The 261,669-nt window shown below is 38.1% G+C and overlaps 3 protein-coding genes across 6 annotated transcripts; 1 reads left to right on the top strand and 2 right to left on the bottom strand.

Moving 5' to 3' along the window:
• Nucleotides 1–3,727: 3,727 nt before the first annotated feature.
• Nucleotides 3,728–193,284, bottom strand: p120ctn (adherens junction protein p120). Of its 3 annotated transcripts, XM_089250131.1 has the most exons (22): nucleotides 192,893–193,249; nucleotides 113,387–113,615; nucleotides 40,954–41,025; nucleotides 34,856–34,986; nucleotides 29,693–29,728; nucleotides 29,424–29,598; nucleotides 25,232–25,409; nucleotides 24,766–25,143; nucleotides 23,868–24,155; nucleotides 22,830–22,965; nucleotides 22,583–22,703; nucleotides 21,657–21,773; nucleotides 20,093–20,253; nucleotides 19,720–19,964; nucleotides 19,209–19,468; nucleotides 17,508–17,658; nucleotides 17,155–17,387; nucleotides 15,831–16,050; nucleotides 15,651–15,673; nucleotides 14,030–14,128; nucleotides 12,148–12,212; nucleotides 5,898–5,985 (listed from the first exon to the last, which is right to left on the bottom strand). In XM_089250131.1, exons 2-21 carry the CDS (start codon nucleotides 113,501–113,503, stop codon nucleotides 12,195–12,197), a joined length of 3,159 nt encoding a protein of 1,052 aa, XP_089106257.1. In that variant the 5' UTR covers nucleotides 113,504–113,615; nucleotides 192,893–193,249; the 3' UTR covers nucleotides 5,898–5,985; nucleotides 12,148–12,194. The 3 variants fall into 3 exon arrangements, with proteins under 3 accessions (XP_089106256.1, XP_089106255.1, XP_089106257.1); XM_089250130.1 differs by lacking the exon at nucleotides 12,148–12,212 and having other exon boundaries at nucleotides 3,728–5,946; nucleotides 192,893–193,284; XM_089250129.1 differs by lacking the exon at nucleotides 12,148–12,212 and having other exon boundaries at nucleotides 3,728–5,985.
• Nucleotides 193,285–216,704: 23,420 nt separating this feature from the next.
• On the bottom strand, nucleotides 216,705–234,612 carry Vps26 (vacuolar protein sorting 26). Of its 2 annotated transcripts, none has more exons than XM_089249332.1 (10): nucleotides 234,544–234,612; nucleotides 234,331–234,440; nucleotides 229,851–229,994; nucleotides 224,540–224,615; nucleotides 224,121–224,277; nucleotides 222,698–222,862; nucleotides 220,866–221,041; nucleotides 220,616–220,758; nucleotides 217,863–217,948; nucleotides 216,705–217,661 (listed from the first exon to the last, which is right to left on the bottom strand). In XM_089249332.1, the coding sequence occupies exons 2-10, from the start codon at nucleotides 234,331–234,333 to the stop codon at nucleotides 217,658–217,660; spliced, it is 954 nt and encodes a 317-aa protein (XP_089105458.1). In that variant the 5' UTR covers nucleotides 234,334–234,440; nucleotides 234,544–234,612; the 3' UTR covers nucleotides 216,705–217,657. The 2 variants fall into 2 exon arrangements, with proteins under 2 accessions (XP_089105458.1, XP_089105457.1); XM_089249331.1 differs by having other exon boundaries at nucleotides 234,331–234,463; nucleotides 234,544–234,610.
• A 32-nt stretch (nucleotides 234,613–234,644) lies between these two features.
• snf (U1 small nuclear ribonucleoprotein A snf) lies at nucleotides 234,645–249,836 on the top strand. Its single transcript, XM_089249333.1, has 6 exons — nucleotides 234,645–234,970; nucleotides 237,404–237,474; nucleotides 241,894–242,066; nucleotides 244,122–244,380; nucleotides 247,531–247,654; nucleotides 249,515–249,836. The coding sequence occupies exons 2-6, from the start codon at nucleotides 237,408–237,410 to the stop codon at nucleotides 249,672–249,674; spliced, it is 783 nt and encodes a 260-aa protein (XP_089105459.1). The 5' UTR covers nucleotides 234,645–234,970; nucleotides 237,404–237,407; the 3' UTR covers nucleotides 249,675–249,836.
• Nucleotides 249,837–261,669: the final 11,833 nt, after the last annotated feature.

The raw sequence follows: 261,669 nt of genomic DNA on the forward strand, positions 1-261,669 counted from the left end.
TGAGGGGCCGGCCAGCAAAATATCCCAACCTAGGAGCCCAGGATGTGCGGGGGGCATTGCGCCACCTGGAAACCATTGGCTGAAGTTATAAAGAGGCTGCAGTCTCTACTCAGCAAAAATCACGCTAATGTGCATGTTTTAAGGAAAACATGATTCTCTCTCTATGGTATAATGATAAGTGCGTTTGCCCGGTATATAAGAGGACCCAGGCTCGGTGGAGAGAGACAACACTTTTTTTCCTGTTCACCTCGGCATAACATCCACGATGCCTATTGATTTCATGATTTTAATAGTTGGTTTGAAGAATAAAATGTAGGAAAAACGTCAAGTTGGCTTCGGTGAACAACCGGGACATTTTTGAAAACAAGTCGGGACAGCCAGAAAAACAGAAAAATCGGAACTGTCCCGGGAAATAGGGACGTATGGTCACCTTACGGATCAGAAATGTGTGTTTGTGTGTACGGTGTACCATTAACAGCCATTTCTGAATTTTCCTGTCACTGTCGATTTCATAAGCTTTTCGTTGTGGTGCTGACATTGGTGAAGTTGTTTTACCTCGGCCCCGTTATCGCCGGCTGAAGCTTTACGAACGTTTCGGACACGCAAGAAAGCGCAGAAAGATCCAGGTCTACTCGCCCCTGCCCAAAGCTGCATTAAGAGTGCGGCTTTGCTCCTCCCTGAATGTCTTGCAGCGCCCACTATCAACAAAATTTGAACTAGTTTTTTTTTTTTTCTGTACAATAGGAAAAAATCCCCCTCCGAGAATAATTTCTTCGCACACCGCGTTCACATTTTTATTGAATTTCTAATATTCTTGAATTTTCCTACGTAAGGGTTCGATCACACATGGTGCACGATGATTTCCGATTCTATGAATCGGCTAAAAAACTTGAAATTATGATTTTTAACCAATCCTTAGCGGCACCGACTCGAAGAATTGGAAATCGGCGTGTATTACGTTCGTACCCTAAGGTTTTCATTGTGCTTAGATTAAATTTTGGTTTTATTGGCACAAAGACCAATTAGGTCAAACTGCGCTTTACGAACGTTTTGGATACTGAAAATTCAAGAAACGTTCACGTCCAATCGCTCTTGATCTGCTTTTGTACAGCGAATTCTACCGACAAAAGTATGAACTAAAATTTCCTGTACCAAAAAGTCCCCTTCTTGTGAGAGTAACTTTTTCGAAAACCAAATTTATCCTCCATTCAAACTTTCCAATTCCCTTAATTTTTTTATGAATTTTTGTAACTACTTACAAATTTATAGGGCAACCTGTATTATAGTCCTCAGATCACGAGAAGAGTTACTAGGGTCCATTTCGGAAAGGATGAAAATTATCCCGGGTTGCCAGTAAAGGCGCAAATCCGTTTTCTTTGTATGCGGGTATTCTTGTGTTGGCGTTTGTCAAAAGATGTACTCGAAAATTGTTGTTATAAATTTTGGAAGTAAATTAAATTTTTTAATTTAAAAATTTTTCAATTTTTATTAAATTTAATATTTTGAACTAAAATATCTGATACAGAAAAAAATTCGAAGAGAGTAGCGATCATTTAGTAATAAAGGGCGTAAAATTACTTTAATAATTAAATTCCAAAAATAAAATAAATTGTTAAATTACTTTCAATTAATAATACGAAAGGAGTGTTATTAATATAATTTTTTATTACTACTGTAAATTATATGGCATCTTCTATACCGCAGCAAGAGAATGCCACCTGCTCGCAATTAGCCATTCTTCTGTTTACCTTCTCTTATAGCCATATCATCCGTTTTTTTTCCTTTCTCGACAGAAGCTACTCATATGGGCTTTTTAAATACACTGGTGTAAGAAATTAAGAGAATTTGCAGACTTGGTCGATTATCTCTAGAACTACTGTACCGATTTGAATGAAATTTGATATGTACATACACTGACACAATACAAAACAAATAACCATTCAATAATTGTAATATACACGCATGATCGTGCGTAACACTCGTTGGAGTCGGAAGGTATGAAACAACGGTTGCAGAATAAACAAAAAAAAAATGGGTTGATAGGGGGTATGGTCCCCCTCTCAGATATACAGGTCTCGCAGCGTGATTTCATACTTGAAATAAGGCAGTTTATCATTTCCTGTGGCAGTTGGTCCCACTCGTTCAGCAACGCTGTTTTCATTCCCTGGATGGTTCCCGGAGGGGGGTTGCGAGATGCAATTGCCCTCCCCAGAGCGTCCCAGACATGCTCTATAGGGTTAAGGTCTAAAGATCTGGCTGAATGAATGAACGCCAGGGTCTCTGCCACCGGACTTATCCCGTTGCCGAGATCTCATCCAGCCCAGCTTCGTGGCAGAGTCTGGAACAAAGTGAGTGTGTAGCTAGTGTTGTGTATGATATTTCAGTGCTGCCATCTATACTTCAAATTGTGAGTGAAGTGTAATGATTGAATATTTGTAACGTTGTAGGCCTGTTGCTCTCTGTGGCGAGACTTTTTAACGGGAAGATCGGCTCGCATTCGCGCCTTGAAGTTGGGAACCACAGAAAACCAACTTCAGCCGACCACAACTGTGGGGTTCGAACCCGGATCCTCGCATCGCGAGTCCGTCACTATAACTACTCGACCACCACAGCGACTCAAATTCTGTACTGGAAAAATCTGTAAACCCAGTGGAAAGAGTAATTTTGAAGTTTACAATATATTTATGCAAAGAAGTACATTACTGATAAAGATCTGGCTGTAATTTCGTTTTAAAGTATCGCGAGCGGGGCACTGAGATGTCAGTCCAACTTAGTCTTTTGAATGGAACATAAAACTCATTCCTCAGATGCAAACAGGGCCGGATTAAGACTGTTGAAGGCCTTAAGCACTTGAATGATTTTGGGGGGTGCACCCAGTCCCTAAAAGTTTATTTTACTTGATATCGAATCTATAAATGAAAAAAAAAAAACACTCTTTAAATAAAATTGTATATTTCAGAAGTAACTCATCTAAAGCAGAATTATGATTTGAATATTTTTAAAGCACGGACGTTGAGTCTTTCCTCCCTTTTTTTGGCTACTTGCAAATCATTGATATCTCTTGGCTCATTTTTGTTTATTTTTGGGTCACCTAGTGTGCAAACTGGTACGCAGGAATTTTTAGCTGGTAAAGAAGGCCCCCTCAGAAAAATCAATTTGTCAAAGGGCTCCCATGATGCTGTTAAAAGGGCTTAAGAACGGCTCATTATAGAAATTGCACGAAATCTCATTTTGAAAACTCTGCATTAACAGGATTTCTAGTTTTCAATATCAGTTTTTTGCATTTGTGAAATCCTTTTGATGAAGATCAACTATATAATCAATCGAAAATTTTAGGATTTTCTGGCGCATACTTGATGCTGGAAAAAAAAAAAATTGTACATATAGGGGTCCAATTAAAAAAAAAAAAAAGAATTATACTCTCTCTACAAGATTTGTATGTTTACAAATGCTTTATGAAAGAATTGGCCATCTCAATCTGTAGTTGCATAAATCTGGAGGTACAATGTAGATGTCATACGATATAGGTAACCAAACTCATTTCCAAAATTTCTTCTTTTATTTAGCTTCTGAAATATATATTTAAGTTACTTATAACAATCTTCTCATGTAAATCATTTTTGATTATAGATTTAAAATCATGGCCCTAAAGCGTTTTGTGTCTTGTTTTAACTGAATAAATAAAATTATCTTAAAAAATAATGAGCCAACAAGTGGTTTTTGTTTTCATAATTTTAATAAGCAAAATTTTCAACTAAATACACATTTTCATTTTCTTCACAATTTACAAGTAAAATAACTAAAATTAAAATACAAAAAAAAGAAGAAAAAATTGCAATGTAAAAAAATGAATTATTACATGAGACACAAATAAATGGAAATGCATTACATCCTATACAAACATAAGCATTTAAAAAATTCTCAAGTGACAAATAACTCGCACAAATATGTTCTAATACACAAAGTGAAAGTTTTTCCGAAAAACAATGAAGTCTCAACACATCTTTTTATTTTGCCTTTTTTGTTTTAAATTTTTAAAATTCTAAAATTGCTCATCATTTATAACGTTCATCTCCTAAACAAAGTTTTCCACGATGTGAATGATGACCACAACTTTCATTAGATGCAAAAAAAAAAAAAAAAAATTGTTCCTAATTTATATATATACAAAAGAATCAACGTGCTTTATTTACTATGCCAGAAATTCTTAGAAAGTCAACCATAGCTTCGTTCATATAGTTTAAAAAACCTGAAACAAAATTCAAGCAAACTCGCATTTGAGATAACAGGACCTCGTTTAGAAACTGCTGCAATGAAGAAGCATTCCCCACACATTTGGTAATTATTTCGCCAAGAAGAGGACAACCACCAAAATTAAAGCAAAAAACCTTTCTTTCATCTCATTCTGCAAATAAGTTACCTCGACTTAATCTAAACAAAGATTTTCATGTTTCCAGATAAGCTTGTGATTAGTTTCACATCAGATCCAACAGTATGATTGAGTCGAAATACATACTTATGTACAACTTCACTAAGATACAAAATCACAGTGACATGCAATAAAAGTAACGGAATAAGTTTCCACTCAAAAAAAACTGGTGAGTATAAGCGAGACTCATACCAGTTTTCATATTTCCCCCATTTGATTATTGTCTATAAGAAGCTGAAAATTCGAATTTCCCTCCCACGTACAAAATACAAAGTCAGTACACATTCGGCCGATCATAATTAGAGATTGTTTGAAAAAAATTCTCGTTACTTAATTGGCACAAACTGGAATACTGCAAAAAAATATATGAATAGCACAATACCTCGTAATATATTAGAAAAAAAAAGTCAACACATTTTTAAAAACTCATTGTCAATGATAAAACGTTGGTGAATACATCTTCGCCACTAATGCAGTATCTCTGTACATACATTTCATAACAATTTTCATATATATAATATACTATATCCATAGAATTTTTTTTTTTGTATTTGGTAAATTTGATTCGATTGGATGGCTACAAGAGAGATTCACATTCAAAATATACATACACACACAAAAAAGAAAAAAAAATTTCAAAAAATCAGAGAGTCGTTTCAACCCAAAATGTACAAGAACTTGAATTTTGACAATTTAAAGTGGTTCTCATTGTCTTTTTCTTCTCCTAAACAAAAACGCTTGGATCTTCTGCTTTTTATAGTCCATACAAAAAAGCCATTCTTTTATTCAAGGAAATATGCTAAATGTGATGTCCTGTTTTTTTTTTTTAAAAAAAAGCTGATTCAAAACCACGCCCCCCCTGATTGGCACAGTGAACTTGATTGATTGATTCATTGGGGGGAGAGGGAAAAAGGTAAGATCGGGAGGAAAGGGGAGAGGATATCCACCCAAGTTCTTTTGTCCATCTGTAAATGTTAGTATTTAATGACGAGGCACATCACTAAATGACACATTTTCCCCCACCTTCAAACATGTCCTTTTGATGAAAAAATGTAAGTGAACAAACAAAAACTGAGCTGCACACTTCATATATCCCAGATAAACACTACAGCTTAGATTTCCCCCCATCACTATATTCTGCAACATGAGCATATTGAACACCAAGAGACAGACCAGCTGCGAGACGAAAACAGCATGAAATCCCTGCTTGACTTGCTGATTATTGAAGAAATTAAAACGCTGGGAACCAAAGTTTTGAGATATGCCTTTTTCATTTTTTTCCTCTTTGACATTGGATAATTAAGGCAGGAAGTTGTCAAAAGTAGGGAGGGGGAGAAAATGAATAAAATGACGCCGTGTTGTTTCTAAGAAGTCTTCGTGTTGTATCATCAACTTATGAGTAAAATCTGTCTTCATCATACCCACGAATCTCCAGCAGGTACACCTCCAGGTTGTTCATTTTGTAGAAGCTGCAGCTGTGCTTCGGACTGCCCTCTCTTCTTCTTCTCACGGTTAACCTGTGCATAAACAGGTTCTGTAGGGGAATGCGCTTGTTGCTATATATACAGGTGTTAAAAAAGCTAATTAAAGAAAAGCCTTGAGGGACACCTTCTAAAGAAATGAAAAAAAAAGTTTTTCGAGAAGTTATCTTATTGCATCTGGGAGAAAAAATTCCTTCTTCAAAATGCTTCACAAGCCATATCAATGTCCAATAAAATTCTTAAAAAGTCGGGAACATTTTGATACAAAATTTCAAATATCTAATTACTCCCAAATGGTGCACGGTAGCATCATGATGGTAAAACAACACTATCATACGATTGAGTCAAGCTCAAGTACAGACAGCCTTAAATTGTTTCTATGGTGATAAAACATGCAAAAAAAAAAGAAAAAAAAAAAGATAATTTACTTGCGTCAAGTTCATTCCATTATCAGCAATATCATTGTTTATCTCCCCATTTTGCTAACATTTTCAGATTAACCATGTATGATTTGTTTGATACCACATATTTTTAAAGAAGGAATTTTTTTCTTCAAAAAAGAAAGAAATGTCAAAAGATGATGACAGAGAAAAGGAAACACTACAGGAAAATGCAGCAGAGAAACCCAGAAGATTAGTTTGGGTTAGGCGTTAACAGAAAGCAACAACAACAAAAGCAAATACTGGCATACCAGGAGCTGAAGGCATGCATTGCACAATATATACACACATCAACATACTATATATACTTGTGTATAAGCAGAATTTTTCATTCAAACATTTGTTCTTGTATTGGGGGGAAGGGAAATCTGCTTATACACGAGTACATGTATTATACATATTTTTAACCCTTCAACTGAGCAAAAAATTCCATTTTTGTTTTTCAATTCTCATATTTTTAGTTATGGAAAAATTAGTTTAAAACATATTCATTGATGGGCCACTACATCTCTACAAATCAAAGCATAATTTTTTTAAGAAGTCAACGCCATTTAAAAAAATTTTTCTGGATTTTTATGCCGAGATGAACTCTGAAAGATAGTCACCTGGTCTCAGCCAAAACTTTTAATGATGGATTTTCTTTTCGAGATCACCACAGTATAAAAATCCAGAAAATATGTTTGTCTTATATATTTGACTAAGAAAAAGCTGTCTATCTCAACATCATTTGTTTCATTGAAAATCTAATTATTACAATATCACGCAGAGCACTCACAGATGATTGAGCAGTTAAAGGGTTAAGACAAATAACATACAGTAAACATCATGTAATCATTTTCCAATAAATTTCCATTAAAATCATTGTTTGCTTTATATTTTGCGAACTTTAAATTTACCGATAAAACATATTTCAGTAATAATACCCACTATTGTTGATATTTCATGTCCTAATAACGTTTGGCCTATGCACTTACTGTCTATATCCCACCTACTTTATAAAACTTTATTAGCAGGTATTGCTGCTAAATTAGGTATATGCAGGGTGCATAGATAACAGGAGGCGTATGGTATTTCATTGGCAAACCGTTGATCCAAGAGGAATACATTCAATAAAAAAAAGTATCTAAATCTGTAGTACTTAGATATGCCATTCATTTGCAAGGAATTGTATAGTTATTGAAATTAAAAAATAACTTTTTGCATGGACACCCTGTGCTGAAGAACCCAATTAGAAAGTGTTGTTGCCCTGTTTCCACAACTTTAAGTGCAATATTCACCAAGATATTTAAGTTCAACCAATGGGGAGGAAAGTTGGTCATTCAAAAACATTGAATGCTGGTAAAGCGGTTCATCTGTATTAGGATATTTTAACATCCAATGCATTTAGCTGAAACAAAGTTTGCTTCTCCTTGATCATTATGTTCCTTTCCCAGAAAGAGTTTAGAAACCTGAAACAGTTCAGGTTATCCCCCTACGTATGTTTCCTCTATAATCAATATTTGGTAACAGATACCTTGTGAACATTCATTTCATGAACATTTTAAAAAGGTATGTTAAAAAGTGTGGTGGTCTGCTCAAAAAGTTTGAAGACTGATTTGTTTCTTTGAACATGCTATGACAGATGAACGGTCTAAAGACAGTCACAACAGGTTCTGTGGAGGGAAACAGAACAGACTATCCCTAGCAACACGATGACACAGAAATACATTACACAGATACAATTTGTGTTGGAAGTGAAATGAAGTGAAATATAATAATCAGATAGGGTGAAAAGGCCATGGAGCCGAAGGGGATAGGTTGTTGACTGTTGGACAAGAGAGAATGTCGAACGCTCTGGTTTAGGCATCTATATAAACAAATGTAAATATGAATTATTCTTGTTGGTTCTAGTATATACTTAAATCGTAATATGTCTAGGGGACAAGCGAAGCATGGTGGCAGCTGCGGAATCCAGAATGATCCACTTTTCGAACGTTGTTGAGTAAGTCTTAGCTTGATTACTTACGTTCGAATAACTAAGCCTAAATCGCCGCTTTACATAAGTCTATAGTTAGGGATAGGAACATGCCGTTGACATTTCAGGTGCAGTGTCCTGAACCGTTTTCATTTGCAATGCCATCCGAGTGGCCAAAATGGAAGAAACACTTCAAAAGATTTTGTGACGCGCCAGGGCTAGCGAAGAAGGGCAAGAAAGACCAGGTCAACATGCTCTCTACCTGTTGGGTGATCAAGCGGAGGACATTTTCACCTCGTTTCACCTGCCAACAGCAGACCAGGTGAAGTACGATTTAGTTATAGTGGCATTCGACAGACATTTCTTGCCCAAGAAAAATGTCATAGTCATATACGAGTGGGCCAAGTTCAACAACAGTATTCAACACTCCAGAGAACCAGAGAGCAGAGTTCATCTCTTCTCTCTGTGTGCTAGCGGAGTCATGTAAGTATCAAGCTCTCCGAGAAGAGATGATCCGCGATCGCATCGTTGTGGGTGTGAATTTAAACAAATTTTCAATGGGCTTGGAGAACTGAAGGGAGAATATGAAATCAAGCTGAAGCACGGTGCCGTGCCTTTTGCAGTTCACGTTTCAAGGAGAGTTCATCTCCCATTAATGGATAAAATAAAACAGCAACTGGATGTGATGTTGAAGGATGGAATAATCGAATCAGTGACAGAACCGAATGAATTGAATGGTGTGCTCTGCTGGTGTTAGCAGCAAAACCAAATGGAGGTATCAGACTCTGCGTCGATCTGACCAAGTTGAACAGCAGCGTTCAACATGAAAATTTTCCGTTACCTTCAGTTGATCATCTGTTGGGCCAGATACCCCCAGAAGCCAGGATATTTTCCAAGCTAGATGCCAAAACAGGGTTTCGGCAGAAGAAATTGGCACAGGAGTCTCGAAGGTGGACGACTTTCATCACGCCTTTTGGAAGGTTCCGTTTCTTGAGACTTCCTTTTGGAATTTCTTCAGCTCCAAAAGTTTTTTGACGAGACATTGCAGAACTTCTACAGGGTATCCCAGCCGTGATGAACCTGACAGACGACACTTTAGTGTGGGGGAGTTATTCAAGAACATGACAAACGTCTCAGAGAAGTTCTTTGATGGTTCCATGATGCAAACGTCACCCTCAACAAGGACAAGTGTGTCTTCTGTGTTACTGAAGTGAGGTTCTTAGGTCATCTCATAGACCACAAAGGAATCCAACCTGACCCGATGAAAGTAGAAGCCATAGAAAATCTTCAACTACCAAAGATCTACGTGAAGCACAACATTTCATTGCAATGGTGAAATATTTGGCCAAGTTCATACCGAATTTGAGTGAAATTTTGGCTCCAATTCAAGTGCTACTGAAAACAGCGAATGACTTTGTGTGAAACTCAGAGCAAGCTCGATGCTTCCAGGAAATCAAACGCTTGCTTACGTCATCACCAGTCCTAGCACGGTTTGATCCTAAGCTATCAGTCATCGTTTCTGCGGATGCATTGTCTTACGGCTTGGGAAGTGTGTTGCTTCAGGAACACAAGGACAGTATGGTACACCCTGTGGCCTACGCGTCAAGAACTATGTCCATTGCAGAAAGAAGATACACTCAGATCGAAAAAGAAGCGTTAGCACTCACTTGGGCTTGTGAGAAATTTGAAGACTTCATTATGGGGCTCGAAGTGTGTCTTGAGACCGATCACAAACCCCTCGTGCCCATATTTTCAACGAAACAACTGGATGAATTAACATCACCTTTACAACACTTCAGGCTGCGGATGATGAGATATTCATTCACAATCTCATAAACTCCAGGTAAACAGCTCATAGCAGCAGAAGCCCCCTCAAGAGCCCCTCTTGAAAGTGACAACCCCAGCGAATTGGAGGAAGAGAATAAGGCCTACATGAGATTTGTCATCTCTACACTTCCTGCTTCGGAGGCTAGGTTATTAGAGATCAAAGATGCACAGAAAAAGATGTCATGATCTCGAGGATAATTTCTTTCATTGTTGGCACCTGGCCAGATAAGAAGACATCGAGCCAAGCAGAATTACCATACTTCTACGTCAAGGACAAGCTATTCATCGAGGATGACTTACTGTTACAAAACAGTCGCCTTTTGATCCCACCAGTCTTACAGAGAAAGACATTCTAAAATGACTTCATTGTGGTCACTTGAGAGTGAACAAGTGTCGTGCCCTTGCAAAAGAGTGTTTGGTGGCCCGGTCTGTCAATGCAAATTGAAGACAGGATCAAAAAATGTGCTGTGTGTTGTCAGAATAGGAGCAACAGGCATGATCCACTAATTTCAACAGACTTCCCTTACACCATGGGAAATGGTGGCCATTGATTTGTTCAAGTTAAACGAAAAATGGTATTTGCTTCTGGCTGATTACTACTCTTGATACCCAGAAGTATGCGTTGCTAAACTTGCTCACTTCAGCAAATGTTATTGAGCACTGCATATCTATCTTTGCCCGCCATGGCATTCTGAAGGAGGTACGTAGTGACAATGGGGGTCAATTTGAAAAAGTGAGAAACTCCAAATTCCAAGAATTTGCACGGACGTATGGATTTGAGCACATAACGTCAAGTCCAAGATTTCCTCAAGCAAACGGATTCACCGAATCCATTGTCAAGGTGGCCAAAGGACTGAAGAAAAATTTGGATCCATACCTAGCACTGCTGCAGTACAGGAACACGCCATTGGAGAATGGCTATAGTCCAGGTCAACTACTGATAAGGTGTCACCTTAGAACAACGGTTCCGATTTACCCTCATCCGCTAAAGCCTTGCCAACCCGACGGAGATCGCTCAAGGGGAAAGGAGCAGGCAAGGATAGAGAAGTAGAGGAAAAATTATGATAATCGACAGCACTCGAGAGCAGCTGAATGTAGGAGACACAGCATGGGTGGCGGACATGAAGATGTGGGGCAAAATTGAGCGCAGGTCAGATACCCCACGATCTTTCATCATCAACACGCCAAGGGGATCTGTGAGAAGAAATCAGTTCCACCTGAATAAGACTGAACGCCCTGAGCCTGGTTCAGAATTGAATCCAAGAATTGTAGAGCCACCACCCACTGGTCCGACAGTCCGGGATGATACCATGCCGAGAAGGCCAACTGGACAGTTGTTAAGAGGACAAACATCCGTCCGCGTCGGAGCAACACGATACGGTCATGTGGTGCAGCACTATCCGCTGACTGACACTATAAACTAGTCATTTTTATGAAAAAAATAAACATAAAAGGGGGATATGCCGGAAGTGAAGTATCAGATAGGGTGAAAAGGCCATGGAGCCAAAGGGGGATAGGTTGTTGACTGTTGGACAAAAGAGTATGCCGAACGCTCTGGTTTAGACGTCTATGTAAATAAATGTAAATATGAATTATTTTCGTAGGCTCTAGTGTATACTTAAATCGTAATATGTCTAGGGGCCAAGCGAAGCACAATTAACATTACACAAGTGTAATTACTCAGAGCATTGATCCAAAATTCACAATGTACGGGAAAAACAATTTAATATAAGGAATTTAAAGTTTACCATGTTATGCATAGGCCAAGAAATGAAATATTATGAAGACAGCATGCATGCACATACAAGAAAAGAAATTCCACATTATTAAGCAATGATAAAAGCAAATTAACATACGAAGAGATAACATGCAACGTGCTTTCATTAAATTTATTTTTATTGGAAAAATGTGGAAAAGAAATTGATGTTCTGGCAGAATTTTTTATATTTTCCCATGCAATGCGAAAAATCAACCACAGAAATAGCAAGCAGAATATTATTCAAGTAGTACCATTACCATTTACATCTGTTTTTTATTTAAGCTCCAGAAAAAAAAGAAGGGGCTTAATAACCATGTGGAGGCTAGAAGCACAGAAGACACAAAAGATTAAAACACAGCAATGACAATATTAATCATGTGTAAAAGCTTATTAAAAGTCAGTATATGAATAGTCAGTATATGAAGAGTGTTAGCATACAGAATATGAGAAAAAATGCAAAAGACAGAAAGCAAAGTTTGTTATGTTGCACCAGCATTGGTACATCTGAAAAGCCTGAGAATTTATACATTTCTAATGAGTGTTTAGATTGACCTTGTTCTGGTTACATTTTCCCCCTCAACTAAACAGTTTTAATCAAAAATAAGAGATGAAATGAATTTTCTCTTAAATCGAAAGACAGTGAAAAGATCTATGATTGGACTGACCCTGCATTAGACGTAAATCAGAATTTTCTGTGTCGCTTAAAGTGACCAATAGTTTTGAATGAGCAATGGAAAACACATTGTATGAAATTGACTCATTTTAACAAAATTACGATAACAATTATAGCATTACGCTGAAATATATTTCCAGTCATGGGTAATACTTCAAGTACAGAGGAACCTTGCTGATCCAAACTAGTTGGGACAATTATAAACAGTCAATAGAAATCCAGTGCCTATCTTATCTTCCTCTGAAATATATGAACTTACTTTCTATCACTCCCCAACTCTGGTCATATCATTATATGGTAATTTACTACCAATCTAATTGGGCCAGTAATCTTTCTTTCTAGAGAAGTTTGGAAAAAAAATTCAATCGTTGTCTTGGACAGAGGGGAGTTCCAGTAAGAGTATACTGAAGCGTCATCTATTGGTGTTTGCCCCAGGTTCAAAAGGGAAAGAAGTTATTATTGCAATACACATGAACAAATAATTTTTGGAATTAACCCCTTTACGATCATAGACATAATATTGCTTCCAAACAACCCTATCAACTGAAATTGATTTTTCTTTCCCTCCTTTCTATGTTCCTGTTAATGATTTTTAATGTATTTTTCTACTATATGGATGCAAGAGCACAAGTGAACACATAGTCTGAGGGTGAAAAGAGACAAAATCTTTTATCTACCTTATCTATTTTACTTTTTTCCTCCCCCCTCTCCTTTTTCTATCATGGGGGTTAAATTAGAATGAGGTTACCAGATTTATCGCTGATTTGTCAAATAGAGATAATCCAAATTTGTTGTCAAAAGTTTGTACATGAAATGGTTAATGAACTGGATAGGTCAGCATAAAAAAAAAAAAGTCATGTTAATGAAAGGGCAGTCTCAGAGCCATCCACTCACGAAAAATCCCAGAATAACCCTTTATTGTAATTAAAAGCAATTGAAGCAAGTTCGTAGGGATTTATAATGATCATGGTTCCATAATGTCCATACATATTGGAAAGTCTTTTTCTCCTCTCCTTTTTAGCTGTTTGGATTGAGGGCGTTTTCTGATCAACACTAATTGGAAAAGCAGGGTTCTCTAGGGATTCTTGAACCATCTATTTAATCAGGCCACATTGATTTAGTTTTGAAGACTAATTATCACTTGATATTTTAACTGAAGTGGAATAATTTAGTACAATTAACTATTTTATACTCTCTCTTAGTCTTTTCAAGCTCTGTCACAAAGCTTGGCTGGAAGAAATCTTGGCAACGAGAGAAGTCTAGTAACAGAGTTCCCACCACACTTTCTCCCAGCTCAGTATTTTGATTGTAATTAACTATTATACGTGAACATTTTATCATCACAATTTATTTAACTCTGTTTATATTTGATTTGAGTTTGTTAAATGTATTTCAAAACATTGATCCTGTAATTCCAGCTTGACTATTACACTTTAAATATAAAAATAACTGATATGATTGCTTACCATTCCGGGTGGAAACACACCCATGTGTGGTCTGTGAACTTGGGATGGAGGAGGGGCTTCTGTGCTGAGGCTGAGGTCACTCAGTGGCAGCTCCTCAGACTAACAAACCAGAGAAATTTATATTAATACATGTAGGGTATCAAATTAAGCTATCATGTTCTTAAGTAAGGTTATTTCTTAAACCAGGGGCCAAATTCAGATGAATGAATGATAGGCTTTACTAAATATCACCAAACTAGCTTTATCACCAATGATTAAATTACAGTGATTTGCCTCGGCTAACAAACTCCTCTGCTTTGAATTTTTCAGCAAACAAAGATTTTTTTTTTTCGTGATTTTTCTGTCCTGGCTAACGAATATGGGTTCACATAACAAACATTTTTGTTTATACAGATGTGCACTAACATAAAATTACCACCTGGTGAACTGAATTTTAGCGTCAATCAGCATCAGAATAATTACTGTCCCTTGAGTCTGATTAACTTGTATACCCCTTGCAATCTTTTCCAGATATACTTCCACTTTTTTTTCTGAAAGTTTTTTTAACTATTTCATGTAAAATGAAACATTCAGCTAATAGAAAATGCATTGAAAAAATAGAGCCTACACTTTCAGAGCATGTGTTCTTTCTTAGCATCAAATTAAATGGCCTAGACATTATAGAAGTTTAAATTTTTCATTTGCATGTGTCAGAGAGAGAGAGAGAAATGAGCCAAATAAAAAATGACTGGGGACACCTACAAACTTGTCTGGGTTGTGGCAACACATGCTTTCCTCAAGTGAACATGGCATTGCTAATGTATGAGCATAAGTGTAAAATAAAAAGATCTCCAGTATCTTATCTGCCCACAAATTCTCATTTATCCAATTTTGAGGTTCTCATTTCAGCCTTCAGTCAGTTTTTTCCTTTTTATACCACACTTTGCACTCCTCGGTGTTATAAAAAACTTATTTTTCAATTTTGGGCAATACCTGGAATGAATTGAATAATTTTACACAGAAACCATTCAACAGAACATGATTTTCCCTAGAAGATTTCAGCTATAACGAATGTGATTCCAGAATGAGTCATCTTCGTTAGCTGAGGATCACTGTACATGGAAACACAATAAGTGCAGATTATTCTTCACTAGCATATTTCAGAAAAATGCATCAAAAACAGAAATATATTTTTTCTGTGTTTATATATATAATTTGGTGCATTATTTAAAAAAAATAATAATAACCCATTTTGGCCTTCACAGAAAATAAACACTAACTTTTCACATAAATAATCACTTAATCATAAATATTTCATTTTTTAAGTTGCTAGAACTGTGTTTGAGGGAACAATTACTATTTAAACATGATTGAATATCTATAGCCTAATTATTAATCAAACCATGTATCTGCCGTATTTTTTTTTTGTGTTCAAACAGTTTACAGGATTTTTTATTGATATACATTATTTATGAATGAAAGCTTTCCACACATGTGGGTTATGCAACCTGGCAGACATAATATTTTCTCTTAAGGAAGTGAAATTTGCATGTAAAGGATTATATGTCACCGCAGATTATACGCAGGAAATTATGGTTCATATAATACATTTTTTAATTACAAAACTGAAATCAAAACTTACCCTACTGTACGGTATTGTGGCAGCTATAAAAATTCAAAAAAAAAAATTAGTTCATGGCTAAAAACAACACGATTTACTAAAATTCATTTATCCACTTTGCAATCAATTATTGGGTTTTTTCTTCAAAAAGAACTTCGAAAAATATAATTTATTTTATAAACAAATTTTAATAGATTTTACCTGCAGTAGAATTGAGCTCAGTTCCATGAGGAAGTGTTCTATCTTCGTATTTCGTTCCACCTTGTGTACTAACCGGCCTAGTGAGGGTGCTGTTGGCTCCAGTCGGTGAAGATAAAGAGTTGCGCACCGCCATGGATTTAGGGATAAAATGAGATTCTTTCCAACCAGCTTTCTTATAAGCCTCTCTCAATTCCTGATGTTGCCACATATTGAAGAGCAGCTGATAAAAAAAAAATGACAGCTTCAACATTTCATAAAAATTCCATAAAAAGTGGAGAGAGACATATCTCTCACATTTTCCACACAAAGTTTTCCAGCCACCTCTATTATGATGGTACAATTGCATCCACTTGAGTGGGTTTTTTAAAACTCCACTATAATCACTGAAATGCTTTGAGTTAACTACACCAAAAAAAAAAGAAGGTTCAACCCCCCCCCCCCCCACCCCATTGCTGGGTGTTATTTGACTCTACAATAAGCTCAGACATGCCACTCTTTGAAAAATAAAAATCACATAATTTTTCTTATGAAAATCCAGCAATTTACTTAAAAATCAAACATACCTTTGAACATTAAAAATTTTTCATAGGCATAACAAGAACCAAAATAAGCAGTAAGGAATATGCTCAACCTACAACCTATAGGTCAAATGTGACCATAGCAGCCATTTGATGTGGCCAGCAACCTCAAACCTGATTTTCTAAAAACTATCTAAACAACACATTCACAGACAACTAAAGGGACCCATGACACAGTTCCAGGTCGTTTAAGTGACCTGCTGTACAGTTGCACATCACTTAAGTGGTCTGCAGCACATTTACGGATCACTGAAGTAGTTCGCAGTGCAGGTCCCCATCACTTAAGTTACCTGTGGCACAGTTCCTGATCACTCAAGCAGCCCACGACACACCAACCTAAACAAAATGTCTAGCCCGGGTAAGAAAGAAGGCCTGTCACACATGAAACAGTCAGACAATGATTACTACCACAATCAAATACTCAAAGCAAACAAAAGCTTGCACTATTGAATTCAAGAGAAATCTGTGTTGTTTCATTACAGAGATATTTAGTAAACTCTTAGAAATCGTAAATGTCACTATATATTAAAACTGTAAGACCAGTCGTGGCCCAGGCTCAGTCCCAAGAGGGATATAAGCCTTTTACCCCGGGGGGTTTATATATTATAACAGGTCAGTTCTAGATTCTGAGACATATTAATATAATTTTTCGAATTATTCATGCAAGTCAACCATGTGTTAGTGGTAAACACATATAAACCTATCTTTTTTGAATTTAATGTTGAGATGAAATGGCTTCTAAATACCTGTGATGCAAATTTCACGACCTTTGGCGAGTAAGTTCCTTTTTGCTGAGTGATCTGATTAAGACGTTCGACACCCCCAAGTTCCAATAGAGATCTAGCAAAATCTCCATTCTTTGCTATAACTTCATTCAGAGTGGCGAGGACCGCTGCGATCGTATCATCCGAAGTACCAGCATCATGTTGTGGACTTCCATTCGGAAGTTTCAGAACCAAATCTTTCATTGCATACTTACCTAGAGATTTGATTGAGAAAATATTGTGGAATTAGATTACATAATTTGTCAGCACATCATACAATAATAATGTTATTGATGGAAATAGAACAATGCTTTTGGTTATTTAAATATACATACCTATCAACTCTTTATTTCTTTGGTCCATTGCTAAATTACGGAGGGCTGTGGCAACAGCACAAACCACCCTGTCTACCTCCATCCTCAGGAGTTCGACCAAGATGGGCAGACCTTTCTCTTTCCGAACTGAAGCTCTGATATCTATGCTCGGCTGAATGGGAGAGAATGACAAACATTATCAATATAAATCATAACATACATGTAAAAAATTTAATTCAAGTAAATTACACAAAACTGTCAATGTCTGCAACATAAATGAATTTCATAAATGGAAAAAAAAAAAAAAACTGAAAACAGGCAGACACACATATTAATATACATATCACTCCAGTTGGAAATCTGGCCACTCCGCAAAATGACCATCCATAATGCAGACTCTAATTTGGCCACATGCTGGTACAGCCATCCAGTAATTCTATGCAGCTCCGGTGATGTGTGTAAAACCCCCTAAACTTAAGTGGACTGTCCGGTTAGGTGCAAACGAAACATTTGCTGGTTGAATCACCTGCTACCATAAAAGTATGTCCTCCTACCACGAGATGAGATTTGGCTACGGCACGTCATGTCACGTCAAACGATTCTATTTTATCCCAGAAGGACATGCCAATCGTGAAAGCTCAGTCACTGATGAACTTCTCGATGTGCAATCGTTTTACCAAAAAAAAATTGAATAAAATCATCTGACATGACGTGACATGACGCAGCGAAAATTCATCTCGTGGTCGGAAGACTATATCATGTTGGGGCTTCAGCAGAGAAAGAGAAACCAAGATAGAGCATAGTTTCACAACCTTTTTTGTCCCATCGCCCCCTAACGCAATCTAACCCATAGCATCCTATGTTATACCCGTAGCTTCTACCGCCCCCTGGAACATTGCATTCCCCACCCGCGTTGGGAATAGATAGAGTGTCGTAGTGAGGTCGACATAACTTTTGAATAGTATGTTATGTTAAGTGTATATATATATATTTTGGAAATTAAAAATAATTAGTCAAGACAAGAATCATGTTCTTTACTGATGACAACTTCTTCACTACCAGCTACACTCCTTTCCACCGTGAAAGGAGGAAAACATATCACTACATATCTGAGTGCAGAAGTTTATATTATTTAACCCTCAAAATGCTACCATCATCCGTAGATGATGAGCATAGTAATCTGCTCAATTCATCCTGAGATGATTTGAAATTTTAAGATGAAATTCTTATTTATATATATATATATTCTAGTTTTCTTAAATTATTTTCTCTATTTTCTGATAGGTTTGCTTGCAGAGTGTGGGCTCGGTGTAGATAACAGTGCAGTGGTAGTGTCTATGTTTGTATCACCCCCTTTTTTGGTTGTATTGAATTTGCAACATCTGAGTTGGAGTGCCATCTATCTTTCACAAATAAAAACTAAAAGCATAATTTTTAATTTTTTTTTGCTTGGCAATGAGCAAAGCATTTCTCAGACTATTCCTGCAGCCAAAAGGTTAAACAAGACATGTACTAATAATCCAGCACAACCCATTCTGATATGTGCAATATAAGTATGATGGTAATGGTACTGTATATTATTTTTCACCATTAGATTATTGAAAATTGAAGAAAATGCAGAGATAAACTCAAACAAATTAAAATATGATTTTATGATTTTCATCTCTGCACAATTTACACTAATTTTTTCAGAAAGAAATAAGTCTAATTGTTCCAAATTACCTGCCAATAGCAAGCAGCCAAATTCTGTATGGCTCCTGCTGCCGCTTCTAGGGTTTCGGGATTTGAGCACTCTGACAATAAAGACAAATAACACTGAGCAACTTCTGGCTGCCATAGTAATGCCATTCCACCAACAGGATCCGACTGACTAATTGGATTTTTGGTTAGGGGGACTCCTTCACGCCGCTGCTTCTCTGCAGCATGGGCGGCTTCTTTCTTTTTCTTATTGGCTCCAAAGCATCCAAGATTTTCCCCAACCGCTGATAAAGAAAACAAATTAGCCAAATCGATATAAACAAGTAATATATAAGAACAAGTTAGCACATCAAACTCGCAATCACAATCTATTCACACAGCATAGACACGCAAAAATACAGGTTTCATTGATAATGTTTTCATCATAAGACCTTTATCAGAAAAATCAAAAATAAAGATGCAAATTTGAATGTTTATATAGGTTTTTGTAATAGATATTTTTGATAATTAAGTATTTTTGGTGCATTTTGCTTACCTTTGATAGGTGCAGCTGCTCTAGATTGTATAGTAGGTGTGAAGAGGTGTTTATCATAATCTGGATCTTCCACTTCCTGACAGCGATAAGATAGATTCCTCAGCACACATACACAGTTCTCAACACTTTTATTGTCCATATCATTCTTACCAATAGCAGCTCGTACTAAATAAACCATAGCTTCTACCAATCCTTCACAAACACGCAGCTTCTTCCTTGCAGTTTCTCCAGCTGAGCTAACATTCCTATAATAAGAAAAAATGGTTGAAAATTATAATATGTTTTGAGCAATGATGTAAAAATGGAGATAAATTCTTATGAATTCATCATAATCTATCGAACAAGCAGACAAAAATGTTAAATGAGAAGATACCTCAAGACACCACTAGCATTACGGAATACAGTAGACCAATAAATGTCATGCGGTTTGATTGAATCAAGGGGATTTCTAGATCGATCCCATCCAGAGTGGGGTATTATAACATGATTGACAAGTACAGTCAGAGCATCATCGATTATTGGCCTCTTCAAATCCTGTAAATACAAGTTTCATTAAATTATAAAATTACAAACACCCATTCAAGTAAACTTAATGTCATTTACAAATTTGGTTATCAGGCAGAAACAAAAGTTTTCATTGAAACTTCACAGTTGTTGCACATAATTGTCATTCAAGAAGTAAAAAAACAACACTAACATTGAAATAAAAAAAACATTGTGTCTAATTTACTGTCCAAGTTTACTTTCAGAATTTTATAATATTGCATGGCGCATTGGATATTATTCTTGAGTAAAAAATTATCATTTTAGTTCAAAATTGAGTTTGATGAAAGTTTTGGACGAAAAGCTGAATTTATATTGTCTATGGTGAACAGCCGTTTTGTCATTCAGGAAGCATTACCCCCCCCCCCCCCAGTACAATTTAAGAGTAAAACCACTTCTCATAGGTGTAAAATTGTATCCAGCCTTATGGGATTGAGTCCCTTCCTATACATTTGCCACCATCATCATAGCAACATATAGAAATGAGGTTTGAGAATAATTCTGAACCCTCCCAATATTTCCAATAACTTTATTCTTATGCTGCCTCTTAGATATTTTCTACTGTTTCTAAGGGAAACCAGCAATGGTATAAAGAACAAAAGTAGTTTCAAAATCAGTGACTAACCTAAAATAAGCAATTTTCTAAAAAAAAATGAGATCCCAGTTAAGGAATCCTAGAATATTACAAGTATGTTCAGCATATTCAATTGCTTCTTGCAGGTGACAAGAATTTCTAAATCTATTCCTATATTTGTTCACATTTAAGAAATTAGCATGCAAAATGAATAAAATAAATTTCTAAAGTATCACACAATTAATATTACAGTCACCAATACTACGTTTGTAAGAAGTTAATAGCATTAAAAAATTTGTTTAAAATTAGATTAATCAGTCATTTAAAAAATTTTTATTAACCAGTTAAAAATTTTAATCAGCCGCTTAGTAAAAATTTATTTTTTACACTAGATTAAAAAGAAATGCATAAAAGTTTTTTCACAACACTTGAATTGAACTCCTAGTCAGAACGTCAGCAAAAAACAGTTATTGGATAGGCTGTGGCTTTGAATTAGCTGCAAGAACTGAACTATGTCATTCATGTCATAAAAAGCTCAGTTTTGAAGCCATATAAGCCACAGCTTTATCACAAAAAATCTTTGTAATTTACTAGTTTTGTTCAAGTAAAATGCTCTTTTTTCAAAATGACAAATTTGGGTTATTCGAAAACCATCATCAATGTGGATGGGCTTTATCTACATTATCTGAGGGAGGAGTTGTAAAATTGCCAATTTAAATTTTTCAAATCAATTTTTTTACATAGTGTTACAGTTAAAACACTACCTGTGTGCGCCTATACTGATTACAGAAATATGTATGCATAATCATAGAATACTTACTTCGCAAGACGACAAATTCCATAATATTCCAGTGACTAGTTCCCTAATTTCATTATCCGGTGTCTTTCTTAATAACCTCACTAAAGCTGGAATGCCTTCTGCATTACGAATGGCACGCTGTGAAATGAATAAATGAAATTTTAATCAAAATTTAAGTTTCATTAGTAACAGCATTTTAAAAAATTACAGAATTATTTTATACATCATTACGGTAGAACCTTATTATAACAAACATTACTTATAATGGACAGTTTAAAAAGATAGCATTAATAATGAAGGGTGCTTATTTTTATCTGTCGAGTTTTACACTTCCAAGTAAGCAATTAGCATCAATGCTTGTGTCGTTTCGCACAAAGATGAATGCACTGCATGACTGATATCCCTCACCAGTCAAACCAATTAAGATTTATACAGTGTATACGTACATGCATTTTTAATTAAATCTATGTTGAGGGTTGTTTTTTATTTGATATATGATAAACAATTTTCAGACCTAACTACTGCACTTTAATTGATGTACACCTTGTTGCATTATATCCCTATAAGAATTATTTGTCATCACTGTTACTGTAATTAAAACAGGCAACCTTCACAGCCTCCTATTAGTCCGCTATAATGAGGATCTACTGAATTTTGAAATACTGATCACAAGAATAAAAATATAATACAACAGAAATTTGCTTATAATTAATACAATTCAGTTCTGCAATTAGATATCATACAACCATGAAACTTTCTGGTCTGCCTGGGGGTTTGTCTATATTTATAAAACTATCATAAATCCCATTGTTTTCATGCTCAAATTATGCTATTACATACCAAGAATCATTATCAACCCCCCCCCCCAACCCACGAGGTAATGGTAAATGCAGAGATAAGACAAATACATGAAGGAAAAATAATTTTAAACAAAGAAAGAAAATTACCTTATTTTCATCATTTTGTCTACCATACGATAAGTTTCTCAATGCACCACACGCATTACGTTGTATCTCGGGAATGTCTTGATTAAGAAGATCGATCAGAGGTGGTATACCACCCAGAGATCTGAAATAAAATTCATATTTCATAACAAAGGTTTATATTTGTGCCAGTGAGTGTCAATCAATATTTAACACCAGTTAGCAGCAATTCATATTCGAGTAAATACAGAGAAATTAAAAAAATGAATACCTTGTTTTCTGCTTCATATTGTCATCCATATAACAAAGATGCTGCAGATAAGCAGCAGCATTAGCTCTGACTATATTGTTCGGATGGCCGAGAAATTCTATTACCTCATGGAGATCTGGATCTCTCCATCGAACATCTGTAATCAAAGTTATATTCTATAAGTTAACTCATGAATGAATATACACAGGGTGTATAGCAAACAGAATGCACAGCAAATTACTAGCAAACCGTTAACTCTAGAGGCATAGCTAAACTAATTAGAAAAAGTATCAAAATAGCATGCAGACCTCAGATATATCATTCATATTGCAAAAAAAAAAAAAAAAAAAAAAAAAAAATTACATTTTGAAGGGCAATATTCACTGAAATATTTGATCAAACAACAGTGAAAAGTTGGGGGAAAAACAGCATAAGCACAAGTAAAATGTGTCACAGGAACAATTATCCTATACTTGTGAAACAGAGTCTGAACCGGATATAATGAAGTCTGATTTAACTAATTTTTTCCAAACACATCCCAAAATATCTTATGTAATTAACTCCTATTTGATGAATTCTGAAATCAGACCCTGATATAACTAACTCCTGTTTAAAAGATTTTACAATCATACCCAGATATAATGAACTCTCATTTGAAAAATTTAACAATTGCACCCTGATATAACAAACTATAATTTAAGAAATTTTGTGATCGTCCCCCGATATAATGCGATATGATTTCTCGTGTATAATCATTGCTAAAATTTATAATTGTTTTAGCATTTATCAAAATTACCAATGATGCTTGATGATAATACATAACTGCCGGTAAAAGTGATAAGTTTATCAAACTTACAGAGACAATTTGTAATTATTCATAATAACTGCTTATTTTGCATATTAACCAATTCATCATGTTTACCGTAACACATATATAATTCCACAATATATAAAGTGTATAGTATCAATTCTAGAATAACTGTCATATAAATTAAATTAACAAAAATTATGTAATAATGCAGCGTTGTTCATTTATTACAGTTTGTTTCTTTTACTCACCACCTCCTTGGCTTTCTACAGGAGCATAATCTAAATGAGGATGCCTAGGGGGAACAGGATGATGTCCTTCTGTAGCACCATGAGGCAGCACCTCATCTTCATAAGTAGGCCTTGGGAGAGTTGCATATGCAGGGTTTAGATGCTGACCCTGAGGTGTGCGAGCTTGGGGATGCTCGTCATAACTAGGTCGCCTATCTAAGTAGCCTTGTGGCAGAGCTGGGTCATAGCCAGGATGGTATCCAGGTGAAGTTGCAGGCATGGGATGAGCAGTATAACCATACGTACCACCTTCATAAATTAAAATGAAAAGTGTATTAAAATTCAAATACAATTACAATCAGAGATACACGAGATATTCAACTTCACCACAAACATAACAAAATTCACTGCCAACAATTCACTGATGAAATATATCCCTCAAAGAACAGAGTAGAGGCATCATGTTTGGTTCAGTGTGGATCGATTCATTGCTTTGATGAAATCCATGATTGAAGCCAAAAATGTTCATAGTTCAATGTATTTTTGTGATATCAGCACACGTTTCCTCATCTGTCCAAGCAAATGCATGCATTATTTTGCATTTGTAAAGATGTCTTCTTTTTGTAGTAATGTAATAACTCATTTTCATTCAAATGTTCAGAATTCTTGAAACAAAGAGGGAAAAACAATTTGGCATTTCAAATTATTCGATCGGCAAATTCGGAGAATTACTAATTTAACATTTCATGAACTGCACTCGAAATTTCTGGGATAATCTAATAAAACAAACACGTAATATTTCAGAACTATGTGAAGTTCCTTTCTCAGTAACAAAGAAAGCAAGAAAAGACAAAAATAACTTCATATAGCGGAAACTGCTTTGTCTGTAGTAAACAGACTATGTAAAAAAATTTCTTACCTGCAGGCAATGTCCCGTATCTGTCGGTGCTTTGTGTTGGGGAAGGAGTCCTATGATACTCCATTCGAGGCGACACCAAAGCAGCAGTATCAATGTCCTCATAATTTGCAGGCTGATGATTGTAATCACCTGGGACCGCATGTGGTGCTTGAGGCATAGCCCGGTGGAGGTTTGGAGAATCTGATGTGCCCGTAGGTGTGGCTACACTTTGTGGGGGATAGTCCCTGTAGCCATAATCAGAATATGGCTGAGCAGCCTGGGGGCCATATATATCGTAATTTCTCGCTGCAGTTGCTGGTGAAGCAGTTCTTCCATATGTCCCATAATCCTGAGGATATACTTGTGGTGGTGCTTGGCCAGCTGGACTTGGTGGCCGACCTAACTCAGCAAAGAGAAAAAAAAATTGAAACTAGCAGTTCAACATTGTTATACCAAAAGCAACACGAGAAATGAATGAACTCTATACCTGGATCATAAGTACCGTAATCATGAGGAACATTGCTAGGGTTTGTGTAGTTATATGGCACAAATTCACCACCTGGCGGAAGAGTAGTGCTGCCATACGGAGAATAACTTATGGGTTTACCATCTGGACCCATATGATGAATCTCTCTTGTTTTTATTACTTTTGTCACAGTTTTAACCTACAATAATGTACATACATGGGCAATGACACACAATGAAAAATTTAAATAACATTATACATGATAAATAATGCAATTATGTGTAAAAAACAATAATTGAGAAAAATTTTATTCACACGATTACAAGTAAAGTATTTCATTGTTGCAAATTAATGCAAATTCAATTAAATTTTTGATGCTAGAGACATAGAGTAGCAGCATCCATGGCAATGAAGTTGTCATTAAAACCAACTTGAATCTATGAGGCAGTATTATAATTGGACCACTTCTGATTGTTGAAGGGTTACCTTCGTATATATAAGCCACATGCTATGGTTGTTGTAGTAGCTGGAGAAAAAATCTATGGAAACAAGACTTTGTGATCAGTGCCAGATTTCCCTACAGGCTAGACTCGCTGCAGCCTAAAGTCCCAAGGTTTGCAGAGGGCTGGAGAAAACCTTAAACCAATTTTTTTAGAAGAAATTTCTCAAAGAAAAAAAAAATTCTAACAAACTGAAGAAGTTTATAAATTTTGTTACCTTCCACATTACAAATGTTTAAAATGCTTTAGATATGTATTAGGTCCATAAATTACCATATACCGTAATTACATTACATGCCCCCCCCCCCAAAGCCAATTTGTCATAGGATAGTAGGATAGCTGGAGTTGGACATATAACTGTCCCCATTACCTTCAATAGCCTAGAGATTCATCAAACCTAAATCTGGCCCTGTTTGTGACCATCGGGAAATTATAGTGGCCTTGGCCAGTATTGATATTTTTTGCAAGTTACTTTCAACCGTTATGATTGTAAATTTATACGCGTTTATCGTCTTTTCTAGGGTGAAAGAGGCCTTCAAAAATTGTTAATGCAACATGTTGTGTGACCTTGAAAATTGCAAAGCATGACCAAAGACCTTCAGATACGTCATTGGTCACCCAATTCTCCAAGCTGAAACTCAAATCCAGCACATCTTAACCAAACTCAATCATCATTGTTCTACAACGATTTCCCAAAATGCACTTTCCAGCAGCTATTGAATGGACTGCAACCTGCATGGTTATAGATCAATGCAATAAACTGCAGCACCTTATAGTGTCAGATAATTTTCATGGATTGCGCAAAATCATTTTTCTGGATATGAGCTGGTGGTTATAATAACATGACTTGACTGTATACATAGGAATGGTTCCTAGCAAAATCTTCCTGATCATTTCCAGCATCAAAATTTGAAAATTTCCTTTCCTTCAAACAAACTCAAAGAAATAAGCATAATTCAAAATCATAACCTTCAAAATGTTACAAGGGATTTAGCAACTGGGTCCACAAACATGACTTAAGGAAATAAAATTCAATGTCTTTAAAATTCAAATGGTCTTTACAATTGTCATATACCTGACGAATCGAACCATCTTCCTGCCACAAGCTGGACATGCATGCTTCCAAATGTTTTTCGAGTATGTTTTTTTCCCTTCACAGAATATATATATATATTTTAACTTTTATCAAATATTTACATATTTCCTGTACTTTGGACAAATACTTTTATACTTTCCCTCTTTACCTCACCATTTTTTATTTCCCAGACTTACCCTGATTTTTCAACTTTCCACAGGTCGCAACCTTATAAGGTTATACTGAATAATCAACTTTGTGTCACATTGTATATAACTATAGTGGGGGGGGGGGGGGCAAATCTCAATATCTGCCACTTTATTTAAAAATATGTTAGCAACAAAAAAGGTTGAGTGCAATATTTTCTTTAAGAAATACAGTTAAAAGCGGCAGATTTTGCACCTGAGATTTAACAATTGATTTGCGGTCAATTCAAGTATTACGTCAGCATCGAGGGGGTTTCGGATTGAAGACTTTTGATGACAAGGGGGGGGGTTGAAAATTGCTTACGTCATCCACCCCCTTTTGAAGACAATGAATGAATGAACGCCAGGGTCTCTGCCACCGGACTTATCCCGTTGCTGAGATCTCCTTCCAGCCCAGCTTCGTGGCAGAGTCTGGAACAAAGTGAGTGCACCTAACAGTCTGAGTGTGTAGCTAGTGTTGTGTATGATATTTCAGTGCTGCCATCTATACTTTGATTGTGAGTGAAGTGTAATGATTGAATATTTGTAACGTTGTAGGCCTGTTGCTCTCTGTGGCGAGACTTTTTAATGGGGAGATTGGCTCGCATTCGCGCCTTGAAGTTGGGAACCACAGAAAACCAACTTCAGCTGACCACCACTGTGGCGCCGGTGGGGTTCGAACCCGGATCCTCGCGATGGGAATCTGTCACTATGACCACTCGACCACCACAGCGGCCCCTTTTGAAGACAAGAAATATTCTAAGCTGCTGACGAAATTTTTCTGGGGGGAGGGGGCAGTGTTTTGCTGACTTTTGCTGACAAGGGAGGGGGGTCAGAAATGGCTGAAAACCTGCTTACGTAATACTTGAATGGCCCCTTTTAAAAAAAACTGGCACACAAATAAAGCACCCTGCTGTCAGATATGGCCCCATTGTAGCTAAAAGTTGGTATGGTTGACAACTCTCAGCTTCAGGTCAACACATTCATCAAACTATTATTTAAAAGATTAAATTTTCTTTTACCTCATAATTACAGTATTTCAATTTGGATAGCATTAGAGCTAAAAACCACCAAAACATTAGATTTCATGAGAAATATGTGCCAAAGAGCATGCGACCCAACACAACTTAGATACCCCTAACACAAAGCTACAGTAGTCTTCATTTAACAAAATTTTCAACAGATCCTTGACTTCGAATGACATTTACATGCTATTGCTATCCATATACAAAAGGTAATTTCTATATAACAAAGTTTTTCCATACACAACATTTTCCTGCAATTTTTTTTTTGCAATATTCTGCAAACTCTCATTTGTCAAAGTTCCAACAAAATCAACCAGACTGCCATAACCTCACATGTCCTTGCTCTATCACAAGGAATTCCTACAACAAAGGGAAGGGCATTGTTTCCTTCTTTATCTTTTATGACGGACCACATGTCATGGTTTGTCCAATTTTCGATCAAGCAATAGTTGTCAAAAAACTCTGTATAATTATTCAAAGGATTTAAATATCTGGCTGATGCAAAGATGAATTGAGGAAGGAAAACAACTGTCTCTGGGAAGAATCAAATCAATGTAATCTTACATGCTCGGTGAGCGTGCAAGATTCCCTGCATAGGCAGTTGAATTTTCTTCCCTTAATTCATCTTTGCACATTAGCCAGATGTTAAAACCTTCATATGCAGATAAAAAAAAGTGACATAATCTTCATATATTTTATTACTGTATTTACACGTTTAAAAAGAAATACGATGAACATGTTGGGGTAAATTGAGAAGCTATCCATTCTTAGATAAGATAACCATAAATATTTTTCATGGCCATTGTATTTATGGTATATTTTATCATGTATATAATAGACAACAAAATTAAATTAGTAATATTAAATGAAGTAAACAGTATAAATTAAATTAATATAATTTAATATCAATATATAAATTGATAAATAAAATTATATTTATCATAATCTTCAATTTTTATAATTGCATTTTAGAAATATATGACATCCTTATTTGTTACAAGTATCTTTTTCTCAGCCACCTTTGCTGGGCATTTTTGCCTGTAGTCTTGCATTTGTATATGGCACAGCAGGGAGGTGATTGAAACTGCATCACAAAAGCTAAAACTGGTTTTTGTCATAGGCCTAACTGTGTAGGACACATTTTTCAATCAGTGCATACTTCTGTGTGTTAACTCACTCAGAATGTGTAAAAAGGTTTTTTTTTCCTCGTTTTTATAACTTAATGTACAAAATTCTATTTAACAAAAAAATAAAGTTCTTTACAACAAAGTTTTTAAGTGGAAATGATGAGACTGTTATATAGAGACTCGACTGCATTATACAAACTAATCTGACAAAATAGTAACATCTTATAATATTGGTTTACTGCAAAGAAAAAATGGTTCACATAGGTGGGGGAAAAAAAAAGATTATTTAACGCTTTATTACTTGCTGGGTCTTTGTTTGAGATGTATTCCGGCTTATGAGTGAGGCATTATCAGGTGCTGCTGAAGACTGGGAGTTATTTGATGATGCATCGCCATCACCATGGTGACCATTGGTTGACGTTGAAGTTTGGTAACTCATACTGTACGATTCTTGAACTTCAGGTATGCCTTCTTGCCTATTTTAGAAATTAAAAATTAATTAGAAAATTGAAATAAAAAAGTTCATAATAAAGTGAACAATAAAAGGAGGGAAAAAACATGTGTACTTACAAGTATTCTGGTACATTCTGATCAGTATAGTAATGCCTGTAAAATAACAATTAAATTATTTTAATTAGTATTCGAGTATTTATATTGAAAACTATGTAGTACATGCTGAAAAAATATCCAGGGAGAAAAACTCAATACAAACACGAGTACCACCACACAAGATCACAAGCATGCTAGCACAAACTCCATGCTCATGCAGTAGAATTGCCACTCAGCATCAAAACATTCCACGGAACAGGTTATTTGGCCAAGAAACCAACCAACCAATTTCATCTGTATTAAAACATCTCCACTGATATGCTTTTCCCCCAACATCAAACTTATGGATTATAATTACTCCTGTTTGGAGCACTGTAGAATACCATTTCTCATCTTCGTGTTTCTTGGCCATAATAACAACTTTTTTTTTGATTGACAATAAACTACAAACCTTAGAACTGTTTCAACTTGTTCAGTACGTGTAATTTCCTGTTCCTTTACAGTATCTACAGTGCGGCTTATCAGGCTGGGAAATGTAAAAAATGGGAGGAAAAGGAAAAGCAATATGGGATCATTTTATTTGCAGGGATAGGAACAGAAAAAGCAAACACACAAAGCTAACTAAAGTGAATCTAAAATCTATAACAGCTTTTTAATCAGTCATTAGGGTATGACTTCTACACAGGGTGTAACTAAACTGATGGTCAGAACTTTAAAGGGTGATAGAATTCACCGAAATAAACAATTTTCATCATATAATGTGGGGTCGAAAAGCAAGTGACAAGCCATGGGAGGGAGGCTGCATGGTGAAAATGAAACAGTGAAGACGAATAATAAAGGACAAAGAATCATCATTATCAAAAACTTTACAATAAATTCTCAAACGAGCGACCACCAGCTGCATGTAAATGTAGCCTTGTCCATAAACAGGACAGACGCTACAAACTGTGGCTGCAATATGCCATGTTGTAGAAACCAGCATGCAAATATTACACATTTTGGAAAATGTTTCATTTCAGGCTGTTGGAGATGGTAGGGGTGTAACCTTTCTTCGCACAACACACGCCATACCATCATACCATACGGTCAACACTTTGGTCACAAGCTATTGCTCGCATGCTTCATTCACGCTGGTCATTAACTGCATCTGATTTACCATGCTCCTTGCTCGATCCGTGCCATGTTTTTAAGCGAGGAATGAGCCTGTCTCCATGAGTTGCCTGTGCAAGCATAGGAATAGTCTCCAATCGAGTACTGCCCTATTTGGAAATTGCTCCAAGTATAGTCTTACCACTTCCACAGAATTGCTGTTTGCAGGGCAGCAAATAAGTTGCATATTGGCCTTCTCCGCATTTGAATATTGCTGCATTTTTGCCAACAAATAACAGCAGAATGACAAGTTCTGCAAAAAATAATGTTTCATCTGCTCCAGAAAAAGCATCCTCTTGTGGCTCGCTGCTTGCTTTCTGACCCCCACATTATAGGGGAAAAGTTGTTTGTTTTGGTGAGCTCTATCATCCCTCATAGTTGCTTGCTGACCCCATCAGTTTAGTTACATCCTGTAAATCTAATACTACTATGCTCTGATGCTAAAAATACCCATATGGCTGATTAAAGTGAGCCTGAGTACTAATGTAACAAGGGTTACTAAAAATAAGCAATAGCCGGCTATAGTGCTTTCAGACCCGAGCATTAATTTTTTTTTTGAAATTTTGCTTTTGCATTTTTGATATTCAAAAAGTACAATAAAAACACAAAAATTTGAGTAAATTTTTATTTTTTTTCTCCAAATTCTATTGAATATATGGGTCTTGGCTTGTGAAATGTGACATGGTATGATATTGATGAAAGCAGTTTGATTCCTTGCTCAACATTTTTTGACATCATTAATGTCAAATTTTTGGTATCTCGTCCTTTTCCAGCCTATCTGTCTACAACTAGCAAATTTAATATCTAGAATAGGCCAGTGGCTGAAAAATTGATTCTTCTCTGCCAATACATTTTTATTCTGGGATATTTCATACAGCCCATCACTATGTGGATTCCAAACAGTTTTTTTTAAAATTCCATCTGTATCATATCAAGTTTTTATTGTTCAAGTATACATTTTTCTAATCAAAATGATATCTATCAGTAAACTGTGATGAATATAAACAGTTTTTAGTCCCAGGATGCAAAAGACAACTCATTAAAATAATGAGAAAGTTCAAAAATAGATCAAACACATTTTCATTAAAAAAAACAGAATTTAGTCCCGACATGCACAATTGCAAACTGCTTTTACATATTGCCATTACAAACTGCTTTCAAGCGTTTCCTTACAGATACCCTCAAAGTTCATGTTCACCATGTTTCTAACTCAAAACACCCACAATCTTCCAAGTTGGGACTTAACTCCCTGCGGTAAAAAAAATATCAAGTTTATATGCGTCGAAAGCTGGGGGATGAAATAATTAATGAACATACAATGCAATGCACCACTTCCCCCCTCCTGCATAAGGGCTTGAATCCCCACATATACAAGACAACCGATAACTTTGAGCCCCCATTCAATGTTTTCTTCATTTTCGAGAGCTTCTGTCTACAGTGAGAAAAAGTAACCCCACATTTGTGCGTACAAGGTTTGGAAGAGATAGCAAACCCAGCTTATAATGTAGGTCTGGACATGGGAAGGAACCGAAAATTCCATAGGATGCTCTGTTATAAAATTCATTCTTTTGAAGTTTGTTACTTTTGAAGGTTTGTCTGTAAATCCTGTCACATATAAATAGTGTTTGAAACCGATATATTTTTCATAAGGTCAGTACAGTCTTGTTCCAATAATCCCTAATCTTGAAGCTTGTTAATTACTTGTCTAAACTAAACAGCATTGATGAAATATTCAAAGCATCTGTTTTTGATATACAGAAAAACTTCACCACAACAGTAATTGATACAACAATTAATCTCTCTATCAAGATATTTTTCAAATCTTGTTTGGAATTACCAATACTTTAATGTTAAACTTTCCACGACACAATGATTTCATTTCTACTACAATGAATCCCTACATAACAATATTTTTTGTAGAGATTTTGAAACCACTACAATGATAATTTATTATGTCTTGCTCAACATTGCCTTCAAATCAATTTACGAATATCTCTTGCCAGCTTTTATTCTTTCCAAAGCATCTAGTAATATCAGTATTTTGTACCCCACCTTTCCCTCAAAAGTATTGACCAAGTTGCTTTTTTGTGTAGTACAAAAAAAGTGTGATGTGGTAAACTCCTTTACAAGGGGAAAATACTTAAATCAATTTTAAAAACCTAATTCAATTAGTTTTTAAAATTGATTAAATTGATTTTAATTTTGTGTGTCAAAACTTTTGAGTGCATTTTCAGGTGGCAATAAAAACGCCATGGGGCAATTCCAGAGAGTCAGTTTTTTACAGTCATAGGGCCTTTAAACTGCTGTGGATAGCCAAAATGGGAATTTCATGATTATCTATGAAATCACATATGGGTCTGTACTACTTTGACTGTCACTACGATGTCACAGTCGTCAAATCTTGATTACTTATGTGCAGCAGTCAACAATATAACTCCAAGTTATTATTAGTTCGAGCTTATCGGAAATTTCGAATTCAGGGTGTAAAAAAATGATTCATTGAAATGACAGTGACATTTACAAATATCATATTAGTAAAACATGACAAACTTTTGAAGGTAAAGAAATTTGAACAGATAAGTTACTCTAACCTAATCATACTTAATTAGTGAATGAGAATATTTAGAAATAAAAACTAGATGTACATACTGTGTTAAGGAAATGGAAGCATACACAATACTCGTATGAATGAAACAAGTTATAAATAAAGAGTACACAAAATTATCTTGTAAAAAAATGTAGCCATTTTTGACAATTTTTTGTCTTCTTTTTGTGCAATTCATTGAGCCATTTACTTTTTACAACCAGATTAATGAATCTACCAAATTCTATTATACTGAATGCTATTTTTAAAATTGCCATCATTAACCAAAACTTTGACTTAAAGGAAGAAAACTTAGAATTAGAATTTTCTCTTCACTCAAAAATACGGAAAAAAGTTTAGGGGCCGAGTGAAAACTTATATTCATTCATATCAGAGTTTGACTTATCAGGAATTGAACATATTCATATCCTATAGTTTTGTGGGAAGCGACTAAGGGGTAAGCGACTAAAAGTATGCACAACTCTGGTTTAGTTAGGTAAAACTATGAATAATCTACATTCATTTCACACATGAAAATTTTAATTAACCCAGAATATCTTCGACTTCTACAAGCTCAGGATAAATATTAGCTATAATAAAATACACCCACAATTGAAGCACTATTAGCCTGGAGAAAAATTAGGACATTTTCAATGTCTCTGAAAAAAGTGCAAATAGCCATTACATTCATAGGTGCTGATTCCCAGACTTGAAAAATCTGTGGTTTATCACATGATGAAATGTTTCCCACAGAAGTCTATGTCACAAAAGAAAACTGCCATACAAATAAAAGGGGTAATTGTTTTTCTTAGCGGCCATGCGAACTTTCTTTAACGATATTTCATTAAGGAAGCATAATTTAAGGATTTTTTCAGGGATTTTTCCAAACATATATCAAAAATCGGAAAAACCTGGTTGCCACGCGGAAGGTTTTAATAAGGCTAAAAAATCGGAAGGCTTCTGGGTAAATTGGAAGTATTGGCACCTATGGTGTGATCATTTTAACCACCCTTGAACATGACAATTTTCTCCAAACAAAAACAATCATCTGTGCATATTAGACAGAAAGTGCAAATTTAGCAAGCATTGTCACTGACTAAAAATGACAGTACGCAAAAAAAAGCCTTGCTTTCATTCACTCAAACAACAAGCATCTGTTGAAGATATGCATCAAAGCTTGATTACAGATAATAGTATTTTTCTCAGAGTTTATGTTACGTTGAAACATTTTACTAAAGATGGTATGTGCATCACTTTATCAGATTATACTTTCTGAGGTGATCAGAATCTCATAAATTAAGTGCATAGGGAAGCAGTGCCAGGAAATAAATGCATTAACAAAAAAGCGTTAAAATTTTCACAATGGAAGTTCAGCATAATAAAGTATTCCTTTGAGAATCAATTTGAAAAATTAATTTTTTAAACTGAGAAGATAAATAAACAGAACTCACAGATGTGGGTCAGTCATTTTTGAATCTAGTTCAGCGTCTTCTGGAATCACAGTATTTATTTGTGTGGGCCTCCACACATAAGGGTTTTCAGCGTAGCTGGAACTGCCGTCTTCAGGGTCCCTTATTTTATACTGGAAGAGAACAATAATGGCAAAGAAACTTTAGCACTCTGTATTTTCAAGATGATGGGATTAGACAGCTTAGTTAATCTTTAAAAAAAAAAAAAAAAGTATTAATGCTCAAAAGTATTAAGCCGCATTCACAAGATATCTCGCCTCCTTAAATTTCTCTCATTTTAACATTGACAAGCAAAGATATTTTGTAAAGTTGATTTCTCAATGGAACAAATTTTTCTGTACCACTTAGTTTGCACTTGCTGAAAATCGGAAAAAAGCAAATTCAATTAAAAAGATATGACATTTTGGAGGGGCTTTAGTGATTTCCAGTATGCCGCTAAATGGATTAATCCACATTGAATTAGTATAATCATAGCTAAAGCCCGGATTATATGCATTTGCATATTTTGGCCATTTTTAGCATTAATGCATATAAATGCATAAAATCAAAGAATTTTCAGAATAAGTGCACATTTTTGAAACTTTATTTAAGCTCAATTAATTTATTTTTGATTTTTCAAATATTGTTCATAATATTATCATATGTATATGTGAGGGGATATTTTCTTGTAAAGGAATACATATGCACTAAGATATAGAAAAGATGCAGTTTGAAAACACATCTGCTATTTTTGCATGGTGATTTTTTTAATGAATATTTTCTAATTTTTTGTATATATTTCGGACTTTGACTTTTTCAAGATTTCTAGTGCATATTCTGCGTGTTTAATGCATATTTTGGCATTTTAAGTGCATATTTTTAAATTTAAGTGCATATTTTTGAATTTTTAAGTCCATATTTTTGAATTTTTAAGTCCATATTTTTGAATTTTTAAGTCCATATTTTTGAATTTTTAAGTGCATATTTTTCCACTTTTTAGTGCATATAATCTGGGTTCTAATCAAAACGATTATCAAACCTTGATGTACAAGTTTGGTTATAACAAATACAACGCCACAACAGGCAAATTGCCCAACGAGGTGGCTGACTTAAGAACATCATGGATCCCCAAGCCATTTTTTGGAGGCCCTACCTACTACTGCTACACCACACATGCACCCCGTCCACACACCCCCCGCGGAACCCCCAACGAATCGGTACATGCGGGAAGGTGCGTGTACGTGTAGTGAAACCTGACGAAGTTTTTTTTTTGTTTCTCTGTAATGCTTGTTATGTGTAGTGCTGCCATCTGCCACCAGTTTTTCTAACTATGAGTGAAGTGTTATGATTGAATGATTTATCGTTGTAGGACTGTTGCTCTCTGTGGCGAGACTTTTTAACGGGGAGATCGGCTCGCATTTGCGCCTTGAAGTTGGGAACCACAGAAAACCAACTTCAGCCGACCACCACTGTGGGGTTCGAACCCGGATCCTCGCATCGCGAGTCCGTTACTATAACCACTCGACCACCACAGCGGTTAATTGAACAAAAAAAAATTAAGTATCAGTCAAATTCATCCCAGAATTCTATGCCAAAATGGGGGGGGGGGATGATAGTACACATTAAGACAAAACAATTGTGGCAATGGAACCTTGAGTCCGGAACCATTTTTTACTGCATGTTAGCATGCAATTTAAGCAGCTTGTCCCCAGGAAGGAAGAAAGGAAAAGTCCTTGAGTACCATGGCAGTGAAAAGGAAAAAATTTACCCCCCCCCCCCACACAGGAACATTAGAGGATAATTGCCTGGAAACTGGAAGGAAGAAAAATTTCCCCCCCCCCTCCCCTTTCACCATGTAAAAAATTAGACTGAACAAGGTTGCGATGTTGTGGAGAATTCTGAATTGGAGGTGCATGTATCTTCTGAATAAGTGGGTTGTTCACGTGGGTTCTATTGCAAAAGTTCTTTGTCTTGATTTGTACATACTATCATCCCTTTCATTTTCGATGTAGAATTTTGGGAGACCGTGTGTGCATATAGGCCTACAGAAAAACGGAAAAGCAATGAATCCCCTCCCCCCGCGCAACTCACGGTTCACTTCAAAACCATTCCTTTCACGAAAAACATTTTGCGTTTCCGATAGGCATTTCTATCGGAGCCGGTTTCTGCATTAGCGGACTGCTCAGGGGCGCCCATGCAATAAGGTCGCATAACGATCGGACGAAACTGTCATTCGTTAGATCGAACGAACTTCCATTCCCCCCGAGCCGCTATGCAACTACATGTTCATAAGGGTAGCGTGAACGTTTCTTTTCTTTGCCTAGAAGTCCAAGATACCCTTGTACCGCCCGATAGAAAAAATGTCTGAAGACACCATAATCTTGAGTGAAGTTACAGAAGAGATTAAGGTAAGTATGTCATAAGGACATGAAGCTTTGCTGCACATTCATTAAAAAAAAATTGTAAAGGGAGAATTCCTGTTAAAAAAGCAGGCACGAAGATAGGGGAAAAAACTGAAATTTATGGTGCAAGGACACTGAACAATCTATATATTCCTCCCTCTACCAACAAGAATGCTGTCAAGAAATATTAAGAGTCAGCTGGTACTACATACATCAGGGAGGGAGTGTGTGTGTGTGTGTGTGTGCGCGCTAGGTACTCCCTTAAATAAATGACAAAGATAAGGGTGCAAACCTGACTTGCACCTTGGCAAAGGTCACTAGTGCATGACATCATAAGTTTCTTTTCCCCTTATGCAATAGAGAACAGAAATAAAAAATCCTAGTTGCCCAAGTATTCAGTGCCAAAGAAAAAAAAAACGCAGGTAATATGCATTTTCAATGGCTTATCTTTTTTTTGGACGAGGTACGAAGATATTTTTTTTTTGTTAAAAATTTGGGGACTCCTCAATATACCGTGTTTTTCGGGCTATCCTCCCCACGCGACCCTCCCTTAAGTTTAAAAACAGTTCGTATAACTCATGGGTCAAGATTTGGGTCACAGGGTCTTCCAAAATGGATCGTTCCAATCCACTGGAAGCCAAGGGCTCTTGAGCTATGGTTCCGACCCAAACTTGATTCACGTGGGCTTCCGAGATAGACTGTAGGTGGATTTGTAAAACATTGTTAAAAATGCATTTATTGCATCACTGGTTTCACTCATTTCAAAGAACCAGCAGGCTCATGGGTCGCAAAGCTGAAATTGTCGTTGATTCTGGGTCGCGGCTGCAAAAGGTTAAAAACTCCCGTTTTAAAAAAATAGTTTTGAAAGTTTGTGGCACCTAAGTTAATTTTACAAACAATATAAAAGTATGAAACGTTAAAACGCTTTCAAGCTGTTACAGCGGAACCTCTCGATAATAGACACCAATGGGATGAAACATTTTGCCATCTAACGGGAGATCTTTAATAGAGGTCATTCAAGTATTACGTCAGCGTCAATGGAGGGAGGGTGTTTTAGATTGCTGAATTTTGATGACGGGGGGGGGGGTTTGAATGATTCTTACGTCATGAATCACCCTTTATAAAAACATGAAATATTCTTAATGACATATTTACTATTTACTGATTGTGCCAAACATTAGAAAAACCTTTCGCTATTTTGCGGGCACCTGAACTAACATTCTTTCTATTGATAAGTCCCCTGCAGAGTCACTTTAGTGATCTCTAAATGTTTCGCGGATCCAAGTGATATGGATATGTGTCGGGCCGCAGAAGTCCTCTGGAGAGAGAGAACTGTGCCACGCATCACTCAACTGATCCGTAATTATGCCGCGGATCACTTAAGTAATCTGAGAATGTACTGAAGGCAACTTGAGTGATGTAGAACCGCACTGGGAGCCGCTTTAGTGCTCTATGTTATGTTATTATTAACTATGCTACATGTCACTCAAAGGATCTCTAAATGAGCCACTGATCGCTCAAGTGTTCTGGAACTGTCGCGGGTCATTTGAGTGATCAGTGAATGATCCACGGGCCTACTTGAGTGATCTCAAATAGGCCACAAGCCACTTAAATGCTCTGGAATTGTGCCACGGGTCACTTACGTGATCTGTAAATGTGCCGCTCAGTTCATTTTTACAAAATTAGGTTTGAGGTTGTAGGCCACATTTGGTTCGCAGGCCAAGGGTTTACCATATATGACTTGGAGGGAGGGTCGCAATGAGTTCTTAGCCTCCAAATAGCATTGAAATTAACAGAAATCGATTATAACATTTAAAAGACAGTTTCTTTATTTTTTTTAATGCAAAAAATATTAAAATTTTGAAAGATTTGATCGTCTGGGGAGGGACATAGAACCCCCCCCCCCCACTTACGTCTCTGATCCCACCAATATGCGTTAGGAAGTAGGGGGCAGAACTGGCGAAATTTTGCTGACGGGGGTCAAAAACGGTTAAAGAATTTGCTGACGTAATACTTGAACGGCCCATAGGTAATAAATACAATCTATTTAAACCCTTTATCTAAATTATTATTAGGCAAATAAGCGTTTTACATGCCCCGGGCATGTTAGGCAATAGATTTGTCCAGCCCTGGTTCCATCCAAAATAAGTACACCATCCAAATAAGTACATAATAAATAAGCACTAGGTTACATTGCAGCAAGCATCAAGTCTTTTAACGTTATTTCAATGGTTCAGGCTCATGAAGGAGAAAGGAACATCGTATTTTAACCAACATTTCATTGCATCCGATTATTATAGAAGTGGACACTACTTATCAAAATAATCAAGTATTCTGTAAATTATTAAGAAAGTGATTTCTCGAATTTAAAACAAAAAAAGATAGAAAGAGGGGAAAAAAAAAGACCAAAATATGTGTATAATCAGAAAATATTATCCGAAGTCATAGATGACGCTAAAAAACGAAACCAATCGATCTTTACACGCGTAAATATTGAAACAGAAATTTACAAAATTTATTTGATATAACAAAATTAAAAAATTATATGAACCGACATTTGATTGTATCAAATTTCTGTATAACTGAGCCAACCTATAATAAATTTTGTTAAAATAATAAATAACAAATTTAAAAATATTATAAAACATACATCAATTCAGAAATGAGGGTTTCAAGTCAACAGCAGATGACGCTAGTAAAAACAAATGCTCATTAATGGAAACAAACTGTAGAAAATGGATTATAAAAGAAAAGAAAAGAGAGATGCCCTGCCATGAAGCTTGATACAGTTGGTTATATGTATATTCGCAAAAAAATTAGCATGTGCACCACAATTTGCAGGGAGAACACCTTATAATAGTGAATGTCGGAAACGATTGAAGATATGTGTATAAGGAGGTAAAGTCCAAAATGTAAGCTAGATGAAAGCCACACACATTTCTGAGTCATGTGGAGAAAGCCAACATGAAACATTAAAAATGAAATATGGTAATAAAAACCACTCCCATCACATAATCACTTTGGACCCGGGACACCTGCAGCATATAGTACAAGGTGTCCCATAAATTGAATAAATTTGTATACAGTTTTCTTGGGGGGGGGGATTTTTTCCTTGGTGTAGAAAAATAAATTAGTTCAAGTTTCTGTCTATAGAGAGCACTGCTCGTACGATCGGCGGAAATATGCAAATTAATCCTATAAAATGCAGGGTGTACAATCAACAACTCATTTCTGAGTTTCCCCATTACTGGTGCTCACATAAGGTTTTAATCGTGATGTTGACATTGGTAGATACAAAGCACTATTGACGAAATTTTTACCTCAGCCACGAATCACCAGCTGGAGTTTTACGAATGTTTTCGACGCAGACTAGATCTAGGAAAGGTTCAGGTCTAGAATTCTACGATTTACTTTCGTGCAGCACCCTTTATCTACAAAAATCGGAACTAATTTTTTTTCTACATTTAAAAAACTCCGTGAGAATAACTTTTTCTCGTAAAACCGCATATAAAGATACCTATTTCTTAAATTTTTATGAATTTTTAAACTATTCACGAATTTATGGGACACCCTGTACATCTCGCGGTCACTCTAACGACAGCATGCCGCGATTTACCGTTTGGGAATCTAATTTTGATAAGAAACTTCATGTGCGTTCAAACATTATTTATGAACAATATAAATACATTAGAATCTCACCCTTTCTAGCTGCGTGGTCACACTCTGTCTCTCAGCTTCCAATTCTCGACTGAGCTGCTCGAATTGAGCTTCCTGCAAAGAGAAAAACGAAATATTCATGAAATTCCACGAAAAGTCATACATAGTGAATGAGTATAACGCTAAATTTCCAACAATTATTGAGTAGCGAGTGAGGCAGGCGCACAACAAAAACGATGGCAAAATAATTAGCACAGGGGTTCTCAATCGGGGGGCCTTGAAGAGGTTGCGGGGATTCAGTGAGCTTAGATGGGGAAAAAATTAATTTGTTGAATCTACATTACATGCTGTGGTCTTCATTTTATTAGCGAGGGTGGGGGGGCCCCCGCACACACAAAAGGTCAAGAACCCCGGAACTCGGAACTAGCCAGACAGGATGGTTATCTTACCAGTACCCGCAAGAGCAAATTAATTCAATTTCTCCGGTACGCAGCGATCTTGAGCCTGCGATTTATATGGCTGAGGTAATGCGACTTCACCAATAGTGTTCCATCCACCAATGTCAATATCACAATGGAAACCTTGTGTAAGCGCCAGTAACCGGAAAATTAAGAAATGAGCTGTTACTTCTAGCTGTGAATCGTACACCCCTGCATTTTATAGGTCTGTGATTTGCATGTTTCCAGTGATTTGCTTCCAAGCTGTATCAACGAAATTTGAACTAATTTTTTTAATGTACCAAAAAATATCCCCCCTTCATAGGAAATTTTTCGCAAACAGCATTAAAATGTACAGATTCCTTCAATTTTTTTGAATTTAACAATTTGGGCGCGGTAGCCCTGGTCGATAAGATATTCGCCTGAAGTACCAAAGGATGTTCAGCGGTGTCGCGAGTTCGATACCCGGTTCGTCCTTTTATCTCCCGGTCAAATTAGCCCTCGTTTGCAGAAAATGACCGTGGTGCGACAAAAATGATGAAATGAATTTAACAATTTACGAATTTGTGGAACACCCTGTATTTCTTAACGTCCCATCTACAAGGCCGGAACATAATGAACATTCCGGAAATGTCCATACAACAGCTTCGGGCATACCTCAGTAATGATCCTCCATGTCTCAAAAATGAAGAGTTAAGAATAATTCTTCTCCCCGCCCCAAACCTCCATAAAAAAAAATACCGATCAATACACTCGATGCAATCAACATCACAATATGATCTTTTTAATGATTTTCAGCCCTACTAAAATTAGACGAATCATAACCACAAAAAATACTAAAAATTCGATCGGATATTAGAAGCACTTGAACCCCCGACATTCAAATGACAGACATTTATGCTCTTCTCTCTCACGCCCCCCCCCCCCATACTGATGTCTTTCTCCGAACTTCAATATAATGTCACTATTACATAAATTCCTTTCTCCAAAAAAAAAAAAAAAAGCCATAAGAAAAATTTCAAATCACGAAATTTCCGATGGAATAAAAAACGACAAGGATGATATGTTACACCACAAATGAAATTTTTTTTTTTTTCAATTTGGAATTTCACACTGAAAAAAAAAAACAAAAAAAAAACCACCATCAGAGTGAAGAAAAAGCAATAAAATGCCTAAACAATTTCCCAAAGAGAGAAAAACTCCAAAGAGAAAAAAACGACGACGACGACGACTCCAAAAAATCATCCGAAACAGCAATTTACAAAAATGGCTCCCAAGCGATTATAATGAATGGAATTTGAAAATTAAATAAATAAAAAATACCCAACAACAAAAAAAAATGTTTTGTACCACGTTTTATGATGGAAAAGCGTTACAACCTCCCTCCCACTCTTCTTTCTTAGTACATTTAGGAACCAAAAGGTATAGCCCTTTTCTCAGCATCTGGCAAGATGCCAGATCTCGAGAGATCTCATCAAAGTGGTCTCTCTCTCTCTACATTTCTACTTTTTTTCAGATCAGTAAAAAAAAATATTTTTACATGGTATATATATATATATTTTTTTTTTTCACTATCTTCATCTATTTATTGCGTGTTGCTCAGACACGGGTAGAGAAGAGAGGGTAGCTGAAAAAGAAAAATGAGGAGCAGCAGCTCGGGAAGAAATGAGTTATTTCCAAGACTATTCATATAGCGGAGGCCGGCTGTGGATACAAATTACATGAAGTTACGTGAAGGCACGTGGATGTATGTATGTACGGTGGTGCTTCGAGTTACGAGCGATTCGAGTTACCGCCAGAAGAATAGTACAGTCGAGTACACTTATACCCTGGATAAAATATAGGGTTTGCTATCCATAATTTCTCCGCCCATTCCTATTTTTTGCCTATGTTGATTGGCATCCTGCTCAAGGGGGTTGGTGCACGCAAATTTTCCAAAAAAAACACATTTACCAATTTTTAAATACTACGAAATTTTCTGCGTCTAACAGTGTTAAAGTTTTTGTTCTAACTGTACTAAAAATATTTTTGAAATATTTTAATATAAACTGCTGGCAGGCATTACACATGCTAATGTGTTTTTCACTAATATGCTTTTTTTCTCAAACTTAAGTTTTTTGTTTTAGATGAGGAAAGTTTTTCGAACACCATCATTCAAATGTCTTGAAACACTTTGTGTCTCTCTCAAGACTATGGTGTTACAAACATTAAACACGAGGATTTTTTATTAAAATTATTCAAAAAAATGGCACAAAATGAGTAAATTTTGGTGGTTTTTGAAAAAGTTGCATGTTGTTAAAGACCGCGAAAAAAATAACCAATACTTCAAATGTTAAAAGCTCGTGTTAAAGCATGTACCACCTTAGTGTTGAGAGAGAGACAAAGTTTCAAAACATTTGAATGAGTGGTGCTCGAAAAACATTCTCCTTATCTAACAAAAACTTAGTTTTGAGAAAAAAGCATTTTAGTGAAAAACATTAGCATGTCTAATGCCTACCACCGCAGTTTATATGAAAGTATTTTACAAATATTTTTAGTACAGGTAGAACAAAAACTTTAACACGTTTCGACGCAGAACATTTCATACTATTTAAAAACTGAAAAATTTGCGTGCACCAATTCCCTTAAAACATAAATCGTGGATATTACATACCAAAAACACTACCTTAACCCAGAAAATAATTCGCGTAAGGGCTGGATAAATCTTAAAAAATTTGCATGCCCAGTGGAGCATGTAACTTGAAATAATAGATGCCTGGATCAATATTTTACACGCCGAAAAAATATTATCACTGGATTTACTTATTTGAAAAAGGTATAAGAATAACTCGCTCGAATTTGCAAGATGCTCGTCTTCCACTATGAAGGTTTCCGTCGAGGTCCACGGGCTCGAATCCAGGCAAGAACATCAGAAACAAGTTCTTTACCTACCGAGCCTGATGCTACCACCGATAGATGGCAACTTCATTTCCCACCCAACTCCACGGGTTGGAAATTATCGTATGGCGATGTGACCGGAGTTGGTGTGCGGTAAAATAGCCCTGGTGTATAACATAGGCCTACTGCAAACAAAAACCTAGAAAAACGAAGCTCAAATCTGTCTTATTTGTGCAACATTCATTGTATTAGGGTGATGTGTGTGCGTGTGTATTTCACAAGAAAGCCGTGGGAATTTCTGTAATAAGGAAAAAAATTTGCGTCAAAATTTCCATTAAGTAGGGACACAGATAGCAGCACTGCAATGGTCTACAGGTCTTCAATGCATGGCCTCACTGAGCTATTTGATAACATGTGTATAGCATAGTAGTTTAGTGGAGAGAGCGAGCCTCACGGAAAATACCAAATGTGGCCCCACACTCTGTCAAATGGCTGAAGGCATCTGGTTTGCAGCAAAAAGCGCCACCTGTAAGCAACAATTATTTCAACAGTAAAATTCTGCTTTTTAAACAAAAGATTGTCCTTTTATTCACTTCAGTGAAAAATGCATGTGTGGCATATGCTCTTTAAATTATTGAATATTTACTTTTTCTGTTACTGCAGACTGTTTTCTTTTTAGAACGGGCTACATCGAAATGGGTGCTGATGTAGAAATGTGGTAGTTTTATGTGTAACTCAAATTGTCATAAACATTAATTATGCAGTGTTTGTGTTGCATTTAATGTGTTGTGTCGAGTTTTTCGTTTTACAACGCCAAGTGAGAGAAAAAATTGAACTCTTATCTATAAAAAAAAACTCTAGGCAACGATAAGTATGTTAGTGCAAATCGCACCTTTTCTTGTCAATTGGTTGATTTTGTTAAAAAAAATTAAAATGTGTCCAGGACTTCTCGCCCACCCTGTATTACAAGCTTTTGGTTCCTCAAATTTTGAGATGAAAGTAGTCATAGCTAACAGACCATTCACAATCACTTCCATTACACGGGAATATTCCTAAAGATGCGAGTGGAAAAAAAAGTGATTCATCACAGTGACTTATGTCCAGCAACTGGGCTTCTTTAAGTCATGTCTTTCTCGGATACAGACGGCAGCATTTGTAACTATAAAGGAGGAGGAATATTTCCGAGAAAACTCGATCACTCAGAATTATGTTCCGGAAGAAGAAAAAATACGACTTTCGCACCACAATAAGAAACTCGAGTTACTCGATTTTTCTTCATTTCCTAAGGGTTTATGAAAGTGTGCATAAAGCTTTTTTCGCTCCTCCCCCTCCTACCAACACATCTTTATACAGAGATAATGCTTTTGGTGAGTGAGCGCGTGTATGTGCTGGATTCTGGCAAGTGTGCAAGTACACCGAGAAGGTACGTGGCCGCGTGTATTGATCGATACTCGCGGCTGAGGAGTTCATTTCCTTCCTTTTCGCTCCTATGGCCACTCCTCGTTGTTTTCTGGTTTTCGTCCTTATACATATATATAGCTTAATATAAGTTTATTGACGTCGCCTTTTTTTTTTGTTTTTGTCGTTGATCCTCACAGATATATATGTGAGAGAGTTGCTCCGTCGACTAGTCTTCTCGGTTATTGCTTTGTTTTTCGCACAGCGACCGACCAAGGTAGAAGCTTCATTACCCTCGCAATCCGATACCACAGGCGACAGAAAGAGCAACTAAACGAAGCCGATAAAGAAAGTCTGTCATCATACCAACCTATATATATATACACAGTGCACACAACATAATACTGAGTCAAAATGCACATGCGTACTAGGTAATGGAAGTCTGCTCTTCCTGCCCCGTGAGATTTGTCTTCACATAAGCAAAACTGAGTAAATCCTCTTCCAGCAAAATCAACAAAGGTTTGCTTGACTCATCGCCACATGATGGTCGACTATATTCATGATTGGTGTCACAGCACGGTCAGTTTTTTTCCACAGGGTTGTAATTATCTGGGATGCGTGTAAACACAAAGATTACATTCTTAGATGTATACCAGGTATACTAGAGGTAAATGTATCTGAACTGATTGAAGAGTTAAGTTACAAGGTTACCCCAAAATGTAACGAAGGCAAGAGCCAAATGCATTTCGAAATTATGTGAGAGAAAGACAACATAAAACGTCTCCAACACTATTTCAGTTTCGATTAATGCGCATTCTAATATACTAAATATATATAAAAGCGTCATCTGCTGCTGAATTTATGCATAATTTGGCAACATGTTTTTCGGATAAATTTGTTGTTTGTTATTATTTTGATAAAATTTATTAAGTTATAGTGAAATTCTGTATAGTCAAATATCGGTTATAATTTTTTTTTTGGCTCTAGTGGAGTCCGTTTCGAGACTCAGTTTTGATAATCATACGTTCCAATGAAAATCAGTTCGGTTTCACTAAGGGCATCTATTGACAACTATAAATAGTAATTTTTGTATTTCTGTGTATTTGAACGATATTTTTTTCCTTTTTATCTTCTAATTTTTTTTAATATATATACTCTATCATTTCAACAACATTCAAGAAAGCTGAGCAACAACGACATCATCCAATTCATTGAAATATCAGCAAATGTAATTTTTTTCCTTCGATCTGAGATGGAGGTTCATAAGATGATTTTTGTGAACCGTGTGAATCTTTCAAACCATGAAACAACGTTATAAAATTTAATAAAATTTAATATAGATTTCTGTAGGAAAGGGAAAAAATTTAAATTTAGTTGTTGAAAAGGTTTTTTTTTTTTTCAAATTTTTTTTTAAATGAAACATATTGACACTAGGAAGATTATTAAACTCGAGCAAGAAACCAGTGCTAGCGCAGCAGATGCTGGTTAGCGCCACTTGTCATTAATGTAGATGAAACAGAGCGTAAGATTTTTTCCCCCAGACAATTTCAGTTGCGATAATTGCGTATGCCACTTGAATTAGTTTCGTTTTCGAGCGTCATCTGATGATAGTTTTGATTTTACACGTTTGATCATTTTGAGAATTTGGACCTTCTTATAAAATAACCGGATACGCACTGAAATGTTGGTTATATAATATGATGTTTCTTTTGCCAAGAACTTGACAAATTGTCACGGTGACTAGAAAATTGGTACTGGTTTCAAAAATTTCCTAAATGCAATCACTAAATTGAAGTTTAAGGACGAGACATTTTTTTTTTTGATTTCATGACAGCGCCTTTTCCAACATAGTGGTCAGTGCGCTGAGGTTGATGATCGAATTTTTATGGTCATTTTCACGGCAAAATGGTCGTAAAAACACGGGGACCTATCAAACTAAAAAAAAAAAATCAGTTTAGAGCAGGGCTGGGCACTCCCTTCCCCCACCAAAAAAACTTTTACCCGAAGAAAAAGGTCCAAAATAATGCTGCTTTTGTTTGACATATGTGACCCTTTCATGTTGGCAGATATGCAGCCATAAATTCCAAACATTTTGTGCTGCTTTCAGCGTGCAAATTTAGGTGTAAATACTTATTTTTTTAGTCATTTTAGTCATCATGGTGACTTGGCGCCTGAGATTTGTCCCGCCCTGGCGTAGAGCCGATTTGAGATATCCAAATGTTTCTCAGCGAAGTTAAAAAGAAAGTTCGATTTGATACTGAAGTTTTGATATTGTACATCATCCCCTTGTTCAAAATATTCACTCCCATTCGTGACAGTGATGAATGGTAACAACCTTGAATTCTGGTTCGAAGGAACTTTTTAGAATTTTCCCTCCAGATTCCTACAAAATTCATGGTAACATTCAATATACGGCGGATCAATTTTTTTTTTCCTTTCTATTCCACGTTTTCGAATAGATATCATATCTACGCTGCATATCTCTACAACAAAATAGTATACTCGAAATTTATATCCAAAAATAATAAAATAAAGTAGAATAAATGGATCTTCAATGCGTTTTCTTCAGCGAAAAATCACAAAAATCCATTCTGATCGAAAGCACTCAACAAATAATATCGAATCTAATGCTCGGAAGGGAGAAAAGGTAAAAACCTGAAAGCAAAAATATTCGGTACACACACTCCCCGAAGATTTTCCACGGACAAACAATCATCATCGCGGTCATTAAACATCATGTGCTATTTACCCAAGCGCACTCCGAAGCAAAGGACAAACAACGGCAACACGCTTTGAGGGAGAAAATACGGTTTTTACGAACGAGCCATGTACAAACACACAAAAAAAAAGTTTTCATGGCTAGGCTATAGTAGTCACATACCCGCGTCTCACATACTTCTTCCACTTTCTTTACGAAAACATACTGCGATGTCGTAAACCTGAGTCATAAGTAAATCAACTCGAGCTTATGTGCTCAACGGGGTTAGTTTGATGGAATTTTACACTCCTCCCCACTCGTTTGAAAAGTCCTACACAAAGAAGGAAATCGCACATCAACCAAAAATTATGGATTCGCACACACACAAAAACAGAAATCCTTCTACAATCTTTGTTCTCTTCGCTAAGAAAAGGTCATAACGCATTTATCCGAGCACCTGTAATGACGATATAAAAAGAAAAGCAATGCGGTGGTACCTTAGGAACATTTCCCGGAGTTCTCTCGATAACGGCGTTTAAAGCGATCTATTCATAGGATTCGGTTCTTATGCATACGTGAGAAATTTTCTATAAGTATTAATACAGCAAAATCTCGATATAACGGTATTCTACGGAGCAAGGAAAAAAAACGGTTGTAGAGGCCCAAAAGAAATAAGTGTCATCAAAGACATTGAAACAAATCGTTATTGAGAGCACTGTTGAAAAAAAAAAAAATAGTACTTCAAGAAACTGTTCAGAAAAAATTTCGGATATTTTTACGAAAGACATTGTTTAAAAAAAAAAGAATTGTTCAATATCTTCGTCAAAACAGGGCCATCTTAAGAGCATCACGGGAAAATTGGATTTTCTGATGCCCTACCTGGAAAATTCTTGAAAATTTCAATTAGTCCTCATTTTTGTGAGGCCCCCTCTTCTCTTGAGGTGCCCGGGTGGGCTCATGCGTTAAGATGGCACTGCGTCAAAAGCATTGTTATAGAAAACGTTGAGAGAAAGCATTGCTATAGAAAACGTTGTGAGAAAGCATTGTTATAGAAAACGTTGTGAGAAAGCATTGCTATAGAAAACGTTGTGAGAAAGCATTGCTATAGAAAACGTTGTGAGAAAGCATTGCTATAGAAAACGTTGTGAGAAAGCATTGTTATAGAAAACGATGTTGGAAAAACTATTATCGGAAACAACGCGAAAAGCACTGTTACTGTCGGCATGGATGAAAAAAAAAAATTATTCCCGAAAACAATGCGAAAGACAACGTTGGTGGAAAATTTCATTTTGGATAGGAATTCCATTAATTCTGAAATTATTTATCATACAAAATACGAATTTTCATAAATCCGAAAATAAAATAGCCCCCATTTTAAAAATCACATATTGCCACCCCACGTTGGGAACCACAGATAGGCGCGTACGGTGCAATATTCCACTTTTATAAGGTTAGTGGGAACTAGAACCATTTCTTATATGAAAAGAAAGACGTAGAGACCAATGACGCGTGTTAGAATTTTCAAATCACGATCTTAACAGAAAAAAAAAACAAGGGAATTTTATCAATATTCAAAATAAAAGAGAAGCTCCTCGAAACATAGAATTCAAAGCCATGAATATTCAGGCTGCTCTCCAACACGAGACTTCACTCCGAAGTACACGCACAGATAGATAGCGAACAACAGACTGCCAGATCGAAATTGACTACCGAAAAGGTGGTGGTTTCTTTGTTGCTCCAGCAGCAAAAAAAAAATCCTGATCAGAATAACAAATGAAAATGGGACGTAAAAATTCGGAGGCACGTAATAAGTATTCGTGACAGCATCACGACCCGGGAGTCATGTTTAACAAGAATGGAAGGGCGTTAGAAACGGAACTTACTCGAACGGCACAAAAACATATGAAAATACTTGCTCTTCTTTTCTCTACTATTATTATAGGAAACATGGGTGGAGGAAAGGGGGGGGGATTATGTTTTTGGTTTGGAAAACGTATGCGCGTGGACGTAGCACCGGATTTCGAATGAAAAAGGACTACGGTGATCTCCGATAAATCATGGCTTGAATACATGAGTATAATACACTTTGAGTATATCGTACATGTACATTCCAGAAGTCGCCACGAACTGCAAAAATACATTCAACAATGATTCTATCGACAATGCGTTTCAACTATGATTCTATCGACAATGCGTTTCAACTATGATTCTATCGACAATGCGTTTCAACTATGATTCTATCGACAATGCGTTTCAACTATGATTCTATCGACAATGCGTTTCAACTATGATTCCAGTGACAATGCTCTTTAACACTGATTATTGAAGGGACCAAAAAAAAAAACAAGGAGAGAGTTGTTGAAACACAACAAAGCAACGATGGTTCCAGCGACTATGCTTTTCGACGATTAAAGTGGCAATGCTTTTTTCACGATAATTAGAGCGACAATGCTTCCCAACAATAATTTCGACAACAGTGCTTTCCAACAGTGATTTCGACAACAGTGCTTTCCAACAGTGATTTCGACAACAGTGCTTTCCAACAGTGATTTCGACAACAGTGCTTTCCAACAGTGATTTCGACAAATGATTACGGTAGCAATGCTTTTCGGCCACTATTCCGACGATAATTCTTTTCAACTATGATTCCAGTGGCAATGCTTTGCCGCTGTGGTGGTCGAGTGGTCATAGTGACGGACTCGCATCGCGAGGATACGGGTTCGAACCCCACCGGCACCGCAGTGGTGGTCGGCTGAAGTTGGTTTTCTGTGGTCCTCAACTTTGAGGCACTAATGCAAGCCGATCTCCCTGTTAAAAAGTCTCGCCACAGAGAGCAACAGGCCTACAACATAGGCCTGTTCACCACTATTTGAGACTTCACTCACTATTTGAAGTATAGATGGCAGCACTGAAATATCAGACAACACTAGCTACACACTCAGACTATTAGGTACACCCACTTTGCTCCAGACTCTGCCACGAAGCTGGGCTGGAAGAGATCTCGGCAACGGGATGAGTCCGGTGGCAGAGCCCCTGGCGTTCATTCATTCATTCAGTGGCAATGTTTTTCAACTATGATTCCAACGGCAATGCTTAAACAATATTTATGGCAACAATTTACTTAAAAAAGATCATTCCATCGACAATGCTTTCTAAAAATTGATTTCATTGACAGTGCTTTTAGGCGCATACAAGAGTAACATTGGAATCCTTATAATACCCTTGATGTTTTTTGAACCCGAAATGTTTTAATTTTTCTAACTACTTCGAGTGAAATATTTATTTTTTTGTTTATTTTTAAATTCACATGTACATAATATAAGATAGATTATCGACATAAAAAAAAGTTACCAGAACTTAAAAGCAGTAGTAATATTAGGTTTGGAGAGATAGATGGCTTTCTCCGTTTCCTTAATATTAGGTTTATTAGAAAGTGAATTTGAAATTTTTGAAAGATGGGCCAAAGTAGCCCGCGTTTAAGGTATTGGTCGAATTCACCTTTGACGAGATCTGGCTGATCTGTCCGTATTATCTTCTCCCAGTCATTGAAAAAAAAACCTCTGAAACAGTATATATATCTTGTCCATCTATTATTTCTTTAAGAGCACTGGGCAGGGTGATAAAATCCCCCTCCCCCACATCCCCCGGATTAAGTTTCGGATGGTCTACTGCAGCTTCAAACGCGATTAGTGGCTGATTTGATGCCGGCGAGGTTCCGTCATAGCCCTATACATACATACAGGGGAGGCAAGGTCGAAGTCAATCGCTACTTGAACGCTAAATCGCCCGCTATCCATCAACGGATTTAGTATTAGTCATCTCTCTCTCTCTCAGAGCTATCCTCCACCAATTACGTACCACTCGACTTCAACGGCAATGACTAGAAAGCTCCAGGGGCTGCCTGCTTTGCTTGCTGCTCGATAGAGCGCAAGGGATTGCGTCGACGTCTAGCCTCCACTCCTTGTCAGGGACATGCGAAAGAGAGAGAGCGCCACATTTAATTTCATTAAGGACGTCCCTTAATCTAATTCGAAATCCTTCGACAGCAAACGATTCCCAGTTGTTTACCCGAGGGAGGGGGGAAATCTTTTCAACCTTTTTTTTGTTTTTGGTAGAAACGAGGGATTTCCAATTCTTTCCTCGTCTTATTTATTCGCATTACTCCATTTTCTCCGAAGTAAATAGGAAATTTTGTTTCCTGAAACCTCTTTCCATTTTAGAAATAACTCGATCAATACGTTGCGATCTATCCTCAATAATCGATTCTAATAAAAGTGTTGACCAAGTTGTAAAAGATTCGATAATTTATACAAGAATAATCTCACTAAAAATGCATTTACCAACAATTGTCTTTGCTTCCAAATGATTCCTCCACCAACAATCGGCTTCCAAACGATGCCTCTTCCAGCAATAGCGTTTCAAACAGTGCCGTCACCAACAATTAGATTACAAATGATGCCTTCACCAACAACAAGTTTTCAAACAATGTCTGTATGAACAACCGGCTTCGAAACGATGCCTCAACCAATAAAAAAAAATCTTCAACAATCAGGTTACAACAATTGGGTTCCAAAAATGCCTCTAACAATCAGCTTGGCTTCCAAACGATGCCAACACCAACAATCGGCTGCCTCTGCTTAGACCAGTCTCTCAAACTTAGCAAAGAACCTGTTAATCGTACGAGTATTAAAGGCCAAAACACATACTATACTGTGTTGTGTGTTTCGGCCTTTAAAAGCGCCCACTCGTTAAGTGGTTATTGCATTAGAATCTGAAGACAAAATTTTTGAAATTTATGACATTCATATAGAACAGGCGTTATTTAACAAACCCAATATTTTATTTATTCGCCAAAACGAACCGTTTCATCACGATTTAGCGCAACACCGATCAGTAGCGAGGACTTCGGTTATTTTGACGGTACTAATGATTCGTGATCACAATACGACAAATTGACGAAACAGTGATGAAATTTTGATCATTCGATCATTTTTGTCGCACCACAGTCATTTTCTGCACATGAAGGCCAATTAGACCGGGACGTACAATTTATTGCCGATTAAGAACGGCAGTTTTTTCTTTTACACTCACCGCGAGAGGTTTTCTGCGGTCATGTCGCCGTTTCTGTTGTACCCCAGTGTCAGGAAAGTTTGTCAAAGACGAACCAGGTATCGAACTCACGCCACCTCCCTATGGTATTTTAGGCGAGTATCTTGTCGACCTGGGCTACCGCGCCCACGGAATTAAGTTTAAGATGAAAAATCAAGTGACGCCCAATTAACCATGCACAATAACTAACGGAAATTGGACTCATTATCGTATTGTTTTCTGCCTCTCGTTTTTATACGTTATTCAAGACCGCTCATTACACAAAGCAAGCCCGAATAATCTAAATAATACCCTCTTCTAATAATTACCAAATAATTAGAAGGAAGATGAGAACAATTATAAACATTATCTAAGAATAATTATAAGCATCACCCTTTTCTCAACTTTACGTTGTTCGGTGCGACAATTACAAAACGTGGCTTTCCACCTTGGTGACGTTATACAGTCGAATCCCATCATAACGAACTCCAAGAGAAAGACAGGAGAAATCATTTCGTAATAATGGAATTTCGTTATAAAGGAATCCCAGAGATTTTTACATTGTTCCTATGTAAACTTACCTGGGGGATTAGAAAAGTTTTCGTTAAAACGAGATTTTCGCAAAAACGGGATTCGACTGTATCTCGATAAATCGGCTACTCGGAAAAACAAAGGTCCAATAAACACTATAACCATTTGGCCAATCCAGTCTCTTCACTTCAAAAAAAGCAGCACAAACACACACACATCAACACAAGGAACGTCCCATCTCATTCTTCAGACATCCTATTATTCGCGGAATCAACAACACGATACATCAAACGTCGAGATTCATATCTCAACTTAATCTCGTTTATTCGGCCCTCCCCCCACCCCCAACTTTTGAAATTGCGGTTTTATTTAGCGAGGATAACACGATATCCTTGCCCGGGAAAAAAAAAAAAAGCATTCCGTCGCTTTTCGTAAACGCTAAATGCCGACGACACTGCCTGAGGTTTTGCAAAAAAAGGGCAACAATAAAACGAATTGCAACGGAAGGACAATGGAGTATATGCAGCATACATGGTAGAAGGAAGGAGACATATTTTCTCACATGCACTTATCCCTCTGAATCCCCCACCCTCTCTCCGTCCATTTCTCCGGCCCTTTTTCACTCGGAAACGTTTTCTTGGCTTCAAGCCAAGGGCCCGGGCAAGGGGGAAAAAAAAGAAGGAATTTTCCCTGACAGATGACCCGAATTTCAAGGATATATTGTTTCCCTTCCATGTTCGGCATTTAAAACGGATGTCCCTCTGAATTTTAGGAAAAAGGATAGGAGGGGGGAAGATTTTGAAAAACGTCCCTTCTCTTCAGTAGCTTCTTCAGAGGCGGCCGGCGGACGTCTCTTTGGTGGCCTTATTACTGCCATTTTTTTCTCCGAGAAGTTTCGGTGACTGGTTTGGGAGTTCTTATCATGAATATAGAGTTGAGAATTTCATGGCGAGATAAATACGCGAATAATGTTTCTCAAGTTGAAATGATAAGCGCATCAATATCGACGCCACGACGTAAAGACTATGCAGCCTCATCCTTCCCGACCAGATGGCGTCAGGAAGGACGAGGATCACAGATGTATGCGTTGTGAACCTAACATGAAGTTTGGTTTCTGTGTTTGGTCTGCTTGATATAGTGTTACTAACTACCATCAGTTTTTCCAACTACGAATAAAGTGTAATGATTGAATATTTGTAACGTTGTAAGCCTGTTGCTCTCTGTGGCGAGACTTTTTAACGGGGAGATCTGCTCGCCGTTGGGAATCGCTGAAAACCAACTTCAGCCGACCACCACTATGGCGGCGAGTCTGTAACTGACTATTCGACCACCACAGTGCGGCTGGAGCATCCCGAATTCAATCACAACATTTTCGGTGTCGTTAAAAGCGGTGCTGTTCCCGTTAAGCTAACACAGTGGTTTTTAACCGGAGGGTCTTAATTAGAGGTTCCAGGAAGTCATTGCCAAATATGATTCTGTAAAGGAGTCTTTAGCCTCCATCTCATTGGCGGGGGATCCCTGGTCCCCAGCCTTATTGGCAAAAGGTTCTGCAGTCCATCTCATTGACAAAGGGGATCCCACTCAGTCTTATTGTCGATGTCGGTCGTCTGGGCATCGTGATGGCCTCTGACCGTGACGATCCAGGTTCAACCCCCTTTGACGGCACGGCACGGTGGTGGTCAGCTGAAGGTTTTTTTGCGGTTTTTCAACTTCGAGGCGCGAATGCGGACTGGTCTGTCATTTTAAAAAGTCCCTCAGCAGAGAGCAGGCAGACCTTCAACGTGATACTTACATAATATGAAAATTCAAGGATTTACCATCTTCACTTTGTCGAGTTCATAGCACTGAGCTGGGGATATGGATTAATGCGTACATAATGATTTGAAGGAAGGAATCACATATTAGCCAATTTGTGTGACTGTTTCTGCCATGAGGGCATCACAGACAAATAAATCACCTGGGCAAAGAGTACAGGAGTCCAAGTCAATCTTTGAGGGTTCGAGTCCAAAAGTAGACGCACAACATTAATTACCTCAGAAAATGCAGTTTCTCACTTCTTGCATGGGAACACAGATAGCGACACCTAAACGAAGTGATACGCATATCTATAATAGCTAAAAAAAGACTTTAAACTGTTCTCAAGTGCTTCTCTGCCAGGGCTTTTTCACCTATGGGTCGTAGGGGTATTGGGGGGGGGGGGGCCTTCCGAGATGGGTTGTTTAAATCCACACTAATAGCCAGGGGCTATTGAACTATGGGTCTCGACCCAAAAATGATTCACAAGGGTTCCTAGATGAGCCGAACAAATCCATTTGCAGCCAAAGATTCATGAGCTATGGGCCACAACCCAAATTCCCTCTCCAAACAGGGGCCATCGAGATGAGTCGGGCCAAACTTGATTCACAGAAGCTTCCTAGATGAGTCGTGCAAATCCATTTGCAGTCCTTATTTTCAATATACTTATCGCGTCCCTGACGTCACTATAATTTAAAAAAGCAAACAGTCCCATGGGTCAAGAAGCTGATCTTGTAGCTAATTTTGGGTAGCGGCTGAAAAAGGTTAAGAACCCCCCGTTATGTGAAGTTTGAATGGTTGTCAATCTTCTAACTCTTCAGAATGCTTAAAGAAAAATACACCACCAATGGAAAATATTTCGCAATCAGTCCCTAATTTAACATGACAGAGGCTGTCCTATATCATCATGATCGAAATTTCGCTTAGTTTTCTTCGTACCAAGAGGGGGGGGGGGGGGGGTTTCAAAGACCCATCTCTACAACCCCCCTCCCTCGTTCCTCCTTGGATATCGATTGAACGATTCTCTTGATATCGATTCGCTTTTGTGATGTTTTGTTGCGGTCGAAGGAGGAGACCTTACTACCCGAAAGAGATAGAATGAGGAAGATCGACCTTTGCCCTTCTCTCAATTACTTGAAATGTATGTATGTGCGTATGAATTTAGGAAAGGGGGGGGGGAGATTTCCCCCCCCCCCTGCCGTATCTCCAACCTCCATTATGTATTTCACTAAACATCTCGGTGATTATAGGTACGCTTTTAAATAATAAGCGATGTCTTGTATGTGTCGTGGACGGTTCCTGTCGATGATTGATTGAGGTGGGACTCGCGTCAGGGATTAAACTTATTTTCTTCCGGTAGATGTCGATAATTGCAACTCCTAGCTTTTCTTAATTCAAGCGCATTTTTGGAATGAAGTCTGTCGTTTCTTTCGCAGACCTTATAAAATAGGTATTGAAAAAATTAAATTTTTTTTTATTCTTCCGATTTCTTTGAAACATTGTATCCAGGAAATCATTGGGATGCCAGGGGAGCAAATTTCTTTCAATAAATCAGGTGCTCGTAACTCTTTACGTTGCACGTACCTATTTTACCAATGAAACGAATGGCAGGGAACCTTAATCTCCTACTAAAGCAGGCGGACGAAATTCATTCTAGCCATCCTGGGGTTTTCAAACCTCTTTTCTCATCATCACGAGGCTTCATTATAGTCCTATAAACTGAAGTTTTTTTTCCCCTCCCCCGTTCTTCCTATAGATCAGTGATTCCCAATGTGGGCGTTAACGCCCCCTTGGGGGCGATGGAATGTTTCGGGGGCGTTAGAAGCTACGGGTATAACATAGGATCCTATGGGTTAGATTTCGTTGGGAGACGATGGGACAAAAAAGGTTGGGGGAACCTATGCTATAGATTATACGCCCTCTCCCATTTAGTGATTTTCTCCCCCACGTATAATGTATCTTCCAATATACGCATTGCATATACAGGGTGTCCCAAAAAATTCGTAAATAGGTTGGAAATTCATAAAAATAAGAGGAATTTGTACATTCGAATGCGGTTTGGGAAAAAGTTATTCTCGTGAAGGGGGAATTTTTTTTGGCACAGCATAAAAAGTTAGAATTTTTGTCGATAAGTGGCGCTGTACGAAAGCAAATCACATAATTCCAGATCTGAACATTTCTTCAATCTCTTCTGCAAATCACTTAAAATATGAAATCAGAATCCAATAAAATGCATGGTATACGATTAATACTCTCGTGTGTTAAATTAAGAGAATTTGCACATTTTTTGGTTAAAAATTTGGTTAAGCACAAAAAAAGTCCCTTCATGAACAACTTTTTCCGCAATCCGCATCCATATGTACCAAATTCCTTCAGTTTTTATGATTTTTTATCTACAAATTTATGGGACACCTTGAACTACTTTTTTATGTGTGTCTGCTGCTTACTATGAAACCCTTTCTTCCCCTTCAAAATTTGAAGCCAGCTATGGTTGCTAAAAAGACGACTAAAAACTGAACATATCAGTGGATGTGAACGAAAGAAATCCACGGCACATGACTTCAATTAAGCTAGCCTGATACACGTTCACGAAGAAAATTGAAAAAAAAAAAATTACTAATGATGGGAAAACACAGAACATGGCAGATCATTGTGATGTCTCAATCACGTGACCCAAAGAGGTAATGATAAAAACAGAAAAGTCCCCTCGTATTTCGAGGGGAAAAAAACCAGATTATAACGTTAAAACTCTTAGCCGTACACACTGACATACACATAATAATTGTCATGCACTACACATCGCGTGCCGTTTTCCCTCGTGTGTCCCGTTTCCAAGGGTAACATATGCAGAAACACACGCGGTCACCCTGGCCTTAGTGACCACGTGGGTCACTTCCAACAGAGGAAATAATGAAAAGAGATCATGTCAAAACATGTCAGGATTGTGTTTTATGATCACACAAACAGCAGCTGCTACTAGTAGCCGCTGATTCATTCACGAATTCGACTCGTGCGCACACCACCATCATCTTATTCATATTTCGCGTTGATAATGCCTGAATCAGAGTTACATTGGGGTGGTATTGAGACATTTTTATTGAGGGGAAAAAAAATGCTGAGCGGTTAAATGACGAATGAAAATGACATGGGAGGCCAATTACAGCTGATATGCCAATTTCGAGTGCAGCTCGGAACACGATGTGTAGAAATAATTAGTCAAGGATCAAAGTTTGATCTGTACCTCATTGCAGTGATTCTCAACCCATGGGCCATATGACCCGCCTGCGAATCTAGGATATTCTAAAAGGTGGCGGAAACAAGTAAAAATCAAGTGGAAAGGAAGCCACGATAGATGCTTAAGGGGGCTACAATGAGCAATACCGTAGTGTAGATTGTATCGAAAAATATATGCTGAACATATAATAATATTGTTCGAGTGGAAATATATCTCAGCAGAATGAATTAAAAATAACAGATTGTATAAATTCAAAAAATATTCATAACATACCAATATCAGCGCCAAAGGCAGCTAGAACGTATAGTGTTATACATATAGGACGAAATTAATTCAGAAAGAAAATTAGCCCAATGCTGAGAGACAAAAAATCAAAATAGAAATGAAATTTCAAAATTTTGGAAATAATTATCATATAAGTTGTGTTTTCAAAATCCTCGGAGAGTTCCTCTGTCTTTTGCCTAATCATGGAGAGGTTCACTGATGCATTTTTGGGCTTTTTTAGCATATAAAAAAAAATCATCGCAATAGAAATTAGTCGATACCGTTGGAAAAAAGATTTTCTCTCCCGTTGCCTGTTCAGGCTTGCGTTTTTTCGCAAATCTTCATTTTTTCTAATTCACTGATACCCGAACTTGAGAGGAATATCCTGTGTTCTTTGGCAATTTCAATCTGAGGTTTTTTATTGAAACTTTCAGTCTGTTTCGCAAACATAAATTCTAATTCTTTCTTTTCCCGTATTTTTTTTTTTTTCCAATTCTAAGATATTGCATGAAGCCACGGCGTTTATGCAGATTTTTTATTTTTATTTTATTTGAAAAGTTAGCGTCCTCTATGGGCTGAATAAACACAGAATAACTAAAAATGTACTGGAGATAATTTTGAAATTACAGGGCACCAATTTTGGATTTCGCATATAAATTTTAACAGTTCACATATTTTACTTAATTTCCGTGTGTGAATGCTTCGTTCAATAATTACATGCTGGTTGATATGTATCTACACTTGTCGCGTGAATTCTGATATTCGATTAAGCGGGGGGGGGGGGGGGAAAGGTTCAGAAATTATCACACTAAGCGGGGAATTTCAACATTGTCTCTATGGAAGAAATTTCGGTTGCAGAGGACTTATCAGTATAAGCGGGGTCGACTGTAGCTAAGCTGTTACTTTCAGGAACTAAGTATGGTTATTCAGTACATCACTCTGCCCGGGGGCCCATGATGTTGGGTTCCGCCACAAAAGCTCGGGGCGATTTGTCGGGAACACGGGCAGGTACGAGGGCGGGCGAACGCCCCCGCTCCCCAAAAAATTTGTATTAGCATAGGTGAAGGCGGAAAATCCGCCCCCCCCCCCACATTCACAATTGATCCCTCCTCCCATTCGAACGCCTGTATTCGCTTATGGTCGGGAAAGGGGCGATTTATTGTGCAGATTTATTAGTTCGTCCAGCATTTTACAGGTCATACCATTCCCTCCCCCCCCCTTCCATTAGGCTCTTGGTAGTGATGACCCTCCACTCCCGTCACTCATTCGAATGTACGACTAGCCCAGCGGTTCGTTCAATAGATCAACCATAAATTTTTGGTTCATTATAAATTTAGTTTTGACTAAATCCGATTCAATAAATAGAAAGGGTCTCTCTCCTGGATGTGGGACGAGGGGTTGCTGGGTAAGACATTGGGCCACGAGAAGAAAATATGGTCCAACGTGGGGGACAAAAACTAAAAAACAAAAGTGTAGACGTGTGTTCAGTAGGTGCTGCTGCCAACCAACTTCAAAATCAAGTGATAAACTGGCAAATTAGTTATTTTTCCGAACGTAATTTATTATTTTAGGTCTTTCAGGTATTTTTATAGCCGGTCTGACGCTGTAAAGGGTCTACCAGCTAAAAAATGTCCGACGAATCTCTGTTGTGGGTACAAGACAAGCGAGAAATACTACCATTTATTCGCGGAGTAATGAAATCGGATTGTTGTCAGAGTCGGTTTAATTCATCGGATTAGACAATATCTTAATAAAATCAAATCCGCAACAACATTTATCGTCCGACTAATAATGCTAAATTATGTACACCATGACCTACTGAATATTCAGTTATGAAAATTCACCCCCATCGCTAATAACCATCATAACCAGGCATGCGCGCTAGACATCAGCACCGAATAAGATGTCAAAAGCTCTTCATTGAGCGCTTTTAACACGAAGATAAATTCATGCGATTCGAATGCGAATAGACACCAATTTGGCGACATGGCATTGATGAAGCGACACCTGTTGTTTAGCAATGAAGGCGAAAGAACAACAGTTATTTGGTTCCATGACATTGGGGAATCGACATGTCACGTACGCACGACAATGGGGGAATGGACACCCATTATTTGGTTACATTGTGAACGGACACTCGTCAGTTGTTGACATGACATTGGGGAAGTGATTCTTGTCATCTGGTGACGCTAGACAAACATTCGTTATTTGCCAACATTGATTTAATGAGTGGAAATCTTATTTTAACGATACGACATAGCATTGGGAATGGACACCCTTTATTTGGTCAAGTGACATTTGGGAATGGACACCCAGGGCTTAAATTATTTGGTAATATAGTTGACGGACATCCATTATTTGGTGACATTAACGCACACCCATTATTCGTCCACATCGGGATCGGACCTTCGTGATTTAACGACATGGGACAGTTATTTGGTGAACTAGATATTTTATTCACCAAAAAAAAAAAAAAAAAAATTAGTTATTTCGTCGCGATTTGGGGCAATACCGATCGGCAGTAGTAGCCTCGATCTCGAATCAACAAGTACTCCCAAAATTACCATGTTGCGTCAAAATAATTAGACGCCGATGGAATTCTGTGAAGCATGCATGAGAAACCACGTGATATCTAATCAACCAATCGCAACTCTCTCAATCGTGAAACAAGGTCTCTAGCCAGACCCAATGGGAGACGAAGCAATACGGTTTGTATTCCGAATGAAGCAGTAATAATAATTTAAACGTGGGGGGTAGTAAGATCAGAGAGAGTCTCATTACCTTACTCGGGCCGATTCCCAACCATGGTGCCACGGCCTATTTAGGAAACAGTTAAATTGCCCAAAGATTAGAAATGGACGCCGTGATCGTGATATATTTAAAACTCTAGCGGATGCATAGAATTTACAAAAAAAGTCCGTGAATCCCTGTTATTGAGAATTCATGCGGAGTATGAACAGCGTGAATATGATTGAGTCATTTCCGTTAGCTTCATTCACGGAAAGGCAGTTTACACGGCATGTGGCTCAATTGGGATGGAGCGGGAATTAGAAATGCAAAGCTTTGAGCTGGAAAACATACCATAAAACAAAAAAACCGGCTGGATTAATTAGCCGACGTAAAGTGGCACGACCCCTATACAAACACATTGAATAACCCCCCCCTCCCGAAAAAAAAGAAGAAAAAATGCGTGTATTAAATCTGACTATCGTTCATGCGCATAAATTTAATTACCGCGAATCCATACAAAACCGTAATTGGTACATTTAAAAAGAGTTTTGAGAGACGCCGCCATTATAAGACGATTTAGAGCAGTTCCTACCAAAATGAGCGATACATGTCGTGTAAGATTTAGGTTTTAGGGGGGGGGGAGACTTTTTTTTTTTCTCCTCCAGGGGGATGGAGGGGTCGGACAAATAATTTCTAAGATTCTGAAGTCAATAGAGCCGTGGTTGTTTCGGAACAAAGTGTAAAAAAAAACGTGAAAACATAACGAGCAGCTACAAGTGATAAGTCTATGGATGGCAATGGTGCCCAACCTTTAGGAGAGTGCAGGGCCACATCGTTGGTTTGGAAAACGAGCAGCGGACCACTTAGTGATCTGTAAATGTGCTACGGATCACTTGTGACCTAAAAATGTGCTGCTGGCTACTCAAGTGATCTAGTCATTACACCGGAACCTAATGGCTGAGGCCATTTGAGAACTTTTTTGCCACTCGCTGCTCCCTTACCATAGTCAACGTCCATTCGTGGCGCCCCAGAATATGCTAACAAAGAATGAAAACAATAGTCTTCAGAGTACCGGACCGACATATATCAATATCGACAGATCACCGCGACGCCCCTGACAATGGTTGGCGACGCCCACATTGAGAAACACTGGTCTAACGGGGAACTCAAGAACGCCGCGATCTCGGTAAGTATCGAGCATATTTTTAAACATGCTGATGGAGATGACGTCACAATCAGACACGTTTTTTCGATTTTTCTGAGAATCATGTTACATCATGTGCTTTCATTCTAGTAATGCTGGCTTTCTCACGAACTAAAGAGTAAAAAGGCACGGTACAGGTCTAACGGTTTTTCTTGCGGTTAGCGGGTGCGGTTACATAATGATCCATCTTCCTATCTTTTAGCCTTATTTAGTATCGCCTGCAAATGAAGCGATGTAGCTTTCTTCTTTTCTTGGCTTTAATAATAATAACAGTAATCGAGGGACACGAGTGAGACACGTCATCAAAAACCACTTGGAATAGAGAGGGGAAGGAATACGTCACCATGAAGAAAATTGCGGTTTTTCACTCTGCTCTCAGTTTCGACATTGTGACGCCAAAACAGTCTTGAAGATAGAGCAGCGTTCATTACCATCTAGTGAATATGAACGCACGTGATCACCAATATATAACATGGTTTACATTACCAAAATTTTTAACACACTACACTCGCACTCAAGGGCATCAGAAGTGCGTGTCCCGCGGGTGCTAGTTTTTAGTTTTATGTAGTGCGATCTGATTTAAGCTCGAGTTCCCACAGCACCCTGGGTTCGAAACCACTGCTCGTGCTCAGTACCAAATTTACACAGAAACGTACTTTTCACATGTTCATAATTACCAGATAATATACCCATGGCATAGCTCTACTTGACAAAAGGCGGTGGGGGGGGGGGAATACATGTAAAGCAAGGGGCACAACCCTTTTTAGTCTGTAGGTCAGTTAACAAGACTTTTAGACGCTGAACCACCACTACTTTTGATCCAGGCTCACGAGTATCAGCAATATAAGAGAAGGCGATTTCTTCGAGTAAAGTGCATCTCCGGCTATTACGTTATTCCCCCCCCCCGGTTTCATGAACAGCTCTGCTGGACTGTAAAAGTCACATTCCCTCCCTCCCCCCCACCACCACCACAGCGTATTTCACTTGAAATATTGATTTCTTCACAGTTCTCTGTGCCCCTTGATCTCTTGTCATCTGATTTTCACCCATGGCTTCCCATCTATAAGGCCGGGATTACACTATAAAAGTTTTATAAAATCTATTTTATAAAACTTGAAAAATCCAGCTAATGAAGCTCATAGGTTATATTCGAGCAAACCCAACCGATAATCTTACTGGTTGAATTTTTCATATTTTATAAAATAACTTTTATCAAACTTTCGTAGCGTAATCTCGGCCCGAGGCCGGAATGTTAAAATTACACTGTAAAATTTGTTAAAAATTATTTCATAAAACTTGAAAAATGCAACCAATAAGTTTATTGATTACATTTGCTCGAATGCAACCGATGCGCTCATTGGTTTTCAAGTTTTATAAAATAATTTTTACAAAAGTGATACCGGCCTAAGGCCAGGTTCATTTTTTATAAAACTCGAAAAATACAACCAATAAGACGATCCATTGCATTTGCTAGAATGTTACCGATGCTCTTATTGGTTGCATTTTCAACTTTTATAAAAGAACTTTTAACAAACTTTTATAGTGTAATACGGCCTAAGTGAAGTTTTGAACTTTTATCCGTGATATTAAATTCTTGAGGATCACATGCTGGCATGCGTTTAACAGTATGCCACTCCATCCTTCGCCAAACGGGTGAATTTCCGAGTATTATCTGGGGAACCCTGGTCGAGAAACTTTGCTCTACAGTTCCCACACAGCAAACTCAATTTTTTACGGATTCGATTCCTATATTTTTATTAACTTTAATTTTCAAGTGAAACTCTAATATGATTTAACACTTCAACGACCCCCCCCCCCAAACAAAATTATTCACGACGACAATAGGGAAGACTAAATCAACACATGCACGTATCCATTACATTGCGGGCTTCATACACAGTACATGGAAATGCTCTTAACGCCAACCTATAACAGTCATCAATTAATACCACGGACGCGCAGACGCACTCCTCCCCGACATGACAACGCACTCACCCAACACAAAAAGGGGAATATGATTCGGGGGAATACTACGGGGGGGTTATATTGTATCTACAAGAATTATTCAAAAACACAAAAATTGCCGCATCGATTATTCAAAAACCTTTTTATACGCAGGCAGGGTGGAGAGGGAAAAACAGGACGGGACATATTCCGCAGCCAAACAGCATAACCAGAAATAACTTTAATTTTTAATTTTGTAAATTTGTGCAAAAGGGCAGAACAAAAGCAATAAGTAAACATGTTGCCAAATATTGATTATAAATAACTCGGCTAAAATGTATTTCGCAGGAATAAAAATTAACATGGCAAGTATGCGAGATAAACATTATTATAGCCATATACATGAAATTACAATTTATAAATAATGCCAATTACCTTCATCCCCTCATACTATAGATTGGGAATGAAAGTGAGCTTCGTTGATAAAACAAGAAATTTTTTGAGGAAAAAAAGTCGTGAAGGGCAAAATATACGGGAATGCAAATGAATGCCAATCAGTAAAGTCGAAGCGTCAAACATGGAATATATCTCCCCATTCCCCACAATACAATCAACTCTAATCCTAGGAATATCTTAGAGAAAATGTCATAGAAACGGAAACAGAACCGATGAAAACTTTTTCGTTATATCCGAGGTGGCTACGCTTTCATTGACGTTCTTAGCAAGGTTCATTAATGTTAACATCTATGGATATCATTTTGGATCGCCAATTGTTGACGTTATATCTGAGGTGACGATACAACCAAAATTGTTATAACCGAGTATGACTGTATTTTCAAGAAAAAATATAAATATGATTGAACACTTCAACGACACCCCTCACCAACACTAATTATTCACGAGAACGGGGGAAGAGTAAATTATCCATTACATTACGGGGATTCATACATAGTACATGGAAATGCTCTTAACGCCAACCTATAACAGTCATCAATTAATATCACGAACGCGCAGACGCACTCCTCCCCGACAACGCACGCACCCAGACACAGAACGGGAATATGATTTGGGGGAATACCACAGGGGTTCTAGATTGTACCTATACAAGAATTACTATATAAAACACTAAAATTGCTGCAACAGCCTCTTCCCTCTATTACTCAAAAAACATTTTCAGGCGCTGACATTAACGGGTGGGAAAAACGGGACGGGACATATTCCGCCGCCAAACAGCATAACCGGAAATAAGTTTTGCGATAAAGGGGGGGGGGAGAGAACGAAAACATTTAGGAGGAGAGTAAAGCCGTTGTGGGGGCGGCTTCTTTAATGGACTCCCCAAATACAGTCCTCTCATTTAATCAATCATCCCATTAACTCACAAACGAACACTGATTCAGTTATTTCCTCCGAAAAAAAGACGGGATTCTACCCTTTTCCAGAATAACATCAGCGGTAAAAAATAACACCCCCCCCCAAAGCCGGTACACAGGATAGTCGATTGAAAGTTTATTATGAAAATAAAGGGGGGCGAGAGGCACTGGGGAGGGGGAGGTGGTCGGCCGAACAACATCGCTGCAAGAACGCAATTTTCGCATTAACAAAAATAAGGCGAGAACGAATAGAACGAGTCAGCGCGCCTAAAACACACAACACACGGGACAAAAGTAGGGTTAGTTGTGAATGAATGCGGCAATGTTAGAGAGTGGTGGGGGGGGGGTGGCATTTTCTCCCATCTATTAGCCAACCGAGGCGTTGCTCATTAATTTATATGAATAATTTGCGTGTTACGAAGCGAGGGGAAGCCGGGAAATGTAATGAGAAGCACCAGATATATATATACACACACACACGTGTGGGTGGGGAGAAGGCGCCGGTTACCCCTTCGCTCTCTCTTTCTATATCAGTGCAAACTCGGCAGGAATCGAGCTACCGCGATATAGCATATACGGCATTTTCGTCGTCGGTGGTGGAATGTTCGCGGGAAAACAAGTAATTTTCCCAAGCTCCGAACTTATCCTTATTTAATCTGACAAATCTGGCAGGGGGGGGGGGCGCGCTAAACTAACAATCCCATTCACCGGTCGATACGAGTTAAGCACGGTCTCAACCCCCCCCCCCCCCCCCAGCGATCATCATCCGCATGAATCCTGTGGGACCGAAAAGAGTAGTAATGAACAGGATTAAAAGTCACATTTAGGCGGATTAATAACGACTGTGGGGATACATTTTAGGGGGGGGGGGGAGTAGAGGTCCTGGAAATTGGCAAAGTAAAAGAATCAGAGATCGCTTGATTCGAAACAATTATTAATGTATACACGAGTTGTTTTCAAGCTCCAGTTTGAAGTAACTGGACTCTAATCTGGGTGCCGTAGGATCTTCGGTGATGGTGTAAATTAGGACCTGCGAAATCATAACCAAGGCCCGGATGTTTTTGACCTAAAAAATCGTGAAAAATAACCATAAAAAAGGTCCTAAAAATTCTAAAAAAATGCCTCTTAAAAACTAAGAAGAAAAAAAATTCCCCCCAAAAATCGCAAGAAATGCAATTAAAATAACAAAACTAATTTCTTCAGAAACTGAACCAGTCATTACATTCACTGGAGGTCAAAGAAAAGAAAAATTCTTATAATATCTACTGAAAATCGCATTCACATTCTCAACATGAGATATCATCAAATTTCTGAAAAAACCGGACAAACTTCTCTCAACATAAAGGATATTTGGAGGTGAGGGGGATCCGATTTATAATCAAAAATCCGATATATATAATATAATTTCTCTTCAATTTCAGACGCTCTCCTGTAAACACATCAAAAGTTTTTCTACAGGCATTTATATATAAGTTCACCTCCCCCCCCCTCCCCCGTTATGTTTTCAAATTTCATGGTAGAAAAATGGCCTATCCCACTTTCAGCATACTGACTTTAACGATAACATCCATAAAGCTTCATACATTTCTTGGACTCAAGGATGGCAACCAGAATGCTGAAGATTCGAATCAAAGCTTACGAAATTTCACTGCATGCAGCATTGTTTATGAATCAAAATCATTCAGCACGAATTTGCAGCTTTCAAAATACCCCCTGTATTACATGCAAGTACTATATGTTCCCTTTTATAAAATGAAAATTCATCTCTTTCAACCTCCCATACACAGGATCTGAATTTCTTGTGAATTCACTTTCATTTATTGTTTGGTAAAGTGTAATCAGCTCTTGGAATTTCGAATGAATAACTAAATTTACCAAGAATTGATTCTAAATAAACTGTGCTTGTCACGTATAAAGAAAGATATGTCAAGTCATTAAAGTAATGCACATTTCTTCTTTTTTGTTAAAAAAAAAAAATTTAACCTACTTTTTATTTTGAAAGAAATTTTAGAAGTGACAAATACCCTAAAAATGCTCCAAAACCTGAAAAAAATGCTTTAAAAGTGAAAAAGTATTGAAAATGAAAAAAAAAAAAATGCAAATGAAGGGCTCCCACCAAACAGAAGTTTTTAATGACTACTCTCCTCATTTATAATTTTAACCCTCCTCAATTAAAATCAATTACACAAATTTCGTTGATATGATTTGGTAATAAATGTAGGACGAGCGGGAGCTCTGAAAATGCCATCAATACCCGGGCCTTGGTCATAACGGTGCCAAGCTGGTCAGGAATATTATCGATAGATGGAGAGAGAGGAATAGTTAAGAGTGAAGTCGTGAACAAATCACCCAGATAGGAGGACACTGTGGGGGAGGGACAGAACTTGCCAGGGGCAGATCCAGAATGATATGTCTGATCAGGTGTTGATTTACTCTGCAAGTTATGGTCACTGCGTCCAGTTTTTTTAAGGGACAAGCCGATTTCTCCCATATTATCCAGCTGAGGGGAGAGAAGCGTTCACCTTGCTATGAGGCAGTGGTTCTCAAACTTTTGTCACCAGCGGCTTTTATGCCCTAGTCGAAATCTATCCGTGGCTCTAAAGAATAGTTCAACAAAGAACCGCTTCAAAGCACCAAGCAGGCAAACACATCGATTTCGGCAGCTCCCTGCAACGCACCCTTTAGCACCACCGGTGTAAGGGATAGTTATCGGCTAAAGATTGCGTTCGGCGATCTTCCAACCTCGATGCGTACATGCGCGTCTGCCCATGGTCTCCACAACCATGGAATAGCGTCACATTGCAGGACAGGACTCGCATCGCGATTACTCAGGTTTGAACCTAGCTGGAGGTACAGTGTTGGTCGGCTAAAGTTTATTTCGAGAACTCGTGTTTTTGCCTCTCACTTTCGATATGGAAGACAGATGGCGGCAGCAGTGTAACTTGAAACACACGCAACTCCGACAACGAATTTCCGTCACGGCCACGCATGGCGTGGTGGTAAGATGCTCATCTACCACCGTGAAGGTTGCCGTCGCGGTCCCAGGCAAGAACTGCATCTGGACTTGTACCGCACGTTACTCAAGTGATCTGCAAATGTACCACGAGTAACAAGAGGTCCGTACCGCCATGCCCCCCCCCCCCACACAAGGGCATGACTGACAGGGCTCTAGTCCTGAGGCTGGGACAATTCTCATAATTTTTATCCATTTTCACGCTGTAAATTAACTATAGATGGGGCCCGTGAAAATTCTTGACCAGGGCCCGCAAAAGATCCCAGCGTAGGGGCTCTGCTGCAGGATGGGGGGAGTCATGTTTCTGGCCCGCGGACTGAAAAGGGTGTGCACCCGATGTACGGTAATAGAAATTTCCCTTTATTCAATGTTCGTCCACTACAAAAACCCGCGTCAAAAGTGACCGCTTGCTCTGCCCAAGCAATACTGTCAAATAACCGCAACAACTAATATTTTCCCCACTATTTCACGTACACCCCGTCAACCCCCTTCAACCATAGAAAAGACACGTGGGACAATCTAATATCACTCAACAACGACGGTAAAAACGCCCCTTAGTCATGTGCAAAAAATATATATATATATTAGAAGGAAAAAAAATGTTTTCCGCCCCTTTTGCAAAAAAGACAAAAAACCGACAGCTTTTACGGGAGAAAAATGGCAACAGCTGCAAATAATTAATTGCTTGGATGAGCAGGTTGACTGGCGCCATCTATGAGGATGAAGCTTTCCATCCATACCCTGACTTTCTCCATGATAAATAATATAGCCTAACCTCTTACCGGCGGACGAACAAGTTTCCGTCACGATGGACAATATGTTCTCACTTGCATTGGCCCTGCCCCTCACTCTGGGGAAACAAAAAAAGGAGAGAGAGTATTTCACGGATCCACGGCGTTGTAAATGGAATTTTAATCAATCCCCCCCCCCCCCGAAGAATAATGGATCAATTATTGAAGCATCAGCTTTTCAATGAAGTAACGAAGCACATCCCAAAAATTTTCAGGGAACACGTACATTGAAATTGGAAATGTGATCATATATTTCGCACCAGTGGTTCTCAACCTGGGGTCTTATCCAGTCCTGGCATATTCCTAAGAGGCAACGGGTGAAATTAAAATGAAAGGGGGAGCCAGGGCGAGTGATGAAGTGTCATAGAGAGCTGTGAAGAGAAATGAAGTCTTCCGATGAAATATGGCGTGAAAAAATTGTGACAATTTCAGAATCCAGCAGAGCTGTCCATATAACAAGGGCATTGTAAATCAGTTGGCGGCTCCATTCGCGCATGGTTTGGGACCTCTTGACCGTACGGGGGCCCTACATGAGGAGATCTGGTGCTATGATTTTCGAGTATAGTATATAGCTGAAAAGCAACAGCTTAGATGTAGGCTAAGTATGGTGGGCGCCAGAACATCACTTGTTCGAGGACCCATGATGGTGAGACAATGCATAGAACCCTTCCCCAAGAAGAAAGCTCACAAAAATCTAGCCCAGGGTAGGCACAGGCGAAGTGCCTTCCCTTCCGGGGGGGGTTTCCGTATTTTACACAAACCTATTTTCTTCTTCCCCCCCCCCCTCCATATAATTCGGCTGGCTCTTGGGAGGGATGATCATCTCTCCCCCCTCCCCTGAATCCATGCCGGGCCCACGGTTCCATATATCAATTGTATTTATAAAAAAAAAATAAATTTAGTTACAATTAAATTTAATACAATAAGTAGAAAGGGTTTGGTTCCTAGATAAGCCAGAGGGACCCTCGGAAAGAAAATATGGTCCAAAAGGGGCCGTGGGTTAAAAAGGTTGAAAAACACTGTTTTACACAACCACTATTCGTTCTTAACCCATACATGCTCAACCTTAGTCCAAGGCATATTCCCAGATCACTTACGTGCAGTGCCGTCTTGACGCATGGGCACACTTGGGCACGGCCCGGGGACCTCAAGTGCAGAGGGGCCTCGTAAAAATGTGATCTAGTTCAAATTTTCGAGAGCAAGCATGTTAATTGGTAAGTAAATAGGCATGTCTAGCCAGGTGGAGGGGGAGAGCTTAAAAAAATCCCTTTGCTCGGGGGCCCCATGGTTTTCTTACAACGGCTCTGCTAAAGTGGCCCACGCACAGTTCCAGATCACTTAAGTGGCTCACGTCACGTATCCAAACGTAAATTGGCCCGGACTCTCCAAAAGGTTAAGAGCATCCTTCTCCTAACCGATGCTTCCCCCACCCAAACTTAATTCATAGGGGCTTCGGAGAAGGTTCACTCAAATCCACTTACGGCCAATGGTTTTTTGAAAACTATGGGTTCCAACCCGAACTTGATTAGCAGGGGCTTCTGGGACGGGTCGTACAAATCCACTTACAGCCAGGAATTCTCAAGCTATAGGCTACCCTCCAGCCTCCAACATTTGACGATCATTGCCAATGATGGAGCGGCCACACTACTTGCCCATGGAACGTATAAGGCCAGCCTTGACAATTGTTCTGCGACGTACGTCGCAGATTTTGGCACATACTGCTTTTGGGACAAGGGAGCCGTGAATGACGGAAGTTTGAGAGCCTTGGTTTATATTTGTCATCATATGGACTACGAGCTGTTACCCACGACTTCGCTCGCTTGAATTTGGTAATCCGAAAATTCTTCCTTGAGCAAGTGAATAACCCCTTCAGGAAGTGAATCTCGAGAAATCAATTCTTAGCGGGCCTGTATCATAAAATGAAGATACTGACCCAATTTCAAATTTATAGTTTCAACGGTATTCACTCAACATTATTTCTCTACATAGCATTATGACCCCCCTTAAGGGTCGAATTTTGAAAAACCTTCTTAGAGTGAGTCTGTGTCATGGAAATAAAACTACTGACCAAATTTTATAAATATAGCTTCACTAATTTCGGGGTTAGGCGCGATTTCTCTATGTAACCATAAACCCCCCCTCAGGGGTCAAATTTTGTAAAACCTCTTCTGAGTTGGTCTTTACATCATAAAATAAAACTACGGATCAAATTTCTTAAATATTGCTCCAGCGGTTTCGACTCGACATGATTTCTCTGTATAACCTTCGGACCCCCTTAGTGGTCGAATTTCGAAAAACCCTTTCTTAGTGGGTCCTCATAAAATAATACTGGCCGAATTTCATATTCGTAACTCCAGTGGTTTCGGCTTGGCGATGATGAATCAGTCAGTCAGGACATGTCATTATATACATATAGATTAAAAGCCTGGCGGTTGAGCAACACTGTCCTATACATTTTACGGCGCGCGCAAAGCATGCCTCTCAAACATACAACTGTACCTAGGAGTACTCAAGACTCATTCGATGGTGTACTTGGAAGTTCTGGAAGATTGAAACACACAGTGAGAGAGAGAGATAAACAAAACTTGTTTAAATTGTGCTCCCAGCCAGAGGCGTATTTACGGAAATCTCATTCCAATTTAATTTTCTTGCTCACTCATTTATCGAATTCGCTGCCCTGTGCTATAACCCACTCATCTCCCACACCTGTAAATATGACCATGTCTTTAAATCCATCCTTTGGTCACTCACATGATCGCACAAGCTCTAGGTCACTCTTTTGCTCACTCACATGCTTGCGCATTTTTTTTGTTTACTTACATGATTGTAAACTCTCTAGGTCACACTAGCCTCACACTCTGACAGATTCACGGTTGTAAAATTTTGCCGCCCTTTCTCCCATATTATGTACTAATTTTCTTAGCAACTTACTCCTAAAATTTGCCGCCCCTCCGAACTTGCAAACCTGGGCTATAAGCCCGCTAATCTCCCTCCCCCGTCCCCGTAAATACGCCACTGTTCCCAGCACAATGTTTTATCAGATCCCGAAAGTGCTAGAATGACCAACGCAAACAGCAATATATTCAGACTACAAATCGACCATTGCTAATTACGTCACGAATTCTCCTAGAAAGGAAAACATCCAAACTCGATTTTCACGCGCAAAGATCAGAAGCACATTCCATTCGTATAAATAAGAGGAATCGCAGCCACACCACGACGCGAGAAAACAAACTCCTCCAATAAAAGAAGCGTTACTCCTAAACAGTCAGTGCCACCACCAAGTCCTAGAAACAAAGATCCACCAATTAAGTTGTGACACCGCGTCAGAACCTCCACTCATCTGTTTTAGGGAAGGAAAAAATATCCTCATTTTTGTGTAATCGGAGCACGTAGAAAAGCCAATGTCACCGAGCTTTTCCCTTTGGACAAATGGCGCATGCGTGTGTCCTTCTCATGCCTCCCCCCCTTTTTTTTATCTGTCTCTGATGGGTCGGTGAACCTGTGCCATCCGAAAAAAAAAAGAAAAGCTTGTCTATTTTTCTTTCGACCGGACGCATCGGAATGCATATTCCCATTTTTTTATACGGTGTAGTCCTGAAACTGGTTTGTAATATAATTGCCAGTATTGTTATCTTACGAGTTGTCGTTTAAGCTTACTAATGGGACTGGGAAATAGTTTAGACTGCCGCCACTATATCGGACACGACCCTGTGCGTAATAAAGATGTACAACGGCACTGGCTTAAGCAATTTTGGGGATGGGAAATCCGAGGTTCGGACCCCCCCCCCCCCCCAAACCAAGATTATATTTTTTTTGCGATTAAAAAAAAAGACCCTAGAGAAAATCCTGCGCGTGAGCTGCCGTAGAGATTCCGAAAATTTGTAGACTACGGCGCAGAACAGAACAGACCGAGCACGACCAGGCTCTGTCGCCGACATAAGCCAACACTCCCTATGGATAATATATTTACTCCCCCTTATCTATAGGCTCGTCGAGCCAAAGAAAATTCTGAGTAACTAGGAGAAAGAAAAAAGATAATCGGGTTCCTTATTATGGGATTTAAAGGACCCCTAGTCATGTATGTGCATTTATATACAATTGCAAATAACATGTGCAAGGTCACACATATAACGAAGAGAATCAGATTATACACCGAGTTCAGCGCCCCGCCCCCCTCAACGTAGCCTACCTTGGAGGGCTCTTTGACAATATGCATTCAAATACGAGATTTAAAGAAATATGTTCTCGTCTAAAAATTCATATACAGTCGAATCCCGTTATAACGAACGCCAAGAGACCGGAGGAATCACTTCGTTATAACGAAAATTTCGTTATAAAGGAATTCCAGGTTACCTAGCATTGTTCCTATGTGAACTTATTTGGGGGATTAGAAAAGTGTTCGTCAAAACGAGATTTTCACTATAATGGTATTTGTTGAAATGGGATTCGACTGTATATACAATTCTGCGAGACTGTACAAAACAAATAAGTAAAAAAAATAATAATAAATCGTTGGCTAAATTGAACTTTCCACGAAGCCCGCTGGCCACCAAGTCATACACCGTGGTGTTCTCGGTTATTAAACAGGGATCCCCAAATTTATTGAACACTTTTATTTACTCTAAATTTTTTAAAATTAAATTTTGAATTATTATTAATTTTTAAATAGCTTCCTATCAATTAATCAATTCTTTTTTTAATCAGTGATTTCTTTTACGAAATCGGAAATTCATCCTCAATAATTCTGAAAATTTTCCATAATTTTTAAATTTTCATTAATTATGAAATAATCTTTCAAAAATTTTCAAATTGATTCACGAATTACTACTTTCAATAATTCTGAAATTATTTCACTCAGTAATTCTGTAACTATTTTTCATTAATTATAAATTTTCACCAATTTAATGAAATTACTTTTTCAACTAATCTAAAATTATTTCTTTCATTGTGGTGTCTTTTTTTTTTTTTTTATCATTTCTGTGAATTCTGTAACTATGTAGGCCTTTTGGATGCCGAATTAGACCTCTCGAGATATGCAGCCTATATGAAATCATAGTAATCAACAACTGTTATCTATCAGGGTCCCCCGACTTTCTTACGATGTCTAGGGCAGTATTCACCGACATGGTTCAAACTGTGGTCACAATTTTTTGAAAAGAAATCCACGCGGATTGGTTAAATTCAAATTTTCAACCAATCTATGTTGATCTCATCCAAAAATTGTGACTATAGTTTGAACCATGTCGTCATATACAGCAAAAAAAAGGTAAATATTTCGCATACGTCGGCCTGCTATATCCAATGGCTACAGGTGACATGGACGACTTCGGTGACGTCACAGCTTCGAGCGGAGGCTTTCTGCTACAGAATGTGTTGGATATAAGATCATTGCCGCGGAGGGAGGGTGTGGTCGTGCCGGAGGAGGGAAAAAAATAATTCGGGTCCCTATCATGGTATCTAAAGGACACCTAGTCATGTATGAACATTCATATACAATTACAGAAGGTTCAGGCCCAGACTAGAACTCCTTAATACACAGGCTGGCGCATGCGGCATTCTGGTCCTTTTTGTAGCACTGCTTACTATCATCGCATTGTAGGGTCCTTTCAACGCTCCTATATATTAGTTAAATTTATTGTGTTTTTAGTTGTTTTTATCGATTTTTTTCGTGAAATAACTTCAGATAGGCCTTGTTGTTCGGCTCCAAAGTGTTCCAATTCCGACAAAAAAGGTTTTAGAATGTTTAGATTTCCGGCGGAAAAAGAACGACGCGAGAAGTGGATCGTGAACTCCAGGAGAGACGATTTCATACCAGGAAACGGAGCTCGCCTGTGTGAAGTGAGTTAAATTTAATTATTCTGTGTGAATTTTATTTTTTGAAAATCGTATTTGTGATAATGATTTTAATTGAGAACTATATGAAAAAATAAATCGTTTGGAGGTAGCAGACGATATTTGGCGCCATTGCTCACGTGTTGTGTTTAGATATAAAAGTTATGGTGATTTTCAATCATTTTCCTGGTTTTTTGTTGCGTTTGATTTAAGAGAAAAGATGCATAGGTACATAATTTTTACCAAGAGAACTAATTTACATTCAAATTATTTATGAATTTATCGTGGAATGCTCACTTTCTCGGCTCTTAGTTTGGCGATTTATCGCTACTACGACGAATTACTGTTATAATGAATTTTAATTTATTTTGTTATGTTTTGAGGCAAAATTTCATGTGATATTTCTGTGGAATATAGAAATGTTTTAATTTTAGCATTTTAAACTAAGAGAACAAGGTGATTTCAAATCAGTTGGAAATCAGTTCTTCAATTATCCTTGCTTGCTGTAGTGAGCTCTGCTGGTTTGGCGACTTATCGCTTGCAGATTGGGAGTAATTAGCTAAAATTGTATCTTCACTGAAAATCAAATAAATAATTTAATAAACAATAAATTAATTTTAATCCCATTAAATTTGAATTTGATTCGGAATTTAAAATTTCTATTTTTTTTTTAATTTTAGACATTTTTATAATTTTTCTTAAATTTAAACATTTTTAAAATTTTCAATGAATCTCAAAAATTCTATCTATATCCCTATAATAGCTTAGTAAGTGTGAAAAATTGCATAACAATGTCAAATCATTCGCCAGTAACCAATTTGAGAAAAATGCATTTAAGTATTGTGAAGCAGAAATGCTGCCATTTTTTTCTCAGACCCAACACCATACAGACACATGAAAATAACTTCAATGTTCAATAACATATTGTTTTTTTATATTGCTATCTTACTTTTATTTATCCCTTTAATGCTTTGAAAAGCCTGCCGCTTCTAACACTGGATGCTCAGCAAATTAAAAAAAGCCATAGATTAAAAAACTGATGAGGTAAAAATTCAATTGAATTTATTTTGCAGTCTGTTATCTATTTAACATGTTCTGAGAGTAATATTTGATGCAAATTAGCAATTACTGTGAGAAAGATAAAAAAAATAGAAATTGACATTATAACCGTCAAAACGCATTATAAATGTTAATATTTTTTTACATTGACATTAGCATGAACAGATTTTCTGGTAAGTGTGATACAAAAGATGCGTAACAATTACTTTTTTAAATGAGTATTAAGCTCAACAATGTGTGCATAATTTTCCGTAGACGAAGTTTCGTCAATTGTCACCACCATATCTCATTGCATAGATATGCAATTGCGAAACACGTTATAATGATAGCAAGAAAAACCTTTTTGAAAATCAGTTTTTTTTTTTCATTCACTTATTTCTGATGTCCGTTATCAGTATTACTCGTCCTGAACTGCTCGCCCTGCACTGCTGCTCTTTAACAGTTTCCTCTAAATCCAGCATCCTGCACTGCTCTTCCAGAACCACACCCAAATTGCTTGCCTTGCACTGCTGTTCCAGAACACCTGAACTGCTTGCCTTGCACTGCTATTCTAGATGCCTCCTCAATTTGTTCAACATTCATCATATAACGCTGCCCAAGTATTACTCGTCCTGAACTGCTCGCCCTGCACTGCTGCTCTTTAACAGTTTCCTCTAAATCCAGCATCCTGCACTGCTCTTCCAGAACCACGCCCAAATTGCTTGCCTTGCACTGCTGTTCCAGAACACCTGAACTGCTTGCCTTGCACTGCTATTCTACATGCCTCCTCAATTTGTTCAACATTCATCATATAACGCTGCCCCAGTATTACTCGTCCTGAACTGCTCGCCCTGCACTGCTGCTCTTTAACAGTTTCCTCTAAATCCAGCATCCTGCACTGCTCTTCCAGAACCACACCCAAATTGCTTGCCTTGCACTGCTGTTCCAGAACACCTGAACTGCTTGCCTTGCACTGCTGTTCCAGAACACCTGAACTGCTTGCCTTGCACTGCCGTTCCAGAACACCTGAACTGCTTGCCTTGCACTGCTGTTCCAGAACACCTGAACTGCTTGCCTTGCACTGCTGTTCCAGAACACCTGAACTGCTTGCCTTGCACTGCTGTTCCAGAACACCTGAACTGCTTGCCTTGCACTACTGTTCCAGAACACCTGAACTGCTTGCCTTGCACTGCTATTCTAGATGCCTCCTCAATTTGTTCAACATTCATCATATAACGCTGCCCCAGTATTACTCGTCCTGAACTGCTCGCCCTGCACTGCTGCTCTTTAACAGTTTCCTCTAAATCCAGCATCCTGCACTGCTCTTCCAGAACCACACCCAAATTGCTTGCCTTGCACTGCTGTTCCAGAACCACACCCAAATTGCTTGCCTTGCACTGCTGTTCCAGAACACCTGAACTGCTTGCCTTGCACTGCTATTCTAGATGCCTCCTCAATTTGTTCAACATTCATCATATAACGCTGCCCAAGTATTACTCGTCCTGAACTGCTCGCCCTGCACTGCTGCTCTTTAACAGTTTCCTCTAAATCCAGCATCCTGCACTGCTCTTCCAGAACCACGCCCAAATTGCTTGCCTTGCACTGCTGTTCCAGAACACCTGAACTGCTTGCCTTGCACTGCTATTCTACATGCCTCCTCAATTTGTTCAACATTCATCATATAACGCTGCCCCAGTATTACTCGTCCTGAACTGCTCGCCCTGCACTGCTGCTCTTTAACAGTTTCCTCTAAATCCAGCATCCTGCACTGCTCTTCCAGAACCACACCCAAATTGCTTGCCTTGCACTGCTGTTCCAGAACACCTGAACTGCTTGCCTTGCACTGCTGTTCCAGAACACCTGAACTGCTTGCCTTGCACTGCCGTTCCAGAACACCTGAACTGCTTGCCTTGCACTGCTGTTCCAGAACACCTGAACTGCTTGCCTTGCACTGCTGTTCCAGAACACCTGAACTGCTTGCCTTGCACTGCTGTTCCAGAACACCTGAACTGCTTGCCTTGCACTGCTATTCTAGATGCCTCCTCAATTTGTTCAACATTCATCATATAACGCTGCCCCAGTATTACTCGTCCTGAACTGCTCGCCCTGCACTGCTGCTCTTTAACAGTTTCCTCTAAATCCAGCATCCTGCACTGCTCTTCCAGAACCACACCCAAATTGCTTGCCTTGCACTGCTGTTCCAGAACACCTGAACTGCTTGCCTTGCACTGCTGTTCCAGAACACCTGAACTGCTTGCCTTGCACTGCTGTTCCAGAACACCTGAACTGCTTGCCTTGCACTGCTGTTCCAGAACACCTGAACTGCTTGCCTTGCACTGCTATTCTAGATGCCTCCTCAATTTGTTCAACATTCATCATATAACGCTGCCCAAGTATTACTCGTCCTGAACTGCTCGCCCTGCACTGCTGCTCTTTAACAGTTTCCTCTAAATCCAGCATCCTGCACTGCTCTTCCAGAACCACGCCCAAATTGCTTGCCTTGCACTGCTGTTCCAGAACACCTGAACTGCTTGCCTTGCACTGCTATTCTAGATGCCTCCTCAATTTGTTCAACATTCATCATATAACGCTGCCCCAGTATTACTCGTCCTGAACTGCTCGCCCTGCACTGCTGCTCTTTAACAGTTTCCTCTAAATCCAGCATCCTGCACTGCTCTTCCAGAACCACACCCAAATTGCTTGCCTTGCACTGCTGTTCCAGAACACCTGAACTGCTTGCCTTGCACTGCTGTTCCAGAACACCTGAACTGCTTGCCTTGCACTGCCGTTCCAGAACACCTGAACTGCTTGCCTTGCACTGCTGTTCCAGAACACCTGAACTGCTTGCCTTGCACTGCTGTTCCAGAACACCTGAACTGCTTGCCTTGCACTGCTGTTCCAGAACACCTGAACTGCTTGCCTTGCACTGCTATTCTAGATGCCTCCTCAATTTGTTCAACATTCATCATATAACGCTGCCCCAGTATTACTCGTCCTGAACTGCTCGCCCTGCACTGCTGCTCTTTAACAGTTTCCTCTAAATCCAGCATCCTGCACTGCTCTTCCAGAACCACACCCAAATTGCTTGCCTTGCACTGCTGTTCCAGAACACCTGAACTGCTTGCCTTGCACTGCTGTTCCAGAACACCTGAACTGCTTGCCTTGCACTGCCGTTCCAGAACACCTGAACTGCTTGCCTTGCACTGCTGTTCCAGAACACCTGAACTGCTTGCCTTGCACTGCTGTTCCAGAACACCTGAACTGCTTGCCTTGCACTACTGTTCCAGAACACCTGAACTGCTTGCCTTGCACTGCTATTCTAGATGCCTCCTCAATTTGTTCAACATTCATCATATAACGCTGCCCCAGTATTACTCGTCCTGAACTGCTCGCCCTGCACTGCTGCTCTTTAACAGTTTCCTCTAAATCCAGCATCCTGCACTGCTCTTCCAGAACCACACCCAAATTGCTTGCCTTGCACTGCTGTTCCAGAACACCTGAACTGCTTGCCTTGCACTGCTGTTCCAGAACACCTGAACTGCTTGCCTTGCACTGCTGTTCCAGAACACCTGAACTGCTTGCCTTGCACTGCTGTTCCAGAACACCTGAACTGCTTGCCTTGCACTGCTGTTCCAGAACACCTGAACTGCTTGCCTTGCACTGCTGTTCCAGAACACCTGAACTGCTTGCCTTGCACTGCTATTCTAGATGCCTCCTCAATTTGTTCAACATTCATCATATAACGCTGCCCAAGTATTACTCGTCCTGAACTGCTCGCCCTGCACTGCTGCTCTTTAACAGTTTCCTCTAAATCCAGCATCCTGCACTGCTCTTCCAGAACCACGCCCAAATTGCTTGCCTTGCACTGCTGTTCCAGAACACCTGAACTGCTTGCCTTGCACTGCTATTCTAGATGCCTCCTCAATTTGTTCAACATTCATCATATAACGCTGCCCCAGTATTACTCGTCCTGAACTGCTCGCCCTGCACTGCTGCTCTTTAACAGTTTCCTCTAAATCCAGCATCCTGCACTGCTCTTCCAGAACCACACCCAAATTGCTTGCCTTGCACTGCTGTTCCAGAACACCTGAACTGCTTGCCTTGCACTGCTGTTCCAGAACACCTGAACTGCTTGCCTTGCACTGCCGTTCCAGAACACCTGAACTGCTTGCCTTGCACTGCTGTTCCAGAACACCTGAACTGCTTGCCTTGCACTGCTGTTCCAGAACACCTGAACTGCTTGCCTTGCACTGCTGTTCCAGAACACCTGAACTGCTTGCCTTGCACTGCTATTCTAGATGCCTCCTCAATTTGTTCAACATTCATCATATAACGCTGCCCCAGTATTACTCGTCCTGAACTGCTCGCCCTGCACTGCTGCTCTTTAACAGTTTCCTCTAAATCCAGCATCCTGCACTGCTCTTCCAGAACCACACCCAAATTGCTTGCCTTGCATTGCTAATCCTGAATTGCTCCTCAGTTCCTTGAACATTAATCATACAATGCTGCACCAGAATTACCCATCCTGAACAGCTCGCCCTACACTGCTGTTCTTTAACCGTTTCCTCTACATCCATTATCCTGCACTGCTGAAGCTCAATAAACATACTTTAAATTATCTTTGAGACCTGAAAGACCTCCTAAATTTAACATGTCACATGTTGTTCATCTGTTTTGATTAGTTACAATTAGTGATGATTACTAGATGTTGTGGTGTGAGTTGGACACTGTGTCATGTTTAGATTGTTGCTGATGCTCTTTTGTTTCATATGATCAAAACACCCATGAACAGCTGTGTGGATTCGTAACTGGAATCATTTTCCCCCCTTCACCAAATAATTGGTGCTTGAAAGATTCTGCAGTAACACTTATGGGGCTGCTGTGACGGACTCGTATCGTGAGGACCCGGGTTCGAACCCTACCATCGCCACAGTTGTGGTCAGCTGAAGTTTTTTTTTGTGTCTTCCAACTTTGAGGTGCGGCAGGCTCATCTTCCCCGTTAAAAAAGTCTTGCCAGAGAAAGCAACAGGCCTACAACTATTCAATCATTCAAACACTTCACTCATGGTTAGAAAAAGTGATGGCAGATTGCAGCATTACACATAACAAGTATTACACAAAAACAAACTTCACATTACATTCACTACACGGACACTCATTCCTACATGTACCAATTCGTTCGAAGTTCTGCAGAGGAATATGGACGAGGTGTATGTTTGGTTTAGCAGTACCATTTATGGAAGGAAGCTGATCAAACATGTCTAATAAATGACTTTGAGAACTGAATTTAGTGTGACTCCCCTAATCTAACCTCCGATATTTTGTCTTGAATACTTATGATTAGTGATGTTACCAGATGATTTGGTTATGAGTTGGACACTGTGTTTGACATCATGTTTAGAGGTTTTCTTGGATGCTCTTGTGTTGCATACCATCAAAATACCAATGAACAATGGATGCCTACCAGGAATCATTCTGCATTCCTTCACCAAATAATTGATGCTGAAGCGATTCCGTAGTAACACATACGGAAGCTCAACAAGCATCCCTCAGAATTAAACTGAGAGTTGAATCTAATTTGACTCCCTGATCTGATCTGTCAGGTGGTGATGTGCATCTGTTTTGAATACTTATGATTAGTGATGTCTATATAACTAGATATTGTGGTTGAGTTGGACATTGTGGCATGTTTAGAATGTTGTAGATGCTCTTCTGTTGCACATAATCCGCCCCCCCCCCCATGAACAATGTGGATTCCTCCCAGAAATAATTGCTTGATATGAATAATTTTACGGCAGTTATGAAAGAAATGGTGCACCTACATTTAAAGTGTATGGGTGCTTCTCATGAAATTGACCCGAATTGTCTTGAATACTTATGATTAGTGATGTTACCAGATGATTTGGTTATGAGTTGGACACTGTGTTTGACATCATGTTTAGAGGTTTTCTTGGATGCTCTTGTGTTGCATACCATCAAAATACCAATGAACAATGGATGCTTACCAGGAATCATTCTGCATTCCTTCACCAAATAATTGATGCTGAAGCGATTCCGTAGTAACACATACGGAAGCTCAACAAGCATCCCTCAGAATTAAACTGAGAGTTGAATCTAATTTGACTCCCTGATCTGATCTGTCAGGTGGTGATGTGCATCTGTTTTGAATACTTATGATTAGTGATGTCTATATAACTAGATATTGTGGTTGAGTTGGACATTGTGGCATGCTTCTTCACAACAGCCAGATAGAAAAGAAAAGATAAACTCGCATGGTAGCAGAGAGTGACGTCACGAATATAGCCATCACTTGAATGTCCTTTTAAATCAGTTAGAATGGTAAATTAATTCAGAAACTAACTAGGTTCATTCTCAGGAAAAAAGAGGAGTGTTTTTATCAAATGCCTGTCTCCTATATATATATGGATAACTTTCTTTTTTTTTATATTTTTGTCATATTTTGTTGATATGACCAATATATAATGAAAGACAGATTCTTAATTATTGGGTCTAGTAAGCTATCTTAAGAAATATAATACCTGCTATATGGTAACTAAGCTATATATATACTCAATCTAGGTACTGAAGTTATAAAATAGGCTCCCCCACTTTAGTGAGTGCGCAGGTGTAACTATTTATCACTCTGCCAACATCATTTCACACATTCATTCCTCTGAATACAAGAAATTTGAGATTCTAAAACTAAGTGAAATTTATCTGAATATCTTTACATAAATTTGTCTTTTTCATCTTTTAGTCACCTGCAATTTCTATATTATTCTTTTAAATTATTGGATGAGTAATGGTAAAATTCTGAAAATAGTTTGCTACACGTATCAGCATCTATCTATTGTACACAATGAATTACTGTGTGGTGTCAGAAAAAATTACATTATGCACTTACACTAATAATGTTATAGAGCCTCAGTGTCTTTATATTTTTAAGAAAAGTTTGTGTTTCATTTTTACTCGTCATTGCTTATTTGTTTACTTTTTAGATGAGGAGAGAAAGCTTGGTTCGGAGGATACTAGCTACAGACAAATGTATTTATTAAAAGGAATCAATGTGTGTATCTTATTGGTGATTATCTATCCTAATGTGATGTTTTTATACATTTATTAGGATTTTAAGATTAGCTTGTTATTGGCCCATGGCTGCAACCGGGGGGGGGGGGGGGGGGCATGTGGGTCTGGTGCCCCAGGCGCTGGACCAGAAGGGGTGCAGAATTCACCCTTTAACTGTTTCTACATGCAAGGGGGTACCAAAATTCTGGCTTGCCCGGGAGGGACAAAGTATTTTGTTGCGCCCCTGTATTGACCTATTACTAGGGTCAAAGATAACGAAATATGGGTATTTACCATGTACGCGTAGACTGTTTTTTTGCCATAATTGTAATTTTCAATTTTCAGTAGAGTTTTTATCTTGGCTCTCTTAAAGTATTGCTTTTGAATATATATATATAATTTTTAATTTTTTTTTCCAGATTTATTGCTGTTGGGTCACACAGTTTCAAGAAAAGAACTATATTTCTATTATTTAAGCATATTTTTTTGTAATTCCCAAAGTTTACTGGTACTCTAAAGCAGCGTAATAATTGATTACATGGTGTAGAAAAATATGTGAAATTGTGAATGATATTTGTAAAATCTTGCTTTCATCAGTTATGTACATTATGTTTGAATATTTTTTTAATAAATAAATTTATTCACTCATTGAGCTTGTCAATTTACATTATTGAACCTGTGTGTGCTATTCAGAATTTGTAATTTACTGAAGAAAATTCTGATAAAATAAATGCTCCTAAAATATTTAAGAATGTTTTTACTAAATTTCCAATACCTAGAGGCAGTAATTTATCAAATCCTTAACTTCACACAATCATTTAATATCCAGAAGAAATTTTCTTAATGTTATCTAAATTGACTATATATATTTTTGTATGCCACTTTTATCCGGAAATTAAGGATCGGGGTAAGGGATATATAGGAATATTTTATTTTCACCAAAAAACTGAAAAAAAGTTAAGAATTTTTTTTTTTTTTGCTATATACTTTTGTGTTTAAGATTAATTACTTGATCGTCATCACACGAACTGTTACGAATTCAACCTGTTGTTTACCAATAATTTCGTGATTAATCATAATTTCGTGAAACGCGGTTTATTTCCCATAGTAAATCCGTTCCTTGAAATTCCTCGTTTCTCCCACAAATTGAATTTTCCATACGCTTTTGCCAAGCATTTTTAGCGCGCGGGGAATTCTGTTAGGTTGCTATGCCAGATTTACCGACGCGATTTTTTTTCCCTCTGTTTGGCGGTCATTTCAGAAGCGACGATTTCGTGCAGCAACCCTTCGGCGAGGACCAGAATGCTTGATGGTTCCGCTCGTATATGAAGGCGTCTTAGCCCAGACTCATGCAATTTTTTCTCGTGCAGCGCCCTCTATCCACAAAAATTTTGAACTAATTTTTTTTCTGTACCAAACCCCGCCCCCCTCGTGAGAATAATTTATTCGCACACAGCATTCAAATATACCAATTCCTTCAATTTTTACAAAATTTTTGAACTATTTTACGAATTCAAATCACCCTGTATTCCGATATAACTTGAATGGCAAAAATTTGCAATATAAAAAAGACGAAAAAAACAAATATGCACAGTTTGATTACTACCATTATCTAAAGATTAAATGGGGAAAAAATAAGTGATGGGAAAACTAAAAATAATCGCAAATGCCGATTTCGTACAATAAAAGGGGGGAAAAAAAGCTGTCCACAAAACAAGATATCAGAGATGGCACAACATGTCGACAACACACGGCAATCGCAAATATAAAAACGGCTGAACCGAAAAAAAAATCGATCCGTCTTCCCGTTCCAGTAAATACCCCCCAGGAAAAAAAAAAAAAGGAGGGAAAACACAACCACCGGTTAATTTTCCCGAACGAATTCCAGAAAATTCGCTTCCAGGGGGTGGGGAGGTTGAGCCAAAAATAAAATTCCGTTTCTGGTACAAAAAGAAAAAACTTTCCATGTAGAGAGAGAGATGGCATCTTCGTCCTCTCCTATCTTATCGCTCTGCACTGTGTTGCATACATGGATGGTGCTTTCCCACCGATTGTTTGAACTTCAGTTCCTTTTTCCATTATCTCCCGCTCCAGGAAATAAAAGCACTCGTCTACGAACGGGAGAAGGGAATTGATGGAGTTGGTAATTTCTGTGTATGTGTAGGAGTGAGAGAGGAGAAGAGTAAAAAAAAAAGGAAAAAAGTTATTTTCTATAGGAATCGATATTTGTTTGGAAACTCGCATTATTGCATCGAGTTCATACTGTAGGAATTCTACATCCGGAGTAGTTGGAAAATGATCGAGTACTGGAAGCCGTGCTTGTGTCAGGACTATTATCATCTCGTCAAAAGGAGGATACGGACGTGTTGTTGTCGCTGCGCTGTAGTGTACAAACAGCTCAATCGGCGAGTCTGTATTTCCCGAACTAGATCTTTAGGTTCGGTGTAAACTACACTGCTTTACTTTGATTTTATGCTACCCTGAAAGCGACCGTGGAGAGGTGACTTGGTCTTTCCGTCATGCTTAATTAGCAGTTCTTTTAATGGCATGCGCTACGAAGCTGCCAACCCTGGAGAATAAAAATTAAAATGATTTTTCGAGGAAACGATTTTTACGAACTCGGTACAAAGACTTTACACGGCAGGGTTGCACAAACTTTTCAATCTGCGGGCCAGATATGGGGTATTCATACCGCTCGCGGGCCAGAAACTTGTACATATGAGGCTGACCGTATGACCCGTATTTTATGGGGCATTCTAGTAATATTGTGTGCTCTCTCTAGCTTGGCCCATCCCCTCGGGGTGAATGAAGCGCTTACTTCCGTCATAGGACAGAGCCTGGGCCATGTCTGGTCTTACAATAATATTGTGTTTGGCTGTAACAACTTTTTTTAAAAATAAAATTTCCCGTTTTTCCGTGTATTTTCAACGAGGCTTACTTGAATTTTCATTTTTTACTGATCAATTAAGATTTTCGCGATTCATAAACTATATTATAAATTGTTGGTCATAATTACAGCAAAAAAATATGCCAACATGGCGATGATCCCGAATCATAGGAATCGATACGTAGGGACCGGCGAAAGCCCGAATTTCGGACATCGGCTGGGTCAACTAGGCCGTCCAGTTCGCGAAGTGGCCAACTTCGGGTTTTGGCAGTACCATAATATGTACGGTTAAGTAGGATCATATGTATATTTAGCTGAAAGTGATTTTTTAGTAATTTTAGCGATAGTTGGCAACTTTCCTCTTTACTCGCCCCTGAAAAAGTTTTTGGCTATAATTGACAACTTTACTTATTTCTAACGATTTTTTCGGGATTCAAGGAGATAGGGTATAAATTCGAGAACCTCCAGAAAAATTTGAAAGTTGCAGCTATGCGAGATAGTACAGTATAAAATGAAACATGTGAATTAACCGAGAACGGACGAGTTACATTATTCTAGGTATGGCCCGACTTTGACTTGAAGAGGATCCGGGCAAGGCAGGAATTACGGCTTCTTGCAATTGGAAGTCAAAATATTTGGTTATACAGCAGTCGCTGGATATATATATATATATATATATATATTCAAATTTTGGGGCCCTAAAATTATTAAATGCCAAATGACATCGTCATTCTGGGACATACCATCATCTTCAGAGCATAAACGTTTCAGTAAAGGGGAAATCAGTAGGGAAAATACTCAGCAAACTTTATTTCATTGCTGTCCCCACAGCAGCAATTCCAGATCGCAACAATTGACCAGGGGTTTGCACTGTTAATAAGCCCGAGATTCTCCTGACGCTTGCATGATAAATAGATTATGACATTTTATGGACCAAAGCTGTTTGACCAGACTATCTTCTATGGCCAGTGCCATCACGTGCACTCATTTGAAAGGTCCTTATAGCAAGATGATATATGTATTTGTTTGCTTCATTGTATCTCGAGAAGCCGGATGTGACGTCAACGTAAAAAATGCAACAACACTAAGCAACGTAATACAATACCAAGAACCTATTATTCACACTGCATATTGCGTTCGATAAAGGGGGACACGTCGTCAAACTCTCGAAATCTAGAAATGCATAGAGATTACAGGCGCATAACAAATGCATACGAGGTCGAATGGCCGACTCCACTCGAGCCACGGTCTTCCCCCCCCCCTCCCCCGAAATACACAAGATTCCTTTGTTATAAAACTATTGTATACAGCAATCTGAAAAATTCCGGACTGCCTTGATATGCCACCAGATAGAACTGAGGAGAGGAGAATGAACGCCTACCCTCTTGAAGGCCGATGACAAAGGACCACTCTGTTCCTTCGTGACGTCGCGGAACAAGAGGGTCACGATAAAAAGCAGAGACGACATGTGGCACTAAAAACAATACGGGACACCAAAGGGGGAAAAAGTGTTTAAAGCCTTGTTCACGATAACTTTTCAAGTAGCAACGGTAGAAGTGAAAATGTAGTCACACTTGAGTAGTAAATATCAAAAATTGGAGCAGGTCCATCAATCGTTTTCCTTGAAAGCAGCACATCCACAATACATACTGAAATAAAATTTCCGTAACATACCTTCCAATATATACATATTTTTTTTAAATCCAACCATTCGTCCCTTCTATGTTAGAAGATAAAACGACGAATTCTTCGAGTTCATCAAATGCTTTAGAAAACATTTTCCGGGACATAGTTCAGATGTCTAATTGAAATGTTTTGCTGCTAATTTCTGGTTGCTGTGTTTTCTGTCAGGGAATTGATCCATCAGCGAGAATCGTTGAATTGACGTTGCATTGACTGGCCATACTTTACCTACAGAGAATAGTTGAAGCAAAATTCACCAGCAGCGAGAACTGGTGTCGCTGAATCATCTGTCAGTGAACTATCGTCGCTGAATTCTCTGTCAGTGAACTGCCGTTGTTAAATTCTCTGTATGTAGTCGTTTCGGTCAGCGAGAATTGTTGAGGCTAAATTTCATCATCAGCGAGAATTGTTGCCGCCAAATTCTCCGTCAGTGAATTATTGTCACTACATTTCCCGGACATGAATCTGCCACTAATTCCTTAATAGTCCAAAGTCCTCTATACCAGTGGTTCTCAACTTTTGAAAGCTCATGGCGCGGTTTATTTTTTTGTGAGGAGGAGGACCGGTCATACACAAAGAGCGAAATGAAATGAGTCACTTACGGCTCGGCCTGGCGGTTGAAAAACACTGCTCCATGCAACCCGATATAATTTTTTTTTTCCAATAGGCCCTCTTGAAGACAATGACCAAAGATTCCAATAATAACTGGAGAATTTTGCCCCCCCCCCCAACAGCACATAAATTATTTTCAGTCTCCTAGCAAAGAAAGAGACACAAGAAATCATGGAATAAGTTCGTGCCTGCGCTCTAGGAGCAAATGAGACCTGCCAATCGCCTAAAGAAGAATCCGAGCGCAAAGACATCATTGATTGCAAGAAGAATGTCCAAAAGAAAAGAAAAAATATCTGTATAACAAGACATCAGTTGGTTTCTTCTCTTCTAGTTGCCAGGCACGATCTCATTTCCGCTCGGAAGTCGGGAGGAAAATCCGATAGCTCGGATTATATCCGGAATCTGGCGAGCGGGGAACGAAAATAATAATAAAAAAAACAAAAAAACATACACATATACGTATATGAATAAAATATATGTTTTCAGCAAACCTTTAATCATGGGAAGCGAGAGGCCAACGGGATCAAATGATGTTTGTTGGAACCTGAGACACCTTACGAGTATTACCACGCATAGTTTGTGTTGTATAACTACACCAATCTATTTCTCTCTCTCTATGATGTCTAGCCTTGACGAGATGCACATGAGGTTCTCTCTTACGTTATGGCCTATTTATGCAGTATACGATCTGTTTATGCAATCACGCACCATAAAAAAATGAAAAAGAGGGAAATAAATACTGCGGGTTCAAGAACTTTCCACACAACGAAATATCTATCAAGATACCGCCATTTATTATGCAAGTATACAGTCATTTGAGACTTGATGTAAGTGATACGTGAATTCTGATATATTTCGCACGAGATAATAAGGACGATCAAATGTAACTCATTCGAATGGATTTATTAAGTGGTGTGGAGGAAACGAAACAATCCATGAGGTAGCCAGTATGCATTTGTACCACTTCAGAGAAAGTCACCGATATCATTATTCAGAGATATTCCAGTATTCTTGAGAATAGGATGCCATCCTTGAGGCTCGTCATAAACATGCTACTCACGATAGCTTCTTGCAACTTATACATTGAATGATTTTGTGACGATGATGCCGGTTGAAACGTTCAGAGCATCGTACAGGATGCTTTAGCACTGAAAGGATTGAAGGTTCTGCGCCACCCCACCCATCCCATAGCTACAATCTGTCAACATGTTACCAGGGCGGCTTAAGCGGGAGTGCAAGGGGTGCAGTTCACCGAGGCGGCAAGAGCGGCAGTGTAGACGTGAGTTAGACTTGAGTCCAAAATTTAAAAAAAATTTTCACACTAAAAATTCACTTCACACTTTTGAGCCATCCCTCAGCAACAGAGATGTTGAGAAAACTGTTGGGGGGGGGGGGGTTTGAATAGACAGAGCCTGGGACCATGGTACCAGAAACAACAAAGTAATTTACCAGGGGTGGTTGAGACAGAATCTCCATCCGTGCGGGACTTATTTTTTGCGTTTCCTGCTTATCCCCCCCCCCATGGCCCACACATCCTGCTTCAGGGCCCCTAGAGTCTTTCGCGGGCTTCCAAACCATATTTTTCATGGGGGGCCTGCTACAGTGAAGTTATAGTGCGAAAAAATGATAAGATAGTCCCAAGCAGGATCCGAGTCAGCCCACCATCACTTAACCTAAAAAAAAAAAAGTTGAAAACGTTTTTTTTTTACCTTTTATCTCGAATTTGGTGCACCTCCAGAGCGGACAGAAATAATTTTCTTGGGTTTTTTTTTCCAAATCAATGAAACTTTTTCTCCCCATCCACCTCGGATTTATCACCCCTTCTTGAGCGAAGCCGCGTACGGCCGCAATGGCTCGCACGGCCCAAGTACGTTCGCCCCTGTATCTACTCTATAGCGGGCAAGTGTGCATTTTGGTTCCCTCACGTAGTATTTTGTCCAGAACGGGCAAATGAAGGAAAAAGGTAAATTCGATAAAATAGTACTGGACCAAAAAAGAAACAATCATTTAAAAGTGGGACGTATGGGCGCGAAAATTTTGCACGCTTAATAGTTTGTTTCTTTCTTCTGGAAAAAAAAACAAACACAGATTTATCTCGCTGTTCCCCAAGATTGGAGCCCTGTCAGCCTTCCGCCAGGGCCACCTCCAGGGGCGGCACATGAGGATTCGCGCCCGGGAGGCAGGTAAGCTCGAGCTACCCCTGAATGTTACTTTCGTTTGTTCGGATCTTAGCTACAAAAACTCGAAAGCAGATTCATGTCCTTTTTGGGTTCCACGGACCCTACATATTAATAGGACGAAACGACCAGAGAGCAGCTGAGGTTCCCAAACTGTGCTCCGTCAAGGATTTCTTGGTGCTCCGCGAAGAGTTAGAAAATAAATAATTTTTCAAAGTATAAAAAATTCACACTGTACTGCTATTGGTGCATTTGAAAATGCAACCTTCACTGCTCCAGAAACTTATTGAACAGTCGGCTAGCACACTTCTCACTAACATTCTCAGATAAGAGAACTTCATCCTGGTGGGGGGGGGGGGGGGGGGAGGCGCTGCTCGAGAATTTCGAAATAAACTGACAACTATTTGCTTCAAATTTTATTTATTATTGATCATTTCTCTTTTTTTTAGATCTGGTCCGATTTTTCGAATTAGTGGATCATATGCAAGAATCAAGATTATTTCAACGTCTTTGACGGTTTACAAAAAAATATTTTGATTTCCTCTGTGGAACCTCTTTAGAATAAACTGACACTTGTAAGATTTGGGAATGTTTTCACGTAAAAAGCGGTATAAAAATGAACAGAATTAATAAACAATATCGCGATGAATTGCGTCCTTATGGAAGAAAGTTATGAAGTAAATTTCTTTCGGTAGGAAAAAAAATAGCACAAAATTTTCACGTATTGATCCAGCACCTCCTAGAGATAGAATGTCTCTGCACTGTTTGCCATAAACGTCATACAGACTACCTAGCAAGTTTGCCGCATTTTGAAACACAGCATCCTATTTCGTTTCTTCTCATTTTGGCGTAGAATCGTCTCGATTGACTCACGAATCGCACAGTGATTGGATGTGGGGCATAGAAATCGCCAATTCTGAGCCCAATAATTTCTTTTCCGCACAATGATGCAACTGGCACGAGCAGGGAATTCCCCCCCCCCCGAATATTCTAAGGGAAAATGGACTACTTATCCACGTCACAAGCCGCGTGCGAAGGCCTATCTCTAGTAGGTGCTAATTGATCACTGTTGATTGGAGAACATGAAAACTTTAACGTCTCCCCAATTTTCACTAAACGAGGGGGAAGATTATCAATACTGAATTTTATCTGATAAATGTTTATATTCACGTGCAGCTGAAATTGTACCTTAGAATTCCTATGCTTACCAGCCACCCTTCGCTGCAAACACAAAGTGAACATCGCAACCCCGTCCCTCACGTTCAGATACTCAGACATGAACGAGTAGTGTAACAACAACGTTAGGTGGACAACCGCGGCACGCCATAGTAGCACGTGACGTTTCCCTTCAAAATATTGAAGAAATTCCCTGATTTCTCTGTGTGAACAATCTTTTTCTTATCAATTACGTCACCAAACCTATATTTAGTATGGTAGGAATTTAAAAGAAAAAAAGAGAATGTGGTCAACTTTTTCATTACATTCAAACGAAAACACGTTGAAGAACCTTGAGATAAGCACAACCGTCCGAGTAGCCCGATCGATCCCCGGGCAGAGAACATAACTTCGAGCTATGTACGGGCCCGGTATCTCCTATCGACATGGTCCCAACAAGACTGGGACTGACAGGGATTCAGCCCTTGGGCCCGAGACAATTACCACCATTTTCTTGCTTTTTCAAGTTATAAATTCAATATAAAAGGGCTCGTCCGTGAGAAATTTAGTTGGGTGTCTGCCAAACATCCCGGTCTGGGGTCCCTCTTCGGGGAGGGAGGGCATACTTACCGATTACTATACTTGCTTTCGAAAATCATAGTACCAGTCGCATTATCACGAAGCCCCCTGCCGGCCCCCATGCATTGGGACAGCCTTGTAGATAACTTTTATTAAATATATTTTGGTTTCGCTATTAATTTGTGAAAACAAAAGCGTCAAGGGAGAATTAAAGATTTGGGGGGGGGGGAAAGGTTGCTAGACGTCTCGTCTCATGTGTTCAAATTCAAGGGCATCCCATGGATCGATTGTATATTCGTGAATTATAGGGGAGCTATATTCTAAGCCTCAGGATTGCGATGCTTATGCGCAACATATTGCATATAAAATGAGCTATCGATGCATCTGCACGATTTGCATTATGGGAATCGAATGTGATTGAAAAACCAAAACAATTTTGCTGGAAAAGGCGACAAAACGAACTTTTTTTATGGAAAAAGATAGCCAGCCACAAATGACCTGTTCGAAGGCACTGCATCCTGTAAAAGCAGGACGTATGGTCTGCATGAAACATTTTTTCAAGCGGGAGCGTGAATATTTTTTAAACTGCTACAGTTCAGGAAAAGGTTGGCCAACCCTGCATTAAAAGATCATTTGCACTACGTAATGCTTCAAAATTGCTTATCCTATGTGTTTAGGTCGTTGAATGCTAGGTGAACAAACACTACTGCTCCACGGTGAGCTTTTCGCCAAAAGAGTGCTCCGCGACCTGAAAAGTTTGGGAACAGTTGCATCACAGAATAATATTCAACACATAAGAGTGAAAAACATATATTATTTTCCTCTCCAAGCTCACGGATCCTTGAAACCACTCCAAGAGGTCCATTTCATTTACCCCATCATATGTAGAGTAGATCTTATGGACGCCCCCACACCCCGGCATGAATTTCACATTAATAGACAGCTGAGGCACTCATTGTTCGAAGAGCGACAGAAAATGGAATTAACAAATTTCCTGGACGAATCATATAGATCTCTCGGGAATTCGTGAGGATCACGTTATTTCAAAAATTAAAAGCACAGTTCATTCCTTGGCATCGTGAAAGTTTTACGCCACAAAAGAAAAATTTGCAGATGACAACCACCTTCAATTTCTCACAGTTAAAATGCATTCTTCATAGAAATAACCTGATGAACAACAGCTGAAGCAATTCAATAATGTAGCAAAACACTCTACATAGGAGAGAAAAACACACACACACACACACAGCCACGGCTCTGACTCCACTGGAAATTGAAGTGTTTTTCCCTCCTTTTCATCCCACCCCGGGAAAGGAAAAAAAAGGAAATAACCTGGAAAAACTGATGAGCTAACGAAGTCTGTAAAAAGAGAGAGAGAAAACCCCGCCACTGTGTGTGTGAGGAATAATTAAATATTAAAAAGCCTCCCAATGGCAAATTGCAGACATAAATGGGAGAAAGAAAAAAAAATTTTTGCGCCACCGCCATAACAAGATGGGAGTTAACACTCCTTCGTGGTGCGCGTCATTGTGATGAATATGGAGGAGACAAAAATATATGCTTTTTCACCCCCCATAAGTGAAATTAAACATTCTTCCATTCAACACGCCGCGCGTGTAATGTCTCCTCTTTAGACGTTAATAAGGGTTACCGTGTTGTGAGAGGAGTTGGCCCTCGAAATATAGGAAGGTAATGACGTTGCTGCTGAATGGCTTTTGAATTATTGGCTCTCGTGGGAAATTTTCTATTCAAGAAGAGAGAGAATTTTTTTTCCTCCTTCCCCCCTTGAAAGGAAAATCCACGAAGGTAAACGTCAATGAAAATTTTCAAAAATTGATTCGAACAGAAATATAGAAAATTAAATCTAGAATAAATGGAAATTGAAAAACGATGTGCGGTGACGCATCACCGAAGAGGCATATTCATTCCATTTCGGCGACATTTTTCAGAACATGTCATTACGCCGTCTCATATTTTTCGGTTAGGTATTGGTTCATACATACAAGATGTCCCATATATTCGTAAATAATTTAAAAGCTCATAAAATTCGAATACGGTTTACAAAAGTTATTTTCAGAAAGGATTTTTTTTCCGGCACAAAATACATTAGTTAAGACTTTTGACAGAAGAGGGAGCCTTTTGCCTTGTCTGCGGCAATTTATATAAAAGTCGAATACAGTCCACGCCGCTTAATGTGATCGCACCAGGATTCAGGGTTTCTGAGGACAATATCCAAATGAGAACTATATCCGAAAAATCCCGTTTGTAGTGTACCAATTTACGTACTCGCAGAGTTCTCAGCAAAATCTGCTTGATCATCACTTTCTCCCAGACATTCTCTGACCAAAACTCAGAAATTTCCCTCATTAACTCAGATTTTTTCCGTGACTTTTTATCAAATACATTTGCATACTTCAGTGACACTTCCCAAATAAATATTCATTCCCCTGACTTTCAAGGCCACCGTGAAACCTGTACATGTCACATTGTGTTTTGGTATTAAAAAAAAATATGACATGTATGACATGAATGTCGCTCTCCACTTGTTAATACAAGATATACAGAAGACTGGATGTTGTGAAGATATTTATTATTTGAGATGTTAATTTTTTAAGGAAGGAAAAAACTCATCTCTGCCTCTACCGGGAGTCGAACCCGGGTCCCTCGATTGCCGGACGAGTGCTCTGACCACTAAGCTACAGAGGAGATAGAGATTTTCCTTCGCTAGAGCGTATATATGCCGAACGGAACCGTGCAATGGACGGTGAAACCGATCAGCTAATAGCTCATAGGACGACGAGCCACCAGAGGGCTCGACCCGGGTTCGACTCCCGGTAGAGGCAGAGATGAGTTTTTTCCTTCCTTAAAAAATTAACATCTCAAATAATAAATATCTTCACAACATCCAGTCTTCTGCATATCTTGTATTAAAAAAAAAGAAAAAAACTCTGGTAAAAGCCAGTGGTTCTCAAAGTGTGTGCAGCGACGCTTAACCAGTATCGCCAACCTCTATCAGAGGCCGTCGCGAGCTGTATTGTGCCCGTTAAGTGCTATAAAGTTATTCTTTTCTAAACTATTCTGGGAAGTCGCGGATGGAGAAAGTTTTAGAACCCCTGGGTAAAAACAGTTGAAATAAGAATTTTGCCTCGAAATTCCATCAAATATTTCCAGGCGTAAAAATATGCACCTGGATCCACCATCTTAAGGTATCCGACTACCTTTCTTCTCACTTTTCTTCAAAATGGTTCTGGAGTGAACTTTAAATACATTTTTTGATAGAAAGTGTCTCGAAATAGTGAAAACAGTGACAAATTTTGGTCCATTATATTTTCTATGAAAAAGTCGTTTTTATGTCAAATTTTAGGCAAAATTCATGTGATATTCGAAACACGATTGCAAAAAATTTTATTGATGAAATGCTTTGTGATTTTCACAGTGCATTTAGCTAGTAATGTTGCAGGTTATGAACCAAGATTTAAAGGATTGCATGATAAGTTACATCAAAATATGTTTAAGTACGTGTGAATTTTTTGAAATTTCATCCTAAATTTTGTCTATAAAACACTGTAATTCAAAAAATATATGTGATAGACCTTAGATTTTGGTTCATAACCTCAACAATATATAGCGAAATATCACATTAAAATTTCGTAAGGATGCAATGAACCAAGTTTTACAAATCATGTCACAAAGTCAAGTAAAATGTCAAAAATAGCATTCTTCGTAAAACACGTTTAGTGTCTTTATTCGCGTATTACTTGTATGTAAAAACGCAACACTAAAGTGAATATAACTTTAATTCTAAGCGTCATATAAACAAAATAAGTCCCGTTTCGGAATCACAACAAATAGGGCTTTTATAAAAAATATTTTAAAAAAAATGAAAATCCATATTTTCTTCCAAAATGACGTTTTCAACGTAGTCGGATATTTTAAGCACCTCACGCAACACCAAATGTATATTTAAAAAAATGTGAAAATTTCCTGCATCATTAAAACATTATTCGGAATTTTGATGAAAATGACACTTTTTAAAAAACTTATTCTAATTAGAAGGAACACAATATTCAGGATGTGGAAACTCTCGTTCTTCCATCCTCTCATCACGTAGTTTTTCCTCACATATGTACGGTGAGTAAATATTATTACTCACGTATTATAAGTGAGAGAGAAGCAACAAACATTCACTCCATTTATAAAGACAGAATGGTAAACGAAAAGACGAGAAAAGAGAATAAATGGCAAGGAGCCAGGGGAATGAGGCAATTTCTCCCAAAGAGCTGCTGCTGCTCAACACTCTCCTCAGACGACGAACTTTAATTGCCTGGTGGAATTGTTGATTTCGCATTTAATTACGCTATTACAGTCTTAAATTATTGCTTTAATTATCTTCACGGAGAGGAATCATAATTACATCTTATAAACCGTATGCACAAGGGCGTAGAGTAGTGCTTCCGACTTCGATTCGGGGGGAAGAAGCATTCACGTAACCTCTGAAAGAGGCCGAACCACTGCATTACATGCTGTATTTTGATGTTCGCCAAGGCCACATGATGGTAATGGTGCATCATGTGGGCATAATTTCTATGGTATTCGTTGTTGCTAAAGTATATCAGGGGCGATTCAAAGTTGAGATTTTCAAAATTTTTACGCTCGTGACAATCAATCCCTCAAGGACGAGATATTTCGTCCGTTTTCTTTACTCTCTCCTCACCAATGCGAAGCTTCATTGCAACCCTATTAACCAAAGCCTGGTTCGTGGAGGGGGGGGGACAGTGGGACACCATTTGAAAATCACATCTATTAAGATATTCTCCGGTACGAGGGATGCCTTGTACAGACGTGCCAACTTTTGGAATCCAGAAATTCGGAGATTCTCCCGAGGGGGGGGGGGGGTACCCCCCGGACTCAGACTATCAAAAAAAAGGGGGGTTTTTGAAAAAATTAAAAAAAAATTATTAGTTGAGAAAACGTTTCATTTCTCCCCCCCCCCCCTTTCCAAAGCAGGTTCAGCATTGTCCCCGAGCCGAATATAATTTCATGTCAGTTTTTCCATGCAGAGTAGAAAATCTATATACTGTTCATAAAACATAAGTGTTTCCTTTCGTGGATGCTATCAGTGATAGATAATCTTGGGGATATGAACTCTTAAAAGCTTTATATTTAGCTTTATATAGCTTAAAACTTTTGCATTTTCTTTCTGAAGACATATAATCAGAGGGAACAATTAAAAAACTAAACCGCACGGCTGTTAATGGAATACAATAATGATTATACAGGAATTTCGGCAACCAAGGGATTACCCACTGATAAATGATTGCCCATAAATTCTACGTAAACAAAGTCACGTCTTTGCCTAGTTGCTTAAATGCGGTCACCAAGACTTTTTTTTTCCGGTTGCTCGATGGAAATGACCACGGCTGTCCTCTATGGGTGTTTTTCCAAACGACGACGGCAGTCATTGACGTCACGACAACGTGAAAGCTCGCGTAAAATTCAATTTTCTGCCAAAATCCGGAGACCAGGAGGAAGGATGAAAAATCCGGAGTCTCCCGCCTAAATCCGGAGAGTTGGCAGGTCTGCTTGTACCTACTGGGATTAATAAGTCGAAAAAAAAAAATTAGGCGCCACAAAAATTTGTTACGAACCAATAATGTTTTTGCTTCTAGAGGAAAAAAAATCCAAAACAATTTTTTTTTTTTACTTTTCCTACTGTTCTGGGACTTGGTGACACTTAACGTGGTAATAGACGAGTTGGCACGCATAATAAATACAAGCAGGTAACGAATTTGAAAAAAATATATAACAGCAGTTTTTAACTCTCACAATGCTCCTCGTCCACAGATGATCAGCGTAGTAGCCTGCTCAATCATCCTGTGATGATCCGAATTTTTTCCTTTTTTAACATGAAGTTCTTCAAATGACGTATAGATGGCGTACGCATTCTAGATTTTTCCCCTACTTTCTAATAATTTTGCTTGTACTATATAGGATGGATGTAGATTGTTGAGTAGTGGTAGAGTGCCTGCCTGCCCCACAGAGCTCTATTTCATCGTTTATTGTGGGTTCAAACACAGTTTCTCTGTATCGTACCTTTTATCGATCGTATCATACAGTGAAACCTGTACGAAACGGAACGGAGACAAACAAATATAACTCTATTACGTAGATTTCTGTTTTATAAAGGTGCACATAAGAGCATTAATCAATGCAAGGACTATTTTTTTATTCTGTCGAAGACAGGCTTCCGTCTCATACAGGGTTCGTCTTAGATAGGCTTTACTGTCTCACTGTATTTGCAAGTATGAGCGACATCTATCATTCACAAAAGACACATGAGGAAAAAAGGAAATTTTTTAAATACTTTCGTTTTGAGAGCGAAGCATTTCTACACATTATTCCTGCAACCTAGGGGATAAATACATATATATTTTAAGAGACACTACTCAGAAAAAATTCACGTTAGGGATACAGCTCATTCCTGCATGTACTATATAATTTGTTATAAGATCCTAAGAAGAATGTTTACGAAGTGCATTCTAAAAAGTTTGTTAGTCCTCAGGCTCAGTGATCTCAATCACACGTGAAATATTTTAGCCACCAATTCCAATTTTATGGTCACAATGGTGACCTAGCTCCAGGGATTTGTCAAGCCCTGGTGACATACAACCTCCGTTGACTAGCTCAGCATATGACGATATTTCCTCTACAGCGAAATGAATGCCATCGATATTATTCAGAATCCTTATAAACGACCAGAAAGCGTTATTGATTTTACAGCAGCAGTAAAATTGCAGTAGAAAAGGCAACATCTGAAAATACTTATACTTTCACCAAGCATCCAATGATACCCTATGAAGCTTCAAGAATGGGAAAAAGGCCAAACGACATACTCCTCACAAACTCTGACCCCCTTTCCCATACTAATCTCTCCACAACAACAACACAAGAAACTCCCCCCCCCCCCCTCTTTCCACAAGAGCAATCAACCAACGGACAGCCACTCATCAAAATCCCATTTGCATTATAAACTCACTGCCGCAGCCTCTGCCACCAACCAGCCAACTTCCAGCCACAAGAATATCAGCTCCTCTTTTTCCCACCCCACGCTCCTTTAACCACATGAGATAGAGCTCAGCGGCGTAGCCTGGAGCTCGATTCCAAACGATTGCGTGCCGCGGGATCACTTCTTCAGGCCCCCCCCCCCCCCCCCACATGCTTGCACTTCACTAGTCCTCACTCTAGCCACACAATCTTCATGTACAAACACATATCACTAGCTCACAACTGGAGCAAAGTAACTAACTTCCTTCCCTCCGAAGTAAATGATTCGAAAATCAACTGCTCTGAGGTTGCCTAATATTTTCTGATACGTGATTAGCCTCGTCCGAAACTACACACACACACAAGGTGCCATTAAATTTACCTCATCAGTCTGAACGCCCCGAAAATTCTATTCTTCATACAAACGGGAAGAAAAAATCTACACCTTCACACAACTTCTGATTCACCCTTACCATCCTTTTAGAAGTGTAGCACAGAGTGTTTCTGAATATTTTTCAGTCCATGGCCACCCCCTTTTGACCATATTCTCTTCTAGTCTCCGCCCTCCCGTTTTATCCAGGGCCCCCCTACCCTAATTCAAAGGAGAGACATTTTCTACTTATCGAATTGAATTTAATGAAAACTAAATTTATAATGAATAAAAATTTCATAGATAATATCAATCTAGGAGGTAGGTGATCATACTTCCCAAGAGGGAAATTATACGGAAAAAAATGTGTGTCTATAAAGTATGGGATGATCCAATGAACCTGCACAATAAATCGTTTCTCCTAACACGTCACTCTAGTTCCACGATAGACCTCAGAGATCTCAGTTCCATGGGCTATTCCTTCTTGTGGGGGGGGGGGGTGTTATGCACGGCTATATCAATATCGTGGTTTCCCCGAGCAAAAAAAATGTTCTGCCCCTCCCAGCCTCAGTTCTGAAAGTAAAAAGTTTGCATATTTGCATTGAAAATTATAGTATTAGATCTCATCGTGCAGCCCCCCACCCCCCCATAGATATGAAGCCCCGGGTTATGCCCACATAGGACCTAGAGTTGAGATGGCCATGGTATTATGGGCAGCTCTGCTGGATTGTGAAAGTGGATGCATTTTTTCCCACCGTATTTCAATTGAAAGCTTCGTTGTTTCACAGTTCTCTGTGGCTCCCCTTTCATTTGATTATCACTTGTGGGATTCCCTGAATGCCTCAGGGACCACAAGGGGCCAAGTTGAGAACCGCTGGTCTAGAGACATTCGTAAAAATTCTACGTTGCTTGAATATCCGAACTTGATACCTTATTCCAAAATCCCCCCCCCCCGCAAAGTCACGAATCAGGGTAGCGGGCCTGGTGACCGCACATTTCCAATGTGCATCGGACAATACCATTACATTTGCCTTCCGTTGCGTACTCCCAGAGATACGAGCGTTCGAATAATTTCGTAACGCAACTTTCTTGGGAATGCTTCCAGTATCGTCAGATTATTCAAAAGTAGTATTCACGTCAAAGAAAAAGAACAGCAGAAGTTAGGGTGCGAACATGTTGTAAGCTCGTTTCCGATTCTGCGAATCCCCGCCGTTACAAATTTGCAAAATCGGAAATCAGCGTACACTATGTACGTACCCTCAGGGTGGATTCACATCTACAAACACTCACCGTGTCGTGCCAGACACAGCAATCATTCTTTAACATAAAACCAATGAACGTATTCATATCAATAGTATCGTGGCTGCGCAGGCGCAGAAAAAAAGAAAAGAAAATCTAAAGTTAAGAGAATCTATTTACTACCCCCACGGTGAAAGTGAGAAAGCATGTACAGACGCACCTTTAGAGCAACTTGAGAATTGAATGGTTCCCCCGATTTATCTAATTGAATTGTAATTGCAATCCTCTAACAGTCAACAAATCACAAAATCGTTTGAATGGTCCTTCCGTGCTCATCAGAACATAGAGGTAACCCTCGTTACAGAGATTACACACAAATATTTCTTAATTATTTCGGTCCAATATATGTTCAGAATTTACGACACGCCGTTAACCAATTTCAGTGCACACGACTAACAAACGGGGGTGGAAAAAAACCCAAACCAATTCAATCATATTAGTAGAAAATCCATCCCGATAATGGACTCGGAAAGATTAACAGCCTCAGAATCTGTATTAACGAGCGGGAAATTCCGGCCTACACTCAATAATCGCGCTCGCTAATTAATATTCGACTGCACACAACCCTACCCCCCCCCCCCAAACACTATTTTTTGAACATGCTAAATAGAGGTATCAAATACACTCCGTTTAAATATTTTTACGAGCGTAATAAAAAGAACCGACTCCATTTTTTTTTCATTTTGCCTGCTCTCGTGTGCAAAAGGAAATAGCTTTACGGCCATCTCTTTATTACCATAAACTTTCTTTCCCGCTATAATTCGCATTCCACTCTCAATGCGCCGCTATACGTAGTACTACTATACGCAGCTGCTGCTCGCGTAAAACGGACACTTTACGTATATACTTATAGGGTTTTTTTTTTGTTCCTCACGAAGTCAGTCGGTTTTTGTGGAGCATATTCTGATGTTATCCTCCCCCCCCCCCCAAAGCTTTCACCCTCTTTTATGGACATATATATGCACGAACACATTATTACATGCTTGATATCAGAGTGTTAAGAAGAGTTGCCCCGTCCCCTCCTGCCATAAGTGCTCGAAGATTAAGAGGAACGTTATGGCAGCGCTTTCGTCACAAAATGCTCTTGAGGGTGGAATGGTGACGATTACAGCCATTTTCGAAAATCGTACTTCATATGCATACTGTATGTAACTACTCTTGAGCGTTTTCCTTGCCGAAATGAGGTCAAAGGTTGAGGTCATCAGTTTATCAAGACGTTTCTTGCTCTTCATTTTCTCACGTATCTACACTTGCAAGATGAAAAATTTGATTAAAGTTGGGATTACACTATAAAAGTTTGGTAAAATATCTTTTACAAAAGTTGAAAAATGCAGCCAATAAGCGCATCAGTTACATTCGCTCGGACGTAACCGATACGCTTATTGGTTGAATTTTTCATGTTTTGTAAAAAAAGGTATTTTTTATCAAATTTTTGTAGTGTAATCCCGGTCTAAGTTATACTACAGCGAAATCAGAGGTCATTCCTATTCCCTTTGAGTGAATTCTAGAAGCAACTGGAATCAGCATGGATCCCACAAGTATGTGGATTTGTGAATCTTCAAAAAATCTAGAAAAAAATGCAAAAATGTTAACTTTTCGCAATTACTCGTTATTTGCCAGTCACATAAGTTTAGCCGATTCATCCTGTACAAATAGGAGTTGCGTCAAAAAATTATCAATCCGAATGAATTAGCAGTAAGAACCGCTACATATGTCGTCACCCTTGTGGCAGAAGCATGGAACGTGAAAATTTTCACTTTTTGGGTTTATCAGATAGATAGCAAAAAAAAAAATAAGGGATCCAACCAAGTTTTGTCAGGCACACGAATGTTTAACTCCCATTGAAACGAATTTTGCAAAGCATTTTAGGGAAACGACACTCAGAGTAACATGGGTCGAGTATACATTCAAACGTCACTTCCATGTTTTAGAAATTTGTGCATTGATGCTTTTGGCACGAGGGAGGGGGGGGGGTGTGTGTGTGTGAAAGAGACGATATGAAATCAGCAACATATTCGCGGAGAATTCCAAGCTTTTTTAGCGACGTTTCTTTAAGAAATGAAGGATGAATGCTTCAGAAAATATGTCTAAAATATGTACGAGCATTTCTCATTTTTTATGCCGAGACGTATTGTAGTCGAAAGAATAACAGAAGTAGGTGGGGATTTGCTTGATCTGTTGGAAGTGATATCCTCAAATGTACAGTGTTTTTCAATAGCACTCAACAAAATTTCGGGTGTTCAAGACGTGACTCACACAAATGACTATTTCTTCGGGTTAATGTGAACATCACTGAAAATTATTCGGAAATTTTTTCTATTCACGGAACCACAACGCGGAAGATATTTCCAACGTCGTGGCAAAATGCATCAAATAATGCACAAAGAAAAAATATCAACTTACGAACAAACTCGTAGCAGTGAGAACCGAGCTGCTTCCTTTGAAACCGAGCACTCATACTGCCGAATAAATTGTCCTGGAAGTGTGCACGTGTACCTAAAAGACTAATTAAGGTGTTTATAGTTACCTGTGGGAATTTTTAGTGCTGCCACCTACTTTTCAAACTATGAGTAAAGTGTAATGATTGAAATATTTGTATCGTAGGCCTAATGCTCTCTGTGACGAGACTTTACAACGGAGAGATTGGCTAGCATTCAGATATAAAACCTGCTACTATACTGCAAAGGAAAGTCCTAACATGTACTTTAGCATTCACCCGCATGTTATTCGATTGTCCGTTTAACAGTCGCTCCGTGAATACGTAGTGTTCACTGGTGTTGAAACCATCGACATTTCAATACACAGAAAAGCACAAAAAAAAAGGAAAAAGACCTTCACGAACGCCCTTTATATAAAAGAAACGGATTAAAAGAGGTGGGGGGAAGAAAAAAAAGGAATCAGTCGTCAGCAATCTCTAAGCACACATTCAACCTGGTACAAGAATTTGCATTGCCATTTACCCACTAACCAACCTCGTCTTCCAACTCTTTTGGTTGAATAAAAAGACCAAAAGAAAACCTTAGAGCAAAAAAGATATGCTAATGGGCTTTGATATAGTAGTACTATTATAAAAAGTGCTTTCAGTCAAAGGTTAGAGTATTGAGAAAGAAGAGGACATACACGGTCATTTTAATACAACGCTAACATTTATTTGTATGTAAGTCTCTTTTCACTGAACTTGTATATAACTTCTCCTCCTCGACTGGGAACCATTAACAGGGCGTGAGCGGAATCATTAGCGTACTAGGCACACACACGAGATTAGAGAAGAGAGAGAACCTTCATTTTATTATATATTTTTCTTTTTCTTTAGAGTTATTAGCACAGCGTGTAAGTCTTTTCGTTCTCAGATTCTTTTTTGAAAAACAGATGCAAAGAGCATTTTTACACGTAATTTTTTTTTTTTTTTTGTGGATGCGAGAACAGGTTTTTTTATGCTGGCAATAACTGCTTATCATTATGAAAACTCTTCAAACGGCAATGCGATTTAAAAAAAAAAATGAAAAACCATATCTAAACGATGAATTAGCTTTTATATAAAATTGAATACTTTAAAACGTGACACGAAATTATTTTTATCCGAGCGCGGAACATTTTTAATTTGCAAAAACAAAAATTCCAGGCACTTTCATTTAAAAATGAGGAAGATTCAAAACCCGCTGTAGAGACTCTAATCACTTTTTGTCGAGAGAAATGCATTGTTCTGGAATAGTTTTTGGCAAAATGTACCCATCGGAAAACTGTCGTTTCAACCTGGAGAAGATTGTTGTCTGGATTTGTATTGCGATCGTGTATAAATGAATGCATAGATGGAGAGTAATCTTATATATACAGTTTGAAATCTTACTGTATGGAATGTGTGGGTCCGATTGCGATTTTTAATAATGTTCTACGCGACGTGTGACCCATCACATCACCAGCGTTCAACTCAACATGAAGCTCGAAAGCAATACTGAATGAGACATCCTATGCAGCAAATTCACACAACAATGCTCAACTTGACATCCCATCTAGTCGAACAATGCTCTTTTCCACATGCAGCCAAGAATGCTGAATGAGACAACCTGTCCAGCTCGCCAAGAATGGTTAATGAGCCACCCTGTCCAGCTCAACGATACTCAACGTGACATTTTATCCAGAGTTCGGAAAATTGAAGTGTCAGCCAAATTTCTTAGGAGCCGAGCATTGTTTTTGCTCAAGAAAAATGGCCCCAAGTAATATTTCTCGACTTTTCCGCAGCTTAATGCCCCGTATCCTTATTAAAAAAGACGCACTGTCATAAAATCAGAAAATTTTGTCCAATTCTTGAACTTCAATTGGATGTAAAAAAAATTTCAGGCACCAATACCGATTTTCTAGTCACTATGGCAATCTAGAACCTGGTAAAACCCTGATCTTATCTAGCCCAACAATGAACTTTCTGAGATTTCGCTATTCTAAAATGCTTTATCCAGCTATATAGCAACGCTCAATGTGACATCCTATCTGGCTCAATGTGACATCCTATCTGGCTCAATGTGACATCCTATCTGGCTCAACAATTGTCTTTCCAACACCCAGCTCTTCCACCCGACAATCCAGCTTGTCGGTTCAACAACCCAAACTTGATTCGCAAGGGCTTCCTGGATGAGTCGCACAAATCCACTCACGAGTCCTGTTCCACATGCACTTATTGCGTCACTGGTTTTACTAATTTCAAAAACAAACAGTCCCATGGGCTGCGAAGCTGATATTGTTGTTGATTTTGGGTCACAGCTGAAAAAAGGTTAAGAAACCCCTAAGAGATTTTTAAAAAAAAAACACAGCGGGACATCGACACCGAGGGGAAAAACACATTCCTTTGGATAACTCAAAACTGATTATACTGGTAAAACCAACTGAAAGCTAATGTAGGTGGCTCGCCAAAGCTAATCACGAGACAAGTAGATGACGTGATGGATATCACAAGAGGAAAAGCAATTTTCTCAAGACCATAGCTTTTACAGACGTTGGCGGAGGGGGGAAATAAAAATGAAGGGAGATCACGATGCGTCACTGACAAAATAAAAACGACTCGCACCAGACTCCGATCGATAGTTATGAGATTCGATAATAAAAAAAAAGAGACCCCAACCCCGTATCAGCAACAGAGATATGAGTCACATAGAACCAGACAAGACAAAACACGATGATACCGCTTATCATGGTAATACACAACTATTTCCCCATAAAAATAAGAGAGCAAAACAGAAGTATTCTCAAAGCCAAACTCTTCGCTTCGTTATCTCGGATTTATATATATATATCCCATTATTTCAAAAGAATCTATCACTCATGGTCAATATCCACCAAGTTGAAGCCAATGATCCAAATCGATAGGGTAAAACAAGGGGTGGTCAATCTTCACGGGACTGCAGGTAACTTCACTGGTGTGAAAACTCGTCGCGAGCCACTCGATTGAGTGATCTTAAAACCGCGCCGCTAGTTACGATCTGTCCGTGAGTGATCTGTAATTGAGCTGCAGTTCACTCAAATGATCTGCAATGTGTCGCAGTTCAAATATGTAAATGTACCACAGCTCACTCAAAAATGATCTACAAATGTGACGCAGTTCAATCAAATGATCTGTAATTGAGCCGCAGTTCACACAAATGAACTGTAAATGTACTGCAGTTCACTTAAAAATGATCTGCAAATTTGCCGCAGTTCACTCAAATAATATTCAAATGTGCCGCAGTTCACTCAAATGATCTATAATTGTGCTGCGGGACACTTGAGTGATTTGTAAATGTCCCGCTTATGTGTCATAGACCTCTATTGCCGATTACTCAAGTCATCTGTAATTGTGGTGGGCGCCTTAAATGCTTTGGAACTGTACCGCGGGCCAGTCAAGTGATCTGAAACTGTGCCGCAGGTCACTCATATGATTTATAAATATGTCAGGTATCATTCGGGTGATCTGAAAGTGTGCCTCTTAATGTATCTCATCTTCACAAAATTAGGCTTGGGGTCGCGAACTGCATCAGGACTTTAAAGGTCATATTTGGCTAGCGGGCCATAGGTTGACCATATTTGGGGTTAAATAACCTGAGAAAATATCTGCATACACATATACACTTGCCTCGCGCACTCAAAACACGAGAGAAGTGCAAAAAAAAAAAAAAATCAAGAGCTCGAAAGGTAGAAAAAACAAATTTAAATAAACATTTTCTCCATCCCCTAATGCACAACTGACTTACTATATAAAACAGTGGAGTAGCTGAGAATCTCCCCCCCCCACCCCTCTTGCAATGGAAAATTTTTTCTTTTATTATTACTACACGCACATGCAGATCTCGAATAGAACAGAACGGCTACCGGAAAGAGGAAAGGAGGAAGCTCGGGCGTGTGTGTGGTTGTATGTCAGAGCAGAGGAACTTGGCAAAGAGCCAATTCCTAGGAGTGCAGGTAATTTCTGCTGGAGCAGTGGAGTAATGCACAGGAAGTCGAGCGAGGGGACGAAGAGAATGAACGGGGCAGTGGCGGGGCGTATAGTAGTATATACGCCACTATACTACAGTGAGTGCGGGGGGGGGGCTGGGAAAGCGGCTCCTGTTGTTGGACTCCCGGACGATCGACCCCGCCATTCTCTCTATCTCTCTACCGCGCAAACTGCCGGATCGAAGGCGTGTGCTTCCGCCATTCCTCACGGAAGTCCACGTTGTTCTTCTTACTCCCACATATTCGAGAGGGGGGGGAGGAGGGAGACTACTGTATTTAAAGCTTACGGATTCAGTCTCTCCCCCAGCTTCCTCTACAGACCCATTAAAGTGGAAAAATTGTCATCGAAGTAGTTGTTTCAACTTACTCTTCATAATAATGAGCTTTTTTTCCTCCGGGAAACGAATTGAAAATAGCCTCGTGCACATTTTTGTCGAGACCTGAGAAAGCTCTGAATAGAGTATAATAAGACTATTTTAGAATCGCGCAATCGTTATTGCAATAACAATACAAAAGCGAAATGAAAATAACGCATGCATTAATTGTGTGTGTTGTTTTATTTAATCAAGATCTTAATATATAATATTGATTTTGCACCTGTGATGTTCAAGAAAGGGGGGGGGGAGGTACATGAGATTTTTCGGAACTGAGCTAAGATTTGAGTACAGTCAGAACCCCGTTATAACGAACTTCACGGGAAAGAAAATTTTGGTTTTTATCGACAATACGGGCAATTTGCTACCGTTTTAATCAAACAGAAGTAACTGAGTTGTCCCACAAGTGTGTACTTGACTCTGCATGAGCATCCAGTGTTGTGTGTGAAGTCATGGCTGCCATATACAGTCGGCTCCAATCAATCGGATAAACGGATACCCCGCCTAAACGGATAAGCTCCTTCGGCACCGAAATTTCTCCCACATAGACAATGTTGAAGTTCCCCGCTTAATATGATAATTTCAACAATTTTTCTCCGCTTAATCGAATATTACTCTTCATCTCTCACATTAACTGTTAATACACATCAACCATAATATACACATAATGTTATTGAATGAACCATTTCGAATAATGGAAAATATGTTACCAAGTTAGATAAATACATACATACAGAGTAGGTACTGGCCTCCAAGTTAAATTTAATTATTTTATTTTTGTTCTCTCTGTTGAGACAGTAGAGGGCGCTAACTTTCCGAATGAAGAGTAAAAATCTTATACATTGTGATCATTGTAACTAAATATAATTTATATTTCATTTTTGATGTCTGATTTATTCGAGAAGCTTTATTGACATCGATCCGTCCTCAGTTTTCAATATACAAACTATGCTAATGTTGTAAAACGGTAATTGAATTGTTCCCAGCATAATAGGATGTCTTGTGCTGCGATCGTTGATATCCGATTAAGCGGGGCCGACTGTATGTTTCAAAGCATGAGTGAAATGAAATGATTATTTGCACTGTTTGTCTGTGAAGATATGTATTTGGGGGGAGGGGGGGGGAATGCCTCGCAATGGAACCTCGAAATTGGAAAAATTAGAGAAAACACCAAATTTAGTCGATCACCACTATACTATCGGGGGGAGAACCTGGGTTCTCGAGATGAGAATGTGCATAATGATGTTACACAGTGGCACCCGGTATCGATTGTAATAGCGAGCGACCATGGCATAGCCCAAACAGGTCCTCGATTGTTTCGGTGTTTTACCAATAGGGGACCTCCTTTGGCGAGTGCTGATCGAAAAACAATGGCATATAGCATTTTTGGAAGAGCTATTGTTGAGTATCTGTTTGCAGGAAGAGCTCTTTATAGACCAAAACATTATCTACAGAGCAGTGGGAATGTCTTCGTTGCACAGAATTTTGTCAGAAATGTCTTTGCTACATGCTGCATCGTTGAAAAATAAATTTTTGAATCAATTTAAGAAATTTCCTAGGTGATCAAGTGTTTGAAGTGCATACTTTTATTATGCAAGGGCAATTATTATTTGGTCGTAAAAGAGGGGTGACCGTTAAGCGGGATTTCACTGGATACCAACCTAAAATCTTTGAGCAACCTTCGCCAAATTTCGCATATACACATACTCTTCGAAACTTTGTCAGGCCTCACCAATGACCAAAAAAAATCAACGCTAAAGTTTCTTGCAACAAAAGTTTTGTAATTTCAGCAATGACTTTTCACAAGGCACGAATGTGAGCCGATCTCCCATTTGAAAAAGTCTCTCCGCAGAGAGCAGGCAGGCCTACAACACGATACTCACAAAACATGAAAATTCAAGCATTTCCATCCTTACTTCAGAAAATGGAAGCCAGATGGCAGCATGAACACGAAACAAGCGCAACTCAACAACATGAATACGTTAGGGCCAAGCACACACTCAGAACACGCATTCCGGCATGTGCCGATTCGTTAGAAATTCCGAAAAGGAATGTGTACGAACTACATGTTCGGTTAAGTAGTAGTAGTAGCAGCAATGACTTTTGGTTACAATGGTTGCAAAAAGAATGAATACTATTTTCACACAATGCAGAAATTTCTATATTGGTCTGTTAGAGATCCGCAATGTTTCGAGTAAGAGGGAAAACTGTCTATAAATCTAGGGCTTCACAAAAAAAATTTGGAGGCAGAAAAATATATTTCATAAGAGTAAGAACTTTATAGGCTTCTCCGGGACTTGACCTATCAACACTATATTTCAAAAAAAAAAAGTCTGCGTCATTTTTGTAGTTTCGACATTTTCTTGAATTTCTAGAAAAAATATTGAGCAAATCGTTCTGAAATATCGATCACGAGAACCCTAAGCTTTTTTGTACTAACAATTTCAGTGAAAATTCAGAGGAATGACAAAAAAATAAAATAGGGGGTTTTGATCAACCCTGTACGGGAAAAAAAAACTGCAAATGGAATGTAACTTTCCCAAAATATTGTAATAACTTTGTGAAATTCTTGTGTACATTTTCGTGAGAATAGCACGTATATTCATGCGGAGTTTTCAACCAATTTTTATGAAATTCACAGAAAATCTGGCACTATACATGAGAAACACATAGAATGAATAGTTGAATACATATGGAAATTCCTTATTCAATGAAGTAAAATTTACTAAAAGTACTCATGTGCGCAATTAATATCTTTATAATTTGATTGCCATATAAATAATGCAAACTAATATGAAAATTCAATGAGATAATCTCATCAGGGTTGATCAAAAACCTTTTTTCTCTTATTTTTTCGTCAGTCCCTCTAAACGCACTCTTGATTAAATTTTCACTGGAAATAGAGAGTACAATCATAGGGTTCACGTGACCGAAATTTCAAAGCGATTTGTGCCCAATATTTTCCCAGAAATTCGAGAAAACGTCTAAACTCCAAAAAAGGATACAGATTTTTGCAATATAGTGTATATTTCGGTGGACATGGTTACGAAAATTCCGAAAAATTTGCGTTGGCTTTATTATTCAATTCAGCAATGGCGATAGAAACTTATAGATACCAATGCTATTATAATCATACAATTCTCTCCGCCAAAATTTATTCATGAAAGTTCGCCAGAATTGGTCTAATTAGGCTACCAGGAGAACATGAAATTTCAACGACGGGACGACGTTGCACATTTTCGAATCCTCCCATGTGGAAGCGAATACGATTATTGAAGCATTTACAATGCTCTATTTCACCTTAAAAAAAAGTTTAAACCACACAATTGAATTAGATTTTTTTTTCGCTTGGAGAAAGCCAATTTAGTATTCCTTAATCTGAATACAATTCGCACGCATCTATGCATTCGAGGATAAAGAACGTGGGGGCGGAAGAGACATGATTATACAATAAAAAAAAACGAATACACGAAATTCCAGTGACGTCATCCGACCGGAAAGGGCGTAATGACATTAAGAAAACAAAGCGGGACTGACAAAACTTCCGGTAGCGATTATTCAAAGCAGGACACGACTTCTTTTACTGCCGACCAAACAATAAAAGAGGAAGTGTCACCGCGTATTATTAGTAATTCACGGGCACTTTTTTTTTTTTTTTTTTACAAAATGCCACCATCCGTTGTCCGTAATTTGCAAATGGAGGAGTAGAAATTGCCCAATTTTTCTCCCCAACTGTTCGTGGAATAAACAACCAGTTCCGGTGTGCCATAATGGCCTAATACATTTGATGTGCAATATTTTCGCCCTACTCGTGTTTTCTATATGTTTATTAAAGGGGCCGGGGCAAAAGTCGATCAAGAAGTTTTTATAGCGGAATGTGGATGTCACGTGCACGTTACATTAGCATGAAATTACGTGTTCTGAAACAAGAGCACTGACCATACAGTATCTATACCATACATGGTCAACCCATGACCCTTGGGCGAAATATGGCCTTCGGAGTTATTTAATGTGGTCCGCGATGTGACGAACCTAATTTTGTAAAAAAATGAAATAAGTATCACATTTTCAGATCACTTAAGTGACCCACGGTGCAGGTCCACATCATTTTAGTGGGTAGCGGTGCATTCCCAGACTACTTGAGTGACTCGTACCATATTTATAGATCACTTGAGTGACCTGGGGCACACTTTGGCCCGCTACACATTCCCAGATCACTTAAGAGACCCGCGGTTGACTCGAACCTTCTACAAGACCTTGCCTCCTCCTTACTCCCACAATCCAAGAGTTTTTTTTTTTTTGACAGCGACAACTAGCAAAGCAATGACATCTTTGCCTTCAGCTTCACGGACGTTACCTCTAAGTGGTACACATACGTACTTCAGTATCAGCGTTTCCCAGCCCTGTTTCACGATCACCCCTCCTCGTAATATGCCGCTCGGAAAAAGAAATGAACACCCACGGAAATAATCCCTGACCATTACATTTTTTACCTAAGAAATGAAGAGAGATATAACGACTCACTTGTTCCTTCACCGACTGCAGGATTGTAGTTTTGTCGACGGACGTTGTGTAATTATTGTTGTTATTGTTCGGCAGCAAGGAGGCACGATCCTGATCCGCCCCTTGTCCTGATGGCATCCTTTGTCCTGGAACGAACGACGATCCCTTTTCAGATCATCGTCGCCGACGTCTCCCTACAATGCACGGGCGGATGCCGTCCTGGAATCATCTGACGGGCAATAGAAATATCCTACAGATAGAGCAAAAAAAATGAATATATAACGCAAACAAGAGCACTTGTCATTTATTATCAATAGATGACCAATAATAACGATTCTTGCTCAACATATGATAAACGTATACGTATTTTTCTATGCTTAGGCGAGCACCTCTCCCCCATGATTTCATCAATCACGGAACTGCAAAGCATTAAATTGCTTTGAATTACAAAAAGAATGAAAATTAATGACCATTTCCCCCCTAGACACTCGAATTGCTTCATTACCTATTTTCTTTTTATTATTTCAAAACTGTCGCCATGTGACCGACATGCGGACCACGTGTGCATGCGTTGACCAATTCCTGTAAAACGACGGAATTCAAACGACTCGTGACGACATCATTAAATTTCGGCTGAAAAGCTGAACGAAAACCACCGGCGTGAAACTGAATGAGTGACGACCGTAAACATCGGCTCGTGTGTGACAAACCTTAAAAATTGACTTTCTATGTATTGAAATTTCAGAAATTGGTTGATTGATATTCTGCAGAAGGTATCCCACAAATTCGTAAATAGTTTGAAAATTCATAAGAATTGAAGAAATTGGTATATTTAAATGAGGTTTGAGAGAAGTTATTTTAACGATGGGGACAATTTTTTTTTTGGAAAAAATAAGAAATTTAGTTCAAACTTTTTTCCATAGAGACCGTTGCACGAAAGCAAACCATAGAACTTTTCTTCAATCCCTTATGTGTCCGAAACTTTCGTAAAACTTCAGTCGAAAATTGGTGGCTGATGTAAAAAAAAAAAACTACCAACAGGGTTTTGAACACCAAGGAAAACCTTTTGCGAGCGCCAGCAACAGGAAAATCCGGAGATGAACTGTGAATTGTACGCTCTGCATTTTATGGGATCCTGATTTGCATATTTTTAGTGATTTGCTTTCTTGCAGCGACATCTATCGATAAAAAGTTTGAACTGATTTTTTTCGGTAAAAAAAACACCTTTGGGTCATTCAAGTATTACGTCAGCATCGAGGGGGGAGGGGGTTTCGGATTTGCTGACTTTTGATGAAAAGGGAGATTGGGGGGGGGGTGGTTTGAAGGTTGCTTACGTCACCAACACCCCTTTTTGAAGATATGAAATATTCTAAGCTGCTGACGAAATTTTGCCTACAGGGGGAGGAGGGGTCAGTGTTTTGCTGACAAGGGGGAGGAAGTACAAAATGGCTGAATCTGCTTACGTAATACTTGAATGGCCCCTTTTCGTGAGAATAACTTTATCGTAAACCGCATTCAAGCACAGTATACCAGTTTCTTCCAAAACTTTTATGAATTTTAACTATTCATCAATTTATGGGCCACCCTATACTTTAGAAGCCTTATTAGATTAAAAATAATGAAACTGTGAATAATGTGCATTCAGCACGAAATTAAAAAAAAAAAATCAAGGAGAGAAATATATTTTCTGGATATTATGCCGAGGTGAATTCGGAAAGAAAAGTCATCTTGTCTCCGCCGGGACTCGATCCTAGGGCCTCTTGCATGCCGGGCAAACATGCTACCATCTACACCACTGGAGACACGACCTTACCTTCCGTATTTCACGTACTTTGGCGTGAGGGGTTAAAGAAGAGGCATTAATAGCCTCTCTTAACTTCAGGAAATGCCCCCCCCCCAGGTGGGGACGGTTTACAAATAGACGACTTTTTCTCAGCTCAAGATATCAAGGAAACATATTTTCTGAATATTATGCTAGGGTCAGCTTGCTTACCCGGTATGAAAGAGGGCCTGGGTTCGGGTCCCGGCAGAGACAAGACAAGATGACTTTTCTTTCCGAGTTCACATTATAATATCAAGAAAATATCAGTTTCTTTAATATCTTGGGTTGAGAAAACGCCGTATCTCTCTCTAAAAAAATTTATTCGCCAGAAAAATTTCTCAGTAGCCAAGCTATTTTTCACCAGAGAAAAATTTTCATTTTCGACTTTTCCGGTACTTAGTGACCCAGTTCCAGAGTCGGTAGACGCACAGAAATAAATTTAAATTTGCCCCCCCCCCCCAAGACCGCAATTCCGTGACGACCACACACAGAAAATTTTGTTTGCCAATACCACTTCTTTAGTCAACACCATTATTCCCGTTACAATGACCCATGGCGAGAAATGCAGTGGCTTAAAATGTATTTCTCGACAAAAAAAAAAATTCAACGTGAATATTTCATAGCCATATTCATTACATACCGCAATTTGGAAGTCACGCAAATTACTTTCATCTCTGATTCTAGTAAAGATTATGAATCAAAGCAACCTTCGTTGGAAAAAAACCGGACATTTTTAACAAAAGTCGGGAAGGGGCAAAATTACGGGGCATCTCAATAATCATGTCAAAGCGTCAATCATGAAATAAATCTTTTTCCTCAGTATTGGGTTTCAATAGAACAACAAACATGGCCTTAATGTGTTGAGCTCTATATATAATGCTCTACGGATTTCTTAGGAAAACCCCATAAAAATGAAAACAAACACGGCGGAAAAATTTGATGTCATATCCGAGGTCGTAGAGTTTTCATTGACGTTGTAACCTCTTCACACCCGAGTCAAAATTGACTATTACAATAAGCACAACAAAAAATTGTCAAAAATTCCCTTTAAAAAGACGAAATTTTTTTAATTTATTAAGTAGGGTCGATATCTTTTACTAGGACCGTTTGAGTTAAGTAGCCTACAAGTGTGTACCTCGGGTCTTAACTGGAAAAAATAACCATTTAAAACCATTAAAAATGGGGCATGTGTACCTCTGGAGCGAAGAGGATATGCAAGGTTCATTAACTTTTTTTCTCTACAGGAATCAGCTCGCACCGGAAATTGACGTTATAGCCAAAGTGTCGTTACAACCGAAGTCGTCATAACAGAGTTATGTTTTTGAGGGGGGAGAAAAATCCTTCAGGTTCTGTCGCAACATGCGCAACACAAACTAAATATATTCAAAACAAAAACTAGTAAAAATTTGCAGCGGAGAAAAGAGAAAGGACAGCAAATCTCCTTCAAGACTGTTTAGCATCATTAGAAATTTTTCCCCCGAGGATCTTTTAACATATTCCAACAAGTAACGAGCCATGGATGATATAAAACTCGGGTACATAATGAGCTTAAGCCAAGACAAATCGCCAAAAACTCTTTTCTCTCCTCCCAACATAATACCTCACTCATCTTTACACTTAAGGAAGGGGAGAGAAAGGAATAAATTTCTCAGCAAAAATATTCCCGGAAGCATTGCTTACAAGAGTACGGCCCAAAAGAACGGAGAAATATTACACAACATGGGATAGAGCAACTCTCCTCTCACACACACGGTAGCGAGAGAAGAATGATACCGAGATATACCGAATTTTTGAGGTAATGGGGTTATTTTTCACGTAAGAACCCACACACACCCAGGCGATTTCAACACACCAGCGAGTTGATAAATAAAGGCCGCAGAGCCTTGTTTCCTCCTTTCCTCTCTTACGCTTTTCTCGGATACTCCGGTGGGAAATTTATTGCTGCATGGCAGGGGGATCCGAGAGAGAATTCATAGATGGCTACTCCATATGCAATACAGATCGAAAAATGAGTTCCAGGACGGCGACGACATTGGATCTACGGATTCATATCGAATCGGCAGGGAGAGCAGAAATTCGATACTATGTATAACTAATGGCCGTGAAAAATTATTAACGGAATATCATTTGGATGAAATTGGAGCTGGAAATAAAGTTGGTCCGGGGAAAAGGGGATAGTTCATTCAAGATAAATAATGTTGTACAACACGTATAATTAAGGGGTTGATCAAATGGAAAGCTCACGAGACCTTTACGCATATCGTCATCTTTTAGTTGTAGATTTTTAGATATTATTTTAGATTTCTGTTTGCCCCAGAACTCTACCGCCAAAATCTGAGAAGTGGCGTTCTGACAAAATCCCAACAACAACAACACAACGGAATCTAGAGTCGCAAAGAATTTAATTAGTGCATGCTAACATACAATTTAAACCAAGGATGCGCAACGTTTAGGAGAGTACGGACCAATTCATTGATTTGAAAATGCGTCGAGGGCCACTCGAGTGATCTATAAATGCACCTCGGGTCATTTGAGAGATGTGGAACTGCACCACAGGCCGCTTAGGTGATGTTCAACTGTGTCGTGGGTCACCAAAGTGATCCCTGAATATGCCGTGGGTGAATTGAGTGATCTTCAAATGAGCTGCGGGGTCACTTAAATCATGTTAAACTGCACCGCAGGTTACTTAAGTAATCTGTAAATGTGCTACTTGATTCATTTGTACAAAACTAAGTTTGAGGTCGGTGGCCATATAAGATGACTCCGAGGGTTACATATGATCTCCGTGGGCCATTGGTTGAGCATGTATGGTTGCAGCCAAAGGGAGGGGGCAAAAAAGGTTTTCAAAAGTAACGCTGGGAATGGAAGGGGGTAAAATATTCCCCCCCCTATACACATACTGTACCGTTAGAAAGACGGACGATTTATTTCCTCCGTAATTGTCTGACTGGAAGGAATATTTCTTTTTCCCCCCTTCACACGAAAAAATTTTTGTCTGCCTGTATCTTATATTCCTATCTTGGGACAGAGTGGAAGCCATGTTCTGGTGTGGTGGTGTCTGCCAGTATGATATGAACCAGGTTTCCATATTTTGGCGAATTATGAAGTGGGCCGTTACACGTATCCCTCGAATAAGTGGATTGGGACAGGGATATGACAAAAATTGTGTCTTGTAGTAATACTATCGCCCCTCACCCCTTCTAAGGAAAGAATTCTAGGACACCCTGTACCGCATATATCGATTTTTTTCCCGCCTTTAATTTCGACACCAGCCAAATTTAATAGACGCAAATTCAAACTAAAATAATTTTTTTCAAAATTAGCACGATGCTCATAAATTTGCACTGATATTCGTCCGAACTGGATATTCGGCAAAATGGCCAAATATTCGTCCCATCCCTAATTTACGTGAGCTGCAACTTCACTTCTAAGGCAGGATGCGAAGCGATAAAACCTCGACACCAATCCGAGTTGAGCTGCAGGTTGCCCGGCTTGTAATGTCCGTCCAGTGTTGGATGCCCCTAATATCCAAGATGGAATCACTTCTCGAACACAAAACACGTAAACACTCGACATCGTGAAAACGTTAAAGATTCGCATACAACAATTTGTGACAAACATCGGATCCGTTAAAAATTCCTCCAGATGAATGTTTAATAGTGAATGCAAAACCCAAGATTTTTGCAAAAAATATCATATCGCACCTAATATAACATTTATGAAGTGGATCCAGCACTAGATTTCAAATTAGTATGTTTTCGGCATTATTTATTGCAGATAAATTGCTTTCGGTTTTTGTCGGCCAAATTTCATTAACATGCAACGGTCTCGGGGCGATACACATTGGCCGTAGATAGCATCTACCCACCCAAGATGATTTCTATGGCGTTGGTTCTGTTCTCGCCAATCTCGGCTGATCATTCCAATTTTCATGATGCTGCCTATCTGTATCCATGTATCTTTCTTAATCGAAATCTCGCGTAATCCCTCCACCACCCGCTTATAATCACGAGTGAGTGCTGAAGCCGAGAAGAAATATCGTTCCGAAACGAACCTCTCTATCGCCGAAGTTCAAAATCCATTTAATTAGCTCCGACTCTACGGAGTATGAGCAAATAGTACGGGGGGAAAAATATATATTCATTCGTAAGCGATTACGTGTTTGCCTTGAGCTTCCCCTCAGATCATTTGTTTGGGCTTCTATCGAAATACGGTGTTCGGATGGAGGATAGAACACGTGCGTACACAGAATGGAACCCCAAGGAAAGGTAGGGAGAGAGGGGGGGGGAAGAGCTGTCTTTTTACTTAATAACAAATGCTCCTTATTAAGGAGGGATTTAAAATCAGACTTTTTAAGCGTGAACGGAAGGGTGTTTTTTTTTTTTAATATCCTGATGGGGGAGATTGGGGATCGTTTGAACACTTATTCACCCTACGAGTAACATGCACAGCAGGTTGGAATTTTAAACGGCATAGGAGAGTTTTCTTTAAATTCTATAACAATTCACTCGCAGAGTTAGGTTGCGCACATAGTGGAGCGACCAAGAGGTACGGGAACGTATAATAGAGATTAGCAACGAAAACAGTTGTGTCGTTTTGTTCTACACCGCAAATGCTTGAGCAGCGAGACAGAAGAGAGAAAGAGGCAGCTTTACGAGGTGGGCGACTTGGAACAAACAGGTTTGTTTTTGCCTCGATATGCTTATTGGCCCCCCGTTTTCTCCCTTTCCTTCTCTCTCTTTAAGTAAAGAAGAGCTTCTGTTGAAGGATCATCATCACACCAGGGTTTAAACTAGATAAAAAATTCATTTAGCGAAAATGGAGAATAAAGCTTTAGCAAAATGTTAAAATGCTAATGATTGATGGATGTATTTCAACTCGTTTCCTACCTCTTGTACGCATTTTTCCGAAAGTGTCTATTTCTTTCATATTTTAAGATTTTATTTCGCATTTTTCACAAAATGACTGACCGTAGCTTCAGTCCCGCTCCACACACTTAAATTTCAGAAAATTCCAGTCACTTCTCTATCTTTCCTCCTCCTGATTGTGCGGACACATCTCTCCTCCACCCCATGCGATTTTTTTTCCTTCCTGGTCGCAATTCTCGTACCGTAGTCCCAGTATGTGAGCTGCTTTACTTTGCACATGTGTGAGCCTCATAAACATTCTTTTGAGAATTTCTAACGAATTGGAGCATGCCGGAATTGGTTGAATGTGATTGTATTAAAGGACTTGAAAAATCAAACACATAAAACTTAGTCACCAAGCAACTCTTCTTCCTCGGAAAAAAAGCTCAGTGACTTTTTTTGTCCTTTACTGAAACTTGGTAAGCCATTTTCGTATCAGTACAGACATGTTAACAGGAATTTCGAAAATTTCGTGTTGTCCTTTGATACCAATTGAGTGATCACAAGTAGATAATTTTACGGGGGGGGGGGGGGGGAATTCTTGTTTCTTAGTCCCATGGCGAGCAGGTGCCTGAGATTGGTCAAGTCCATATGTGTCCCTAACGTATTTATGATGTTAAGAGTTGTGCACGTTCCGTGTCCGAAAAGTGTCATATCTGTCTTGCCTATTGGAAATGGTAGTAACGAATACCTGAATTTTCGTGTTGGATTTATTAAATTTTATCTATTGCAAAATTTACAAAATTACTCTTGAAAATTGCAGTATCGGATCTTATGTAGTTCCCCCTCCCTTATGGACGTAAAGCCCCAGGCCAGGCCCGGAAGGGCGTCCATACGTTAAGACTGCCCTGAATCCAGAAAAGCTTCCTGGGCCCACCCGGACAGCTCTTCTCTCTAAAATTTTTCGCCCCACCATATTTAAGTAAAGAGCTTAATTTTTACACATCAGAATTTTTTTTCACTCTGTGGCCTCCTTAAGGAATTGCTACTGCTCCCATCCCACAAGCTTTTAATCCGTGCCTCCAAAATATCCTAAGACCACGGGGGGGGGCACGACTTCCTGGTTGACAACCACTGCGATACACGACACAACGCGGGAGACAAGAGGACTTTCATGAACATTTAAATGTCAAAACAAGGGGATTTCTATAAGAAAAATGGCTTCCCACGAAGTCACGTTCACGCGGAAATTTGTGAATTTCGCATCTGCTCGGAACTAAATTATCATAAATTTCAAATTCAAACTCGACCTCTTACGCCACTGCCTTTTCTTTCATATAGAGGGAATCTGCAAGCTCCGTAAACGTTTTCCATAAACCAAAACAAATTGAAATAAATTTAAAAACTGTTTTAAAAACTAAAAAATCCATTTTCTTTCCAGGAAAAATTCACTCTCTCTCTCTCTCTCTCTCGCCCCCCCTCCTCCCAAAGCCGTTCTTTGCCACCGCCAACCCCCCCAAAAACCATCAGAGCGACTTAATCGATGGAGGAGGAAACCAACGATAACGGATAATCGATGTATCTTTTTATCGGTCCTTTCTCTCTCTTTCGAAGCAAAAGTGGATGAAAATTTTTGGGACTGGAGGGAAGATGCCGCAGCCGCCAACCCTTTCCTCTCGGAGAGGAAAACCCATTAATGAGCCGTACATTATCCTAGGACGGACATTACGGGACGAGGCCCGGAAGCCCTCTTTTCTTTACTGCCTCCAAGGAAGGCCCCGTGCCATCCGCATGAAAATGTCTTCTTCCCTATCCGAGAACGTTATAGCAACCAGGACACAATTCTGATGTCCCCGGAAGTTCCAGGAGGGACGGAATAACGTTTTGATCGATATTCTGGATCTAGAAAGGGAGATAAAAGCTTTTCGGTTCCGAAGGAAAATGCTTTCAAGCCGCTTTCTCCCCCGCCCCCCCCCACACACACACACGGGCAGGAAATTTCCATAAGGCCCTCATTGGAGACCATTTTAAAATAGGAACGAGACACGAAATCACCAAAAGATGTCGCACTGAAATTCCTACGTGAGCAATAATTAGGCCACTAAGAAAAAGTGAAGATAGAAATTCTTCATTTTTGACGTTAGTAAGTCTGATTTCCGAACTTTTATTATGAAGCCCCGGGGTAGGAAACCCAAGGCCATAAAAATGTATGAATGTCGTCACGCTAATGTTCAGTGGAATATTGGAAGCAAGTGAACGTCCGGTACGTCACATAGCCCAGTGTCGCGCGCATGACTCGAACAAAATTAAGTGGATTTGTAAAATACTTCCTATGCCCAGTGTTTCTCGACCGCCAGACCACAGCCCCTGCCATCAGTCAAACCGGGTTGTGAGTGATCGCAGTTTCATTTGTCCCATTGGTTTCCCCCATCAGCCGCGTGTGTGACCAGTCCTTTCGCTTACAAAAAAAAAAGGAATTTACAGGGCTTCCAAACCCTTCCTTAAGCCAGTGTCCTAGACAGGAGTTAATGACCCGTACTCCCCACAAGCTCTGCATAGAGATGCACTTTAAGCTTGGAGTCCGTGATTAAAAACATATACAGTCGGACCCTCTTAATCGGGTAACAGATAAATGTGTACCTCACTTAAACGCATAAAATACTTTGTTTTTACGGGAGAAATTTTTCTTCTAATGTTAAAATTCCCAGCTTGAAATAGATAATTTCAACTTCTTCCAGCTTGATAGACTAGTGTGAGTCACACAACTGTTAACACACATCAATCGCTATATATGTAGTATTTTTATTGGATAAAACATTTATAAAAATGTTATCATTTGAGTTGTGAAACACCTAGAGTTAGGATTTGTAATGTGTGTCCAAGCTGTCTTTAGTTCATTTAATTTAATCAATACGGTTTTCAAACAGGAAAAATCACTGAAATAGCAATCGCAAAAGTGAATGAACACCTAAACCAGAGCTTTACCAAAAATAATTATTCAATATCAGTTTTTATAGACTTGAAAAGCGCTTTTGATAATGTAGATCTGTCATTACATAAGATGGAGAGAACTGGAATCCGTGGTGAACTATTGCGGTGGTTCGAGATAACCTGTTATGGACGAATGTAGGCAGTCCATATGGAAAATGAAATAAGTAATTATCTTGAAATAAAAAAAAGGAATACATCAGGGAACACAGTAGTAGGCCCCACTTTTCTAATTTATATAAATGAATTATGCCTTCTATTAAAATTGCATGGTGGAATAGTATCTTTCGCGGATGACACTATATTATGTGTTGAAGATAGAAATATTTCTCATTTGATAACTAAAGTTGAAGATGACCTTAGATTAACTAACACATGGCTAGCAAAAATTAAATTACTTCCAAACGTAAGAAAACAAAATTCATTTTGCCTCAAAATTACAGATGTAAAACCAGAAACTCCAAATATCAGTAAGATTGCACGTTTGTAAATACCCCTCCCAAATCTGTTCTTGTAGTCACATAGAAAGAGTAAGAGAATATACCTATTTAGGTGTAGTTATACAATACGATCTCTACAATGTTTTGACCAATTTTTTTAGCCATTCTAACAATGTCTGTAATACGATAAGAAAACAATTTACAGCTTTATATAGATTAAGAAACAAACAAGTCCGGAGCTCCTTAAAACAGTTTTTCATGCTTGGATCCAATCAACAGTAACTTACGCTATTACAGTGTGGGGAAGTGCCTACCACGATAACATCAAGAACTTGACATCTATATAATGGTATAAAAACGTAACATTTAATAATCCAAATCCACTAAAAATCAGAAATTTTAATACCTAAGGCAAAATTTCCCATGTTATTAGACGCCTTCAGAAGAAGTGACGAAAACAAGTGACCAAGTTAAAATCAGATTTAAAATGATTGAGCAAAATATTTTCAAAAAAATTGTCGCGATTTTTCATAATCCTCTTCAAAATATCGTTATAGAGGGATTTAGCGTAGCAAAAGATATCGTTGTATCGAGGAGTTTACCATTGGACTCTAGGCAATTCCAAACAGCCGCTGTGGTGGTCGAGTGGTCATAGTGACGGAATCGCATCGCCAGGATCCGGGTTCAAGACCCACCGGCGCCACAGTGGTGGTCGGCTGAAGTTGGTTTTCTGTGGTTTCCAAATTCAAGGCGCGTATGCGAGCCGATCTCCCCGTTAAAAAGTCTCGCCACAGACAGCAACAGACCTACAACGTAACAAATATTCAATCATTACACTTCACTCACAATTTGAAGTATAGATGGCAGCACTGAAATATCAAGCACAACACTAGCTATACACTCAAAACTGTTAGGTGCATTCACTTTCTTCCAGACTCTGCCACGAAGCTGGGCTGGAAGAGATCTCAGCAACGGGATAAGTCCGGTGGCAGAGCCCCTGGTGTTCATTCATTCAGGCAATTCCAAACAAGATTTGAAAAGATTGAGTATCGTTGTAGCGAAGTTTCACAGTAACATTTTCGGTCTGCGAGATAGCTCGCACTTGCCGACCGCAATCTCATGTACTTATCCGAGTTGTGGGCATTGATACTTTTTTCAAGAACACCTGCCGTAGGTTGTGCCCCTCTGAAATAGACGAATTCATTTACACATATGCCTCCTACCCGCAATGTCTTCTATTAAACAAGAACTCAATCCCCGCACCCATCAAACACCGAAGCAACGTCTTCAGAACAGACTGACACCGCTGTCAATACTTGGAAGCTACCAGGATCCAGCCTATCTTCTTCAACACACCACTGTCAACGCAATTATCTCCTTGACGAAGTCTCAATAATCCAATTCCCCCCGACGAAATTCACGGAAAGGTGACTTCAATTTATATACTTCCACCTTCAAACTTTGACGTGGAAAAACCTCGAACATTGAATGATGGAAGCTCCTAAACTAGAACTATGCCGGAAAGAATCAGAGAGAGAGGGCGTACACACAAACACACACTAAATCGTACATATTCCAACGTTGGAATACCTAGTTTATCGCAAGTTCAATACAACCGGGGTGAAGAACACTGGATTTCCTCCCGTCCCATGATGCATGCAATGATCGATCGTGCATGTTTCGTCCATGTTGATGATCTTGCCTTCTATCCCGAGAGGAAGGTGGTTTCGATCGAGGAAGACGAACTGATGGTGTCGTCAATCATGTCCCGATGAAACTGCTGAACTGACTAGGTACCCAGCCCTCGCACAAAACCCTATATTCTCTCATGCCTTCTAAGCGTGTATACGGTATTATTGATTGGATATTCGCTCCCCTTCCCTACCACTCGCTCTGAATCCTTGTTTAACTTCGTCTAAACGGTTTTTTTTCTTTCCTCGCATAGCTTTTCTTTCCTCTCAACCGATCCGGAAATTTCCCATTATCGTTTCCGAATAGGACGTAGAAGCCCGGTCAATCAGGCCAGCAAACCGTGGACTGATTTTCCGTTTCATTAACTTTTTTTTTATACTCCACTATTTGATAACTTTGCGACATTATTTCCACGAGTTTCGTGGTTGTAGAGACGATTTTAAATAAAAACTGAGCTAGTTTCACCTCAATAAACGCCGTCAAAATGAAGAAGAGTGTTTAGTAATTTGTAATATAGCCTCAGGCAGGGTTTCCACAAATTACCTGCTTGATCACCCCCCCCCCCCCCGACTCCTTTCTGACAAAAACTTCTGAAAAAATACAACCCATGCCACCGAATGCGATCACATCGGGACTCGGGGGTTTCTGATAATAATAACCGAATGATAACTATATCCGATAAAAGTTCCGTTTGCTAGTGCGATGACCATACATTCCGTTTGATCGAACGGGACGCTCCGACAACGTGCTAGTATACTCGGGGGTGATAAATTCGTCTGGAGTCTTGCGTCTACATACGCGTACTAGGATTCTTCGCGGAAATAAGTACGCGCCTGGTTTTCCTCTTTTCTTCTCCTTCAACCCAAGCACAAAACAGGTGCGAGTACATCACCACAGCCTTTTGCCATGGAAGATCGCGGAGGAGTTGCGTCCTCGAACGATTTGCGGAGCTCCCGATTTTTTTGTGAACTAAGGTGTCAATCAGAGATGGCGAACTCGTCGTCCATAGGTCTGTCGCTCCAAGGGGATGTCTCGGAAATCGTTGGTCAAAAAAAAAAACAAGATAGGGAACACAGCGATTGACTTTTCCGATAATATTGACATCACACTTTTGCTCAAAGATGGCGGATCAGTTAGCCTGGTGTTTCAAGGAGCTTCAATTTGAACAAGGGGTCACAGGTTACGAGACAAGCAATGTAACTTGAGAACTCGCAAGGATTCATTTTGAAATACACACCCAAAAGAGATCTTCGTTGGTACTAGTTCCATTGAATCTCGTTGTGAGCGCATTTCGTCCGCACTTCACGAAAGCTCCATAAGCCCCTCGGGTACAAGCACGAGCAGTATGGACCAACTCCAAGATGTTGGGAATCTTTACTTCAAAGACATGACGTGGCCTTTCCAAGCAAACACGCATTTCCCTCATATTCAGCAACAGAATTAGAAATGACACATCACGAACCGAACGTAACATGCCAGTCTTCAAGCCACGTAACTTATGCGATTTCGGAATTTGCATGCACGTCAAAATGAAGCAACTGCCTGGTAGTAAACATATGAACACGAATGAACGATTCATTTCCTTCCTGATGGCTCGCTCTTCGGGAAAACGAAGCACCACCGGAAGGGAAGGAAGGAAAACCAGTAGTTGTGTATACAGCTAAATTTAGACGGACTCCTCGGGAAAACACACAGCTTAGCAAACACTAGACTGATCAATCAATCAAGCAATAGCTAAGTGGATAAGAAGACGGGGCTTGTTTCAAGCCCACTACCCTTCAACTTCGCTACAATGTTTATCAAGAGTAAGATAAACAACTGCCAGACTTTCCTAACCGAGCACGGGAAGAAAAACCAACAAAAACAGTAATTGTGTTTTTTTTAATTCTGTTCTCCTCAAAAGATACGAAAAGGGTTATCAAACAAAGATATCGACAGCGTGTTGCGCAAATAGCAAGGATTTCAACTGAGATAACTAACTCTTAAAAATTAATTAGCAGAAATCTGGTCATCACACATCTTTCATCAAGCAGCGTTCGAAATCATTGGTAGCCCGCTGGTCAGGGTGATGCCCCGATTCGTCTTTTCCCGTTTCATCCTCAGATGGTAATGCCTTGTTGGGGAGGTAGGATAGGGGTCCCCACTTTGCATAACATGCCAAGTACCCATTGTTCATTGCCCCTATTATATTTGATGCGCATTGGCTACCTAATAAAATTTTAAAAAATATCGACTTCAAAAAGCGAGAAGCGTATATAACTCGGAATTTTTTTTTCATTCAGAAAGTATGAATGACGCAGAGATTATCATAGATATAGCGTAATTGCAATAATAAGGGGCCGTTCAAGTATTACGTAAGCAAATTTTCAGCCATTTTTGACCCCCCCCCCCCCCCCGTCAGTAAAATTTCGTCATCAGCTCTGCCCCTCTGAATCCTAACTCATATTTTCATAAAGGGTGGTTGATGACGTAAGCAAACCCCCCCCTTCCCATCAAAAGTCAGCAAATCGGAAACCCCCTCTTCCCCCATCGCGATGATGCCTTAATACTTGAACGGCCTCTATAAATGGTAAAATTGCAATTATAATTCGGATAAAATTGTGAAATGTAATAATCCTGGATTCTTCAGAATAGACGATTATGCACAATGTCAGGTAAATCGGATTCATTCGATTATGACGTCAAATTTAATAGGACTACGAACGAGTGATTATGCATACACTGGAAAATGTGATAAATTCATATTGGAATCACCATATAGCCAATATACTGTGTATGTCAAACGGGGGGAGGTATTAGGTTTAAATAATTTTTTTTGAGCTAGAAAAATTCAACTTTGAATCGAAGAATAATTTTAAAGCTGCTATAATTGTTTTTTTTCAATGGAAAGTTATTTAAATGTTTAATGTAATTTTTGTGCTTAATGCTGTTTAATTGAAAGACATTTTTAGTCATTTTTCAAAAAAATAAATAAATAAAATGAATACATAACAAGCAAATTTTATTTTAAAATTGAAAAACTGACTATTTGCATACGAACACAAACTCACACAACTATAACATAATTTTTCCATCTCACAAATTTTGTTTGAATTAGTTTTTATTTAAGATGATCGTAATTTTTAAATATTACTGAGTTTTTAAAAAGTCTATTCTAATGGTTGCGCGCGCGCTAGTGTTTTTTTTCATTAGGAAAAAAGGTCAATTAAGAAATAGACAAGGAATCGTCACCGTCTCACAAAACACTTCAATATGATTCTGTTATAGAGTGTATTCGTAGGAGCTCTATCTATGATCAAGTTCTTGTTATGGAAATCACTCTTATTTCTATCAGTGTTCAACCATTTGTGTTTTATCTTAATTGGCAGTTATAATCTATCGACATAGGGGAAGGGCAAGAAGAGATCAGTTAAAACAAGACTATTTTACTTGTCCTAAAGCCCTCAGCAGGTATAGAGGAGATCAATCATTCAAATCAAGACCGTTGTTATTTTGATTTAAGGATGAATCGGGAAAAGACGAAACGGTACCTAGCCACTGCTGGTCCGAGACCACTGATTAAACGATCCGATTACAGAAAAAAAAAATTTAGTGGTCACGGAACCAGTAGCTGAAAATAATACTTATCCACAACAAATCCTTAAAGCCACAACACAAAATCAACAGTTGTGGTTTATCGAACCAGTCATACCTGCGGACCAGTAGGTTCTCGTATTCTATTTCTTTTTTAAATTCTAACGCTGTCACGTATCTATGAACTGCGATTGCCCCCCCCCCCCCCAATGTTTACCGAGATTTAGATTTTGCAGTTGTCGTACAATGGTAATATGTTCTTCATAAAATTTTATTTCCCGAGAAAATTCACAAAATACAGGGAAATAAGTAAAACATTCGGTATAATAATTCGGTCCACAAATTCGTAAGCAGTTTAAAAATTCATAAATATTGAAGGAATTTGTATGTTTGAGAGCGAATTCTGCGAAAAAGTAATTATTACGAAGGGGTTTTTTTTTTGTTACAGAGAAAAAGTTCAAATTTCTGTTGATAGAGAGTGCTACCTCTAATGTGATGTAATTCATGTAGCTTACAAATAATGGATTGCCAATTTGGTCCATTGCGAAAATTGTTCGTTTTGAAGTGTAAATTACTTCTTCGATTTTGGCGGCAGAGAGCTGTTCTATTCTGTAAATATACAGGGAGTCCCATGAATTCGTGAAAAGTTCAAAAATTAATAAAAATTAAAGGAAGTGATACTTTTGAATGCGGTTTGCGAAAAAAAGTTATTCTCACGAGGGGGGAATTTTTTTGTACAGACAAAAAATTTAGTTTAACTTTTGTTAATAGAGGGAGCTGTATCAAAGTAAATCATTGGAAATATGCAAATCAGAGTCCCATATAATTAATGCAAGGTCATTTCTGAATTTTCATGTTACATAAAAGGTTTTCATCGTAATGTCGATCATTGGTGGCACTGTTGAAGCTGTTTTATACCAGCCACGAATCACCGTCTGAAGCTTCCCGAGCGTTTCGGACACAGAAGTGATTGAAGAAGGTTTCAGTTCCATTGAAACCTAATATTCTTTGCAGTGTCCTCTAACAAAAAAACTCTCTCCGTCAGAATTACTTTTTCGCAAACCCGCATTTAAATGCACCAATGCCTGCAATTTTTAAGAATTTCTGAACTATTTACCACAATTTATGCAATTTATGGGAAACTATTATTCGATAATTATTCAAAAAACTGAGTGGGGGAAACAGGAGAGTAGACAACCAAGATCACCCGTGAGAATACGTAGATTTACTTATTCACAGAAGCATATGCATTCATGCATATTCATGCATTATGCATTAAACATGCATTCATTTCCAACAACATATGAATGATTAAAAAAATTTCAAAAAATATTTATACCTACGCTGCATGATACACGACTTCGGAAATATTAATTTTTTCCTAACATATTTACATGATTTTTTATCACAGCGGAGATAATTTTTTTTCCAAAGAGTGACATTTTAAAATTCTAGTAATAAAAAATGAGGTAAAAAAATATCTAAAGCAAAGTTTATTTCTCAATAAGAAGAAATAGCACAAATAGTTTAATAATATTTAAGCAATCTTTGTTTTTAAAAAAACAAAAATTAGAAAAAGAATTTATACAAAATAATTATAGAAAAACTGTTTTTTAAAAACTAATCAAAAAAAATTTGTTCAAGAAAATATTTGAAATATCATTTGAAAATATTTAAAACTTTTGAAACCATATAAAAATTATTTAAAAAAAGTATTTATTCAAAATGATTTTTTTTCTTTTTAATTAGTATTCAAAAAAATTATTTGGGAAAAAGAAATAAATTCAATTAAATAAAAAGAAATTCACTTAAAAAAATACGCAATATCTGAAATTAATCACCAAGACAAATTCAAAATCTATCCTAATTTTTCTAAAAAAGTAACAAGCTTTTATATTACTAAAAATGTATTTCACATAAAATGTCACACGCGAAAATATTCTTTTTTTTATCATAGGTTATGAACTAAAATCGAACAAAAACAACAGAATCAGTGAATAAGAAAAACGAATATACACGACAAATAAGAATATTTTGTTACATGAATGTCGCTCTCCACTTGTTAATACAAGATATGCAGAAGACTGGATGTTGTGAAGATATTTATTACTTGAGATGTTAATTTTTTTTATGGAAGGAAAAAACTCATCTCTGCCTCTACCGGGAGTCGAACCCGGGTCCCTCGATTGCCGGACGAGTGCTCTGACCACTAAGCTACAGAGGAGATAGAGATTTTCCTTCACTAGAGCGTATATGTGCCGAACGGAACCGTGCAATGGACGGTGCAACCGATCAGCTAATAGCTCATGGACGACGAGCCACCAGAGGGCTATATATATTACATGAATGTCGCTCTCCACTTGTTAATACAAGATATGCAGAAGACTGGATGTTGTGAAGATATTTATTACTTGAGATGTTAATTTTTTTTATGGAAGGAAAAAACTCATCTCTGCCTCTACCGGGAGTCGAACCCGGGTCCCTCGATTGCCGGACGAGTGCTCTGACCACTAAGCTACAGAGGAGATAGAGATTTTCCTTCACTAGAGCGTATATGTGCCGAACGGAACCGTGCAATGGACGGTGCAACCGATCAGCTAATAGCTCATGGACGACGAGCCACCAGAGGGCTATATATATTACATGAATGTCGCTCTCCACTTGTTAATACAAGATATGCAGAAGACTGGATGTTGTGAAGATATTTATTACTTGAGATGTTAATTTTTTTTTATGGAAGGAAAAAACTCATCTCTGCCTCTACCGGGAGTCGAACCCGGGTCCCTCGATTGCCGGACGAGTGCTCTGACCACTAAGCTACAGAGGAGATAGAGATTTTCCTTCACTAGAGCGTATATGTGCCGAACGGAACCGTGCAATGGACGGTGCAACCGATCAGCTAATAGCTCATGGACGACGAGCCACCAGAGGGCTATATATATTACATGAATGTCGCTCTCCACTTGTTAATACAAGATATGCAGAAGACTGGATGTTGTGAAGATATTTATTACTTGAGATGTTAATTTTTTTTTTATGGAAGGAAAAAACTCATCTCTGCCTCTACCGGGAGTCGAACCCGGGTCCCTCGATTGCCGGACGAGTGCTCTGACCACTAAGCTACAGAGGAGATAGAGATTTTCCTTCACTAGAGCGTATATGTGCCGAACGGAACCGTGCAATGGACGGTGCAACCGATCAGCTAATAGCTCATGGACGACGAGCCACCAGAGGGCTATATATATTACATGAATGTCGCTCTCCACTTGTTAATACAAGATATGCAGAAGACTGGATGTTGTGAAGATATTTATTACTTGAGATGTTAATTTTTTTTATGGAAGGAAAAAACTCATCTCTGCCTCTACCGGGAGTTCGACTCCCGGTAGAGGCAGAGATGAGTTTTTTCCTTCCATAAAAAAAAATTAACATCTCAAGTAATAAATATCTTCACAACATCCAGTCTTCTGCATATCTTGTATTAACAAGTGGAGAGCGACATTCATGTAATATATATAGCCCTCTGGTGGCTCGTCGTCCATGAGCTATTAGCTGATCGGTTGCACCGTCCATTGCACGGTTCCGTTCGGCACATATACGCTCTAGTGAAGGAAAATCTCTATCTCCTCTGTAGCTTAGTGGTCAGAGCACTCGTCCGGCAATCGAGGGACCCGGGTTCGACTCCCGGTAGAGGCAGAGATGAGTTTTTTCCTTCCATAAAAAAAATTAACATCTCAAGTAATAAATATCTTCACAACATCCAGTCTTCTGCATATCTTGTATTAACAAGTGGAGAGCGACATTCATGTAATATATATAGCCCTCTGGTGGCTCGTCGTCCATGAGCTATTAGCTGATCGGTTGCACCGTCCATTGCACGGTTCCGTTCGGCACATATACGCTCTAGTGAAGGAAAATCTCTATCTCCTCTGTAGCTTAGTGGTCAGAGCACTCGTCCGGCAATCGAGGGACCCGGGTTCGACTCCCGGTAGAGGCAGAGATGAGTTTTTTCCTTCCATAAAAAAAAATTAACATCTCAAGTAATAAATATCTTCACAACATCCAGTCTTCTGCATATCTTGTATTAACAAGTGGAGAGCGACATTCATGTAATATATATAGCCCTCTGGTGGCTCGTCGTCCATGAGCTATTAGCTGATCGGTTGCACCGTCCATTGCACGGTTCCGTTCGGCACATATACGCTCTAGTGAAGGAAAATCTCTATCTCCTCTGTAGCTTAGTGGTCAGAGCACTCGTCCGGCAATCGAGGGACCCGGGTTCGACTCCCGGTAGAGGCAGAGATGAGTTTTTTCCTTCCATAAAAAAAATTAACATCTCAAGTAATAAATATCTTCACAACATCCAGTCTTCTGCATATCTTGTATTAACAAGTGGAGAGCGACATTCATGTAATATATATAGCCCTCTGGTGGCTCGTCGTCCATGAGCTATTAGCTGATCGGTTGCACCGTCCATTGCACGGTTCCGTTCGGCACATATACGCTCTAGTGAAGGAAAATCTCTATCTCCTCTGTAGCTTAGTGGTCAGAGCACTCGTCCGGCAATCGAGGGACCCGGGTTCGACTCCCGGTAGAGGCAGAGATGAGTTTTTTCCTTCCATAAAAAAAATTAACATCTCAAGTAATAAATATCTTCACAACATCCAGTCTTCTGCATATCTTGTAAGAATATTTTGGCAAAAGAGAGAAAATTTATTTCCCTCCCCTCTCTGAACCTCTCTTCTCCAAATGATATAAAAGGGGTTTCCACAAGTTCAGGCAGGGATCGAAAAGCTATGCTAAAAAGGGACAAGGAAAAAGCAATTCTTTTCTAATGATGTTTCTTTCTGTGCATAATAAAAGAGACTGGGAATTCTTTTATAAAACTTCTTTTCTCCCTTTCTCTCTATGATAAAACGACCCACTTCAGAGTCAGCATAGAGAAAGAAAGAGCAATAGAAGTGTATTAAGAAAAGCTGAATAGCGAGCACCTGGGGATGGAACTACGAAACGGGGGTTTTATTCTCTTCAAGGCTCCTAGAAAAGAAAAAAATTATGAGAGAGTTCTTAAAAGAGAATTTAGATCGCGAGAGAATAAAGAGTAAATAAAAAAACGTGAAAGTCAAACATCGAAAAGCAGTATTTGCGAGGAAAATTTAAGAGCAAATGCCAAAAAAATACAGGAAAATATGTATAATTTAGCGTTTCTAGAACATTTCAAGGAAATGAGAGAAACTGCGCTATAAATATCATCGAGCACTGCGAGGAATAGAAGTTAACATGACTTGTGCAGTATGCATGTTTTAGAATTGGAATAAGGGCCAACTAGTAAATAAGGTCAAACTCAGTTGTAACGACATTTACAAAATTCGTGACTAATAAAGTGAATCCCAAATGACCCTGCAGAGAAAAGAACTTAGCTTAAAATTGAACTGAGAGGATCCAAATCCTTCGAGCGGCACTTGCATATATATATAGTGAAACCTCGATATATAACGATATTTTGAATATTATTCCAAGAAAAAATATCGTTTTAGAGACTTTATCGTTACATCGAGAGGCACGATTATCATCACGTGCCATAAAAACTCCGCTGCTGTTAACATCTTTTTTAAATCGGCGTTGTTACTACCACTAAAAAAATGAGCTCAAGTATTCATTAACAACAAAATTTTAATTTATTAGTTCAGGGGTTACGTAACTTTTTCCCATCCGCGGCGCCCCTTACCCTAATAAACGCTTATCCGCGGCTCGCCAAAGCAGTTTAACAAAGAATCTCTTCGAAAAGAATTAGTCAGTCCGCACGTTCCGAAGCGTCCTTGAGAAAGGTTGGCGGTGCTGGATTAGTTGGTTCGGTTAGATGTATTGCTCCGGTAAAGAGGTTTTCGTAAAACACTCTGGTGTATCACACAAAAAGTAACGATACCGAAAGCTTCCGAAGCATCCGGTGATGGTGTCACCAAATACCGATATCATTAGACGTCATTGGAAGAACTAAAATATGTGACGAGTTTTAAAATACATAAAAGGCTATTTTTCGAGCGAAATACTAAAACATATCGCTGTAGCTGTTTGCGAAATCTCCTAAAAAAATATCGTTACTGAGGGATTAATCGTAGTAAAAGATATCGTTGCATCGAGAGGAGTTTAACATTAGACTATGGGCGATTCCAAACAAAATTGGAGAAAATATCGTTGTGGAGGAATTTATCGTTATATCAAGTATCGTTGTAGCAAGATTTCACTTGTAGTTTGTTATGAAAATATGAAGAATTGCTGAAGAATCGACGTATCCTGTTTTCATCACCTCCGTTGTCAATACGGGAAATTCAGATACATACAATTACTTATCTTCAGCATCCATATACACTTTATCGTTCTCGTAACTGTTATTACTACACATCTAACTTTATAAAATCCAAAATGTATAAATCTTTGTCGACGCAAATACTTAAGGCAAACATCCAAAATGAAATGCAATCAAACTCCGTTATAACGACATCGAAGATTCTCTGAATTTGTCATTATAACCGAAGTTGCCAATTTAGAGACCTTTTCGACAGAAAATGCAATCAAAGCCGCACACAAGCAGTTGCTATTTTATTACGATAAGGGTGACCGTATTTGATTGAAAGAAAACGGTAAATTGGGTCACAAATACGGGATATAACAATTCTCGCCAAAAATATTAACATTTGTCAGAGGACACACTTGTCAAATATAGATAACGAATTATCCTTGGCGAGAAATACAGAACTAGAAAATGTGCAGTGATTTAAAATGTCTCACGGGGCAGGGATTAACATGGCAAATAAGTCAGATGAATATTTAGTCATTCATTTTCAGTTCAAGGTACTTGCTTAAAAAAATGATATCCGATCCTAATAAATATTGATATTTAAAGTAAATTTCGTCAAAAAAGGCGGGGAAAACGGGACATTTTTGAAACGGAAGAAGTCACAGAGGGCGAAATTACGGGAAATACAGTATTGTCCCCATATTGATCAATTAGGTCATGTTAATTAGAAGCACGTTTCAGCACCAGACTTCCTTTCCCCCCCCCCTCCCCCCCCCATTGTTAGGCATCTAAAACGACGAAAAATGTGTCGTTATATCAGAGTTCGTGGCATTTTCATCGGATTTATAAGTAAGGTAGCGCATTATTTTCTATTTTCTCACACTGCACATTTTCTATACGGAGATCAGCCCAGACCACAAATTACCGTCGTTATGACCGAGTTTGACTGAAAAAAAATCGGCGTATATATTTTTTTTATTCATCGAATTCATGCATCAAAAACCGTGGCTCGCGACACATTTTCAGATCGAGTGAAATCGTGCAACATTTCCAGATCGCTTCAGTGGTTTGTGACACATTTGCAGATCACTCAAGTGGACTGCAGTACGCTTTCTGATCATTTTAGTGACTTGCTGCACATTTCCAGATGCCTCAAGTGGCCCGCGACACGTTTTCAGGTCACCTGAGTAATCTGAAGCACGTTCCCTGATAACTCATGTTGCCCGCACACCCCCCAATAGGCTAATCACCCTTGATCTAATTGGTCATCGTGATAGTAAAAATCGATTCCGAATACCAAAGAAATATTCAAACTAAAATTTGTTTGAGCAAAATGATGACAGAAAACTTTGTCATATTTCCCTCTCGGAAAAGCCATCAATCACTAAAAGGGAAAAGAATTTTCTTTTTTCCACGGAAGAACAAACCGAGAGATGACGGCCGACGTCCTGTGACAGGAACTGATTGCAAATGCTCTGACCTCCCCTACCATTCTCCTTTCTCTCTTAGTATGACTGTCATAAGGAGGAAAAGATCGCCAAAGAAATAAGGAGAAGAAAAAAAAACCATCCTTGTGTGGACCCCGCCTCTTCCATCTTGAGCATCTCTATAGACCGTGGAGAGGAAAGCAACGATTAAGAACAGATAAAAAAAAGTGGAGAGAAATCTTCGAGGCATTTTTTTTCCTTATATTCTTCCATCCCAACTTATTTCGATCAAAAGCCCCTCCACCGTCCCATATGTCTAATATCTTTTTGATAAAAATATATATCCCAGTGACATGGTACCTAGATTGTGAAAGGCATACACTAGCAGTCAGTATAAAAAGGTGAATCAAAGTCACTACTTATTTCTATTAGGAATGGGAATCGATTAAAATTTTTAACTGGCAAATCAAAAAGTTTCAATCGAATATTTTTGAAGGCTAACTATTCATAACAAACGTAGTATTGGTGACTGTACACTAATTGATGCTATAGAAATATATTTCATTCATTTCAAGCATCTACAAAGATGCGAACAAATATAGGAATAGGTTAAAAAATTCTGCCTCATCCCCCCCCCCCACCCCCACATGAAGCAATTCAATGTGCTGAACATTTTGTCATCTCCTGTAATTTCTTATATATATATAACTCGGATCTTCTTTACTTAGAAAGTCGATTATTTCAGGTTAGTCACCGATTCCGAAACTACTTTCGATCTTCATACTGTTGCTTGTTTCCTTTATAAACTGTAAGAAATATTTGAGGGGACGGGGGTTCGCTCCCAAAATCATGGGTCTGTCCAAGCATTTTTTGTAAGGTCCTGCCTTATGAAAATTTTCCTTATTTTTGTGAAATGGGTCATCAATTTTATGAAAAATAATTTTTTGTGGGAAGCGAAATAATTTAGTTAATTAATAACAAAAGAAATACCGAATTTACGGTTTCATCAATTTGTATTTTGTGAAGGGTCCGTTTTTCCAGATTCTGAATTTAGGAAGGGTTCGGAAAACGGACAAAAATTTCGGCTGGACAGACCCCAGCAAATGGTTCTGAGGGGCATTCAGATTTCATTTTGAATGGCAGTTGCGGATGCAAATGAAATCGCCTTAAAAACACAACTGAACTTGAAACAAAAAAAAAAAAAAAAAGACGGACAATTGTTTTATTCTAGATGAGTTTCTGTTGATAAGTATAAAATTGCGGGTTAAATTATTCTACCTTTGAACCGAAGGAACAATAATTCTGCTTTATGACGGTTTGGTACATGCATCAGGGACGTAAGCAAGATCGACCTTCGGATAGGGCCAGAAAATTTTTTCACAGAATTCTCAATTGATAATCTTCAAAACACCTTTCAAATAAACAGAATTTGATTAGGATAAAATATCAAAATAAAATACTTCTATATGCTAATCATTTTACAACGATATTTGAAAATATTTTGGGGGGAGGGCGTGCAGGGGGCCCGTGCCCTCCCGGCGTATACCTTTGACATACGTAAAGATTAAACTGACGAACAGGATAAAGACCGCGTCACGCCAGCGCAGTGTGTAGGCACTTTAACAGTGACTCTTCAAACTTTTTTGTACCCACGGCGGCCTGTTTCATCAGTTTATCCGCGGCTTCCCAAAAGTCTAGAAAAGAACCATTTAAAGCACTTAACGAGCACATATCAATGTACCAACTTTTTCGGCACGCCTGACCGAGCTTGGCGGTGTCCCTATGAGTTGCGGCGCACACTCTGAGAATCATTGGGATAATAGAATCAGTGCAATCTATTGGCGAAATTCCAAAGAGGGTTGCGTGTGCGGTTTTTTTTTTAAAATAAAAACGAAACAACCTCTCCAGGAAGAAAAAAATGACATCTTTTCCTTAGCAATCACACGCAGAAAATTTTGGCACTAATACCAATTTTCTTGGTACTTCTCGTCTCCGTGATGACCTGGCGATTGGACTTTGTCAAGACCTGCTGTATAGTGAAATTCAAGGAACAGTATCCCCAATACAAATGCACAATTTTTTACCAGAAAGATAGGAAATGAATTTTTTAAATATAATCTTCCCAAGAATTCCAACACCATTCCCTATATGAACACTGAGGAAGGGGGGAGGCGAATATTCACCTTCACCTATGTCAATAATACAAATTTTCCGCTGGATGGGGGAAGCGACCGCCCCCCCTCTCCTCTGTATAAGACTCAGAAGGATGACAACCGTGTAAACGGTATCCGTAACCGTGCTCCAAATTACACAGCACAACGTGGATCGAGCCCCGGCTCTTTTGTTATAACAGTAACAGGGCTCCGGCCGGATTGCCATTGATGTCTTTCATGAACCTCATTAAAAGAGCGCCCGGCTCCAGAATATCATCTTCGACTCGACCATTTGGATTGCATCGGTTACCTGTATAACGCTCCACTTATTCTCTATCACTAATTACGAGACCCCGAAAATACTCCCGCTCGCGTCAACCTCCAGACCCTTTTCCGACTCAAATGGACCCCTTCTTTTTCCTATAATAACAAGAGTTAATTAAAGCATCTTGTTATAACAATTTACCATCGCTTTTTCCTATCCGTCGACGTTCTCCCATCATCATCTTGTGAGAGAATATATTTCCGCTGAGAGATGCGAGAAAATTTTGCCAGTTTGGAAACGAACCACGGCTTCCTATTTTTCTTCCCGTTTCAAAGAGGTTCGTTATAAATGCGAGTCCTTTTTTCCCCCTTTGAACCACCCTCAGTGCGAAATATTCAACGTAAAGTAATTATTACTACGTAAGTTACATCGGGTCTTCGCCATAATGAGAGGAATTACTGGTACAGCGGCCGTGGATCCAGGAAAAAATTAATTAGAGCATTTTTTTTTAATTTTATAACGAGCACAGATAAAACCCTGCAAAACTCACTAATAATAATACTGTATTTAAATCATACATGCTCAACCCATAGACCGCGGACCAAATAAGGCCCCCCCTCGGAGTGGAGCGGCACATTCACTGATCACTTGAGTGACCCGCGGCGCAGTTCCAGAGCCCTACTTAAGCGGCCAGCGACACATAACCAGACATAGATATAGTATAACACAATCTTTAACGTTTAACCAATTTCAAACTTAAACTTAAGTTTGAAATTATCTTTTTAGATTGGCTTAGTTTTCAGTGTTCTTTAATGCTTTCCTCATTGCAGACCGCTGAAATTAAGAATATTTTTACGAACCGGCACAAATGGGTGAACAAATTTTCGAACCTATGAAAAAAAAAATATATATATATATATATATATATATATATATATATATATATATATATATATATATATATATATATATATATATATTAGGAGCAGGGTATGGAAAAATAAAAAAAAATCGGATATTTTTGATTTAAATCGGGTTTTTTTTAATTTAAATTAACTGACAGCTTACTAACTAAAACAAATCTTGTAAACCATTAAGAACGCATATTTTCACATCTCCTACCTCTTTTTTTCATCTTATCTCTCAAATTTAATTCATCATAAATTAATAAACTACAAACGAACCACAAGCAAAAAACATGAACATTAAAAATCCGTGTTTTTGTAACATGAAAGGTCGTTGAGCCCTAACTTCATGGATTAAGCCTAACCTTTTTCCTCTGCACAGATAAAAGTGCTTTTATCTGTGCGAAATTCACGAAATATTTCCCCCCTCTTAAAACGACTAGAGGCAACTTGGTATCACAACCAAAGGGTCATTTAACATCACAACTAAGTGAAAAAAAACATTCTATTGACAAGATTGTTTCTTGCGCAATTGATGTATGCACTGACTATGTGTTTCTCACTTGCATGATGTTGCTTAGTAATTTAAACATTTGCATTCTTTCACAGATTTAATGTTTGGTAAAAAAAAAAAAAAACGAGCAAACGAGATTTAAGAAAGAAAAGTGAAAAACTCAATGATACTTATGTTGGTACAACATCTATTATTTTGAATCAGCAATTAGGGAATAGAATTTACGGCTTTATACAAAAAATAAATTGGTTTTTTTCTTATTAGGGTAACCCTATTGCCCCATTGTAATGCATTAAAAATACTTAAAGCAGTTATATCGTTATAAAGTTCAGCTCCCTATATTTTTCTGCAATTTTTTCCCTCATGCACAAAATCTAGAAAGAGACAACAGTTATCTTTTTGCACTGCATCTAGGAATTAGATTCAAGCCTATATTTACCAGATCTTCATTACTTTTAATCACAAAGTTTACCACATATCATATCAATAACATATATATACAGGGTGATTATAAAATAAGTATACCGACATATGGGCCCCTAACTATCATACCATTCCCAGAAACTGAATGAAATTTTGGCATAAGGTATTTTGATGTATGCGCTCAAGAATGATATGGAAAACAACAGTGTCACTCTAACAGTTACGGTTACAGTGAGAAAATTTCGAAAATATCAAATGGCAACACCAAGTTTTTTGTATTGGAATGTGATCTCCATTGTGAAAAACCCTAGATGGCGTTCGAACGGCAACTGTAACATGAAAATCACCGGCGGTAGATAGGCTAAAAGTGAGGACAACCAATAAGGACAGAGAAGCAGCATAAAATAAAGCATTTTATTGTGTTTCACAAATTTTCCACATGACCTTGTGGAGGACTAATCAGGCTGGGATCTCGGTGTGACGAATGAAACGAACATTAATGCTCTGGTACACGGCAAAGTCCTTTTTACTTTTTCCCTGCCTAGCTCCGGCGATTTTCGTGCTACAGGTGCCATTCCAACGCTATTTAGTGTTTTTCAGTATGGAGATCGCATTCCAATACAAAAACTTGGTGTTGCCATTTGATATTTTCGAAATTTTCTCACTGTAACCGTAACTGTCAAGAGTGACACTGTTGTTTTCCATATCATTCTTGAGCGCATACCTCAAAATACCTTATGCCAAAATTTCATTCAGTTTCTGTGAATGGTATGATAGTTAGGGGTCCATATTTTATAATCACCCCGTATATACACACACACACGCCAAGTTACTTTTACTTCAATAAAAGTAACGTGAAAACGAAAATCTAACCTAGAGCCTTGCTTGAGTAAACAGAAAAAAAAAATTAATTTTCTTGAAAAGATTTTGGCGGTTCCTTAAAAAAAACCGATGGCAACGAATACCAAGAGTTCAAAATTCCCTATTGGAGCAAAAACAAAGAATAGAGAACTAAACAAAAAATCTGGATGCGCACACAAACAACTCCTCTCTTATTCTGAATAATTGATGCTGTAATCAACAAAGAAAAACAATTTCTTTATAACCCTGTCGTGTATATAAATTTCTTTTTTCCACCAACACACACAACTCCAGTAAACAATTTAGAGTGAACCTTTACCATCATACCATGATTTTCTCTTCTCTCTTTTCAGAAATTCTTGTTTCCCTCGAGTACACTAAAAAAAGGAAAAAATTTGTTCCTCTCCTGGAGTAAAAAAAAACTACTAGGTAACATCAGCCAACAAAAAAATACGTATTGGCCTCTGCTACTGCATTCTTTTTAGTATATACACACTTATTTTCTAAACAGAAACAACAGAACATTTTCTCCAACGAAGCTTTTCGTTACATAATACTCTGTTTTGTTCTCAACACGAAAATAAACTATAGAACTTCGATTATATAACCCTATTTTATCCGGAACTCTGTTAATCGACGTCGATTTCCTTGGTGATACTTTCTTAGGGATGCCTGAGTTCGAAATTCTCCAACAGATGATGAGGACAGAGGTCATGTGTTAATCTCAGACAGCATATACACTTTGAGAATTAGGGCAACACCAACTAGAAGGCGGCCTCCGTACGAAGCTCGTGACATCACTAAAGGCGGCCATTTCACCTATTTGCCATTGGATACAGCAGGCCAACACATGGGATATCTTAACCTTTTCTTTTTTGCAGTATACCCAATGGCAATAGGAGGAATGGCCTTAAGTGACGTCACAAGCTTCGTGCGGAGGCCTTCCTCTGCAGGTGGTGTTGGTTAGGGATGCCATATCAGTTAGTATTTGGGCCCCTGCCCAGAGGCGTAAGCAGGGGGTGCTCGGGGGGACCCATGCGCCCCCCCCCCTGCCCCGAAGCTGACCAAAAATTAGAAGAAAAAAGTTTTAATATTGACAAAAAAAAAATTGAAACACTCTTTATGTGCTATATTAACCAATTTCTGTTAACGTAGATGTTTTTTGAAGGGTGGTAACTCAAAATTTCTCGGGACGAAAATCCCCCCCCCCCCCCGCTCCAAGGTTGATCCAGAGTACGCCCATGCCCAACGTCGGATAGTAGAGAACTGTCTTTTTCATCTGAAGCTGGGTATAGACCAGTGTTCCCAAAGATGAACCAGTCTGTGAGGGAGGGGGGCGTAGCAGCGATGAATTTAGTAGAGGATCCTATGGGCGAATTTGATTTGGGGAGGTGAAACAAAAAATTTGGGCACTAAATGGTATAGACGAATCGGGTGCAAAAAATCCTATTCGCTTTTAAAAATCGTAAATTATCGAGATTTCACGGAAAAATAGTAAAAAAAAAAAAAAAAAATTCGCATCAGTTCAAAATTCGCAATTATCGCACATCTACTTGGCAAATTTCACATTTATCTCGTAAATACGAAATTTACGTATCCCTAATCATCACTCACGTTCAAAGTGGTTTCTGGTTTTGATTTTAATCAATAAAAGTGATAAGAACTAGGGCTATTTGTCATGGCTGGGGTATATATCTTTTTCAATCCCATGCCCGATTTAAGAATATAAAAATATTGATTTGGACATGTATTATTTCAAATCGGGCATGCAAAGCTTTGAAGATTTATGCTGCCTTGATTTCGCCAAGGAAGGTTGTAGCGAATGGTAGAAGTGTTTGCAAGGCTGTCTTCTTTAGTTTTAGAAATAATTCCAACTGAGCACATCAGAATTTTGAAATTCCATTTGAGTATGTGCAGAAATGGTATATTCCACGCATTTCAATAAAAACATCTTTTATTTGAATTACCATCATTCATAGAATCAAGATCGAAAAGAAATAGATCAAGAATAAATATCGCTGATATAGGAAAAAAAGCATCAGAAACTGCATATAAGAGTTTAAATCCCTTCAAACATGAGAACATTCGAATTTCGCGCGACACATTCCTGTGAGTGAAAGGTTAAAAATTAGGCGTCAAAATATCGATATAGTTGGTATTCTTATAATTGTCTATATATTTAATATGCTACGATTTTTTTTCTCATCTCGCAACCCTAAAAACGCTTTCCCGCACCCCGGTTAAGAACCCCTATATTAAACTATTCTTAGCAACCGCAGATGAACCACGAAATGGGCATAGGAGCCACGGGTGACTAAAGTTTGATAACCACTGGATTGGAGTACAACAGTAGTAGTAAAAATTGGATATGGATTTATTAGAAGACATTTTTTCTCCCATATCTTTAGTAGATAGATGGCGTCATAGTGGTCTCACTCACTGCATAAGGAAAGAAAGAATCCGAATACACTAAAAAAATAATAAACTAAAAGCATTTCCGTATGGGGGGAACCTCTTATATAATTAAACATTCCAATTTTCTTCATCCGGGATGCTGCTGCTGCTGCTCCCGTTGGTGAAAAAGCGGAAATAATTAGGGAATTCTGAGAGCAGCATGGAACCAGAATATGGAATTTCCGTTCAATTTCATGTTCTCCACCAGGATGCCGGTAAATGAATTCGAAATAAAAAAACACAGTGCCTTGAAAGGAGGTCAAAGCTATGCACCACGGTATAATCCACATTTCCCGCTATAGATACGTATAAAAAGCACTAAATAAAAATATATAAAATGGGACTGGAACTAATTCATGCCACCAAACGGATATTCGGTGAAATTCCTAAACGTGCCAAAAAAAAATAATATGCTCGACGACTTTATTCAGCACATTTCCGCCTTTAAACATCCTTTTAATCGTAACTAAATGCTTGTCGTGTTTTATATTTCGCGCTTAAAAGAAATAAATAACATGTTTTGTTGGGGTTTTTTTTTTTTTGTATCTTCTCTAATTTCAAAAGAACCACACACATAAATATATACTTGGCTCGTTTCCATAAGCCATTAATTTTACACTCTCGCTCCGTCTTATCCATTATTCGAATTCGCGCCACCATTGCACATACGATGCAATTACTTTTCCCCTCCTATATTGATATGAACGTTTTTGCTGTTTATGGCGAGATTTGTGAAAACATTTACCATGTGGTTTGCTGACTTTGAAATTCTTTCAGAGTCGGTTTGGAAAGGAGCCTGTGAGGTTATTTTACGTTCAAACGAGGCTAGAGCGGTCATTCAACCTGATCCATTTTGAAAAGGCACATTTAAATATTTGAAAAGGGAAAACATAAACGTAAGAGTATGAAATTCAATAAGTTTAAGTGCTACGCTTCACAGAGTAGCATTGTAACGCATAGTTAAAAACGCGCCTGCTGTCTCAGACATTATGTTGACGATTCATTGTAAGAAAAGGGCTTGATTGTAACACTGTCAGTAATGTCTATGTTGCTTGGAGCATTGTTGGAAAACTATTGTCATTCAACGTCAACTTTGTTGCTCAGGGCATTGCTTGACAGCAGATAGTTGGTGAAAATTTTTGTTGGAGAAAAAATTGTTAAAAATGTTTGTTGAGGAAGCAATTGTTGAAAATGTTTAAGGAAGCAATTGTTGAAAATGTTTAAGGAAGCAATTGTTGAAAATGTTTAAGGAAGCAATTGTTGAAAATGTTTAAGGAAGCAATTGTTGAAAATGTTTAAGGAAGCAATTGTTGAAAATGTTTAAGGAAGCAATTGTTGTTGAAAATGTTAGTTGAGTTGAAGAAGCAATTGTTGAAAATGTTTGTTGGAGAAGCAATTGAAGCGTTCGGCCGAACAACGGTCATCAAACAGTTTTTTTTTCAAACTCTAGAGGAGAAAATTAAAGCCATCCCTGAATTGACAATTATTTTACGTTCTTTATGCCAACAAGGGCTTTACCTGAATTAGGGGAAGTAAAGAGGCATAGCAACGTCATCTATTGGTTTCAACAAGAACTGACTTGAGCGTGCAACGGAACGTTATTCAGTCAAAAAAAAACAATTTTGTAAAGAAAGGTTATAGATCGTTATTCGGTTTGTTGGAAAAACAGTTGGTGTTGAAAGTTTGTTGGGGAAGTTTAACGTCACCTTTGCTGCTTATGGCATTGTTGGAGAAGCAAACTGAATTTTGTTTGTTCATGTGACGTTGTTGGAAAAACAATTAAATGGTGCATTATTAGAAAACGAATGTCACATGGCATTGTTGGAAAAGCAACTGAATGTAGCTCTTATGGCATTTTGTTACTTAAGGAAATTTTCGGAAAATCAGTTGTAGATCATCTGTTGCTAAAGGTTCGTGATAATTTTCGTAGTCAAACATTTGAAGCGCATTAAATGTCCAAGACATCACAGCGGTTTTAAGTTCATTGCAAATTTTTTTGGGCTACTTACGGCCAACCAACGCGTCTTTGAGAACGTAACTCGATCGAGAGTCGACCAGCACCTATACATTCTATTGAGAACTGAATCCCGCAACAACCATCACAGCTTCTGCCACGGTAGGAGAATGTTATCGCGTAAACGATACTCAATTGATATCAGTTCCTGACAACATGCTCGGGAAATGACATCACAAAACCCTGGTTATATCCAATCTGGGAGATTAAATCCCTGACGACCACCTCACGTTAAATCTTGTAAGAAAGCTCGTTATAAATCACTGAGACGTAACTGATTCATCACGAAAGATCGCAAAAACTGATTTCGCACAATCTCGAGCAAATCGTGAAATTGGAAAGCACAATGGATGACCTTCTCTTGTGTTCATTCACTGCATAGAACAATAACCGAACGAAGAGAATTTTGACGTTAGAAGAGAGGACAGCGCACTGAGATCTCTCTACCCTCCTCTGTTGGCCTATAATAATAATAATACAATGTGAGCAATATATTATATATGTGAATCAAAACTGACACGACTAGCTGCAACCTACCAATCCCACCCTGGTTTCACCACCAAAACTGGGCGCGATTCAGGTTGAGATGGAAACACTAGGAACCATGTTCGAAAGCACAAAATGATCAATTCCTGCAGTCAACATAGAGAGAAGGCAGTTGGTGGAGACATCATGTGACACGCAGATGACCGAGCACTTCCACAACATTCTACGTACACGGATCAAAACAAGCGACATCGAAGCTCATCCGAACCCAACCGTGGTTTACGTAACTGTATTTCCAATTACAATCGAGTGCACACAGTACGCGATGTCTCCACATAGCGCACACGCTCCCATCATCATCATCGCAGAACACGCCCATCATTTCCGTGCAATCTGCAGTCTTCCTCATCTATGGAATTATTGACAGTCTACGGGGTTTGTTTACGCCCATTGGTGAGCTCCATAATGTGTTTTCCATAATTCATAACGGATATTATGATCCCACTCTATATCACGGGTTATACCTAAAATTCTTTTTGGCATTAGCGGTACATCCTAGCCGAATTAGAGAAATTATTGAGACAAACTTGGTGGGAAAATCAGCATGGCTTTACCGCCAAAATCATCTGCGCGAAAATACAATAATGATTTTTTTACCGGTACATTAATGTTTATCTGAAATCCTATATTCTGTATTTTAAAATGTGAGGATGTTCTCACTATAACTCTATTCTAAGCTTCCTGTGCAGCTGTAACTAGTCGAATCCCGTTTTAACGAATACCATTATAGCGAAAATCTCGTTTTAACGAACGCTTTTCTAATTCCCCCAGCCAAGTTTACATAGGAACAATGCAAAAACCTGGAAATCCTCGAACGAAATTTCGTTATAACGAAGTGATTTCTCCGGTCTCTTGGAGTTCGTAATAACGGGATTCGACTATTTATCAGAAAGCTATGAAACTTCACGTACGTTTTGAACTAGTGATGACGAAGGAATGCAATGAAAATAAATTAGTTACGACATTCGTCACCAACTACGGTGGTGGTTGGCTGGATTTGGTTATCAACTTCGAGGCGTGAAAATGCGAACAGATTTCCCCGTTTAAACGTCTCATCACAGAGCAACAAACCTACAACGGTACAAAATATTTGATCATTAGACTTAACTCATAATTCAGAAAAGTAGATGGCAGCACTAAAACTTCACGCACAAAACTAGAACCGCACTTCAGGTAATAGGTACATATGCAAACTTCCGGCACAACTCATTGGGGAGAAAATTACCTATGGCAATAGAATGGAGTAATGCTGGGTTTAAAAGGTCACAATGGCAACTAAAAAAATTCGTATTCGGAGCCTAAAATTTTCTTCTGGATTACCGAATCGGAGTTTGAGGGAAACACAAAATTTCCAAAATTTGTGTCAAGAGTTTCAGCCAACACGGAAAAAAAGTAGCCAAGCCCCCAAAAAAGAGGGGGGGGGGGGGGAAAGAGAAAAATTTGGCTTTTCTCTCATAAAATTTGGCTGGTGTCTAGTTCGTCTCCCCTCTTTTCGGTATGTCAAGCTCTGCCGCTAGAAGACAATTTCCTCATCATTTTTACACGACAAATTTTGCATCATGTGATCCATCTGCTTAAACGTCATGTCGGGGTATCTTTACTTCAACAGTTGCCGTTTCTATCCTCATTTCTTTACTAATTAATACGAAACTGAATTTTGACGAGAACGGGCTTTGCCGGCGAAACCAATTGACACAAACGCAGAAGCCGAGATTTCCGGTATTTGAAGAAAGGGTCTCACCCACCCTACTTGGTCAGCAAATGGCAAGCTCACATTTCGGCAACCCAAGGGAGGGGTTAAAGGATGAATTTGGAGCGACCTCTGGTCTGGCACCCGGACCGAAATGAGTTTGGAAAGTTTCTCCATCTCCTCATTTCGGAAGTTCCGTGTTTCATAGCTTACTGGTGAACATTCGTGGCTGTAGACATCTCAGAACACGAGACCTTTAATTATAACCACCCTTGTATATTATTTAAAAGCGTGGTTTTCACACGAAAAGATAAACCCCTCTCTTCTGAAAACTATAGCACCTAAATGAAACACATCCCATACTTTATCCTGAAATTTTCATCTCGCCCCGTTATCACGATGAAATTTTCAGCGATTGGAAAATTGCCCAGATTTCTATTTGTTTGCTGGGAGAGTGACAAAAATTATATGGAGGATGTTTCCGATGCTTACTTAGGTAATTGGCCAGACGGGATTTTTCTGCGACCCAGTGGAACACTTGGCAAAGATTCGCGAACAAGATTTTTTTTTTCCCAACCTTCACAGCCACATACAATTTCGAATCCGTCTTCCAATGAGATTCGTGACGATGATGTCAACACCCAGGGACTCGTGTTAAGACGTGGACGTCATTAAGATATGTTGTTTATACTTAGTAGTTGTCATGGTGAGAAGTGCCCTCTAGATAGAAAGAAAACTAATGTGAAGTATAAAATGAAAAGAAAAAAACATTGAGAAACGAAAAACATTGGAATTTGGAAAACGGCCCTTGAGTTTTTACTTCTTTTCAAACCGTACCGAGCCCTGATCTATTGCCACAGAAGCTATTATCTGCGACAGAGGTCCTCAATTTTCTAGTCGCGAGCACTGCCTGTACCCATCAAGAGAAGAGCATTCGGAGTTTGACATACGAATGCATGAAATCAGGATGATTTCAATCCCTGAATGCAGTTTGTACAAGGTGTTTAATTGGAACGTTGATCAAGTGCACGCGAGCATAAAATCGGACACGACCATCGAGCACTTTGGGAGCTTCAGGGAGCACTGTGGTACTCTCGAGGAACGGATTGAAGATGCCTGATCTACGATTTTACTTAAAAAGAGGTTGCTGGGTCCGAATTATGAAGAACCTTTACACAGTTACCAACCGTTCTTCTTTAGGAGTACATGTTCTATTTTTTTTTATGTCATTTCAAGCGTCCTCCTTACGTTTCAGAAAATTCACCCTTTTGTATTTTGGAAATGGTCACCCTTTTCACGTCTACGGAATTATTTTTCTGTGAAAAAAATTTCCCATTTTGAAACATTTTTCTTCATTGATATAAGTGTGTTTTTCCCCCATACGCATTTTCCAATAACTGTCGAAATTCCCAGAATTTTTTCCTGTTTCTGCTTTTTTTTTTAACAGTTCTGTTTTAGAGTTGAGAAAAATTGTTGTGGCTGGTTTTATTGGTCGGAATAGTGGCACCATCTATTATGGAAATTGGGATAAGTGACGTCACGAACGGTGCTCACGCAGGCGTCCTCCTTTCTCTGTTCGCGAACCTGGTAACCCTACCTTTACGTAAGTTTCATGCGTGTGTTCGGATGCTGCCATCTATCACCGGTAATGAATAAATATAACAATGAGTGCCAAACTAATGCTGTGGGGCCCGTTACTTGCAGCGGGACGTGATTTTGTTCAAAGGGAAAACGGGCTGCATATTTACACTCTTCACATCGATACGAATAAAGAGGGAACTTGAATCTGTGATTGCTGGCAACGAGCGACAAAGGAAGTTATTATTGGCGAATAGAAGTTCAAAGTGAAAGCAGAATGATGGATTTTTCCCCCCTCGCGATAGAGAATAAAAAAGAATTGTAGGAAAAAGGGGGAAAATCGGCATTCTGCTTTCATCTTGAATTTCACCAACATTTCAAGAACTTTCGCCGAAAATGACGAAATGCCGACCAGTCACGGTTCTAAATCTTCACACTATTGGTATCAATACTAAAAAATGCCAAGACTATGTCAACCACCTCGCTACTCGCACCTCGAAGTTGGGAAAACCCACAGAAAACCAATCCAGCCGACTTGTGCCACCTGCGGGGAACCGAACCCGGGACCTGCCGATGCTAGAGCATCAGCATATCCAAACGTGCGCACAGCTGGCTAGGGTGGTTTTGCTGTGCTACCTACCAGCGATTAACCACTTTTGCGGTCCAGAGGTTTTTTTTTTAGGCACTTCGTTGATGCATTTCGTACTTTATAACGTCTCCCCAGCAATGAGGAGAACCCTTGGATGTTTGTGCCTTTGCGGGTTTTGTGTAGCTGATGAGTCCCGCTGAGAAGTCAAATTCACGTTGGAGGAGAGCTTCCTTTTTTTTTTTGCGTAAGGGACCGTTATTTCTTGATGCGATCCTACGTCCATGGGCATTGATACCGGGGGACATGCCCCCCCCCCCCACGCGTCAAAGGTGGAGTCGACTGATCCAATGTATGTGTGTATATATGAACTGACATCATCATGTTCCAGACTTTCAAGTCTATCTCCGCCTATGCCTACGTCGAAGTAAGATCGACATAGGAATGCAAAAAGTTAACAAGCACCGAGTCACCCACGGTGACTAAATAAAAACTTGTGTATGTGTTTACTAGCTCGAGCAAAAGAAATACACTTGGCACCTAAACTGTGGTTATTTTTTCCTTATCCATCTGTTAAGCCCTGGCCTAAAACACTCTCCACGCTGAGCCAAGGCAGCCGGAGAAAAAAAAAGGAAACACTCTACAGAGAGAACAGAAACATGGGTTATCTCCCCAAAAATTGCAATGTGAACCTTAATTTCAAATCTCTAGATTTGTGCACCATAATTTTGCATTTCACTATAGCATCCTTGCATTCCGCATTGGTTCTCTTCGATTCTCAACTCCACGAATTTATTCGATGGAATTTCCCCAAGATATTTAAATACCGTATAAGATCCTTCCCCCCTTTGCCTAACACGAAATAATGGAATCAAAACCGGTGTCGACAGAATCCCATGAGTAGTATGGGCCCCACTCCACCGCCGGAAGTGACGTCACACTTCCGGTGTTGAGATATAGTACGAGGTGTCTTATCTCTTTTCCGGTGTTAAGTAGCAGCTGTTGTTAATTAAATGACTTCCGGTGTTGAGATATAGTACGAGGTATCTACTATAGTACCAGATGTATAATTACAAATTATCTCTTTTCCGGTCATTAAGTGACATCTGCTGTTAATTAAGCGACATCCGGTGTTTATTAAGTGACATCTGTTGTTGATTATCCGACTTCCGGTGTCTTATCGCTACTGGCTGTTGCTGCCTTATCGCTATTGACCTCCAATGTCTTATCGCTATCGACTTCCGATGTTTATTAATTGACATATGTTTTCTATTAAGATACTTCCGGTGGTGAGATATAGTACGAGGTGTCTTATCGCACTTCCGGTGTTTATTAGGTGACCTCCGTTGTTTATCTCTACAGAATGCCGACTTCCGGTGTTTATTAAGTGACATCTGTTGTTCATTAAACGACTTCCTGTGTTTATTAAGTGACATCTGTTGCTCATTAAACGACTTCCGGTGTCTTATCTCAATTCCGGTGTTTATTAAGTGACATCTGTTCTTCATTAAACGACTTCCGGTGTCTTATCTCTACTGTTTTCTATGAAGAGACTTCCTGTGTCTTATCGCCATTATTTTTTACTTCTGTGTTGACTTATTTCTATTGGTAATTAGGGACTACGGATCATTGAGGACTACGGACGCTGTAAATATTTTTGACAAGCTTCTAGACTCATCGAGTATCGAGTGACTATATTTTGAAAAAACGGGACATTTCACTCCAGAGCGTTTCCACCATCTAAGAGGGGGCTTTTGTCCTAATTTCCGGTTTTTGCCAGAATTCTCACCTTGTCTCGGCACTTCCCGTCTCTTTCCTTCCCCCAATGATATGTGTTTTGACGACGTCATGTTACGACTTTAAAGCATGTCTTTACACCCCTGTTATCACTGTTATTCGCTGATGTATTTATGTTCTCTTACTTATCCCTCTAGCTGACAGTGTTCAACCACATAGAAGGCATCCGTGCAAAGAAAGGATCCGAAAATTTTAGCAGTTCCTTTTATTCCAAATTGATTGTATTATGATTTCAAACGTATCCTAAAACAATTATTATTTAGAAAAAAGAAAAATATCTAGTTAAGAATCTCAAATTTATTTACAAATCAAACTTCTATTTATCTCAGACTTGTCTCAGTAAATAGTTTGCATTATGTTGTTTGTCAGTCGTTATAACTATTTTTTCCAACTTGCTTCTCATCATACAATTTTTTTCTAATTCGCTGTCGATCTACTGTATTGCCGTTAACGCTGAATCGTTTTAAAATAAGAAACATTGTAGGAAAATTGAGAATTAAAAACGATTTAAAACAAATTTTATAAAAGTAAAATAAAAATGACGTTTTATATAAAAAAATTAATCGAAATAAGTCTTCAAAACAATAAAAATAAGATATAATTACAGAAATAAATAATTTTGAACGACTAAAGATAATAATCTAATATAAATAAAATAACAAAAGTAATGAAAAAATGAAACATGAAATAGTAACGATGAAAAAAAAATAAAGGAGTGAAAAAACTAACAATGAAAATAAAATGATTACACAAAGATAATAAAAATCAAATAGATAAAATAATTACGATAAGTAAATTAAATAAAGAATTAAAAAATAACAAAAGAACGAATAAAACTAATGTTAAAATTTGAATAATTAAAAAATTAAATGAAATAAAATAAAATGATAATACAAATAAAATAACAAAGACAAAAATCCAATAGATAAGATAAAGACACGAAAAAAAAATTGAATAAATAAATGCAAAAACTATTAATAAAATTAACATAGCGGTAGTAAGAATAACAATGAAATTAAAATACTAAATGATTAATAAAATGAAGCAAAAACAAATGAAAATAAAAAATAATAATACTATTAAATAAATAAAATACTAACATAAATAGCTATATTAACAACTGAAAAAATAAAACAGATCAAAATAATTAACTATGAGATAGTTGTTTGAATATATATTCTTACTAAATTTAAATGTATTCGAATGTATTTCTCACCAAGCACCCTCGCTGCATACAACGATTTCAATATAACATTACTGAATTCTTCAGCGGAAACTTCATTGAGATTTTCATCACCACACTATAAACATTCAATTTTTCCTGATTTGAAGAAAGATTTTGCTGATTATATTCAAATACAAATACAACGCCACAACAGGCAAAATGCCCAAAGAGGTGGCTGAGAAAAAGATGCCCATAAAAATATTCTTGCAGCATTATTCCTTAGATATCACTGTTCCATACCATACATATGCACAAACATCTAAAGTGCATGCAGTGAACTGCTACCATTCACTGAAACGAACATTTTCTTAAAAGACGAGAGGAGAGGTTTCGGTTACTGATGACAATGATAAAGGCTAAAAAAAATAAACTGCGGTTTCTGTTATGATGTGAGTCAACTAAAGAGTGGACATCCTTCATGACATTGGTGCGAGAAAGAATACAAGTTACAATGTTCTCAGAAGCAAGTGTGTGTAACCAATAAAATAATTATACTCTAAGAAAAGGGATAAAAAAACATTAAAAGTGATAAAAACGATTGAAAAAAAAATTCAATATGAAAGTCAACTACCAATATGAGTCTTTTTTTTTACTATTTCTAAATCGCATGTCATATCATAACTTAGAATGACTATATTATTAACCGAGCATTATTTCTCTCTAAATTATTTAGTAGGAACCTTTCATTCATTATTCCTTTCGTAAAAGTTCTCAGTGAATGCTTTCCCAAAACAGTTTTTGGTTTTCAATCTTTGATTCGGTTATACTCGATTTTTTTTTTCTTGATGAAGGACTGAATTCTCAGTGGTTATCCTCTCAATCAGTTTACTATCTTTTACTAATTTTGACACATTCCACTTCAAATCAAATTGAATTTGTTCTTTTTATACATGCAGAAAAATGCGAATTTATGAAAAACATGTTTACCATCTAGAGGCACCGAAGATTAAGCAAATTACGTTATAATTAAGGAACTAAATAAAATAAACAAAATATTAAAAAAAACACACAACATTAGCAAGACAGAATTATTAATGTCAAATATAAAATAGACAAAGAAAAACACATACAAACACAACATAAATAAGACAAAATTCTTATCTTATGATGAAAAGTGCAAAAGAAACAAGGCTTTAAACATTGAAACAAGACAGATTTTACATTTACTTTCACACAAAATTACAAGATTTAACGAAATGAAATGATTTTTTATACATAAATTATTCTTCTTAGATTATTTTCATTTTTTCATATATTCAACGGAATGGATTAAATCTCGTTTTTCTAGTTTTTCATAGATTTCACAGCGATGTTCAAGGCCTCACCTAACCGTTATGCTTTAAAACGAATCAATTAATTGGTTTGTTCTCCGACTGCCAAACAAGAGCAGCAAACAAAATCATTGAAAATGATCAAAAATACACTGAAAATTGAAAATTATAGAAAAACATTAAAAGTTAAAAATATGATGAAAAATTTCAATGTCTTGGACATCAAAATAATTTTTAACACAATAATTTTTGTTCGTAATCCTTTGCAAGGATAAGACAAACTAGTGGCAAGCACAAGACAAAAAGTGTGCGGGTCACCCGCACACTCAATGATTTTGCCAATTTTAGCGTTTCTTTATAATTTTTTAATGTTTTCTTTTATTCCTTTTTTTAAAGCATACTAACTATTTTACTGAATAAACCCACTGTAATACTTGTGTAGTTAATGATTTCTCTTCCACTATATTGTGTTGCTGACTTAATCGTCTTTTTCAATAGTCTTGTACGGGGAAAGGGGGGAATTAAATTTTTTACCAGGCGCATATACGTTTCAAGTGAATTTAAAGTGATAAAATTTGTCTAAATCAAAGTATAATCCCCAGCATTAATGGTCATATGGGTGAGAATCACTGTGTATTTAATGATATGGGTGTTTCGTAATTGATATGATGTTCGAGATGGGGGTTATCAAGCCTCGATGTCATTTAGCTGATAGCTGAGACTCATAAAATTCATGACAAAAAATTCTCGAATTCTGTCCCTTGAGGCCACATGGTGTATATTCGTTATATGTGTATGTCTTTTTTTCTTTTTCTTCTGTATTCCTTTTCGTGTGTTATTGGCCCGTATTTGTGTAATGTGTATGCGTGTATATTTGTTTGCTTACTATAAAAAACCATACAGAGATAATAAACATTAGAGAAATTGCAGAAAGAAACCTCGACGCAAATTTGTTTTTATCGAAAATGCAAGTTTTATCTAAAAATAACTCTTTGAAACATAGCGAATGATGAGATCCAAATATAAGTTTGAGTTTGTATAGGCATACAAAGAGTAAAATAAGCGGATCCGTATTTTAGTAACTCAAAACGATCAAGGTTTTCTGTTTTAATTGGTAAAGATGATACAGAAAAGTTATACATAAGTGTCTTTTTATCAAAAAAAATTGGTAATTTGAAAAATCAGGTAAAATGTATGGAAATAAATTAATGCATTGAAAGAATGTCACGTGAAAGAGCTGAATTAAATCTCATCATATTGAACATCATTCGAAAATTGTATGAATCCAAATCCATTTGAAAAATTTAGTTTAGAAAATGGAATTTAATTTGGGTTTAAATATAAAAGTGGAAAATATGTTATGGAGTAGAGAAAAAAAACAAGCCAGAGTATGAGTTAAAAGACGTTGAATGAATCGATGATCTTAGTAAAATCCCTTTGATTTCGCGGGAATAGAGAAGTTGAAAATTGCAGTATGGATGCAAATGATTGCAATATCAAAGCTATGGACAAAACAAATGCAGAAATGTATGAGAACAAATACATAGCTAACCATCATATGCGAATCACATCGAAACCTATGTAATTTCAAAGATGAGAGAAAAATGAATTCATAACCACCGTATGAGAAGAGAATTAAAACGGAAGATTCGTCTTGATTTGTTTGAAAAGAATACATGCAATCGACGTAGTTACTCCGGATTTGAAAAAACTCTAACAAAGTGTATTTTACAATATTAGATAAATATGGAAATTTTTAACTTTAGTATTGCTGCTCTTGTTTGGCAGTCGGAGAACAAACCAATTAATTGATTCGTTTTAAAGCATAACGGTTAGGTGAGGCCTTGAACATCGCTGTGAAATCTATGAAAAACTAGAAAAACGAGATTTAATCCATTCCGTTGAATATATGAAAAAATGAAAATAATCTAAGAAGAATAATTTATGTATAAAAAATCATTTCATTTCGTTAAATCTTGTAATTTTGTGTGAAAGTAAATGTAAAATCTGTCTTGTTTCAATGTTTAAAGCCTTGTTTCTTTTGCACTTTTCATCATAAGATAAGAATTTTGTCTTATTTATGTTGTGTTTGTATGTGTTTTTCTTTGTCTATTTTATATTTGACATTAATAATTCTGTCTTGCTAATGTTGTGTGTTTTTTTTAATATTTTGTTTATTTTATTTAGTTCCTTAATTATAACGTAATTTGCTTAATCTTCGGTGCCTCTAGATGGTAAACATGTTTTTCATAAATTCGCATTTTTCTGCATGTATAAAAAGAACAAATTCAATTTGATTTGAAGTGGAATGTGTCAAAATTAGTAAAAGATAGTAAACTGATTGAGAGGATAACCACTGAGAATTCAGTCCTTCATCAAGAAAAAAAAAATCGAGTATAACCGAATCAAAGATTGAAAACCAAAAACTGTTTTGGGAAAGCATTCACTGAGAACTTTTACGAAAGGAATAATGAATGAAAGGTTCCTACTAAATAATTTAGAGAGAAATAATGCTCGGTTAATAATATAGTCATTCTAAGTTATGATATGACATGCGATTTAGAAATAGTAAAAAAAAAGACTCATATTGGTAGTTGACTTTCATATTGAATTTTTTTTTCAATCGTTTTTATCACTTTTAATGTTTTTTTATCCCTTTTCTTAGAGTATAATTATTTTATTGGTTACACACACTTGCTTCTGAGAACATTGTAACTTGTATTCTTTCTCGCACCAATGTCATGAAGGATGTCCACTCTTTAGTTGACTCACATCATAACAGAAACCGCAGTTTATTTTTTTTAGCCTTTATCATTGTCATCAGTAACCGAAACCTCTCCTCTCGTCTTTTAAGAAAATGTTCGTTTCAGTGAATGGTAGCAGTTCACTGCATGCACTTTAGATGTTTGTGCATATGTATGGTATGGAACAGTGATATCTAAGGAATAATGCTGCAAGAATATTTTTATGGGCATCTTTTTCTCAGCCACCTCTTTGGGCATTTTGCCTGTTGTGGCGTTGTATTTGTATTTGAATATAATCAGCAAAATCTTTCTTCAAATCAGGAAAAATTGAATGTTTATAGTGTGGTGATGAAAATCTCAATGAAGTTTCCGCTGAAGAATTCAGTAATGTTATATTGAAATCGTTGTATGCAGCGAGGGTGCTTGGTGAGAAATACATTCGAATACATTTAAATTTAGTAAGAATATATATTCAAACAACTATCTCATAGTTAATTATTTTGATCTGTTTTATTTTTTCAGTTGTTAATATAGCTATTTATGTTAGTATTTTATTTATTTAATAGTATTATTATTTTTTATTTTCATTTGTTTTTGCTTCATTTTATTAATCATTTAGTATTTTAATTTCATTGTTATTCTTACTACCGCTATGTTAATTTTATTAATAGTTTTTGCATTTATTTATTCAATTTTTTTTTCGTGTCTTTATCTTATCTATTGGATTTTTGTCTTTGTTATTTTATTTGTATTATCATTTTATTTTATTTCATTTAATTTTTTAATTATTCAAATTTTAACATTAGTTTTATTCGTTCTTTTGTTATTTTTTAATTCTTTATTTAATTTACTTATCGTAATTATTTTATCTATTTGATTTTTATTATCTTTGTGTAATCATTTTATTTTCATTGTTAGTTTTTTCACTCCTTTATTTTTTTTTCATCGTTACTATTTCATGTTTCATTTTTTCATTACTTTTGTTATTTTATTTATATTAGATTATTATCTTTAGTCGTTCAAAATTATTTATTTCTGTAATTATATCTTATTTTTATTGTTTTGAAGACTTATTTCGATTAATTTTTTTATATAAAACGTCATTTTTATTTTACTTTTATAAAATTTGTTTTAAATCGTTTTTAATTCTCAATTTTCCTACAATGTTTCTTATTTTAAAACGATTCAGCGTTAACGGCAATACAGTAGATCGACAGCGAATTAGAAAAAAATTGTATGATGAGAAGCAAGTTGGAAAAAATAGTTATAACGACTGACAAACAACATAATGCAAACTATTTACTGAGACAAGTCTGAGATAAATAGAAGTTTGATTTGTAAATAAATTTGAGATTCTTAACTAGATATTTTTCTTTTTTCTAAATAATAATAATTGTTTTAGGATACGTTTGAAATCATAATACAATCAATTTGGAATAAAAGGAACTGCTAAAATTTTCGGATCCTTTCTTTGCACGGATGCCTTCTATGTGGTTGAACACTGTCAGCTAGAGGGATAAGTAAGAGAACATAAATACATCAGCGAATAACAGTGATAACAGGGGTGTAAAGACATGCTTTAAAGTCGTAACATGACGTCGTCAAAACACATATCATTGGGGGAAGGAAAGAGACGGGAAGTGCCGAGACAAGGTGAGAATTCTGGCAAAAACCGGAAATTAGGACAAAAGCCCCCTCTTAGATGGTGGAAACGCTCTGGAGTGAAATGTCCCGTTTTTTCAAAATATAGTCACTCGATACTCGATGAGTCTAGAAGCTTGTCAAAAATATTTACAGCGTCCGTAGTCCTCAATGATCCGTAGTCCCTAATTACCAATAGAAATAAGTCAACACAGAAGTAAAAAATAATGGCGATAAGACACAGGAAGTCTCTTCATAGAAAACAGTAGAGATAAGACACCGGAAGTCGTTTAATGAAGAACAGATGTCACTTAATAAACACCGGAATTGAGATAAGACACCGGAAGTCGTTTAATGAGCAACAGATGTCACTTAATAAACACAGGAAGTCGTTTAATGAACAACAGATGTCACTTAATAAACACCGGAAGTCGGCATTCTGTAGAGATAAACAACGGAGGTCACCTAATAAACACCGGAAGTGCGATAAGACACCTCGTACTATATCTCACCACCGGAAGTATCTTAATAGAAAACATATGTCAATTAATAAACATCGGAAGTCGATAGCGATAAGACATTGGAGGTCAATAGCGATAAGGCAGCAACAGCCAGTAGCGATAAGACACCGGAAGTCGGATAATCAACAACAGATGTCACTTAATAAACACCGGATGTCGCTTAATTAACAGCAGATGTCACTTAATGACCGGAAAAGAGATAATTTGTAATTATACATCTGGTACTATAGTAGATACCTCGTACTATATCTCAACACCGGAAGTCATTTAATTAACAACAGCTGCTACTTAACACCGGAAAAGAGATAAGACACCTCGTACTATATCTCAACACCGGAAGTGTGACGTCACTTCCGGCGGTGAACCGGGCCCGATACTACTCCCATGTTTCTCGTCGTTACCGTATTTTATACATTTATGGAAAGTCGGTATCGCTGCAGCTACAGAAATAGTGAGAGAGAGAGAGAGGGGAGGGCATGTAGCGCTTCGCAGATTGAGAACAACAGCGAGAGAATCCAGAGTAAAATACAAGTGCAAATGAAACGGGATAATGACTAATGTAAGCAGGCGGAAGCTTGGGCATTTTCCCGGACTTAATTAAATCTCCCAAGTACAAAGCGACACCTACTCGAGTCTCGCAAGAGATTACGGAACGAACACGCGTACCGTACGTACGTATACGACGACTGGTAATTACTCGGGATCCCTTTTGCAGAGAGCTGGAATCACGAGAGAGAAGAGATGGCGCGAGGAGAATGGGAATGGCGGAGCGTAATACAAATGTGCAACGAGCCTAAATAACTGAATCTTTCGAAAATAGAATGATAGTAAGGAGATTGACTGACCATAATGCAATCTAGTCGAGCAGGAATAGCGGGTCACAAGACATTATGCTGTTTTAAAGGAAATCCAATGCCAAAGCGCAAGCGGCAATGGCTCCTCTTTGCGTCGTCGTCGCCGCATAAATACTGTGATAAACTAGTTACTCTATAACTGGATCCATTCTTGTCGTTCTAGACTTGACCACGGGTGCACAACCTCCGGCCAGCGAAAGATGTTTCTGGTAGAAGAGTATGAATACACAAAACATGATAAATACCTAGCATGACCATTATTCCTTCATAAAAATATGGGAATTCGGGATCCATACGGGACATTGAAAAGTGCATTCACAAAAATGGAAAATTTTGTCTCGAGCAGCCAATGGATATTATATTTATTCAAAATGGGCCGGGTGTCATACAGACACAATTTCCACCCAGACGCCTAACTGATGCTGGCTTTTTGGCGGGGGAAAAAATTAGTGATTCGGCGCAATATGGATTATTTAAGCAGTGACGTCATTTTGGAATGGGGAGACACAGGCAACAGACGTTTTCTTCTTTTAGGAATAATATTTTCCCTCGAAAATAGGGAAATTTTTTGTGATTACCATCAATATTCGGGAGATATAAGAATTCTTTGGGGAATGTAAAAGATGAGTAAAAGTCATCTGTGCGACTAGAACAGGTGTCTTCAAACCTCACTCTTGTCACGAGCACTGCCTGTACCCAACCTCACAAGAAGAGCACCCTCACGACAAATTTGACATATGAATGCATAAAATCAGAATGATTTCAATCCTTGAAATGGAATTTCTAAAGTGTGTTTAATTGCAAAGTTGATTATGAGTGCTCGCGAGCACGAAATCAGACACGAGCATCGAGCACTCTGGGTGCTTGAGGCTCGCGAGCAACGGGTTGAAGATGCTTGGACTAGAACAATCATTTCCACACAATTTATTGCTCACAATTTTCCCAACATAGCTGACAACCATGACATTACCAACAACGCTTAGTGTAGATTAAAGTTTTTTTTACTGTTAAAATTGAATATATTTTACCATACGGCTATTGGTATCCATATCCACGAAGAGAAATCACTGAGAGTTTGTGTTATTGGAGAAAAAAACTGACATCAGTAGATCTACGACAGCGAATCACGTTCATCTACAGCCGGAAAGTTTTCATGGCAGACACTCCACTGAGATTTCATTGCAAAGTGGGAGTGTAATTATGATATAGGCTATCATCGGGATACCACCAGCTACCTGATAATGTGACTTCTCGGATCAAGATGATGACTGAACCACAAAGTCAGTAGAGCATCGAAAAACTGAACGCCAGAAAGAGCACTGAAAGAGCTGAGTGTCACATAGAGCACAAGATGTTAGAGGCCTGAGATGTTAAATGACCTGTAGATAACCCAGCCAACTCAGGAACCCCAGAAAAATCTTGTTGGTCCTCGACCAAAAAAAAAAAGTACAGGATTTCACAAGAAAAAAAAATATTCAAATGATCTTTTGACCATATGTCAATGAGAAAAATACGGTAGACTGGAATCTTAAATAATAATCCGTAAAATACGCGGGACATGCCAATTTTTATTAGAGAGCATTGCCAAAAGTAGGCACAATCACCGATCGTAATTGCTGAAGAATTGAGGAAAAAAACGTTAAACCTGACAAATACGCGAGATGACTACTCATAATTTTTGCCATAATTATCATAATACAATGTATATTATGAAAACGCTTCATGGTGTGTGTGTATATTACGACTTCAGTAAGAATTACAAGCTAAAATAATAACAAATTATAAATAAAATCGGTATGAAAATTACAGGTATGTCCCGTAATACGGGACACAAGTGACCGGTTAAATTGTTCGAACGTATCACTGGTCCTTGTTCCAAGAGAGGTCAAGAAACATTGATTTAGAGCATAAACCCCAAAAAACTCCATTCAAATTTCGAAATTTTACCAGGAAACTCAAGAATAGCTTCTTCAAGATGAGAACTCGAACACAGAGGAAAATGGGTTTTTAAAAAAAAAAAAAAAAAAAACCACTATTCATATCTTGAAAGAGACTGCTGACGTCAAGAAGTCTGTCTGCAACAGTCTACTTTTTATTTTCAACACTAGCCCAAAGTTCACGGTCGGCCATTCCGCCGCCAGGGGTCGTCTAAATAATAAAAAAAAATACCAGCCACAAAAGAAAAATATTCAAGGAAAAAAAAACCTCCCTACAGCTATTACTACCACAACCACCATTACTTACTACCACTACTACTCTTATAACCTGTCCTTGTACCTGCCGTACACGAAACGCACCAGCAACAACATACAAGGGAAGTTGTCCTATGGTGACGGCGGCCACGACCCCAAAACCAGCCACAATATAATGATAATAGAAGGGAAAAAAATTCTCTTTCTATAATAATAATAAAAAATAATAACCAGTTTGACCAGCCGTTTAATGTCTAGCTAGAGCGGGAATGAAAAAAAAAATGGTATTTTTTTTTTTCATTTATATACAAAGTATTTCCCCCATTTTTCGGTTATACAGTCGGTCCCGCTAAATCGGGTTACGTAAAAACCAAAGATGTTCAACCATTAGGAGAGTTCGGGACACTTCATTGGTTTCAGAACGTGTCGCTGGAAACTTTAAGGGGATTGGTGCAAGCAAATTAAAAAAAAAACCACACATTCTAGAATTTTTCCATTTTCAAATACTATAAATTTTCTGCGTCTAACTGCACTCAATTTTCTGTTCCACCCTGTACTAGAAATATTTTTGAAAAACTTCAATATAAACTGCTGGCAGGCGTTATTATATACTAATGATTTCCACTAAAATGTTCTTTTCTAAAAATTGTTTTAGATAAGGGATTTTTATTCGAACATCGCTCATTCAAATGTCTTGAAACTTGTGTGTCTCCGAACACTATGGTGTTACATACTTTAACGCGAGGATCTTTTATTAAAACTATTTAAAAAAATTTTTATGGCCCAAAATATGTGGGTAAATTTTGGTGGTTCTTGAATTTAAAATTCGAGAAAAAAGATAAGCAACAACTAAAATCCTGAATGCTCGAGCTAAATCGTATAAAAAATATTTACAGTATTTGAGAGAGAGAAAAATTGAGTGCCTAAAGTGAACAGAAAATTTTTAAATGTCCCTTAAAGGAAGGAGATTTTTCTCCATAGGAAAAACATGTGAAGCCAAGATCGTGCACCTACACCCCCCCCCCCCCAAGTGATTTGGAAATGCACCATATTACTTGAGTGATCTGGAAATGTACCGCGGGCCGATTGAGTGATGTGGAACTACACCACGGACAGCTTAACTGCTATGAAACTGCGTCCGGGTAACTTGAGCGATTGATCTAAAAACGCGTCGCGAGTCACTTGAGTAACCTGTATGTGTGCTGCGAGCCACCAAGATGATTTGGAAATGTGTCGCAGGGTCACTCAAGTGATCTTTAAATATGCTGCGGGTCACTTAAGTAATCTGTGGATGTACCGCTTAGTTCACCTTTACAAAATTAGGTTTGAGGTCGCAGACCACATCAGACGACTCCGAGGGCCATATTTGGCCCGCAAGCCATACATTGAGCATGTAAGTCTTAACACTTAAACGACCGCTCACGAGATTTCTCGTGTTTCAATGCTGAGACGTAAAAGACCGGCAGCGAGATTTCTCGATTTTTAATTTCCCCTATATGTATTTGTTTTTCATTTCTAAACGGGAGAATTCGTAAAAGAAAGATAAGAAATCAGTAGTTGTTCTCGATTGAAAAATGTGCATTCCTTTGGAAGAGGAAATACTTAAAAACCACGCTCATACCATATCGTATTAACGAGGTAACGACACTCGTAGACCGTCTTTCCTACTTTTCGTCGCTGCTCTCGAGAAACGGGCCTGCTGTTGCTGTGTGAAGTGAGCTGAAACAGCAGCTACTGCACCAACCAAAAATAGCAAAGAGTTTTCAAGATGTTCACTTTTTTTTCCCCCCTCTCAAAAAGGGTGACTTACGACAAACGACTTTTCCCCATCGTCACTTCAATCTTTAGTGGTACGTACTTAGCCACGATCGACCTCCCCCGACGACATCCTTTCTTAAAAAAATAAATGCATTCTCGCATTTTATTGCTGAGAAAGTCTCTGAATTGTGGAAATCTCACCAGGAACGCGCAGATAGAACATGGAAACTTCAATTATGGATGAATCATCGGGATCTATAAAGGAATCGATATATCGGGACCGGCGAAAGCCCGAATTTCGGACATTGGCCGACCAGTTCGATTTAGAGTACTAGGCAGTAACATATACACACACTCAACACGTTCCAGCATGTACTTACGACAAACGAATTTTTCCCATCGTCACTACAATTTTTAGTGGTTATTCGTTATAAAATCCTCAGAGGAATGGGAGCGAGTAAGTAACCGAAGAGTTGGAGTATGAACTAGCGAAAACGCTAATGAATGATCGAGTGAGTGACTATATGAGTAGGTAATTGAGCGAACCGGTGAATGAGTGAGTGATCGAATTAGCCAGGACCGTGGTATGTGAGCGACCAAGTCAGAGACCATATGAGTGAGTTGGTGAGTTATCGAGTGAGCGAGCGATTGAGTGTGAGACGGTAATGAGAGACTTGCTCACTAACTTGACCAATTTGCCCACTAACTCACCTGCTTATCCATTCACTACGTCAGTTCGATGAATTTCATGTTCTTTGTCGGTGAATTGTCATGTTGGTGAATTGCGTGGCAATGAATTGTTGTCGGTGAATTTTCCGCCTCACACGTGTATTTTCAGACAGCATTTCAGGTTTATTTCTGAAAAGAAATTCTGAGATTGGAGGAGAAAAAAAAAAAACCACCATCACTTGGCTTTTCTTTATGGAAAAAAGAAAAATACGATCAATCAAGTGAAAAAAAAATCATCTCAACCAGAAAAACTCGACGCTTTACACGCCTTCTTAGTTCCAAAGAAGAAAGTACGTACATTACATACATGCATGCATATATATATGAATACAATATACAAAAGAAAATCGACCGACTCCCCCTAATGGAAGTGTTTGGGATGCAGCGCGTGACGTGGTAATCACTTCGACTAGCAAAAGCAGGAGGACGACGACGAATATGATGATGCATCGACAAACAGCGTGTGAGGAAAAAAAAACCCATACAGAGTGGGGGAAAAAAATATGTAAGGGAATAGGAGCATGGATTTCTCCCAAGAAAAGTCTCCCACACCCTCTATGGAATTCTCAGATCGGCATCTTTGGTGGCAAAATCTTATAGGGCGATCAGTTTTCGTTCGTGGAGAAACACGAGATCCCGAGGGGAGCCAGCAATGCCATACTGTACGTCAAGTTTCATGGAAGCTTCATACCGTCTTTTCCCTCCCCGGGCAGCACTTGTGGAGCTTCAAAATATCACGGGCCACAAAACGGGAAGAAAACTCAGTTTATCCATCTAAGTGAAAATAAAATGTACGTGAAGTCCTACCTTAAAATTCTACCAATTTAGATATTGTCATATCAGAAACGTCTCTATATATGCCTATTACCCTATACATGGGTAGAGTAAGCATTCAAACATGATTTCTCACGTTCTTTTTTCCCCCCCAAGGACATTCGAGTTTCTGGTATTGGGGGGTAGGGGGAGAAAGAACGATACATTTTTTTAGGTATTTAACGATACATTAGGTATATTTAAACTACAAATCAATTACAATGAATAAAAAATGCTACGATTTGTAGTAAATCAATCCACTGTACAAAATATTATCATCTTCATCAATTCTAGTCGAAGTAGCTTGGAGCATAGTACTTGCCTCCACTGGAAGATTCTGAAATATACATGTATAGGTGGAATGTATGGGAGAAGATCCGTCATATCTTTCTTTTTGGCCAAAGTGACCTTTCTCTGGTCCGCGTACAATGCATTTTGACTTACTCGTACATGAGACAAAGAAAGCAACTTTCGTCCACGAACCTGCTTTTCCAAATTCATTTTTCGAAAAGGTAGATCCTCTCATTGAGTGTTTCTTTGAACTCATGTGAAGGGACAACCTCTCACAACTCGTAGCCATCTGATATTCAACACCAACTGCAACAAACTCCCTCAATGTCCTTTCGTTTAAGCTCATGTCCCACGAGAGCTTGCTTGGGAACGCTGGGTAAGATAATTAAAGTTAATAAAAGTCTAAAGATAATAGAAGTCTTTGTTGGGCATAAACCGCAAAAAACCACAGCCGGGGTGAAGTAATCCGTACTTTTTCGGTCATTTCAAAGGAAGACGCTCGTTCCGCTGCCATTGTATTGAAAGCCATAAAAATTATTGCTTCCCCGAAGCGACCGCGGATCCTGACAAAGACTTTTGTTATCTTTAACTTTAATTATCTTACTCAGCGTCCCCCAGCAAGCTCTCGTGGGACATAGTTTTTATGATAGCTTATATAGTTTAGTGACAGCTTCTTCCAAAGCTGTGGTAGAAACAAAGTCACAATTTTTAACTCTGTAAATCAAAATTTTGGGCATCTCCTCTTTGCTTTCTTAATTATTCCGTTCCAATCACCAGGAATTTGAGGTTAATTGACTGTGCTGCTCTATGTCTACTATTGACTAGTTTCAACAGTGTAAGATATTTTGATGTTCCGGTTTGGATCACCACATGCATCGGAATATAGGATTAGTTTCTTATATTTAGAGGCTCTCTCTCTCAGATGTCTCACAACAATGCTAGAAATGTCTACAGAATCTCTTACCCCTTCCATTTCATCCCAAACGTACATATGTATCCAACATATCATTGAAGGACTGTACCCCAAAATTATAAACATATAGATAGCGTTTATAAGATCCAGATGTTGAAAGCTTGGGAAAAGGAAGTGATTTTTGCAAGTCGTACTGTACAGCAGTAAATGTCATTCGAGAGGCTCTCTATCCTCTTTATCATTTTCCCTATAGCCTGCTGTGCTTTCCGCAAGGGGAGTTAAGACTTTTTCCTAGTGATTTGATCATTTTCTGTTAAAAGCTATATCATATGTTATCGCATAATTTACATGTACAGTAGAACCTTCCTTAAAGGACACTTTTAGGATCCCCAGTCCCGTGAAATTGGGCATTAATGTATTTCACTCCCCGATAGCGGACAGTAAAATCAAACTTTAATTTTTTTTTCAAACTCTAATTTGTGAAGTTTTGTTCATAAATCGAGAATTTATCACACTCAACGGTGATTATGTATATTCCCAAAATTGTATTGGTAAATATGATAATCTGTCAATTAATTACTTGATTAACTTGACATAACTATGGTCCGGGATGCTGATTCCGAATGGTAATGTTGGTTTTATCTGCACATGTTGATACGTGTGAAGAAAAAGCCAACATGAAATATAATATTGTTATGAACGTTTATTTCTTCTTGACACTTTTAATTTTTATTGCAAAATATGTGTTGTACACGTACAATGTACGGATAAAATAATTAATGTGTTTAATGAAGAGGAAAAAAAATAATTTTTTCCATATTTATCAGACTTTATTTGGAAATTATGCATAATTACTGGTAAAAGTGATAGATGTAGTGAAATTTAATCAAATTTTCGTTATCAAGATGATTGATGATTACTCATTACCATCAGTATATCACTTTTACACACAGTAACGTATAGGAACCAATTGCGACCAAAGCCGAAAGTCGTATAAAAGAGGTTCTACTGTCTATCGTACCTCCCCAATAGCGGACACTCCCCGTCAGCGGACTAAAGTTTTGGTTCTCATCGGTGCCCGTTATCGAGAGGTTCTACTGTATCTGTACTTGTCAGTTTGAAATGTCAATTAAATTTTGTGCTGAAGATTTTGTAATAGAATTTTTCTCTCACGGAGATCTTATTCTTTGCCGCACATTCCTCTACATCAGTGATTCCCAACGTGGGCATTAACGCCTCCTTGGGGGCGATGGAAATTTCCAGGGGGCGGTAGAAGCTACGGGTATAACACAGGATCCTATGGGTTAGATTGAGTTGGGAGGCGGTGGGAGAAAAATTTTTGAAGGGGGCGATGGGACAAAAAAGGTTGAGAAACTATGCTCTACATAAATGTCATACATCTTCCGAATCGAACGATCTGGGTACTTTCCTATTAGGATTATCTTTCCTGGAATGGTGGCTTTGATAGGCTGGAAATGACTGATTAGTAATGTCAATTTTGTTTCCAGGAGTATGTCTATCTGAAGTGGCCGAGTGATGCAAGACCGGGGGGCCACAAGAAATATGGCCCAAAGGAAGCCATGAGCTAAAACAAACGTTGAGAAACACTGCTGTAGATCAGTGTTTTTCTGTTTGCTTTATCTATACCATGGTCCGCGAAGTTGGCATAAGTGGTCCGCAAGCAAACTTGATAAAATTAATTCTAATAAAACGTAATTTAAACTGAATGAAAAATTATTCAACCTTTGTAATTAATGTTAGTTTTTTTTCCATGCGGTTTCAAATAAAAATTATAATACCTTCATACTTGGGTAAAACATACATCACAGAAGAAAATGTCGAGAATTACGATCCTACGGGATGAGATAAATACAGGTTATCACTAAATTTAATTTAAAATGCAATTCATTGCCTCATTTGCAATTTGCTAATTGCTGCTGAAGTTGCTGCTGGGTGAGGGGAAAATGAAGGACTGCTACAAAAATGATTGTAAACAAAAATGTGTTTCGCGGGAAAAAAATATTCAAATGATCGGATGACCATATTTCATTGAGAGAAATATGTTAACTGGGATCTTATATCAAGATAAAATACGGGACACCGCCAATTGGCATCAAAAACGTTGCCAGAAGTAAGCACAATCACCAATTGTTTTTACAATTGCAGAAAAATTGCGAAAAAAAACGTTGAACCTGAAAAATACGCGAGATGATGAATGTTTATTGTCATAATTAATTTATATTTTATGAAAACGGTGTGTATTCTTGACCTTAGTAAATATTATAACAAATTAAATAATATATTTATTGTATACAAAAATCCGAATCAAAATTAAAAGAATGTCCCGTAATACGGGACAAAAATGGTCCGTCAAATTGTTTCAGACATTCTACTGGTACTTGGGTTCAGAAACGCTGCTGTAGATGATATCCCAAAGGATTTCACATTCGGCGTATGTGTAGCACGGTATGGTATCTCAATGCAACAAAGCCGCTTGAACTCAATGCAGCTTTGCAATGCAATGACGAGGATGCCACCAGAATGTTGTGTGGCAGCCCTCGTAGAAATAAAAAAAAACATCCTTCTCCCCATTCTGACCTTGACAGAATAGTAGAGAGTGCAAAAAAAAAGTGTAATGCCCTAGTTGTATCCATGAGCAAGGGAAAGGATAGTATAAAAAGCGACCTTCGTCATCCATGCGGAGGGGAACACATTCAAAAAAGCTGGATTATAATGAATAGGGAGAGTGGCTGTCACGTGTCCTTTAACATAATAAGGTCCGGGAGAATGTATGAGAGTCATTCATACTAGGTAGTGCAGAAGAGACTCCAACAAACGGGATCGACCTCTTCGGTGACTAGGGAGGACTGTCATCAGTGATTATATACCCGAGACAATGACATTTGTTATCATTTGCACAGGGTGAAAAGAAATGGGCTTTTCATTCCCATGACCTCGTTTAACACGGCAGACCGAATTTAATTGGGCGTAAATATCTGTTGGCTGCTGGGACTGTCCCGAGGCATGAAAACCAACTAACCGCGAAGTTGAGGAAGAGGCCCGATCCCACTGCAGGCCATGAATGAAAGTCTCCCAATTCTAAATCGTGTCTTATTGGAGTTCTGGAAGTAGTAGTGATAGGAACCAAGAGACACCCAGGCTCAGTGGAAGTAGTGGGGTGGGGGGGGGGGGAGATTTATTGTCCGTAGTGGATTCTTGATCATTTTCGTAGCATCGCAGCCATGCCATTCGTATGTACAAGAGGGCTATTCAGTCAGTGACCCATGGTTTATCAGCTGATTAAAAACTACTCTCTGTCATCGACAAATTGATACTTTAATACAGTGGTTCCCGATCTAAGGTAGGAATACGCTTCGGGTAAGGGAAGGGTCATTCAGAGGTAAGCGGAATCACCTGACTCGCACGGTACCATTCATTTCTGAGGGTACGCAAGCCTCCGATGCATCTCTCAGGGAAGTACACAAGCGTCTTACGCGATTTTATGGGTACGCAAGCTTGCAAGACATTTCTAGGAGTATGCAAGCTTCCTGCGTATTTCAAGGAGTACGCAATCATCCAAGCGTGTCAAGAGGTACGCACGCCCTCAACGGCACAGTACCATGTATTTCTGAAGGTATGCAAGCCTCCTGCGCATTTCTAGGAATAAGTATCCAAGTATTTCTAGGGGATTACCTTTGAAGAACTACGCAAGCCTTCTACGCATTTCTGAGGGTACGCAAGCTTCCTACGCATTTCTAGGGATACGTAAGCATCCACGTGTTTCAAGAGGTGTTCACGCCTTCCATGAATTTCTGAGGGTACTTGAGCCTCCTTCGTATTTGCAACTTTTTCACACTTGAGTCAAAACAATCAAAAAAAAGTTTTTTTGATCGATGTGTTTATTTTGCGCCAAAATACCCTTACAATGAATTTTTTTTTAAAAGTTAATTAATCTCAATTATGGTCGATATATTTACTGGAACCACTGCATTAGGTGCATATACGTGTACCTCATGCTCAACTTGAGAAAATAATCATTATATACTCTAAAAAATGAGGTACACCTCTGGGAGGGGGGGGGGGAGAAAGAGGATAAGGGTAACAAAATCTTATACGCATTCCGACGGGTACGGGTACGAAATTGTCTCAAGCCTTTCTAGGGGGGGGGGGATATTTGAAACATAAGTTAGGGATCTCTGCTCTAATAACTAGTTGAACAGACATATCTGTGGCAGAAAAGCTTTGTACGATCATATTGGCGTCGTTTCAGATCAGTTTCTGAGTAAGGATATATTCAGACAAAAACCGAGAAGCTATCAAACTCGCGAAACTTCTGAACAATAATAGGCATGTGTCGTAAGTACTTCACCTTTGAAGTCGGAAAGTGCAAATTGAAAAACTCACCATAATACGAATAATAAAACAAGCTTTTATTCAAAAGCAATCCATTTCGATGCAAAAGCTCGGCACTAACTAGTAATAGCATCAATATATGTAATAATGGCCCATACAAGATTAAAGCGAGTGAAGCTTCATTACCCGATAGCGTAAAGTAATGCGGCTCTCTAGAATGGCATTTACGACACATGTACATGGCTCGCGTACTTTCCCACCGCTTTAAAGGAAACAATGACTTTTAAAGTCATTAAAAATTACTGCAGACAGACCTCAAGCGGAGGGGGGGGGGGGGCTTTAATAATGCGTGTAAGTCATATAGGAATGATGTGCAGGTTTCTACGGAAATTATTTGAGGGAAAAGAAGTCACACACATGCCATGCAAAGCACGAACCTGTCGTAATAATAATCGGAATGAAAAAGACCATCAAAAAATACCTTTTTTCTCTTTATCTTCCCGCGATATTCATGCATGAAAGTGAGGTCTGAGAAAGAGTCCGTGAAAATTGCTCGATCATTTAACACATGTTAAACGCTCAGAAGTAATTACGGGACAAGAATCCTTGATTTTTTTCTTTTTCTTTTTTGTTAGAATTCATTCAGTAAATTCGTTGTGGGAATAAATCTAAAAAAAAAAATCATTTCCATAATTAAGGTTCGACGTATCGGCGGCGCCAATGACGGGAATATTTTATGCTCGAGTAAATAAATATCCTTGGCGTCATCTTCATACTTGATGGAAAAACACTCGGGTTAATAAAAAATTTCCGAGAACTAGCGTTCAATGGTAGTTTAAGCTTGTGGTTCCCGATGTGTGCGTCGCGGCTAACAGCAGTTCTATCAAACAATTTTCGAAGGTACCGGGCTAAAAAATAACATCTGCTCTTTCACATTAACCATATGCGAACGTCGCGCGATGCATCAGAGCTTATAAAAGAGCAAGGGGAAGATCTGTTTTTCCAAAAATGAAGACGAAAAATGAGTTTTGAAAAGAGTGGGGTAAATAATCACTAGGATACCAACTAAGGGTTTCAGAGATTTAGGAAAAAAATCGTATTTAACGAAAGAATTTCAGGGATTCAGAAAAAATTCGTATATAAAGAGGCCCATACACGTTACAGATATCCTTTGAGGAAAAACTGCAGTCCTGGCCTTCGGTATTTCCGGAACGTGTGTAGTAGGAAAACTGCTTGGTGGACTGTTCAGCCGGCATGATCAGAAAATGGTCGTGGTCGGATCAAAAAATTATTCTGAATAACTGCGCAGTCTGCAGTCTCGAATTGTACAGGTCGACCGGAGTGTGTGGCGCGGTTCTGTCAACATGAGCTGGGAATTTCTCGCTTCCATTACTCACCACCGAACTGCAAGTGTGTAGTGTAGCGGAGGGGGGGGGGGGTATTCAGGCCGAATCCGGAAATCTCGTTAGAAAAGCATGATCAATTTTTCCTCAAACGATTTCTGTAACATGTATGGGATCTCTTAAGGTTGATAGACTACCTTATCACGCAAGGAAGGGGCCAAGTACAGCAGCGGAGCAAATCACTGGAAATATGGAAATCAGAGTCCTGATTGGTGAAACTGTTCTGTCTAAGACACGAGAATTGCCGGCTAACAACCGCTACGAACGTTTCACACACAGGAGAGATTAAATAAAGGTTCATGTCCAATCGCTCCCGATTCGCTTTCGTGCACCGCCTCCTCTAAAGAAAAAATTTTCAATTAACGTACTTTTGTTCCGCCCCCTCCAAAAAAAATCCCTTTTCGTGAGATTAGCTATTCCACAAACACCATTCAAATATACCAATTCCTCCAATTTTTATGAATTTCCAAACTATTTACGAATTTATGGGACACCCTGTATTTCCAAATGTATGTGATATGTTACGCAAATACAATTATTAACATATCTTCAATATTATACTTATTGGATTCCATTTCCCTTATTCCCTTCTCTGCTTTCATAAATGAATTAAACATGGAAAGATGAGCATAAAAAAGGGGGAAAAAAGAGAAAGCAAAAGAATCGATTTTTCTATCGCCGACGACATTTACTTCTTCCACACATACGTGTAAACAAAGAGAAACAAATTTTTTGATTAAGAAAATAATTTATAAAGCGGGGAAAGAAGAATTAAAGATAAAAACTACTTCCGGAATTCAAAAAAATGTAGAGAGATTATTTCTTTTCATATCACATTCACAGATATTAAATGGCGACGAGGAAGAACAAGTTTCGAAACAATTTTCTATTTTGTTCGTATTTTTTTCAAAAGCGAAAATATTAATTTAAATCCACGTGATAAATCCCGATTAGCATGTATTTCCACATTAAATTTAATTATTTTATCAAGTGTTGAATACCGCTGCTAGCAAAGCCGATAAATAGGTAGAGAAATAAATTGAAGATCTTCTCATTCTTTCAAACCGAGCACAACTCCGGTCTATCTGACCACGAGCAATTTATTACCAAACGCGTTGTGCCGGAAGCGTTCTTTCATGTGCATCTAACAGTCTCAGCGCTTAATCTAGTGTTGCGCGTGAATTTTCAGCGCTACTACTTACGCCGTGCATGCACCTCGGGCACATTCCTCTACGGAATTTCTAACGAATTGGTACACGCCGGAATATATGTTCTGAGCGTATGCATGGCCCTAACGTATTCATGTTGTTAGTACTGTGCTTGTTTCACGTCACTGCTGCCATCTGTCTCACACATCTCGAAGAACTTACAGCGTTGCCATCTATTTTTCAAACTATGAGTTATGAGTGAAGTGCAATGGCTGAATATTTGTACAGTTGTAGGTCTGTTGCTCTCTGTGGGGATATTTTCTTTCGGGGAGTTAACTGTTCGTTAACTTTATTTTTTCTTTTAAACCGAGCACAACTCCGGTCTATCAGCATGGGCAATTTACTACCGAACGAGTTGGGCCGGGAGTTTGCATGTGTGTACCTAACAGTCTGAAAGTGTCCTGATTGAATTTTTCAGCGCTGCCATCTGTTTTTAAAATTATGAGTGAAGAGTAATGATTGACTATTTGTACCGTCGTAGGCCTAATGTTTTTTGTGGTGAGACTTCCTAACGGGAGATCGGCTCGCATTCACGCCAAGATGGAAAACACAAAAAACCAACTGCAGCCGACCACACTCTTGGTTAACTGGAAGTGTCCGCTACGAGAGGCTTAGTTGTATTGATTCACCTCTATTGAAGGATGCTTCTCTTATAGGCCAATTACTTTATGATCGGAAATTTTTTCCCGTTGTATTCGGAAAACTAAGAACCATATCGAAAGCTTAAATTTTACACGAATACCGCCGTGTTCTTTTAGACTCTAAAATTTAGAGCAATCTTAAGCGAGAATTAACGTTATAATGCTAATTCATCAACTCAAGATTTATAGATATATATCAATGGGTCAAAAAAAACCATAACTGTAAATAGTAATTTCACGCCATTTATTCACATGCACGAAGAAATGAATCTAATTAACAAACATGGTTATTCAAGGGGGAAAAAATGATAGAAGTAGAATGATTGCTTATATAGCAATTAGCGTCGTCCCTGATTAACGATCACAACCCATCAATTATGGTAAAGATGATCTTATGAAGAGTGGAAAAAAAAAAATAAATGTCCATTTGCTCAAGACAAATGAGTGAAAACGGCGAAATAATTAAAGGAAAAAAAAGTGTGTGCGAGTAACTATTTCTTCCGAACATTAATTATTTGAACAAATACTAATTCTAACGTGATTGATGGACCCACAACGGAAAGAAGGGGGAAAAAAACCACATATTCGCGGGAAAGAAGATGGCGGGGCGGTTTATTAATGGTTATCGATAAAACCGATATTTTGGTCTTCGAGAAGATTATATAAAAATGAAGAAAATGTTTTCCCAAAACCAAACGATGACGTCTCAATTTCGCTTGGGCAACGGAAAGAAAGCATTTACTGTAATTACACCATTGGTTATGAAGAGAGGACTCCGTCACCTCAAATACTGTTAACACACAGTAGACCGGTTTGTTTATAAAGAAAAGCTCTCAACTGAAAAACCAATTACAGAATTTTAATGGAAATTAGTATTTGATAAATATAATAAATGATGAGAAAGTAATTTAGGAATTGATGAAAATTCCTATTTAACGATGAAACAATTTCAGTATCAATGAAAATTCATATTTAACCCTTTAAGCCATAGGTCTTCAACCTTTTTTCTAGTCGCGAGCACTGCCCATATCCATCATCAAAAGAAGAGCACCCTTAAACCAAAGTTTGACGTACGAATGCATGAAATCAGGATGATTTCAGTCCTTGAATGCAATTTGTACAAGGTGTTTCATTGGAACGTTGATCAAGTGCTCCTCGTCAATGTCGCATAAGGGGTTAATGAAAAAATGATCTCGCAGAATAATTAAAATTCTCTGATAATGTAGAACTCCATGTTCCACTCAGAACCCTTGGCCCCATTGGGTCCACTCGTTTTAAGACGCCAATGCGTGAATCGATATGCTACGGTATGACTTGTTGGCGTTTGGACTTGATGGAAATTTTTTATTTCACCGGAACTGTTTTAAAGATTGAAAACTCCGTTAAAAACTTTAGACCAGGTTAATAGTCTTTTGGGATTCCTCCACGTAAACAGGAGTTCCTTTTTCGACCAATAAGAACTATATGTGAAAAAAAGGGCGTAATGGAAGAAGACGTTAGCAGGGCCTACTTTTTTCTGGGGGGGAGGGGGGTTCTCAGGTTAATTCGAGGGGATCGCAGTGAATCTCTTCGAGGAAATTTTGATTTCTTGGCCTTCAAAAAAAAGGCCTTTCAATTTCACAGAAAGTCATTTAAACAGCATTTTAAGCTTTTTTTACAATTTTCGATCACATTGGAGGGGCTAACTGAGGCCCTATACCTCCTCCCGTGTATCGGGGAAAATACAACATGCTTAGGTGGGACGTGGTGGGAAAAAAGTTTGGGAATCACTGCTCGAAGCGTAGTAATCTAAATTATTTCCATCCATTAAAGTAATCTAAATTAGTTCCATTGGGTGAAACCAGTCAGAGAAAAACTGCATGGATCGATATTCGGTTTGCGACATATTTCTTAAACGAAAAGACTCGCTATTTCTCAGTCCCCCAAAACAAATTCATGATATACGCTGGGATGTTTTTTGTCCCATCTACCATACTGACTACACATCCCGCTATCTTATTTTCTAAAACTATTCGTTGATGTAGATCAGTTTCCCAAAATGGGCAATATTGCTCCACCGGGGGCAATGGAAGCTGTTTGTTTAGTGTTGTAGGTTGAATTGAGTTGGGGGGGGGGGGGGGGGAAGGCAAAAAGTTTTGGGGAACTATGATGTAGATGCTGTCAAAAGCCATCAGATAAATTTCAAAAGGAAGGAATTTTATAAATGCCCGAATAATGTCTAAGAGTTTCAAGGTGAAAAATGGAACGTAAGATATAAAATAAAAATAAAAAATTGGAACCTTTCTTTGGCTTTGCTGAAAAACTTACATGCGAAACGCTCAAAAATTTTGAACGACACAATTGATTCTATGTTTGGTATATTCGGCAAAATGCTGCTCCATTTTTTCCTAAATAAGGGAATAAAGATATCCAGCGTCCAGAGATCAATCATCTTCAGCCAAAGCTACTGGATGGCTGCCAATACCGGATGCGGTCAAACCCAACATTCAATAAATATTCTCAAATATAGATAATACAATAACTTAAACGGAAACAAGAAACGCATAAATTACGATAGTTCACGAACACTTGACACGCAGGTCACCGAAAAAAAGAAAATCAACGACCTTCAAATAAAGAGCTGGCCAACGATAACGCGCAATGAGAGTAATTGAATGGATACGTGTGATGGTTAATGAAAGACCCTTTAAATGATACTGGCAATGCTTGCTTTCAATCCGCCTTGGATTAAAGTAGGGGGAGGGAATACATTTCATTACTTGTGTGCTCACTATCACATCAGGCAGAGTTAGAACGTGAGGAAGTAAGATGTAAACATCTACAGATCTGTCCACACCCACTAGGACTGAAATGCTCGGATATCTCCTTTTTTAATTGCTCTTTTTCTTCAACGTTCAATATCCTGTGTTGACCAGGCAGCATCAATCACGTATTTCTTATCTATCTCAAGACCGATCAGATTTTAGACTTTCCCACTAGAATACATATCTAGTGAAAATCGAAACCCGAGAAAAAACTTACGTGATTTAGTCAAGTAGAACATTCAACCAAAAACCACTGTTATGTCCTGAACAAGATAGTTAAGGTTTGAAAACACTGCTCACTCGCACATTGTTTCAGTCGGAAATCAACCCCGGTCAGAGGATGACCGAAAGTCAGAACTAACTTCAGATCCGAAGTTGAATAGGATCATTTTTCTGTCAATAGTAATTTCAGAGTTCCATCAACTCTCTCCCTAGTTAATATATAAATTAAGGCGTTAATAAAAATCACCAATATGCATCGCATCGCGGGGACCCGGGTTCGAGCATCACCTCCTAGGGATAGAAGGCCTCCGCACTCTGCTTGTGACGTCAGTAAGTAGTCTACTTTCCCTCAGAATATTCGGGGGGGGGGGGAATCCCTGCTCGTGCCAGTATCAATGTTGTGAGGAAAAGAAATGATCGAGCTCAGAATTGGCGATTTCTATGCCCCACATGCAATCACTATGCGGCTTTTGTGAGGCAATCAGGAAGATTCGACGTCAAAATAACAAGAAACGAAATACGATGCTGTGTGGCAAACTTGCTAGGTAGTTTGAATGACGTTTATGGCAAACACTGAAGAGGCCTTCTATCTCTAGGAGGTGATGAATCGAGCTCCACCGTCACCACAGTGGTGGTGGGCTGAAGTTGGTTTTCTGTGGTTCCCAACTTCAAGGAGCAAATGCGAGCCGATCTCCCCGTTAAAAAGTCTCGCCACAGAGAGCAACAGTCCTACAAACAGTACAAATATTCAGTCATTACACTTCACTTCTGAGATATATATGGCAGCACTAAAAAATCATACACAACACTAGATACGCATTCAGACTGTTAGGTACACATACTTACACTTCCGGCACAACTCACTAGGTAGTAAATTGCCCGTGGCGATAGACGAGTTTTTCTCGGCTTGAAAAAAAAAGCGCGTGAAAATTCTGATTGGTTAAATACCTGAAATTCAGGTTTTTGTGACCAATGAGCGTTTTCACGCTGCAAATGCTGTAGAAACCTGCTCCTAGGAAAACCCGGCTTTAGAGCCGTAATCACCGACATGGTTAAAACTGTAGTAACAATTTTTGGATAAGAGATCAACATAGATTGGTTAAAAACCTGAATTCAACCAATCCGTGTCGATCTCTCATCAAAAAATTGCGACGCCCCGGTTGCCCAACCTAGTTGACGATTTTACAACATTTCTACTAAAAATGACTAGTTGTGTTGCTCTCTCCGCACTAAACTTTCAATATTCTAATTTCACTCGCACTTTCACCAGTGAACTGCCGAATCATTTCCCACACGCTACACATATTTAAAAGCAATAAACCGATATTAAAAGTAAATTTAATTACGGAATAAACGCAAACAGCAGGAAGCCCGACTCGATAATAAACCCTTTCAAAAACGAAAAAAAAAAAAAAAAAAAGCAACGGCTAATAATATTGTCTTTATAACGGGGGAGAATGAAAAAAAGAAATCCACGAGGAGTTAATTCAAGGAAAAATTTCACAATAACGAGATTCACGCCTCATTAAGAAGCTTCATGAGAGGAAACGTTGTGAGAGAGAGAAATAAGCTTCTCTTTTTTTTCCCCCCCAATTAAGCTATTCACGGGGAAAGCAAGGAGTGAAAATTAGGTGAAATATTTAATGAAAAATAAAAAGTCTCTCTTAAAAGAGAATTTTTAACGAAACGCTATAACAAGAGATTATTAATTTTCTATCAGCACTTTTTCGAAGTAATATCGAAAAGCTCTTGTTTTCTTTCTTCCATTAACCATAACATAAATGTGCCCCAAAAATTCATCAAAGTCATAGGAAAATTGAAAATTTCTCAACTCTCTTCAAGCCTGACATTTAATTTCCCAGATATAAGAAATATTTTTGCACAACAACTCATAAATAAAAGAAAATCCACTACATGCATTTTATGAATCCTCTATAATGAAATTTTCCCCATTTTATTTTTGTTACTGAAATATCAAAAAAAAATAATTCAATTTCTATGAAATTACTCGCAGGAAATATTAAATACAGGATGCCTCCGCAAATTGGCAAATACAGTCGAATCCCGTTTCAACGAATACCGTTATAGGGAAAATCTCGTTTTCACAACAACCTGGAATTCCTTTATAACGAAGCGAATTCTCCGATCTCTTGGGAGTTCGTTATAACCGGATTCGACGGTAGTTCAAAATTCATTAAAAAAATTAAAGGAATTGGTATATTTTTGATTGGGTTTATGAAAAAGTTATTCTCACTAAAGTGGATCTTTTTTGGACATGGGAAACAAATTTAGTTGCAATTTGTCAAAAAGAGGGCGCTGCACGAAAGCTAATTTATCTGAAAACCGAATTTATCTTAAACGGTATTTGGACCTATAACTTTCTTTAATCTCTCCTGTGTCCGAGACTTTTGTAAACCGACCGACGACGATTCGTGGCTGAGATACACATAAAGCAACTTCACTAATATCAGCATCACAATTAGGGCCGCAACTAGATGTTTGGTCACCCGGGGCAAGTGCGCATTTTGACGCCCCCTTGTAATGTTGAAGGAGTGGTTTGAGAATAAAATTTGCGCCCCTCCCCCTGGACCAGCGCCCGCGGCACGAGACCCACCTGCTCCTCCTTAGTTGCGGCCCTGATCACAATGAAAACCTTATGCAAGCGCCAGCAACAGGTAAATTCAGAAATTAGCTGATAATCGAACAACACGCATTTTTTGGGATTCTGATTTGCATATTTTAAGCGATTTGCTTCCGCGCATCCTCTATCGACAAAAATTTGAACTTTTTTCCCGTCCCTAAAAAAATCCTTCCCCACCTCCGTCAGAATAGCTTGTTAGCGAACCACAATATATAGCATTCAAATATACCAATTCTTTCAGTTTTTATGGATTTTAAACTATTGGGAAACCCTATATTTTGATATAGGAAAAAGGAAATAGTTTTCGCACTAACAAAATTTTCTACTATAAAATCATTTTACCATAACCACCAATAAACTGAAGAACATTTATTACCGATCCAGCTCCGTACACCCACATTTGGTGGATCAAATAGTTCCCAGACTGACTAATCGAGTAGCGTCTGGGCTGATGATGTCCGGACATCTCTTTTTCTGCTCGCTACCCATCCATACAACCCCCCCCCCCCCCGAGATACACGTAATAGGAACAGCCGGCGACTTCGAGCATTTGTTTTTTTTAAGCTGAATGTTGGGAGCAGTTTGCAAGAAGCTTCCATAGTAACGACATCAATATTTATGTTCGTATGTATACTTGTGCTGTCCTTAATACTCGGTACTAGTATAAAAGGACTTGACAAATCGAAAACAAAAATTGGCTTCAGCCAAATTTCCTAGGCGAGCCAATTTTCCTCTCTCTCTCTCTCTCCAGGAAGACAGCCAAAATGATTTTTTGTGCCTTTTCCGGGACTTGGTAAATTTTTCCCCCAATGTTCAGAATATTCTGTATTGTCCTCCAAGTTGTCGTTAGTCATCAAGCATGGACAATTTAGGCACCAATGCCATTTTTTTTAGCTGCCCTGTAGAGGCGGGTTTAAGGTGTTGCCGCCTGTGAATTCAGAAATTTTGTCGTTCTTCTCATTCTAGTATAATTTTTCTTTTTACTTGTCATTCTTCGAATTTCTCGCCGTCCTGAGCTATAGCCAGCTCAGTGCGACTCGGGGGTCACTTACATGCTTGAATTCTTTCGGTCGCTCACTGACCTAGTCACTCACATGCTCGCACGGTCTCTAGGTCACTCTTTAGGCAGGGCTTTACAAGCGCCAAGTCACCATGGTGACTAAAATCGATATTGGCGCCTAAAACTTTATAATACAGTATATGATTGCTAAATCAGAGTCTACGTAAGGCCGGGATTACACTATAAAAGTTTGATGAAATTCCTTTTATAAAAAAATTTAGCCAATAAAGCTCATAGGTTACATTCGAGCAAATGCAACCGATAATCTTATTGGTTGAATTTTTAGTTTCATAAAAGTACTTTTAAAAAACTTTTATAGTGTAATACCCGCCTTAGAATACCAAAAACATTACGATTTTATGTGTCTTCCAACATGGAAAAGAGTCATTAAGTATTGAAAAATTCGAAAAAAACCCAATTATTTAGCATTGTTTTTATAGGGGAAACTGCGCAAGAAATTTGTCTGGCCCCTAAATCTTTTTTTCATTTTGTCAAGCCTTTAGACTGCGCTCACTGACCTGGTTTTTTACTCTTTTGGTCCCTTCCCATGCTTGCACACTTTCTTGGTAACCAACTCCTTTGGTCCTCTCACCTCACTGACCTGGTTACTCGCTCTCTGTCACTCACATAGTTGCACACTGTCTTGGCCATTCGTGCCCATTCACATGCTTGAACGCTCTCTAGGTCCCTGACTGACTTAGTCCCTCGCCCTCTATAGAAGAGGCAGATTTATGGTTTTACCCAGCTTCTCTCATTCTACTAGAGTTTTCTTAACCCCTCATTCCTAAAATCTGCCACACTCCCTCCTCCTTCGAAATTTCAGCCTTGGGCTAACGCTCACTTAGCCCCCACCCACCGTAAATACGCCACTGTTGTCATGGCAACCTGATAATCCCTGGTGAATGCATCTCGAAAATCTGTCAGTTTACAACCTCCATACTGCCAATGATTGGCGTCGGAGACCGGGGGTGATGCTGAAGCCATAGTATTTTGCGCCCCCAGAATTTATTTAGAAATCAAATGCCCTCAAACTTTCGCCACCCGTGGCTACCTCGCCATGACAACATTTATTCATGGCTCTCCTCCAGAATAGTATAAAAAAAGAACCACTTCCATGCACTGAACAGACGATCATCAAAGTCTACAGCTCGCCACGACGTACACTTTGAGACACATTGCCCTGCATAATGGAACTCAAGCTGAGAACACCCAAGGATCTAAAACACTTCCGACAACCCCTGCATGCTATATTGCTAATACGCGCAAGGCAAGTGAACTGTATATAATCCAATTATACGTACCTATACGCATTTTAAACAAAAAACGTTTTCGTTGTAAAGTAAAAACTAAACACCATCTCCTCCATCTCGTAAAAATTCGCTGCATCGAGATTATTCATTAGCGTCGCGAGGCAACCCTCGCGTGCAATTAAATATGCATATTTTTAATTATTTGAACTCGAGTAATTAAAACACTCTGGGATTTTCCCTTCATTCCTTTCCCCCCCCCCCCACTCTTCTTTCCTTGTATCTTCTCCACTCAATTTTTGAATCGATATATATCAGTGCTATGCGGTCTTTACTTCTTCTCCCCGGATGTATCGGAATTCTTTCAATTAGCGGTTATTTTAATTAAGGAACAAACGGGAGTTCTGTCTTCAAAGCACAGCAGCGTTTTCATTCAATCAAAAAAAAAAAATCAAAATTACACAGAAAAATTCTCTGATTTTAATAAGAAAAACAAACCATCCGATGAATTTAGTGGAAATGAACACGCAATTATTTATGTTTAACGGGGCTGGGCGAATCCCAGGCGCCATGGCGACTGAAAAAATTTACACTGGCGACTAAAATTTCGTTTGTGTAGTTACGAAATTGCAAGCTGAGAGGAGCAAAAAAATGTTTGGAATTTACAGCAGGGCATATCTGCCAACATGAAAGAGGGTCGCTATGCCCTGAAAAATTCAAAAGTAGCATTATTTTGGACCTTTTTCTTAGGGTAAAAATTTATAGAAGTGATAATTCACTTCGATATTAATTGGTGATAATTTTTGGATTTGTTCAGCTCTGACTTACATAACACGGAAATTCAATCATCTGACATTTTTTACTTCAAAATATGGAAGAGACAGATAGCAGCACCACTACAAACACCAAAATAGGCAAATTTCCCAACAAAGTGGCTGAAAAACAATTCGATACAAGATTTACAATTATTCAATGTATTTTTCCATCATCCAATATTATGATATACACTTCAACTGTCAATACCCATTAACGATTATGTACATAATATTTTTATTGTATAAACAATTTTAACTAATATCTATTACTATGTTGGCAAGTTCAGACTTGGAAAAACCTGGAATTGAGAATTGTCTCCAGTACGTAGATTTAATTGTATTTTTGTTATCTGTTGAGCCCATAGAGGGCACTAACTTACGCAATGATAAGTTAAAATCTCAGTGATATATTGTGATAGCTGTATTTCAATTCAATTTTCACTCCCTTTTCATGACTGCTTTATTCATATTGATCCTTCATCAGTTTCAAATATGCAAACTATACTTAAACGGTGTCAAACCGCAATGGAATTGTTCCCAGCATAACCGAATACCCCCTTAATCGGAAATCGTGTACTGGAACAGTTGATATCCGTTTACGCGAGGCCGAATGTATATGCTCGGCACCAAATTGTTTTTTGTTTATTTTCGACTCGTCGAGCCTTGGCCATACACCCACATTAAATCCACACCAAAACCACGCTATTTTTTCGTACATACTTTCAATACACCGATCAAAAACAATTCCTTTCCCAATTCGAATTTCATACCAGCTTCTCCATTGATCCCAAAACTATTCAAAAGTTATAGCACCACAATAAATGACGAAAGAGAAATATACGATATAAAGGTTAAAAGAAACCGTTAAACAAAAACCGTTTTTTGAACCGTGACCGGTGGGCGAAGTTTTGCGCCCATTGAATCGACGCAAAATCATAATAAATGGGGGAAAAAAATATAAAACGTGCTCCACTGATACAATAGCGCGCCGTGGGAAAAACAAACGTCCATTTTCCAACAAGGGGAGGCGGCTTTTGTTTCACAATTCAATAAGAAGCTTTTTTTCTTCTTCTTTCAAGCTTTTCCTAACACTTTCAATGACTTTCTAAAAAAGCTAACGATGATGAAATGAGTCCCTTTTCATATTTTCTAAGAAAATAAAACAACTTTTTCATATAGATACGGAACAAAACGTTTCAATAAAAATGGATGTGGTGTTCTGACACTGTATTGTGATGAAATTAATACTCGTTTATCAGAGGTTGAAATCACTGATATTCACCAGATTCACAATTATGGACATCTAGTTAATTAAAAAAAAAAATTAAAATGTATACAGAGGTGACCAAATCCCAGACGCCAGGTCGCCACGGAAACTAAGAAATTGGTATTGGCGCCCTAAAAATTTTCTTTGTGCAGGCACAACGTGTTTGGAATTTATAGCAGCATATACAGATAAAAGAGGGCCAGTATGCCGTAAAAAACTCAAAGGAAGCGTTCGTTATTTTGAACTTTTTACTCCAAGTAAAAATTTTTTTCTGGCACTTGGATTTCTTTGCGATTCGTCCAGCCCTGTTATATTATATGTAACTTAGTTCGTTCTGGACTGGAGTATGCCGTGAGGTTTTGGACACCATTCCTACCATAGACAGATAAGACTAATGGAATCTTATGACGTGACTTATGAATTAAAGACAGATAGATGGTTATATCTATGATTGCTACATAGGTACATTGAGAGGGGTACAGAGAAAAGCTACGCGTGCTCTTGTTGGCACACAAAGGCTTGAGCTATGAAGAAAGACTTGCTCTCTTGAATATGTTTACATTGGAGTAACTACCGCAAGTGTCGGATGGGATATGATCGAAGTGTTTAAAATATTTAAAGCGATGGACCATGAGTTATTAATTCACCGTCAATCAACTGCTTCGACAAGGGGACACTAGTATCGTTCAGTGACCAACAGACCTACAAATGGCACAAATATTCGATCATTACACTTTACATCTGAAATATAGATGGCGGCATTTGAAAATCAGTCAACATTAGATACACACGCAGACTGTTAGGTACACACACGTACACTTCCGGTACTACTCACTAGGTAGTAAATTCCCCATGGCGATAAACCCGAGTTGTGCTCCCAGAGAGAGTTTTCTCAAATAGGGTTGTTAATAAATGGAACAGCTTATCACCGGAGGGGTCGTAAATTCTAACACTATTGACACGTTTAAATAGTGGGATGAATCGAGAATCGGAATTTCGTCAATGGAACTATCGAATCTGGACAAAAACGAAAAAACTTTCTGGATAACACCGAAATGAACTTGGGGGAAAAAAAACGTCATTGTCTCCACCAGGAATCACAATCAGGAACTCTTGCAATCCGGGCAGGCGCACTGATTGCAAAGAGGTCGCGAGTTCGATTCCCCGAGAAGACAAACTTTTCTTGCCCAAGTTCACCTCGGCATAATCCCCAAGCAGAATATGCCGAAATCTGCAACGTACGTCGCGGAGCAGAGTGCGAAAAATCAAATCTAGAAGAGTTTTTCAGGAAAATGTAGAAAACACTGTATTATGAGGATTTTTACTGCAGAACATTTCCAGTAGCTGAGAACTCGTTGCAGAACAATGCAAAACATTCTGTTTTGGGAGTCCCAAAGTAGAATATGCCAAAAACCACGGAGTACGTCACGGGACAATCAGTGCTGCTGCAGAACAATTTCGAAAAATGGTATTGAAAACGCTATTGTGGGAATTTTTCCCGCAGAATATTTCCGAATCAGCTGAGGGCTTGTTGCAGAACAATGCAAAACATTCTTTTTGCTTTGGGGAGCCGAGGTATCACTACATTTCACATCATGAAGTTATGTGTGCCACATGAAATTTGTGATTACACCACACCACATTCAAAAGCACACACGTGAGCAAAATCCACAAAAAATGCACTTGGAGAGAGATACATTTAAGGGGGTTAGTGCACAGAAATTTTCCAAAAAACACATTTTCCAATTTTTAAGCACTATGAAATTCTCTGCGACTAACTTTTAAAAGTTTTTGTTCTACATGTACTAAAAATATTTTAACAACTGCTGGCAAGCATCACACATGCTAGTAGTTTTGAGAAAAAAGCATTTTAGTCGAAGTTTTTTGTTAGATAAGGAACATTTTCTCGCGAACACCACTCATTCTTCTTGAAACTTTGTCTCTCTCAAAACACTATAGTGTTACATACTTTATTACGAAAATTTTTCGTTAAAATTTTTTTTAAATTTATGGCACAAAATATGGGTAAATTTTGGCGATTTTTGAAAAAGTTGCATGTAGTTAAAGTTAAAATTCAAGAAAAAATAACAATTAAAATCCTAAAAGCTCGTGTATGTAACACATAGTGTTGAGACACACAAAGTTTTAACACATTCGAATGAGTGGTTCAAAAAATTGTCCTTATCTAAGAAAAAAAAAATAGTTAAAAATAATTTTAGTGAAAAACATTAGCATGTGTAACGCCTGCCAGCGCAGTTTATATTAAAATATTTGAAAAATATTTGTAGAGTACAGGCAGAACAAAATTTTTAAGACGCAGAAAATTTCATAGTATTAACAAATTTAAAAATGTGTTTTTGAAAATTTGCGAGAGCACCCCCCCCCCTTTAAGGAGAAAACTCGAAAAACGAACCAAGATAGAAAAATAAAGAAATTAATAAATAGTCCACGAAAGAGTTCATATTTAGTGAAAAAACAGCAAATTAAAACATGAACACAGTACGAAACGTATAAAGCGTATGTACATAGTTCAACACAAAATGAAAGAAAAAGATGAAATTTCTGGCAGATGTCCAAACATCCGCTTACACCTGAAAAAATAAAATAAAAGTCTTGAACGTGTCACACAGAGAAAATAATTTTTCCAACGGCCTGCTGGCACTTGCTGCCAACACCAGCAATAGCAGGTAATAATAAATAGCAGAAAAGAAATTGTACAAAAAAAAAAAAAAAAAAAAAAAAAAAAAACGATGGCATGCGCAGGAAATCCGACATCTATGATAACAACGCATCATCCACCTGTTAGAAGAGAGGGTAAAAGAGGTTGACACGTTCCATTTTTTGAATAGTAACTTATTTTATTTTTTTTTTTTTACCATGTCTAGATACGGAGTTGAACTTCCAAGGACATATCAGAAAATGAATGGAGCTCTCACATGCACAAACCAACGACTATATCATGCAAATTTATTGGTGTGAAGGAATTCCAGTCGCAACGAACAAGTTTTCCGCCGTGACTTCGGAATGCGGTCTTTATCAAGTGACAACAAAAAAGCTGTCCATACAATAAATATTTAGTCATCACGGTGAAATAACTTCCTCTTATCTAAGTCACCGTTAGCTTCCAAGAATCAAGAACTGAGATTACTAGTATAGATCAGGGTTGGCAGGTTTTTGGCGCATGGTAGTTTTTGACGGTTTAAACTGTCAAAATTTGAAAATTTAAATTTTAAACTGTCAAAGTTTAAACCAAGTTTTGTCAAAAACCTCAAATATTGCTTTTCAATTTAAAAATTCCCGTTGAAAATACACAAAATCATTGCATGTAATGTTTAAAGTGACCACGTTATACAAATAATAAAAACTTAATACGATTGTAAAATAATATTCTGCTGTCTACAGAATTATTTTGGACAAGATGTGTGTATATTTTTTCTTGTAAAATATACAATTTGAATAGAGCATAGCATAAATGCTGAAGGGAAAAACTATGGAATGATTAGATATTCTTCCAAAATTTCTTCAACTGCTTATATGTGCGTATTGATATAAACCATCTGCTGTACTCTTTTCATCTTTGCCACGAAGCTGGTCTGGAAGAGATCTCGGCAACCGGATAAGTCCAGTGGCAAAGTTCTGGGGTGCGTTCATTCATTGTACTCTTTTCATAACATATAGGTGAAATTTTTATAACTTATTCTAAGCACAATAGTAGGAATGACTAAGGTTGGCTATTATATGGTATATGTTTACTATCATTTATAATGCAATGGTTTTCCAATTGAAGGTGTATCTAAACGTGAAAAACAATGCTTTGGATATCAAAGGCAGCAGCTCTACTTTGATTGGAAATAATCTTAAAACCTGATCTAAAAAAGCTTTTGACACTTGTCATGTCAAAAACCCAACCCTGGTAGATACAGAAAACACGGCGTGGTTGTGTTTCAAAAAAAGCATGTGCAACATGATAGACTGCACAGGGCGATAAAATTTGAGGGCAGCTTCAAACCCCCCCCCCTCCGCCCGGTTTCAAAAAGGTTATCCATGATACATAAAATTTTTGACTGAGTAGGGCACAAGGCTGAATACGGGCCAAGATTCTGCACTACAGTGGATAAGATGGTTGTTCCCAGATTTGACACTCGTTCACACTTTCATTTTTTTCCTAACAGGTCAATCACCCTGTCAATGGAGCCACAAGTGGCAAAGTCTTGAGAACCACTGCAATGTACTACCAAATGAGGAGATTTGATCGGCAACCAGAGGTGCTCGTGACATGTCACACAATGGTGATTTATTATTTTAATTCAGTGGTATGACAGTTAATTAGATTCAGGACTTGACAAATTGCATGAAAATCTAGGTGCCGGAACAGGGAGCCAAAATCTTTTCCCCGAGAAAAATAGGTCCAAAAATATTTATTTCGTCTTTCTCAAGACATAGTGACCCTCTTTTATGTGTGTGTAGATACGGATAAAATTAGGGGAAAAAAATCGCTGCTTCCAGACTACAATTTACACAGAAATTTTTAGGCGCCATCAAGAACTTTTTAGTCACCGTTACGACCTGGGATTTGTTCAGCCCTAGAGTAGAAAATTTATAACACTATGTATAAATTTAGGGTCCCCAGCAAAATCTGACCTATTTCATCATTGAAATATACTTCTAGTGAGATATTTGTAGTTTTAGAAATCTATAATTCTTTTAAAAAAATCAGATTTGCTTACCATTAAATACATCGAGATCATCAACCGGGTTCCAGCAATACCTTACAAATTCCTCCGATACACAAAACAGTAAAGAAAACCCTCATTTGACTTATCTCATCCCAAAATTTCATCACAATCTCCCAAACGACACACGCACACGTCCTCAGTTTTACATCTTTTCCTTTGTTGAAAAAAACGGATCAAGAATTACCTATTCACCATAAACAACATCGAAGGCCATTTTGGAGATCCCGATATATATAGATATGTGTGCGTCCATATATATACGTATATACTCACAATTTTTGAGTTACACTATATAGATAAAAATATAATTACGTTTATTGATACATTTATATTCCTCCGATCATTGCCAACACCTAATAAAATGGTATTATGTTTTTCCTTTTTTTGCTAATCATGATTACTAACTAATTTCATTGCATACACCAAATTCACCAATAAATGTCAATATCTGTGCAAATCATGACTTACACATATATCAACCTATTTGTTTATATATATTACTGCTTTCTTCCCCCCCCCCTTTCATTTTTCATTTGTGTTCATAATTCTTTAATTGTTTTCTTCTCGTTAGCTTTTCATTTTAATGGATGTATTATACGCATAAATTATATACGTACTTGATTCAACTATTGAAAATGATTGTACCCTTATGAAAGTGGTGTGTCTGTCCACCAGAAATATAATTCAAAATCTTAACCTTTTCCAAAATTTCGAATTTTTGTTTTTGGAGTTTGTTTTTTTTCCACCATAGTTTTTTTCCCCTCGTCATTTTTCCCTGATTTTCCAAGTCACTAGGAACATTGAAATTGTTCGGTCATGAAACAACAATAATTTCAATTCCCTATATTTTCTCACTACAACTGTTGGGTACAGAACCACCGATACGAGTAAAAGATTTGAGCAGGGATTGACTAATCGAAAAATATTTAGAGGGGGGCGGGGGAGAGACAACCTAATTTCTCAGGAGCCAAGCATGGTTTTTGATCCCTAGTTCAGGACTGGCAAATCCCAGGAGCCAGGTCACCGTGGTGACTACAAAATTGGTATTGGCACCTAACATTTTCTTTGTGTAGTTACTAAATTGCAGGCTGAGAGAGCAGCATATCTGAAAGCGTGAAAAGGTTCACCATGCCCTGAAAAAATTAAAAACATTATTTGAACCTTTTTCTCCAGGTAGAAACTTTTTTTCACGCCTAAATTTTTTTTTCTGGCTCCTAGATTTGCCCAGACCTGGCGTAGATAATGTGGTGTTCTTCTAGGACTTTATAATATCCCATGTTAAAAGACGTACTGTAATGAAATCAGAAAATTTTGTGTCATCCTTAGACAATTCGACAATCACATTTAGAAAATTATAAGCACCGCCCCCCCCCCGTGAATATGTCTTTGCCTCCAAGTCACTCTTTTCATCGTCCCTCGCTCACAAGGTCACTCCCATGCTCACTCACTCTTTCTTTTGGTCGCCCACTAACGTGGTTTTACGTTCTCTAGATTCCTCTTTTGGTCGTTCACGTGCTTGCACTTTCATATGCGGAGATAGACTTCTAGGCCCGCTTAGCATCTCTGTAAATACACATCTTCTTGCAGTGATAAAAAGTTCGTAATCAACAAATAATTTTGTTTACAGCCAAAAAAAAAACAAAGAGGGGTAGAACAAAATCATTAGTATAAGTTCATTTCCTCTTACAACTTCAAATAATAGAAAGAAAAAAAAACAATACCTGGACATTTTCTTTGTTGAGAAGAAAGAGGAGATAACAGAGCCTTCTTCCATTTTCCAGAGATTCTTCACCAAACCCCCACTCTGACCCTATCGCAATATTGCAATTTACTGCCATTAATGAGATGGGTTGAAAGTGAAGCCGCCGTCTATATTGGTGGCAGCCTCAAGCTCTTAGGGAAAATATCTTATCCGTATCCTCCCTCGGATTTTAACGTAGGAACGTGACAACAACCTTCACTGTGGTAGACGAGCATCTTACCACCACGCCACTCGGGCTTCTTCACATACCTATTAACACAGCGACATGGCCCTGGCCAATTTTCATCATTTTTTGCTTTTTCACGATATAAATTAACTATGGAAGGGCCCGTGAGAAGTCTGACCGCGGGGAAGCGCAAAAGATCCCCAGAATAATAGGGATTCTGTTCCAGGATGTGGGGCGATGCTCGCGTTTGTTATTATTCAAAGAAAATGCAATAAATGTAATAATGCATCATACTGACAGAAATCATTCTATTCAAAATAAATTTCTTGACTGTAATATCGTTGGAAAGAGGAGAGAAATATCCGTTCTAAGGCTGCCCGCCTTCCATCGAGAACATTTTGCGAAATAGAGGGCGTACTGCAATCACTCACTCCAAAAAGAACACACTGTACATATACCAATGTACCACGGTAAAAACATCCACTCGATTGTTTATATCCACATGAATTATCCCCTTAGCGAAGTATTGTTCGCCACTCATTGTTTGTGGTCGCTTGCTTACTCTCTAGGCCAATTATGTGGTCGCGCACATGCTTACGCACTCTCTAGGTCGCTCTTCACTCACCGCCTTGGTCCCTCGACCTCTGGCGAAAATTAATAAATAGTTTTGTCACATTTTCTCATTCTAATCTAGTCCACTTGAATATTCACTCCTAAAATTTGCCGACCTGGTCCCGCTTAGCTTCGTCCCTGCCGCCTCAATGTAAATACGCATCCGCTTGCAGTGATAAAAATGGGCCGACCCGAGGGCCTCAACAGCAAAAGGCGGCTTCATACAAATGAAATCTGTGTTAATGGACAAGTATTTCTAGCGAGATGAGGGGGGGGGGGGCTCAGAAAAATCCTTTTGACCGGTGGGGCCATGTTGCTATAAGACGGCTAAGACTGGCCCCTTCGTAGCCAGTGATTTATACCGGAGTGGGAGACCAGAAGAAAGAACAATTGATTTTTGTGGAATAACGATTAAATCCGTCATTTTCTCATGTTGGGACTGGGCCCCAAGTCCCCCTTGCTACGGCCTCGGCTCGTAGCGATGAGAAATCGTTCGCAATCAATATAAATAATTTCATGTAATTCACGAAAAATCGTGAGGGATGCCGAGACAAACCTTTTATTTCCCCTTAAAACTTCAAATAATAGGAAAAAAAAACCTTCCCCAGGACGTTGGTCTCTTTGTAGAGAAATAGAGGAGTGCGCGGAGAGCACCCCCCACCCCCTCCATCTTCAAGAGATTCTTCACATACCAACACGGTGATGCCGCGTTTGCTAATATTCAAGGAAAACATAATAAACGTAATAATGCATAATAATACTCACCGAAATCATTCCAATCAAATTATTGATAATTTTGTACTGCGGTATCGTTGGAAAGAGGAGAGAAATATCCGTTCTCCAAAGGCCGCCCTGAGGTTTTTTTTTCCTCGAGAATATTTCGTGAGATAGAGGGTGTGCTGCAACCACTCACTCACTCCGAGAGGGGAACACACTGTGTATTTTGTATGAAGGTAAAAAAAATCCACTCGATTGTTTATATCCACATGAATTATCCCTTTAGTGTATTATCGCAAGCGTTTAATAATCCAATAGGTGGCGGACGCCGTACGAAATTCCCATCACTTTATAAATTTGACTGAACTAGACGTGCAATGGCCGCCGAAACGACACACACTCACTGCCTTTTTTTTTTCCTTTCCTTTCCCTTCTCCGTTGGCGGGAGGAGGCGTGGGGGACGCCAATGAACAAGAATTGGCGTTTAGCGACACCTGGTGATGGGCAGACGCGGTCTTTTGCTGATTGGGTGGCGTCGAGAGCGCCCTCTTCAGGAGGATTTTTTTTTTTTTTTCTGAGCCAAATAATCAGCCGTGTTTGGCGATAAACACCTGTTCAAGAATGAATGCTTGTTATTTACGCCAAGTTATTTATGTGGGGTTGCAATTTTTTTTTTTTTTTGTTTAAATTTTGGTTGTAACTTTTATTAGAAATTTAAAATTAACTAATTATAAAATTTTAAAATTCGTCTTTTTTTCCCTGGTTTCTTGGATTTTCTTTTATAATTTTTTCAATTTTCTTTACTTAATTTCTCGGATTTTATTTACTTAATTTCTCGGATTTTATTTACTTAATTTCTCGGATTTTATTTACTTAATTTCTCGGATTTTATTTACTTAATTTCTCGGATTTAATTTCTTTAATTACTTGGATTTTCTTTCCTTAATTTCATGGGGTTTTTTATTTAATTTCTTGGAACTGCTTCTACTCCCTACTTAGAGTTTCTTAGATTTTTTTTTTTAATTTCATGGATTTTTTCTCGAAATTTGAATTTTTCTCGTAATTTCTAGAATTTTCTATACTTAATTTCTTAGACTTTCCTTTCTTAATTTTTTTTAATTTCTTGGATTTTTTTTCGTAATTTCTTGAGTTTTTACTTCATGTCCGGGAATTTCTTTCTTAATTTCACGAAAATATTTTTTTGCAAGCATTTTCTTCCATTTCCATTGTACGAGTTCGTCGATTTGGAGACCATGGCCTCAAGCCTTTTGGGGGGGGGGGGGGGGGTTGAAGCAGATTTATGTGCTAAGATTTTATACTGAAATGAATATGTTTTTTTGCGTAACTTAGGGAAGTATGTAGGGAGACTACACCTGCCTGCTGCCCCGGACCGTCGGGGCGAATTTGATCTCTTATCACTCTTGCAAAATCGTGGGTGCCAAAATGAGTGCGTTCCTGTGACAAAATATCTAATTGGTACATCTGCCATTCCCTATTAGCTTGTTCACTATGTTGGAGCTTAGGATATCTAGTATGTTAGCTACGTAGTTTCTGGGAGGTTTTATACCTGCTTGGGTGGAGGCGTATTTAGAAAAAAGCTTCTAGCCCGCGAATTCAGAAAATGAACGGACAAAAAATTGTCAAGAAAATTGGAGAAGGATGGCGAAATTTGAATAGTCCCGCATGCAGAGTCGTTTAAATGCATGGTCCCACCTGATCACGACCGGTGTCTTTGTGATAATGGAATCTAGACATCTATCTGGTGCTATGATTTTCTATAATAAATACGCAATTCGGTAGGCAGGTACGGCCAAAGAATCACCGAACATATCTTTGCCCGGGAACACTATCAAGACGGGCGACAGAACCAAAATCCTACTCCATGCTCGGGCCCATGCCACGTTGGCTCATCCATTAAGGCACCACTGTATATAGTCATGGTTTCAAAGATCTCGACCCTACACAGATGTAATAAAAGCAATCGGAGATGTGAAGAATAAAAAACACTTTTCGTCAATCTTCGTTTTATTTACCTGACAAAGCTAAAAGCCAATAAAAAAAGTTCATAGTTGATGTCGAACAGTTCGTGAATTGGCCAGACGAAGGCCGAAGTGGTCTAGCTCTCATATACTTAAGATTTTCACCAATACTGTACGCTAACTGGCCTTACAGATTCCAAGATTAGAGGCCCACTATAATCTTCAACAGTTCCCAAGGTTGATATATTTGGAGGATTTCTACACTTGGTAAATTAATTCATTTTTAGTGAGTTTATTATAATATTAAAACTGAAATTGATAATAAAAGAATTATAATATTAAAATAAAATGATAAAAATAAAATATTAAAAAATAATAATAATTTTAAATCGGTGGATTCTGTCAGCCACACTCTTGTAAGGTCGGGTTTACACTATAAAAGTTTGATAAAAGATATTTTATAAAACGTGAAGAATGCAACCAATAAGCTTATCGGTTACATTCGAGCGAATGTATTCAAAAGGCTTATTGGCTGTTTTTTTCAAGTTTTGTAAAAAATCTTTTATCAAACTTTTATAGTGTAATCCCAGCCTAAGAGTCACGCCGCAAAGAAAAAATTTTGTTGCGTGACTTGAGACGCAATAATATTTCTGAACATTTGGAAGCAACAGTCTCCAAACAATGTCTTCGTAACTTAATCATTGCTAGCCGGAATGTATGTAGCCTATTTAAAAAAGCACTGTTGTATCTTTTCGAAAGACATGGCATATGTTTCTGAGACCGGAGAATTACACTATAAAAATTTTATAAGTGTTTGATGAAAAGTCTTTTACAAAACTTAAAAGAAGCACCAATAAACATATTGGTTACATTCATTTGAATGCAACCGATACGCTTATTGTTTGGATTCTACACGTTTTATAAAGGAACTTTTATCAAACTTTTATAATGTAATCCCAGCTTAAGACTGGTATTACACTATAAAAGTTTCATAAAATTTAATTTATAAAACTTGAATAATTTAACCAATAAGCGTATTGGTTACATTCACTCAAATGTAAAAAATACGCTTATTGTTTGCACTTTTCAAGTTTTAGAAAAGTTATTTTATAAAACTTGAAAAATGCTACCAATAAGCGCATTGGTTACACTGGAATGAATGTAACCGATGCTCTATATCAGTTGTTTTTTCATCGTCTTAGTTTTTCAAAAGGTATTTTATCAAACTTTTATAGTGTAATCCCGGCCTTAAAGAACACTGAATCCATATAATTGTTTTTACAAACATTGTTTCTGAACATTCTGAACATTCATTGTTGATTTTCAATTAAATGAATTTATTATTATTTATTATTATTTTTCAATTGATTTCATTTCCAATTCATTAAACAACATTGCTATATTATTTTCAAGTTAAGTTTTTGCAATTTTCAAAAGTATATTTGAAAGTAAATACTCTAGAAGAGAGAGAAACTCAAAGAAATTTAATCGTTTTTAACTTTAGACCATCAAAATTCATTTTAATTAAAAAAAAAATCGAATTGAAAATGTTTAAAAATGATGTACTCACTTTAAAACGTGTATTTAGACAATCGTGAAATTCTCTTCAAAGTATTCAATAATAGATCTACATTTTAATAATAATTATATAAAAATAGTTAAACAATTATATAAATAGGCAAAATATAATTCTAAAACAATAATTCCAGAAATAAATTGGCTCATAGGTCCCGGATTCGGATCTAGGCCTACCTGGGCAAGCCTTGGATGCCCCCTCCCCCACCAGTTGCATGAGGATCTCATTTTAATGAGACCAAAATTATTTTTAAATTTCAACAACGTAGGGTGGCTGGCATTGATTAGGACATTGGAGCATCTTTTTGCTCCAATGACATTTTTAAGACTGTTTTAGTGAGGATACCCCCCCCCCCCCACTTCCATTGTAAATTTGGATCAGATATGTCTCAATCATATTTCGAATAAACGACCCTGAAATGGACAAAAGCATAATTTTAGGAAGATACAGAAGGGAAAATGAAGTACTACATATAAGGTTACACACTATACATACTCAGCGAATGGCCCGTGGGCCAAATGTCGATCCCGGAGTCATGATGTGGCTCCACCACGACCTCAAACCTAATTCTTTTAAATAAACTAAGCACATATAAGTGACTCGTGCTACAGTTCCAGAGCAATTAAGCCACCTGCGGCACATTTAAAGATCACTTTGCGCCACAGTTAAATACCACTTGAGTGGCATGCGACATATATTCACCGTGACAAAGTTCCAGAACACCTAAGTAGCCCGTGGCATATTTTGAGATCGCTTACGCAGGGCGATTGTGAGAGTGGCAAACGTGATTTTGACGTCTGTCTACACCACTGCGAAATACGATGATTTTATAACAGTACTTTTGTTCTTTCCTGAAATTCACCGCCACCCTAGAATTTACCGCCTGGGGTAGTTCCCACCTTTGACCCTCCTCTCTGTAGTTCCAGCCCTTACTTACATGTCCCCCAGCACATTCCCATACCACCGACTCGCGACACATTCACAGATCATTTAAGTTACTCGCGGTATATTTACAGATCTCTCAAGTGACCCGGGCACAGTTCCGCGGCATTTAAGGGACCTGCGGAACATTTAAAAATCACTTCGGTTACCAGCGTTATATCTACTGACTTCACCCGTAGCATATTTGCAGATCACCGCGGCACAGTTCCAGAACACTCAAATGACCCACGGCACATTTAAAGATCACTTTAAGCGTCCGTCACATTTAAAGATCACTTTAAGCGTACGTCACATTTAAAGATCACTTTAAGCGTACGTCACATTTAAAGATCACTTTAAGCGCACGTCACATTTTAAGACCACTTTAAGCGTGCGTCACATTTAAAGATTATTATAAGTATACGGCACATTTTAAGATCACTTGAGTAGAACAGTATATTCACCGCGGTGCAGTTGCAGAGCACTTAAGTGACCAGCGGCACATTTTAAAATCAGTTACGTTTTTTGCAACACATTCCTATATCACATAAGTAACTCGCGGCACATTCACATATCACTGGGGCGCATTTCCAGATTACTTGAGTGAACCGTGGAATATTTACAGATCACTTGTGTAACCTGCGGCATAGTTCCAGATCACTCGAGTGACCCGCGGCTCATTTCCAGATCACCTGAGTGTACCGCGACATATTTACCGGTCACTTGTGTAACCTGCGGCATAGTTCCAGATCACCTGAGTGAACCGCGACATATTTACCGATCACTTGTGTAACCTGCAGCATAGTTCCAGATCACTCGAGTGACCCGCGGTGCATTTAAAGGCCACCTAAGTGACTCGTGGCACATTCACTTAAGTGACATGCAAAATATCGACAGATCAACGCGGCACATTTTCGATCACTCAAGTTACCCGCTGACCCGCGGCGCATTTCCAGGTAACTTAAAGTGACCACCGTTGCTGTTCTAGATCACTTAATTAAGCGGCCCGCGACACGTTTTCAAATCAGTGAATTGGCCAACACACACACACACACTCTCCTAAACACACCTTTGATGTGTAACACTATATTCAAAATAGATTTGAGGGGGGGAAAACGTTGAAAAATTCCAGAAGAAATATTTAAGGAAACTCCGGAGGGAATTTTTTTTTATCGGGAATTCGGGTAAAATTGATAAAAAAGGGGGCGGAAACCTCTCAAATGCTTAAGGTTTAGTAAAGCGGAAGAAATTAGGAGGAAAAATCCTCTCTTTTATTATTTTCTGGAAAATATCCAAGTGTTGACACTAATGGTTAGATGATATTAATAATACTTAATAAATCAAAAAAATATATTTTTTTCCCCCTCTTTAATAAGGAAAAAAATTGGCGGTGATTTATTTCGTAACATTGGACAGAAGAGGGAAAAAATCCCAAACGGGAGAAAAATGAGATTTTTTTTTTGGATGTAATCTCGGATATAACGTTAGTGATATCTATTGGAATTTACAGAAAAAAATTATATTTTGTGGTTTTTTTTTTCAAACAAAAAATTTGTACAGTATTGCTATAAATTTATTTATGTTGTAAATTAATTATGTTAATGTAGTAATATATAGAATGGTTACAACATCACTTCCAGATTTTTTTGTTTTCCCAGAATTTATGTAAATATTTTTTTTTATATTTTTTATTCTACAATTTATTAAAGATTTTTTAAAAAGAAATTTCAAAATTTATGTAAAAAATTTTTTTAATTTTTTATTTTACAATTTATATAATGATTTTTTCAAGTTTTTCAGAATTTATATGTAAATTTTTTTTCGATTTTTTCCAGATTTGATTTAGAAATTTTCTGCACTTTCTTTTCTAGATATTATGTAAAGATTTCTTGAATTTTTTATTCAAGAGTTTATTTAAAGAGTTTCTGAATTTTTTTTTTTTGAATTTATGTAATGTTTATTTTTTAATGTTTTATTCTAGAATTTATATTTCAACTCGAGTTTCTTGATAACATATTTTCACCCGACTTTCAATTTCTAGAGAAATTTGAATAAACTTTCATTTCAATCTTCTTTTATTTGAAATTTTATTTAAAATACTACGGAATGGTTTTTTATTTGAAGTGTTTTAGATTATTTTCGATTTTTTATTCTAGAATGTATGCCAATAATTTTTGAATTTCCTATTCTATATAATATAAGTAAATATTTTTCGAAAAAAATTTAATTCTATAATTTAAATTAAGATTTTTCTTTCATTTTTTATTCTAAATTTATTGATGATTTAAAAGAAAATCAGAATTTATGAGAATTTTTGAATTTTCTACTTTAAATTAATGTAAAGCGTTTTTTAATTCTTTATTCTTGTAATTTATGAAAACAATTTTTTAATTTTTTCTTCTATAGAAAGATTTTTCTTTTAGTTTTTTATTCAACAATTCAAGCATTTTAGAGATTTTTTGATTTTTATTTTTTCATTCTAGAGAGTTTGTGTAAATAATTTTCAAATACAGTATTTTAGTCCAAAATTTATGTAGAGGTTTTTTAATTTTTTTTTATATAATTTAAAGTCTAGGGTTTTTGGTAATATGTTTTTTTTCACCTTTCAATTTTTTTGAACTTCAGACCAAATTTTTATTTTGTTTGTAATTCGAATTTTTGTTTGAGAAAAAAAAAGCCATTTTATATTCAAAATTCAAACTTTTCCTCAAATAAGGGTTTTTGTTTTTACACTACAGAATTTTTTTGATATTTTTACTCCGATGTACATTTTACTGAAATTTTTGTATTCCGATCGTTTTAACAATGAAGATTTTTTTTTTAATTTTAGGATTTTTTTCAGATTTTAAACCTAGTTTTTTGTAGTTGGAGATTTATTTGAAATTGAGACCATTCTTTAAAATACAAATTTCAGGAATTTTTCTTTATTTCTTATAAAGAAGTGTGTATATATCTCTTCTATTTTAAATTCTTTCATTTTCGTTTATGCCGCCAAACTCCAATCCATTCGCACCAAATGTCCAGTGAGACTCAACAAAGTAGCTTTGAGTTGCCAAATCTTGGAGCATTTCTCTCAAGGAATCATGGGATATATCGGGGCTATCTTACTTTCAACAGAGGGGCGGATGCATCTAGCTCTCGGATTTTCACGTGTTATTTATTTAATGACATTCAAAAAAAATTTGTTTTTGTTCTTTTTTTCACAATTTGTTTTTAGTATTTTCATGAATATCTCATTAAAGACGATGTTAAATATCGTGAAGAATTTCAGGAAAAAATATATTTTGCGTAATAAAAAATTCAATTTATCACGGACATTAAATTGTCATAAACAGCTTTGTATTAAATTACTATTAAAAATAAAATTATTTTTATTGTTATATAAATTATATGAAAAAAATTTAAGCAAAAAGGAATAATTAGTCTTGGACGGAATAATAACTATAGTAATTATAAAAATCTCGCTTATAAAAATTCCTGATAATTACCGGTATACTCTTTGCAATTACCTTAATGAAGATAATTAATTTTAATTTTCTAGTATTATAAAAAAATTCATGGTATGCATGGAATTTTTTTTTCTGCATAATTATTTTTATGAAAATTTTCATATTTTTTTGAAATGATGAATAGGAAATGATGGTGTTCTCCATGTTTAGGACAGGGCTGTAACTGTACTATGCAACAGGGGCGCCCAGAGGGGGTGTCCCCAAGGTTAGCCAAGTAAATGTAAGATCAACAGCCGTCACCCATAAAAAAAAATTCCAACTTTTTTCATCCTGCGTTTTAATTACTTTTCTATGTTGGCTTTGGTCCAAGAAAAATGGCTCTAGGCTGTGGGGGGGGGGGGTGTTTTTTTTTTTTAATTTGCAGTATAAATTTACTAGCAAAGAGTTTTCAGCAGAACCCTCTTATATTGATAAGAGGGTTCTGCTGAAAACTCTTTGCTTCTCTAATCCTAAAAAATTCTAACTTGGGGGAGGGTTTTAAGATATGGGACCCCCTGCTACCATGTAAACCAGTGGTTCTCAAACTTTTTGTCACCCACGGCTTCCTTGTCCAATTCATGATTCATCCGTGACTCCCCAGAGTGGTTTAGTGGGTGCTTTCACTCACAAAAGAACCACTTCAAAGCATGAACAGGCACGCAAATGAATATCTCCAGCTGTCCACGACGCCCTCAGAAACCGCGACGCACATTTTGAGAACCACATGTAAATCAAGGGTGTTCAACCTTTAGGAGAGTGCGGACTACTTCACTGATTTGAAAACGTATCGCGGGCCATCTAATTAAGTGATATGGAACTGCACCACTGGCCACTTAAGTTACCTGTAAATGTGCCACGGCCTTTTTAGTAATCTGAAAGTGTGCCGCGGGTCTCTCAAGTGCTTTGGAACCGTGACGCGGTGATCTGTAAATACGACGCGAGTAACTTAATTGACCTTTAAAGGCACCGCAGGTCGCTTTAGTGCTCTAGAACTGTTGCGCGGTTCACTTGAATGCTATGGGAATGCGACGTGGTGGTCTCTGCAAATGAGCCGCGAGTGGCTTCAGTGCTCTTGAACTATGCTGCGGTGATCTTCAAATATGCCACGGCAGGGGCGTAACCAGAAATTTCGTTCGGGGGGGACCACTTTCATTTCGGGGGGGGGACCAAAGTGACAGAACAATAGATTTGGCCATCTTTTTCCCTTTTTTCGGTCATTTTCTCACATTTCGGGGGGGGGACCAGACCCCCAAGTCCCCCCCCCTGGCTACGCCCTTGTGCCACGGGTCACTTCATTGATCTGTAAATATGCCGTGGGTTACTGAAGTGATCTTTAAATATGCGGTGGGTAGCTTAAATGTTCCGGAACTGTGTCGCGGATGACTTAAGTGGTCTGTAAATATTCCACGGGTCAATTAAGGTAATTTAAATATTCTTCGGATCAATTAAATGATCTCGGAATGCTCCCGAGGTCGCTTAAGTGTTCTGGAACTGTGCGCGGTGATCTGTAAATATGCCATGGGTCACTTAAATGATATGTAATGTCACGTCGTTGGTAAACATGACAAATCGAACTATATGATTAACTATACATGATAATTCATACATGCATTGTATCATTATATCGGGGAATGATCGTAAAATTTGTAATCATTATATCGGGGTCCAACATATTCATCATACACTAGACTGATTTTTGTCATATTTATCGAATTAGCCATTTGAACTATGACTAGGGTATTATGCATAATCACAGATAAAGGCGAAAAGTTTCAAGTATTTATCAAATTTACCAACAATTGATTATTATGCATAATCTCCGGTAAAAGTGATAATCTTTTAGTATTCATCAACGATGCTTGCGTTACGCATATCAACTGCATTCATCACATTTGCCATAACAATTGTACATAAAAAAGCTAGTAACCAGTATTTTTGGTGCATAAAATTTACACCGGTACCAGATTAAAAAAATTTAAAAAATATATATAGTTTCATACAAAGTGTGTTGTTCATTTTCATTGTGCTCATCGGTTTAAAACCAGCAACCACTTCATTTCGATAATTAGGACCGGGTAGTTTTGATTTTATGCAATAAGTGACAGCGGAGAGCTTGAAGCAGTTTTTCGTATTTATAATTAACAGAGTATAAAAATTATGAGTAAATATCAGACATAAATAAGTCAGAGATGGTTAGGAAATTTTCCTCCAATCTTTTTTTCCGGTTAGCAAATTATTATTTTTCCCATTTATTCAGATTCGAGGAAATTTTCACCCAATTTCAGTGGTCTGCAGTGAGAAAAGGGTTGAAGAATACTGAAATAAACCGTACAAGGCACAAGCAGTAGTAGTGAATTGTGCGTAGTAGAGAAATTAGGGTTACCCCATAGGAGCTTCTACGGCCCAGAAACGCAAAATTCACTACTACTCACAAGCTTTTAGTGCCATTTTTTAATTATAGTAATTAGAAGTTAATCACAAGTAATTTTATTCATTGCTTTCCAATTCGACACTATGACTTATGAAAAAAAATTTTCCAAGATGTCCCGGTTTATATCAGTTAATTCGTGTTATGCCTCGGGTAATGCTAATGATCTGGCCACCCTATCTTAGTTCCACATTTGCCCAAGTTTTGCCCCGTACCGTGAATCGGCTATGATTCAATAAGCGAGTTGAAATGTAACTTGATGACTTATTTTTTTCTATGAAAAAGGCCCCGATTTCTCTTCATGAACAATTGGAAGATCCAGGGCCCCGTGACTTTGGAGGCAACAAAATTTGAGGCTAATCAAACATTCTTGCCCTATACGCGGGACCTGCAATTTCTGTCGGATCTCACTATCTTGAGCGCCCCCCCCCCCTTCCGGATCGAGCTTGGTGTGTTTTACCCCGTGCTCATGCGTTAAGACGGCAGTAGTTGTCCCCTTTGACATTCTCTAGTATAACGGCTTAAATTTTAAACCTCAATTGTATTTTAATCACTAAAATTTTAAGGCCCGGTGTGGCCGCCCTTTCCCCCAGTCACTTCAGAGAGTAAGGGAGTTGGTCCAATTCTTGACGATTTCGTGATCATTGATGGACAGACGACAAACAAACCATTCATAACGAATGGATATTATTCGATTCGACTCGGTCTACGCGACCCGTACACTTCCTGAGAACGGGTCACTGAGCTCGGACAATGGCCAATGGAGGTAAAGCACGAAAAAAATGCGTTCATCAATGTATTAATAGATATCCTATCATATATGTATAGTTTTCCGCTGTAAGTGTATATTTCGATTCTATAAAAATGCTAATGACCAGATGACTACTATTCGGATGCGATCAAAGTCTGATTTCTTCATGAACGATTGGGGCATTCGCTCAGGGGCCTCGTAACTTTAGAGGCGACAAAATTTGAGAATAAGCATTTTTGAGCCTAGGCTCAGGGCCCCAATTCCTGCTTTGCCTAGAGACCCTCCCCGCATGTTAAAGTCATGCCCAGAGGCGCATTTAAGATTTTTTCGCCTGCGGGCTACGTGAATTTTGCCGATCTTCCCTCATTATAGTCTAATTTTCTTGACAACTTTTTCTTTGAATTCGCCACCTTCTGAATACCCCGCTTGGCCTCCCTGCACTCCTGCAAGTACACCTGCGGGTCTAAGTCACTCTTTTGATCACTCCCATGCTCACAAACTCTTTAAATCACTCATTTGATCACTCCCATGCTCACACACTCTTTAAATCACTCATTTAGTCACTCAAATGCTTGTACGCACTCTAGGTCATCCTTTTGATTGCTCACTGACATGGTTTCTTGCTGGGTCACTCTTTCGATCATTTACATGTTTACACATGCTCTAGGTCATTCTTATGGTCATTCACAAGCTTGCACACGCTCTAGATTACTGTTTTAGTCATTGACATGCTTTAACACTCTCTAGGTCACTTTTTGGTTTTTCACTTACCTAGCCTCTACCTGTCTAGGCAGGGGGCTTTATCGAGGGTATAATACAAATTTTTCCACCCTTCTTCCATTCCATAAATTTTCTTGGTCAATCATTCCTCAAATCTGCCTCCCTGGGCTATAGCCCGCTAAGCCCCCTATGTAAATACGCCACTGGTCAGGCCCTGAATGTTTTCTATTCCATGCATTTACCTATTCATCGTCTGCGTTGCGGGAGGAACCAAAAATAATCGATTAATTATTAGAGTTTGTAAAAACCCTAATTAATGGACGACTCTCTAATTAAACTCGTCGTTAAATATTCATTTTTTTAAATTAAATTCGATTTGATATTTTATTTTAATTTAGAACAGTTAAATCGATTCGATTAATACGAAGGCCTTAATGAGAAAAACTGTAATTTCGCCCCCCCCCCCACTCCTCCAAATTACACGAACTTTCATTTTCCAAATGTAATCAAAATTTTTAGCATGGTATTTTGCGGGAATAGAAATTTTTCGTTTTTAATTAATCAATTAATTAATTTTTTTTTTTTACTTTTCTTTTAAAGTTATTTCGAGTCTAAATAATTAAGATAATTCCTGAGAATCTGGAATCCAAGTCTATTATTGCCCCCCTACATTCAAGAGATTTTGGGACCCCCTTGACCCCAAGGGGATTTATGGCCTTCTAGGAAAAGATTTTTAATCTTTCACATTGGTTTCAATTTAAAAAAAAAAATTGTATTCTTGTTAAGTAGGACTGAATACAAGCCCAGAAACAAACCAAAAGCTGTGTTAACGCAGAGGGCCCACCCGGGCACAGCCTCGGTAGGGAGAGGGGGGGGGTCTCATGTTAATGAGACACAAATTTGCGTTATTGTGCCCCAGTTTCTCAATTCCATGATCTCTCCACCCTACCCAGGACCATGTCTTCCATCGTCTCAGTTCCATGCCCCTAGGCTGAGAATTTTGGCGAGACCCTCTGCAGTGAATTTATAATGTAAGAAAACAGAATATTTCTCCAGGGGCCTATGGGCTGGAGACCTGTCAGCTTCAAACTTGTGGGGACCAAGAATACTGTTTTTGTTAGTCCAATGAAATGATGATTGACGAAACGTGCACTTCATTCAAATGTAGTGAAGAAAACAGTGGTGCCTTCATTATATTCATGTTTTTGAGAGCATGGATGATAAAAGAGATTCTGGTAGAGCTGCAACCTGGGAGCTAACAGTCACCAACTTGGGCAATTCGCCTGTTATACTCATGAATTTGTATTTATTTGTATACAAATGCAAAATAATTCCAAAATCTCGAGAAAGTTTATTATTACCAAAGATATTACATTTCGCAAACAAAAAATTCAAATTTCACAACAAAAAATTTCTAAATCGGAAATTTCTCATTTACACACACAAAAATAATAATAATAAATAAATAAATAAATAAAAATTTTCATTTTAGAATTTTTCGTTCATCCTCAAAAAAAGAAAAAATCAAATCAAGAATATAGCATTCATCCGCAAAAGAAAACTCAAATCAAAAATTTGCATTCATTTGCAAAAGTATTTTTCAAATCAAAAATTTTGCATTTCATTCGCAAAATAAAAAATTTTGCATTTCATTCGCGAAATAAAAAATTTTGCATTCACTCGCAAAATAAAATTCAAATCAAAGATTTCGCATTCATTCACAAAGTTATTTTTCAAATCATAAATATTGCAGTCATCCGCAAAATTATATCATTGCAAACCAAAAATGTTGCATTCATTCACCAAAACAATCTAAACTAATGGCAATTTTTTTTCATAAAAAATGGCAAATCTCGCACTAATCGCATGTAGTTCGTAAGTACGAATATCCCTAATCATTACGGATCTGATCTTTTTTAAGGCTGCATCGCACTAAAAAGTGTTGTTTAAGCTCGTTTCCAAAACTTGAAAAAAAAAAAAGCATTCAATAAACACCTATTGGTTACATTTGAGCAAATGCAACCGATACGCTTATTGATTACATTTTCAAGTTTTATAAAAGAACTTTCCTAAAACTTTTATTGTGTAATGCCGGCCTAACAACCGAATAAAAAGAATTTCACCCCCAGTAAAAAAGATTCTAAACCGCAACTGCGGTCTAGTCTCAAGATATTCTCTCTTAATAATGTTCGACATGAACTGAGTCTCATTCGTAACTCGGACATCTTTCTTCCCGAACCCACAAAGCAAGAAAAACAAAACAAAACAAAAAAAAAAAGCCATTAGACGGTTATTTTTCTGTATTAAACTTTTGTTACCATCAATCAAACACGAAGCTGGTAATGACCCCTTAATAGAAAAAGAAAACCTGTGGACACCATTGATGGACGAGCCGAGTGGACATTTCGACTGCAACTGGTAGTCTAAGTGTATATCCTTGTTTTCTGGACAATATTTATCTTGCTATTTTCTTTTTCTCCTCTAATTATCGATTTGCTGCTGAGTTGATGGAGAAAAATGGCTATCGTGCTTTCACTCAGAAAATAATCTTGAAAAAATTATCATTCATAATTGTTTTGGAGATTATTTTTTGATACGGATTATGAAAATTCAAATAATTCTTGAATATGTGCTTCGAGATTCGGAATTTGGGAGAAAATCTCTAGAATGAATATTTTCCGATTATGATGTATAATTTACAAGTGTCCTTGGGAAGATCTCATGGGGAAACCCCCGGCCACCAGTACTTTATGAGAAAACAATACACAAAGCTGCCCTTAGTGGGTATGTGCGATAGGTGCGGTCGCTGTGGGCCTCGCGTTATGGGGGGGACAATGCATTTATGGTAACTATATTTTCTTCCACAAATTCTGGAATTCTACATTTTCATGTAGAAAGAAACAATTCTGTGGAAATATTTCTTTCATTTCTTCTGAATTTTTACCAATTGTGAAATTATTTCTTTAATTTATATTCTGAAAACTTCCATCAACTCTGAAAATGTTTTTCTTTTATTATGAATTTTCATGGGTATTGAAATCGCTTCTTTCATTTATTCTGAAAATTTTTTCTTCAATTCTTTCAAGTGAAGTTATTCCAGCATGCAACCGTTCTAACAGTTGTAACGTACAGTAGATGGCGTCCACGCCTTTTAATCATTGTGACGCAAATTAGCATACGGTTTCTTCCTCTTCCCCAGGTCACATTTGCATGAATGATGTTCTTTTTCTCCCGATAAATTTCAGCAGGAATGCCGTTTTAACGTTTTGGGGAAGTGGCCGTTTCGAAATGAGCTAGCGCGTTTGCGTTTCATGTTAGACAATGCATTTTTTGATGACAATTGATTATGTTGGTGTGTACTATCACCTCTTAAAGAGTTTTTCCCATCTTTTCTGAATCACCCTGTATATGTCTCATACTGCGGGAAAAAAAAATTCCGTAGAAAAAAAAAAAATAATAATAATTCCGGAAACCTGAAAACGACAAAAGAGCGAATTTTTCGAAACGTAGGAAGACGCTTGAAATGACATAATGCTTGATTCAAGATGGCTGACGAAGGAGCTCACAGTAGTTTTCGCGGCGCAAAGGATTATGGGAGAGAAGGTCGGTGTCGACCATCAATCCACCACAAGAAAGATGGGCTTTTTTTGATGAGCTTTTCTCCCACAAAGTTGCCATGCCGGTAATTATCACACCAAAGCGACCCCCAATCTTACACATGTGAACGGGGCTTAAGCAACACCCCCTATAGATATCTCTTATCTATAGGGGGGTGTTGGCTTAAGTCAGAAAGAAGGGAAATTTTCGGGTACAAAAACTATTCCCCCCCCCCCATACCATTAATACCAGGGCAGTCCCAAAAGCGTGACCTTCTATAGGTAGTTTATAGCATAAAAAAACCAAAAATGGTGGCAATTGTCACAAGTCCTCAAGTCTTACGCTGTGAAGGGCCATGGCCGTTTCAACATCATGTGTCCTGGAGAAAAATTATCTTCTGGCGCCCCCAGTGATGTGGAAATGCGTCGATTAGCTCATTTTTACAAATATATGTTTGAGGTCAGGAACCACATCAAACGACTCTGAGGGCCAAATTTGACCCATGGGCCATAGATTGAGCATGTATAGCTTAATACAGGTAAATGCAGGAATGCGGATTACTCGGGAAATTCCGAGTAATCCGCATTCAAAGCTCTCAAAAAACGAGTAATTTTTTGGAAATTGCGGTTCAAAAAGCATCAAATCCCACGTATTTTTTCGGTCCTGGAGAAGTACTTTCAAGAAACTTCGAGAGTTTTTCCAGAAGAAAAGAGCAGGGTATAATGCACCTGCCTTAAAAAAAGGAGAAAATTCCGGAAATTTTTTTTTTTCGAAGTGAAAAACAAATCACTCTCAATAACTCTTTGGAATAGTCCTGGAGAAAAACAATATATATATATATATATATGAATCCGGGAAACAACACTGGAAGTGTGTAAACAGAATGTATTCAAGTCCTGGAAAAAAAAGGAACAAAAACCAGGAAACACTGTGAATAAGGGAATATTCCAAAATGTTTGGTTGTTGTAATAAGAGAATTTTCCCCGGAGAAGTCCTGGATAACAAAAAAAAAAGGGGGCATCAGCTGATACAATTCTTCTTATTGTATGCAAAAGAAAAATCATGTTTTTTCGAGAGTTCGTGAATTCCGTTTTTTTTCTTCTTCTTTTATTCTCCTGGTTTTCTTTTCAAGTTCTCAAGTTTCCCCCAATTCCTGGACATGGTAAAAAAAAATCCTGGATTTTTCTTCTTTTTTTTTAAATATATATTTTCCGGGTAAAAAATAAATGGAGGCGCAAAGAAAAGAATTTTCGCCTGGAAGAAATGTTGGAATGTGAAGAATAACACAGATTCTTTTTCTTTTCCAGGACAGATTTTGTCCATATCTATGGCCCTAAAGATATTGAAATAGTCCATAAGAACGTCCCAAGAATATATAAGATAACACTATGGAAAATGATATTATATATGGGGGCGAAAAATCTCAAGGAATAAATAGGTTTCGCGTGGCCTGGAATCCGCTTATAACGCGTAATATATTATATGTGATGCTTTTAAGAATATTTATAGTCACAATATTTGTGTTTGATGTTTTCCTATAGGGTTTTATGTCAGATTTAATCAAAAAAAAAATTATAAACAGTAGTGTGTAGCGCAGTGGTTCTCAACTTGGGGCCATATGACTCCCTCTTGTTGTCCTGGGAGATTCTGGGGACACAGATAAAAAAAGGGGGGGAGGAGCAACAAGTGGTGAAGGAGGCCACAGAGAGAGATGTGAGAAAAATAAAGTTTTCAAGTGAGATATGTTGGGGTTGAAAAAATGTGACTGCTTTTAGAATCCAGCGTCAAAGGTGGGGACCCGGGTTCCGTCACCACGGTGGTCGGCTGAAGTTGGTTTTCTGTGGTTACCAACTTCAAGGTGCAAATGCGAGCCGATCTCCCCGTTAAAAAGTCTCGCCACAGAGAGCAGCAGTCCTACAAACAGTACAAATATTCAGCCATTACACTTCACTCACTTCACTACTGAGATATAGATGGCAGCACTAAAAATCATCACTACAACACTAGATACGCACTCAGACGCACACATACTTACACTTGTTTTTTCTTTCGGCACAACTCACTAGGTAGTAAATTGCCCATGGCGATAGACCTGAGTTGTGCTCGGCTTGAAAAAAAAAAGCGTCAGAGGTGGAGTCGACTGATCTAATGCATATATATGAACTGACATCATCATCATGACACCCCCCCCCCCGACTTCCAAATCTAATCCGGCCTACACGAGGAGATCTGGTACTACGATTTTAGAGTGTGTAAGCTTTACTTCCAGCTAATTATGGGAAGGCCCTGTCATACACACGGCTAGTAGGTAATAAGTGGGGAAAAATGAGACAGTGAATATCTCTCTCTCTCTCATTCGCGGCCCGGTTTGACTGATGTCAGGGGCCCGGCGGTCTGGAAACACTGTTCGACAATGTGCACTTTCCGATATCTTTCCGGCATCAGTACAAAAAGGGCAAAAAAGGTATCAAATGATATTTTTTTTAATGTACGATTTTTTTTCAACATCGATCATTCGATAGAAGATCTTAAATCTTTAAGAACACTTGATTGTATAGTTGAAGATCATTATCACAAAGGATGGCACGAAAGATGAGCAACTAATAATATTGCAAACTATACTTCACATTATTGCTAAGTTTTCCGATTAGCTTTTCACAATTTTCCTAAAGTACGCCCAGGGCTGTTTTAACATTATCATACGTCCACATACAAAGTGATTTTTCTGAGAATTTTGCTAGAATCCGGAACCAGATCTAATTGTCACTTGACACCCCGGTGCCAGAAGTGCCCAGATGGACCCATGCAGTAAGCCAAGTTCTACAGAATAAGGCCATGATTTTAGTGGGTCAACTGTGTAGTTTGATCTATAGAAGTAAAAGAAATGCTACCAAGTGTAAATTACAAACATGAGAATATATCTAAAAAAAAAAAATACCCAATATAACGGTAATTCGTCAGAAGTAAGATACCTACTGGCAGGGCCGCAACTGGATACTTGGTTAGCCGGGGCAACTACTCATTTAGGCACCCCCCGTAATGCTGAAAGATAGGTTGAATGGTTAAATTTGCACCTCCTTTTGTGATGCGCCCGGGGCACAAGACCCGCCTGCTACCCCACTACTTGCGGCCCTTCCTGTTGGTAATATTATGGTCATTCTAAGATTCACTGGTTTCTCCTTGGGGTGTTGCTACAGCCTTTGTCTCATCAACCGTTTGTCGTAGTGGTATGGCTCTAATTTTATAAATTCTCTAAATGTGATCAGAAATCACCCTGTACGAGTTTTGAGGACGAAAATACAGTGTACACAAAATGAAAAATGAAGATTTTTATACGATCCCTCCTCCCTGTCCTCTAACTTCCAATTAGAACAGTTGTTGCTCTTTCTCTTCTGAGCTCAACAAACAAATTACATGTTTTTAACTGCATTATTCCCTGAGATATTTAAATTCAAAAATCGGAGACAGGTCCGGGCTTAGGGGAATTTTGCGGCCCTCTCTAAAAAAAATTTTGCGGCCCCCCCCCTCTAAAATTTTTTTTATGTAATTGCTCCCTGACTTGCAAACTTTGGAATTACGAACGTAAATCTTGAAGGGGAGCACATTCTATATTACATTCATTTTTTTCATTATTTCAGGAACGCGTTGATAGTCTGGATCGTAAACAAACACGATCCCTTGAGAGGGAATGGCATTTAAATTAATTTTACAAAATTGATAAATAATTAATAATAATTAGCGCGTGGTCCCAGTGTCGTCTTAACGCATGGGCCCACGATAAGATGCTCGCCTTAAGTACCAAAGGATGTTTAGAGATGTCGCGAGTCCGATACCCGGTTCGTCCTTGTCAGAAATCTTTCCTGACAGGGGTACAACAAAAAACGGCGACTTGACCGCAGCAAAAATTTGCTACCGCAGGGAGTTCCCCCATCGGGGGGTTAGCGCAACAACGTCTCGATGAGTATAAAAAAAACAAGCCTGCCGTTCGGAATCGGTAATAAATTGTAGGTCCCGTTCGTGTGCAGAAAATGACCGTGGTGCGACAAAAATGATCAATAATAGGAGTTTAAAACAATAAATGAAAAAATAATTTCAGCATCCATGAGATAATTCCGAAAAAATAATGAAAGAGATAATTTCAGCATCGATAAAAGTGGTAATTCCAAAATTACTGAAAGATTTAATGAAAGAGGTAATAATAATATATTAATGAAAGATAATGTCAGAATGAAGGAAAGAGACAATTCCAGAATCAATGAAAGAAATAATTCCAGCATTAATGAAAGAAACAAATCCAGAAGTAATGAAAGAAATAATAATTAATAAAGGAAATAATTTCCAGAATTAATGAAGGAAAATTCAAGAATTAATGAAAGAAATGATTCCAGTAGTAATGAAATAAATAATTTAATCATTGCTCACCTTTATGGATGAGTTCTCTATCCTTTTTTTTAATCTTTAAAACCAAATATTTAGAGACCGAACTGTACATTTCTATGGGCAAACAAATTGCCAGGCGGGAACTTTGTTTTCACCGAGTCACGTGATTTCCTTGCATTTGATGTCGCTGCAGTCACGGCGGCTGGATACTTCCTCCCGTAATATAAGCTCGATACTTATAGCTCAGTGGCTCGATGCAAGCCTCAGAATCTCTGTCGTCTGCTTCTCTCCAGGTTCCTCGTTTCGGACGTCTCCTTGTGTCCTCAAAAAATTACTGAACTGGTAGTTTGAACTTCCAGTTCTGTTTGTGAGGTTAGCTTGTTGGGAACCGAACAAACCGACTTCTTGTCTGTCGTCTGCTCAGTTTGTCGGTTCTTTGTTTTGGACGTCTCCTTATGCTCAAATAAAATAACCGAACTTTAAGTTTAAATTTCCAGTTCAGTTTTTGAGCTTTGTTTATAAGGAACTGAGCGGAATAAAGAATATAGTTTTTTTTCCCTTTAAACTTCAGCACCACATCAGTCACTTTTAAATTTGAGATTAGATGGCAGCACATTACTGTAAAGTGGAGTGTGGGAAAATTCACTTTTTACGATCTTACCTGTCGTCTTCTTGTTTGGAGGTCCTTTGTTTTGGATGTCTCCTTGGGTCTTGAAAAAGGTAACTGAACTGGAAGTTTGATCTTTCAGGTCAGTTTATAACAAAGCTGCATTAAGAGTTAATCTTTCTAGCGGCTTTGGTTTATAAGGAGCAAAGCTGAATGAAGAATTTAGTTTTTTATACATGAGCTTCGTCATCACCACATAAGGAACTTCTGATTTTGAAAGTAGATAACAACACCAACAATATTTTTTAAAAAATGAATGTCTTAAAGTATTCTTTTAGAGTATTAAATTAATTTTAATTCCTTTAAAATTGTTAGTGCTATCGTGAATTCGCTGCAAATGCTACAAAAAAAAACAACAAACTGCTATTGGCGGACGGCGTAACGTTTCGAGTCAACCGGTATATACGGAACTCATTATTTCCTAGATACAATATCCAGGGCCGTCTTAAGAGCGTGATGGGCCCCCGGGCCAAGTGGTTTTTGTGAGGCCCTACCTGGTAAATTCTAGTAAATTTTAATCAGATCTCATTTTTATGAGGCCCCTCCAGTCTTGAGGCCCCCGGGCCGTGCCCGGGTGGGCCCATGCGTTAAGACGGCACTGACAATATCTATAGGACGAACTGGCCTAGTCGGGAAGACTGGATGCATTTATCGCACCCACGTCCTGCAGTTGGGGTCGCTAGGCTGGGATCTTTGTTGGGGACTTAGAGGCCAGATTTTCCACTGGTCCCTCGACAAAGAAATTTATAGTATGAAAAAAAACCAAAAATTTCCTTCTAGAGCAGGCTGCTCTAGAAGGAATTGCTCCACCCCCCCCCCCCCCCATTTTTTTGTGCTAAAATACAGAATTTTTTTATTCAGTTGTTGTGAGCCATTCGAACGGAATTGTCTAAAGTGCATCGCTATAATTAGGATATTTCTTTTAATGTACACAATACGTTTCATTTGCCTTAATGTGGAAAAAAATAAATTTGAATCTGATCAACTCTGAAACTGATCAAGAACCGAAGGAAAGGGTTTTTTTTTTTCGTACATTTCCCTTGACTATAGGAAGTCCATTGCAAAAGCAGCTCCACACGTACATAGATCACAGCGAATACTACCAGCACCTCCTAGAGATAGGCTTCCGGAAGCTGCTCATGACGTCATTATTCAAGGAAAAGAATTCCCTGCTCGTGGCCAGTGCGGAAAAGAAATGATCGGGCTCATAATTGACGATTTCTATGCCCCAACATCCAATCCCCATGCGGTATTTGTGAGCCACACTTCACTCATAGTTAGAACAAACTGGTGGCAGATAGCAGCACTACACATAACAAGCAGTACACAGAAACTTCGTCAGGTTTCACTACACGTACATCCAACATGTACCAATTCGTTAGAGGTTCCGCAGAGGAATATCGACGAGGTACATGTATGTTTAGTAGTGGTATTTATGAGCCAGACAGAAAGATTCTACGCCAAAATAAGAAAAGAAATAGGATGCTGCGGTTAAAAATGTGGCAAACGTGCTAGGTAATCTTAATGACGTTAAAGATGAACAGGCCAACGAGGGAAGACGCGTGGAGATGAACTTGGCAACCCGTGCGGAGGCCGTCTATCTCTAGGTGGTATTGATACTACGGCCCCAATACCACTTTGAATACGAAAATATTTCCCAACAAAGGAGGGAGGAGAGAGAGAGAACACCTAGTCTCCTACACGGTCTTGCAACATGATAATGATAATTTACAGGGGAAAAAATAAGTTTGGTTGTATACAGGGTGATTCAGAAAAGATGGGAAAAACTTTAAGAGGTGATAGTCCACACCAATACAAACAATTGTCATCAAAGAATGCATGGTCTAACATGAAATGCAAACGCGCTTGCGTGTTTCGAAACGGCAGCTTCGCAAACGTTAAAACGACATTCCTGTTGAAATTTATCGGGAGAAAAAGAGCACCATGCATGCAAATGTAACCCGGGGAGGAAGAAACTGTACGCAAATATGCGTCACAGTGAATAAAAGGAGAGGACGCCAGCCCTGTGAAGTTATTCCAGCGTGCAACCGCACGCGTTTTAACAGTTGTAACATACTGAGTCCACGTCTTTTATTCACTGTGACGCAGATTTGTGTGTGTATACGGTTTCTTTTTCTACCCCAGGCTACATTTGCATGCATGGTGTTCTTTTTCTCCCGATAAATTTCAACAGGAATGTCGTTTTAACGTTTGCGGAGCGGCCGTTTTGAAACGCGCTAACACGTTTGCGTTTCATGCATTCTTTGATGACAATTGATTGTATTGGTGTGTACTATCACCTCTTGAAGAGTTTTTCCCATCTTTTCTGAACCACCCTGTATAAACCTTAGCTTCAGAATGTGCAAAAACCCCTTTCGACAACAATATAACATAACTCAATGTCAAGATAAACAAATATATCCCATGTTATAATATTGGTCTATTCCGATCTTGAATTGCGCATACATTTTTCATTTTTTAAAGATAAGTGATGTCCCAGCTAACGAATGCCTCATCTTACAAATTTTGCATCTAATGAAGATTTTTCTGCCTTGGTTAACAAATACAGATTCGGCTAATAACATTCTCATTAATATGGATGCACGTGCTAACAAAACACAGCCACATTGTCAGCTAAATTTTAGCGCCAATCATTACATCAGAATTACTGTTATTTGCATGTGTGAGTCTGATTAAATCTTGTCCACCTTGCAATCTTTTTCCAGCTATAGGTACCTCCACTTCTCTTTCTGAAAATGTTTAACCATTTCATATGAAATGTTTCAGCAAATAGAAAATGCATTGCAATAAAAATGGATCCTACGTTTTTTCAAAGCACATGATCTTTCGGTGCAAGACTCAGCGTCAAACTGAACTGTCTAGGAGCTTATCTTTTCATTTGTGTGTATCAGAGACAGAAATGAGCTGACCAAAACACAAATGGATGGTGTGACACCTAAAAACTCAACTGAGTTGTGTCGACATCAGCTTTAGTAGACTAAATAAGGTGTTGGTAGTGCACATAGTGCAAAATAAAAATATTCATAAAATTCTCATTTATCCAGTTTTGAAGCTCTTTATTTAGTCTTCAGTCAGTTTCAATCTCTCTTTTTTCATAGAAATCCTTGGTGTTTTAAAAACTTACTATCAAATTTTGGGCAGTATCTAGAGCTACTAATAAAACAATTTTCCATAAAAAAACCTATGGGAAATCACATTTTGATTTAAAAAGATTTTGGCCCAATGAATGTGATTTCCGGAATATATATCTTCGTTAGCCAAGGTATCACTGTATTGTTATTTTCCAGTTAAAATTTAGGTGTGCTGTGTAAACCAATCAGAACAAAGCTGGATGCAAACTGAATTGTCAATTTATTTTTAACAGGAACAACTCAGTACATATCATACATCTCATTAGTGCTGCCATATGTATAAAGTATCTTTAGAAAAAAGAAAAACAAGAACAGACAATTTTAATGTTTCAGAGAATGGAACTTGAATGAATGCAGCGAGAAATGAAGACATTCACCAGATGTACTGGGGTAGAGGGTAGGTAAATCATGAGTAGCGGATTTATATCACGCAAGACATATAATGATGAATCAATAACGATCACAACCATCACGTCGATATTCCTTTTTCATAGGCATATTCTGGTATATATTTGCATAGTTCATTATTTTCCCATTATTTCGAAGTAATTAAGAGACAAAGGAAAACATACGTTCATATACTTTTAAAATTCTCAGAAATCGAATATTGTGATCGGGATCTTCATGTTAGTAGTGTAAAACAAGAAAACGGTATAAAATAAATATTTTTTTGTTGCCTAATTTTTCAAACACAAAAAGCATGTCAGTGAAAACGGCCTCCACAGTATATGCTAATAACACGAAACATGCGAAAATACACTATTCACAAAAAAGAAATTCACAAAGAAAAGACTCATTTGATTATAGCGGTAATCAAATGATTAAAACGACGGCATTTTTTCTCTAATACAATTGTAATTATATCTAGATACAAATACATATACATACATATTCTGGAGGCACTATCATCTTCAATCGGTTCATATTCGCAACATGTATTACATACATATATATATATATATATTGACCATTAGAGTCCACAGGAAAAAAAGAAAACAAAAATAAAAATGTATCGAAAAACAAAAACCTCATTTACATTATAATGAAAGTGAAATCGACTTTTTTTTCCAAGTTGGTTCCTCTGACAAATCGAACTGATTATAGTTTCGCTGTTGGAATGATCACTCATTTGTTTTTTTTTTCTTCTCCCATTTTCAACTACAAGAAAATCAAAAAATAAATAGTCATTTTTAAGCTGGAAGAAATTTTTACATATAATATACACATTTCCCTCCCTCCCCGTTCCAAAAGAACAAAACAAAACACACATTTGTTTCCCAGCTTCGCTTAAACTGTCAAAATGACATCAACGACAAACAAAAGATAAAAAATGATATAATTCAACTTGTTTGTTCCTACTTAGATTTTGACGGAGCGTTCTGTTGTTGCTGCTGCTGCTGTATTGTTTTCCTCGCAACGTCACTTTTACGCCATAACACGATCTCCTGAAAAATTATGTATACACCAAATTATTATTTAAATGAAGTTTACACAAGAGTGGTCATAATTTGCAGATACAGGAGCCTCTAGCAGCCATAAAAATCAACAAATACAAATGAAATTCGAGACATAGTTGTTTCAAAATATGTGCTCGAGAATGAAGAGAAAACAAAAACCTAGCTTTTGTGGTTACGGTCACCGTAACAAGACTAAAAAACATTAACTCACTTTTATGCATTGCAAAGCATGCATTGCATGCATGGGTGCAATGAAAAGCCATGAATGGCCTTGGAACAGTACCCTCCCAAAGCAGAATGTTTTGCATGTTTTACATTGTTCTGCAACAAGCCCTCAACTGACTGGAAATGTTAAGGTAGATATTCCCATAATAGTATCTTTTACACTTTTCTTAAAATTCTTCCAGATTGTCCTGCAACATATGACACAGATTTCGTCATATTCTGCTATGGGGAGCTGTACCTGTAGCACCATAAATGCCAACACAGACAAAGAAAGAAGATCTAACAAAGTAGTTGGTGCTAACTACTCAGAGAGGAACTTCTGGGGGCAGAAATGTGATCTGCATTGGTTGTTTCTATATGCTTGTTTCTTTGCTTCCACATGCATCTAGTCCCAGTGTTTATGGTGCTACAGCCACATTCCCTATTCTTACTTCAACAAAACACATTCAACTATTATGAAACTGCCAAAAGTTTGTAGGGGATTTATTGACATGTAGTTGTTTCCTTATAATAGCTGAATGTGGGAACTCTCAGACCAGGCAACATTGGGCCAGTCTTTCCTTATTTATTATTCTGGTAAACTTCTGTTCTAAAACAGGACCTAGTTCATCTGCATGAAAGAGCAGGGGGAAGAGGGATGTTGGAAAAACATAGACAAATCATATCCTGACTACTCACCCCCACACCTGAGAGAAAGGATAGGCAGAGTAAATCTAGCTTACCCACCTCCATGTACAGGATTCAAATCTAGACAGCCGTCGGAGGCAATTTCAGACAGAAACTCTTATCTGCACTTGTAACATGTTCTGAAACAAGAAGACATTGGCTAATCGGAATCCAAAATGGGCCTGAACATGCAACGACCCTTGCATAAATTCCCAGGGGTTCCCAACTATTGTTACGAACATCAATAACATAAATGGCGCTATTGAAGGTGAAACAACTTGACTGAACTACAATACCAATGACACAAACAGGACTATCCAGATACATGTATATAACTTTGTATATAACATTGTATATAAATTTTAAATGGTTTTGTTATCTCACGACTTGATTTATCAATTCATGATGATATATTTTTGTTTATTTTTGCCTTTTGGTAATACAAATTTTTTTGTGGTTGCTGCCCAATTTAGGCAATTGTTATAATTCGAGTTCTAAAATAAAGGAGCCTAGATTTGCCCATCCTTAGGGGTCGTTCAAGTATTACATCATCATCGATGGGGGGGGGGGGGTTTAACATGAATTAGGATTCAGAGGGGCAGAGCTGATGACGAAATTTCTCTGACAAGAGGGGGGTTTCAGCGTTTTGCTGACAAGGGGGAGGGAGGGGGGGGGGTCAACAAAAGTGGCTAAAAATGTGCTTACGTAATACTTAAACGGCCCCTTATAGAAATGCTTCAATGTCTTGCAAAAGATGCGAGGTGGAGTGAATCTGGTTCTGTCATGCCATGTTTAGATTTCAAAAGTCACATTTTTTCATTAACTGCGGCTGTTCACACCATATATCAGTGTTTCTAAGAGTGTGCAGAACGGCTCCCACAACAGTGACCTAGAAATATTGATTTGTGTGCCTATTTTATGCTTTGAAGTGATGCTTTTATAAGTTATTGTTGTCAAAAAACAATGAGTCCTGGTGTGATCACATTAAGTGTTGTGCACACACTATATTTAGTTTGTATTAAGCAAGTTTGAGCCTTACCGATGTTCAGCTATAGTTGTGGTTGTGTCAGTGGAATAAGAAATAGCAGTAATCAAATGACTTGAAAATAGCGTATGAATCAACAGATTTGTCAAGAATATGGTGTTAAGGGAGGAAAAAGACAGTCTGAGACTGGAAACACGAATCTCTTTGTAATTTATTTCATTTTTCAATTGAAAAGAAATAAATGACTTTTTCCTGTCACATTCTAAATTATTAGATTTGAGTATTTAAGTTTGAAATACATACAGGGGACATCATAAAATAACTTCGCCAATATTTAAACTCCTAGCAGCTGCTAAAATCAACAAATACAAATGAAATTCTACGCATACGTGTTTCGAAGTATGGGCTTGCGATTCAAATTTTCATAGAGGAAATGTGTAAGAGGAGCATGTTCGGTTAAGTAGTAGTAGTATGGGCTTGAGAATAAGAGAAAAACAAAACCCTAGCTCTCCCCATATAATATATATGTAAATACCTACAGCCATATTAAGGGAAGGGGTTCTAAATTTTTAACATTTCAGTACACAATGGCAAATAATTTCCCAAAAATGTGTACCAATTATAACTTGATAAATGTGAATGAACAAAAATTTCTTGATTTAACAATTTAGAATATATAGATTTTGATTTACATTTCTATCAAGTATTAGCAAGCATTATAAAATTAAAAGATAAAACAATGGCATATACATTCCTATCAATTATTTTGGATTACTAACCTGCTGTTTAAAGTACCGTCTATCCTCTTCATCCACGAGAACTAAATTCAAATAATAACGAACGGAAAACTTCTTGTTTATGTCTTTCATGGTTGGTGTCAAATCATACCCTGCAAGGAACACTCGGATAGGGATGGATTCTCCTGAATGATAAAATAACAACGTTAGTTGAAATGCTCAAAAGTTGCGACAAAGGGAAACTACTGGGTATATTCACACTAAAACTTCATAAAGATGGGAATAGCTATACCTCGCACAGGTGCACCATCCATGATTTCGTACTTTGCTACTGTTTCATTGTCGCTATAAGAATTAGGACCAGAGCCAGTCGTCTCACGTTTGATAATGGCTATTTCCATGTGTCTTATCTTGATTCTGACCAATAAGAAATAGATTTTGCCGACAATAACATCTTTTAAGTGATACCTATGTGAATGACGAAAAACAAATTTCATAAGTTGAAAAGAAAAGCATCAGAGGAACGCAAAATAACAACTTGCAAATAAGAGATTCAAAAACATTTTTTCCTATTTTAGTGCTAGTCTGTGCTTCTAATGAATAGCGCAGCACCAATCTTATAGTAACTTGCAATATTGAAGTATTTCTTTATCCATTATATGCATTTTAAAATTTACTCATAAAATCTAAATATAGTATTGATGAGTTCACTTTACAATTGAAGACTGGAATTTAAAAAGGCTGAGAGTGTGCCATTTTTTCAAAAATAGTTTTTCCGCAAATAGAAGTTCTGCATGAAATAACATGCAGAGCAATTTCCAAAGCCAATGCAATGAAATAAGGCTGAAAGTTCCTTGACAATTGGCTAGTTTCTGGTAGCTCTCAGGATGTAGTATTTGATGCACCTCCTAATACATCAATTTTCCTCGAAATTTACATTTTGGCACTTATAACCTTTTCAGTTCCCATCTGCAATTTCCTCTAAAGCAGTGGTTCTCAACTGCCACTGTGCAGTTGTGTAGGCATCGTACTGGACTCATCCTGAGGATCCAGGTTCGATCCTTGTTGACGGCACAGTGGTGGGCAGCTGAAGTTGGATTTTTGCAGTTTTCCAGCTTCGGGTCATGAATGTGAGCTGGTTTCCCAATTGAAAAAGTCCCTCTGCAGGAAGCAGGCAGGCCTACAACACGATACTGACAAAACATGAAAATTCAAGCATTTCCATCTTTACTTCAGAAAATGGAAGCCAGATGGCAGCATGAGCACGAAACAAGCACAACTCGACAACATAAATACGTTAGGGCCAAGCATACACTCAGAACACACATTCTCCGGCATGGACCAATTTGTTACAAATTCCATAGAGGAATGTGTATGAGGTGCATGTTCAGTTAAGTAGTAGTGGTTCTCAACCTGTGCTTTGTTGAGTCTTAAGGGCTCTGTGTGCACTTTCCAGGGGCTCAATGACTGCTGCAGTATCATAAAATAATGTTAAATGTTATAAATAAACAAAGATGCCTACAGAAGTTACGAACTAAAAAAGGCTCCACCAATCAAAAAAAGTTGAGAACTGCTGCTATAGAGAGTAAATTGCAAAATATGGCAATATAACAGGAGTTGGTGTAAAACCAATGTCTAAATACGAACTACTCTGGCGCATAAGTTTCCAACCAGTGTTCCGAGGAACCTTGGGGTTCTGCAGTATCAAAAGCTACAAAACTTTTCATCAATGTTGTAATAAATATATCTATGTTGCTTCAGTGGAACAGTCTCCTAGTTGTCAACGGCTGTGTGTGAACAAGGAAATGTTGGAAACCTTTGCTTCAGAGGATGTTAACTTGTTTTCCTGTTCACTTCTGATAAGAGCTTTATCTGTCTTTCCTGCCTCCCACAAGAGCCTCTAAATATACCCCATATCCTCTAACTGCGCCATCTCAACCAATCTGATTGTTAAAGGATCTATTGCTGCATAAATCCAATTCAAAAAATAAAAATTATCAAATTTAAAAATTTAAAACATAATGAAGCAATAAGTATAAGATGCTCATTATTTTTGAGAAAAAAAAAGCCAAAGATCTATTTTTACCAGTTAAAAATAATAATACAAACAATAGGTGAACATACTTGGATTTGTTGTATTCAAATTCAATGTGTAGACAATCTTCGATACCAACTTCCATTTTAATAGGAGAATTGATTTCTGGGTACTGAGACAATGTGTGAACTATTATCTCCATCTCTTTCACGACATCTGAAAGCCTTCTAACTATAGTGACTCTTAAAAAATACCTGTCAATGAGAAAAATACAACCCAAGATATAAGAATTTTATTTGCATTAAAACAAGAAACATCAAAGAACAACAAACTGAAAATTTACAACATTTGGCAAATAATTTTTGCACCAGTCATTTTGTGCACATACGAACTTAAAGTTTGAATCTGATTCGGAAAGGCCTCACACTCAGAAAGAACAGTCAGCTGTCTCTGCCAGGAGTTGAACCACAGTCCCCTTACAACCAGCCACAGACACAAACCTGCTTTCCTTACCATGCAGAGTAGTGTGATGTGCTGAGTAGAGATATAATTTTATCCCTTAACCCTTTTCATGGCATTGATATCTTGCCCCTTAAAGATCGCTGACAAGATTTCTCATCCAAAAGCAAAGGGAAGAATTTATTCCAACTCTCCCTGGTTTTTTTACCTCTTCTCTCATCATACCAACCAAACCTTCATTGTAATCCTATGAATGGAAGTTCGCCCCGTCCATTCTTTCTATACTCCCATTTAGTGACCCCCCCCCCCAACATATAATTTATCTTTCTATTATATGTATGAGAGAAAAAGGATACATATAGGGCAAAAGAAAAATCTATTGAACTATTTCCTCCCCTTTTCTAACATGCTAAAGAGGGGAAACCAGTTTTTAAAATTATTATTAAAGTTAATACTTCAAATAGAGATCATCCAAATTTGTTGCCAAAAGCCTGTATTAAAAAAAGACCCTTATTTTAGCATTGACAAGCCCAGATATTTTATAAAGTAAATTTCTCAAATGAAAATTTTTTCTTATGCCAGTTACTTTGCACCTGCTGAAAATCAGAGAAGAAAGCCTACTTCATTAAAAAAATATGCAGCATTTCAAAGGGGCTTTAGGGATTTCTACTATGCTGCCGAAAGGGTAAATCCAAGGATATGCCTCAAGGTGGGTGCAATAGACACAGATTCTTTCCTTTATGTATCGCGAGCTGAGAAAAACAATCTTTCTCTTCCCTCAAGTTTGTAATTGCAGCCAATTTATTTTTTCAGGAAGAAGGGGAGGGGTTAAACATAATATTGCTATCCTCTCTACTGTAAATGTTTGTGGGTAAAATTTTTTCGCTTTATCCTCAAATTTACTACCCAGGGCAAGCAACTACCCCCTCTTTTGCTCTCAATTCCAGCCCTGATTGCAGTGTACATCATTTGAAGACAGATTTAATTAACAACTTATTTATGTTTTTCAAAGCCTATTTAACAATCAAAACAATATCTTGTAATTTCAACTACCTTAAACGAACATTGGCACCAGTATACGATTCATAAGGCTTCTCCACATTCACAAATTCAAAACCGTATGCAATGTTTTGGGTAAGCTCTCCAGGCTTTGCTAGGTCCTTGACTAGTGACGTGAATTCATGATGGTTGCCTTTATCATAATACAGCTCTGAAAAAAAAATTCATACATTCATATAGTAATGTTAGATGAAATAAATACTTTTGCTATTGTTTCCCTGCCTTAACTGGAAAGGGAATATAATAAGGGTTTTCAATACAGACAAATCTTATGAGTCTTACGTCAATCTACTCATAATCATCACTTTAATCTCTTGAAAAACATACGATGAGGTTTGACTGCTTCAATAATAAGAAGATAACTATCTACCTATATACGATATCTACCTGTAATGATAAGAAGATATTTTTACCGATTTGTCCAAGAAACTCTACTTTGATTCCCTGGTGTTCAAGTTTAGTTCCAGGCTTCCTTAAAGTTATATTAGCCTAAAAAGAAAACAAATAGTATAAGATGACAGTGGTTTTCATTTGATTAAATACTCAAGTAGGGGAATAAACAACTTTGATGAGAAAGAAAATAATCATTCAAATTTTGCTGTAGCAGTCGCACTTGAATCACTGGCAGGGGAAACTGTTATACCTTGACCGTAGTAAACCTTGAAACACTTCAAATAGTTTTAATAGTATTGAATGCAGGTTGATGTTTTCGAAATTTAAGAGATTAGAAATACGTGACCTCACAACTGAATGTTGTTTCAGCTCTTTATCTGTGACCTTGACAACGATTTTGCAAGTAGCCACAATTTAGTAACAAAATTATGTGCGCTTATTTTTGCCCTGTTTCTTCTCAATATTGTGCGCATGTGAATTTAGTGAACTCTATTTTGTAATTATAATCTATGCAATCACCTGATGAACAATATCAAGCACTATGAATAAAATTATTATTTTCACAAATGGTGGAACATTGTGTACCTTGAAAGAAAAAAGATTGTGTACCCTGGAACAGAATAAAACTTGAAATTCTCTGGTTCGCCTTCGAAAAAATACTCAACTTACACAAACTTTTAATACTTTTTCGTTTTCATTGAAATACAATTTATACTTTAAATTTTAGTTGTATACTTCTCTTACAAAAAAACTTCAGCTACCCCCATTTCTTCTCTTCCATTCACCTTCAGTTATTTCCTATTAGAATTTGTTGGGAAAAACATAAATTTTAAAGTGTGAGGTGTTTCTAACAAAAAATTTTACAAAAGTTTTTAAAAAGTGCATCCCCTTAGGAGGAAAGGGAACAAATATTCTATTGCTCATTAATGCCAGATATAGCAAATGTTGATGTGACAGATGCTATATCTCTGATGCAATCACCTGCCATTAAAAGAACTGACAAAACTAAAGACTGAAAAACATTTAATTTTTCCTTTCTAAAAGTATATTATAATTTACAATTATGAATTTCATCTCACATTAATATGTTACTACCTCCATTAGTTACTTTTGGGTAAGTATATATAGGGTGTTCTGTTAATAGACCAGCAAACTCAGAGAGTTGTTAGTAGGCATCGAGAGGAACAAAAATTGCAATGGAAGATGGTGTGGCAAACCATGTTGAGAGGGGTGAAAATTGAAAAAAACGAATGCAGAATGTGTGTCCAGAGGAGAGGATTGGATGCCAGTTGATCGCTGAATACATTCGTGGGTTTGCTCACCATATCTGACATAAGCAGCATCACAAAATACATGCGTTGGGGTAGGATCACGTGATGCGGACGACATAAATTAGTGCTATTGTGGTAGTAAGCACGTGTATCAGTTAGATGAGTATCGCAGGTGTGGAAAATGAAAATTTGATTTTTGTAGAAGGAAAAATTATTTTCGTAGCAACAAAAATGTTTTTGTACCAGTATTTATCAGTTTTGTAGCACTTTATAATTTTGGCAGTAAATAAAATACAGTTTTTATATGCGCATATGTGGTAGTGTACACAGGACTACTTTTTACTTCAAAAAACAGTGTTATCTCAGCTCAGAAGAGGGTGTCCCCCCCCCCCCCCCCGTACAAAATACATAGCGATTTCCCCTAGAAGAAATAATTATATATATATTTTATAATTTTTAAATAAAAAATTTTTTGAGACACTTCTTGATATTTATATACTGTATAATTTTACATTCTCTACAATATCAACAAATGAGAGGCTAACATATGGTATTAGATTTAGCTTGTAGACCTAGTAATCACTAATTTTAAAAAAATCACTAAAGAAGGGACTTGAAACACTCATTAGAAAAATAATTATTTTTCTTGTTTTTGCCGCTGATGCAAGTCTAAGTTGTGCTTTTGTTCTCTTCAGTTTCAAACGTTTTTAAACGTTTGATCTTGCTTCTTTTATGAGAATTTACCTATTTCATATATAAAGTGATAAGTGTTTCTTTTTGAGTTCACTCTTGATCATTATCTCAGTTTGATTCAACATACTTCGAGATGACTTCTTTTCCTAGGTCTTTCTTAGAATATTAGAAATTCTAAGAAATTTAAATATAGTGATTAAAACTATAGAATTAAATTATTTTTGACTTAAACTATATCAATAAAAACTGTAGAATAATGATTAAACTATTAGAAATTTAATAGAATGATTCTATTTTTACAAAAAATTCAATCTGAGTACAACTGTTTCCACTCTATATTTCTCACAGATTTGTGATTGCTCTATGTCATAGTCTCCCCAACTTCTTGTTCCATCGCCCTCTTCATCAGAAATTTTTCCCTCACATCGCCCCCCCCCCAACTCAAGTAAACCCATAGGATCCTATGTTAAATCAGTAGGTTCTATCGTCCCCCTTGGACCATTCCATCGCTCACCAGGGGGTGATATTGCCCACTTTGGGAAACACTGCTCTATGTATTTTATTTTCTAGCATCTTTAACAGATTCCAGTCTCTCGTTTTGCTTCCAAGTTTTCTACTATTCATTCTCTTGATATGACATTTCCTTTTACGTCATTCACTAACATGTTTAGTGTTCAATGGAAAATGGTTTCCGGTGGTTCTCAACTTTTTTTGACTCATGGAGTACTTTTCAGTATATAATTTCTATGGCGGAGCCCTACTTTACTGGAGAAGCCCTTTTTTTGCACATAATTTTTATGGCAGAACCTTGTGGGCTTTCTTATTTACTTATTTATCAAATTTAGTGATTAATTTCATTTTCCTTGAGTCACTGTGGAGCACCAGTTGAGAACTGCTGATCTAGACACATGGTCACGGTTGGTTTCAAATGAATGAAAACATAATTTGTGTAAGTGTTGCGCTTGTTATGTGTTCAAGTGTTGCCATCTATCTTCCAGATAAAAAATGTGAATGAATTTTTTCTGCAAATTTCAAAATATGACTGTGTTGGATGGAATAATTTTCAGAAATCATTGTAATTTCTGATTCATTTCATCTAGCTGGAACACAACTCAGATAGTATACAGTAAATATGAGTAAGTTTATGAAGTAAGTGAATATAAAGCCCAGGATAAGAGATTTAATGACTAAACTGCCTATGTTATTTCACACCATATTACTCATGGCATTTACAAATCTGAGAGTTTCCCCTAGATAATTTTACTCATGTGGCTTATATGCCAGAGAGACACCAAAATGATTATATTTTTTAATAAATAAACCTGTGAAACATTGTGACCCGGGTGTGCATAGAAAATAACGACCTAGGCAAACCACATTCTTAGATGTGGAAGCCCCTATAGCAGTCGGTATAACTGCTCTATCTGAAAGCAATGTAGCCTGCATGGGATGACCGTTAAAAAAAAAAAAGAATATATCCAGGATGATTTATTTCACAGGTTTGTTAGATCATCTCATATTTTATGATACAGCCAATGTTTCTCATAACATTCAGATCTTGGAGGGGCAATTGCTGTCCTCTGGAACTGTGTCTGTTTTGGAATTGGCTATAAACTGTAGATCCCAATACAATTAGCCCTGGTATACAAAATATGATAATGATGTGACAAAAATGGTCACTGTAGCTGTGAGGGATGCTAGCTTGTTACCTTATTATTTTCATTATCAGAGTGTCTACCACATACCCAAAGAAAAGTTTTGTGAATTTTTGTTGACCTCCACTTGGCTGCCTAAATAAGCTTTACTGGAATCTTTCATCAAATATCTTTCCAACCAATCATGATCATGGTTCAGACAAGGTAATTTTAATTAATGCAAAGCTGGAAACCGCAATTTTCCATTGAACACTAAACATGCTGGTGAATGGCATAAAAGGAAATGGCATATCAAGAGGATGAATAGTAGAAAATGAATAATAAAAAACTTGGAAGCAAAGCGAGAGACTGCAAATCTGTTGAAGATGCTGGAAAATAAAATACATGGAGCAATCACAAATCAGTTAAAAAATAGGGAGTGAAAAAAGATTTCCTCGAATTGAATTTTTTGTGAAAATGAATCAAAGGAGTCTATTTTTTTTGGAAAACATAGCTGGAAACAGCGATTGAAGGGTTTTTGTTGTTGTTTTATGGATGAGCTGCAATTCACATAGTTTGAACCCATTTTATACATTGTCGGAAGCCTAGGCGCTGAATCATGGGGAGGGGAGCCCCCAAGAAATAAAATTGTGGGGAGGACAAATGACATCAGCAAAAAGTCAGCTTCTACTGTGACATAACTTCAAAGTTTCTCCAGGGAAAATTTTGTTTTCGGTGCAAGATGGTGCAGAATTGAAGAATTTCAGCATTTTTGTCGGAGAATGTAACAAACGAGAGGAAATTGTCAATTTTTTTCAATGAGAAAATATGTTAACTCCTACTTTATCAAATCGTATCACTACATAGCCTCTGCATGGCTAGCTTTAAGATCCATGATGTCATTGGACTACTTTAGATGCATCACTAATCCATAAAGCAATTTTCGTAGCTATAACTGACATTACTGACCAGTAGAGTGATTTTTGCTGCAATTAGTTGCCCTGTCAGGTGCAGCAAGCAAGCATTCCAGCCCCCCCCCCCCTCCCTGTAATGTTGAAGGAATGAAAGGGCAAAATTTTGCATCCTTTCTGATCTGGTGCCCAAAACACAAGACTCTACTCTAGTTGCTGCCCTTGCGGTAGATGGCATTGCCAGGTATAACCCAAGTGGTCATTTCCCCCCCCCCCCGTCCCAGAGTCTGTAAAAGTAATGATCAACCAAGAGGTAGAGTCATTGATCAATTCAAAACACATTGCTGTCTTATTAAATATCTGCCGGCAAAAATGAAAAGATAAATATTTGCATATAGGCTAATTCTTCTTCCGAACCAGTAGAACAATTTTTCATTGTAACCTTTATTACATGAAAATATGAGAATTTCTCCCCCCTCTAAAATGTGCTAATTTTTAGGGTTCAGCTTTTACAAAGGTTCTCATTTATCTCAGTTTTAGTGGCCCTAAAGCAAGGGAGTCTGCTTATACATGAGCATGTGTGGTATGTTTATTCCATTAATACCACAGTATGCTTTCAATAATAGGACTTGGTTTCTTCAACAACTTGAGGAGCCTAGGACACTTGTGTCACTCTATTCTAAGTAACATCACTGATTTCATTAGTGAAGATACATATCGATAGTTAACAGAAATTTGTATGCTAGACTATATATATGCTATCGTAAAATTTTGACAAGAAATTACTAAATCTGAATAACTGATAATTATAAAACAACTTACTTTTCCAGAAACTGACTCTCCATCATAGAAGATGTAATAGCGTTCCTTTTTGCCATCTTCACCTTTTATTTCAGCCATTTTTCTGGACTCTGCGCCATCTAAAACAATGTCTATATCGGCCGATTGGCCAAATCCAAGGAAGCTCTGCAATGAGAAACACTCACATGATTCAATACTCATCCACTAAGGAAATTTTCAAACCAGCCTTCATGAATCTGAGTAACACATGTGCTATGGAAACATCCAATGCAGATAAAAATATAAAAAAAAACAGGGTTGGCAAAAAAAAACTGAGTTCCCCACAAAAACCCAACCCGTCTAGGTTTTTCAGAGTTTTTTTTGTGAATATGATGGCTGATTCTTTCTCAAACTGAATTGCAATTTTGCTGCACATTAAATCAGTTTTGTGTGTGCCAGAAGTTTTAACACGTTTAATGAAATATGATACAGTGGTGCCCCAAAGCAGGATGTTTTGCACTGTTCTGCAACAAGCACTCAGCTGAGTGGAAATGCACTGTGGTGAAAATGTCCATAGTTATGTTTTTTGTACAGTTCTTCCAGATTGCTCTGCGACATACGTTGCAGATTTCGGTATATTCTACTTTTTGGCAGTGGTGTACAATCATTCCTTTTTCTTTTGAGCTGTTCATAACTCCTGTTTACCATCATTGGGCAATTTACAACCCTTTTACCCCCCCCCCCCCTTTCAGAGGTAAGTGAGTTGCACGGAAATTGTGTGTATGTAAATCTAATTAGGTATGCTATATAACTGATACTTAATATACTTAACCGTTGGTGTGCGTATCTAGTGTTGCGTATGAAGTTAGTGCGGCTATCTGCATTTTGAATTGTGAGTGAAGTGTAATGCTTGAACATTAGTACAGTTGTAGAGCATACATCAGAAAATGGGAAGGGGGTGGGGGTCTAGTGCTCCAGGCATTGGACTAGCAAGGGTGCCAAGTCTGATTCTTTGCTCGTTCAAGAGAACCTCTGAGAACAAAGAAGTGGCTATTGGGATTTGTAACGTTCTTTTCCAAAAGAAAAGAAAGGTAAGAATTCATTATAAGTGCATACAAAATCTCCAAAGAAAATTCCTACAGATTCGAATTTTCTATGATAAAGGACCAAAAAAATTATCTATTTCTTGAAAATTCCTAAAATATGACAAATCGCTCGAAAACACTTAAAATATAGCCAATAACTCAAAAATGCCCAAAATGTGACATCATAAAAATCTGAGCTTTAATGATATTCACTTCTCCCATGCATTTTGCTCTATTCAGCTAGTATATATAAGTTAATATATTTTTAAAAAAGGCAAAAAAGGAAGTTGTTTTGCTAAAGAATATATATTAGTGGCATTTTATGGGATACAACAAATGATTAGTAGCAAAAACCCAGTGAGTTTTTGTGGGTGAGCCTACACATTGTATACAAAAGAATCATGGCCTCCCCACAAGGATAGGGCTGACCATGCTCCAACTCGGGAGCCCGGGATGATTCTCATTAATTCTTGTTTTTTCACGCTATAAATTAGCTCGCGAAAAGTCTGGTCTGGGGCCCACCAAAGGTCTGTCTAGGGGCCCTGCTCCAAAATGTGGGGTGGGGGTGCATGGCTAGAATAACATCCTCTTCTCTCATGCAAAGAAATTGCATTCAGCTGAAATAAAATACAGTGAAACTCCTATATAAAGAATAATAAAAGGAATGGTGAAATTTATTGAAGGTTAACAGACATGTCAATTTCCTCAGACGCTCATTTTATTAATTTGAGGAAATAAATCTGATCTATGAAATATAGATGAACAGATTTTTTTCTTCTTCACAATATATTCAGGAACGTTTTTTTTAAATTCAAGAGTAGGATTGACTTACATCTCCTATCGATCTCTTTGTATTTTCAGTCAAAAAATGCTTCAATTAAAGATGCAAAATTTCTCAAATGCAATCTATGAGCCACTTTGAATTTCAAAAACCTAACTACGTAAATTTATAGTTAAATATTAAAAAAAATAATAAATGTAGTGAGATTGAGACCATTTTTCTGTTTTTTTTCTCAGTCTAACTATATGAAGGAAAGACTTTTTCCTTGATATTATGCAGAAGTGAAAGCTGAAAAGTTGGAAGTAGAGGCATAGTAGCCCTTCCTTAACTTCAGCAAATTGTCCCCAGGTGACGCAATAGTGAGATCTGAGATCAAGATGTTTTTTTCAGCCAGTCATTTGGCTATGATGGCATTTGTCATAGACCACTAGACTACAAAGGCAATGAATCCTCTTTCCTTAGAGCTCGTGTGTGTACGGAACGAGGCTATACATGGATAGCCAGACCCCCTCACTCAGGTCAAAACAAGTTACTTTTTCCCACAACGACGTAGGAATTTTCTTTTCTGGATTTACCTTCACATCAGCCAGCTGTTGAAACCCTTTGTCGTAATAGTAGAGAGTGGCATGATCTTCGGCCCTCAAAGCTGAATATGCCAAAATCTGTGACATACATCACAGAACAATCAGTGCTAATGCAAAACAATCTGGAAGGACTTCAAGAAAAGTGTAGAAAATACTCTGAGAATTTTTACTGCAGATCATTTACAGTCAGCTGTTGCAGAACAATACAAAACATTTTGCTTTGGGGATCTTTGGATACATTGCCATCTGGTGGAAGTGTCAGCAATGTGAGCTTTGGCCCAAGTTAGTTCTGGCTGTTCATATACAGCTCCGTTCAGCACACATGAACTCTACGAATTCCATGTATCTCTGCCTATGCCTAATTAGTTGCAAAATATTCTATTGTTTTCTTTTTTTTTAAATTATATTCTAAAACAGGACTCTTCCCCCCCCCCTTCTTTTTTTTCTTCAAGCTAAAATTCTGCATTTTTGTTATTCTCAGCCATTGTGAGGCATTAGAATGGAATTGCTTAATGCAGTGGTTCTCAAACTGTGCACCACAGAGCTGTGGCCTAACAAATGTTTTTCAAAGAGATTCTTTGTTAATTTGCTCTGGGGAGCTGCGGATAATCAATGATTAGGGTGAGGGGGTGCAACGTCTACGTTTGTCAAAAATTATGATATTTTTCATATGTATACAATACGTGTTGCATAGATCCCTTGAGAAAGTCTCTCAGAAAAAAAATTTGAATGTGGTCAACTGATCAAGAACTGAAGAGAAACATTTTTTTATCTGTAATAATGTCAGTTGCCTTCACCATGGAAAGGCCATTGTAAAAACAGCTCCACATGCACGTGGAACCCAGTCAATAGTAGGGACTAATGACATTAAGTACGTAAATGTTTATCAAGAACGTAGGGAGGAGGGGAGATAACCCCTTCTAGCCTCTTGCACAGTCATGCAGCCTGATAACAGTTATTTGCAGGAAAAAAAAATAAGTATGGTTAAACCTTTAGAATGCACAAAAAAAACTTTTGATGGAAAAAAATTGATAGCATTATCTGAAGTCCTGATAACTATAAACTAATTTTTCCCCATTTCTGATATAGGTATATTCCTTACAAAAGTGGTAACAATATCCAAAAGATAGCATTATCGTTGATTCTAATAAGCAGCATTGACTATATTTGAAACAGAGTCCCAGTTTTTATTTTACAATCTACAGTTTTTATTCCAGAATAATGTTTTTACTTTTAACCTGTTGTTCATTCTATATGTTGCTTCAAATATCAATCTGGATCCCGTTATCTGGTCTAGGATGTTATTTTTAAACTTGATCCATTATTTAGTCTAGAATGTATTATTTTTAACCTTGGTCCTTTGTTTGAACTAAGAATGTTTTAACAGTCATAGTATTACCCCTTTTTTGGTGAAGTTGGTGATTGTTTTTCTTTGGCAAGGCAGCCGTCCAAAAGCATGACTACATTTCACTCTTGGCAACTTATCATGCTTTTGGACATTTTTTTAAGAGAAAAGCATATAGTGTAACCCCTTTTTTCAAAACAGGGTGTTATGCTGTAGCTGCTCCTTTGTCTCTTGACGTGTTATATAATGAAGAGTTAGCATTTAAAAGTCTCTTGCTATTATACAATCAGTGCCGCAACTAGATACCACCTCGGGACAAACCAGCATTTTGGCACCCCTTGCCATGTAGAAGCAGTTAAAGGGTAAATTCAGCGCCCCCTTCTGGTTCAGCACCCGGGTACTAGACCCGCCTGCTAGTTGCGGCCCTGTATACTTATACATAAAGTGAATATCAAAAAACTGAACAATATAACTGTATAGAGATACAAATGATAGCTTATTTCATTGAAAATTAACTAATTATTGTGAAAATTTTCAAATCAAACAACTCTTTTAACAAATTTAGTATTGCTTTTACATAAATGCCCTTTACTTGACTCCAATCAGTGAAAACCTCTTCATCATTTGTTAATGATGCTATAGTGTATAAGCGTAAGTATTCGACTATCCAGTGTATCACACACAAATATAATTACAATCATTATGAATAATGCTAAATAATACTGACCATGTTGAAACTAGATGTGATACTAAATAACTGGCTTTTTAAATGAAAGTAGGCGTATCAGTGACTCTCAACACGTATCTTCATCCAAACCATATAATGTCACCTTTCATCTAGAAATTCAAGAATAGCCACGCTTCGGAGATTACTGTGTAAAGATCGAGACCAATTTATGATATTATCAATTTATAAATGAAATTCAAACCCAATATTTACCATTTCCCCCGATCCCCAAGTCGACCAAAGCAGTAATGTTGGGAGCAACACACAACAGGCTCCTTCCGCCTCACCTGCGGTAACAAATCACGTGTTTGTTTACATGGAGTTGAAACAGCCAGAAATTGAATTGCAAAAAAATAATTTGATTTTTCTGTGATTAGATAATAGATTGAATTCAATGAAAGATTCAATTTTAGGTCTGAATCATTTTAACTTTTCTGATTATTTTTTTTTACATTAAAAGTTTGAGACAACTTGATGGAATGACTACCCATCAATCAGTTGAATACTTCTTACCAGAAATTTTGTATGCAAGACAGTGGGTAAAAATCGGCATTGAGTCGTTGTTTACGTTGTAAACCTCGGTATTTTGGTAAAAGCTTAGTATCTACCCGTGGTGGTTCCACTAATTTCTCTCAACAAGGTGAGTATCATTTGTTTAATTGTAGTCGAAGCTAAATATCGAAGTAGATTTTTATGTGTTTACCCCCTTAGTTTACGTTGAATGCCATTAACCGGGTATGGGTGCAGAGCGTGGGTTCAACTGTGTTGCGTTGTTTCTATAAAGTGACTTGCAACACGATAGTGACATAACGTGAAAATTCAGGCCGGTCGTCCACTGAAAGCTACCGCGAGTAAAAAAAAGTCGCACGTATGCGTAAGACTACTGTCTGCCATATTTTGAAGTGAAGGTGGTAGATTATTGAAGCCGGTCGTCCACTGGAAGGTGCCACGACTTGCCTTGTTTTCGCTCGTGGTAGTTTCCAGTGGACGACCGGCCTCAGTAATCTAGCACTTTCACTTCAAAATATAAACGACATTAACAGATGCAGTATGGTCCGCCACGATTTTGGCGACTCTTTCCTCGTGATAAGTCGTCAACCGTCATAATGCGGCTCTAGGTTGCCGTATTTTTTAACATCTTTTCAGTTTTCGCTGGGTGATACCAGGTGGCGCTGGCTTCGCGTCACCTGGAATCCAAACAGGAGTTTTCTTTTGATCACCCTGTTTTTCAAAAATTCTAAGCAGCCGCTGTTCCATTTCCAGCGCGTCTCTCTCTCTTTGATTATTATTCCTCCCTTCTGTAGCTTACGTCATTTAGATTATCTACTGCCCAGGTTGTATCATACCGTTTTATTATTTCGTTTTATTTATTACTTTTTCATCCATTGCCATGCCTTCTGTCTTCATAATTATATTAATAAAAATAATTATAAATTAAAACCCGGACTCTCTTTCTGGGAATCCAGGTTCTTATAAATAAATAACGGTCCTGCATGTTCTATAAATAAATATATTCTATGTATTATAAATTAAAACCTGGACTCACTTTCTGGGAATCCAGATTCTTTTAAATAAAATAAAAAGGATGCAGAGCCATCCTGTATGTAGAAAAGAATAAATATTGGAAAATATTAAAGGTACAACCTGAGGGAAGAGATATCCAAGTTAATCCGACATACACTACATTATATATACCGAAGGAAGAGAAAATGAACTAATCTCCCAGCGGTTTTTCAAAACGCTGCGGCTATAAGGTGACATCATTTGGAAGAAAAAAGGTAGAATAGAATACCAAAGCTGTTTCAAAACAATGTTCTTGTGTAATTTTACCCACTGCTGTGGTGGTCGAATGGTCATAGTGACCAAACTTGCATCGAGAGGACCCAGGTTCAACCCCCACCGTTGCAGTAGTGGTGGTCTGCTGAAGTTGGTTTTCTGTAGTTCCCAACTTTGAGGTGCAAATATGAGCCAATTTCCCCATCAAAAAGTCTATCCACTGATAGCAACAAGCCTACAATGGTACTTATTATTGGTTAATTATTCAATCATTACATTTCGCTCATAGTTTGAAAAATTGATGACAGGTGACAACACTATAACAAGCATTACACAGAAACAAGCACCACGTTCGATTCACTACACATGCTCATTTCCCAGCATGGCCCAGGTCTTCGCCCACCTGTGAAATTCTCTTCATTGGGACAGAATGGTAGGCCATGATCTGGTTAGGAGGAGATAATTTTACCTACTGGTTGACGATGATTGTCGGCTTGGCTCGAGTTGGTGATCGCTTGTCCCTTACATCAGTTATCTGAGATATTTCGGGTTCTTAAAACGCTCTCATAATGGTAACTCCCGAAATATCTTGGGTGCTTAAAACACACTCTCATTCAGGCACCTGAAGCCCAAATACAGCTGGAAGTTTTCTTCCGATAAAATGTTTTCCTCCCATCCCCCACTATCTTGTCAATCAACTGCTAGTGGGTGGAGGCAGCTTTTGATCAAAGTCTGATAACAGAAAGGGAGCGAGACTATGTTTTTCCTTCCCCTACAAGGCAGTATGGTATTATTGCGTGCAGCATAAATAACAGATTTTTTCTCTATTTTTTTGTTTTTTTATTTTGTGTTTGAGGGTGGGGGATGGAGCATTTATCAGCTCGCAATCGGAAAAAAAAATCTTGAAAATAGGTGGCAAAATTTGTAATCGGTTTAGTGATAACTGGTGTGACAGTTGTAATGTGAATCAAGAAAATATTAAAACCCGCTTAAAGGATTAAATGGGAAATCCCCCTGTGTTGTGTTGTTTTTCAAAAATCATTTTGTATTATCGTAAAACAGAAGTTGGATCCACGACAAAACCTCTCAAATTCTTATTCTCCGAAGTTGGCAGCTAAGGTGTGGGAATAATGTCTTCGTAAAAAATAAAGATTTTAGTTGATCGATTTCCTAAATCAGAATAAAATAATTGCATTGATTGTTTCGGGCAGTTTTGTTTTATCTTTCAATTGCTTCAATTTACACACATTTATTATTAAATGTTAACTGAAATTTTATTAATTTTTTCTTTTCGTAGCACAATGTTGGACATGAAGCCTAACAACACGATTTACATCAACAACTTGAATGAAAAAGTGAAGAAAACAGGTAAATATATACTAACTATAGTTCGGATGGTTTACTTGAATCTAAATGATATGCAGTAGAACCTTGATAACTTGACCACCTGGATAGCACGAGTTTGTTATTCTAATGGTTGGCATAATACTAAATTTGATGGGGGAGAAACCTCTTCAACTCGACAAAGCTAAAAAACCCCCACTTAAGTCAACTATGATTTGCATTTGGTTATCACAGCCAATATTTTGAAATTGCCTATGGATTGGCCAGTTAACTCTTTAATAGCCACTGACGTATATATATGCCCAAGGGATTCTATGTGTTAACTGCCATGGGCATATAAACCGAAGAGCCAAAAAAACTGGCGCAGGCATGCGTATGCAAATAAAGAGAGATGGAACCAATCAGAGTACAACACTGCGGTGGGCAACGCCTATATAACACAACAAGTGTCTGGCATAGTTGTTAGATCGGTTACTGCTGCTACAATGGCAGGTTATCAAGATTTAAGTGAGTTTGAACGTGGTGTTATAGTCGGCGCACGAGAGATGGGACATGGCATCTCCGAGGTAGCGATGAAATTTGGATTTTCATGTACGACCATTTCACGAGTGTACCGTGAATATCGGGAATCCGGTAAAAAATTAAATCTACGACATCGCTGCGGCAGGAAAAAGATCATGCAAGAACAGGACCAATGACGACTGATGAGAATCATTAAACGTGACAGACGTGCAACCCTTCCGCAAATTGCTGCAGGTTTCAATGCTGGGCCATCAACAAGTGTCAGCGTGCGAACCATTCAACGAAACATCATCGATATGGGCTTTCGGAGCCGAAGGCCCACTCGTGTACCCTTGATGACTACACGACACAAAGCTTTACACCTCGCCTGGGCCCGACAACACTGACATTGGGCTGTTGAGGACTGGAAACACGTTGCCTGGTGTGACGAGTCTCGGTTCCAATTGCTTCGAGCTGATGGACGTTAAACGGGTATGGAGACAACCTCATGAATCCATGGACCCTACATGTCAACAGGGGACTGTTCAAGATGGTGGAGGCTCTGTGGAGGTATGGGGCGTGTGCAGTTGGCGTGATATGGGACCCCTGATACTCCTAGATACAACTCTGACAGGTGACAGGTACGTAAGCATCGTGTCTGATCACCTGCACCCATTCATGTCCATTGTGCATTCCGACGGACTTGGACAATGCGACACCCCACACGTCCAGAATTGCTACAAAGTGGCTCCAGGAGCACTCTTCTGACTTTAGATACTTCCGCTGGCCACCTAAATCCCCAGACACGAACATTATTGAACATATCTGGGATGCCTTGCAACGTGCTGTTCAGAAGAGATCTCCACCCCCTCTTACTCCTACGGATTTATGGACAGCCCTGCAGGATTCATGGTGTCAGTTACCTCCAGCACTACTTCAGACATTAGTCGAGTCCATGCCACGTTGTGTTGCCGCACTTCTGCGTGCTAGCGGGGGCCCTACACGATATTAGGCAGGTGAACCAGTTTTTTTCTGCTCTTCAGTGTATATGCATCTTAACTCTTTATGATCAAAAATGGGTAGCACCAGGATCGTGTAATAATTCGTTAGCAGCTAAGGGTTTAATAACTTTTCACAACATTTATCTTGTTGGTTTAAACAATTCTTTGTTTCCCCCCTTTTTTGTTATTTGTTGGTAAAAAATACTTCCTATCTTTAGGGTAGCATCATTTTCCACTTTTTAGGGCCTGAAAACTCGACCTGTGGACTACGAAAGTCTAATAAAAGCGCAGGTGATATATGAAATTTTTGAGTGAGAGGTGGTTGAAAGAGGTAGATCAATATTTCTACGTTTTTAAAAAAAAGTTTTCCTAACTTCCAACAATCGTAACAGCACATTTGCGTAATATATTTCTGTACACTTGACTTTCCTAAAAGTACCAAAGAATGTTTAGGGGTGTTGCGAGTTTGATACCCAGTTTATATCCTTGCCGCTGTGGTGGTCGAGTGGTCATAATGACGGACTCACATCGCGGGGATCCGGGTTCGAACGACACCACAGTGGTGGTCGGCTGAAGTTGGTTTCCTGTGGTTCCCAACTTCGAGGTGCAAATGCGAACCGATCTCCCCATTAAAAAGTCTCGCCACAGAGAGCAACACACCTACAACGATAAATTATTCAATCATTACACTTCACTCACAGTTAGAAAAACTGGTGGCAGATGGCAGCACGACACATATCAAGCATTACACAGAAACGAACCACGTCAGGTTTCACTACACATACACACACACATTCCTGCATGTACCAATTCGTTAGAGGTTCCGCAGAGGAATTCTTGTTGAGTATGGAAAAAAAGGCTGCTGTTTGGAATCTGCAATTAATTGTAGGTCCTAGTCCCCTCGTGTGCAGAAAATAACAGTGTTGTGACTGAAATGATCAATGATACCATAATTTGAGATTATTCGTAAAATTTTCGTAAGAAATAGCCAATAAAAATTTTTTTGTTTATTTATAGATGATGAAATGGGGAATTTTTTTCCATTTTATTAGTAGCCTACATCTCAAATTTCATTTTGCAGCCACTAATGGGCTTATATATCAGCAAAGTTATTTTATGACCATCCCTACATATATTCCTTTACTAAAATCTTGAATTACAACAAAGAGAAGTGAAAAAACATTTATTTTAAATTCTGTTATTTTCTCCCTTTAAATCAGAATGTGAGCTAAAAATGGCAATGCCTATTAGCAATAGATCTGACAGGTTCAGAGAAATAAGGAGAACCATATTCGACACAGAAGCACAATTTACAAAATATTTGGATTCATTATTTCGAAATCACGCTTTTAGAGAGATCAATTGAACTCTGTTGTAAACCAGGGTTTGATAAATCTGTGGCGTAAGGTCACCATGGAGACTAAAAAATCAATATCAGAGCCTAAACTTATACATGTTTGGTTTATAAATTAGAGTCCGAGGAAAGTAATTGTTTAAATTAGGACTTGTTCAAGCTCTGTCAAATTATGATTTTAACAAGTCAGAAAAAATATAGATGCCATGTAAATTTCTCAGAAGCCAAGAATGATTTTAATCTCAAGAGAAACGGTCTGGTAAGACACACTTACCCGCAGTTAAATGAGACTCACGATCATTTAATCAGAAAAATTTGTCATTTATACAGACTCCAATTTAGCAATCACATGCGGAAAAGTTTAGGTGCCAATGCAGATCTTATAGTTGCCATGACGACCTGGCAGACTGGTATTTGTCAATCCTCGATTAAGGACTTGTTTTTACTTGAAGGAAAAATGTTGGGCTCCTTTAAAAAAATTCCCAGCACCCAGATTTTTGTGCAATTGCTGTAAACTACACGTGGGATGCCATATTTACAGACATCTGGAAGACTGGATGGCTACAGCCATAAAAAAAAAAACTCCCACATAAGGCAATTTGCTATTTTATCCCATAACCAACCAGGCATCATTCCAATGCCTCAATAACTGGACGGCGCAAATAAATGTGAGATCAAATAATCAACACCTTGTACAGTGGAACCTCTGTAACTCAACACCCCAAAAAAGTATACATGAATATGTTGACTTGTGTGAATAACAAGTTGGCAAGGTTTCGTTTGATCTAATTTTCTCAATTTTTAAACGTCATTTATGTCATATAAGGCCTATGTACTTGAAAATGAAGAGGAGCAACAAAACTTAAATTCAAGTGGTAGAGCTCATTTTTATGCATTGCCAAGTGATCAGTGCAGTGAAAAACTATGGATGGTGTTGGAACTGTACCTGTTGTGCCATAAACACCAGCTCAGGATGCAGGCAAAGAAGATCTCACGAAGGGATTGGTGCATTAACCTCTACAGCTATGGCTACTTGGCTTCTATCTGCATTGGTTGTTTCCATATTTTTTTGCCCGCATCTAGCGCTGGCATTTATCATGCATTAAAGTGAATTTTTTTGCAATTTTATAAGTGCAACCACAAGAACTAGGGGTTTTGTTTTTTCCTCTCTTCATTTTTAAGTGCATACTTTGAAACATCAATCTCTAAAATTTTATTTGCATTACTTCATTTTTGCATCCACTGGAGGCATGTGCAACGGCAAAGTTATTTCATGACCACTGTATGTTATGGTATGGATGATAGAAAAAAATATAAAGTATTTCTCTTGTGGATTTATCGTTCTCAGAATTGGGGGCAGGGGGGGACAGGCACATCACCATTACAAAATCAGAAGCAAGTCTTAAAAAAAAAAAGTTTAGGCATTTTGCAGAGAGTGTGGCGATTTCCACTATGCCATTTATAATGTGGATCAGTGGAATTCATAAAATAGTAGAAAGGGTTTTTGGGTGTGATGTTTTTTATTTGAAGGGGAAAATGATTCTGTATTGCATTAAACTTTATTTTTTCCCCCTTTTGTTTTTGTAGAATTGAAAAAGGCTCTATATGCGATTTTCTCGCAGTTTGGACCAATTCTAGACATTATTGCATTGAAGACGTTGAAGATGCGTGGACAAGCGTTTGTGGCATTCAGAGACATCACCAGTGCTACTAATGCTATTACATCCATGCATGGATTTCCTTTTTATGAGAAGCCTATGGTTAGTCTTTCTTTTTTTTTACCATTATATCCATTGTTGAACTAAATATTTGAGTGTAACTTGACCAATAGTGATCCGAAAGTATCATAGTTACTTTTTTCAAATGTATTTTTCTCATATTAATTTGTTCTAATGTTACATTTGAGGTTATTTAAAAGATCATTTCTCTCAAAATCATGTTTGTAGGTGCAGTAGGGCCCTGATTATTTGAGCTAATCATACTACAGAGGCTGCGGTATAAAATTTCATCAAACAAGATAATGAATGCACAATTAGTATTTACAGTGGGGAAGGGGCAACTTTTTTTCAAACCATGACACAATAAAGATTATTTTCTATCCATGTGCCACACTCCATGAATTTTAACACAGACCATATGGACCATTTTTATAGGACACGAGCATTCCTTCTCTTCCTGCAACATATTGTTTGACTGTTCTCTTTATTTTGTAAAAATATTTATTGCGGTGCACCTTTTGAGTTTTACATTATTTTTATTTTTGAGTTACAAATTTGATTACTGCAACACTGATTGTGTATGTACGTATATCGGTAGAAGTTCATCTTACCTACACCACATGTTGGGCATAGACACCGGAACCTGAAGACTCAGGATGCTTGCCTCCCTCAATAAACTTTGTAAGAAGACTTAGTCCTATTCTCCCAAGCATTCATGAATATACAATGTAATTGTGTTTCATACAATACTTGCCCCCATGTGGACTATCGTGGACTATCCTGGATCTTGTACATATGAGACATCTAGAACTATACCCCCAAAGATGAAGAAGCCGATCAGAAATGCATTGATAATAATTAATAATAAAAGATATCGCTTAATTATTATTTTAAGAGTACCCCCATGCCGTATAAAATATAGGTTTGGCAGCCTACCTGACCATCACTGGCTTCCATATATGGCAATGTAAAAATTGAGTAACCCTTGGTTACTCATCACTAATTTTGGTTAACTTGTCACTATGGAAAAGTTTGAAGAAAAAGGAAACATGATTTCTATGACTTAAAGAAAAAGCTTGATAACAACACTGCTATATGTTCGAAAGTGACCATAAAAGCCTTGTGTACCAAAGCAGAACAGGTCAAATAAAGAAAATAACACCAAGGAAGTAATAGGCTGAGATGGACCTGATTCTCTCATGGGGTCCCCATTAATTTGTCTTCAACAATTTAAACAAAATATCTTTGTTGATGATCTTGACATTTTTTCCCCAATTGAGAAGGCTCTCCAATGTCTGTTTTGCCCTGCCCAGGGACCCCTCAAGTCAAAATTTGGCCGTGTGCTCAAGATGACATAAAAACATACTGGTCTAAATCTTAAGTATACTGTTGTATTTAACCATAATACAGCAAGTTGAATACTAAATGCTTAAAAGTACAAAAATTTTGAGGTTTTCCCTATCATTATCTATAAATTTTATTAATATCATGGTTTTAATTCTGTGCTCAGATGGCAAAATGTTATAAGTCACTTTTTTAAAATTTCACAATGCAAATTTGAGAACAATATCTTGCCAAAATGCAATGCTGTGGCTTTTTGACTAATTACAATTTGCTTTTGTTGTTTCCTCATAAACTGTAAGAGTAAGACAAAATTTTGCCACCTTCCATAGTTTTAAGGGACTTATGACATTTTGCCGTCTGAGCACAGAATTCGTATTTCGATAAATGGTGCGTTATTTTAAATTTATAAACATTGAAACTGACTACACTTTGTTTAAGTCGTCATTTCTCCTCTATAACTTAAGTGACGACTTATCAAGGTTTTATTGTAGTTGGGGACCACAAGAAATCATTTTAAGTGGGATCTAATAAGCAGGATCCAGTGTATATACATTCTGAGACAGTACCTTTGTATAAAACTTAAAGCTCTTGCCGCATTCCAATGTTTTAACTGCTAAAGCAGTTTCTTGCGACATAAAACGCTTTGTTCATCATTTTATTTCAGCTACTTTTTTTGAAATCAATGCATGCAAAGCACCTTTAATGGTAATCAAAGTTTCACTGTAATAATTCTTTTCTCGAATTTTTATGCAGAGGATACAGTATGCAAAGACAGATTCAGATATTGTTGCGAAGATGAAGGGAACATACATAGAGCGACCAAAGCATGGAAAGGCAGCTGCTGATGTTGCAGACTCAAAGAAACAGAGGAAGAAGGCTGCAAAAGAGCATGCCAAAGCCCAAGCCCAGGACCCATTGCTTACAAAACCTGGGTCTGTTCCCGGACACGCACCTGGTTCTCTTGTATCAAATCTTGTGTCTCATGCTTTGGTCAGCAATCAAGCTCCCGTTGGTAAGTTTACAATATCGGATGGCTTATATCATCATGAATATCATAGCTGCCAAGTCTCCCGAATTTTTCGGGAATCTCCCGAATTTTAGCTTCATTGCTCGACATACCGAAAAGTTCTTAAATCTCCTGAATTTTTACGAAAATCACAAAAATCCCTAATTGTCCCTAAACATTCCCTACTTCATTAAAAAAAAATCCCTGCTTATGAAAACAATCCCCTAAGGAATTTCTTGTGAGGCGTGAAGCAGGGTCGTCTCTGCATGAAGCCTCTTTTTTTTCCCCCTTTCGAAATGATGTCACGCATCGTAAATAGGGAAATACCTTTTTTAAGGAAGTTTTACAAACCCTCTGATGGTAACAAGAAAGTTGTTTGTCTTATCCTGCAGGGAAATGGCTTAGCAGCCAATAGTCCTGGATAATAATTGAAGATTATAGTGACGCGCATATGGTCAAAATTTCTTTTGTTGAAGTTACTTACGTGCAATATAACAAAGCATGAATACTGATAAGCAAAAACATATTTAATCAATTTTAAAGATACTTATTCCGATGAATTTCCTTTCATCAAACGTTCCAGAAGAGGGCAGACTTTTCCTTTTTGTACAAGTTGTGTTACGGACATAAACATCGGTCATGGAAAGACTGACATCATCACTCATGTGAAATGAAAAAAAGTGTCACAAAAAGTCAGTGTTCTTCAAAAATTGACGCTTTTTTCCTTCATCTTCCGATGATTTTGGGGTCATTCGCGCAGAATGTTTGTTCGCAGCATTTCTGATTGAACACAATATTTATTTTTACATCATTGAAGTTTTGGCCTCCAATTTCACTTGTTTTTTGCGTAGGAATTTTATTCCCAAGGGTTTAACTTCCATGTGAGTAAAATTCCTATTCTAATTTGGCTTCAGTTTTTGGGTATTTTATTCCCTTAGTAGGGATTTTATTCCCTACGCTTTAACTTTTATGTTTGAAAAATCCCTATTTTATTTGTAAAAATCCCTATTGTATTTATTAGGGAGTGGTTATAGCATAAAATACGGGTTTGCGCTAAAATCTCCCGAATTTTCATTTTCAAAAGTTGGCAGCTATGGAATATGTGTGTGAAGTGTAGTGCACCTAATGCAAATGCATTAATTTAAAAATAAACAGTTGTTTAAATAATCATGACTAGAGCCTGGATTATATGCACTAAAAAGTGGCAAAATATTCTCTAAAAAATATGCAAATATGAACTTAAAAATGCAAAAATATTTGATTAAAAAAGGGAAAAATATGCATTAAACACCTCAAGATATGCACTAGAAATCACGAAAAGGTCAAATTACAAAATATGTACAAAAAAAGGGAAAATATGCATTAAAAAATCGCCAGGCAGAAAAAAGCAGATGTGTTTTTAAAATGCATCTTTTCTATCAGTGTATATGTATTGATTTACAAAAAAATATCCCCTCATATATATATATCAAAGATGCCATTGACGCATTGTAACACATCAAATACCCGGAATTTCGGAAAAGGACACATAAAAATTTTATTCAAACTGAGGGAGGAAGAGGCCCCTTATAACCTCCCAAAAACTTTGCTTTTGGTGAAAATCTGTGTTTGGAATTTGGGATTGTGCAATGGTAATTGGCTAAAAATATGATTTTCTAAAGATTTCAAATTTTGAGTTGGCTATTCCTTTGAAACAACTTCTGGTTGCCACGACGGTCACACAGACCTACAACACAAATATGCATACATTGAACTTCAAATGCACGCATTACCAGTTTGGAGGATAGATGCAGGGCCGCAACTGGGAGGGACAGGGACAGGTGGGCCTAGTGTCCTGGGCTCTGGACTAGAGGGGTACCAAATTCACCCTTTATAACGGCTTCTCCATTACATGGGTATGCCAAAATGTGTACTTGACCCGTTTGAGAAAGTGTCTAGTTGCAGAGCTAGATAGATGGCTCCACCTATTGAACATAAAACACACCAAATGCTGGGCACACACAAGCACACTGTTAAGTTTTTCCAACACAAATCTGACATAGCTCCCATATTCAGGTGTTAAAACATGTGGCAGTTAAACTGGCGACAGATCACAATGGTGTACCATCAGAGAAGGAAAAAAAATCATTTTACAAGGAAAACCAAAGTACAAGATGATTATACTTATATGAATAGGGAATGAGAAGATAAGTGTCTGAGAGGGAGAATCTGATTTGCTTTAAATTTGATCAGAAGATATTGAAAATGCTAAGATATATTTAACGAAATGTAAAATCAATCAGAAGGGAATTTATACATTGATTATTAATAAATGTATAAATAAATTTTTGAGAAGGACCCACTTTCACTCAAAAAGGACCCAGATTTTTCAAATTACCTGGGTCCCAGGTAAATTACTAGAAATAGCCTTACAATAAAACGGTTAATATTCGCAAAATACTTTATAAATATGTATTAATTCACTCAATTTTACCTGGGGGACAACAACCGATGTTATGAAAATATTATAAACAATATTTACTTGAAAAATCGAAAAAAAAAATTAAGTGAGCTTAATTAAACCTTCAAAAATATGCACTTATACTGAAAGTTTTTGATTTTATGCATTTATGTTAAAAAAGGCCAAAATATACAAATGCATATAATCCGGGATCTAATGACAATTGAAAAAGTACTTATTAACAGTGGCTAAATACAAGTATGTGAATTTATAACTTTCTCATATAAAATAATAGAGATAATATTGATGTGTCCTACTCTTCTGAGTTATATGCCACATGTGAGGAAGGGCGAGGGGTGTGATGTCCTGGACATCAAATTCAGATTTGCCTTCCTGTTACTGTTTGTTGAACATCAGTTGGAGGGTAACGGAAATCAGTGCTTGTTTTTTGTGGCAGTTGTATATGAATCTGCGAAATAAGGGGAAGGCAGGAAGCAAAGAATAAACAGCAAAGTGACATAGTTTTTCTCTGCCTTTTTTTCATTTCGGAAGAGAAGCATTCAAACTCTTATAACTTGGATTTTCATTATCTTTCATCGTTAATTTTCAACAGGGTTACTCTGTGAATGGGATTTTTTTAACGTAAGAGTCAGATACACACTGTTTTATCATTTCTGTTTGAAATTCATGTTTTGTTTTTTTTTAATGTTTTTCAGTTCCTGCACCTGTTCAAGCTGCTGCTAATGTTGGGACATTGGAACAGCCACCCAATCAAATTCTTTTTCTCACAAACTTGCCCCCAGAGACTAACGAGGTCATGTTGTCTATGTTATTTAATCAGTAAGTGTTACTCTGTATTTCTACCTATGTTGCACATTTTTTGGTGATTCAAATTTGAATCATACAGATTCAACCTTTTCAAGCATAAAAACCTATTGAATTCATATGTTACATTCTTCTTTATGCATGAGTCAATAACTTCATATGTTTTTGGTTGAACATTGAAATGTGGTGCTGTCAGTTTTGTAGAACTTAAAGGGGGATAAGTGTCATACACTTGTTAGACTAGTTCTTTTTGTGATGCACATAGCTGTAAAAACATCTCTTCAAAACATGGGAAGAACAAGCCAAAATCATTCAATCACTCACTTTTTTTTTAATCTCACAAGTATAACATGAAGCTATCATGTGAACACTTCAGGGTCAGGTCGTCTTTTGATAGATGAAAACCTAGGCTGAAGCACTTTACTTTAACGCCAAGACTGGTCGAAAAATTTTGATGTTCATGCAGCAATCTAACATGTCATCACACAATGCAAGCAGGTGATTGCGTGCACCACTCTGAAACGCACCACACCAGAAATTAAAAGAAGTCTCCCTAATTTCTGCTCTGTCTCCCGGACGCCTGAATTCTTATATATCCCAAATTATAAAATCTTGACTGTGTCAAAAACTGATTTTGTGGGAAAATTATCCCAGTGAAATTTACCAGGACGAAACTTTTTTTATCACTCGAAATGATGTAACAAACATAATGTATCTAAATTGTTGCCATTATGTGAAATCACAAAAAAATTTCTTTTCGGGAAAGCATCCACTCCTACTTTCCGAAATCGGAAATTGCCAAATGGCTTGTGTCTGCTTTGACTGTGTCTTGTTTGGGCTGATGACAATCTTTTGGATTAAGTCCATCTTAGAATAACACAATTTTTTTTTGGCTAGATAAAGTATTTGTCCCTTATGCCCAATGCCCAAGAAAACACTGTCTGCTCGTAACCAAATGGAAACCACTCTGTACAAAGTGTAGACAACTTGTCTACAGTTCAGGGTTTAAGCTGGATAAAATATTCCTTTCGCAAAAAAGCGAAAATGAGGGGAAAAGATTTAGCAAAATGCTACAATGCTAAGGGGGCCATTCAAGTATTACGTCAGCAGATTTTTAACCATTTTTGACCCCTCCACCCCTTGTCAGCAGCTTAGAATATTTCATACCTTCAAAAAGGGTGGTTGATGACACCAGCAACCTTCAAACCCCTCCCCTCTTGTCATCAAAAGTCAGCAAATCTGAAACCCCCCCCCCAATGCTGACGTAATACTTGAATGTGTACGCATTTTTGCGAAGGTGGCTACTACTTTTTCGCATTCTGCGATTTTCTTTCACATTTTGCGAGAAATGTGACCGTAGCTTAAACCCTGCTACAGTTGTTCTGAATAATCTAGTCAAGCAATTCTGGACACCATGCAATAACAAATGAGATGATTCAATGAAACTTGATGGTCAAAAATATGACCCCCCCCCCCATGTATATATACAAATTCCCAGACTAGAAAAATCAGTTGTTTTTCATGCAACAAAACATTTTGCCGCCAAAGAGAACATCATACGAACAAAAGGAAAAATTGGGGATTTTTTGGGGCAACCATATGAATTAAACTCAAAATTGAATGTACATAAAGTAGGTTATTTTATTCATGGAATATAACTAATAATAAATTGGGATACAACAGTTCATAATAAACATGTGAATTTATTTAATGGAGCTTCTCCGAAACACTATTTTGACCGTGATCCGATATAATGCCAAACTCGGTATAGCTCAATTCTTTAGGACAGATGGTGCTGTTAAATCGGGGTTTGACTGTACTTTATGAACTGAAATTATGAACCTTTGATTTAACCCTAACTTTTAATTTCCGCAGGTTTCCTGGATTCAAAGAAGTTCGTTTGGTTCCCGGACGACACGATATTGCGTTTGTTGAGTTTGGGAATGAGATCCTTGGATCTGCTGCAAAATATGCTCTGCAAGGTTTCAAGATCACTCCTACTCACGCCATGAAAATCACATTTGCCAAGAAGTAGGATTGTCAAACTTTCTGTCTGTATCGAAATATTGCACACAACCTCGTACGACTGTGTTGCTGTCTATGAACTGCGTGAAGTTGAAAATTATGAAAATGTGCGATTCCATTAGTTTAGATGTCATCTTCATACTCACAATAAAAAATTTTTTTCAAAGTTAAATTTGTGTTTTTAATGTTTATTAATTCCAAGTTTATAACTATAATATAAATTATAAAGTTTATAAATTTAACTTCAAAGTTGAGCGATAGATTCATGATGGATGTTAATTTATCGAATATATAATGGATTAATATTCAATCATTAAAAAAAGTAATATACAGAGTGGTCGTATAATTAAATTGGAATTGTTGCAGAATTTGATGTTTTTTGCTGAAAAGCGCCAGGGGAAAATTGTGCATATGTTTCAAACACAATTGCAGAAAGAGATAAAGGTCTGGGGGAAGGGGGCAAAATGATGTCAATAAATATATATGTTACCTAAATGTGATAAATCTGGTTATAATGTTCTTAATCACTGAGTATTTCAGTAAGTTTGATAAAAAATTTTAACTAAATTCATAATTTTTACCCAAATTATGCACAATACTCAATTGTCAGGTCATTATACAGTACAATCATTCAACAGTACAATTTATCATATTTATCAATGATAAATCATACTATTGGATATACATGATAATTTATACATGTATCATTACAATCATAAAATTTGTTATTATATATTGCCATCTGACTATATACATCACACATACTAAACTCATTTGAAATTTTTTTCATATTTATCCAATTCACTAATTACACCAGGATATTATGCATAATCACAGATAAAGGCAAGTAATTTCAAGTATCCACCAAATTTATCAATGACACTTGATTATTATTCATGATCGTTTCATAAAAGTCAATGTTTTCACTATGAAATTTTCAAATGACGCTTGGGTAATATATATAATCTTCAGTAAATGTGATACATTTATCTAACTTATTAAGACGATTGGTAAGTGTGAATAATAACTAGTATTATGTATAACAACCAATTTATCCATAACATACACACACATTGATGTATGCAAAAAAATCTTGAGGATCCTACCTCCAAGCCAAGATTATGCAGTAAAAAAAATGTAATGTAGCCGCTGTGTGGGCATTGTGTTGGACTCTCGTCCTGAGGATCCAGGTTCGAACCCTGTTGACGGTACAGTGGTGGCCAGCTGAAGTTGGTTTTCTGCGGTTTTCCAGCTTCGAGGCGAGCATGTAAGCCTGTCTCCCATTTTAAAAATTCTCTCCGCAGAGAGCAGGCAGACCTACAACATGATACTGACAGCATGAAAATTCAAACATTTCCACCTTTACTTCAGAGAACGTAAGGCAGCATGAACACGAAACAAATGCAACTCAACATAAATATATGTTTGGGCCACACTTACACCCCCAGAACACACATTCCAGCATGTGCGATTCATTAGAAATTCCATAGAAGAATGTGTACGAGTTGCATGTACAGTTAAGTAGTAGTAAAAAATGTAGGGCCCCCCCCCAAACCCTTGACAGTATATAGGATCACTCGACCAACATAGACTAGCTATTATTGAGCTATATAAGCACAATGATAGCTGGTATTTGTACACACACATCATTTATGTTGGCTTCCCCACCTCCATATATTCACCCATGCCAGAAAGGCATAAATAGTGGAAATCTTAATTAGAAGGTTAAAAAAAATTATCAGAAAATTGAGTTTCATTTTGGGGTTTGAAAAGATTCTAAATAATTTTGAGTCTCGGTCTGACCAGGATTAAAAGATTAGAAAATCGAATAGGACGATGCCTGCCACACACCTTTGGTGACGTCACTTTCCTAATTTTTGCAACAAATTGCACTACTACACTTTCTTATCGAACACAGCCAGGCTCTGTCACTTGTGCAATTGAAGCACATTGTCCTGGAGGACATGGGAAATTTTATTCACTTTTTCAATTCACAAATAGCATAAGTATACACAAATAAGATACAGGGTGTCCATAATTAAGAGACCCTATTTTAAAGTAGCCTACAGTCATCAGAAAAAATTGAAATTTTGTGGAGGACTTCGTGAAGTGATGGGAATTTGTTTCGGAGAAAAATATTAGTTGCAGGTGTTCCATCAGAGGGAGTTTTATTAAGAAATGACACATTTTTAGGCAAAGTTTACAATTTTAATTATTAAACTCTTTTACAATTGCTACTGCACCAAGACATGTTCCACATGATGACCATTTTCAGATATCATAGCAAGGGCAGGCTCCATAACTGGCCAAAGTGTGGGACAATGGTGGGGAAAGGTTGCCTTTAAGGTCAGGTAAAGTTTTTGGATTGTCAGAACTTACCAGACGTTTCAAATGCCCTAAAGCCAAAAATCACACGGATTAAGGTTCGGGGGGGGGGGCGCATAGATTAGGGAAGTGCCAGCTGATCACACGTTCTTCTGAGAACGTGTGAATTTTTAACACACTGCAATGTGTGGAGGAGCTCCATCTTGCATAAAGATTGTGTCTGCAAGGCAATGACGTGCTTGCAGAGCCGGAACAATTTCGTTCTGCAACAGCAATGCATATCGCTTCGCGGTAATCGAACATGTCACTGGACCTGTAGAACGTAACTCCTCGTAGAAGTAGGGACCGAGAATAAATGATGCAGTAAATCATACCGTCACTTTTGGTGAATGCAACAGAACCCAAAAGATGGCGTGTGGATTTTCTGGTTCCCAAATGTGACAGTTGTGAGTATTGGCTGCAGTCAAGGCCATGCTCGGATGGGCCATGATTGACTCGATTCATTAACATTGCGTCGGTCGTGTACGAGACCACGCGTTAAGATGACTCTGGTTCTATGCAGTGCCATTATAGCAGCAGCAGGCACCACCGGCTGGAAGCACTTGCATACTCGTGTTTTGTCAAGCCGCTGTGGTGGTCGAGTGTTCATAGTGACGGCCTCGCATCGCTAAGACCCGGGTTCGAACCCTACCGTCACCACAGTAATGGCCGAAAGCAAATTGGGTTTTCTGTGGTTCCTGACTTCTCAAGGCGCGAATACGAGCCGATCTCCCGTTGAAAAGTCTCGTCACAGAGCAGCAGGCCTTCAATGGTACAATTATTCAATCATTACACTTCACTAATAGCAAGAAAAATTGGTGGCAGATGGGGCAGCACTACATATAACAAGCATGACATAGAAACAAACTTCACGTTAGGTTCACTACACCCACATGCCGGCATGTACCAGTTCGTTAGAAATTCTGTGGAGGAATGTGTATGAAATGTATGTACGGTTAAGTCAAGGGCGTAGCGGGGGGGGGGACTTGGGGGTCTGCCCCCCCCCCCCGAATGAAATTTCTGGCTACGCCCCTGGGTTAAGTAGTAGTAATGTTTCTCAAGGTCTGGATCGCGAGTCCTAAGGGTGTCCTGGCGAGCTGGAAATATATATGCTTTGAAGTGGTTGTTTTATATAAGTGAAAATATCTACTGAACTATTCTGTACAGGGAGGGGCGTAGATGATTCACCATGAATTGGACGAGGGAGCCGTGGGGGACAAAAGTTTGAGCATCACTGTTCATACCATTTAACAACACTGGCGGAGGGGCAGCAGCGGGTGTTCGCAGAATTTGTATTTTGTATAGCCCCATTCTCTCTCCCCCAGGTGGTAAAACCATAGACCCGCTTCTGCCTCGACTGCAAAGAACTAGGTTAGTGAATGACCAAACGAGTGACCTAGAGAGTGATTTTTTTTTTGAGATATCCTAATCTTTAATGTAACCAGAAAGAGCTAAATATATAATGGAAGCTATCAGTTTGAGCTTCGCAACCCCATCATGTCTCGTGGATACGTCCTGTTGTTTGGTAACCTACTCCGTGGCTTCTGTGACCCGATCAGATGACTTTCGAGGCCATTTCCATCCTCCACAAGGTCTGCTTTGGTCCCCATCGTTGGCCACTTGACGGAAGGCTCAGGTTCCTCGGCCAGTCGTGACGAGATAGCAGGAACTCGAGTCGGCTCTGCAGGCACTCGCAGCATCCCTTAACGTAGTCAAGCTTGGCGCTGATTTCGACGATCTTCCGGTCACTCTGGGACTCGGCCTCTCGCAGCAACTCCGTCATCTCGTTCCATTTGTATCTCCTTTCTGAAAGGTCGTGGTTTTTGGGACAGTCTTGACGAGACAGCAGTTGCTTCATTTCATGCGGCAGGGACCCGCAGCGGAACCTGACGTCGTCGAGCCTGACGATGATATCGTTAATCTTGCAGTCCCTCTTCATTCTCAGGAACTCGTCCGCCTCTCGGATCATATTCCTCAGCCCGAGTTGTTTGTAACTTTTCGGGCAACTCAGATTTCCGGGCCAGTAGAGCAGGTATTTCAGCTTGTTTTCCAGAGACTCGCAGCTATGCCTGATGCTGTCGAGCCGCACGATGATGTCGGTTATCTTCCGGTCCATCTTCTCCCTCAGGTAATCGTTCTCCTGTATCAGCATTCTCTCCAGTCCGTGTTGTTTGTATGTTCCTGGGAGGTACCCGTGCCAGTCGTGAGTGGACAGCAGCGTCTTCAGGTCGTCCTGGAGGTATCCGCAGCGGTACCTGACGTTGTGGAGCTGGAAACAGATCTGGATTATTTTACGTTCCTTGCTCTTCATTTCTCGAACCAGGAGAGAATACTCGTTCGGATTCGCGTAGCACCTCGTTCCATAAACGTCACAAGCGTGGAGTTCGTTTCTGGTCTCGAAGAATCCGAAGTTCTCGTCTTCCTGGGGAATGCGTCCCTCATCGTCTTCTTCCAGATGCTGTTGCTTCGCGGCTTTGGATTCCGTGCCGTGTATTTCGGCCCATGGCTCTTGGGTGTCTTCGTGCTCGGAAGTCCACAACCATTTCACGATCAGGCTCAGCAAGAGCAGACCCACCGCTACGCTGATGTCAATTCCAGATGTTATCATTGGTTTGAAGGGGGGGGGGGGGCGGAAGAAGCAACTTGTTTTTCGATGACGGATCTCCAATTTTGACTGTTCTAAGCTCTCTGAGAATTTCGTTTGGTGGGTTTGGATGTGAAATGAATCTACATCATTCTACTTGAATGGGGCTGTTACACGGCTGTGAGTTTTCACGTGAATGCGATTTGAATGAAAGATGTTGAATTTGTGTATGAAGTTCACTGTTTTATCACTAGGCAACATTTTTATCAAGGGCGGTTTAAGCGAGGGTTGTAGACCCGGGCGGCAGCCTAAGCTTTTGTTTATAAACAAAGTTTTGGAAGTTTGGAATTACAAAAAGTAACGCACCACACATTATCACTCTTTTTTTTTTAGTCATACCTTGACAACGAAAATGTTGAAAACTTAGGGAACGCAGGGCCTGGGGCCGAACTACCAAAAACAAGAATGGACTCTGGCAATCGCACGGGCAAGTGTGCAGTTTGGTTTCCCCGAGGTAGATTTATGTTTTTGCCGATTGTGGGCTACACGAATTTAGCCACCCCTTCTGGTCTACTGGTGTACTGTTTTGGTCACTCACATGCTTGTGTACTGTTTTGGTCACTCACATGCTTGTGTACTGTTTTGGTCACTCCCATGCTCACAGACTTTCTAAGTCTCTTTTTGTCGCCCACTGACCTAGTCCCTCACTTTCTAGGCAGAGGCGGATTTGTAGTTTTACAACCTGTGAGCTGTACAAATTTTGTCGCTCCCCCCATTCTTCGATTCTACTAATTCTCTTGATCACCCATTCCTGAAATTTGCCACCCCCCGTAAATGCCCAGTAATTTTTCGGGAGCGGTCAGATGAAAACAAAGAAAGAATTAGGGTTCTCTCCCACTTGTCCAGGGTCGAGAGTAAAACAAACACCCTCACATTTTCCCCTCCCCATTTCCGCCCTAGGAGCTTTGGAATAGGTATTTTGGCGTTAATAAGGTTTCAACTCTATTGAAAAAAATAATTAGATTAATTAAAAAATGCAATCAGCTGTAATGTGAAGAAAGTTATCTGGCATAATCAGGGCCGCAACTGGGGGGGGGGGGGCAGCCAGGTCTTGTGCCCCAGGCAAGAGGGGGCGAAATTTTCATCCTTTTATCACTCCTTCAACATTAGAAGGGGGCGCCAAAATGCGTGCTTGCTCCGGCTGACCAAGCATCTAGTTGCGACCCTGGACATAATTAAGAACGATGAAATAATTTTTGGCCAAAGAGACTGTTTTTTCAAAAGCGGGACGTATGGTCAAGTACATTTTGAAGGCTAGACAATGGTGCGAGGCTTCGGACGGGTAGAAAAGAAATTCATGTTCATCCTAGAATCATGGGCGGAGATACAGGGGGGGGGGGGGCATTGCTTCCCACAGCGTCAAAGGTGGAAGTCTGGGGGGGGGGAAGGGGCACGATGATGATGATGTCAGCTCATATATACATATATACATTAGATCAATCTCCCCCTATGCCTAGAATCAGAACCCACTAAGGTTGCCGACCCTGATTTGTATCTCTTATGCTCAACCAATGGCTCACGGATCCAGAGATGAGGGAGGTGATCTTTCCCTTTCAAGAGCCAAATAATACGGGGAAAATTTTGCGGGATGATCGGATACACCTACATACTAAGTCGCTTCTCCGAAGTATCGCCCAAGATCCGTCTGCCTCCGCTATTTTTGCAGCTGACGATGTCTACCTCGACTCGACCTTCGCAGCTGAAGATGTCTGCCTCCGCTTCATTCGTAGCTGAAGATGTCTGCCTTCGCTCCATTCACAGCTGACTCATAGCCCACTAAACAATTAGAATGTCTAGTCGGCCGTGGCTGACTTCACCGCTCTCCCTCCACTAAATTTCTCTCCTGCTTCTGCTATTCATAACTGGAGAATACCGCCTTCACTTGGGCGGATGCAGAAGATGGGGAGGGGGGGGGGGCGATAGGAACGACCAACCCTTCCAATAGCCGAATAATATGGGAAAATTTGTCTGTTCCGTAAAAGACGATCAAACTAACTCACGGAATTCGCCCCTTCCGTCACTTCACCCTGGATCTTCGCTTGGCCAAATGTGGCCCTCGGGGTCATCTGATGTGGCTTGCAGGGGCGTAGCCAGAAATTTCGTTCGGGGGGGGGGGGACCAAAGTGACAGAACAATGGATTTGGACATCTTTTTCCCTTTTTTCGGTCATTTTCTCACGTTTTGGGGGGGGGGGGACCAGACCCCCCAAGTCCCCCCCCCCCCCCTGCGCCCTTGGTGGCTTGTGACCTCATACCTAGTTTTGTAGAAATGAATCAAGCGGCACATTATCAGTAGCCTGCGGTTATGATTCACATCACTTAAGTCAGGGGTTCTTAACCTATGGGTCGCGACCTAAACCAGGGTCTCCGTGATGGGTCATTCAAATCCATTATCAGCCAGGATCCCGAAGAAACTTGATTCGCAGGAGTTTCCGAGACTGGTAGTTCAAAACTGGCTGTTAGTGGATAGGGGTCATTCAAGTATTACGTCATCATCGATGGGGGGGAAGGGGTTTCCGATTTGCTGACTTTTTATGACAAGGGGGTGGGGGGGGGGGTTTGGATGATGCTTACGTCATCAACCACCCTTTGTGAAAATATGAAATATTCTTAATGGCATCTTACTCGGTGGGCCAAAACCGAGAAAAATCTTTCGCTATTTTGTGGGCAAGTGAACTAACATTTTCCCTAATGATAAATCCCTTACAGAGCCACTTCAGCAGTCTCTAAATGTTTCACGGATCCTTCAAGTTCTCAGGAAATGAGTCCGGGCCGCTTAAGTGCTGTGGAACTGCGCTAGCATCACTCAAGTAATCCGTACGTATGCCGAATCACTTAAGTAATCTGGGAATGTTCCGCGGGTAACTTGAGTGATATGTAGAATCGCACTGGGGACCGCTTAAGTGCTCTAAAACCATGCCACATGTCACTCAAGAAATCTCTAAATGTGCCACGGATCGTTTAAGTGTTCTGTAACTGTGTCGCGGGTTACTTAGGTGATCTTTTTATGTGAAAGTGATCTTTGAGGCCTACCTCAGTGATCTGAAAATGTGCCACGGGCCACTTAAATGCTCTGGAATTATACCACGGGCTACTTAAATGCGCTGGAATTATGCCACGGGTCATTTAAGCGATTTGTAAATGTGCCGCTTGGTTCATTTTTACAAAATTAAATTTGAGGGGAACAAGACACATCAGATAACCTTCAGGGCCACATTTGGTCTGTGGGTCAATTGTTTACCCATGACTTAAAGGGTGGGTCGCAATGAATTTTTTAAAGACAAATTTTGAGTTCTTACCCTTCAAATAGTATTGAAATGAACAGAAATCGATTATAATAACACATATGAAGGTATTTTCTTTCGAGAAATTTTAATTAAAAAAAAAATAAAACTTGACTCGCAGGTGCTTCCGTACGGGGCTGCAGGCGGTTCTGATGCCCCGGGCACCGAACCAGAGGGGGCGTAAATTTCACCAATTAACCCCTCCTTCAACATTACATGGGGGCGCCAAAATGCGCTCTTGCACCGGCTGACCAAACATCTTGTTGCGGCTCTGCTTCCGAGCACAGATGGGTCGTACAAATCTAATTGCAGTCCTGTAATTATTACATATCATTGGTTTCTCCAGTTTCGCAAAAAACGAACAGTTCCATGGTTCACTAAACTGATCTTGCTGTTCATTTTGGGTAGCAACTAAAAAAGCTCAAGAACCCCGACTTAAGTGGTTCGCGACACATTTCCAGATCACTTGAGCGGTCTGCAGCATATTTTCTGATCACTTAAATGACCCGCGCTACATTTACAAATCACTTAAGTTACACGGGGTGCTTGTTGTTCCAGATCACCTTGCACACCGGTATAACACGAAACGGGGCGTCGCATATACATAGGGTAGAAAGGAAAATGTTATTAGAGAACGGTTGATCCTAGAGGCCTACTTCCAGTTAGGAAAAAGTATCCAAAAAACGTGTAGTACTCAGATATATGTCGTTCATGTTGCATAGCTATTCGAATCATTTTGTTGGCATCAGGAGAGACGGGGCAACAATTTTCTAATTGGGTTTTTGAGCACAGGGTGTCCGTATAAAAAGTTAATTATATTTTAATAACTATACAACCCCTTGAAACGTGAATGACATATCTGAGTACTGCACGTCACTTATATGCTTTTTCTATTTGGAATTATACTTCTTTGTTCAACTGTTCGCCAGTAAAGTGTGGTTCCAGCCGTTAGCTATGCACCCTGAACTACCTTCTAGTAGTTAAAAATGTCGCTTTTCTTTTTTTGCTCTAAATTTTTTATCCATCAATTCGTTAAGATATTTTCAAAGCACAGCTTTCTGATGGGTGATCGAAGCTGTAGGGAGCCCAGAACACGTTCTGCACCCCCCCCCCCATTAAAAAATTTGTAATTAGCATAAGCGAGAGAGTGGAAGTTCACAATTGATCCGCCCTCTCCACCGTATGAAGAGCGCTCATCCCCCGTGAAACACCAGCAAACAGAGATATCCTATTTCCAGTATGGAGTGCTGCCATGTACAAAACATGTGTCTGTATATATAGGTTGATGTGTCGGGATGGGCGAATTTTGCAAGTTCGTTGTAACATCCCGTATTTTACGGGACAAATTTCTCCATATTATTCGGCTCTTGGGAGGTTCGATCGTTTTTGTCGCCCCCCCCCCCACCCCACTACAGATAAGGCAGACATCAGCTGTGAATGGAGCAGACATCAGAATCAGATTCGAATGGGGTGGAGACAGTTTTCTTCAGCTGTGAATGAAGCCGAAGGAAGTTATCTTCAGCTTCGAATTGAACGAAGGCAGACAGTTTCAGCTGTGCGAATGGTGTGGAGTCAGGCATCTCCATTTATGAATGAAGAGGCAAGCATCTTTAGCTGCGAACTGAACGAAAGCAGGCATTTTTAGCTGCGAACTGAACGAAAGCAGGCATCTTTAGCTGCGAATGAAGTATGTAGCTGCGTATTGGAACATCCCGTACTTTAGGACAGACGAATTCCGCCCCCCCCCCATATTATTCGGCTCCAGAGGAGAGGCGATTGCCCCCATCTCCTTCCTCAGGATCTGTACCTGATCTGTGACGCAATGTATAACCGTGAAATATAAAAAAAAACAACATTTCTGCCGCACAATAAAATTTATTCCATTCAATAAACTACACAAACGATACACACAATTCATTACCTATACAATATAATACACAATTTTAGGGGGGGGGGGTTATTTTTTTTCTCCTCTTTTCTTACGAATTAGAGTGTCATTTAGAAAGTCATACCTGCAGGAAAAAAGAAGGATTGGGAGAAAGTAGAATCAGCTCAGAGTATGCCAGCATACCCCTCAAAGAGTTACGGGACAAAAATGAAAAAAAACAAAACAAGCGAAACATCTCCAAAAGCAATACATTGTGTATAAATACTTGTATTACAATCTCAACTTAAGATAAAACAAAATTTTCGACACAGCAAGTGACACACGTATCTAATAAGCATATGTATACATATATTTTTCATCGACAAGGCACACAAGCACACACCATATGCTCTCGGGAAATAAAATCGCTCTTCTCTCTCTCTTCGAGACACTCATTTTTAAAATATTTAAAAATAAAAAATTTCTTCAACGATTATATTCATTTTGCATAAAATATTTTCAGTATCACATTCGATAATTCTCTGAAAAACTTTCAAATCAAATGTTCAACGTGATCGTAAAATAGCGTTTTGTTATAATTATATAATATTAAGCAAACACATATAATATATAATTGAACGCACAAACCAACACATCGTTCTACAAAACTATTCATTCGACATTTGGAAGTCCGTGTGATAAGAAGAGGGCTTAGAAAATTTAGTTCACAAGGCATTTGAAGACCGCCTGCCTTCAAATGACGAATTTCACAAAACTTTTTGAAATCGTTTTCATGTTCATTTGAAAGTGGTGTTATTCTAGAATCTAAAACTGTTTCATTCTCTCATCCCTATAACAACTAGAAGCAAAGTTATCGCCAAATTTAATGCTCTTAGTCTGAAAATGAAATCTTTGAATGCGTTTTTGTAATTGCTTTTTTTATTAATTAGGGTTGCTGTAATTTTGAAGTATATGACATCCATATTTGTTATGGGCAACTTTTTCTCAGCCACCTCGTTGGCCATTTTGCCTGTTGTGGTGTTGTATTTATATTTTGAAGATTTGTATTTTTTTTTTTTTTTGCTATTTCAGTTCACGAAAAACGATTTCTCAAGCATTTTTCGGTTGAAAATATCTCTGTGGTACCCCACTGTATTTTAAACAGCTCTAGCTGAGCAATAAATTAAAAACCAAGCGATATGTTAAAAACTTTGTAATTTGCACGATTTTGAACTGAGAATATCGAGTTTTTTTTACAAAAAATGTGTATTTTCCATGTAAACAATCATACCTCAAAAAAGTTTCCATAGTATATTCTAAAACTTTTAGTTCATTGCACAGAACAATGTCATAGCAATAATCTGTTCGAAGAACATGTTTGTACAATAAAAACTACTGCTTGTATCATGTCTGTCTAGCAGAAGTACTGAAAATATGCTAATTTTACACCTAATATAAAATTAGCAATAATTTTTTTCCCTGCCAAATACATAACATTTATTTTATTAATTTTATACAATATCTAAACCAGGGATGGACAGATCGCAAAACAATAAGGAGCCAAAAACATTTTTACTCAAAGAAAAAGGTCCAAAATAATGCTTGTTTTGAATTTTTCTGGGCATAGTGACCCTCTTTCATGTTGGCAAATATGCTGATATAAATTCCAAATATTTTGTGCTGCTCTCAACCTGTACAATTTAGAAACTACACAAAGAAAAAAAATTTGAAGCATCAACACTCATTTTTTAGTCACCATGGCAACCTGACACCTGGGATATTTGTCCATCCCTGATCTAAACTACAACCACATTCATTCTATCCAAAAAAGTACTCTGAAGGTAGGC

This window comes from Pholcus phalangioides, unplaced genomic scaffold (assembly GCF_987345545.1).
Source record: "Pholcus phalangioides strain wild (caught in Gottingen) unplaced genomic scaffold, Ppha-v1.0 ptg000022l_1, whole genome shotgun sequence".
Taxonomy (NCBI): Eukaryota; Metazoa; Arthropoda; class Arachnida; order Araneae; family Pholcidae; genus Pholcus; species Pholcus phalangioides.

Excerpts from the sequence above, each read along its gene's own strand:
- p120ctn (XM_089250129.1), bottom strand. The coding sequence starts at position 113,503 with ATGCCATCAGGACAAGGGGCGGATCAGGATCGTGCCTCCTTGCTGCCG. Across the intron at positions 29,729-34,855 it reads AAAATGACTGACCCACATCT|GCATTACTATACTGATCAGA; the intron begins GTGAGTTCTGTT and ends GTTATTTTACAG. Across the intron at positions 29,599-29,692 it reads CAGAATGTACCAGAATACTT|GCAAGAAGGCATACCTGAAG; the intron begins GTAAGTACACAT and ends TTTCTAAAATAG.
- Vps26 (XM_089249332.1), bottom strand. Across the intron at positions 224,616-229,850 it reads GAGAGTCAGTTTCTGGAAAA|GCTAATATAACTTTAAGGAA; the intron begins GTAAGTTGTTTT and ends TTTTCTTTTTAG. Across the intron at positions 220,759-220,865 it reads GGATGGTGCACCTGTGCGAG|GAGAATCCATCCCTATCCGA; the intron begins GTATAGCTATTC and ends TTTATCATTCAG.
- snf (XM_089249333.1), top strand. The coding sequence starts at position 237,408 with ATGTTGGACATGAAGCCTAACAACACGATTTACATCAACAACTTGAAT. Across the intron at positions 237,475-241,893 it reads TGAAAAAGTGAAGAAAACAG|AATTGAAAAAGGCTCTATAT; the intron begins GTAAATATATAC and ends TTGTTTTTGTAG. Across the intron at positions 244,381-247,530 it reads CAGCAATCAAGCTCCCGTTG|TTCCTGCACCTGTTCAAGCT; the intron begins GTAAGTTTACAA and ends AATGTTTTTCAG.